Raw genomic sequence first — 241496 nt, 5'->3', positions numbered from 1 at the left:
TGCAGCCTAGCCTGACCTCTGTCTCCAAAATGACAGGATTAAAGGTGTAATCACCACACCCAGTTGAAAGTCTTTTTTAATGTGTATGGGTGTTTTGCCTGCATTATCACGCGTGTGTGGTACCCACAAAAGCAAGAAGGCACCAGATCTCCTGGGACTGTAGTTAGCATTCATGAGCCACCATGTGGCTACTGGGAATTGAACTCGTGTCCTCTAAACCATCTCTCCAGAACCCTAACTTCAAGGAGCCTTCCTAACCCAAACTCTGGGCTTCTTGCTTATTTATGGCTTCTCTGGACAGGCCCTGAGCTCAGAGGAGAGTGAGGAGTGGGCTCCTACTTCCTGCACTGGCTTGGACTGACTGCCTCCCCGCTAATGCCTGAGGTCCTGGAGTCAGGGAGTGATCGATAGATTGTCTGCCGTAATGATGGTTGGCTGTGGTGCTAAAGTTGGCTGAAGTTTTTCACCATTGACATGAGGAAAGTGCCTCCTTTTAGCCAGGACAGAAGAAGGCCATTCAAGTTTATTGTATGAAAGAGAAGGCGCGGCTTCTGTACATATATTTACAGGTTGGACTTATTTACAGCAAGATGGAGAGCCGGAGGAAGGTAGAGGGACGGGGATCCTCGCATGGCTCACAAACAGGGCACCTTGGCGGAGATGGGAAGCAGCCGAAGCCGGTGGGAGGAACAGAGGTCCCTGTCCTTCTGGAAGGGAGACTCTGTGTGTGTTTGATGGAATCCCGAGTCCATTCAGAACCCTGGAAGTGCAAGGGGGATCCTGGAGCTGAACCCAGAACATTCTTGGGCCGATCACAGTGTTCCTGTGGTGTCTGGGGAAAGTCCTGAACCCCTCTGCCCCCAATGCTGCCCGCAGCTGCAGAGAGGCAAGTTCTCCGGGGTCACAGCTCGCTAGAGCGGATCGCAGGTTCCAGCTTGTGGGACAAGGCAGTGAGGACTTTTTCAAACTTCTCATAGCGCCGGGCCTGGCTGCTGCCGGCGCCCTGGCTGCCCCAGAGGAGACGCATCTGGAACTCCGTGCTGAACACTTCCAGCAGCTCTGGCCGGGCCTGGAACCCTGTGGGGGAGGGGGGAGAGGAGAGGACACGTCAGGGGTCTGGAGGAGGGGAGACACGGCAGGGGCTCTGCTCATAGGAATCTTTCCCTAGCCCTGCAGGGACCCAACAAAACACAGCGGAGAATATGGCTTGCGGTTGGCACCTTGTCTTCCTTCAACTATTTGCAACCTGGGATTTGGTAAAGACTAGGTGGTGATTTGTGTTCGTGTGTGTGCAGGTGGCACTGGGGGTGGGACCTGGAGCTTTGTGCGTTCGTTCGAGACACTCGAAAGATGTCAGTGCCTCTCAACCCACCTCACATCGGCAGTTGATGCTCTGGCTGACAACCGCTTGTGGAACCAATGAGTGACAAGATTGACGGGATAAGGGAGCCGGGAGGCAAGACTGAGGAGCGGGAAATGTCAGTGCATAGCTGGAGACGGAAGCAGCGTGGACAGAGGGAGATGAGGAAAGCCAGTAGAGGGCAGGATCCTAGAGACATGGCCACTACTCACCCTGCAGCTTGACCTCGGCGTTGGTGTGATAGAGACCCCCGTGCTGTGCCACAGTGCGGGCGGCCTCCAAGTGGGCTAGCACAACCTCCACGCCGTGTTCTGTGCTGCCCCAGGGTTCAGGGCCCTCGGCGGGGGCCGAGTCACATTCCAGAAGAGTAATGAAGGGCAGCACGTGTGGGAAGGTGGTGTTGCTCAGGGGCGGGCTTTCTGTAGAGGGGGTGACGGGCAGTTAGACCTGAAGACCCTGTCGCCCACTACAGTCCCAGAGAGCACCGGTCACCTGGGACAGTCCCCTCTTTCCCTGGTGAGCCCACCCTGGACGTGGACAGGGCAGACATGGCCACCCCACAGGGAAAAGGAAATCAGTCACACTCACACCCTCGCCACCCCAGGAGAGACTCTGGTAAGCCAGAGAAGGCAGAGTCAGAAGGAAGGTACCTTTGCCCTCATTGAGACTTTTGAGGAAAGGCTTCAGCTTCTTCTCATACAGAATGGCACCCTCCGTGTGCCGCTGCCGCAGGGTCACCCACGTCTGTTCCAGCCGCGAGATCTGGGGAGACCGGGCTATGAGACACAGGCTAGGAAAAGACCCTCCAGGAGCAGCTGGTCACACGCCACCCCACTGACTGGACACCCAGATGTGGGACAATAATTATTTTCCTGGCTGTCACTCATGAAATGGGAAGGTTGCTTTTCATACGTCATCCATGAAACCTTGGCAACACATTCACAACCCTAAATCTCAGCTTTGGACTGAGTGACATCCCCAGCTGCTGCTGTGCCTCTGTAAGATAGGACAACACGGAGTCTCTCTCACGAGGCAGTAAAGGGCTGTGTGGTGCCTTGCCTACAGAAAGCTCCTCAAACCATAGACGCTGTGTGTCCTGGGTGTTTGGGAGCAGAGTGTTATGTACTGAATTTCTGGTCCCCCACCTCCACTTCCCAGTGCCGGGGTTATAAGCATGCACCACCATGCCTGGTTTATGTGGTGCAGGCAATCGAACTGTGCCCAACACGCACTCTAATAACCGAGTCGGAACCTGCTCCCACCGTATGTTCTGTTTTCTAAGGATTTTCTTATCTTATGTGTACGTGTGTGTGCCTTAGTGTATTTTTGTGCCCCATGGGCACGCAAGACTAGAAGGCGGAGTGGGAGGTGTAGGCTGTTGTGACTTGGAGACTGGGAATGGACAGACCCTGCATCCTCTAGCAAGAACAGGACGCTCTCTTCGGTTGAGCCATCTCTCCAGCCCGCCTACCAACACACTGTCTGTATATTCTTTTTTTTTTTTAAAGATTTATTTATTTATTACATATACAGTATCCTCAGTGCTTTTGCCTGCAGACCAGATCTCATTACAGATGGTTGTGAGCCACCATGTGGTTGCTGGGAGTTGAACTCAGGACCTTTGGAAGAGCAGGTGGTGCTCTTAACCACTGAGCCATCTCTCCAGTCCTGTCTGTATATTCTTTAACCTCAGTGTTTCTCATTCATCTTACAGGTAGGGCAACAGAGGCCCAGAAAAGGGATCAGATGGTAAAACGTGGGAGGACTCTCCTGGGTCTTTCACAGAGGAACCCAGAGACTCAGGAAGCTCTTCTATCCTCTATCCTCCCCCACCCCACTCCCACAAGGGACGCGCCCCGGGCCACGCCCCGCGGACCCCGCAGTACCTGGGCCATCTCCAGGGCGCCCATGACCGCAGCGAAGCTGAACATGTTGCCCATCGTCCCCCGCAGCTCGGCGGCCAGCTGGATGGTCTTATGCAGCAGCGCTGCCCGCTCCTCTGCGGAGCCCGTACAGCCCAGGATGTCCACCGCCAGCATGATGGACATGGTATGGAATCTGTGGGAGAGGTCGGGTCAGAGGGGAAGTGACACACGGCGGGGCCAGGCGTAGGTCTTAAAGGGCCGAAAGCAGAGTTAAGGACTAAGGGGCGCAGTCAGAGTGACAGGCAAAGGCGAAGGGAGCCCAACTGGACAATACAAGTCAGGGGCGGGATCGGGATGCCAGGAGGAGGGGCTTGTAATTGATCGGCGAAATCCGGAGGGCGGAGTTTTAGAATGAACACAGTGGACAGCAACGGTGGGCGGGACCAAGGTTGATGGACGTGGGGATGCGAGAAAGGAAGCCGGTTCGATCAGCTGCTGTCTTTGGGAAATCAGCCTGGCTTTGAGCCGAATACCAAAGGGTTGCGATTGGCTAATGGAATGGGCGGAGGGGACAGAACCCTGGGACAGCGGTAAGGTAGCCCTTGGCTGGTGCACACCTTACCTTTCCAGCAGGTCTAGTCTTAGCTGCCGGCCGTGGGGGAGGGTGAGCAGCTCCATGCCCCAGCGGACTCCCATTAGGGTCTGCATCTCCTTGGTAACGCCCAGTATCCTAGCAACCTGCAAAGACGCCCAAAGGGCTGATTAATTTCCTGTCAGAGTTGGTCCAAGCCATCTGGGAGTCAGAGCGTCAACTAAGAGGGTCGCCTGACTACGAGGCCACTGAGAACACGGAGCAAGTGATTACCCCTTTCTGATTGAGCCTCAGTTTCCCCATCTGTAAAATGGGGGGACGGGACGGGCAGTGGTGGCGCACACCTTTAATCCCAGCACTCGGGAGGCAGAGGCAGGCGGATCTCTGTGAGTTCGAGGCCAGCCTGGTCTAGAAGAGCTAGTTCCAGGACAGGAACCAAAAAAGCTACGGAGAAACCCTGTCTCGAAAAATTAAAAGAAAAAAAAATGGGGGGACGGGAAAATGTCCAGAGGTATGTGGCATGTTAAATACTCACTTAAGATTAAGAGCCAGGATGCCAATATCCTAGACTGCCAACCCAAGGCCCAAGTTCACACATTCGGGCCTGCAACCCAGTTTCCCCCTCTTCTCAACTAGCAACAACCCTTCCGTGTCTTTTCTCACTTCCTGGTTTCTCAGACCAGCATATATCTCAAACTACAGAGAGAGAACTGAGGTACAGGAAGAACTAGGGTTCATACCAGGATCGCACTGTGGGATCTTAACAGTGGTGAGAGAATGTTTTTTTGCTTGCTGTCCAATAGGGGGCGTGGGGGCGGGGGCCAGGTTCCTCTTCTCCCTAAATCAGGCACCAACTTTCTTTAGGCTGGAACCAGGACATTCTCTAAGTTCCCTCAAAACGTCAGCCCTCATTCCAAACCAACTTCTAGAGGCTGTAGGAACATCTTGGTTTTGGCTTTATTTTTTTTTGGTTTTTCGAGACAGGGTTTCTCTGTGGCTTTGGAGCCTGTCCTGGAACTAGCTCTGTAGACCAGGCTGGTCTCGAACTCACAGAGATCCGCCTGCCTCTGCCTCCCAAGTGCTGGGATTAAAGGCGTGTGCCACCACCGCCCGGCTTGGTTTTGGCTTTTTAAAAGGAGAAAATGGGCAGGGCCGATGGCACACCTTTGATCCCAGAACTCTGAGGCAGAGTCGGGCAGATCTCTGAGTTCGAGGCCAGCCACAGCTACATAGTGAGTTCCTAACAAAACAAAGTAAAAGAAGAGAAAGGAGGTCCTCATGCCAGACGACAGATAAGCCCAGAGTCCCAGCACCTAGAAAGACACCCGTGAAGCCGGCCATGGCTTCACTGTCCTTGGGAGTCAGCCCCTCACCATCTGACTCCTGACCGCAAAAACAGAAAATGAAGGTGCGTTCCTAACACCTACCAGGCAGTCAACCTTGGTGACGTGCCGGGCCAGCGTCCGGGCATCCACCCCGGACAGCAGCTCCTTGACCTTGCGCAGAAGGCTCGCCTCCAGAGGCCGGTTCTCCTTGGGGATCAGCTGTGACTGGAAGGTAGCCAGGTTGAAAGACGAGGTGGCTTCCACTACAGGGACTGTGAAGGTCTTGCCCCACTCCCCGTCAGGGACCCCATTTTCCGACAGTTCCTTTTGCCTCTCCCCAGAGCTCCGAGTCTTCGGAGGGGCCTCTCCCGCGGCCCACTCTCGGCCGCCACGGACAGGAGGCTGGAGCTGGCAGTAATGGGCAGAGTCCGGGTCACTGTAACTGTTGAGGGACGGGGACGGTGGGGCTTTACAGAGGGTGTGAGACGGGCTTCCGTGGGGACCCTTTTCTGACTCCCCAGGAGGCTTTGGAGCACTTCCATGAGATAGCTGAGGTTCACTGGAACGGCGGGCTACTGGTGAGGCAGGCTGTGCTGTGGTAGACGGGGTGTTGGGGGCAGCATGGACACGGGTCACTGCAGAGAGGAGAAAGGAGACTGGTTATCTCGGCTGCCCTTTAAAAAGGGGTCCCCTTTCTCCACTTCCCCATCTTGTGTATGGAGGTGGTGTCCCCACCTCCCAGTATGTGGAGGGCGACACTCCGTGATGCTCAGCAGTCCCTGAACCAACGCTGCTTGCATGCCCCTGTCCCGAAGAGGCTGCAACATCAGAAAGCCACAGGTGGTCCAGAGAAGCAAAGCCTGCTGGAGTCTATCATCCAACGAGATAGCAATAATGATTTACGGGGTGTGGGGTATGTGCTGGTAAAGAGCTGGAGACTCACCGTCAACAGTAAAACCATCAACAAAAAGAGGTGAATGCTACCTGGCAGTGGTGGCGCAGGCCTTTAATCCCAGCAATTGGGAGGCAGAGGCAGGTGGATCTCAATGAGTTTGAGGCCAGCCTGGTCTGCAAAGTGAGTTCCAGGACAGCCAGGACTGCTATGCAGAGAAACCCTGTCTTGCCAGGCATGGTGGTACACAACACCAGCCAGAGCCACATGAGTTCCAAACCATCTTGAGGTACTTAGAGAGATCCTGTCTCAAAAAAGGGGGAAGGGCTAGATGGCTCAGTGAGTGAAGACATCACCAAGTCTAACATCCTAAGTTAGATCCCTGGAACCCACATGGTAGAGAGCAACAACATTCTGTTATTACTGACCTCCCCACATGTGCTGTGGACCATTTGTGCCCCCCCATACCACACATGCAAATGAGTTAGTAAATGTAAATAAATTATAAAACAAAACAGTAAATCAGGTGTGGTGGCTCATGCCGGCAATCCTAGCCCTCACGAGGCAGAGACAAGCAAGGTGTGGCGGTGTAACCCTTTAATCCCAGCACTCAGGAGGCAGAAGCAGGCAGTTCTGTGCGTTTGAGGCCAGCCTGGTCTACATAGTGAGTTCCAGGTCAGCCAGGGCTACACAGTGAGTCTCTGTCTAAAAAAATGAAAGTAGCTGGGCAGTGATGGCACACGCCTTTAATCCTAACATGTGGAAGGCAGAGGCAGTTAAATCTCTGCGAGTTCGAGGCCAGCCTGGTCTACAGAGTGAGTTCCAGAATAGCCATGGCTGTTACACAGAAAAACCCTGTCTCAAAAAACCCAAAATAAATAAATAAATAGAAGTAAAAATAAATAAATGTTTTCTCATGGAGGCGCTGTTTTGAAAGCAAGTGTGGCTGGGCAGTGGTGTACTCCCAGCACTTGGGAGGCAGAGGCAGGTAAATCTCTGTGAGTTTGAGGCCACAGTGAGTTTCAGGACAGGTCCTAAAGCTACAAAGAAATTCTGACTCAAAATACAAAACACACAGACAAACAAACAAAAAAAGAAAGCAAGTGTGTGCACTGACAAAGCTGGTGGCCTTGAGTTCAAGGGGAGCCGTGGGGCACACGGTGACATTCTAGAGGCAGAGAATGCTTCCTCCAGGCCAAGGCTCCCGGAGACAGTGCCTGTCACAATGCTTTGACCACTTTGGGGATAAGACATTTTGTTTAACCATTTGAGGTTTGTTTTGCTTATATTTTCAGAAATAAACTGCGGGCATGTGTTGACTTTTCTTTGAATTTATAAGCACAGAGTACCGTGATCTCGATTATGTTATAAACCTTAAACTACTCTAAAATGTAAAATGTTTGCTGGGTGATTAGATTTCAGTTTGTTAGACACTTTTTAATCCCAGCACTTGGGAGGCAGAGGCAGGTGGATCTCTGTGAGTTCAAGGACAGCCTGGTCTACAGAGTTCCAGGACAGCCGAGGCTACACAGAGAAACCGTCTCAAAGGAACAACAAACAGCAAAGCATACAGGCCTGGGTTAGCCTGGTCTAAACTAACACTAGGGCCTAGGGACGCACTTCTGGGTCCTTACTAGGCAGCCACAGTGGGAGCTTTGCCTGTGGAGGCCAAGCACTGCGGCATGTGTATGCCACAGCCTCGAGCCCTGGCCCATGCCGCACCTCCAGCGGCTTCCTTCATCCTGGGGCTCATGCTGAGAACTGATTTCATGCCCACTGCCTGGCACCTGTGGGAACTCTGTGAACTATTGATGCAGGAATAAGCCACAGACATTGCTCACCCCCTCTGCTAGCTTACCAGTGCTATAGGCAGGGGAGCTGGGGCTCTCGGAGATAGGAGACAGGGGTGAGTGAAGTTCTGGGATCTGGTCCATGCTGAGGGCACAGTTCCTGATGGCGTCCCGAGGATGGGGCAGTGAGGTGCTGTAAATAGGGATTCCATGAGCCCCGAGGTCAGAAATCAGGGGACCCTGCTCCCCACCCCCTTAACTTCAGACGCAGAAAAAGTGATTGTCACGTTCAATTTCTCAATGGACAAATGGGAAAGCTGGAGACGCAAAAGCTCAGGTGGAGCAGATGACTCCCAGCCCTGGCCCCAGTGGGCTTTGACCTCAGCGGACCCACAGCAGGTCCTGACTCCCAGACACAGTCCCCAGCGGGCCTGACGCCCACAGACTCCGACTTTCAGTGGCACAGCTCTATCTGCTTCCACTGGCTTACTTCCCAGTCACCTCCCTCCCTCAATTACCCTGCTTTCCCTATCCATCCCTACCCAAAATTCTCTTCTCCTAGGCTTAGAGACACAGTTTGGGGACACCTGGCTAAGCTGAGGCTCCTTGGGCTCCTCTATGTCTCTCCTGGAATGACAGGAAGAGACATGCAGGCCAGAGCCCAACTTATCCCCATGGTCCCTGTAAATTAGACCATAGACCCATCCTCTCCATAGATAGCCTCTCACCGGTGCCCTCAGCCTCCCACTCCCCTGCACAGAGCCCCACATAGCTCAGGGAAACTGGGCCTCCCTTCCATACCTGTTTTCTCATTACTGACACCCCATTTAACAAACCAGGAGAGTGGGGACCTGGCTGACCTGTTGGGGCAGCCATTGCTGCGGGTGACCTTGTCAGTGGTGAGCCCGTCGGTCATGGTAACGCTTCGTCTCTTCATGTGGCTGCCCTTGGAGCCCGAGGGGCTGACGGGGCTGGCAGCCTTGCTGCTGGCCTGGCTCAGGCCATAGCTGGCCTCGAGGTAGCGCAGTGGGAAGGTGCGGTTGACAGGGCAGTAGATAATAGCGCCACTCTGTTCGGACACAGCCTTACGGCTGCCCACATGGTAACGCACAAGGGCTGGCACATGGTCGAAGCTCTCCTGCTCAAAGAGGTACTGGATGTGGGTGTAGCTCTCACCCGCCTTCACCACCACCTTGTTAATCTTGAAGTGCAAGGCCTGGTTGTGCCAGCGGCACGTGAGCACATAGTCCCCCAGGCTGGTGAGTGAGTCCCGGATGAGGAAGTCGCCGTTGCGCTGCACCAGGGTCTCAGAGACCTACAGAAGGTACGGAGACACTAAGTTTACCAGAACACCAGAGCCGGGGTCGGGGGACATGGGGACTTTGAAATGGGGACACCAAGACAGCATCCAGAGCACAGTTTCGTAGACATCGGACAGCTGAAGCTTAGAACCCAGGTTCTAAGGTGGCACCTCAGCTGAGGCCCTGGGTCAGATGCACAGAGGCCCAGGAAAGGCAGGAGGTGGCCCTTGGAATGTGCACAGGGCACAATGACTGCAAGTGTTGGAATCACTGTGATTACAGACCTAGGTCTCAGACCCAGTCCCTTCCGGGGTTCTTGTGAGGCAAATGAGTTCCAGACACCGTCCTCCACCCACCCTGGACCCCAGGGCATCTCTGGGTACGTCTGCTCCCTCTAGATACCCTCTCTGCCTAGAATACAGCTGACAAATCCGTTCATCTCCCACAGCTCCACTCAGGGCCCTTCCTGCTGTATTTCTGCCCAGCGCTTCACTTGTACACTGTGAAGACCTGGTGCTCTGCGCACATCAGGGCCACCAGCCACCAAGGAAGCTGCCACCGTATGTATCCATCTCCACAAACTTGATCCCTTGTGCTGGGGCACTGGGCCAGGTGACCCATCAGTCCAGGTCTGTGATTTACAAAGTCTCCTACGCCCAGATACTCCATGTGGCCAAAACTGAGACCTAAAAATAAATGTTCTCAGCACTCGGGATGCAGAGGCAGACGGTTCTGAGTGCGAGGCCAACCTGGTCTACAGAGTGAGTCCCAGGACAGCCAGAGCTACACAGAGAAACCCTGTCTCAAAAAGCCAAAGATTGTTCTCTAACCAAGCTCACATGGGGCTGATCTATAAACCAGAAATTACAAAGCATAGTAAGAACAACATTCGTCGGGCTCACACTCAGCGAGCCGAACGTCCTACCTGACCCGCATTAGCTCGCCTCACCTTGACCATAGTCCCTGCGTTTGAGACAGGGTCTCACTAGAGAGTCCACAATTGCTTTCGGAGGAGACAATCTCTCCATCGTAGGGAGGACAGGCCCAGAGAGGTGATGACACTCTCTCAAAGTCACACAGTAAATGGTAATATAAACTTCATCCTCACCAATGGACAGGTCAGAGACTCTGGGGTGACTGGAGCCGGGCCAAGGTTGGCCAAGGTGTGGGTGGAAGGGTCCAGGGCTGAGATCCCTGCCTGGGGCCCCGCTCACCTCCCGAGGGATGCGTCCGTGGTACCAGGCATGGCTGCGGAGGTCTGTGCTGTTGAGCTTCAGTTCCTCTTCCAACTCCTTGTGCAGCTTCTCCGGCGAGGAGTCAAGAATGTACTTCTCCTTGGAGAACTGCATGGGAAAGTGAGATTGGTGTCAGTTCCTCGGCCCTTCCTTTTTCCTCTCAACCCATTCTTCCCCAGCTCATCTTTAATCCCAGGATTGTTGAGGACACTAAAACGCTTGCCGCGGCTCCTCACCGTGGGTCCCTATCCCAGATAGAGTAAAATCTCAATTTATTCTACCAGAAGTACCTATGCAAGGGGTGGATACGGTGAAGCCTAAGTCAGGCCCTGTTCCCCAAGCTGAGACACGAGCTTAGCCAAGCAAGGCAGCTGCCATCAGCACCACGGTGCTGGACAGCGCCAAAGTGTCCCTGCTCTCTCCTGACCAGAAGATTAAGTCTGTGACTGAGGGACTAGAGACATCCTGAAGGAGACTTCGGTACAAAAACCCTCTAGAGTCTGCAGGGCCATCTTGAAAGGGAGGCTGTCTACAGGTCAGTCTGGGAGACCTGGACCAACTAGCTAAACAGACGAGGCTACATGTGGGAATGTGAACTGCATGACAGAGGGCCAACAGGGGCAGGGGCCCCTCACAGCTGTCTTCACTGCCCATTACAATTCTCCAGGCTCCTCCCCCTTGCAATCTCAAGTGATCCCCAGATTGGAAGCTGCAGCCCTGCAAGGAAGTCTATAGTCACTCACTGAAGTTAATGCCAAGGGCTCTGCCTTCCCAGCTCCCCGTGGTGGGCATTCCTGGTTTTAGAGGTGACCCAACCCCAGGCATCCTATTATCAGAGGACACCCATCGTAGAGGCAAGCCCACCCCATTTGAGCAGTCTTTCCTCAGTGAAATAAGTGGGACTCCAGGATCTGCCTCACCTAACGGCTACTCTTGCCCCTGTGCGGCTTTGTCAGTCTCTAAAGATGGCTGCCCAGGACACATACTCCAGAACTGGTCAGAAGTATATGGGCAGGCCAGGCGGTGGTGGCGCACGCCTTTAATCCCAGCACTCGGGAGGCAGAGGCAGGCGGATCTCTGTGAGTTCGAGACCAGCCTGGTCTACAGAGCTAGTTCCAGGACAGGTTCCAAAGCCACAGAGAAACCCTGTCTCGAAAAACCAAAAAAAAAAAAAAAAAAAAAAAAAAAAAAAAAAGTATATGGGCAGGTACAGCAGGGGAACGGAGTCTCTCCTGGCTGCCCCCAGTGTCTGGCAAGCCAGTCCTCAAGCATTTCCAGACCTAAGTGTACACTCCACACAGACCCCATCCTTGTCTCCACTGTTTCTTAACAGCAAGATTCCAGCTCCAGTAACAGGGAGACTCCCCAGCTGCATTCACTCAACCAGGACCAGGCTTGACTTGGGTGCTATGCTGAGGCTGGAGTCCAAGGTGCCCAGGATAGCCCACTGTCCTAGAGGTGCCCATGCAGAGCCCATTGTCCTAGAGGTGCCCAGGATAGCCCACTGTCCTAGAGGTGCCCATGCAGAGCCCATTGTCCTAGAGGTGCCCAGGATAGCCCACTGTCCTAGAGGTGCCCATGCAGACCCCCACACTTAATTCCAGGGGTCTACATCTTCAGAGCTGCAGAGCCCCCTGCCCGGTCAGAGACGGAAAAAAATGGGATGGAAGGCAGGTGGACAGGGAAGAGCTGGGGCAAAGGTGGGGCCCTGTGGGCAGATTTGGGTCTATGGATGGTGGGCAAGTTGGGCAGAGTATGGTGCTCCCTGGGGAGCTTGGACATCACCCAGAGGCCTAAGAAGAGTGCAGTGTGGTGCCAGCTTCACTCCCATCCATGGCAGAGGAGCCGGAGGCAACAAGGAAAGGGTGTTAGTGGCCAATGGTTGGGTGGAAAGGAAGAAGGCCGAGGGGAAGACAGGATGGACACCAGAGGGAATCCTGGGAGCAGGATGGGTCATTCTTCAAAAGGCAGCTAAAGCAAAATCAAAAAACACATGCCCGTGGGGCTCTGAGCACCTCCCGAGTTCTAGAGACAGAGAACCATCTGGTCGTGCAAGGGGAAAGACAGGGACTGCCCGCAACATGGCAGAAATCAATGCCCTAGCAGGGCAGAGAAGTCTTGGTGAAGCTGAGATTTGGGCCTTTTCAGTCCACGACATTTCTCCAAGAGGTCCCCTTATTCCTTAAGATCATTAGCCTCCTCCCTTTTTCTTAATAACTCATTTTTATTTTGTGTGCACTGGTGCTTTGCCTGCTTGTGTTTCTGTCCCTAATCTTGGAATTATAGACAGGTGTGAGCTGCCAGGTGGATGCTGGGACTCGAACCCGGGTCCTCTGGAAGAGCAGCCAGCGCTCTTCACCACTGAGCCATCTCTCCAGCCCTAGCCTCCTCCCTTCCATTCTGAAGTGCCCACACCAGTGCAAGCCTTCCCCCCACGCACCCCTTCAAACCACATAGGATTCTGGGAAAGAAAGGTGAGAAGCACATGAAATGGATCCTGTACCCAGCCATACACACACACACACACACACACACACACCACTCTCTGCTCCTAACAGCACACACTGGAACTCCCCTCCCAATTTTGGAATAAATTAGGGACAGACTGAGTCCCAAAGAACGTAGACATGACACTGTGTGACCTTGGACCAGTCACTTCCCCGGCTGGGCTTGTGTAGCTTCATCTGTAAAGGGGTTCTGGAGAATGGTACCTCATTTCCAGCCCTAATCAAAGGTTAGAGTTGGGGGTGAAGATCCCAACCTTCCACACACCTAGGGGCAGGAAGCCCTAGAACCCCTGTGACCTCCTCCTCACCCTGGGCCTCAGGGTCCTCAGCTCCCAAGAGTTGGGGGGGGGGGTAGGTGCGAATGCAGCATCCCTGCGCTCGGAGCAATGCGATTGGCCAGAGATGATCTCACCGCCTCCCGGCCTGCGCACGCCTGATTGGCCCGTGCGGGGATGCTGCGCTCCGCCGCCGGCGGGGCCGTCATTCAGGCGGGCTCGGAGCAAGTGTGTGTATGAGGTTGGGGGAGCTCAGAGGTGAGGTGCCCCGCGTCTCTCAGGAAGCCCGAGAGGCAGCAGTGGGGAGAACCTCTGTCAGGGTCTTAACCTCTTCCCACCAGCCAATGCCCAGCACTATTCCCCCAGCTCCCTTAGGTATCCCAACCCCTGACACAACCACCCCAGAGGATGCTCCGCAGAGAGGCGGGGTCCGGGTCCTCCCCTCCACCCCCTTCCGTTTAACCCTAGCACCGCCGCTGCGCGCTCCTGCACTGCTGGGCCAACTGGCCTGGGAGACCTGCACCCCCAGCACCCTGAACCCACCCAGATGGCTGGAGGGTAGCGACACTGTAGTCTCCGCCGCGTGCCCTGTAGGATACTCCCCTTAACTCAGCTTCTAGATCCCAGCCCTGCGTCCCTGGTACAATGGGGACCCAGGTGGCTCAGGGTCAGCAGCAGGGAACCCATAGCAGACTGGAGGAAGCCCACCTCCCAGCCGAGTCCCAGTTCCAACTCGCTCCCACGTCTCTTGCAGTCCAGAGTCTCAGGAATGACCCCCTGGACCCGCACCTCGCGGAGCGCCCTGGGTACCCCGAGGTGAGCTTGGAGCGACCCCGCCCCCTCCCTTTGACCCTGGCCCGGCCCGCACAACCCTGCGGGGATGCTCTCGGACTGCGGTACCCATCACAGCCGGCCGGGCGCAGTGACCGGGTCCCCGCGCCGCCCCCTCACCTGCACCTGCACCAGTGAGCCACGGTAGAAACAGCAGGCAGCAGCGGACAGCGCACTCCACAGGCTGCAGCGCTCCGTCATGGTGCAACCGGGAGACCCAGGTACCCCGAGCGTGTCAGGGGTGCGGGAAGGGGCGCGGGGACCGACCGGGCTGGGCACCGGCTGCGCGTGCCTCTCAGCGGCGCGATTACCTCATCGCCTGGTCGGAGGAGGAGCGGGGAGGCGGGGCGGGGAGACCCCACCCTCCAGCCAGCTGGGGAGGGAGGGGAGCGAGGAGAGGGAGAGGAGGGGACCATTGTTCCTCCCTCCTCCACCACCCCATTCCTCTATGTGGGTTCTCCAGGACCTGCAAAGAGGGATGACACCCAGGGCAGCGGTGTGGAGTGGGGACCCCGAGGCGGGCAATAAGGCTCCCGCTTTTCGTTACTCTCGCGCCCCTCCTGGTCTCTCAGACCCGGAGCCAACAGGGACCCTGAATTCAATTCAATCTAAAGCTACAAAAATCCTCATGTTTAACCCAATCCTTTGTGGCTTCTGGTTTCTCATCTCTGATTGAGAACAGCTGATTCTGGCAGTGCCACAGTCCGGAGGCTGTTGGAGCGCCAAGCGCAGCCCACCTGCCTCTCTTAACTCCCCAGGCTCCCCACCCTGGGGTCCTTCTCTTTTAGCCCGGACTGGCTTGTGTGGAGACGTCTGGAATACAAGGCGAAGACGTGTAGAACTTTGTGAGTGTCACCAAGCTCAATCAAAAAACTTGCCTGGTAAAGATAGCTATCCATAAAGACGCCCTATTAAGTGGATATCACAAAACCTGAGTTTGAGGTAAGAGCTCGCCTAGAGTGCATGCCTGCCAAGGGTTAGGCACTGAGTCCCATGCCAGCACAGAAGGAATCACACAAAGTCTGGACTTGCAGGCTTGGATGTGGTTTAGCTGGTAGAGTGCTCGCTTGCCCAGCATGCAATCCCCAGCACTACGTAAAACTGGAGGTGGTGGCACACTTCTGTAATCTCAGCACTCAGGAGGTGGAGTGTCACAAGTTCAAGGTCATCTCTGGCTACACGGTAAACTCAAGGCCAGTCTGGGCTAAGTGGAGACCTGTTCTGATACCTAACAACAAGAACAAGATAGGGCATCCAAACTCTTCCTTCCCACAGGCTGTGTGACCTCAAGCAGGTGAGTCCACCTCTCTGGACCCTAGATGATTATTTTCTATAGATATACCTGAAGCTCTGAGCATGGAGTGTGAAACCTTATGGGCTTGGTATTTTGAAATCCTGAGAGTCCAGGGTCCCTGTCATTTTCTGGGGACTTTGGAGTTCTGGGCACTCTTCATTGCTGAATCGTTCAGGGCAGGAACAAAGTTTGGAAACAACTAATTCCAACCCTCACCAGTAGAGACTTTAAAACAAAGCTAAACTTGCTTTGAGGATTGCCCAGCAGTTCCAGCAAGCAGGTGTTCCTCCTCTGAGGGTTTTTCAGTCTTTTCCCTCTGTAATGGAGATGGAACCCAGGGCCTCAAAAAGGTAGACAAAGGCTGTACCCCAGCTATGGCCTCAACCCTATATATTTTAACTCCATAAAGAGAAAAGAGAGGGTGCTGGAGAGATGGCTCAGCGGTTAGGAGCATTGCCTGCTCTTCCAAAGGTCCTGAGTTCAATTCCCAGCAACCATATAGTGGGCTCACAACCATCTGTAATGAGGTCTGGTGCCCTCTTCTGGCCTGCAGGCAGAATATTGCATACATAATAAATAAATAAATAAATAAATAAACAAACAAACAAATAAATTTTTAAAAAGAGAGAGAGAGAGAGCCGGGCGGCGGTGGCGCACGCCTTTAATCCCAGCACTCGGGAGGCAGAGGCAGGCTGATCTCTGTGAGTTCGAGGCCAGCCTGGTCTACAAGAGCTAGTTCCAGGACAGGAACCAAAAGCTAAGTCTCAGAGAAGCAAGTCACTGCCAAACGTGGGACCAAAATCTGTAGGGTGCTGGCCCTGCCTGTAGGAAGCCTTGGATCTGATGCTCAGCAGCATGTAAACCAAGCATGGTGGTGGATGGCTGAAATCCCAGCACTCTGGAAGTAGAGGTGGGAGGATAAAAATTTCAAGGTCATCTTTGACTACGTAGTAAGATTGAAGCTACCCTGTGCTGCATGAGACCCTGTCATACATACATACACACACACGCACACACACACACATAAGTATGCGTGCACGCGCATACACCTGCTGTTGACACATATCTTTAATCCCAGCACTGCAGAGGTAGAAGCTGGTGTTTGAGACCAAGTTGTTCTATATAGTGAATTCCAGGACTACACTATGAGAATGTCTTAAAATAAATCAATCTGCCAGGAGGGGGTGGCTCACACTTTTAATCCCAGCACTCAGAAGGCACAGGCACATGGATCTCTGTGAGTTCGCGGCCAGCCTGGTCTACAGAGCTAGTTCCAGGACAGCTAGAGCTATTATACAGAGAAACCCTGTCTCAAACAAACAAACAAACAAAAAACGAATAAATCAGTCAGTCATAAGTCTGATGGATTAGAAAACCTGCCCAAACCCTGACTAATTCTCAGGCTCCTGCCTGGCCCGAGAGCCCTTTGTAACCATGGCACTTTTCCTTGCCCTCTGCAGTATTTGATGTTCATCCAAGGCCTGGCTCAGGAAAAGCTCCTGATGGTGGAAGGGCCAAGGACATTGTCTTGAGTCTGAGCATCAAGCTTGGGGCACAGTACCAGCTCCGCCCCACAGAATCGCTCATGAATGTGAGAAAGTCCTAAGTTTCTTTTTTTTTCTTTTTTTTTTAAATATTTATTTATTTATTATGTATACAATGTTCTGTCTGCATGTGTCCCTGCAGTCTAGAATTGGCACCAGATCTCATTATGGATGGCTATGAGCCAACATGTGGTTGCTGGGAATTGAACTCAGAACCTCAGGAAGAGCAACCAGTGCTCTTATCCACTGAGCCATCTCTCCAGCCCCAAGTCCTAAGTTTCTAACCTGCAAATGGAAAACCCAATATGAATTGGGATTCAGGAGACGGCTTAGTGAATAAGGACACCTGCTGCCAAGGCCGGCGACCTGAGTTCAGTCCCCAGAATCCACATGGCAGATGGAGAGAGCTGACTCCCACAGTCTGTTCTCTGATGCCAGCACGCACACCCTGGTACGTTCACAATGAACAAACAAACACAAACAAACAAATAAACAAATAAAAAGTTTTCTAAGTTTGCAGAAGAGCAAACAGCCCCTGCTGTTCTCAGCAGCCTGCGTTAATTTCCAGAGAATAGGCTTTCAAAATGCTACTTAGTCTCTGTTATTACTACTGTTACTACTACCCATGTTTTCCTGCTGAGACAGGGTCTACGCTGTAGACAGTCCACTGTGACCTGAAGCCGCCACTACCCAGCGTCCTCCTACCTCAACCTCCCAAATTGTGCACGGCAATCCTGTGCCATTGTGCTCAACAAACAACAACGACGACACCCTGCACTGTGTGATGGGCTCACTCTGTGAAGTGCTGGGCACACAAGCATGAGGACATGCGTCCAACATCCAACAGCCGTAATTAAAAACCGAACCAACCAAACAAAAACAAAAACAGGTGTAGTGGCTCTGGTTTGTAATCTCAGCACTGGTAGTGAACACAGGAAGATCCTGGGGGGCCATGGGCCTGTCAGTGAAACCCCAGGTCACAGCGACACCCACAGTGGACAGGAGCAACTACATACACACGCACACACACACACACAGATACAAGCGTGTACTCACATACACACAAACTGCATTGTAAACACTGCCAGTATTTACGATGTTAGGCTTTTTGCTTGTTTCCTTTTAACTCACAGAGATTGGCCTGTCTCTACCTCCCGCTCTGGAGTGCTGGGATTAAAGGCGTGCGCCACCACTATGTGGCTTTTTGCTTGTTTCTTTCACCTAGGCTGGCCTCAAACTCACTTTGTAGTAGAGGATGACCTCAAATTTATCCTTCTGCCCCTTGAGTGCTGGGGTTACAAACACACAAGACCACTCATTGTATGTGGTGCTGGGGATTGACCCCCAAGGCCTCCACAGACTAGGCAAGCACTCTACCAACTGAGCCATAGCCCCAGCTCCCGAACTAGGCTCTTGACGTTTGTGAATTGTGCCCGGTCTATGCTGAAAAGTTGAGCTACTCCTCCTCTTCCCCCCTCCAGCACCAGCGCTCAGTAGATGCCCCGAGACTGGGTGGGATCTCACTGTGGGGGCCACTGCATGGGGACATCCTTGGGACGCTGTCCAGCTGGTGGGTCTGAGGCCAGCAGAATGACAGGAAGTTTGGGAAATAGCTGCCCAGAATGATCCCCTGTCCCTGAGGGCTGCCCACCCCCGACCTTCTCCCAGGAGGAAGTCAGGTTCCTAACAGGCACTGGGTGCGCTATCATCGGTCCACAGCCAACCCCAGCCTGCCCTCTTACCTTCACATAGTCGCCAGCAGCCTCCAGTTCTCCAGCAGCCCTGGAAGAAGGGAAAAGAAGTGAATATTCTCAGTGTTTCTCAGATCTCTTTTGTTTGTTTGTTTGTTTTTGTTTTTGTTTTTTGAGACAGGGTTTCTCTGTAGCTTTGGTGCCTATCCCGGAACTAGCTCTTGTAGACCAGACTGGCCTCGAACTCCCAGATCCGCCTGCCTCTGCCTCCCAAGTGCTGGGATTAAAGGCATGCGCCACCACCGCCCGGCCTTCTCAGATCTCTTTTTTTTTTTTTTTTAAATATTTATTTATTATGTATGCAATATTCTGTCTGTGTGCATGTCTGCAGGCCAGAAGAGGGCGCCAGACCTCATTACAGATGGTTGTGAGCCATCATGTGGTTGCTGGGAATTGAACTCGGGACCTTTGGAAGAGCAGGTAATGCTCTTAACCACTGAGCCATCTCTCCAGCCCCTTCTCAGATCTCTTAAGTGTCTGCCTGCCTGTTGGTCTGGGGCCTGGCCCTGTTTGGGGAGCCCAGAATGCTTATATAGGGCAGGAGGATCCGTGGCTGCTCCACCCTGCAGGCTGTGCAACCCTGCGGAGGTTCTTTCACCTCTCTGATCCTGGGTTTCTTCTCCATAGATCAGGAACAAAGACAGCCAGTGTTTAAGGGAGTTGTCTGGAGGACTCAGGGTGAGCATCCAGCTCATGACTTCTACTTTCCTGATGTCTGCTGCTTCTCCCTGTTTCCCCAACCTGATCCCTACCCTGGGGCCTAGGCTGAGGCTCAACCCCTCTCCTAGCCCTTCACTCCTTGGTCTATGTTGCCAGCATATTAGCTAGTCCCTGTACAAACCTAGCCACGGCTGGTTATAGCCCATACACACTTATTCTTGGCGGCTATTTTTCCAGGATATTGAGCAAACAACCTTCCCCTATGTGAGTCACTTTCCCCAGACACAGCTTCGTGTGTGTGTGTGTGTGTGCACGTGTGTGCACACGTACACACATGCACATACGCTTTTTTATTTTGCATTTGACTGAGATGGGGGTCTCATGTAGCCCAGACTGAACTCAAATGTGCTAGGTAGGCGTGACAGGCTTTGAATTTGCTCCTCCTGCCCCCACCTGAATGCTGGGATTACAGAGGCGCACCACCACACTCAGCCCAGCGTGGCCTAAAGAAAGTAAACCTTCCTCTAACGCAGGCCCATTCCTCACCCAGGGCCCTCGTGTTCCCTTCAGTCCTCTCCATGTCTGAGGCATCTCCATTTTGCCGCCCACAAGCAGCTGCTTGTCCTCCACTGCCTTCCCTTCTTAGGGTCCCAGCTCCCTCCTTCCTGCTGTGACGGCCAAAGGCTCAGGCCCACTTCCCACCCTTGGCCCACCAGCAGGCTATGGCCCGTTCAGCAGCCCTTGATCCACGCCACAGGCCACACCCCACCAAGCAGGAAATCCTCCCTTAGAACAGAATATGACCAAGTCTCTCCTGAAGCCAGGCCACCCCTGACTGTTTCAGTTCTGATACCAGCGACTTAGACAGCGACTAAGTAGCCAAAGCAGGTGACCCCACTCTCCAGGAGTTCCCCTCAATCACCAAGCCTCACTCAGCTGCTTAGTCTGGTCTGAATTCCTAGACTCAAGACTGCCTCAGACTCTGGAGTAGCCAAGATTAGGTGACAACTGCAGACCTGTCTAAAATCCCTTCCCTCTTCTCCAGTGCTGGGGAGGAGAGGCCTGGCTCTGCATGCTCTAGCAAGCACACTACAGCTGAACCGCGTCCTTAGCCCTATCTGCTAAAGAATAAAACGTATTCTCTCTCCACAGCAGTGCGATTTATCATCCCCAAACTCTCTGTCTCCTTGAGAATAAAGGGGGCTGTTATTATGCTAGCAAATGGCCGTGAGCCCCACCTCTGTGGCTGTGTGTGCTGGTGGTGCCCGACTGCCTACCGCACCAACACTCCTCAGCCATCCTGCCCCTCATTCAGCCCCAATGCATTGACCTTGCCAGCTCCTTCCCACCTCAGGGCCTTGGTACTTACTTGGGAGAAACTGCCTGGACCTCCCTTTTCCCAGATTTTCACAAGGCTTTTCTCTCCTCCTCTTTCTTCAGGGTTCAGTTTAAAGTCCTCAGAGAAGCCTCCCGGGGGACACCCCACTTACAGCCATCCTCCTCACCCTCCACCTCCCATCTGCCTCCACTCCCCTAATCTCGCCAACCCCCACCTGTAGCAACCATTTTGAATTTGTCTCTCAAGTAAAAATCAACAGAGACCCTATGAGGGGGTGACTGTCATTCACCAGTGAATCCCAGTCCCCAGCGAGGCTGCAGCTCAGTGGCACACATGAACAGTAAGCAGCCCCTGCCAGCAGCCATGGCGTTCAGCCATTCTCTTAGGCTGAACACTTGCTCCCAGACAATGGCCTTGGGTTTCCCACCTGCAAAATGGGAAAGAAATGTTTGCTTAAACACAAGAGCTTAACATTCCAAACAAAAGATGAGCTGAAAGAAAAAGAAGAAGAAAGAAAGAAAAGAATGACCCCCCCATCTCCTGAGAGCAAGGGCCCCATTCTAACATTCTGAAGTCCTTTAGACTTCTCCTCCTAGAATGTCCTTCCTGGCTCTAACCTGTCTCTTAAGCTGCAGCCTGCATCAGCACAGGTTTCCAAAGCCTTTTGAATGTTCCCCAGTCAATGACACTGCCAGGAGGGAGCCCCTCCTCTGTCTGCTCTGTCCCCTCTTCCCGGGTGAGGTGTCCCATCCCAACGTTTCCGGCCATTCAGGTCCGGAAATCCTCCCACTGGGAACAAATTGTCAGGGACATATTGGGATCAGCCCGGTGCTTCCTCCTGCTTCCTGTCCACTTCCTCTCGGTTCCAGGGCAGGAACACAGCCTCAAGGATGGGGTGCTGCCCTAGGGATCAGCTTACGTAGGTGGCCAGAGCCAGGGGGGTTACCCAAGGCAGAGCCCCAGGCCAAGGAGCTATGATCCCTTAACCTCCCTTGCCAGCCACAGCACCCTGTCACCCCAGTACCCGACATGACTGTAACACAGGCCAACCCCTGGTGGCCCTGTTAAAAACTGGAGCACATGCCGGGCGGCGGTGGCGCACGCCTTTAATCCCAGCACTTGGGAGGCAGAGGCAGGCGGATCTCTGTGAGTTCGAGACCAGCCTGGTCTACAAGAGCTAGTTCCAGGACAGGCTCCAAAACCACAGAGAAACCCTGTCTCGGAAAAAAAAAAAAAAAAAAAAAAAAAAAAAAAAAAAAAAAAAAAAACTGGAGCACAGCTTCCCTTGCCCCACCCTCTGGCAGCAGGGGCCCAGCCCCATCAGCCTGGAAGTCAAGGTTCCTAACACGTTGCTGGGGATGGGCTCCTCCCTGCCAGGCCCAGGCACACTCACTCCGCTGCTGCTCCAGCCAACGCCTGATAGCGAGTACCCAATCCGCAGCGACTCCTCAGGGTTGCTCTTTCTTTCTTCCTTTCTTTTTCTTTTTTCTTTTCCAATTTTGAGACAGGGTTTCTCTGTGTAACAGCCTTGGCTGTCCCAGAACTCTTTATGTAGACCAGGTTGGCCTCAAACTCAGAGATCCACCTGCCTCTGCCTCCAGAGTGCTGGGATTATAGGTGTGCGCCACCACCGCCCGGCAAGGCTCTTTCTGTTCCTGTACTTTCCCCTCCAGACATTGGCTCAGAACAATGCTGAGAAACTGACAAGCACCTGGTGTGTGTGTGTGTGTGAACGCAGGCCTATGCATACCACGGCACTGATGTGGGGATCAGAGGATAACCCGGGGTGCCAGTCTCCGCCTTCCACCTTGAGATGGGGTCTCTGTTGGCTTCCTACTGCATTTGCCATGCTAGCTGGCAGCAAGTCTCCAAGGATTCTCCTGTCCCCATCTCCCACCTTCCCATTAAGAACACAGACTGCAGATCCTCATACTTATGCGTCTGGCTGTCTCGTGGATTCTAGAGGTTTGGACTCAGGAAGGAAATGCTTTAGTGCCAGGAACCATCTTGCCAGCCCCAGCACCCAATGCTTCTCTCATGTGTGAGAAGCAAGTCCTGTACCGCTGAGCTCAGCGCCTCCTCTGGACATGCTTCCTCTCTTTCCTTGCCCTTCCTTGCTTTCCAGCTGCCATAAACTATTTCCAAAGAACCCCAGGGTCTGAAACCTCTCGGCTTTTGCACAAACGACATTCCCTCTGCTAGAGTCGTCCTGTCTACTTCCAGCCAGGGGCCAGGCTGGTTCTTCCTTGGCCTGTAGCTGTCAGTTTGCTAGGAGACTTCTAGACTCGCTCCCTCTCACTGTAACGATCCAATCCAGGAATCAAAGTGTTTGTGAAAACTCAGCTTCATGAATTAATTCATTATTTCTTACATTATATACTTCAAAGACACTTTCCTCTTAATATTAGCGGTGAAATCAATTAACAAGCAATAGTGACAACTGAGCTAAATCAGGCCCATTCATCAGCAGCATTCATTATTTAAATAACCAACCCCTTTAATTGCCTGTATTAACTGATTTGTTCTGATAACTGACACCATGCGTTGCATATACCAGCTTAACTAATTGCATTAATGAGTAGTAATTAGTACCCATTATCCTTTATTTCCCTAATGCATGCTGGAACTTTACCTTCAGGGACCTCTGGCCAGGAGTGGAAGGAAGGATGAACTTCCAGGGGAGGGGGAGGTTGTCCACCCCTCCACCAGGCATGGTTGCCCTCTCTCTGTCCCCAGGTTTGTTCCTTTGGTCCTCAGGGTCTGGTCAGGTGACCTGAGGAGAGAACTGTCCAGCTCTGCAACCTGCCTCACTCTCTCTGAGGCTGGCTTCCTCATTTTCAGAGAGTACACCATGTCTGTCCTGGAAGGCCACAGTGCTCATATGAGGATGAGGGCCGGGTCCCCTCGCCCATGTGGGCTCCAGGTTTCAATGCCGCTCTCCTGGGGGATAGAGCTTTCCTTCCATAGCCCTAATTTTTATTTTTTCTCAATAAAAACCTAGGCTGGTCTCAAACTTGCTATGTACCCAAGGCTGGCCTTGAACTCTTGATCCTCCTGCCTCTACTTCCCAAGTACTAGGTCAGATTACAGCAGGTGTTTGCTATCACATGTGGCTGTCTTGCTTTATATTTGTTTGTTTGTTTTGTTTTCTGAGACAGGGTTTCTTTGTGTAACAGCCCCGGCTGTCCTGGAACTTGCTTTGTAGACCAGGCTGGTCTCGAACTCACCTACCTCTGCTCCCAAGTGCTGGGATTAAAGGCATGCGCTACACTGCCCAGCTTTTATCTTTAGATTTTGAGACAGGGTCTCACTCTGATTCAGGCTGACCTTGAACCCATAATCTCCGCCCCCCCCCTTCTTCCCAAATGATGGGATTCCAGATGAGCAACACCTCAGCCATCTTCCTCTAAGTTTTGCTCACTCCTCAGGGAGTGACAGTGATGGTTTCTGGTGTGTGCCTTCAGTTTCAGTGTCCTAAGCAGAGAAAGCCAGGTCTCTTCTGAGACAGTGACAGCTGTGGGGACTCAGAGTCTCTACCAAGAAGTCTCTGGGATTTACTCCCTTCCCCACCCCATAGCACAGGCTGCCACTGGGTCAGCCACATCCCTGATGTCCTCCTGGCTGTGGGGAGCCATCAGGAAAAGCACTGGCCTAGGAGGATGGGCAGAGTCAAGGATGCTGAGCCTGAGCTGCTAAGGGTGGTTGGGAATCTGCTGGAGAGAGGCACAGCGAGGCCCCTAGAGGGAGGAGTGTGGGCAGTGGCTGGCTGTGGTGGCCAAAACTACACAGCTGAAGTGGCCTGCCGGCCCCAGTGTCTGTTGTGCCTCTCATATGGAGTGACACCCCTGGAAATGAGGGACTAATCCTTCCCTTCCCTGGCCTTCCAGGACAGACATGATGTACTCTCTGAAAATGAGGAAGCCAGCCTCAGATGTACTCTCTGAAACAGAAGGAAGCTGGGGAGGAGATGGGGCTAAATAGCATTTCACCCAAATGGGCAAGAGACAGGGTTGGGGAGAGGAAATGGGGAGGGGAGGGTTTGCAGAAGATCCTCGGGGATTCTGAAAGGCACCTAAGCAGGAGGTAGGAAGCTATGGGACTCAGTTTCCCCTCCTCTAACCTGAGCACCTGGCCCTTGGTCCAGGTCCAGGTCCCTACTTCCTATCTAGTTGTCACCACGCAGGAAAACTAAGGGTCAGAGGGAGGGGGACTCACTCAATGACACACATCCCTGGGTGTCTAACCCCGTCCTGCTTAGCCTTCACTCCACACAGGTCCAGCTACCTGTATAAAGGGTCCCTTAAGGGCTGGAAGCAGAGGGGAGGTCAGTATTGGGAAAAGCTCATCTTTCCTGAGACAGTCAGGTTCCCACAGCCCAAGGCATCCTGGGGTCTCAGGGACTGTGAGAAAGTCTCCACAGGAAATGAGAGCCAGCAGCAGCTGGGCCCCTTCACAAGACATGGACCAGCCACCCTGAGCCCAGGGAGGCTGCGCAGGCTAGGCCCACAGTGACCCCCCTCTCCATGGGTAATCGGGTAATAGCTACCAGATGCCTGGCAGCTGACGTCACTCTGCAGGGCCGAGAGGGTCGTGGGACTCTGGGGAGACTTGGAAATTCTTGAATCAGAATCAACATTCCAGAAGGAAATGGGGAAGGGGGGTGTCCTGGCCTGTTTGCCGTGCCTGGCACTGTGGCTTGGACAACATAGGGTGCTCTAGCTCTCTTTTAGGGTGTCATTTACCCTAGTCTCAGTGTCCTTCCAATTAGCCTTCTTGGGGTTGGATCTGGTTGTCTGGGAAGATGGCAAAGGGCATTCAAGGGAGGCACTACAGAGGACAGAGTCTAGATCCCCGCTGCAGATGTGCCCAGCCTCTGGGCTATAGTGAGGCTGAGGACAGCTATGCTTGCAGCCCAGCATGCACTGCAAACAAACACAGTCACAGTGTCAACAGGCTGGACGCAGCTCAGCGGGTAGAATGCTTGCTTAGCATGCTGGAAGCCCTGGGCTCCATCCCCACATCCCATAAGACCAGGGGTGTACTGTGCCCCTGTAATCCCAGCACTTGAGAAATAGGAGGATCAGATGTTCAAGGTCATTCTCAGTCCTGTAGTGAGTTCAAGGCCAACCTGAGCTAAATGAGACCCTGACACAGAAGGTAAATAAAAAGTTGACCATATCTGCAAGGAGAAAGATTCTCCTGAAACAAGTCAGTAAGACACCCTAAACTCATTTGCTCTGTTTTCTTCTCCCATCCTCACTTGGACGTTCTGATCTCTGCTAAAGATCAAATAGGTCAAAGGTGCCCCCATCTCAGGCCCTCTGCATATGCCACTATTCCTTCTTAGCTCACTTTTCCCCCAGTCAGTAAGTACATTCATTCTTTCTTTGTTCAATTATTTTTTCCTCCCTAACTTTCTTTTTTCTTTTTTTCTTCCCAAAATCGGGGCTTTTCTGTGTAAGCTGTCCTGGAACTCTGTAGACCAGGCTGGCCTCGGATTCAGAGACCCGCCTGCCTCTGCCTCCGGAGTGCTGGGATTAAAGGTGTGCACCACCACCACCGGCTTCTTCCTAACCTTTCTAAATGGACACCACTCATCACCTCCCCGAGACCCTCACCTCAGAGTAAATCTGTTCGCTAGTTCTTCTCTAGCTCTTCCTAGAACTCACCTGTCTGGTTTACTCGCTGGCTCTGGGATGAGGTCTCCATAGGTTCAGCTGTCTGTGCTCGCTGCTCTCTGCTCAAAGCCTAGGATGAGTGTGAAGCTCGGGTATAACTCAGGAAATAGCAAAATGAACGACACTAGTGAGTGAAGTTCTTGTGATCGCCATGCAGCCTGACTGACAGGAGCTCAGTTCCTGCGTCCCACACACTGGAGAGAGCCATGGCCACAAAGCCGTACTCGGGCCTCCACACATGCACACATTGGGACAGGCCCCACACCAACGTAATGATAAATACAAGTGTAAAAATACATATAAAAAAATAAAATCAGGCCGGGCGGTGGTGGCGCACGCCTTTAATCCCAGCACTCGGGAGGCAGAGGCAGACGGATCTCTGTGAGTTTGAGACCAGCCTGGTCTACAAGAGCTAGTTCCAGGACAGGCTCCAAAACCACAGAGAAACCCTGTCTCGAAAAACCAAAAAAAAAAAAAATAAATAAAAAAAAATAAAATCAGCCGGGCGGTGGTGGCGCATGCCTTTAATCCCAGCACTTGGGAGGCAGAGGCAGGCGGATCTCTGTGAGTTCGAGACCAGCCTGGTCTACAAGAGCTAGTTCCAGGACAGGCTCCAAAACCACAGAGAAACCCTGTCTCTGCCGGGCGGTGGTGGCGCACGCCTTTAATCCCAGCACTTGGGAGGCAGAGGCAGGCGGATCTCTGTGAGTTCGAGACCAGCCTGGTCTACAGAGCTAGTTCCAGGACAGGCTCCAAAACCACAGAGAAACCCTGTCTCGAAAAAGCAAAAAAAAAAAAAAAAAAAAGAAACCCTGTCTCGAAAAACCAAAAAAATAAATAAATAAATAAAATAAAATAAAATCAACGAACTGCTAACTCGGCTTGACTGGTGTAACCCTAAGTGCTCTTCTGGGAAATACGCCCGGATACCAGGGCACTGTGGAAAATCATTTGAAACAGTGGCAGAAAAGGCTCTGAGGCTTTCTGTGAGGGAGGGAAGTATGGCCTAGTGGTTAAGATCTTGAGCTGAGAATTGGTCTGCGAGCAAACTAACTGCAGTTCTCACAAACGCAGAACCCCAGGAGAGCCGTCTTCTCTAGGCTCTGGTCTAACCACTGGGCAAAAAAAGCAAAAGAGCTACTCACTTTCTGAGCTTTGCTAGTTGGTAAGTCATGGGACCCTGGGGCACGTGTGGGTCCCCTCCTTCTCCAGGCCTGGCCTCATCCTCTGGCACACTGATTTAGGGGTAAGGGGCAGTTGGCCCACTGTCTCATTTCCTTCGGCAGAAGGCTGTGTGGAGGATGCAGGCCAGCTGAAAGTCTCCTCTGACTCCTACCTCATCCTCCATGATCTCAGCAAAGATAGGCACCAGGAAATCCCTGCAGCCTCACCTCTTCCCCTTCCTTCCTCCTGCTCCAGGTGCACCCTGCCTTTCCAGGATGGGGGAGGGCACCATCTCCCCAGCCTCGGCTACTCTGACATTCACCAGATTGACCCCTTGGGACACTCAGGAAGGAGGCCCCATCCTGCTCACTGGCACTTTTAGCTGTCTGTCCAGCTGGGGCAGAGCTAGCCCGGACACCCACTGCTCTCCCGACTCCAAGGGACTCCTGTAACAAAATGTTCAATAGTCCCCAGAGATTGGGGCTGTTGTGGGGACACCGTGTCCTGGGGCACCAGAACAGGGTTTGATCTGGCCTGCTAACCCCATCCTGAGAACCTCTGAACACTTCAGGAGATGGGAGGCAGAGTGTTTCAAATGTTTCTGTTTGTCAGTTCTGGGAGAAGCCTGATGTCAAAGGCATCCCTGGGACAAGCCTGTGCCATAACAGCTTGGGCGGAGGTCTAGACCTTCACAAGGCTTCTGAAGACCCTTCATCAGGGCCCTGGCCCTGCCTGAGGCGAATGTGTTCCTGGAGGTTGTTAGCAAGAGCCAGGAGGTGGAGTCAAACCTAGGCAGACCAAACAGGCCAACTTTTCTGTCTTGATTTACAAGATGGGTTCTATCTCCAGGAGCTGCCCAAAGATGAGGAGAGAGAGGAGAGAGAGAGAGAGAGAGAGAGAGAGAGAGAGAGAGAGAGAGAGAGAGAGAGAGAGAGAGAGAGAGAGAGAGAGAGAGACCAGGTATACTCAGGGACAGGCAGAGAACAGTCACAGCTCAAGAGCAATCCAGATGCTGCCAGGTATGGTGGCACAGGTCTGCAAGCCCTGCCTTTGTTTCATGTGCAGGATGATCAAGAGTTTGTGCATAGCTGGACATCCTGGCACTTGCCTTTAATCCCAGTACTAAGCAGGGACAGGCAGATCTCTTTGAGTTCCAGGTTAGCCAGGGCTACACAGACTCTGTCTCAAAAAAAAAAAAAAAAGTTTGAGCACAGCCTGTGCTACATGAGACCCTGCCTCATAAAGAAAAAGAAAGAAAAGCCCCAGATGTTAAACCCATGGCAGCGTGTGTCAGCTGCCTCTGGGACGAGCATCTCCCCACTGGGCCACTCCTGCTTGTCCCCTGGCTCTCCCTAGAGTCTGTTCAGTCACTCACCTTCGGGGCCCCAGCGCAGAGCACCTTCGGCCCACTGCAGTCATCGTTTCCCCTGTCACCTCCTGCAGCCCGGGAACTGTCTCAGTCTGACACTCCCGCTAAGAGTCAGGCTGGAGCTACGGAGCTTAGTGTCGGACCCTAGGGGCAGGGCTAAACCTGAAGACCACGCCCCAGACACGCCCCTGGGCCGCTACAATCCAACCAAAAACACACCCTCCCTCTACTTGCTCCGATCTCGCTCCGCCTCCCCTCCCTGTCAATCACTGTCCCGACTGGAGAACTCGCCCCCTACCGAACACACCCCTCTGCCGCGTCCTGCCCCCCCGCTCCGGCGAACCAATCAGCGTCTCTGAGTGGGCGGAGCCAAGCTACCGGTAAACCCTCAAGCCCGGAAAGCTCACAACTTCAAGGATCTGGCTGGCTCTCCTCACCAATAAGATCCTAGCACCTTAACTGCTGAACGAAGTCGAATTTTGGAGAGGGTAGCTGGAGAAGACAGCCTAAGGCAGCGAGAGATGGTAGAAAGTCTTAATTTTATTAATCATGAAAATAGCATTTCCAGAATGTTATCTGGTGCTATTGGGCAGATTTACAAACTTCTGTTGCCAGGCTTGGAGGTGGCTCAGCGGTTTAGAATATTTGTCAATTTGGCCCACATCTTTAATCCCCGCACTTGGGAGGAGGAGGAGGCGGAGGAGGCAGGTGGATCTCTGTGAGTTCGAGGCCAGCCTGGCTACAGAGCTTCTTCTAGGACAGTCAAGGCTACACAAAGAAACCCTGTGGTGAAAAATCAAAAACTAAAGCAAACCAAAACAACAACAGGTTCCGTTTCCAGGATCCACTTGGTGGCCCACAACCGACTGTAAACACCAGACTCAGAGATCTGACGCCCTCTTCTGGCCTCCGTGGGCACTGCAAGCATGTGGTGCACAAACATACATGTAGGCAAAACATTCATACACATAAAATAAAAATACATCTTTTTAAAAATTGCCCAGTGTGGTGGCACACACCTTTAATCTCAGCACTATGGAGGCAGAGGCAGGTGGATCTCTATGAGTTTAAGGCCAGCCTGGTCTACAAAGCAAGTTCCAGGACAGCCAGCCAGGGCTATACTATGAGACCTTGTCTAAACAAGCAAACAAAATTCTGTTGCCACTGAACTGGGGGTCTGAACCTAGCTGCACCTCCACACAGGGATGCTGGATTTGGTCTCAGGGAAAGTCTGTCCAGTAAGGCCTCACACTGGCTCCAGAGTTACTTTTGTTCAACACATCTGGCTTGTTTTGTTTGACCAAGGATGCTGAAGTTTTCAAAGCTGGGGTTGAAGGGTGTGAAGTCCACAACCCTGGGGATTAGAAGGTGACCACAAGTGTGTGAAAGCCTAACCAGTGGAGAGAGGTGGAGCGCAAACCCTACATCTGTTTGACTATCTTTACAGAGTCTCGGTTTCCTTATCAAAACTGTGTGGGGCTGTGTAGCCCAGGCTACCTTTGAGCTGGTGTCTCTCCTGACTCAACCTCTAGAGGGCCGGGATTAAGGGCACCCACCACAACACTCAGCAACAGGAATTTTTAAAGTGCTCCGTGAGTGCACTCCGGAAGCAGAGGCAGAAGGATCTGAGTTCCAGATCAGCCTGGTCTACATAGTGAGTTCCAGGACAGCCCAGACTAGAGACCCTGTCTCAAAAAGAGTAAATAAAACAAAAACAAATAAACAAAAAACAATCAATCAATAAAATGTTCAATGAGTCATTGTCGATCTTATCACTATTTGTGTTTTGGGGGGAGGGCAGGTGAACAAGCCACCACATGCCTGTTCTCTCCCTCCACCATGTGGGTACTGGTGATCAGACTTGTGTCCACTTGGTGATATGCGTCTTTACCTACTGAGCCACCTTACGCGCTATATATAGCTCAATTTACAGGGTGCTAGAAGCAAATCCATTGACAAGTGACTTTCTAGACCCTGCAGGGCTTGCCATGTTGGTTCCCAGAACTAAAGGTGAAGGGCTCTGGGCATGGGATTCGGTGCCTGGCCACAGGGCCCACCTGTCTGCCAAGCTCATGCAGGAGTTCGCCCTAGGCTCTGAGTTCAAACACAGCTTCCTTGCTGACAGGAACCATGTTAAACCTGACTGGAGCGGACGACTTCCCCTCCCTGTATCAGTTTCCTAATCTGCTATAGAAACTGTGTATCTCTAGCTGGTTTTCTTTTGAGAATTAGTTACAAATGTTAACCAACAGTTCCTAGTCTGTGGTAAGCACTTGGATGTTCTGTCTCCTGCCTGTTTATGCCCCACCCCCAGTCCCCAACTCCACATAAAACCAAGGATGACCCTGAACTTCTGATCCTCTGGCTTCCACCACACCAATTTATGTGGCAGTGAGGATTGTGCTATATATATATATATATATATATATATATATATATATATTGGTTTTTCAAGACAGGGTTTCTCTGTGGTTTTGGAGCCTGTCCTGGAACTAGCTCTTTTAGACCAGGCTGGTCTCGAACTCACAGAGATCCGCCTGCCTCTGCCTCCCGAGTGCTGGGATTAAAGGCGTGCACCACCACCGCCCGGCTTGTGCTGTATATTTTTATGTCAACTTGACCTGAGCTAAAGTCATCTGAGAGGAGGGAAACTCACTTAAGAAAATGATTCCTCGCCGGGCGGTGGTGGCGCACGCCTTTAATCCCAGCACTCGGGAGGCAGAGGCAGGCGGATCTCTGTGAGTTCGAGACCAGCCTGGTCTACAAGAGCTAGTTCCAGGACAGGCTCCAAAACCACAGAGAAACCTTGTCTCGAAAAACCAAAAAAAAAAAAAAAAAAAAAAAAAAAAAAAAAAAAAAAGAAAATGATTCCTCTAATGGCGATGTTGAGCCGGGCAGTGGTGGCACAAGCTTTTAATACTGGCACTCAGGAGGCAGAGACAGGCAGATCTCACTGCATTTGAAGTCATCCTGGTCCCCAACCAAGTTACAGGACAGCCAGGGCTTCACAGAGAAACCCTGCTCCCAAACAACAGAAAACTAAAACAAAACTAACTACATAAATAAATAAAACGGGATGAACACAAGCCTGGAGGGCATTTTCTTCATTAGTGACTGATGTGTCAGAGCCCAGCCCATTATGGGCGGTGCCACCCCTGGGTGGTGGTCCTGGGTTCTATAAAAAGACTGGGCAAAACATGAGGGGCAAGTCAGTAAGCAGCACCCTCCATGGCCTCCCCATCAACTCCTGCCTCCAGGTTCCTGCCCCGTGTGAGTTCCTGTTCCGACTTCCTGACTTCCTTCGGTGATGAACAACCACGTGGAAGTGTAAGCCCAATAAACCCTTTCCTCCCCACTTTGCTTTTTGGTTACAATGTTTCATCCCGGCAATAGACTGACTAAGGCAGGGATCAGCCAGCCACAGGGCTTCCTGTGTGCTAGGTGAGCACTCTCCCGAGTGATCTCTACACTAACCTGCTGGGTCACTTACACACTTTATTTCTTTTTTTAGCTTGCTTTGTATTTTGTTCATTTTGTTTTGAGACAGGGTTTCATTCTGTAGTCCAGGCTGACCTCTAACTCACAGCAATCCTCCAGTCTCAGCTACCTCATTGCTGGAATTGCAGGATGTACCATTCCCTACACCCTAGTTTGTGTTGGAGCTGTACCAGCTAGGGATGGCTACAAACCCATCAGAGCATGTCCTGCCTTCCCTGCCCCTGTTGGCACCTACCTTTCTGGATGCTCATCCCCAGGAATTTGTTCCTCCTTTGTGTCTACTGTGGGGTCCTTAGGTTTCCTCATAGGGTCTACCTCTACTACTGAAGGTGTGGGTCCCACTCCTGGGGTGTCCTCCAGCGGGGCATCCGTTTCCTCCACTGCCTCTTTGGCTGCCTCTAAACCGGGTGGGTCTGGCAGCCCTCGAGATACCAGTTGGGACTCAAGGCTGACCTCTTGGGCCTTCTGGGCAGCCTGTTGCTTCTGAGCCTTCTTGATGTTAGAGCGAGGCATGGTACCCATGTGGCTGTACATATCACTGGAACGAGCATAAGCAGGAGGACTCTTGGGGACTGTCACCATGTCATCCTGTGTGGCTTCAAAGGTGTCAGGCTCCAGATGAGAGCGGATACTAATGGAGGCTGAAGACCGTCTCAGAGAAAAGGACCGAGGGAGATTGGAAAGACTCCCAAGGCCTTTGAACTTGAAGAACTCTGGCAAGAGAGGAAGAGAGGAAAAAGAATTAATGACAATGTCAACAGGAATGTAGTAACAATAAAAATCAACACAGGTCCACTAAGTGAGGGTATAAATAAAGTTCAGCATGTCAAGACCAGTTCCTCACTCTACTCATTCTCTCTCTCTCTCTCTCTCTCTCTCTCTCTCTCTCTCTCTCTCTCTCTCTCTCTCTCCCTCCCTCCCCCCCCCTCGCTTTCCCTCTGCCCTTCCCCTCTGTTTTTGTTCTTGTTTTTCAAGGCAGGGTTTCTCTGTGTAGCTCTGGCTGTTCTGGAACTCGCTTTGTAGACCAGGCTGGCCTTGAACTCACAGAGATCCACCTGTCTGCTTCTTGAGTGCTGTGATTGATGGCATGTGCCACCACTGTTTGAGGATATAATTTTTTAATACAATTTTTTGTTGTTTGTTTGCTTTTGCTTTTTTGAGACAGGGTTTCTCTGTACATCACTCCTGACTGTCCTGTCCTGGAACTCACTATGTAGACAAGACTGGCCTCGAACTCATAGAGATCTGCCTGCTTCTGCCTCCCAAGTGCTAGGATTAAAGGCGTGCGCCACCACCGCTCAGCTTTAACACATTTTTTTTAAAAAAAGAAATCTGTTTAGGGCTGGAGAGATGGCTCAATGGTTAAGAGTTATTGGCTGCTTTTCCAAAGGTCCTGAGTTCAATTCCCAGGCACCACATGGTAGCTCATAACCATCTGTAATGAGGTCAGGTGCCCTCTTCTGGCCTGCAGGCATACATGGAGGCAGAATGTTGTATACATAATAAATAAATAAATCTTAAAAAAAAAGAAATCTGTTTTAAAAAATAAGACAGAGAAGGATAAAAGAAGACACCTGATGTTGTACCCGAACATATTCATGTACACACATGCAGACCTTTTAAATAATATGCTTCATGTGCTGTCTGGCATACAAAATATCCTCGAAGAGATATCAAAAATTGAGACGACAATGATGACCAAAAATGCTTCTCACTTTGTCAAACACAGTGTGTGAATTCTTAGCATATGAATAACATCCTGCTTTTCACTTAGTGAAAACTCACATTTTCAGAGGAGTGCAATCCCATAGCATGTCCCAGAGCCTGGACCAGAGAGAGAGAATGAGAAAGAGAAAGAGAGACAGAGAGCTGTGTAAGGAGCGGTGTCCTCGGCAGCCTCTGGCACCTGGGTAGAAAGGAGATGTGTGTCAGCCAGCCGAGAAGTGCTGGGCCGTCTGTGGGAGCGTGTTTTCTCCTCCCTGTGGGCTGAGCCCACGTTCCAAACTCCACAGGCAGGGCTCCGTGCTAGCATCTTCCAACAGGGTCGGAAGTGTATGCACCAGATCCCTCCTCCCTGCATCTACCCCAGGCTGTGGGACTGTCCCTTCTCACAGTGTCACCTTCTGACTTCCTCCCGATGAGGTAAGCACAAGGGGGAAACACTGCCGTTCCATTTCCCTGGCCAACTTTGCATTCTCTGCATCATACACCCCTGACCGAATATAAGCAGCGTGCCCACATTTGACAGGGACAGAATCCGTGACCCAGAGAGGGGACAGGGTTTGCCTACAGTCACACAGTAAGACTGGGACTGAGCCTGGGTGGAAGGAAGCTCAGGGCTCAGGACCTCAGAATTTTTTCCTGCCCATTCCCCCACGCCCCCCACCCCCGTCCCAGTTCAGACAGTGCTGGCTCGTGCCCTGCTTCTAGAAAAGGTGGACCTGGGACAGAGATTTCACTAGTATTTAGCAGATGGTCCACTGATTGCCTCCTTTCTCAGTATTACAGGTTTTGTTCGTTTTGTGTGTTTGTATGAGACACTGTCCTCTCTGTAACCTGGTCTGGTCTGTTCATGAGCCTCCTGCCTTTGTCTTCTGAGTGCTAGGATTACAGATGTGTGTATGTCCATCTGTGAGATACATCCCAGCATGTGCGCACTCCCCCACACACAGAGAGAGAGAGAGAGAGAGAGAGAGAGGGAGGGAGGGAGGGAGGGAGGGAGGGAGGGAGGGAGGGAGGGAGGGAGGGAGGGAGAGCGCTGGAAGGTCAGAGGTTTCAGAACACAGGAGAAGTTTGCCCCCCCCCCCCCGAAATGAATGGACCCGGGCAGTGCACAGTGCAAGGGTGTAGTTCGCTCAGGAACCTGGCTGTAGTAGCTCCCAGCCTCACTGCTGGTGGAGACATATGACAGCATCTGTAGTCCCCAGATCCACTAGCTCCCCAGAGATCTCCCTGGATCTATGTTGAGCTGGACTCCAGACACGGGTTTGTGGGAGTCTCAAGGTCAGAGAGAGGCCAGGATGGCACAGAAGATATAAATGCTGAGGGGTTGGTTGTAGCAAGAGGGAAGCGGGGGGGGGGGGGGGGGGGGGGGAGGGGGGATGGAAAGGCAGATACAGACAGATACCCTGTACCACACCATGGGTGGGCAGTAACACTCCGGGGGGGGGGGAGAGAGAGAGAGAGAGAGAGGAGAGAGAGAGAGAGAGAGAGAGAAACAAGTAGACAATGGTGAGAAGCAGATGTAGAGAGGCCAAGCTGGACGGACTGCGGGAAGGTAGACAGTCTGTACTCACTGAACTTTCTGCTGGTTTTCTTGGGCATCTCCGTCATGTTGGCGAGTTGTGCAAAGTCCCCTGGCTTGCTAGCATGTGGCTACTCCAGGCTCAAGACATATAGGTTGAAGGGCCTCCCCCACACCCCTTCCCCTTTCTCTTGCCCTCTCAACTTGCTTCCTCTGTGTATTTTTAAACCTAGCGAACTCCCACAGCCCCACCCTCCCACCCTCCCCACGGGGGCGGGGGCTGGAGATGTGGGCCTCCTCAGTCCAGCCCCTGAGGGCCTCCTCAGCCAGCAGCAGGGGCAGGGGGCACACCACCAAACCCATGGGACCCAGAAGGCCAGAGAACAAACCGCAGGCTCTGGGAACAGAGCCACTAGGCTGGGGCCACAGGGGACCTGCCCACAGCTGTCGGGGCCTGGCTCACCGGATGCCAGGCAAGGAGACAGGCCCAGGGTTGGGTAGCTTATACTGAGCGCAGTACCTAGGAGATGGACTGGCGGTGATAGAGAGGAGAATGCTGGACGTGGGCTTGGGTCACCCAGGCCCAAATTCAACTTCTGATTGGCTACTTTGTCACTGTGTGATCACAGGCGAGATGATTCACCTGCTTGAGCTTCGTCATTTTCCTCTCGGTGAGCAGGTTTCTCATGGCAGCCAGAACACCAGACAGAGCCAAGCATGAAGTCACCTGCTCAGGCATGATTGTCCCCGTCCAAGCTAGCAAAGACATGTGAGGACAGGTCCTTCCATATCCTTTGGACAGAGATAGGAACTGAGGCACAGAGAGGCAAGGGGATTTCACAGGTCACAGAGAGAGCTGGTGGCAAAGACAGGGCCATTAGACCTTCCAATAGTATACAGGCTGGTGCCCTGCAAGCACAAATGCATGTGTGTATGTGTGTTATATATGAGTGTGTGCGTGTGTGTATGTATATGCATATATGAGTGTGTATGTGTGTATGTATGTGAATGTGTGTATGAGTATTGTATGAGAGTACAAATATGAGTGTGTGTATATGAGTGTATAAATATGTGTGTATGAGTGTATAAATATATATGTGTATGTATGTATATATGAGTGTATGTGTATGTATATGAACATGTGTATATGAGTGTTGTATGAGCGTATAAATATATGAGTGTGTGTCATGTGTGTGTTTCTGTGTGTATGAGTGTATAAATGTATGAGTGTGGGTCTGTGTGTGTGTCTGTGTGTTCTGTGCCCATACAGAACAGACATAAGGAAATGAAACCCCATGTATAGCTATAGAGAAGGGTGGTAGCCCATGTTGGAACTGGAGAGCCACAAGGTCTAACCCACTTCTGAGTGACATTGCCTCTCTAGCCTTTGGACAACAGAGACAGTGCACGATAGGCAGCCATCCTCTGGAGACTTCACTTCCCTCGCTCTTTCTTCTTCTATGCTTGGGAGGGAACTCTGTCCTTCACACACTAGGCCAGAGCAGCCTCACTGAGCTGCTCTCCCACCAGTCCAGAGTGGACATTTTTGCTGTTGCTTTGAGATATAAATCTGACATAGCCCAGGTTGCCCTCCAATTGGAGATCTTTCTATCTCAGCTTCCAAGTCCTGAAATTACATGTGTGCAACCAGCCTGCCTGGCCCCATCTGTGTGAGATGTAGTCCAGGACAGCGGGTCCCACCCTGCATCCTCCATCAAAGTCTTGTCCCCAAAGTCAAGTCACTTGGGGCTGGAAGTTGCCAGTCCAACAACAGAGCCCTGGGAGCTGCCTTCCAGGCCTGCAGCTCCTCAGCTTCCTGTCAGCTGCAGAAAGAGAGGTCAGAGGTCAGTCTGATCCTTGACGGGGTGGAGGACCCCAAAGTCCTGAAAGAGAAAGAGATCCAGCCCTACAAGGTTCTGGCTGCAGGGTCCTATTTATGGATGCCTACACAGACCACTGCTCACCGGCCAAGGAGGAAATTTCTAGACCTTTATCTCAGTTTCTTTCTTTCTTTCTTTCTTTCTTTCTTTCTTTCTTTCTTTCTTTCTTTCTTTCTTTCTCTTTGTTTTTTGAGACAGGGTTTCTCAGTAGTTATGGAGCCTGTCCTGGAACTCTCTCTGTAGACCAGGCTGGCCTCGAACTCACAGAGATCCCCTGCCTCTGCCTCCCGAGTGCTGGAATTAAAGGCATGCTCCACCACCACCCAGGCTCAGCTACTTTCTGTTGCTGTGACAAACACCATGACCAAGGTACTTAGAAAAGTTTACTGGGATTTACCAGACAGTGGTGGCACACACCTTTAATCCCAGCAATCGGGAGGCAAAGTCAGGTGGATCTCTGTGAGTCCAGGGCCAGCCTGGTGTACAGAGGGAGTTCCAGGACAACCAGGGGTACACAGAGAAACCCTGTCTCGAAAAACAAAACAAAACAAACAAAAGTTTATTGGGACTCATGATTCCAGAGCAGACTTCTGGGGTGACCCCTTTCCTCTCCAAGTTACCATCAGGAAATAGGGAGGGGTCTACACCCCGGAAAGAGCTGAGAGTCTTCCAGTGGAAGGCAAAGTAATAGTCTCTCCTGGCTGCTTGCCTGGGAGACAGTTACAACCCAGGCTGTGGCATCAGTTGGCCAAACCAGTGCTGGCTTTCTGGCCAAACCAGCTCTCCAACTGCTGTGTATTGCGCTTCTCTGGGACTCAGTTTCCTTACCTATGAAATGGGAGTCACAGTAACTCCTACTTCATGGGAGAGATCTCTGGCCTGCACACGGTGGTCCTCAGCAAGCCCTGGCGCTGTGGCTGAAGAGTGGCCACATGGACAAGGAGTACAACAGGCCAGGCCAGCCAACAGCGGTGGGTCGGTAGGCCTGTGGTATGAGAGAGACCTGGGAAGCTGGATCTTGGAGTGTCTGTTGCCATGGCATAGATGCCTCGTCAGAGCCAGGCTTGCCGTTGGCCCCGGCGCCAGGATAGTTGCTGGTGTCCCTGGGAATGAATGGGGCTCAGTGTGGTGAGGAAGCTGTGCTCAGAGCCCCCTTTGTGCTGCTTTAAGTGGCCGTTGGTAGTGTGGCGCGGAGACCTGCTGGCTGGCGGCTGTCCTGCTGTCCCTTCACAGCCTGTGCTGGAGGTTCAAGCAGGCAGCCCTCTGCTGGAGCCCTGACCACAGACCCTAGTGCTTTCCCTCCTCCAGAGTGAGGACTTTGGTCTAGGCTTGACCTGCACTGCCAGGCCATGCTTCTCTCCCTCCAATCCCTTAGTCCTTTGATTCCTTCAAGTCCCTCCAGTGCAGGGCTGAGCTAACGCTACCCCACTGCTTCTTGGAAAAGGAACGGTTCTTCCTGGTCCATACTGACCCTGCTCTGGGGCTATACTGTAGATGCTTGCTTAGTGCAGTCTGGTGTGTTCCTCCCAGATACTAAAGGCAGTGTAAAACTGAAAAGAAAGAAAATGAGAAAAAGAAAAAGCAGCCAGTGGGAGAGGCGCACACCTTTAACCCACCCCTGGCACTCGGGAGGCAGAGGTAGGCAGATCTCTCTGAGTTTGAGGCCAGCCTGGTCTACAGAGTAAGTTTCTGGACAGCTAGAGCTACACAGAGAAATCCTGTCACAAAAAAAAAATCAAACAAAGCGAAAAATCAGAATTAACAAAGCCAAAAGCACTGTAGCAGAGACCTAGGTTTGAACCCCAGCTTCACAGCTCTTCAGTTGTGGGGCCCTAGCCAGGCTACTGAGCCTCCTTCTTCATCACCTGGATCCAGTCATAGCGTGTCAACACAAGGCCAGGCAGAGACAGCGAAACCAGTGTGAGCAGAACTTCCACGGTCGGATGGGGCCCTGGGTATCACACTGCTCTCTGTTCTGCATCCTCAACGAGTGAGTAAACCCCAGCTTGCAGCTCCCATCTCATGAGGCTGCTTTCACGCCTCTCCTCAGACCCTTGCCCTATCCGAGCTTGGGAGAGGAAAACGGGGTCCAGGCATTTTAGGCCGTGTGCTATTGCTGTGAAGAGATGCCATGACCAAAGCAATCCTTAAGAAAGAAAACATGTAGTTACGGGCTTGCCTACACTTTCTGAGGCTTAGTCTGTTATCATCATAGCAGGGAGCGCACGGCACTAGGGCAGGCGCTGAGAGCTACGTTCTGATCTGTAGACAGCAGACGGAAAGGGACTGGGCCTGGCTTGGACTTTGAAAACCGCAAAACCCACCCCCAGTAACACACTTCCTCCAACAAGGCCACGCCCACCCCATTAAGGCCACACCTCCTAATCCTGCTAATCCTTTCAAACACTCTCTGGTGATTAAGTATTTAAATATTTGGAGGCCATTCTCATTCAAACCACTACATCTGGTTGGTAAAGTCAAAATGGAGTTCAGCTAGTGGCCACGCCTCTAATCCCAGCATTCTGGAGGCAGAGGCAGGTGGACCTCAGTGAATCCAAGGCCAGACTGGAAAAGTGTTTATTACAGGCTCTTTATTATTTATTTATTTAGAGACAGGGTTTCTCGGAGGAACAGTCCTGGCTGTCTTGGAACTCGCTTTGTAGACCAGACTGGCCTCAAACTCACAAAGATCCACCTGCCCCTACCTCACAAATGCTGGGATTAAAAATATTCACCACTACTGCCTGGCTTTTTTTTTTTTTTTTCGTTCTTGCTATGAAGCTCTGGCTGGCCTGGAACTCACTGTGTAGATCAGGCTGGCCTCAAACTCAGAGATTCACCTGCCTCTGCTTCCTGAGTGCTGGGATTAAAGGTGTGTGTCACTGTGTGGCTTTATTTTTTTATTTTTTAGACAAGGTCTCACAGAGTTCTAAACTGGACTTGAACTTGCTCTTTAGTCCAGACAAGCCCTGAACTTTCAACCTTCCTGTTTCAATGTCTTTAGTAGCTGGGATTCCAGTCCACCAGGCCTGGCTCCCTTAGTTATTAAATGGCCGCAAAAGGGACTCTCTTGGGTTGTCATCACCCAGTCAGTCAGCAGGTCTCCAATGAGGTTGCGTCACATGATGGGGCATGGTGGTTCTGGCAATCCACAGAAAACAGGCAGTATTTGAAGCCTGCAAATCAGAAGTCAAGATGGATTGAAAATGGCTAGCTTCTCCCACTGCCCTCCTGTATTTCCCAGTCGTGAAGGGCCGAGGCTCCTGACCTGGGCAGCCTTCCAGAGCCTCTGGCCATTCTTACATCCCGAGGAGGGCTGAGGGCCCTCGATTCTGAGGGGGAAGTGACTGGAAGACATTAGGGCTCTTGTTGGGGGCAGAGGTGACAACATCACAGGAAACCCTGCTGAAGCCTCTCTACCCACAGGATGTGACTTAGGGAGGGTTCATGACAAACAGGCACCAGCCTACAGCCTGAAAATCTGATAGCAGCACCCACATGAACCCATGACAGCCTTTCCCTCAGAGCCACCATTACCTACCACCATCTCCCATGATTACCAAGGCAAGTGAGACTGTACCCAAGTTTTACCCTGGTTTCGCTCTGAACCTAGGTTGGGAGGGACATTGACATAAGTAACTGCTTTGAGTTTATGCCAAACTTACCTGTTTCAAAACCAGCTTGGCCTCTTAGGGCTGTGTGACCATGGCCTAGCAATCTGGCTTCTGTGTGTCAGGGTCCTCATGTGTACAGTGGAGGCAAGAGTAGGGGCCTCTGCCTACGACTGACAACAGAAATAACTCCCATACAGGGCTGTGTGGGGCTTAGCCACTTATTTTCTTTCTATAATTGTAATTACTGAAATTACTCTCTCTCACACACCAGAATTCTCCCCTCCCCACTTCTTGCTTCACGTAAGCCATGGAGCCACGAAGGAAGGCTCCTTGTCATTCGCTGACACGCGGCTTGATTTCCTGAAGCCCCGGCTGGCCCGATGGAGTGCCTTGAAAGGCCTCCCTGGCAGGACCCTTCTCACAAAAGGTACTCCTGGGACACCAGGGTCACCAAAACCATTCCTTCTTCCGATAAGCTTCAAGTCCAGCCAGTGCCGGATAAAACTGGAAAGCAATGCTCATCATAGTGATGTCTGGAGACTGTAGGAAGGGGGTTGCCTAGAGTCTAAGGGTCAGCACAGACTACTCAGTGAGCACCAGACCAGCCAGGACTGTATAGCATGACCCTGTGTCAATCAAACAAAACAAGAGGTGGAAGCAAACCGAAAGGCTTCCTGCAGCCAGCCCTGGGGAGTGGGGTGCTATGGGGAACCACAGCTCTGAAGGCAGGAGGGCTTGGGAAACCGGTGAACAGAAAGCAGCTTCCAGGGCCACAGCCCAGGAGGTAAAAGCTGGAAGGATCCTGAATGTCACACTCAGAATTTCGAGACTGTAGAAGGAGACAATAACAGACTTCAGAATGATCTGGAGCACGTTGGAGCGGGGCAGGTGGAGAAGCCAGGCTGGGTGAAGCGGGACTAGAGGTCCATCTTTGGGAGGAAGGGAGAAAACACTGCTTTGCTGGCTTGCATCTGGAGTCTCCTGAGAACAAGAAGATGATGGTGGAGGAGGGTCGGACTGGGTGGGTCCTAGGGTGATCAGTGGGTACCGGCCTGCATAAGAACCTCTTTGTAGCTAAAGCCAGCCTTGCCACTGCGGGCTTCAGCAGACAACCTCTGGTAATGGGTTAGTAAATCTTGGTCACAGGATTGGTTCAGGAGTCAACTGGAACACCAGCATTTATTTCTCTCTCTCTCTCGCTCTCGCTCTCTTTATTTTTCGAGACAGGGTTTCTCTGTAGCTTTGGAGCCTGTCCTGGAACTAGCTCTTGTAGACCAGGCTGGCCTCGAACTCATAGAGATCCACCTGCCTCTGCCTCCCGAGTGCTGGGATTAAAGGCTTGCACCACCACCGCCCGGTTACGCCCAGCATTTCTAAAGCACGCGGGAGTGCAGGAACAATGTTAACTATTTTTGCGATGACCAACCCAAGACAGACAAGTTCTGGCGCAGCTCCGTGAAGGAGGACCTTGGGCCTCATCCCTGCCTCCCTGACAACACAAGATCCAGGGTATAGGCCTGAGCGTTCCTCGCTCTCCGCCTTCAGTGTCGCCGCGCCCCCTGGCGGCCATCAGTTGCCATGTCAACGGCGGGTGGCTGAGACGACGGAAGGTGGCAGCGGGGGCAGTTCTCTCTTCCCCGGGACTCAGGCCGCTCCCTCAGCACTTCCCGCCTTCGCCTCACCGGGAGCACACTCAGCCCAGGAAGAAGGGGCATTCCGTGGCAGCTGGCATTGGGGGGTAAACTGAGGCACGCGGCAGAGCGACGCTGGCAGGTGTTTAGTGCAGGGCCCCACCTCCAAAGGCAGAGGAGGGGCTGCTGGCAGTGACGCGCTGAGGGCGGACGCTGGACTGGAAGCGGGTGGGCGGGAGGCAGCGGCGGCAGGTGCGGCCGCGGAGGGTGGGAGGAGGAGGGAGGGGGCGGGCAGAGGGGGGGGGAGGGGAGGCCAGGACGGGCACCTCCCCCTTTATAACGCGCCCCGTCCCGAGCTTTCGGGCCGGGCCGCCTCTTCATCGTCTCTTCCCGTCTCGCCCCCTTGCCCGGCTGCCCCGGGCCGGGCTTGGCTAGGGAGCCCCCGCCCTCTCCCCTCCCCAGGCCTTCCTTCCCCCCACCCGCCGCCCCGCGCAGCCCGGCGGAGGCGGCGCCGTCGGAGGAGGAGGAGCAGGGCACTGCGGCTGGCCCCGGATCGGGAGCCAGAGCGGCAGCAGCTTCGGCAGCAGCGCGGCCCGGGCCAATGCAGCGGGACGCACCGCCGCGAGCCCCAGCCCCAGCGCCACGGCTCCCTGCGCCCCCGATCGGAGCCGCCAACAGCATTGGCGGCGGCGGAGGAGGCGGGGGCAGTGGCGGCGGCGGAGGCTCCTCTGCAGCTCCGGCTCCCCCTGGCCTCTCGGGAACTACAAGTCCCAGGGGGCCAGGCGGCGGGCGGAGACCGGAAGAGGCGGGCTCGGCACCTCGAGGCCGGAAGTGGCCTTGGAGGCGGAAGTGGCGCGGCCGCGGAGGGGCCTGGAGTGTGGCGGGACCGGGAGCGGCGGGAGCTGCGACTGGGGGTGGCGGCGGTGCGCTGGAGGCGGCCATGGCCAAGCAGTACGACTCTGTGGAATGTCCGTTTTGCGATGAGGTCACCAAATATGAGAAACTTGCCAAGATCGGCCAAGGCACATTCGGGTAAGATTAGGCCGCGTGGAGCCGGGAGCTCAGGACCTATACTTTCCAGGGCAGACGTCGTAATGTCCGGGGCCCGGGTCGAGGTGGCCCGGAAGCTTCTATTTCCCTAGTTGTTGCTTGGTCCCGCTAGGCCGCACCGCAGACGGTCCCAGCCTAACCGAGCGGACTAGCGGGGAGGAGCCTGAGGCCCGGGATGGGGGTGGGGTAGGATTCCCGAGAGGCGCTCAGAATGTGAGCGGAATCACTCCTGGGGGAGAAGCAGGGCCCGAGGGGCGAGCACCGAGGCTGGGAAAGAGGCGGAAAACACGAGGTGCAGAGTAGCGGCGTACCGGAACCGCAGGCCGCGCCCCGCCGGGTGTCTAGTCTCCTGCTGCCCCTCTTCGTGTGGGGGAGGGGCGGGCCCTGCGGAAATGCCTGATGGGCTCTCGGGTCGTTCTCTGTGCCTGCAGGGAAGTGTTTAAAGCCAAGCACCGTCAGACAGGCCAGAAGGTGGCTCTGAAGAAAGTGTTGATGGAGAATGAGAAGGAGGGGGTGAGTGGCCCACTGGGCACGCCTTCCAGACTCGGTCGGGTTTGCATAGACTGCTGCTCTAAAGGCTTTTGTGCTGATACTGTGTTTATGCCTAGTATTTTCTGATTTTCCATGTAACAAGGAATTTAGCTTTCCACTTTTAGTTTTAAGTGACAGAGTTTGGCGGGACCCAAGTGAGGGAGCCTAGGCATTGCATGCAGTGCACGTTGGCTCTAAAAGTCAAGCGTTTAAAACATCTTTAGCTTAGCCTTTGCTTTCTGTTTTGTGTGAAGAAACAATGCGTGCACAGGCCTTTTAAAAGGTGATTAAGTTCAAGCTATGTTTTGAAAGAGCCGGCGGCAGTGGTGGCGCACACCTTTAATCCCAGCACTTGGGAGGCAGAGGCAGGCAGATCTCTGTGAATTCGAGGCCAGCCTGGTCTACAGAGCTAGTTCCAGGACAGGCACCGCATCTACTGAGAAACGCTGTCTTGGAGGAACGCATGCTGTCCATTCCCAACCACTTAATTAGTAAAGAATAGTTTTCAGTTTATTTCCTGTGTAAGGGTGTTTTGTTTTTGTGCCTGTGTGTACCACATGCTTGCCTCGTGCCTGAGGTGGTCAGGAAGCTGTGTTGGATCCTTTGGGACTACAGTTAAAAAGCTATGAGCCACCATGTGGTGCTGAGATTAAACCGGGGTCCTCTAGCCAGGGTTTCCTTTTTGTTTTTTAAACAGTTATTACATATGTGTTGTTTGATGTAGGATCTCTGCAAAGCCCCGTTATTGAACTTCCTATGTGGACCAAACTGGCCTCATACTTAGAGAGATCCAGCTGCCTCTGCTGTGATAGAAGACATGGTCCATCAGGCCTGTGTAGGACTCGGCCAGCCATGATGAGCTTAGTAGGAAGAGACCACCCAAAGGAAGTTCTTAACTTCCAACCATTATCACCTCTCAGAGTAGGACTGAGCCATCGATAAGTTTATTGGAGGCCTGAGTCTCGGTAGTTTACCCTGAAGCAATACCTGGTTGCAGGAAGAACCATAAACTGAGGTTACCCGAGCACCACCCAAGAACAGACCATCCAAAGGAAATTCCTAACGTTCTAACCGTTGTAGCTAGGATCATCTGCCGGCACACACCCATCACTTTTCACCAGGACACCACCAGACAAATGTCAGCCAACCAGAGGTCCTGAACCTTAGAAATCCCTCACCCCCACCTTTGCTACTAGAAAAACCCAACTCTAACTGAGCTTGGGCTCTCAGATCACTCCAATGCTTTGGACACACGGAGAGTCCGAGTTTGCAAACTTGGGTAGAATAAAGGCTCTTTGCTTTTATATATGGGACTCAGTCTCCTAGTTGGTTTTGGGGGGACTTCACGGATCTGGAGGTTCTTAACCATTCAGCTATCTCTAGTTCCAGAAAATTCTTCATCTTAACCCACGAGTGTTAGTGACAAAGATCTTATCCCTGTTTGGGCTGTCTAAAATAAGTTCCTAGCCGGGCATGGATAGAGCTTATGATCATGATCCCAGCACTCAGGCTGAAGGACAAGGACCGTTCACAAACAAGTTCAAGGCCAGCCTGATCTAAGTGGTAAAATCTAGCAGCTCTTTGAGATGTTCTCGTTATTTCACTTTGTACTTTTGCAGAGGTTGACTGCAGGTCTTTACATTGTGTGTATGTATGTAATATATATGTATAACTTTTCTCTCCCTGCCTCTTGAGGCAGGATCTCAGCTATGTAACCTGACTGGTCTTGAACTTGGCAGTTCTGCTGTCTGTGACTCCTGGGTAATGGGGTTGGATTACAGACAGGAACCATCATACAGCAGAGACCATACTCTTCACCTGCCTTTCAACCGCTGTTCCCTAGTGTAGACTCCCTGTTGACCAGTTCCTTGCTATATTGCACAGTTTTGACCACTTCCTTTTCTTTCTTCTCCCTAGTTCCCCATCACAGCCTTGCGGGAAATCAAGATTCTACAGCTCTTAAAACATGAGAATGTGGTCAATCTAATTGAGATCTGTCGAACCAAAGGTATGTTGTTTGGATCTTAGGAGCAGGGGAAGCCACTGGGGGCTTTGTTTGCACCCCTGGAGTGGATGTGCTTACATTGCCTCCTCCCAACTCAGATTTACCACACGGCTTTCTCTTTTTTTTCCCATTGGGGTAGGTGCTTTTCATGGGCACTCATAGGTGTCTGGGCTGGAGGGTTGGGAGTTGACTGGAAAAGTGAGGTGGGCATAGGTCTTTAACTTTTTCCCCCTGTCCGTTCTGTGTCAGCCTCCCCCTATAATCGATGCAAGGGCAGTATCTATCTGGTGTTTGACTTCTGTGAGCATGACCTTGCTGGACTGCTGAGCAACGTCTTAGTCAAGTTCACGCTGTCTGAGATCAAGAGGGTGATGCAGATGCTGCTGAATGGCCTCTACTATATCCACAGGAACAAGGTTGGGCTGGGGGGTGGTAGGCTGGGGTTGCCCCTGTGCTTTGCTCTTGACTGCTTGTGGATGGTGCTGACGGGCTGTCCTGTGTCCCCCTGCAGATCCTGCACAGAGATATGAAGGCTGCCAACGTGCTCATCACCCGGGATGGGGTCCTGAAATTGGCAGATTTTGGGCTGGCCCGTGCATTCAGCCTAGCCAAGAACAGCCAGCCTAACCGCTATACCAACCGAGTGGTGACATTGTGGTACCGGCCCCCGGAGCTGTTGCTCGGTGAGGACTCCCGAGCGGGCAGAGGGGGGCAGGGGCCGGGTACCTACCTGGCCACAGCCTCCATTGCCAGGGCCTCCTGAGTCATAAGCCCTGGGACATTGAGTCTCAGGGAGCCCTCGGGCTTAAAGGACCCTCCTGGTACACTCTTCTTCTCAGGAGAGCGGGACTACGGCCCGCCCATTGACCTGTGGGGTGCAGGGTGCATCATGGCAGAGATGTGGACTCGCAGCCCTATCATGCAGGGCAACACGGAGCAGCACCAGCTTGCCCTCATCAGCCAGCTCTGTGGCTCCATCACCCCAGAGGTACGTAGCCAGGCTGTGGTCCTAGGAGTGCAGGGTTCCAGGTCCCTCTGGCCAGTGGTGGAGAGTAAAGTCCTTTGTGAAGAGGCTGGTTGCTGGAGGACCTGCTGTTCCGGGCCTCGTGGGCCTTATCTTTCTACTTAGCCTTTTCTATGGGCTTTTCATGTTCATTTCCTGTTGCTTCCACAGTACCCAGTACCGGGCAACAAAAGTAGAAAGATTTGCTTTTGTTCAAGAACTTTAGCCCATGGTTCCGTAGCCTTTGCTTTGCTGCTGAGATGCTGCTAAATGTCACAGCAGAGAGGTCACGGGAGATCAGAGGTGTGGTCATGGCAGTGAGGAAGCAGGAGAGCAGGGACCAGTGCAGCAGCAAACTGGCTTAACACCAAACGATAATCAGCGAGCCTCATAGGGCGTTTTCCCATTTGGTTTCCACCTCCCTGAAGTTTGCACCACCAGCTCGGGGTCAAGCCTTCAGAGGCAGTTTGAAGCTTTTCTTGTTGGACAGGAATGTGCCTAGCAGGGGCTGGCACATTTATTCCAGGTGACTTGTATAAGTGCCCAGATGCTAGGAGTGTGTGACGTCTGGTTTGACAACTGTTTTCATCTTGAAGGCATCTGATTCTTCGTTGGGGGGTAGGCAGGGAGCATGTGGAAGAAGCTGGTTTAGCAAATCCATACCTCTGGCGTTTTAGATGATTCTTACTCCAACTCGGTTCTCTCCTTGACACCTCTCAGGTGTGGCCGAATGTGGACAAGTATGAACTCTTTGAGAAGTTGGAACTGGTCAAGGGCCAGAAGCGGAAGGTGAAGGACCGCCTGAAGGCCTATGTGCGCGACCCCTACGCTCTGGACCTCATTGACAAGCTGCTGGTGCTGGACCCTGCACAGCGGATTGACAGTGATGATGCCCTCAACCACGACTTCTTCTGGTCAGACCCCATGCCCTCGGACCTGAAGGGCATGCTCTCTACCCACCTGACGTCTATGTTTGAGTACCTGGCACCACCACGACGAAAGGGCAGCCAGATCACCCAGCAGTCTACCAACCAGAGTCGAAATCCAGCTACTACCAACCAGACAGAATTTGAGCGTGTCTTCTGAGGAGGGTGCTAGTGTGTTTAGGTTGGTGGTGGATTATGACTTGCATGGGACATGTGACATGATAGGACGTTTGAGATTTTTCTCCTCCAGGACTTACTCCCCACCCTGGGCACTGGGAACAGCTTCCGGAGTGGACCGGAGTGGAGCATTGGCCTTGAGACCTGGAGGGTGCCAGGGCCAGCCTGCTCATGCCTCTCTGGAGGATCTCAGCGTGGACAAGAAGTGAGGTGGGAGAGGCTTACCCACTGTGACTTTCTAAGAACTTCTTGCACGATAGGAGGAGGACACAGGCCGCTCACCATTCCCAGCCCTGCCTGGGGATGAGAAATTTGAGGGACAGAGGCACCTCAGAAATGGGCTAGTTTTAGCACAGACCTCAGGAGCATGGGGCTGCTGAGAACTATTAGTTTCTTCAAAAGGAGAATTTTATTTGTGTGTTCAGTTCAGAGACATTCCTGGATGCAGTTTGATTGGTTAAAATTAAAAGTTGATTTTTTTTTTCCACGAAGAGGCTGTATTTTCTGCGTTTAGGCCCTCAGCTCTTATCCCAGGACACTGTCAGTCTTGATTCTGTAGATCATTCTTGTTCTCCCCTCCTGAGTACCTCCCACCCCCCAGAAGGCTGATTCATGGTGCCCCATTGTCCCGTGAGCTACAGTGATTGTGAGCAGCTGGGCCAGGGCTGCTTTGGCTATAAATTCTCAGACTTGACTCAATGAGCAAGACACTGCAGACTTTTAAATCCCCGGAGTGACAGAGGAGTGATGTTGTTACAGGGCTTGTTTCGTGTCTGGGAACACAGGAAGGCTGACCTCCGTCTCCCCGGAACTCATGCTCCAGTAGGTTCAAACTACTCTAGAGTGGGTTCTAGTTTAAAAAAGTGAAGAGCCGGGGAGATGGCTCAGTCCGTGAAGCCATCAAGTGTGAGAGCCCGAGTTAGACCCAGCACCTCCTACATGAAACAGTTCTTACCAATGACCCAGGCCCTGAGGTGAGGGTGGGAGGGTTTCTGCGGCTTGCTGGCAGTCAAGTTGAGTCAGGAATTTCCAGGTTCAGTGAGAGACTTCTCAAAACAAAAACAGTTGAGGAGGTTACCTGTCAGCCTCCGGTCTCTACATACTAGCACACGCATGTAAATGCAATGGCACACACACCCACAAGCTTCAGTGTGAACATACATATCCACTATACACACGTCCCCAAGATGTAGAATGAGAGGAAGCGTCGAGCCACGGAGTAGAAGCAAAAGCCTCATGCTGGTGAGGCTGGGGCAGACACAATGGCCAGGGCCACAGCCTTCTGAACTCGTGTAATGGTCATCTCTGTCCACCCGTGTGTCTGTGTTTCCTCATTTGCTTAATGTTTTTCCTACATGGTAAAGCAGAAAGCAGGCCTTAACTCTGAGCTGGGCTGCTGAAATAGCTCGTGCCCTGAGTTCTAGCTCAGCAACCCACACAATGGAAGAACTGATTCCCGCAGGCTGCAGGTTGTCTCTGACCTTCAGGTAATGCTATATGATGGACACACAACATAACACAACATAAGCACACATGGAAGTTTTTGTAAAATCCCTGAAGCAGGTGGCTCCAAGCTTCCCCCTTCTCCATCATCCACCCCTATGCCCCATGTGATATGGGTGTTATCTGTGGAGGGAAACGTGGGTCTTTGTGCCAGCCCCGTGTGCTAGTGTGGCACATAGAAGTCTGAGTTAGGGATGCGCTAGGAGAGTCCTGGACTTACAAGGCCTCTTCTCTAGTGGTCAAGGTTGTTCATTCCTGTGCTGCACCTGCACTTCCTTGTCTCCCTCCGTTAATCTCTGACAAGGAGGGCAAGAGCCAAATGGGTCCTATGAGGGGAGGTGGAGCCAGTCTCATCTGGGCAGGAAGGCCAACCCCAGCACTTGGCCTTCTCCCAGATATCCCTCCCTCCCAGCCTACCCCTCCTACTGCTCACCTTTAACCTCCACGTAGTTGTTATTTAACCCACAAGGGGAGTCCAGTTCAATCTGCAGTGGAGACACCAACCAGGACAGCCCAGGAAGGTCACTGGGCTGAGCTCAGGATGGAGGCAGGAACCCACCCCTGGTGGAGAGACTAAGGCCTCGGGATCTCCCAGAAGGGCCTGCAGTCCCACTACAGCTGGGTAGAGCTGGCTCGGCCAGAGGCCCCTCTGAATCACCTGGAACAGGGAACCGAGTGATGAAAGCTGCCAGATCCCTGCCCTGGCCTGTACCTGAGAAGTGGTGGGAAGCAACCATGGCATGGAAAGGTCCACCTAGGAGTGCTCATGCCCATGAAGCTAAAACCGCTTCCTTCCAGGTAGGAGATCCCAGGAACCTTGTGGTTGCCTTGTCTTGCTTGCTTGTGGATAAAGAGGCCTTCAGGCTGGAGGATAGTAATCACTGCAGCCCCCAGGGAAAAGCCAAGTCACCAGGCGCTCTCTCCTAAGCCCATGTTGTTAGGAAACCCGCACACCACACCAGAGACCCTCAGAAACCCTGCCCAGTGTATCACCAGGTGAAACTGGGGTCTCGGGGTCTCAGGGCCTTGGGAGCAGACTAGTAACACCTGTTTTAAGACACCCAAGGCCAGATCCCCACTGAACAGGTGACTGCTGTGACCTAACAGCACGGAGCAGGTGGGGCAGAAATCGGGTAGGGCCCGGAGTGTAGCCTGGTTAACTCCCTGTAAGTGACTAAGTCCCTGCTGCTTTAGGCCTTTGTCATCTTCCCTGGATAATGGGGTTCAGAACAGGAACAATCATATGGGCTAAATGAGATACACGCACTCATCCAGAGAGGGCCAGGTCTAGAAAGAGCTTGCAGCCAGGCGGTGGTGGCACACACCTTTAACCCCAGCACTCGGGAGGCAGAGGCAGGTGGATCTCTGTGAGTTCAAGGCCAGCCTGGTCTAGAGAGGGAGTTCCAGGACAGCCAGGGCTACACAGAGAAACCCTGTCTCAATGGCCGGGTGGTGGTGGCGCACGCCTTTAATCCCAGCACTTGGGAGGCAGAGGCAGGCAGATCTCTGTGAGTTTGAGACCAGCCCGGTCTACAAGAGCTAGTTCCAGGACAGGCTCCAAAACCACAGAGAAAGAAAAAAAAAAAAAGAAAGAAAGAAAGAAAGAAAGAAAGAAAGAAAGAAAGAAAGAAAGAAAAGAAAGAAAGAAACCCCCTGTCTCAAAAAACAAATTGCAGGCCAGTGCAGGGTAAACTGACCAAACAGGCCACACTACAGCTTCTACAACAAGGTTCTTCTCTCTGTTTGCTTCTGTTTGGTTTGGTTTGTCTTTTAGTTTTTCTTTTAAATTTCGTTTCGTTTGGGGCAGGGGGAGATGGCAAGAACAGAGGGCAGATGTGAGGATCTGGAAGATAAATGGGATTGGAAAGTATGATGAAAAATCCATAAAGAATCAATAAAAGTTAAAAAAAAAATGGCGCAGGCCAGAGATTCGGGGATGGTACTTTGCTTCCCAGCCCCCCTCCCCTCCCCGGAACTCACTCTGCCAACCAGGCTGGCCTGAACTCACAGAGATGGGCGGGCCTGCCTCTACCTCCCTAGTGCTGTGGGGTTAAGTAGTCTTCAGTGCAGGTACTGAAACCGCTGAATCATTTCCCCTGGCCCAGAGAAGTATTTCTTTTGAAATGGTAATACAACCACATGTTTCAAAATCCCAAAGGTACAAACGGTTGACATCAAAGGGAGCAAATGCCCTGCAGTGTCACCTTTGAGTGTTCCAGGGCAGAGGGACAGACCAATGCGAAGACCCCAGAATCCATCATTTCGTGTGTGAGCCTGGGCCCGTACCTCTCGTACCCCAGTTTGCTACTCTGTAGTGAGGATGATCGTCATGCTGTCTGGGTTGCTAAAGGATTAAGCCATTGGTGCCCAGTGATCGCTGAGAGGGACCATCAGCAAAAGGGGCCTGGGGAATGGTCCAAATCGGGAGGATGCAGAGCTTGGAGTTTATCCTAAGGGCTGTGACCCTACAAGAACTGAACTACCCTGAGAATGAGAACTTTCTTTCGGGGGGCAGAGGACAAGCAGCAAGAGGACTGTCAGATAGACCTGGGAGGGAAAGGACGGACTCTGGAGTCTTTGAGGGAGTAGGGAGCCTGGAGATGGGTGGGGCTTGGCATAGGAACCCAGGGTGAGACCTGGCTGTGGCTCTGATTGGCTCCACAGAAAGAGGCTTTTCAGCTGGGTTGGCCTGGGCCAGTTTGACCATGCTTCTGCAGTTCCAGAAGGCAGCGGCCATTAGTAGGGCCAGTTTACAATACTGCAGCTATTGTGGGTAAGAGGCCAGGAGGCTGATGGACAGTCATGTCTGTGGCATGGTGAAGTTATCACAGACCTGGGACATAGGATACCAATGTGGCAGAGAGGCCTGAAATGCCAAAGAACAGAGTGAGGCCAGCAAACTGGACTCTTAGGACAGGAAGGTGAGCAGGTGGCCGCAAGCCCAGAGAAAAGGGGGCTTCATGTGGCGTATTTACTCACGTCACCTGCTCTCTGAGATGAGGCACAAAGGGGTGCCAGTTGTCTCCTCCAGTTGTTCCAGAAGGCCTGATTGCAGGACCAATAGAAGTCCGTTTTTCAGTTAATGGTTGCTGAGGGAGGGGAGGCGGTTTCTTCAGCCCTGCAGCCATGGCTCCTGGAACATCATGTTCCCGTAAATAACCTTAGTTAAACTCTCTGGTCACCAAAATAAATAAATACATAAATAAAAATGTAAGGATGTGAGGGCTGGAGAGACGTCTCACTGGTTGAGAGCGCTGGCTGCTCTTCCAGAGGCCCTGGGTTTGAGTCCGAGGACCACATGCAGCCTGCAATTATTTGTGACTACAGGAGAGTTCTCTCTTCTGTCTTCCTTGGGCACCAGGTCCATGCACAGTACATAGACATACATGCAGGCAAAACAGCCAGACACATAAAATAATAATTCAAAAATTAAAGAGATGAGAGTAGAAAGGGCTTAGGTTGGAAGAGGGGTGGAGAATGGGGAGTTGAGGGGGACAAGAGGATAAAGGGGGTGATAAAATACCTTATATACATGTTTAGAGATGTCAGAATGAAACCCATTATGTATAGTTAACAGGATAATAAAAGGCTTGTTTTTTATTTAAAGGCCCCTTTGCCCTCCTCTGAAACAAACTGAATCAGGTGTGGAACCTCCCTATCATCTAAGTATTGGAGATGGAGGCCAGCCTGGGCTACATGGGACCCCGGCTCATAACAGAACAATAGCAAACCAGTTAACTCCTGGTCATGGCAAAGTTAGGCTCTGACCCTTAGAGGGGGGCCTGCCAGTGGAGCTCTTTAAGGATGGGGTCTCTGTAGGTCATTGGTGGAGATGTTGGAACATGGAGGATCCTTCTCTGTGCCAGGGGGTACAGAGATGCACCCCACTTCGGAATGCTAGGCTTCTGCACCACCGGCTGATAAGTTTGGATGTCCCTGTTCTTTGTAGCAGCCCAGGTGTAGAGACCCCGGTGAGGAAGGGGTGGCTGGACCTCCTCCCGTAGACCTCATCCTGCTGTGGAGGAAACTGATCAGAGACAGGGCTACTTTCCTAGAGTCTCACAGCAAGCCCAGGAACTCCAGGGAGAGCCTGGGGAGCAGACAGGTGGATGGTGGGAGGAGTGAGTCTGTGTTCTGGGTGTGCTCGTTAATGTCTCTGAGCCTCAACTTCTCCCCCTATAGAATGAGGACAGTCTCTAGCTCACAGGAGGTTCTGAGGCAGCTGATGTCAACCACGGGGTAAGGGCCAGTACTGAGCCGTGAGGATGCCAGGAGGCTCCTGGAGTCAGTGGACTGGTTCTGCCTCCCGTTGGGCCCAACAACACAGTATGTTTGACTTAGCCATTGCACTTCTTAGTCTTAGGTTTGCTCACATGTGGGAGAAATAGGGAAAGTAAGTGATGCCATTACGTCATTGCATGGGACAGCAAAATCTAGGAAATGGCCCTAACATCAGCCCACAGGAAACTAGTCAAGGATGCAACAGCGTCTGCACACCTGGAGTATTCCACAGCTCAGAAAACCAATCAGCCACAGGACATCTTCATAACAGCGCAGTCCGAAAGAAAAGCCTGGTAGAAAGCCTTGTAGATGGGCTAGCATGATGGCCCCCCAAGCCGAAGAACCTGAGTTCGATCCCCAGGTCCCACAGGGTGGAAGGAGAGAGCCACCTCCTGCAAGATCTCTGACCTCCACAGACATATGGCGTGCAAGTGTGTGTGCCAACCCTAGCACCAGGGAGGAGAAGGTCAGGAAGCTGTATGGTATGGAGTCGCCTGCACCGGGTTGATGGCTGTCTGTGAACCTGAAGTTAAAGGCTGTGGGGGTAAAGCTCAGTTGGCAGTGTGCTTGCCTAGTGTGCACGAAGCCTCGGGGGCATAATCTCTAGCACTGGATAAACTGGATATGATAGTGGCGCATGTCTGTGAACCCAGAACTTTTTAGGTGGAAGAGGAGGAACAGGAGTTCAAGGGCAGCTTTAATACATGGAAACTTATAGGCCAGTATGGGATATATGAGACCTATCCCCAAATAATAAACAAATGGAAAGTCATAAAAACCGCCCTTGGGGACAGCAGAGTATACAGGTCCAAGGCAGAGGGGGTATGCTCAAGGCCCAGGCATACCACTTAAAATTCCCTGTTACAACTGGAATAATGCTGGGAAGTTTAGATCCACGGAATTGCCAGCGCTTTGTCCTCCGTGTCGGCATTTCTGTTTTCCAGTTAGAGCTGATGTACAGTGCAGATGCTCTAATGCTCTAATCCCAGCTCCTCTATTGTTTTGTCATGGCAAACACAATAGAAACTGGGGCTGGAGAGATGCCTCGGCAGCTAAGAGCACTGGCTGCTCTTCCAGAGGACCTGGGTTTGGTACGCTGCACCCACATGGCAGCTCTTAACCACCTGGAATTCCACTCCAGGGATCTGCTTCCCGCCACGGCCACTTTCCGCCCTCTGCTGGCACAGACACAAGTACAGGCCAAACACCTGCACAAAATAAAAGTGAGCTAAAAGATAAAGGGAAAAGTTGAGCATAGTGGCATACAACTGTATTCCCAGCACTTGGGAAACTGAGGTAGGAGAATTACAGAGAGTTATAGAGGCAAGCCTGAGCTACAGAGGGAGTTTCAGTCCACTGTAGACTATCTAGTGAGACCCTGTCATAAACAAACAACAACAACAAAGAAACAGACGAAACAACAGTCGACCAAACAAAGAAAACAAGAGGGAAAGGAAACTCACTAAGCAGGATTTGTAGACGAGCAGGGAGCAGGGCTTTCCACCCCACCCCACAGAAGACATCCTCCCTTGGGTGCTGCAAACTTCTCTGTTGTTTTTGTTTTGTTTTGTTTGTTTTTTCGAGACAGGGTTTCTCGGTAGCTTTGGGGCCTGTCCTGGAACTCGCTCTGTAGACCAGGCTGGCCTCAAACTCACAGAGATCCTGCCTCTGCCTCTCGAGTACAGTGCTGAGATTAAAGGCGTGCGCCTGGCTTTTAATTATTTATTTAATTAATTAATTTTCTTTTTTAGTATATTGATGTCTGTCCTGGAACTCTGTAGAGCAATCTGTCCTCAATATCAGAGATCCACCTGCCTCTGCCTCCCCAGTGCTGGGATTAAAGGCGTGCACCACCACCATTCAGCTGGAGTCCTGCCTCTTAATCACATTTCCCAAGGCACAAAGAGCTTTTTTTTTTTTTGGTTTTTCGAGACAGGGTTTCTCTGTGGTTTTGGAGCCTGTCCTGGAACTAGCTCTTGTAGACCAGGCTGGTCTCGAACTCACAGAGATCCGCCTGCCTCTGCCTCCCGAGTGCTGGGATTAAAGGCGTGCGCCACCACCGCCCGGCTTGGGTGGGGGTTTTCAAGACAGGATTTCTCTCACTGAGATCCACTCATCTCACCCGTCTCTGTGTCTGGAATGCTGGGATTCAAGGCGTGTGTTACCACCGCCTGGCTGAGACCTTTTATTAAAACAACCAAATAACCCCTTGGAGGACTGGGCAGTGGCAGGTTGCTTGCCCAGTGTGCATGAGGCTCTGGATTAGATTCCATGGGTGTCAAACCAGGTGTGGTGCTACAGGCCTGGCAGCCCAGTACTGGAATCTCAGCCCCTGGAAAGTGGAGGCAGGTAGATCAAGAGTTTATAGTTATCTTTTGCTGCATGAAGAATCTGAGACTAGCCTGGCCCAGCTATGGTATCTCAAGTCCACCGGAGTTATAGACTGAAACCCCATAGAAAAAAGCATAGAGAGGAAAAGTGGACCAATAACTTCAACACTAATCCAGCACTCGGGAGACCAGTGCAAACTGATCTCTGTGAGGCTGAGGCCAGCAGCACATTCAGAGAGCCTAGTACAGACTCCTCCCCAAACATCCTTGTTTATTTAACAAGAGACAATCTGTGCCCAATAGAGGAAAGTGGAAGGTATTGAAAACCCATCGCCTTTCGAAGGGCAGCTTTCTCTCCAGTGCCTTCCACAATCAGACAGGGGCCTCCACACCCACAATTAGGTGAAATTACTCTCCATTGTGAGGGAGTTTACCAAGTGCTAATCCGATCATTCTCTCCCTGAAGCCATTTTAATTTTAGCCGGCAGAATTTACTTTTTTTTTTTTTTTTAATCTTTGCCTGCTTACCCGCCTGTGCACTACAGTGTATGCCTCCGTGTCTGGTGATTTTGGAGGCCAGAAGTGGGCATCGGATCCCCAGCTGTGAACCGCAGTGTGGGTCCTGGGACTTGAGCCTTGACTTAACTCGAACCTTGGGACTCTGGAAAAGCAGTCAGTGCTCTTAACCACTCCAGCCCTAATACACATTCTATACAGGGTTCCAAGACCCGGCAGGACGGAGCATCCAGTGAGCCACGGTCCCCTTCTTAGCCTGAGATCCCCCTGTACCCCGCAAGCTTCGGCAGGGGTGTCATTCCTCCCGGAAGTCTTCCTAGGTTTCTCAAAGTGCCTTAAGGGCCCCGGGAGAGGTGTCAGATTCCTGACTGTAAAGGCCACACTGTGCCTGAGCAGGGACATTTCGGTGCTGGGAACTGATGACCACCGGCGTCTGCCAACTCTGTAATTCTATCCCAGCTCAGAGTTGGGCTGGCCTGGAGAAGGGGCTGAGGGCTGCTGGCTGGGAGCGGCTATTTTGGGATATGTGGCAAAGTCCTTAAGACCTGCGCACAGAACTTTGGAGGATGGCGACGGAAAAGAGCGCGCAGTCCCTTTAAGGTCGCCTTCTACGCACCCCACTCTACCCGACCCTCCCAAGCGGTGCGCCCCATAGAAGCATGGCGAAAGCGGCGCACTGCCCGGCGATCTGCCCCTCACCAATATGGCCGCATAAGGCACAGATTCTCATTGGTCCGGAGGCCCTGAGAGTCTCTGATTGGTGAATCTCAGAGGCGCGTCAGGGCGGGGCTGGGCGGGGCGGGGCTGAGTGGGGCGGGGCGAAGCGGGGCGGCACCAGCCCGGGCCTAGCTTGCAAGAGGCATCGGGATTATGTCGCGGGCGCGGAGCCACCTGCTCTCGGCTCTGTCCCTGGCAGCTGTTTCTGCGCGTGGTGCAACGACCGAGGGCGCGTCGCGGCGGTGGTTGAGTGCGTGGCCCGCGCCGCAGGAGCCCGGCATGGAGTATCAGGTTTCTGACCCACGGTGGGGCGTACGGTCGCGTACTGACACGTGGGCTAGACCCGAGCCGCGTTCCGCGCTCCGCCAGCTGCTGGGGGCATCCGAGCTTGAAGTTGCGGGGTTCGGGAGGCGGTGACATCCCGGAGTCCAGGGGAGGTGACGGGAACCAGAAAGTTAGGCTCAGGTGGCCGGATCTGAAAATTCTGGGTCGCGCATTGCAGAGGGAAGGGGCGCTGGTGATTACCCCGGGACTCCCAGAGTCTAAATTGAGTTTTAGAAGTTCCAGTGACCCCAGAGTCTGCACTGGCAGTGCGAGATGCGGGGGAAGGGAGGAGTTCTGCAGTCCAGAGTGGAAATACCCAGGAGGATCTGGAGTTGAAGTCTCCAGGACTCGAAGACTGGGAATCCAAGTGTTCAGAACTGGCTGGCGGACAGGCAGGGAAAGAGACAATACAGAGACCCAAGAGGCGGAAAACAGAAAATGTCTGTAGATTGCTGTGCCAAGGGTCAATTGTCAATGACCAGAACTTGATGTTAGCCAGGCAGGTGGCACCGGTTTGAGAGCGCTGAGGCTTCCAGCCAAGCGGTAAGGCTAAGAGGGCAGGCCACTCGGGTCTGATGCCTGAGGGGACCTACCTAAGCACAGGCTTCTCAGAATGTAGATGTAATTGGAACATACACATGATTGGATTCAAATCTTCATACTTCTCATTTAGACCTCCCCATTTATTTTCTGTCCCCACTCCCGTCCTCCAAAGCCATTTCTCCAGAGGCTGTATCCACCTCCAGTTCTGGCTGATGACCTGGGCACATCTTCCCTCCCTTGGTACCTCCTCTTTCAGATCTAATTGCTTTCCTCATCTTGTCTCGGGGTTAGAAGGCGGAACTCCAGAGTCTTACGGAATTCCAGAATTCCAAGTCTCTAGATGTCCCTGGTCCTTGCTCCAGCCCAGTGGATGTCCAGTGTAGTGGTAGAATGAATAAGGGCAGAGGCCCAGGGGTTTTGAGAGTGAAGGCTGAGGGGATAGAGGCTTGGGAAGGCAGCCCAGGAAATGAAGGTCCGTTAATCTTGCCAGCTTTACCTGGCACTCCTTGGGTGGGGCCAGCCTGCCCCAGGCTCCTGCCTTTGCCAGAACTGGAAACATGCCCAGGTTCTCTCCCTACCAAGTAAGTGTAGACCAAGGTAACGGGGCTGGTGTAACAGGCCTATCGCCCTGACTTTGCCTCTGGTGGGCTGAGCACCTCTGTCGTTAAGGACCCTCACTGAACTACGACTATGGTTGCCAGGATGCCGTGCGCATGCTCAACACTCTGCAGACCAATGCCAGCTACCTGGAGCAGGTAAAGCGTCAACGGGGTGACCCTCAGGCGCAGCTGGAAGCCATGGAGGTGTACCTGGCGCGAAGTGGGCTGCAGGTAAGGTAGTAGATTCTGCGACACTTCTACCCCATCGCTTGGCAGCCCTGTGACTGAGGCAGGGACCTTTCTGTCTGCTGTAGGTGGAGGACTTGAACCAGCTAAACATTATCCACGTCACGGGGACCAAAGGAAAGGTAAGGAAAGTAACCCAAGAGGAGTCCATGTGGCAGACTGGTGCCGTCCACAGGTAGAGACTTAGGGTCTTGTCAGTGTCACTGTTGCTGTGAGGAAGCACCAAGACCAAAAGCAACTTGGGGAGGAGAGGGTTTATTTCGCTCCCAGTTCCATATAACAGTTCATCGTCAAAAGCCGTGAGAACCGGAACTCAAGCAGGGCAGGGACTTGGAGGCGGGAGCAATGCAGAGGCCATGGAGGGTGCTGTTTACTGGCTTGCTCCTTATGGCCTGCTCAGCCTGCTTTCTTAACCCAGGACCACCAGTCCAGGGGTGACCCCACCCACAATGGGCTGGACCTCCCCCATCAATCACTAATTAAGAAAATGCCCCATAGGCTTACCTACAGCCTGGTCTTAGTATTTTTTCTCAGTTGAGGCTCCCTCCTCTCAGATGACTCGCTCATGTGAAGGTGACATTATAAAAACTATAAAACTGCCTAGCACCCAGGGGAAGAAGTTTATTTGGCTGTGAGTCCTAGGGGATATGATCCGCCATGGCAGGAGATAGCATCGCACCCTTAGTCAGGAAGTAATGGATGCTGGTGTTGGCCTTGCCTTAGCAACCCTGTCTAGACACTTCTTCACAGACCTGCCCATAAACAACTGAGTGCTGCCAAGTTGACAATGAGCGTTAACCTTCACTTCACCCCACCCAACACTTTCTAGGGCTCCACCTGTGCCTTTGCTGAACGCATCCTGCGGAATTACGGCCTGAAGACAGGCTTCTTTAGGTACTCCTGCACTCTTGGGGCCGGGGAATGTGTCTCTTAGCTCTGCGGAGGGGTGCGGTACCAGAGCCAAGGTCAGCCTGTGTGTCTCTCTGCCAGGATTTATCCATTCAGTCAGCATTAAATCTACATGGCCCATGTTGGCCCACTAATAGCAGCCACCAACTTCATAAGGAAAGCAATGGAGAGAAAGTGACAGTATCTTGAAGGGGTGACCTAAGTACCTGGCTGGAAGCATCAGATGACCTTTTATTAATTTAATTTTACATGTAATTTTTACTTTTGCTTTTTTAATTTTTTAATATTTTTATTTTATGTGTATAGGCTTTACATGTGTGCCCAGTAGAACTGGAATTGCAGAGGGTTCTGAGACACATGTTGGGCTGGGTTAGAGCCCAGGCTGGCCCAGAACTCAGGCCTTACCCCAGGCTGACCTAGAGGTCCTGCTGGATTTACACGGGTAGCCACCACACCCAGCTGCTTGTTGCTTGCTTTTTTTATTTTTTGTTTTGTGGCGGGGGGTCTCCCCATATAGCTCTGGCTGTCTGGCCTAGAACTCTCCATGTAGATTAGGCTGGCCTCAAACTCACAGAGATCCACCTGCCTCTGCCTCTTGAGTGTTGAGATTAAAGGCGTGCGCCACTCCACCCTACTTCTGATATGATTTATGTATGTATGGGTTCACAAGCATACTCTTCATTTTATAGTGTGTGTCTCTGTGTCTATATGTGGTATATATGTGTTTGAGGCTGAGTCTCTCATTGAACCTGGAACTCCTGGATTCGACTGGTTGAGCACTAACTAGCCCCGGGAATTCTCTTCACTAACTAGCAGACAGCCCCGGGGATCCTCTCATTTTCACTAACTAGCAGACAGCCCCGGGGATCCTCTTCACTAACTAGCAGCCAGCCCAGGGATCCTCTTCATTTTCACTAACTAGCAGCCAGCCCTGGGGATCCTCTTTTCTCTGCCTCTCCAGCAGTGTGATTATAGGCTCACTCGCTATCTTGCCTTTTTTGGTGGGAGTGTGGGAATGCTGGGATCTGAACCCAGGTCCTCATGGCAAGCTCTTTACTGACGGAGCCCTCTCCCAGGCTCTCCACATGCAGTTTGTAAGTAGTATAGAAATGTTTGTTAGTTGAGATGGCTTTGCAGTGCGGAACAGAAAGGCGCACAGATCAAGGCTCTTTATGGCGGTCACATTAAGTCTCCACAGGTAGGCAGTAGAGTCCTGCCAGGAAAGCTACATTTCCTGTGGAGGCAGCGCCCCCTTGTGGTGGCACACAGACATCCAGATCTGGAGATAGACTGTGTCCTGTGCTTGAAGCATCCATAGGTGATATATAATCATATGTCTGTCACTGGCCAAAGGTTGTGAAACGATTTATGACTATATAAGGCAACTCTCTATCTTCTAGAATAGTCTTTTGGAAATGGAGTGTGGTGGCACACGCCTGTAAAATCTGTTAATTGGGAGATAAAGGCAAGAGGATCAGGAATTTAGGGTCATCCTAGGCTAGTTGGAGGCCAGCCTTAGCTACATGAGACCCTCCCTTAAAAACAAACAAACTAAACTAAAAAGAATAAATCTTTTTTTTGTTTTGTTTTCTATTTTTTGAGACAGAATTTCTCTGTAGCTTTAGAGCCTGTCCTGGAACTAGCTCTTGTAGACTAGGCTGGCCTAGAACTCACAGAGATCCACCTGTGTCTGTCTCCTGAGTACTGGGATTAAAGGCATGGGCCACCACCGCCCAGCTACTTTTTTTTAAAAAAACTTGAGAAAATTTAATAGCTTTTGTTTTACCTTTATTAATTTTCTTAGTGTATGTGTGCTTTTATGTGCGCATGTGCCTTATGGAGCATGGCTGAGGGCAGCTTTTAGGAGTAGTCTCTCCCTTCCCATTTGAGTTCTGTCATGGAGCGCAAGTCATCAAGTGTGGCAGCAAATGCCCTTACCTTTGTTCTGTCTTCTTTTTTCTTTTTCTTTTTTTTTTCTTTTTTTTCTTTTTTTTTTTTTTTTTTGTTTTCTTGTTTTCTTGTTTTTTTTGAGACAGGGTTTCTCTGTATAACAGTCATAGCTGTCCTGGAGCTCACTTTATAGACCAGGCTGGCCTCGAACTCATAGAGATCCACCTACCTCTGCCTCTCTGCTGAGATTAAAGGCATGTGCCACCACTACCGGGACCTCTAGCCACTGGCCTGGGCCTGTGTGGCCTTCTAGCTCAACATGTAAACTGGGCAGGAGAGTGGCTCTCTGGATTTATTACTTTGAGGCTGATAGGCATGTGTTAGCAAGTCACTGATCTGTGTGCTGTGGGGAAGCATGGTACCTTGGAGACACAGAGAAGATGCTAGACCATCCCAGGGACATATCCCTTTCTGGAGGGATATGTCTTAGTTGAGAGTGGTACAGTAAGTAGGATGAACCACAGACGGCAGGGAAATCTGGGGTTGGAGACTAAGGTAGTTCTGAGATTTGGCCTCTGCAGGGTCTGGGAGGCCCTAGCCAGGGGAGGGACACAGTTGTGTGTTTCTGACAGAAGTCTGACTAGGGCAGGGAAGGCCCTGAGGCTCGGGCAGGAGTCCCGATGACCCCAGGTCTCTCGGCAGCTCTCCCCACCTGGTGCAGGTGCGTGAACGGATCCGCATCAATGGGAAGCCCATCAGTCCTGAGCTCTTTACCAAGCACTTCTGGCGTCTCTACCACCAGCTGGAGGAATTCAAGGTGCTGGGGGCTGGGGCGGGCCCATCTCCCCAGAGCGGGGGAACTGTGGAACTGTGGAGGGCTGGGGTGGGCCCATCTCCCCAGAGCAGGGAGCTATGGAGGGCTGGGGCGGGCCCATCTCCCCAGAGTGGGGAGCTGTGGAACTGTGGAGGGCCGGGGGAGCAGACCATGGGACGACTTCTGACTTGTTTCTGTGTGCAGGATGACAGTCAAATTTCCATGCCTGCTTACTTCCGCTTCCTCACGCTCATGGCCTTCCATGTCTTTCTCCAAGAGAAGGTATACATCTTTCCTAGACCCTGTATTTGAGTCCTTGGGGACCGAAATAGAGTGGAGGGAGCGTCCGGCTCCTAGGTGGTGTCTGTGTAGTTCTGCCATGCTATCTGGTCTTCTGCAGGTGGACCTGGCCGTGGTGGAAGTGGGCATAGGCGGGGCTTATGACTGTACCAACATCATCAGGTGAGGCCGCTGCTTGGAGATGGGCGGCTAACCGGAAGCCTGTGCCCGGTGGCTCAGTACTAGGAGATGCGGACCTTCTTGTCTCTTTCAGAAAGCCAGTGGTGTGTGGAGTATCCTCGCTTGGCATTGACCACACCAGCCTGCTAGGAGACACAGTGGAGAAGATAGCATGGCAGAAAGGGGGCATCTTTAAGGTAACAGCAGGCCATGCAGAGAGGTTCACGAGGGCCAGGTCCCAGCCATCTGTGCAGTCTGGCTTTGCATTGCTCTCCCTGTATGACTTGAGCCCCTCTATGGCCTCAGCTGAAATTAGACCCATTCAAAGGTCTATGGAGCAAGGGGGGAGATGGAGGACCCCAGCAACGCTCGTCACTTTCTCCCTGGCCTGTTTGCAGCCTGGTGTCCCTGCCTTCACTGTGCTGCAACCAGAAGGTCCCCTGGCCGTGCTGAGGGATCGAGCCCAGCAGACCTCAGTGAGTGATTGGATGGTGTGGTGGAGGGTGGAGGGGCACACTGGCCTGAGTGACCCTGTCTCCTTTTGGGCTTCGGGTTCCGTGTGTGTGTGTGTGTGTTTGTATGCATGTGTGTGCTTGTGTATGCACACGCGTGTGCACTGATTATGCTCCAGAATACAGTCTTGGTAGGCCCTGTCGGGTGGGGCATGGTCAGAAGGTTTTGTAACAAAGTGATGGTGGTGACCAGTCTGTTGACCAGGTGCTGCCCTTCTTCCCCACAGTGTCCTCTGTACCTGTGTCCACCATTAGAAGCCCTGGAAGAGGGTGGGCTGCCACTGACCCTCGGCCTGGAGGGAGATCACCAGCGGTCCAATGCAGCGTTGGCCTTGCAGCTGGCCCACTGTTGGCTGGAGCAGCAGGGCCACCAGGGTAGGTGGGCCAGTGTGGGCAGGCAGGTGGGCAGTGCGTGGAGCCCGCCTCGGAGGGTCTAAACACAGACTGATGCCCAACAGACATCCAGGAACTGAAGGTGTCCAGGCCAAGAATACGATGGCAGCTGCCTCTAGCACCCGTGTTCCATCCCACCTCCCACATGCGACATGGTAAGTTAGAGCTTCCTGCCCAGCCAGGACCACACACGTCTTTGTTCCACCTAGGATGTACATTTAACCCCAGCTTCCTGCCCAGCCAGGACCACACACGTCTTTGTTCCACCTAGGATACATATTTAACCCCGTTGTATCTTTGTGATCTTCAAGATGTATCTTTTAGTTTTCTGTTTGGGGGTTGGGGCAGTTCTAGATTGTTCCTCAAGGTAAGCATTCCTCTCTGGCCTGGAGTTAACAAACCTTTGGGGCCTCAGTTTTCCTATCTGCCAAATGAGATAATGATAGCACGCACTGTCAAGGGCTGCTTTGATGGGTCATGATGTGACCTCACTCAGATGCTGAGCCCCGAGCCCGGAGGGCCTGGAGCCGTGACAGTCAGAAGTAGCTGCTGTCTGTCATCCCGCTGTGAGGCCGCCTCTCCTCCCAGCCCTCTAAAACTGCCTTCAGCCTACAATAGGTGCTCTCAGTTAGACCTCTTTGGAATAGTTCCAGTGCGCCAGGGTCGCTGTCAGGGACAGCCGGGGAGCAGATCTTAGGTCACACTCTAGCCCCAGCCCTCACTTGCTGTGTGAACTCAAAACTGTGGTTGTCACATGGGACTCCTGTATGATTGTATGGTAGCAGCGGCTTCTCAGGCTGACCTGGAAGATTCCATAGCAAGGCAAACATTCCGGGAACCGGGACTGGCATTAGTCATAGGCTTTGGGGAGCTGCAGGCCTCGTGGATCCCAGAGCAGTCTCCCTTGTCTTTGCTAGGGCTTCGGGACACGGAGTGGCCTGGCCGGACACAGGTGTTGCGGCGGGGGCCTGTCACCTGGTACCTGGATGGCGCACATACCGCCAGCAGTGTGCAGGCCTGCGTGCGGTGGTATTGCCAGTCATTGCAGCGCAACAAACGCCCCAGTGGGTGAGCTCTCTTGCAGGGCTGGGCATGCAGGGTCGGAGGGCCTGGGTAATGATCCTATTGGGGCTGATTTCAATAGTATTAGTTGGTTGTAACCTGCCCTTTTAAAAAGTGTTATACTAATAATTCTTTTACATTGTTGTAGTTACATGGCACAAATTTTAAAATGTACTAAATGATGTGATAAAATCTATATCTTGGGGGCTGGAGAGATGGCTCAGAGGTTGAGAGCATTGCCTGCTCTTCCAGAGGTCCTGAGTTCAATTCCCAGCATCCACATGGTGGTTCACAACCATCTGTAACTCTAGTTCCAGGAGACCTTGGGGTTGGACCAGTTCAAGGAGGGCTGCAATCTGGGGAAACAGCTGGAATGGGCTGGGAAGGGGGACAGTCGGCATACCCCACTCTTTTCTTCCTGGTGCAGTGGGTCCCAAGTGCATGTCTTGCTCTTCAACTCCACTGGTGACAGGGACCCTGCTGTCCTGCTGAAATTGCTGCAGGTAATGGACCTACGTGGAGGGTGGGCAGCCAGTGGCACTGGTTCTGGCCGTGTGGGCACTGCAGGCCTGAATGTCTTCAGCTATAAAATGGAGTCATTTCATGTGGCATCTTTTTTATTTATTTATTTATTTTTGGTTTGTTTTTTGCTTTGTGTAGCTCTGGCTGTCCTCTGTAGACCAGGTCGTCTTTGAACTCATAGAGATCCACCTGCTTCTGTCTCCAAGTGCTGGGTTTAAAGACCTGCACCACCACGTCTGACTCCCTGTGGCATCTTTGCTTGGGGAAACTGAGTCTGTTCTAGGCTATCAGAGCCAAAGTGGCTCCTGGGATCATGTCGCATTTCAGAGCAGGAGAATGAAGTGGTTCATATATAGAAAGTACCCCAGCCTGGGTTTGGGGCCTGCTCTCCAGCTAGACTGCCTTAACTAGGTACCACTCAGATCTCCGTTCAGTAAAACAGTCCATGCGTGTCAGTACTTAGTGTAATGGGCTGTGTAGCTTCCAGCCTGCAGGTGTGCACTGAGGCAGATGGGGGTGCTGTTATCACTGGTTCACCCCCGAAAGTCAGGTGGGGGTGGGGCACCCTTTCGGAGGACTGACACCACGTCTCCACTTGGCCTCCAGCCCTGCCAGTTTGACTACGCTGTCTTCTGCCCCAACCTGACAGAAGTCTCATCCACAGAAAATGCAGGTGAGGGGACGGGTGGATGGCTGATGCTGAGGGCCGGGGCAGACTGCTCAGTGAGGGATGCAGGTGAGGGGAGGAGAGAAGTGGATGGCTGATGCCGAGGGCCAGGGCAGACTGCTCAGTGAGGGATTCAGGGGAGGGGAGGAGAGAAGTGGATGGCTGATGCTGAGGGCTGGGGCAGACTGCTCAGTGAGGGATGCAGGTGAGGGGTCGGGTGGATGGCTGATGCCAAGGGCCGGGGCAGACTGCTCAAACCATGCTAGAAGATAGCATTTTTAGAAAGATTTATTTTTATTATATGTGTATGTCAGAGAGCCTGCAGGTATGTATATGAGTGCCTGGCTCCTGGGGAAGCCAGAAGAGGTCATTAGATCCCCTGGGATTGGAGTTACAGACAGTTGTGAGTCATCACGTGGGTGCTGGGAACTGAGCCTTGGTTTGCTGCAAGAGCAGCCAGGGTTTTTGTTGTTTTGTTGTGGTTTTGTTTTTGTTTTTGTTTTTGTTTTTTTTGAGACAGGGTTTTTCTGTAGTTTTGGAGCCTGTCCTGGAATTAGCTCTTGTAGACCAGGCTGGCCTCGAACCCACAGAGATCCGCCTGCCTCTGCCTCCCGAGTGCTGGGATTGAAGGCGAGCGCTGCTACCACCCAGCCACAGCAAGGGTACTTAACAGCTGACAACTGAATCATCTCTTCAGCCCCAGGGTATAGATTTTATTATAGAAATCCATTTAGGGGGCTGGAGAGATGGCTCAGTGGTTAAGAGCATTGCCTGCTCTTCCAAAGGTCCTGAGTTCAATTCCCGGCAACCACATGGTGGCTCACAACCATCTGTAAAGAGGTCTGGTGCCCTCTTCTGGCCTGCAGACATGCACACAGACAGAATATTGTATACATAATAAATAAATAAATTTTAAAAAAAAAAAAAAAAAAAGAAATCCATTTAGTACATTTTAAAATTTGTGATATGTAGCGCAGCACCGTAAAAGAATTATCAGGTTACTGTCCACTGATGGCTGCTCGAGTCAGTTAGTGGGTCTCAGCTAGAATTTACTGAATATAAGAGAATGGGAAATATCAGTGTGTATAGCATGAAGGATGGGCTCTTACTACTGCCCGGTCAAGATTCAGGTCTGGGCATGTATGGAAGAATGCAGGTACCTGGTTGCAGTGTAAAATGTATTTAAAAGTTATTTTTAATTACCCTTATTATTTATTTAGTTGGGGTGGGGACACATGGATGGAGGCCAGAGGGCAGCTTGGGAGACTCAGTTCTCTCCTTCCACCATGAGGGTCATGGGAATTAGACGTGAGTTGCCAGGCTTGGCAGAGCCTTCACACTAAGCCTTCTCACCAGCTCCTAAAATCTTTGTGAACTATGCTGCACTGTATTCAAAAAATTTTGAAGGAGTGGGAAGTGTGCATAGATAGTTAGAGGTCCAGGTCTCACACTGGACCATGTGTGGAGAGTTCTGAGATCTGTATTTTTAACTGGCTTCCTGGGAAATACTTAACGCCCACCCAGTGAGGGACCCCAACTGGACTCTGTAAAGATGCACACGGGAGCTGCAGAGTCTGGTGACATGATGCTTATGAAGGGCCAGGTGCTAAGCTAAGCAAGGGTCCACTGGGGGCCAGCCCCTTTCCCCTTCCCCTCCACTGACATGCCTTGTCCTGGACCCTGCAGACCAGCAGAACTTCACGGTGACTCTGGATCAGGTGCTGCTCCGCTGCCTCCAACACCAGCAACATTGGAGCTGCCTGGGAGAGAAACAAGCCGACCCCGACCTCTGGAGCAGCCCCAGCCCCGAGCCTGGGGGACCAGGCTCCATGCTGCTGGCACGGCACCCGCCTCACTCAGCTAGCACAAACTCCCTCGTTTTTAGCTGCATCTCCCATGCCTTGCAGTGGATCAGCCAAGGCCGGGATCCCATCTTTCAGCCCCCGAGCCCTCCAAGGAGCCTCCTCAGCCACCCCACGGCCAGCAGTGGGGCAAGCATTCTCCGGGAGGCTGCTGCCATTCATGTACTGGTTACAGGGAGCCTGCACTTGGTGGGGGGAGTGCTAAAGCTGCTAGAGCCCTCGCTGTCCCAGTAGCCAAGGTGTGGGCGCAGAGATGGGGTCTCGCCACACCTGCCTGTCTCTCCACAGACTGCCACACTCGGTGCCTTTTGATTTCTGCTTTCAGATTCCTTCGAGACCGGCCCAGGGTAGAGTGTAGGGATGGGAGAGGCCTACACCTTGGCCTCACCTTCCTTTAGCATAGACAGCAGGGGAGCTTCCCAGAGTCCCCACCACTGCAGCAGGCTTTCAGCCCATCCCATCTCCCTGCCTACCCTGCTGCCTCCTGCCTCAGGCCTGGCTTAAGTGCAGGCTGCCTGACCAGCCTGAGGACCTGAGGGTAGGCCAGAGGGTAGGTTCCTCCTCCCTACCCCTACTGGTACCTTCTGGGGAGAGCAAGGGCCCTTGCTTGGGCATTTGGGGACTGTGGGTTGCTAGAACTAATTGAAGCTTTAAATCCTTTTTTTATTTTTTGTAAATAAATGACAAACTTTTGATTGACTCCTAACCTCTAGTTCCTAGCTCCCTCATCAGACATTTGGGGGTTTGGGGTTGGATCTGTAGGTATAGGAGCTGGATGGGTAAAGAGAGCCCTAGCTGTATGGCCTAGGAGCATCTTCCAGCATGCTCTTCTCAGCATAAGGTAGCCTGTGTCACAAAAAGACTGGACCAGTCTGGGCAGTGGTGCCTCACACCTTTAATCCCAGCACTTGGGAGGCAGAGGCAGGCGGATCTCTGTGAGTTCGAGGCCAGCCTGGTCTACAGAGTGAGTTCTAGGATAGGCTCCAAAGCTACAGAGAAACCCAGTCTGAAAACCAAAAGAAAGGAAAAGACTGGCCCAATGTTTGTCTGCCACACACCAAGAAAGTGCTTTGCAACCCCCCCCCACCCACTGTGTGTTCAAGCTGTATGCCTATCTTATGGGCGAGGGAGGGTGGCTGGCTTCCAGAAACCATGGAGCTGTCCACAGGCCCATTGTGGAGAAGAGACATGTTCAGGATTAGAATCCAGAGCTTTATAGGGGTAGCTGTGTCCCAAACTCCAGAAACTGTAGGCAGGGCTAAGTGTTTGGTTCTGCAGCCCCTGTCCCAGAGTCAGGCCACCAAATGAGCAGCAGAGGAGACCGGTTTCTTCTGAGCATGTGCTCGCTCATCTACCAGGCCATCCCAATGGATGTGCAGCCCTGTCCTGTCATAATGGCCCTCCCCTTTCCCAGGACGACCCCAAGGGGCACTGGTTTCATGTCTGATTTATTGGTGAATATACAGGGCTTGGCCCAGGACCAGCAGCCTGGCCACTCCCCTCCTGCTGCCCCCGTCCAATGGATGGGCTGGGAGGAGGTCTCTGGCATTTCTGGGAGGAACTGGGCTCCCCCACCCCACTGTTCTTGCCATCTTCTGAGGTTCCCCTCCTCAAGCTGAGCAACCCTCAGCTTCTGTTTCCCCACCAAAGTTGTGCCAGTCCAGGTGAAGAGGCCACTAGGGCCAGATGCAGGTGACTCTGGCTGCCCTGGGCTAGCATGTTTGGAGTTCTTGCCTCCCACCCTGCCCAGTTAACCAGCACAGGATCCAGCTTGAAGGCAGCTATGTTAGTTTCTACTCAATGTACAGGGCAGTGCTGTGTCTCTCTGTAGTCCTGGGCAGTCATACCCTAGAGCCCCTGGTTTGGATAGTTCTGTGAAGTGGGGTTCCAGGCTGGAGTCTTCACTGGCAACAAGCCTCTGATGTGAGGTGCAGGGGGCATGCTCCATCCTCGGCTGAGCAGAGGTGTTTGGTTTCTGGGACAAGTTCATGGCCAGTGGTTCCCAGCTTGCGGCTGCTCAGTCTCTGCTGCAGGGTGAGGACTGGCTTGGGGGGGGGGTGTCCCGAGGCTTCAGGCTGGGCACTACGCCATGCTGCTGGTGGAGCAGGGGGTGCTCTGGGTGCTCCCGATGCTGTGGTTGGTACTGCTGCTCTCAGAGGAGGCCGGGGCAGCCACTGCCACCACGGGCTCCCGCTTGCTGGGGGCACCTGAGGGGCGTGGGCGGGGTGGAGGTCAGGGTCCCAGTTAGGACTCCCCGCTCCCCCAGAGGCTTCACTGAGCATGCCCCAGGGCTGTGTGGAGCGGCCCTGAGTGCTCACGGTAGGGATGGGGTGGAGGATTGGGGTACTCACGTGTGTGAGAATAGATGTACCAGAGTGCAGCTGTAAGCAGGGCCCCAATGAGGAAGGCACCAAAGGTGATACCCAGTACAGAGGACAGGTCGAGGCCTTTGCCTGTGTGAGAGAAGAGCCAGTGGGAGTGAGTGTTGCTGCTGTACTCTGGCCTTGGGCCTGCCCCTCCCCTGTCGTGTTAGGCTAGCTCACTTTAGTTCAGCCAGCGACCTCTGAGTTCTCCAAACTCATCTTTTCATTTAGCACGTGGGCTCAGTGCAGTACTAAGCTGAGGGCCCAGCTAGCCAGGCCTCTTGGGCCACCTTTCTGTCTCTGAAGGCTAGCAGAGAAACATCTCTATGGATGGTCTCATAGGTGCAAAGAATGAAAGGGGCTGCTCTGCCACACTGTGTAACCTTAGGTGAGCCCCCGCTCATCTCTGAGCCTTATGCGGGGTTCAGATGGTCCAGAGCATCTTTTGAGACTAGTAACCAGAGGTTACTGCAGCCCCCACTCCTTCCACAGCCCTGTCTTCTACATGGTCCCGGGCCCCGGTCTCTGGCTCCCTGTCTATGCAGGGGATTTAAGAGTCCTGCATTCTTTCTTGATCCTGACTGGGGGTGAGCGCAAGCCATCCTAACCTACACGGCATATATCTGCCCCTAGCAGCAGGTACTGCCTTGCTTGGTGGTGCCTGGGCGCAAGGGGGAACAAAGAGACCACAGGGTGCCAGGCCGAAGGGGTCTCCTCCACCCTTGGGGTGTCAAGGAATGTAAGGCCTATACCACACCTTGGGTGCCTCATGTTCCATCCAGGAAGTTCAGCAAGGAGTACCGGGGACTAAGGGAATAGAGATGAGGCTTGGGAGGGGCCTGAGGTCAAGAGAGCTGGCCCATGGCATTCAACAGTCCTCCTTCCTCTAGTAAGGGGCATCTGGCTGTGAGTTCCTCTGGCTGCTGGGCCTGAGAAACCCTCCTCTCCTGCCAAGGGCTTCCCACCAGTGTCTGCTCCATCCCACTGTCCACCGTTCCCGACTTACAAGACAGGTCAGGGCTTTCGATGTTCAGGCGCACGGAGATGGTTTTGGAGACTTCCTGAGGGGGGAGGAGAGTGATAGCTAAGTGGTCCAGCCTTCAGCTGGCAGCGTGTGGGTCTCTGCAGCTCTGGCCTGCCACCGTTCCAAGCCTTGGCTGAGTCCTATGCCCACCTAGGACTTGCTGTGGGCAAGTCCTAGGGAGGGGTGAGCTGTGTGAGAGTCTGAGGCTGCTGTGAACTGGAGGCCTCTGATGCCCATGTGTTTAGTGGGATCCCCATATCTGTTACCCTGTGCAAGCCACAAGCCACACGCCAGGCCATCCCAGATGCCTGTTTTAGAGGCTGGAGGCTCAGGGCTTGGAAGGTGTGGCCTTCTGGTGGCCCCAGTTTCGGGAGGTCTTGAGGCCTGGAAATCTCTGTGCAGACACTTGGAGTGTTCTTGTGACTGTCAGGACCGAGGGCCTGAGAACAGAGACTCGCTGCACATGCAAGCAGAATGGCAGGCTTTGCCTGTGTTCTTTACGAAGCTATCTGGTTCATTGAGATTGCTCACAGGCGATCACCGCTTGGGTGGGCAGGATGCTGGAAGTAAGTGTCTTGGTGGGAAGTACTGAGAATGGTGGATGTATAGGGTGGGTGGATGAGTAGAGGGAAGGGAAGGTAGGTGGATACGGGAGGGTGGGGGAGGGATGGGTGGGTAAAGGGATGGGTAGGTAGATAGATGTGTGGTTGGGTAGAGTACATGGATAGCTAGGTAGATTGGTGAAAGGATGGCTGGGTGGGCTGATGGATGGCTAGGTGGGTGGACGGATAGGTGGGTGAGTGGAAGTGTGGGTTGTTTGCATGGGTGAATGAATGGTTGGGTGCATGGGTGGGCATACGGATGAGTGGTCACACTCCTGGTGGGTGGGTGGGTGAGTGGGTAGGTGGATGAGTGGGAGTGTGGGTTGTTTGGGTGGGTGAGTGGATGGTTGGGTACATGGGTGGGCATACGGATGAATGCTCACACTCCTGGTGGGTGGGTGGGTGAATGACAGGATGGTTAAATATGCCAAGAATAAACGGATGGATGGACAGCTGTAGTTGCAGCTGTACATATATTCTAATGCCACAGATTTATTCATAAGGTAGCAGTGACTGCTCCCAATAGCCAGGCCGTCCAGCCCCATGCCAGGCTCTTGCTCTGCTGGCCACCAGCTGTCTAGATCTCACTGCACCCGTCACCTCTTCATCTGCAAACCCCAGACCCAGAAGCCACCTTGAAACTAGACCTGGGTGAGCCCCACTCACCTTCAACAAGGTGTTGGACTGCAGGGCTACTTTGCAGCTGAGGGTGCCAACCGTGGGTGTGGGCACCATGTAGACATGGAAGAGGAAACTAAAGCGTGGGTCACCGTAAGGGCTTGGAGACAGCAAGCCTACATAGCTGCCCATGGCTGCTCGGCTCTGGATGAGTTCCACCATGTCCCTTTCAGGTCCCAAATCCAGATGGCAGCTGTCTAGCTGGACTGTGACCTCAGAGGTGGATGGGGATATCCTCACCTGCACAGAGAGGGAAGGGGGATACAGTATGTGCAGAAATCCTTGACCCTTCACTGACAGAGCAAACAGGAAGGACAGTGTGACATTCCTATTTGCATTTGGAACCTGTCCTGAAATTGCTCTGTAGCCCAGGCTGGCCTCAAACTCACAGAGATCAACCTGCCTCTGCCTCCTGAGTGCTGGGATTAAAGGTGTGCGCCACCGTCACCTAGCCTTTTCAATCTGCCCCTTCCACACACCTAGGCTGACCCTCACCTTCCTCTGGAAGATTAAATTCCATCTTTCCTCTAACAGTGTTGGGAACAAAAGAACCCAGACTTGAGGAGTCAAGTTGGGTGCCCCATACCTGCACGAAGCCTTGTTGGCCCAGCTTGATGGTGCTGGATTCCTGGAGGAAGTGCGGGCTGAGGTAGAAGCCCAGCTGGACGGAGAAGCTGTCTATGTTGACGCACTGCACCTTTTTCTGTGAGAGGCGTGAGGAGGACAGTTTGGAAGGGTGGCCGCAGGAACTGCCTGACCCCATCCTCACCTTGTAAATAAATTCATGTTTATCAAGAACTCACTTGGCTAATGGAAAAAAATCCACGTATCTCAGTGACTGCTCCTGAGACCCCTATGGGCTGAGTTCTTTTCTCAAGCCACAGTTAACAGCTAAAGCCACACAGCCATTACTTGATGGATTTCAGAAATGGAAAGTGTGACCCTCTGCAGCACTACGGCCCTAGTACAGAAGGGGAGACTGAGGCGTACTGGAAACACAGGGCTTGTTAGGATCCAGACCCAAGTTTCCTGAGGCCAGCTCCCTGCTAGACCAGAACAGGGCCCCAGCCCCAACAGTACTCCCTGAACCAGTTGGAGAGCATGGTAGGGCTGTCCATCTTACCCGAAGCGGTGGGGAGCCTGACAGCAAACTGATGATCACCTGCAAAGACAGAGGCAAGAAGCTGGTGAGAGCCAGACAGGCCCCAGAGGATGTCCCGCCTCCCAAACCCATCTGGCGAGTCAGAAGACCAAGCAAAGCAAGATCCACACTTTGGCTCCTACTGAACACTCTTCTCCGCTCCCCCAAACATCCCTCAGCCCTGAGGATCAGTGAGACCCCTGACGAGGCTGGTCCCAACACCTTCCTGGCCCAGGCCGTACCTCGTTGCTGATCTCATACTCTGTCACTTTTATGCCACAGCTGGAGTAGGTGCTACGTAGGACAAGGTGGCTGTCGCTTTCTTCAGCCTGGCAGCTGCGGTCCCAGAAAGTCAGGCCTGTGATGGTGCACTGCATTGTCTGACTCAGGGGAGACGGGTGCCGTTAGGAGGCCCTGCATTTCCTCGGGCCTTGCTGTCACTACCAATACACTAGAAGAACTGCCAACCGAGGCTGGAGAAATAGCTCAGTGGTTAAGAGCACTGGGTTCTTGCAAAAGACCCAAGTTCAGTTCCCAGCACCCAACCCGTGTCAGAATGCTCACAACTGCCTGTAACTCCAGTTCTGATGAACAATTCCTTCCATATCCCCTGCAGATACCCACCCTACACATAAGTTAAAAAGAAGTAAAATATGGTCTGGAGAGATGGCTCAGCAGTTAAGAGCACTGACTGTTCTTCCAAAGGACCTGGGTTCATTTCCCAGAAACCACATGGCAGCTCACAACTGTCTAGAACTCCAAGATCTGACGCCCTCACACAGACATATATGCAAGCAAAACACCAATTCACATAAAATAAAACTAAATAAAGCCGGGCAGTGGTGGCGCACACCTTTAATCCCAGCACTTGGCAGGCAGAGGCAGGTGGATCTCTGTGAGTTCGAGGCCAATCTGGTCTACAAGAGCTAGTTCCAGGACAGGCTCCAAAGCTAAAGAAAAACCCTGTCTTAAAAAACCAAAAATAGCAGGGCAGGGAATTTGGACTGCTCTTCAGTATCGAGAGGGAGGGGGAATGGTGTGGGGGGAGGAGAAGAGGAGTGGGGATAGGGGGGAGGGGGCAATATTTGGGAGGAGGGGAGGGAAATGGGAAACGGGGAGCAGGTGGAAATTTTAATTAAAAAAGAATAAAAATAAAAAAAAAGATATCCCATTTAGAAGGATTAAAAAAAAACAAAAAATAAAATAAAACTAAATAAATTTCAAAAAAAGAAGAAAAACAAATCCTTATTTAAACTCTTTGAGGGGACATTGGATGATTTATCAAAGTTCTGAGAGAGACTTCAGAAAGGCAAGGGAAGAAATGACTCAGTGGAGAATAGGCAACTAGGAGTCCTCTTTGCTTTTCCTGTTGTTCGAGAATTGAACCCATGTCGCGTGCACTCATGAGTGTGTGTGTATGCATGCACGCACGCAGTATTTTGCCTGAATGTATGTCTGTACACCACATTTATGTAGTTCATCCAGAGGCCCAGCAGTTAAACCCTGTGGAACTGGAATCACAGATAGTTGTAAGCCATTGTGTGGTGCTGGGGATCAAACCCAGGTTTTCTGAAAGAACAGCAAATGCTTTTAACTTCTGAGCCATCTCTCAAGCTCCATCTTAATTTAAACTTTTTTTTTTTAATGTTCAAAAGTTGAAAGAAGGGAGTGGAGTTGGAGAAATGGCTCAGTGATTAAGAGCACTGGCTACCCTTACATAGAACCTGGGTTCACTGCCTGGCATGCACGTGGCAGTTCATATCCATCTGTTACTCTTGTTCCAGGGGATCTAGTGCCCTCTCCTGGCCTCCACAGGCACTGCACACATGTGGTGCACAAATTTCTATGTAGGCAAAACACCCATATACTTTTTTTTTAATTCTCAAAAAATTTGTTTAAAAAAATTAAAAGATGCTGGGGCATTATGGTGCATGTTTTTAATCTTTTTGTTATTGTTGTTTTGGGTTTTTTGAGAAAGAGTTTCTCTGTGTATCTTTGACTGTCTTCAAACTTGCTCTGTAGTCCAGACTGACCTCAAACTCACAAAGATTCAACTGCCTCTGCCTCTCAAGTGATGGAATTAAGGGCGTGCGCCACCCTGCTCAACAAAGATTGTGTGTGCCCATTACTTGGGGGTTTTTTTGGGAGGGGAGTGTCCTTTTTGTTATCCATTCTACCTCAACCCCGGGAGCTGAGGACCAACCAAGGACCTTGCGCTTGCTAGATAAGCACTCTTCCCCTAAGCTAAATCCTCAACCCTAAGAGTCTTTAATCTCAATTCTTGGAAGACTGGGGCAGACAGATCTCTGTTGAGTTCAAGGCTAGTCTGGTCCACATAGCAAGTTCCACACCAGCATGGATACAAAGCCAGACACTGACTCCCAAAACAAAGCACATTAAACCCGTTGTAGTGAGGCTGGGGACACAGCTCAGCAGTAGAGCACCAAATGGAAAGAGGGTAGGGGAGAAGAAACAAGTTAAAATGCAGAAAACGAAACTAAAGGGAAAATGTACACATGGCATGTTTTTGTTTGGTCTGTCTCCCAAGTGCTGGGATTAAAGTCATGCACCACCACTTGGCATAAAAATAAAGATAAAAATTAAAAAAAATCAGGGCTGGAGAGATGGCTCAGAAGTTAAGAGTACTGACTGCTTTTCCAGAGGTCCTGAGTTCAATTCCCAGCAACCACATGGTGGGTCACAACCATCTGTAATGAGATCTGGTACCTTCTTCTGTCCTGCAGAATACATGCTACATATATAACAAATAAATAAATCTAAAAAAAATTTAAAAATCATACCGAAATCAAGAGACACACCAAGCCCCAGAAACAGCTGAGTTCTTAATATTCACAAAGAGCTAGGCCTTGGCTTGCTGCGAAGAAAGAATCTTAATTCAAGCAATAACCGAACACGCACGCTCCCCTCCCACACTAGCAGAGGGCTTTCTTTCAGTGTGGAAGTAGAAAGACGTGGACAAGCTCTCTCGTAAAGAGATCTGAAGATTAAATCCTGTTCCGGATTGGCATGAAAAACATCAGGCTCCAAACCACAATCCCTGAAAGACTACCCAGAGATGATCCGCACAGAGCTTGACTCACTGGGACGCCTTGAGCGTGTTGAGTGTGGAACTGGGTGCAGCCTACTGCCGAGTCCCTGGGGAGAGTAGCTGATACTGTGACATTAAAGACAGTTTTCCGCGTTGTACAAAGATCAGAAGCATAGGATAGCACAGTGTGGTTATACAGCTGCGAGCCTGTTCCACCCGGACTGGAGGTCAGGGAGTGTGAGTTTATTTTTGCTCTCTCAAAGTTGTTGACAACAGATGTGCTTACAAACAAGAGTCTGACCTAGGGTGTGGTCAATTAGGATTCTGGGTACAGAGGTGGACCAAAGGTTGGAGAATTCAAGTCTTTTCCTTATATCATGTTAATGAAGTCTGTTGCCTCCCTCCTCCCCTTTTGGAGTGAAATCTGTAAGTATGTGGAAAATAAACGAGGAGGATTCAATAGTCACTGAATGTCCCTCCCAATGCTGTTCTGTGTTTCTGCTCTTATTTCTGTTCCTTTTGCTTAGAAGTTCTAATCCTCACTCCCCTGCCCTGAAGCATATGAGTCATGTCGAAGCTGGTCTTCAGCAGTTATCCTGTGCAAGAAACAGAGAAGAGGCTTCCGAGCAACCCACAGTACAAGGTGAAGACAGGGTCAGAAGTCCAAGGTCATCCTCAATTAGGTGGTGAGCTCAAGGCTAGCCTGGGCTATAGGAGACCCCCGTCCAGGAAAACAACAACAAACACCAAAGAAAAGAAAGAAAAAGGAAGGAAGGAAGGAAGGAAGAAAGGGAGGGAGGGAGGGAGGGAGGGAAGGGAAGGAAGACAGCACAATATTGGCAACTGTTGTCATCAGAAGGGAAAATGAAGATTTTCTCTGTTCTGTGCCAGGAGTGGTTGTGCACACCTTGAATCCCACACCCAGTAGACAGGCAGGCAGATGAGACAGGCAGGCAGATGTCTGTGAATTTGAGTTCCAGTCCAATCAGGAATATATACTAAAAGTCTAGCAGCTCTCTCGTTTTCTCTATCTATCTATCTATCTATCTATCTATCTATCTATCTATCTATTCCCTGTTTTTGTTATATTCTTAAAAGTATGCATTTAAATTTTATGCATGTATCTATATTCTGTGTGTGTGTGTATGGTCCACCCATTGCATGGTCGTCTACACATAGGTGCATTGTGTGTGGAGGCCAGAGTCTGAAATCAGGCCCTAGGCACCTTCCACTCTTGCATGTCACTTTATTTTTAAATTTAAATTACGATTAAGTTTGTGACATGGGTGGGGTACATATGTGGAGGTCAGAGAGCACTAGGTGGAGTTGGTCCTCTCCTTCCGACTTTATGTGGGTTCCGGGGATTGAACTCAGGTTAGCAGTTTATGTGACAAGTGTTTTATCCACTGGGCCTTCTCATTGGATTCATCCACCTTATTTTTTGAGACAGGATACACACCTCCATGCTCCCCCCGCCCCCATCAATAGGGTCTCACTGCATAGCCCTAACTGGCCTGGAACTCACTCTTGTAGACTAGGCTGGCCTTGAACTCACAGAGATCCACCTGCCTCTGCCTCCCAAGAGCTGAGATTAAAAGTGTGGGCTACCATACCTAGCAAGACAGGGAGGGTCTCTTAGTGACCCAGGACCTCACTAATCGGCTAGCCTGACTGGTCAGAGAGCCTCCAGGGCCCTCAGTGCTAAGGGTTGTTTCCCATGGGTGCTGGGGATCCAAACCCAGGCCCTCATGCTTGCACAATGGACACTGCCACCAAACACCTCTCCACCCCATGCATTGTTTTCTGTATTTATCGATCAGGCAAAGATCACACAGTACAAACTTCTGTGACCACCCAGCTCAGCCGGCATTGACATTAATAATGACTACCTACATTAGCATTATCATTACTGGTACTTTGAGATTGGGGCTCATGTAGCTTAGACTATCCTCACACTCGCTGTTTAGCTGAGGATAACCTTGACACCCCCCCACCCCCCGTTTTCCTATATGAACCTTCTATGTCTATCCTAGAAGATAGACATCCTCCTGCTTCAGCCTCCTGGGTTCTGGGAATGCACATGCATGGGTCTGTGCTAGGCTCAAACCACATTTCACAAACGAGGAACCTGAGACTTGCCCCGCTGCCTGGGTGAGGCCTAGCTGTCCATGTCGCTCCCAGAAGGAGGGGCAGGATTCACTTACCTGCACGAGTTTTTTACTGAGTTCCAGAGTCATTAAGTCATTGCCACACTTTGGCTGGATCAGGGACAGGAGTAGCCCAGGGTTGCACTCCACCTTGGGAGGTGTGGTCAGAACTGGTGCAGGGGAGGTCTGCAGCCTGACACCTGTGGGACCAGAGGTGGGCAGAGTGGACAGTCACCGAGCGAGCGCTGGATGGCAGATAAGGCCAGTGAGCACAGAGAAGCCACCTGAGCTTAAAGAAGAGTGCAGCAAGCAATCTGAGGGGAGACAGAGAGGAGGATAGGGCTACGAGGTTGGGCTCACCACAGCTGGAGGCCCTCAGCCAGACCTCATTGGCCAGAGGGAGTTCCACAAAAGAGGCTATGGTGCTGGCATTGAGCTTGCGGGCCTCCCCGATCAGGCCTTGGGGTGTATCTGGGAGATCGAAGCCTTTGATTTTCTTTTCTGGAAAGATCTTGATGGAGTATTCACCTGTGGTCTGAGGGCAGAGAAGGAAGCAAGGGCATCAGCTGTGGCATTGCCTTCCCTTCCCTGTGCCTGGCCACCTTTCCCCCTTCGGGCCCTTTCTTCTCTTTGTTCTCTAACCCAGCTCAGAGTTTGTCTCTCCAGGGCCCTTCCTTGACCCAGCAGTCTAGGTTAAAAGACTCTCTGGCTCATTAAGAAAAGGTTGCTGGAGGAAGTAGCCTCTAAATTAACCAGAGAAGGAAAACAGGTATTAGACAGAGGTAAAAAGTTGGGATGAACCGGTGGTGGTGGCGCACGCCTTTAATCCCAGCTCTCAGGGAGGCAGACACAGGCAGATCTCTGAGTTTGAGGTTAACCTGGTCTACAGAGAGAATTCCAGGGCAGCCAGGACAACACAGAGAAACCCTGCCTCGAAAAACCAGAGAGAGAGAGAGAGGAAGAAGAGGAGGAGGAGGAGGAGGAGGAGGAGGAGGAGGAGGAGGAGGAGGAGGAGGAGGAGAGAAGAAGAGGAAGAAGAAGAAGAAGGAGAAGGAGAAGGAGAAGGAGAAGGAGAAGGAGAAGGAGAAGGAGAAGAAGAAGAAGAAGAAGAAGAAGAAGAAGAAGAAGAAGAAGAAGAAGAAGAAGAAGAAGAAGAAGAAGAAGAAGAAGAAAAGGAAAGAAGGAGGTTGGTTGAGGTGGAATGACCATGGTGTACAGTCTCAGCTCGGGGGCCAGGGTGGGGTTCAAAGCTCACCAAGAACTGCATGTTGTGATTGGCATCGATGAGCCAGGACACATGTGGAGGACCCTGCAGGATAAGAATGGCGTCGGGATCCCCAGATTCACAACTCAGTTCCACATTTACGTCCACTGTCTGGGGCCTGCAGCAGGTAGAGAACCGGATCAGTGCGGATAGAGTGTAAGAGTGAGTTTGGGGACAGACCTGGTGTGTCTGTTTAAATGAGATGTCGCATATAAGTCTCGGGCATTTGAATACTTGGGATGCTGTTTGGGAAGGTGAAAGGGATGGCTTTGCTGGAGAATGTAGGACACCGAGCGGGCTTTGTGTGCTCCCTGCCTCCTACTTGTGAGTCAAGACACGAACTCTCAGCTGCCTGCAACCCCCATTCTGCTGTCATGAACTCTGACCCTCTGGAACCATAAACCCAAATAAACTCTACACATTGCCTTGATCATGGTGGTTTACCACAGCCATAGAAAAGGAACTCTGCTCTGTGAGGAGGGTTAGATCTGATGGACTGGGGAGAGCCCTCCCCCAGGAGGCCGGCACCCTTACCTGGTTCCAGTGCCTGGCAGGATCCTGAGGATATATGCCTCCTTGTGGCCAGTCACACCTTCCAAGGGGCAGCCTTGGATTTGGGTTGGGGCTTGAGGTTGCCATTTGAGTGTGAGGCCCATGTCCTGATTGGCTTCTGGCAAGCAGTAGGGTAGTGCCTTTGGGACTGTAGAGACAAGCATGTCAGAGAGCCCTACCCCACCTTTAGCCAAAGGCAATGTGGGAACATTTGGACAGAGCCTCACAGGTGGGGCAAATATGGAACGTTTACCTGCTGGGTACACAGGCCTTTGTTTCCCGTGTGTTAACGTGGGGTTAACGTAAGGAGTGAGCCCAGGGCACATGTCAAGGATGTAGGGCCCCTCATCCCCACCCGGCACATCACGTCAGGTGACTTCCTTAGTTGTTCTCCGTATTATTCTTTTGAGACACGGTGTCTTACTGACCCTGGGGTTCAGTTCAGCTGGACTGGCTGGCTAGGGACCCTCCTATCTCTGCTTCCCCAGTTTTGGAATACAAGTGTATTTCACCATGACAGCTTTTCATTTGGGGCATGGGGGTCCCAGTTTTGGTGCTCACGCTTGTGTGGCAACCATTATACACTGAGCCCTCCCCCCGCCCTCCCCCTTTAAAGACACAGTCTCAGGTAGCCCAGGTTAGCCTTGAACTTGCTATGCTGCAGAGGATGATCTTGAATTCCTTACTCTCCCATCTCCACCTGAGTGCTGGGATTACAGGTCTGTGCCACCATGTTCAGGCCATGGATCGTTGGAGGTGGAATCCAGGGCTTAATGCTATGCGCTCTACCGAGAGCTACATCTCTAGCCCCTTGGGCTGGGATTTTCAGGGTCAAGAAGAAAATCCCGCATTTCTCAACTGATACTTGATAAAGAAGCAGTCACTAGCTGCAAAGGGTACCATTCAGCCATGTGAGACTCTGGGCGAATCACGTGCCACTGTGGGCTGGTAGCTTACTCTGTTTCCTCTGCAATTGAACCCCGAGGCACTAAGGAGGCTGACCTTGGCCCAGCTGGAGGACAATGCTTTTGGGGTTATCCAGAGTCGCTATGGAGGTGATGGCGCTCTTTTTGGCTACCCACTCAAGGATCTGCTTCTTAGACATAACGGATGACAATGCTGTGGTGCTGACTTCCGGCTCCTTGGAGAAGGTGGTCAGGTTGGGGTTCTGTGGAGACACAGAATGCTGAGTCACACCTGATTCTGCGGGTCAGGGGTCAGGAACCAGTCTGGGGCGTCAGCTCAGTCGACAGCCAGAAAAGAGGTCAGAATCAAGAATGACAAGGCTTAGAGGTCAGCAATTAGCCCCGAGGCCCCCAGGTACCTCTTCCAGCATAGCCATATCTGTCCCACCTCCCTTCTGCACATGAGTGCTACCCAGAGGCACGCATCTGCTTGCTCATCTGTCCCAGCTGTCCCCTCACCACGAGACAAACGTAATGGCATCGTGTAGCTGCCGTCTATAAACCTGCCCGCTCTGAGGGTGTGTGAGGGAAATCTCGGTGCCCATCTGCACACATGGTAGGTGCTCCTGTTGCGTGGAGAAGGAGGGAATGGAAGGGGGAAAGGAGAGAGGCATGAGAAATCCTGAATGGTTGAAAGACCAGTGAGGTGGTACCTGCCCTGGGAACCTCACCGCTCGGGAACTAGACGGACATCCTTGTTTGAAGGAATCGAAGGCAGAGAACCTTACCTAATAAATAGCAGCCGCAGCAGCAGCAACAACAAAGGGGAGGATCTGGAGATATGGTTGAGTGTTGAAGAGCCTCGACTGCTCTTCACCAAGACCCAGGTTCAGTTCCTAGCACCACATGGTAGCTCACAACCGTCTATAATTCAGTCCTCAGGAACCTAACACTCTTCCTGGCCTCCGCAGGCACAAGGCACACATGCACACAAAACACCCAGACACATAAAATAAAATAAAACTTTAAAAGAACCCCAAACCAAGACCAGTCCTCTGGCTGCCTGGGGACAGGGGATCTGGGTGAATCGAAGACCTCATGGCCTCTTTAGACTCCCCTGGGCTCTGGTGGGCTAAGAAAGGAAGCAATGACTTCCTGGAGGAGGTGAGACAGAGGAGGGAAGGGGTTAGAGGAAGCAGGGCCACTGACTCCAAGTTCCTTTGAGCTGAAGTAACAGCAGCAGAAGGGCTTCAGGCTAGGTATTTAGGAGGACTGCCCGACAGCCAGAGGAGGTATAAAGGAGCTCACTGCCTATAAAAACAGGGTTACAGTAGTGACTGCAGAAGGTGGCCTTTGTCAGTCTCCTGGCTCATGGCCTGACACAAGGCAGGTTCCTGGCCTGTGGGTGTGTGATCTGCACACAGAGGTCAAGGCTCTTGCTGCGAGTGTTCAAGTAAAAAGATGCAACCTAGCTCAAAGGGGCCATTGCAGCAACCCTGCAGCCAGCGAGTTCATGTTTCAAGTGTCATTCAGTGATTGACTTGATAAGGGGAAGGGCATTCTGGGAAGGGAAGCTGGGCCTTTGTAGTTGGACTTGGCCGGGTGTGTGTCCATGGTTCTTCCACCATGCTGGTCTATGTGCCCATCTCTGAGAGGGTCCTCACCTCTACTGCCCATCTTCCCCTCTCTGGGATACCTTCTATCCTGTGCCTACCCCCCATCCATCCTTTATGGTATCCTGGTACGTTGCTACATTCATCTACCTCCTGGTCCAGACTCTTGTTCTGGGTCCTATTCATCCCCGGGTGCTCTACCTCAGGGCTGTGGAACTTGAGGCATGGCCATTTTGAATTATGGACACCTGGACACCAGACGCTGACTCGAGCACAGAGCGGCATCAGGCAGGCAGGGGCTTTCCACAGCTGGGCTGGGGTTAGGGTCACACACTTACGTAGGCCAGTTGCAGTGGGATTTCCGGGGCCTGGAATTTCACATTGACTCTATTGTTGGAAACAAGGACCAGGAGCACTTCTCGGGTGCCAGTGCCATTTTGCTTAGATGCCTGAAGAGTCAGCTCCACCTCTGACATCTGGGAAAGAGCCAGGGACACAGATATGTCGGTCAGATTTGTGGGGGGGTGGGGCAGGGATGCTTGACGTGTGGTTGACAGTCATTCCATGGGCCCTGCTTGGCTTGACTTGGCGGTTACCTGTGTAAACCTGGCCATTCACACACCTAGAAACATACGAGGGACTGACGAGATGGTTCAGTGAACGCTGCCCCCAAGCCCAACACCCTGAGTTCAATGCCCAGAACCCACACGGTGGAAGGGTAGACTCCTGTCAGCCACCCACAGCACTGGTGCAGCCGCACAAGCTTGTACAAGCGCACAGACATAAGAGAATGAGTACAAATTAAAGAATAAAAGTTAACCCAGAAAGAAGGCATACTGAGTGAATGGATGAGGTTGCTCCCAACCAACCAAAGAGGAGGGAAAACTAATTAATATGAGTCTTAACTTCGTCCAACAGTCAGAACTGCAAGACCGGTCCTCCCTTCCCTCCTCCGCCTCCTTCTGACAAGTTCTTGCTCTTGAGCTTTTATTATTCCCACCTACCTTAGTTCCTCAAGTGCTGGGATTTCAGGCACGTGCCATCACATCCACATCCACTGAGGATGGTTTCTATCGAGCACCTGGTGTAAACCAGGCCTATAAGTATCTAAATAATATTCTTTTTTCTTTCTTTTTTTTTTTTCTTTTTTTGGTTTTTCGAGACAGGGTTTCTCTGTGGCTTTGGAGCCTGTCCTGGAACTAGCTCTGTAGACCAGGCTGGTCTCGAACTCACAGAGATCCGTCTGCCTCTGCCTCCAGAGTGCTGGGATTAAAGGCGTGCGCCACCATCGTCCGGCTTCTAAATAATATTCTATATGTGGGAACAGGGACTCCTCTAGCGTGCTCGCTCCTTCTCTGATTGTCCCTGCGAGGCCACTCCAATGCTAGCTCACATTGAGGCGTTCCCACTTGTCCCTAGAGTTGGCCATGAGACTCAATGGCAGGTTACATGCACAGGCCTGGTTCCAGCCACGTTTATACACGAGCCCACGTAAACAACCTAAGAGGTAGAGACTGTTCAAATTCTCACAAATGAGGAAACTGAGTCACAAGAGAGGTGAGGTCACCTGCCCATGATTACACGGAAGGCTGGGAATGTCACACCTCTCTGTCAAGAAGAGTAAAAAGGAAGAAAAGATGGCCAGATCAAAACTAATCCAGAGTATTTTCTGAGCCCCTGGGATGGGGTGGCATTGGGGAGAGGAACAAGGGAGGAGGGCCCCACTCAGGGCCTCAGAAGTTGCACGGAGGGCGTCTCTGAGAACAAAGACAATGGAAATCTTTCCAGACACAGTCTCTGTCAGTTCCTGCCAGCAGCGAGCAGCCAGACGGCTGGTTCCAAGGTCTCCCCCATCAGAAAGGAGAGCACTGGTTTACCAGAGATATCAGTGGAAAGTTTTCGGGTCTGGCTGCTAATCGCCTCCTGTTGTTTCCCAACTGATGTCACAAAGCCAGAGACAAGCTTTTCAGTCCCTGGAAAAATCTGCTCAGAAATATTTCCGCTACTCCGTAAATGACCCTGTTAATTACACTGTGCTCAACCTAACTCTTTAAAACAACAAGAGAAAAAGAGCAAATAATATCACTTTGTTTTCAGTGTATGACGGTGGCTTTTGTCATGTTAGTTAACATTATTGAATTAATAATTCAAATAAAGTTATTATTCTTATTTGAATTCTTTTCTTTTTTTTCATTTGAATTCTTTTCAAAAATCATTATTATTTTACATGTTTTGCCTTTGTGGACTTCTGTGTACCATGTGCATGCACTGCCTGTGGAGTCCAGAAGAGGGCGTCAGATCCCTTGGAACTGGAGTTAAAGGCTGTCATGACCTGGGAATTGAACCTGGGTCCTCTGGAAGAGCAGTTAGTGCTCTTAACTACCCAGCCATATCTCCAGCCCCATTATTTCAGTTCTTAGAAGTGTGTGTGGTATGTGTGTGCATGGACTCACTTGCCTGCGTGTGCACATGGAGAGGAGGCCAGAGTTCAGTTTGGGGTCTACTTCTCTGGCATTTTCCACTTTGGTTTTTGAGGCAAGGTCAGTCTCTCTCTTTTGTTGTTGTTTGTTTGTTTTCGAGACAGGTTTTTCTGTGTAGTTTTTTGGAGCCAGTCCTGGAACTCATTCTGTAGACCAGGCTGGCCTGGAACTCACAGAGATCCACCTGCCTCTGCCTCCCCAGTGCTGGGATTAAAGGTGTCCACCACCACCACCTGACTTATGTTACTATTCTTAAATAAGTATTCTCATGGTAGTTTATAGTAGAATAAAAAGATAAATTTCAAATGTGTGGACATATTAATAATAATAAATAATAATCTGCAATAATAGAAAGCAAATCTGTCTTATGCATGCTCGGTAAACATTCTAACCCTTAGCTGTACCCAAGTCAGTATTAATACTTATTAATGAGTTTAAATCTTGACTCTATAAGTATTTTGTTTTGATTTTTTTTTTTTTTTTTTTTTGTTTTGTTTTGTTTTGTTTTGTTTTGTTTTGTTTTTTGAGACAGGGTTTCTCTGTAGCTTTGGTGCCTGTCCTGGAACTAGCTCTTTTTTTTTTTTTTTTTTTTTTTAAAGATTTATTTATTGTATTACAGTATTCTGTCCACATGCATGCCTGCAGGCCAGAAGAGGGCACCAGATCTTATTACAGATGGTTGTAAGCCATCATGTGGTTGCTGGGAATTGAACTCAGAACCTTTAGATGAGCAGGCAGTGCTCTTAACCACTGAGCCATCTCTCCAGCCCAGTATTTTGTTTTACTAATTTTTTTTTCTTGTTTTTGGTTTTTTGAGACAGGCCCTGTGCAGCCCTAGTTGTCCTGGAACTCACTCTGCTCTGTAGACCAAACTGGTCTTGAACTCACAGAGATCTGCCTGCCTCTGCGTCCGGAGTGCTGGGATTAAAGGTGTGTGCTACCACTGCCAGGCTTGTTTTACTAACCTTAAAAAATATTATGCATTTCAAGCTGGGTGTAGTGGCCCACACCTTTAATCCCAGCACTCCAGGCAGATCTCTGTTAGTTCAAGGCTAGCCTGGTTACAGAGTGAGTTCCAGGACAGCTGCCAGGGACATGCTATCTATCTATCTATCTATCTATCTATCTATCTATCTATCTATCTATCTATTATCTATCATCTATCTATCATCTATCTATCTCCTATCTATCTATCTATCTATCTACTATCTATCATCTATCTATCTACTATCTATCTCTATCTACTATCTATCTATCATCTATCTACTGTCTATCTCTATCTATCTACTATCTATCATCTATCTATCTATCTATCTATCTATCTATCTATCTATCTATCATCCATCCATCCATTCATCCATCCAACCTTCCACCCATCTACACATTGCGTTTCAGACATTAGAATCAAATGCTAGAGGGGCTGGAGAGGTGTGTCAGCTCAGCAATTAAGAGTTTTCATGGCTTTTCCTGAGAACCCGAGTTTGGTTCCCAGTACCCACATCAGGCAGTTTACAACCGACTGTGACTCCACCCAGCTCCAGGGAATCTGACACCTCGGGCCTCCACAGGCACCTGCACTCCGGTGCACACATCCACATACAGAAATACACATGACACACGCCCCCCCCCCTCTTTTTTGAGACAGGGTCTCACTATGTAGCTCTAGCTGGTATGGACAGTAGACTAGGCTGGCCTTAAGCTCACGGAGATCTCCCCGCCTCGGCCTCCCATATATACATAAGTGAAAAGAACGAATGACGTTTACTGAGGGAAGGCACATGAGCCACGCTGGTGTTGAGCCCGGCCTCCTCGCTCTGATTGCTGTGTACCGTTAGCTCAAACAGCGCCGGGCGGTTACACACTTAGGTGTCTGCGTTTTCTTTTTTTTTTTTGGTTTTTTCGAGACAGGGTTTCTCTGTGGCTTTGGAGCCTGTCCTGGAACTAGCTCTCTAGACCAGGCTGGTCTCGAACTCACAGAGATCCGCCTGCCTCTGCCTCCCGAGTGCTGGGATTAAAGGCGTGCGCCACCACCGCCCGGCTATCTGCGTTTTCTTTTGAGACAGGGTCTCTCACTGAACCTGAAGCTTGCCATTGAGCAGACTACACACTTCCAATTGGTGGATTTCATCTCAGTAAGTAACTGCGTGCTGGTATTGTGCCACAGCTCAACTGAGTTCATGCTACACTCTGTGCTGACCAAAGCAGGCACAGGGATTCTCCCAGCTGACGGACGTGGAAACAGAGCTCCAGAATGGAAGTCACACAGACAGACTGTGGAATCGATAGCCTATGCTCGAGTGGAGCCCACGGCCCTTGACCCAGCAGCAGCCCAAGAGTGAGTGTATCCTCTTCTGTCTCCCTCTAACCCAGACCACCACCAGCTCCAGCCATGCTCCTCGGGAGGGGAGACTTCAGGATATACGTATAGTAAGGAGATGGGCTCAGTAGTTTGGCAGACTATACTGAGAGACATGCGCAGACAAGGAGGTGATGTTATGACATCCCTGGGAGGACGCCCATGGGCTGCAGCAGCTGGAACTGTGAGCAGGGGGAGCATCAAACCTGAAGCTGCCTGATGATAGCTCCTATCCCTCAGAGTCTCACTTTCCTCATCTGTGAAATGGGAGCAGGAAAGGGCTGGAAGCCAAGATCAGGAGGGGCTCTGGAGAGAGGAAGTGAAGAAAAGGAAGCAGGGGTCAGAGCACGGTCATCTGTGGGGGACAAGGGGTCAAGAGGCTGGGACTCTGGGATGTTTGGGACAAGTCTCAGCAACTCTTCTAGAATGCATAAAGCAAACCTTCCACTCTGCTGTCACCAGAATCTTCCCTATAGGGGTGGGGTGGGGTGGAGAAACCAAGACCCAAAGCAGGGCAGTCACCAACCAGGGTCACAGTGAGCACTGTGGGAATACGAGAAGGCTGAAAAGCAGGGCTCCCCGGGGGCTCTGTGCTCCCAGACCTAGCTGATGACTCCCAGTTACCAGAAAAACTCAGCCAGGGTTTCCACAGTAAACACGTCCCTTCCCCTCCACCCTGACTCACCATGGCGGCCATTTGCACGCATGCTGGTTTCCCTGTCTCATCCCCTGAGAGGTAAAGAAAGGAGCCTGCCAACTCACAGCTTGGGCTGCCCGTGTCCAGGATGGGTTCCTGGGCATCTTGAGGCCCAGCCAGGATGACATACGTGCCAGCTCCTTGCCCCCAGGTCTGCCAGCATGGGCCTGCCCCATTCTCTCCCTGAGTGGGTGGATGGGAGACCAGTGGCTATTTTTGTACCAGCTGTCCCTTAGATGCCATTGTTAGCCCAGTGGTTGGTGTCGGGAAAGGGGGATTTCGGTGAAGAGGCCCTGAGTGCTAGTAGCCACTTATAGAAAGCCGTTTCCAGCAATTCTTCTAGGAGTGGAGCCTTGGGTCTGCCTGCAGCCCCCACCCTCTAAGGGCCAGCCCAGAGGAGGCCCTGGGCCTGTCTCGGCAGACTCAGTCAGCACACACAGGAAGACTGGCAGGGAAAGAGATCAGAGCCAGACAAACCTGACTTCAGACGTGGGTTAGGTGGCTCCAGACAGTCACTCTTCCTCCTCGGACCCCAGTTTCCCGGTCTGGACGATGAGCTGGACAATGTACCCCTCACGTACTTGTAAGAATACAGTGTGGCCGGGCGGTGGTGGCGCACGCCTTTAATCCCAGCACTCGGGAGGCAGAGGCAGGCGGATCTCTGTGAGTTCGAGGCCAGCCTGGTCTACAAGAGCTAGTTCCAGGACAGGAACCAAAGCTACAGAGAAACCCTGTCTCGAAAAACCAAAAAAAAAAAAAAAAAAAAAGAATACAGTGTGATCTAGCCTCACAGCAAGCTGTGTGGTGCCCGGATCCATTGGTAGATTCTGTGATCCCAGATGGGGCCTTGCCCTGCACTCAAGTGATTCTCCTGCCTCAGCTTTCCGAGGAACTGGGAAACAGGAATGTGGTGCTATACTTGGCCCAAATTATTATTGTTTTGAGACAGGATTTTATTGTGTGTAGCTCTGGCCTTGAACTAAATAACCTCTAGTCTCAGCCTTTGAGTCCTGGGGTCATGGATATGTGCTATCATGCCTGCCTCCTGAAGGAAGTGTGTGGTGTGTGTGTGTGTAGTGTGTGGTGTGTATGTGCGCACATGTGTGCATGTGTGCATGCGTGTGTGTATGTGTGCACACGTGCATGTGTGTATAGGTGCCAGAAGAGGCGGGTCAGATCCCTTGGAGCTGGAGTCATATGTTGCTGTAAGACACCTAACATGGACGCTGGGAACCAAACTGGCATCCTCTACGAGAACAGAAGTACTCTCGATGGCTGAGCCAGCTCTCCAGCCCTATTCTGATTCTGGTATCTCTCTATGTAGTCTTTTTTTTTTTTTTTTTTTTTTTTTTTTTGGTTTTTCGAGACAGGGTTTCTCTGTGGCTTTGGAGCCTGTCCTGGAACTAGCTCTTGTAGACCAGGCTGGTCTCGAACTCACAGAGATCCGCCTGCCTCTGCCTCCCGAGTGCTGGGATTAAAGGCGTGCGCCACCACCGCCCGGCAATAATGTATACAGGGTTCTTCCTGCATGTACGCCTTCAGGCCAGAAGATGGCACCAGACCCCATTACAGATGGTTGTGAGCCACCATGTGGTTGCTGGGAATTGAACTCAGGACCTCTGGAAGAGCAGTCAGTGCTCTTAACGTCTGAGCCATCTCTCCAGCCCTCTCTATGTAGTCTTGACTGACCGCCCAGGTTAGCCTTGAACTCAAAGATCCACCTGTCTCTGACTGTACTCGAATCAAACCTTGTCCAGCCTTTTTTCTTTTTTTTTTTCTTCTAGACAGGTTTCTCTGTGTGACTTTGGAGCTTGTCCTGGCACTAGCTCTGTAGACCAGGCTGGCCTCGAACTCACAGAGATCCATCTGCCTCTGCCTCCTGAGTGCTGGGATTAAAGGCGTGTGCTACCACTGTCAGGTGTCAGCCTTTTGTTTTGATTTGAGACAGGATCTCTCTGTGTGGCTCTGGCTGGCCTGTAACCCATTCTGTAGACCAGGCTGGCCTCAAATTCACAGAGATCTGCCTGCTTCTGCCTCCCAAGTGCTGGGGCTGAAAGCATGTACCACCATGTCCCAGCTGAAATTTTGTATTGTTTTGGTTTTTGTTATTTTTTTTTTTGTGTGTGTGTACCTCTGGCTGTCCTGGAACTAGTTCTGCAGACCAGGCTGGCCTTGAACTCACAGAGATCTGTCTGCCTCTGCCTCCGAGTGCTGGGATGAAAGATGTGCACCGTCATTCCAGGCTCTGAAAATATTTTTAAAGAAGTTGTGCTTGAACTAGGTTCATGCCTGTAATCCTGGTACTCGGAAGGCACAGGAACCACCTTAAGTTCAGTAACACAAACTAAGAGGTGTATAAAAAACAAGAACTAGCTATACACTGTCTCCAAGAAACACAGCCAGCAAAGATGTTCAAAACCTTCACATCAAAGCACGGAAAACAAACAGACAAGCAAACGGAAGCCAGTCCCGACAGCAGACAAAGCACACCTCAAACCAAACCTGTTAAAGAGGTAGAAAGGGACGCTATACTTTATTGTTGGTGGGTTTTGGTTTTTCAAGACAGGGACTCACTATGTAGCTCTGACTGTCCCTAACCTGCTCACCATCTGTAAGGCCCAAGACAAGGACACAAAGGCAGCTCGAGTCTCTGAGTCCCCAGTCTCTATCCCGCTCTGATAGCAGGCAAGGGTGCTCATGACACCAGCCTGGAAGCCCCAACTCTGTCTTGTGTCTCCCCCAAGCCCACTCTGCTGCTCTTCAGGTACAGAAGAACTCACATCAGGCCAGCTATAACAAGTCACTCCCCTGCAGCCTGCAGAACAGGCTTGGGGACAACTGTATGGGAAACTCAGGGGTCCTGGATGTAAGAGAGGAACTCCAGGTATACTCCTTCAGTGCTGCATGTTTCCCATTGCGGAGAAGGGATAAGAACAAGGCTGCTCATTGCGGGCCACCACCCTGCCTTCTGTAGCCCCTCACATTCTCCCGTGACAGTCTGAAAAAGACTGTTGGAGGGTCCTGCGCTCTCTGCCTCAGTCGCTCTGCCTACTCTCTCTGCCTAGGCATAAGTCAGAGCCTGGCTGACTCCAGTCTTTGTTTTTCAAGATAGGGTTTCTCTGTAACAGCCCTGGCTGTCCTGGAACTCACAGAGATCCACCTGCCTCTGCCCCCCTGAGTGCTGGGTTAAAGGCGTGCGCCACTATCACCCAGTCCAATCTTTAGGAAGGAGCTCCCTGAATTTGCCCAGGAGTGAGTCAGCAGCCAACCACTCTCGGCTGCCCAGATCTGAACAGCAGAGCAGTGTAGCAGCCTGCTGGGAATCGCTGGGACACTAGGCCTGTTCCTGTCTCCTGGAATCCAGGCTCCAGGCTGTCCTTTGGGGACCCTGCTCAGTAACCCCAGGTTTGTCTACAGACTTCCTCAACACACACACACACATGAGAGAGACAGACAGAGACACACATCCCAACTGCCACTTCCCTGGGGTTCTTGGCTGCCACCACTCATCTGCCACCCACGCACAGGAAACCTGAGGGTTCTGAGGCCATGTGGGGATGAACGGGAAAGCCACCTCTTTGTGCCAGGAGCTGACAAAGGAGGCCAAAGGTCAGTAGAGTCAGTACCACCCCCACTCGGCCTGTCAGCTCATGCCTGTGGCCTTTAGGCCTTTGCATGTGTCACACTCTCTGGTGCCCTTGGCTCTGTTTTGTAGCTATACATAGATATATCTTTTCTTTATTTCTTTTTATTTCTTCCTTCCTTTCTTTCTTTTTTTTTTTAAACAATGTCTTCATGTAGCCCAGGCTAGCTTCAAACGTACTATATAGGCCAGGATGACCTTGAGCTTTAAAACAATTGTTTTGAATTGTGTGTGTGTGTCTGTAGGCTAGACAAGCGTTATAACAAGTGAGCTCCAAGTGTAGCCCTCCAGTCCCTTTCTTCCCACAATCAGTGACTGTCTTCCTGTTCCCACAACTTCCCATTCTCCGCACAACGTTGCTAATTCCATCACTCAATTACAGGGATTTTGGCCTGTGAGTGGCTCAGTTTTATTCTCTCCCTGTATCCTTGACCACAGGCTGGGCACATAGCAAGCACTGGGCAGACTAGAGTAGGTGGCGAGGGATTGTTGCCTGGACCTTGTTCTTGGAGACTATCAGGGAGGAAAGTAAGTCCCAGGCAAGTCACAGGCTTCTCGGTGGTCACAGCACCAAGACAGGGTCACAGATAGACACTACCCTTTGAGACAAGAAGGCCAGGAACTTCACGAGGCTCGACCTCAGCCTGCTTGGAAGGGGATCTGCGGGCTCCGCCCCTTCTCCAGAGGGTTCAATCCCATGGAAGGTTCAAAGAGTGATCTGCTTGGAAAATGTTGGGAACTGGGGTCATGCCCAGGTACTTGCAGGTGAGAAATGGAGCCCAGGAAAAGTAATAATGATAACACCAACTAGAGCTTTCACTCAGGGCAGGTTCTGAGCTCTGTGTTTTGCCTACATTATCCACTGGAGTCTCACAGTAACCTGTGAGGTCGGAACGATTATCATCGTCTCCATGTTTCCCATGGGAAGAAAAGGGTTCGGACAGGTTGCAAACAAAGCAATGCGGCCATGAAGTTAGCTAAAGTCCAAGAGAGGACTGACTGGCTCCAGAATCTGTATTCTTTCTTCTTGGGTTTTTTTGTTTTGTTTTGATCAAACTCTCATTATGTTGCCTGGGATGACCTGAAACTTACAGTTTTCCAAGCCATCCTCCTGCCTCAGCTTCCTGAGAAATTGAGATTTCAGTCATGTGCTACAATGCCCAATGAGAAGCGGCGCTCCTAAACTCTGTAACATGGTCACACTCGAATGCATTCACCACACAAACAAACATTCATTTATGCAGCATAGCAATTATTTGGAATAGGCCAAACCCGGAACCAGATTCTATAGCTTCATAATTATTGGGCAAGCCTCTGAACCCAAGAAAATATGAGGGGTGCTTCTTCTGCATCTCAGGCCAAGGTAGACCCAGGACTGGACCCTGGTTCTCCTGCACCCTGCCTTGCTCCACCACCCTTCAAATACAAATCCTCTGGAGCCCTGGAGCTGGCAGCCTGGTCTGGCAGGTCAGAAGACACATGATCTATGGACCGAGCTCTCTGGAAGGGGCAGAGGGCTACAGGGAGATTCTGTAGCCACAAACTCTCGAATCCCTAAACTATGCCATGAGTTACTGGGGTACATCCCCACAACCCTCAAAATCCTTCAATGAATGTCATCGTTCACAGATAAAAAAACTCCTAAAAAGTGACACATTTTTCCTGTCTCCCCAGCTCTGCTCCTGGATGAACTGCAAGGTCCTCCTGTCACCTGCAGATCCTGTGCACGTGGCTCCCTCCCCTCTGCACCCACTCTCTCTCCCCTGCTGTGCCCACTGTGCCACACCTGGGGTTCCTAGCTGCTCTGTGCTGGTGCTTCCTCCAGGAAACCCTGCCTAAGCCTTTAGCAGCTGGAGTACCCTGCCCTGTGCCCCTGCTGTACACCAGCCTCCTGGGTCCTGGCTGGAGTTGGCTACACATCTGTGGCCCAGAAACCTGGCTATTGGACTAGGGCCTTCCTCTGCCTGGCTCTGCTGTCAGGGAACCCCAATCACCCGAAACTTCAGAATAAACAAAATGAACTTTCGGGAAGCTTCTTATTTTTTCACGTCATTACCAAACTTGAAAAACAATTACAACGCTTATGAAAGCCACATAAAATGTATTGGTGTTATCTGCACCTTGGGGTTATCAAAGCCCACAGTCCTTGTGGCAGGCAGGGCCCCCCGATATTGGTGGTCTGGGCACCTTATCACTGCACAAATGCTAGGCAACTCAACAGTCTTAGGGGCAGGCTGCATACATTTACCCCAGGCTCCTAATTAACTCCTGTGGCCTTAGTCTACGTCCAGTAGCTGTGGCTGCCTCCCAGGAAGGTCAGTGGCACCTGAATTCCATTCTGAAGTCTCTAAGATTCTGGTGTGATCTTTGGGTTTAGTTCATGTTTTAGTTCTCAAGGCCAGACTCAGTTTCCTCTTCCTAAAATGAGAATAGTAATAGACCATGGTGAGCCCTTGAGAAGATACACACACTACACCACACCACACACCACACACACACCATACATACACTACACACACATACACCAAGCGCACACACACCACACACACACACCATACACACACATCACACATAAACCACACACATACACTACACACACACACCCTACACTCACACTGTACCACACACATATATACCAAACACACTCACCACACCATACACACATATACCAAACACACACCACACCACATAACACACACATACATGAAACACACACACCACATACATACACCAAACACACACACACCAAACACACACACACCACACCATATACACATACACCAAACACACACCACACCACACACATACACCAAACACACACACACACCATACACATACATACCATACCCACACACCACATACATACCATACCCACACACCACATACACATTCCCCCTCACATACATTCCCCCCCCACATAAACACGCATACCACACACATATACACATACACCACACACATACACATATACCACACACATACACCACATACACACACATATGCCGCATACACACCAAACACACACACCACACACACATATACACACACACACACCATTATATCCAGGATTAGGGATGTAGAGTGTTTGGTAGAGTGTTTGCCTAGCAGGCATGAGGCCCTGAGTCTACAGCCTAGCACCATATAATCGGATGTGGTGACATGTGCCTATAATCCCAGCACTTTGGAGGTGGAGACAGAAGGGTCAGCTCAGTGTCATCCTCAGCTGTATAGCAAATTTGAGGCCAGCCTGGGCTACGTGAACCCTAACGCAAAAACAAACAACCAAGCAAACAAAAACGATAATTCCTAGCAAATAGCAGGCAATAGCAGGCACCTAGCATGCAGCAGCATTTGACAAACGGGTTACGCATCACAACAAGCTGGAGGCTGGCCTCGAGGAGGCTCTGTGGGAGAGACTTGAGGCTGGCTCTGCTGGTTTGAGATCATGGATGTTTGATATGAGGGAGTTGGGAACTCAGCTTTCTCCAACGTCCAGGTTAGAGTGGAATCATGTCCGCTCAAAAGCTATGAGAGCCCCATCACCAGAGATTGGCCACAATCCCCCTGGTTCACACTGGCTCGCTCGCCTAGCTCTTTTCTGCCCAATTCTTTCTTTAAAATTGTTTATTAACATTTATGTGTGTGTGTGCACGCGCGCGCGTGCATGCGTGCAGGAGGAGTCAGAGAAAAGCTTGAGGCAGTCGGTTCTTTACTTCTAACAGTAGGTTCAGAGAGCTGGACTCGTCATCACATTTAGTAGCAAGCACCCTCACCTAGTGAGCCGCTTCACCCTCCAGCTGGATCTTGCGATGCTTCCATTCCTGCTACCAGAAGGCCACTCCCTATGGGCTCTCCCAGATGTCCCATCAGCACCAACCCTGGCAGGGGTACTCACCTTGGGAAAGTCCAGGAAGAGGACGTGGACTTCATATGCAGCATTGACAACCTGGGCTATGCAGCCCTCAGAGACCCGGCTGGTGGTGAATGTCACCTCACCCCTTGTGGCGTCCACAGGCTGTAGATCACAGTGGACTCTTTCTGCAAGACCTGCCAGGAAAGCACAGCAGGGAAGCATGCCAGGTGAGAGGGCGATGGGACCCGGAACGGAGATCAGTGGTAGAATGTCTGCCTAGCGTCCGCAAGGCCCTAGGTTCAGTTCCCAGCACTAGGAGAAAAAACTACCCAGTGTATTCTTGTTTTTTTAAAAAGCAGATATTATTATTCTTTGGAGACAGAGTTTGATGCAGCCCAGTCTGGCTTAAGTTTGTGCTATAGCCAGCAATGCTCTTGACCTCCTGATCTCCCTGCCTCCACTTCCCAAGCCCTGGGGTGTCAAGTGTACACCATCACGCCCGGATACAATCACATTTACTTTTTGTTAGGTCGAGTTTTTGTTTGTTTTGTTTGTTGTTGTTGTTGTTTTCCAGACAGGGTTTCTCTGTGTAGCCCTGACTGTCCTGGAACTAGCTCTTGTAGACCAGGCTAGCCTCGAACTCACAGAGATCCGCCTGCCTTTGCCTTCCAAGTGCTGGGATTGAAGGCGTGCGCCACCACCGCCTGGCTATCTCATTCCCTTTTAAACATTTCCTACATACTTGGTATGAGCTCAGAGTGTAAGCTGTCATGTCCCCTCCAGAGCTACCCTACACGGCTGGTATCACTTCATACACTCCACAGATGGAGAAACTGAGGCTCAGCCAGAGAAAGTCTCTCCAGGGCCATAGTGTTACTAGGTATAATGCTGGAAGATAAAAGCCAGGGTACTAATAAAATATGAATTCCAGATAAACATGTATCATTTTTTCAAGGTATAATTTTTAATATAAAATTATATATTTATACTACAGAAACATTCATTGTCTATCTGAAATTCAAATTTAATTATTTTTGCAGGGGATGTGTTTATATGTTTGTTTTATGGTTTTTTGTTTTTTGTTTTTGTTTGTTTTTTGGTGTCGATATCTCACTGTTTAGTTCTGGCTATGTGGACCAGGCTGGTTTCGAACTCACAGAGATCCGCCTGCCTCTGCTTCTCCAGTGCTAGGATTAAAGGTGTGCGCCACTGTGCCCAGCTCTCCACTAGTTTTGTTTGCTGTGTCAGGTGACCATAAGCAGCAGGACCCATGGTAGACCCCAAGTCTTAAGGTCAGTTCAGTCCAAAGAAAGGTGGGGGTTTAGATAGGGAGCCGGTTTCCCCTCTTCTGACCTCAAGGTGTCCATCCCTAGGAGGCTGTTTCTGTGGAGGGAATTTCCTGCCTCACCGGGATCAGCCCAGGTTGGAAGGAGGTGATGGAGCAGGCCTCACAGCCTGCTGCAGGGCGGCCCGGAAACACGGGTCCCAAGGGAGAGCAATGGAATTTCACCCTGACCCAGCAGAGGAGGAAGAGGAAATGAGGCCCCTACACCTCGTCCTAAGGAATGTGCTGAGGGGAAGGGGGGCTGCGGAGGAGGGACAGAGAAGGGGAGACTGTTTGGAAGTTTATGTCTCCATCTTGTCGTGCTCACTTCCTGTTTTCTTGGAGATCAAAGATGGGCGAGGAGGGCCAGGCTTCACGTCCAGCTGACGCCAGTGCTGAGGATGGGGGAGGCTGGTTCTTCCTGAACCCCAGGCGCCTGGGGCCTGAGCAGCCTTCTTCCCCACCCTTGTGGCTAGCTTGTTTGGTCAGAGAAGGAGGTAATATGGCTGCTTCACACCCATCAACCCTGCCCCGCATCTCCATCTCGGGAAGAGAGTTGGGACAGGACAGTTGTCTGCTGTAGGAGCCAGACCTTACCAGCCATTGCTCTCGTCCCATCTGCAGTATGCTAGGGACACCAATATGTTTGGGATACGGTATTTTGTTCAACGCAAGTTCCTGGGAGCCAGAGCCAGCATCTAATTCTGACTAGCTGTCGCTTTGGGGGAATGATTTGAGCACTTGAGGCTTTAGTTTCCCTGGTCTGTATAACGGCGCTAAGAGAGGAAACCCCACAGCCCTGCAGGCTGCTGGGAACATGTCATGAAGCAGGGCATGTGGTGGGTCTTTCTGTAGTTTTCTTGCTGCATTCGCTGTAGACGTTGACTGTTTAAGGGTTGGGGTGAAGTAGGAGGCCAGGGCCGTTGTCACCGAGGTTTCCCTCACCCCAGTAGACTCAAGGGCTGGTACCATTGTCTATTTCCCTTCTGATCCACCCCAACTCCTGCCCATTCTTAAGCACAGGCTGCTTGGCTGCTCCTACCTAGATGGGGGAGACTGCATCCTGCAGTACAGGATACTTATGTCAAGGTCGTACAACATATGCCTGGCCTCTGGGTCTCCAACTCCTCTCCCCACATGACCCAGGGTCTGACCTACAGATCTGGACTTTCCCTGCCCCTGTCCCCAGACTTCCAGGAACCCCAGTTCCTCTGGCATTGCCGGGCTGCCTGGGGCCACCTCCTCCATGCCGTCAGCCAGCGCCAGCAGGAGAGGCCACGGGCCTGGCCATTATGTAATGATCAGATAACAGGCCAGGCTGGGAGATCAGATAAGACGCCCATTTATTTTGGGGCCTTTTCGAATACTGGTTGCCCCCACCCCACAGACGAGAATGGGGAGACAGGGAGTGTGACGCCTGAGCCTGTCTCCAGCAGCCCAAGGCGGGCCCAGGCCAGCTGAAAACAATCCCCTGGCACCAAGGGAAATGCCGGGGCCTCCCGGGAACTGTTGCAGGAGGCGCCTCTGGGGGCCCAGAAGTCACCCTTGGAGAACTGGGTGACCCTGACCTCCTGAGCGAGTCTGGAGCATCGTCATGCCTCCCTTCCTCCTTCCTCATCTACAAGCGCAGGACCTCCCTCAGACAGCCCTCATTCCACCCCAAAACAGCTCCTGGAGGCCATCAAATAAAGTCGTTCTGGAGCCAGATGGCCCAGGTACCTCACCGAGGACTATAGACTGGGCCTCAGTTTCCTTATTTGCAGGCACAATGCCCATCACAGAAGCTTCCATCATGTTCCCTTTCGGGGGTCTTGTGTGAGTAAATTCTTTGGATCCTCAGAGCAGACCTTAGTGGTGGGTGGCTCTTATACCCATTTTACAGGGTTAGGGAGGCTAAAGAATTTCTCTAGGAGACCCAGTGCCAGGGCCTGGCTTTAAAGTTCTAGCACCCAGCATGTGCTTTGCATACCTATGAGATACAGTCAGTTCTGACTCATTAAGTATTGGTACCCACGGGTGGCACCGAGGAAGGTGCTTTCGACAGAAGCCTTCGTCATTACCTCATCACCCAACCAGAGTCCAGTGACACCCTCATCCCATCTCTCATCCAGGCCATCAGTGAGACTCAACTCCCACCTTGTATGCCTTTCCCAGAGTTTCCCAACACCCACATGGTCAAATTCACACACTGCAGCCCAAGGTGGGGTCAAAAGATGAAGAGGTTGACCCATGCTAGAGGTTCCCCTAATCACACCACCTCCCAGCTCCCTTTTCACGCCTCGGCATCATGATCTCTACAGCGGGGTAGTGAAAATCCCATGCCATCCTCAGAGAACTGGGGAGCCTTCCCAGGCTGTCACAGGCACAGCGCTAAACCCCCTGCTGATGAATGGAGATTGCTCGGGAACTGCTGTGGCACCATGTCCTCCCAGTCACCCAGGTAAACACTTCATCCAAATGCACCTTGCTTCTTGCCTTTGCCCTTCCTCAGAGCACCGGCCATCCTTTAAGACTTATTTATTTTAGTTTTATGTGCATAAGTGTGTAACTGCATGTATGTGTACCATGTGTGTGCAATGCCCACAGAGGCCAGAAGAGGGCGCAGGAAACAAAATCTGGGTCCTCTCTAAAAACAGCAAGAGCTCCTGAGCCATCTATCTCGACCCCAATGGCCATCTTTTATTGACCATCTGATCAATTTATATTCAACTTTCAAAACTATAGACAGGGTTTCTCTATATAACAGTCCTAGCTGTCCTAGAACTAGCTCTGTAGACCAGGCTGGCTTCAGACTCAGAGATCCACCTGCCTCTGCCTCCCAAGTGCTGGGATTAAAGGCATGTGCCATCACTCCCCATGTTAGCCTCTTCTTGAAAAAGGTACCTCCTAGACAGATGGTGGTGGCACACACCTTTAATCCCAGCACTTGGGAGGCAGAGGCGGCAGATATCTCTGAGTTCGAGGACAGCCTGGTCTACAGAGCAAGTTCCAGAACAACCAAGGCTACAACAGAGAAACCCAATCTTGAAAAAAAAAAAGAAGAAAGGAAGGAAGGAAGGAAGGAAGGAAGGAAGGAAGGAAGGAAGGAAGGAAGGAAGGAGGACTTCCTTTCTTAGGTTCATCAGGACCTGATGTCCCAGAGTCCCAGGTGATCAGTGGGACTTTGACAGGTTTGGGCTGTTTTGTTTCTAGCTTGTGTGTGGGTGTAGATGTGTGTGAAACCAGTTAAAGCCAGGTTGTTCTTCAGCAATCATATTTCTTATTTTCTGAGACAAAGTCTTTCATTAGACTGGAGCTCTCCGCGCAGGCTCAGCTGACTAGCCAGTGCACCCTAGGGGTCCTCCTGTCTTCTCTTTAGTACTGGGGTTACACGTGCCCAGAACCACACATTATCATCATCATCATCATCATCATCATCATCATCATCATCATCATCATCATCATCATAGTTCTGAGCATTGAACTCCAGCTCTCCATGCATGCATAACAAACACACTTTACTAGCTGGGCAATCTCTTGAGCCTTATTTTTTAAATTTTAAGACAGGGTCTCACTCTGTAATTTAGGCTGAGCAGTCTCACAGAGATCCCCCTTGTAGTCTCTGCCTCCCGAGTGATGGGATTAGAGGCGTGTGTCATCATACCTGGCCTGGGCTGTTGTTGTTTTTAAGATATATTTTTTGAATATTCTTTGTTTTTAAGAATGTTTTATTTTTATTTATGTGCATTGGTCTTTTGCCTGCATGTGTGTCTGTGAGAGAATGTTGGATCTCCTGGAGGTGGAGTTGCAGGTGCTTATAAACAGCATGTGGTGCTGGGAACTGAACAACCCTGGTCTTCCAGAACAGCCAGTGCTCTTCCGCTGAGCCATCTCTGCAGCCCCGAGATGTATTTATTTTTATCTGTATGAATGTGTTTATGTATGTATGTATGTATGTATGTATGTATGTATGTATGTATGTGTACCATGTCTGTGCCTGCTGCTCTCAGAGGTCGGAAGAAGGAGTCAGATGCCTTAGATCTGGAACCACTGATGGTTGTGGGGCACCATGTGGGTGCTGGGAGCAGAACCTGGGTCCTCTGCAAGAACAAGTGTTGTTAATCAGTGAGCCATATCTATCTCTTCAGCCTCGGTTTTCTCTCTTTAAGGTTCATTTAATTAGTGTGTGCACATTTGTACAGGAGCCTGCAGAAGTCAGAAGAGGGCATTGGATCCCCTATAGCTGTAGTTAAAGGCACTTGTGAGGGCTGGGCGGTGGTGGCGCGCCTTTAATCCCAGCACTTAGGAGGCAGAGGCAGGCGGATCTCTGTGAGTTTGAGGACAGCCTGGTCTACAAGAGCTAGCTAGCTTCAGGACAGCCAAGGCTACATGGAGAAACCCTGTCTCGGAAAACAAAAACAAAAGCAAAAAGCATTTGTGAGATATTTGACATGGGTTCTGGGAACCCAAACCCATGTCCTGAGCTCTCTTAACCCCTGAGCCATTTCTCCAGTGCTGGTTTTGTTTGTTTTTTAGTTTTTGTTTGTTTGTTTGTTTTGTTGTTGTTGTTTTTTGTTTTGCTTTGTTTTTGAGACAGGGTTTCCTACAGCTCAGGTTGACCTAAAACTCATTGTGTAACTGGAGCTTATCTTGAATTTCTGCTTCTCTTGCCTCAGTCTCCCAAGTTCACCCACACCTGGCTGTGGCTGTTTAGCTCCTAAGTGTCTGCGCTCCCAAAGGAAAGCACACGGACAGTCTGGCTCGGCATGTCCCTGTCAATCATCTGGGCTGGGCTGGGCCAGAACACACGTTTGTGCAGCGAGCTCTAAGGTTTATCTCGGACTTCAGCCTCCCTCCTACTGCTCTGGGATTTGCTTTCCCTCTGGGGCCTGAGATGTCCTGAGGTTCTATCTGTGGCAAATGCAAGGCAGGACACTGACAGCAGAGGTAAGGTCCCAGGGTCCTATCTAAGAGGGAAGGCCATTGCAGGACCAGGACAAGGTGCCGAGTTCCTGGAATTAGGGATAGGGTCACAGGAAGGTGCTTGTCCCTCCTGAGGCAGCTCATGGAAATGACTGCTCCAAGGTTTAGGGCCAGGCTATCCACGCTAGTCTGTGTTACTTGGCAATTTCTCTTATCGCCGAGACTCCAGTCTGCGTCTGTCATAAAGGGTGACAGAAGTGAACTCTGAGGGCGTGAGCACCGCCATGCTGGTATACAGCAAGCACCCAATAAATGTCAGCTGGCATCCTCATCGCCCCATTTATGCACTGGTGGTGTTTGCAGCTTGCTTTGGGATTAGGGCTCCCCTCAACTTGCAGGACTGCTGCCCCAAAGCAGTCTGGAGGCAAAGGTGTCTAAGTCTCCCATGCCTGGCTACCAGTGGGCCCAGAGAGGAGACTGGGTCAGGAGCAGACGGCCTGGGGTGGAAATTGGGACCTGTTGCTTACTGAAATCTTGGACACTCTCACCTGTACACTGGGCTTGATCGCCTCCCTCTCACCCGCATCTGCCTGGAGGCCCTGGAGCACTGGAGTGGGCCTGAGCTCCAAGTCCCCAGCACTGACCCACATGTGACACTGAGCAAGTCCTCTGTCCCTCCATCTTAGCTTCTCTGATCCTTGGCTGAGGTAAGAGAGAACCTTTTAACATTTAGGATCTATATTATTGTTCTGTGTGTATATGTGCGTGCTTACACGAGTTTCCGTGCACTGCATGCATGTGTGCACGTGGCTGTGGGTGCCAGAGAGCAGGAGTCCCTGGAACTGTAGTTACAGGTGGCTGTGATGTGAGGGAGACTCTTAGTGTCCATGTCCGCATAGCGCCCAGGGAACCACTGTCTTGATCAACGCAGTCCTTGTCCCATCCCATCCCCCTACACTTCCTGGAGGTTCTGGAGTGTGTCTCTCCCCTGTGTCGCCAGCCCCTACTGCGGTGAGTCCCAGATCCCCACCCAGGTGGTCAGCAGCATGGAGGCTCCGGGTCATACTTTGCCCCAGCCTCAGGGAGATGGCTGTCTACAGTCCAGAAACACCACTCAGCAGCAGCGCCTAATCCTAGACGCCAGGCTCGGGCCACAAGTACCAGAAGCTTCCAAAGGAAAGAAACCAAAATGCGGGGACAGGTACATGCACCAAACTGGGACAAAAGGAGAAACCACTTAAATATTCAACAACGGATTTGCTGTTCAGATGATGGCCCAGGGATGGGACAGAATATTCCAGAATGGTGAACAGACGGTTATAGAATCTCAATGATGACATGGAAAGCACTTAAGAAGGGTCCACAAGACTCTCACATGTTCATCTGAAGGATCGAAATTACCTTGCAAAGCCCAGAAGCTGCTAATAGTTCTGGGAGTGTTTTTTTTTTTTTTTTTTTTCCAGTATTGAGGCTTGAACCTGTAATAGTCTAGAAAAATGCTCTGCCACTGAGTGATAGTCCAGCCTTAATCGAGAATTGTGTGTGTGACACAGAGCTATATTCCCAGCATCCCTCACTCATCTGCTTTCTTTAAAGAACAAACACATAGTTAAGATGCTCTTTAAGAACTGAATTCCAGGGTTGTAGAGATGGCTCAGTGGTTAAGAGCTTTTGTTGTTCGTCTAGACAACCTAGGTTCAATTTCTGGCACTAACCTGGAGGCTCACAACCGTCTGTACCTCCCTGGGCACACAGATGTACATGCAGGTAAAACAATCATACTGACTGGGTAGTGGTGGTGCATGACTTTAATCCCAATCCCAGCTCTTGGGAGGCAGAGGCAGGCGGATCTCTGTGAGTTTGAGGCCAGCCTGGTCTACAAGAGCTAGTTCCAGGACAGCTAGGGCTGATACACAGAGAACCCTGTCTCAAAAAACAAAACAAAACAAATTTTTACACATAAAACAATAAAACAAATCCAGGACAGAAGAATTTGTCTTAGGAAGCCCTCTAGAGAAAAATCCCTTACCGGAGAACAGTCACACCGAGAGAACATCCTTCCAGAAGTTTCTCTGTGTAAACTGCAGCATCACTGTTTCGTTAGAAGAAATGGACTGATCTTTAGGGTCCTAACTGTGTGCTCTCTACCTCTGTGTGTCGTAGTGAAGGTACCCACTGGTATGGACTGCTCTTTAGGGTCCTAACTGTGTGTTCTCTACATCTGTGTGTTGTAGTGAGTGTACCCACTGGTATGGACTGCTCTTTAGGGTCCTAACTGTGTGTTCTCTACCTCTGTGTATTGTAGTGAAGGTACCCACTGGTATGGACTGCTCTTTAGGGTCCTAACTGTGTGTTCTCTACCTCTGTGTGTCATAGTGAATGTACTCACTGGTATGGACTGCTCTTTAGGGTCCTAACTGTGTGCTCTCTACCTCTGTGTGTCATAGTGAGTGTACCCACTGGTATGGACTGCTCTTTAGGATCCTAACTGTGTGTTCTATACATCTGTGTGTCATAGTGAAGGTACCCACTGGCTTTGCGGTGGCTGCTGGATCCGTGACATCCTGACTTCTTCAGTGAAACCCCTGCTGGTGGGTGTAATCTGGCTGTTGGGGTATATTACAGGTACCCATGGGTGACACGTCCTTACAGAGGTGATAAATAACTCTCTAGGGAAGACTTTTTTAAAGACAGAATATTACTGTCCAGGCTGGCTTGAAACTCACTATGTAATCTAATCTGGCCAGGAACGCTGAGACTACAGTCGTGTGTCGCCAACCTGGCTTACACTGACTTCTGAAGTTGAGATGTGAGCTTTACATGGCCTTATACAATTCTACTGAGCTGAATTGCCCCGGAAGATTGCTCCGATTTGTCCCTCCATCCTGAGAAGATGATGCACCAGTGGCTGCCACCCCCGTCTACTGAGTTCTGCGTCCTAGGCAGCCAGGGCTATATAGTGAGACCTTTTCTCAATAAAAAAAATTAAAATAAATTGTGCATGTGTGCATATGTAAATATGTGTAATTTTTTTTAAAAATCAGGACCGTACATATGGTAGGCAAGAGCTCTACCACTGAGCTGCACACCCAGAAAATTGCTATGAATCAGAACACCCTACTTTCTGGCTATTTTACCTACTTTGCCATCATCTGCAGACCAATGGGTCTCATCCTCCGTAATGCTGACCCTTTACTTCGGTCCCCCATGTTGTGGGGACCCGCAGCCACAAAGTCATTGCTACTTCGTAGCTGTAACTTTACTACTGTTACAAATCATAATGTAAATATCTGATACACAGGATATCTGAGACCCCTATGAAAGGGTCTTATGACACACACACACACCCCCGATGGGTGTGAGAGCTACAGGTTGGGAACCGCTGCTTCATACCCTTGAGGGTGTCTGTGCCTCGGGTCTGTAGGGGAGAGGCCATTGCTGGGGTGACAAATGAGAACTGAGGGTTAGTGGATTGAAATGAGCCCCAAGAGAATGAATAGTCACGCCAGTGCCATCAGCCTACCTAAAATCTGAAAAGTTATCTAGACTCTGACACCCCACCATCCGTGCTACAAGTCAGACCCTAAAGGTTGTGCATGTGTCCCCAAGCCCAGAAGAAGAGGCCTGGAGTCCTGTCCCAGCATAGTAGGTGGACTTGGAGGGTCAGAGCCTCCAGTTTCTCTCCTGGGAAACGGGGTGATTGTGGCAGCCATCTTGCAGGGTCACATGGTCAGAGCAAAGGGTTCTGGGGACCACAGGCCTGGAGTCAAATCCCTGCTAAGTCACTCAGAGCCTCTAAGACTCAATTTCCGGTTGACCAACGAGGTGGTGGCAAGAGATTTACCATCAATTACAGACTTTAAGATGCGGGGGTAGCCCCACATCCTCCCCACACTGCTGCCTCCTGGAAGTCCATCCCAACCCTTGAACAAGCCCCTGAATCTTCAGGTGGGTGGGTAGCCGTCCGCAGGTAGGGGTGACGGAGAAGCAGGCCCCACTGAGACCGACCTTGAGTAAGACTGTGGTCTAGGGTCCCCACCATCCCTCCTGAGGTCACTTTTAATCGTCAGTCTGGTTGAGAAGACCCACAGAACCCCTAAATGACCCTGTGCCCTTCTTGAGAAGAGGAACAGAGGCATGGCAGAGCACATGGCCTTTGTGGGTTCAGTGGGGTTCCGGGAGTGGGCAGAGCCCAGGAAAAGTAGGAGGACTTCAAACTGGTAACTCTTTGACAAATGATGTCACCACAACCCTTTACCTCAGCCCCTCCCGACTCAGAGGCCTCAAGACATCTTCTAAGATCACATAAGGAAACACGGAGGTCATAACTTTCTCCTGTGCCTCCTTCTGAACCTCCTCAAATGGGCGCTCAAGTCTCAGAGACCTCAGAGACAGGAGGGTGTACTCCCAGATGGCCAGCCTCTGGCTCCTGGCCTTGATAGTTGAACACTGCAGGTCCCGGAGCTAAAGTAAACAGCTTATCCCTCTTCGACCCAGACTCTTAATGCTTAAGTCTGTCATCCTGTGTAATCTTCTAGTCCCACTAAGCTGAAATAGCTGGTGATCCCGTTCTTGCCTCCTACCACCAGCTATGAGCTCAGGACACAGGATTTAGACCTGAAACACCCAGGGCCTGGTCTTGGCTGTGTCCCCAGCCATGGCGCTGGACACTTACTTGTGGGAACGAAGCTGTAGATGACCAGCAGCAGGGCAATGGCCAGAGGGAGCATCCCACGGTCCATGCTGTCCACCTGGGAGTCTGTACGCTGGGCCTTATCCGGTATCCAGAGGCAGGGCTGCGGGTGGGCGCCGGGGCCGGCGTGAGTTCGCACGGGGACCCGAAGGGAGCAGGCGGCCGGAGCGACCACGTCCCTGCTCCAGCCTTCTGAGGTGGCGGCTGAGAAGTCAGGAGAAGTGAGCTCGAGACTCACAGCAGGGCAGGAGTCTGAGTCTCTAGCTGACTGGATGGTGGGAAAGAGACACTGGGCTCTTTTGGACAGCAGCCGGCAGCGGTCCTGGCCTGGGGACGGGACACAGATGGATGCTGGGGTCTGACCGTCCTCGGCAGGGAGCTCAGCTCATCCAGTCCAACCCAGAGAGGCAGGAAATGCGCTTCCTTAGAGAAGGGGCCGGGTCAGGCTGCCTGCCAGGCGGGTAGAGGAAGTGCCACAGGCTTTGTCGCTGGGTGGGGGGCCCTGGGATGGGGGAAGCAGGGTGATGGGAGGACCCAGTCGGCAGACCTCCCCGCCATACACACCACCCTCCATCTACCCTTGCCAAGACTTGTTGTTGGGGGCACATCTGGGAACCAGACTGGGGTCAAGCTCTGGATGAAACCCCAATAACTCAGGCTCCTCCTACAGATGAGGAAACTAGTGATGGATCAAGATAGCCTCCTGGAAGGATGGTGCCTGGGACTCTAGCTGGTCCCTGCCAGCAGCAATGCAGATTTCCAGAAGCATTGCTCTTGTCTGTGCACCTTGTGTTACAGACAGGGAAACTGAGGTCCAACAGGAGGAAGAAACATTCCCAGGTTAGCATAGAGCAGCTGAGGCTGTACTCACTGGGCCCACACAGTCCCAAAGGCACAAAACACGCACTTGACTCTGGGGGCACATGCCTCTAATCCCTGCCCCGTGGAGGCCAGGGCAGCAGGGCTGTGAGTTGGGGGCAAGCCTTGGCTATATAGACATAGTGAGACCTGTCTCAAAGCAGGAACAGGTATAGCCTTTCAGGGCATCTCTGAAGTCAGATGGCCCTGGGTTTGCCTGGAGCTGAGTCCTTAATTCCAGTTACCTGTTTGTAAGGCAGGGCACAGCTCTGTCCTTTTCTCCAGATTCCTGGGACACTTCGAGGACCAGATGCTACAGCACTTAGCCCTGGGCCAGGTCCTGCAGGAGCTGCTTGCCAACCCCCGCTAACTCAGCTAAGGCGACAATCCTAGAAAGGCCCATGCTCATTTCGCAAATAGCAAACACAAAATGTGTGCCCATCATGTTACTAGGTGGCATTTAGGGTCAAGAACACTCCGAGAAGAAAGCCTGAACTATCTGGGGAAGGATCAGCTCCCGGGGGAGTCCAGACACAACAAGTGAAGACAGCCAAAAAAGGACCAAGCTTCAGCTAAGGCACCAAAGCAGGAAGAACTTGGATGATCCTGGGGCAATAGCAAGGATGCAGAGAGGCCAAGAAGTACCTTCTGGAGGCCTGTACACACGGACTTTATCCATGGGGCCAGTGGAGTACCTGTCTTAGGGAGGAAGAAGGCTGCAAGTGCAGCCTCTGAAGGAGATTTTGGCCTGGGGTTTCAGGTCTGCCTCTTAGGTGCCCTCTGGTGTCTCCTGCCTCGGTGACCAGGCCTGCAGTTTTCTCTGCAGGGGTTGATGTGAGGCAGGGTGTGACCCCTGAAGGCAGGCTGGGAGAAAGGTCAGCTTGCTCCCACCCAGGCAAGCATGGGAGACCTACCTCACCAGGCCTTTTGGGGATGGCAGGACAAAGACACCAGGACCCAGAAGGCAGAACAGGGGTAGTAGCAGGGTGACGTGAGCTTCTCTCTACGTGTCCTAACAGAATCTGTTTTGGGGACAGTCAGCCCAGCTCCAGGGCTAAACTCCACACCAGGACCCACCCTGGGCATTCACCTTATCAGTACCAAATTGTCACCATTAACAGGAGGTCTACTCCTTTAGGCTTTGTTTCACATAGGTGGAAGCCGGCTTGCCAAGGAGCACAGAAAGCGGACACCTCATGGCTGCTGCCCTCAACCCAGGCTCCACGCCTGCCGCCATCCGAGCCAAGCAGACTGGGATGGCCAGGATGAGGTGATATAGCCAGGGGATACTCTGGACCCCCCAGGATCAAGGCTTTGTGTCTCTGGCCCTTCAGAGATGGGCTGGCCTGCCACTCCAGGGTTCTTAACCTGTCTCCACAGACACTGCTATCCCAGGGTGATCCAATCACCTTAGCCCAGGCTTGCTCCCTTAGCCTTGTTTTGTTTTTTAGTCTTTTGAAACAGGGTCTCACTATGTCGCCTGGCTGTCCTGGAACTAGCTACAGAGACCAGGCTGGCCTCAAACTCATAAAGATCCACCTGCCTCTGCCTCCAGAGTGCCGGGATTAGAGATGTGGCCACCATGCCTGGCTCTCATTTTAAAGACCCTTCCCAAGCCATCTCCATTCAGATCATAAGACCCAGTGCATTCTCCAGAAAAGAGGGGAAGCTCCGGGTTGGTACAAGGGGGGAATCTGTGGAGCGGCAGTTCATGGGGCTCACCAATAATCCCAGTTCTTCACAGGCGGAAGCAAGAAGATGACCACAAATTTGGGAACAGCCCTATTTACACAACACAGTAAGGCATCTCAGGACTCCATAGCAAGACCCTCTCTCCAAATACCGGAAAGGAAAGAAAAAAAGGAAGAAGGGCCTACAAGATGGCTCAGAGGATAGAAGTGCTCGCCACTAAGGCTGGCAACCTGAGTTTGATTCCTGGGGTCTACATGAAGAAAGCAAGGAACTGATTCCCCAAAACTGTCCTCTGACCTTACATGTGTGCCATATGTTTGTCTACATACGCACACACATAAAAACACAGTAAGTAAAAAAATAAAATGTAATTTAAAAATTTAAAAAGATAAGAACCAGAGAAAGAAAGTCCAACCAGTGGACTGTAAGGGACCTTGAGGGAGTGAAGGGTGTGGAGACACTAGACCTGGAAGCTTTAATCCCAGGCACTCGAAGTCTGGATGGCGCCCCACACCCAGTGCATGTCACTACAAGTCCCAGGAGGGCAGAGACTTTGATGACTTCTGCTGCTTTGTTCCTTCACCGAGTCAAAGGACTTTCTTTATTCTCTCTCTCTCTCTCTCTCTCTCTCTCTCTCTCTCTCTTTCTTTCTTTCTTTCTTTCTTTCTTTTTCCGAGACAGGGTTTTTCTGTGTAGCCCTGGCTGTCCTGGAACTCACTCTGTAGACCAGGCTGGCTTCAAACTTAGAGATCCACCGGCCTCTGCCTCCTCAGTGCTGGGATTAAAGGCATGAGCCACCACTGCCCAGTGGGACTTTGATTCTTATGATACTTTCCTTTTTCTAGAAGGATTGAGAAGGCAATCCCCCTGCCTCAGACTCCTAAGTGCTGGGATTCCAAATGTGTATCACTGTGCCCAGCAAGATATATTTATTGAAATCCTGAGGTGTCCTGGAAGTCAAGGTGGGACAGAGGATTGTGGGAATGGGGAAACTGAGGCACAGAGAAAAAAGTCTTGTTTCTGATCCCTAGCACATAAGGCCAGTCCTGGGCTGATTCTTCTGTCCCCAGCAGCGCAGTGATCATAGCACAGCGCAACCAGGCACCGATCTGAGTAAGCTGTGGTTTGCTCCCAGCGTGCTCTCTCCCTCTGGGGACACATCCACTTTCCTGCTCCCCTGCTCCCGAAGGACAGACAAGGGCAAAGAAGAAGGGCACAGTCTTCGGCTTTGTTCCCAAAAGGCTGACCCCACACCAGCCGTTTCTCTCCCCTGAGGATCATAGCCCAGCCAGAGTGATGCTACATTGCCCAGGTACTGGGTCCCCCTCCTCACCCAACAGGCCGAGCAAACATTTGCACAGGGTGAGAGTTCCCTGTATGTCCTCATCTATGCTGATATACCCCCCACCACAGTCTCCCAAAGCTGTCCCTGGGGAGCCTGCCATCTGTTTCCTGCCTTAATTCCAAGGCAGATGTTCTCCGGTCCCCCTGTGCACACTCCAGGAGACACATGGCCCCTAGCCAGGACCTGTGCATGGCCTCCACACTGGTCTCCATCTTCCTCCTGACAGAGCCAAAAGGCCTGAGCAGCAGGAAGGGATGGAGCACGTCTACCTTGGCCCCTGGCCACCAGAGGAATGTCAGGCGGCCCCTAAGGACCCCAAGGCGGCTGTAAGTCTCCAGCCCCAGCCTGCAGCCAGGGGCTGTTGATCCCCAACAGCAGGGTCAGATCCGCTCAGGCATGGGGAAGGGGGGCTGGGTATCTGACTCTGCCCCATGCCAGTCAGGGAGCCTTGGGCAAGACATATCTATTTTGAGGAGCCCTGGTGTGCTCAGCTGCACAGAGGGAGGGCAGCCAGCCGCCCTGTAGGATTCAAAGTACAAGGTAAGAATGACAAGGCTCCCGACTCACGAGCTTACCAGGCCCAGCGCCAAAGGCCTCTTCACAGCCCATCCTCATTTTGCGGTGGAAGAAACAAAAAGGTCCAGATGCACAAGGACCCAGGGCTGGAGAGAGGCAGAGGGTGTGTAGGGCTGGGCCCTCCTAGAGAGGCAGAGCATATGCAAATTTCAGCCCGTTGGTGTTCTCTTGTTTCTAGAACCTTCAGTCTTAGTTTCCTTCCTACATTCCAGATCACCTTATCTGTCTCCTGCTGGTTCCTCTCCATCCCCCACCCCAGGCATGACCCTTGCACCCCTTCCCTTTCTGTTCACTTTTACTTCCAAATCAGGATTTCTCCGACCTCAGTGACCGATGATGTCACGTTCTAGCCCAGTGACAGGTCACCTGAGGGACTTGAACTCAGATGAGGGGACAGACCTCTGTGAACTTGCCTCTGCCCCTATGAGTACAAAGGCCTCAAACAGCACGTGTCCTGTGCCAGTCCCCTGCAGTCCTACACCACGAGCTGTTGAACTCCTGTGCCCATCGACACGTCCTGACCAGAATATGTGATGGGATCCTCCTAGTCTGAGGGGTGAGGTTGAAGTCCCTTCTAGGAGCTGCTTCTGACCAGAGACACTCAGCAGGGCATGGTGGCACAGGCCTGTAATCACAGCTAGTACTTCAGACACAGGGGATCCTGCATGAGTTCAAGTCTGCCTATTGTCCCCAAAGCCAAGCCAGAGTGGAAAGAGGACTCAGCAAGAGTAGCCGGGGACCCTGGTTTGGTTCCCAGTGGCACACACACACATAACTCCAAACCGAGGGTCTGACACCCTTTTCTGGCCTCCAGAAAAGGCGTACGCATGGCGTGCACACACATACACACACACAGGCAAAAACATCATATACATAAAGCAAAAACATTTTTTTAAAAAAGAAAGCCAAATTAGGAGGTGTAGGGGGCAGGTAAATCACTTGCCACCAAGCCTGATGGTGACTTGAGTTTGATTCTCAGAACCTACATGATGGAAGAAATAAATACTCCTTCCGATTGTCTCTGATCTTCATATGAATGACTAGGCATTCTCTCTCTCTCTCTCTCTCTCTCTCTCTCTCTCTCTCTCTCTCTCTCACACACACACACACACACACACACACACACACAACAAAGTTTTAAAAAGCTAAACTCGCCGGGCGATGGTGGCGCATGCCTTTAATCCCAGCACTCGGGAGGCAGAGGCAGGCGGATCTCTGTGAGTTCGAGACCAGCCTGGTCTACAAGAGCTAGTTCCAGGACAGGCTCCAAAGCCACCGAGAAACCCTGTCTCGAAAAACCAAAAAAAAAAAAAAAAAAAGCTAAACTCATCCAACTGAGCCAGGCAATGGTGACACCTGACTTTAATCCCAGCACTCAGGAGGCAGAGGCAGGAGGATCTTTGTGAGTTCAAGGCCCGCCTGGTCTATGAGCAAGTTGGTTCCAGGACAGATAGGCCTACACAGAGAAACCCTGTCTTGAAAAACAAAACACCAAACTGGATCTGAGGTGCATCTCAGTTGACAGAGTGCATGTTTGTCATCCCAGCACCCAGGCTGAAGCAGGAGAATAATTCAGAGTTATCCTCAGCTACACAGTGAGGCCCAGGGTAGCCTGCATTATATCAGGCTTGTTTTAAGTAAACAAACCCAAACCACCTTAATCTGACAGACCCACACTCTCTCAGCATCTCTGGGGACTGTTTCCACGCTTCCCCAGTTCGGAACTGGAAAATTCTGTTCCCTTTGATACTGCAGACAAAGAGCTTCCCATGCCTGGTAGACACCAGCACCCCTTCCCCTCCTCCCCACAGGCCTTTCCCCAGCTCTGGTTCCAGGATGCCTCTGACTCCCTAGCCCCAGGCAGGGTTCTGGTCAGCCTCACAAACTGCCTGCCTCTAGGTCTCTCTTGTCACTACAGCCTTTGGCTGTCACTCATGCAGGCCTCCCCCATGACCCCAGGGCTGGCAGAACCCAGGCCTCTGCAATCCCTCCCTCTGGGAACATCGAGGTCATCTCTTCACTGAGTTCTGCTTCCTTCTTCCTTTTCCACAGCCCTTTCTCTACTTCGCGCAGGCGGCCCTAGAGAACCGAGCCTGGCTCTACCCTTGCTCCGCTCGGGCAACATCGCACTCAGAATGTAAAAGCCAAGGTTCTCACGCGGCACCATGATCACCCCACCCTTCTTTCAGCTCCCCGCTTGACATCTCTAGGGACCACAGGGTTTTCTCCCCTCTTTTCAATCTCCTCTCAAAAGGCACACCATCAGCAAGGCTTCCTCTGACTAGCCCTTTTACTATTAATTTTGTGTGCGTGTGTGTGTGTGTGTGTGCGTGTACCTGGGCGTACATATGTGTATCACATGTGTGCAGTGCCTAAGGTGAAAAGAAGCAATGGATTCCCTGGAACTGGAGTTACAAATTGTTGTGAGCCGCCGTGTGGGTACTGAGGACCGAACCCAGGTCCTCTGCAAGAGCAGCCAGTGCTCTTAACAGCTGAGCCCTCTCTCCAGCCCCTGACCATCACTTTTAAGATGGCCTCTCCTGATGGCTCAGTCTTTGAGAACACTGGCTGCTTATCCAGGGCACCTATGTCAGCACTTCACGGCAGCTCACAACCAACTGTAACTTTAGCTCCGGGGATCCAGTGCCCTCCGTGGGCACCAGGCACGTTCACAGGTAAAACACCTGTACACACAAAATGAAATGTCTCTCTCCAGTGACCCACGGGCTTTCAGGCCACTGATACATTGTCCTTCTCCCATCGAGAGCAGAAGTTTCCTGATGTCAAGCACCAGGCTGCTGCTCTCTCCTTTTTTCCCCTTAAGGCCAATTCTGTTTTGTTTGTTTTTTGAGGCAGGGTTTCTCTGTGTATCTCTAGCTTTCCTGAAACTCACTCTGTAGACCAGGCTGGCCTCAAACTCAGAGATCCACCTGCCTCTGCCTCTTGAGAGCTGGGATTAAAGGCATGTGCCACCATGCCCAGCTCAATTTGTATTATTTTTATTTTTGTGTAGGTGTGTGTGTAACCGCATAGTGGGCATGTGCCCACGCGTGTAATACCCAAGGAAGCCAGGAGCAGCGGATCTCCTGGAGCTACGGCTAGCGATGGTTGTGAATCACACTGCCTGACTGTGGGCTCTGGGAACGGCGAGCATTCCAGACACCCAGAGGACAGACCTTGTCACCTGCTTGCCCAGTGCCCGGTCTCGTAAGTGACAAACTGAGACCCCAAGATGTGGATTGGAGGCATATGAGCCTGAAGACAGAGTCTCCCAGAGGGAGGACAACTTCCCCAGGTGCAGCTGGCCCCAGGGTCAGGGTCCCTGCATCAGAAGGGCAAAGTCCTTCAGAACCACTTTCTGTCCCCAACAGGAGTCACACAGACCTTCCTGTGGCAACCTGTGCCCCAAAATCTCAAGTATCCCCAGAACCCAAGAGAATGCTGAGTTCCAGACCAGCACGGATACATAGGGAGAACCTGTTTCAGAAAAAAAATAAATAAATAAATCAAGAGGATTCTTCCTGAATTGTTGTCTTGCTGGGCGGTGGTGGCGCACGCCTTTAATCCCAGCACTCGGGAGGCAGAGGCAGGCGGATCTCTGTGAGTTCGAGACCAGTCTGGTCTACAAGAGCTAGTTCCAGGACAGGCTCCAAAACCACAGAAAACCCTGTCTTGAAAAACAAAAAACAAAACAAAACAAAAAAAAACCCTGAATTGTTGTCTTAATTCTCCCGACAATTTAAGCAGTTTAAATATATTCTTATGAAGACATTTTTCATATACATATATGAAAAACTCACTAGAACCATTCAGGAGGCCGAGCTTCCCCCCCTCCCCCGAGCAGGGCTCCAGAACCTCTGGATTACGTGTTCTGAGTTTGTAGAGGGTAAACTGAAGCCAGTGAGAGGGCCTTGGCTGCAGGGGAGGGTAATAAATGCTGCTGTGTGGCCTGGGGGAAGCCCAACAACCTCTCTGAGTCTACTTGCCCAGTGGAACCCCGGTGTTCACAGGGCGCCTGGCCCCCAGCCCTCTGAGCACCCCCATCGTGGAGCCGCCAGGCCTTCCTGTTTACTCGAGGCCCCTCTCTGGGCTGGAAGGCGACAGGCTTGGCCTCCTCTGCTCCCTGCTTCCTTCCTCTCCCACTTCAGTGCCTCCGGCCAGGCGCTCAGGGGGCCCTGAGGCCAAGACACAGGGGTGCATTCCAGGGGAGGCATATGAGGCCACCACCCCACCAATGCCTTCCACGGAGTGTGCCCTGTCTGAGACTCTGTGAATATAGGGGTATTAATCCTACAAGCTTTGGAGAACAATCCTCCAGGTCACAATGAGCAGCTGCTTGGAACGTCTGTAGAGACCAGAAGACAATGACGGCACCGGTGACCTTCTGATGCCGACCACACCCACCATACTCTCGTTGTAACTCCAGAGAAGACCCTGGTCCCCACCCGCAGGGTACTGCCTATCTCTGACCTCGGTTTCTCCCACTGTAGAGCTGGTGCTTTTCCTGAGCTGTTTGCAGTGTGACTTGAGGACCAGCTGCGCGGAGGCGACCCCTGCATTAGACCTGCTTTGTTTTTATTTTATTTACTTATTTTAAGACAAGGTCTCATGAAATCCAGGCTGGCCTTGAACTTGCTAAGTAGCTGAGGATGACCTTAAATTTCTGATCCACATGCTAGAATAACAGGTGTGTGCCATGGTTAAAACCTGGAGTTTTTTCTGTGTGTTAGACAAATACTCTACCCACTGAGCTCCTGTCCAGCCGTAGACCTGATTTAAAAATAAGACATTTTTGTGTGTGTGCCTGTGTGCGCTTGTGTTCACACACTTGTGTGTGTGTGTACACGCACGCGCACATGAATATGTGCCCTTGGTATCCAGAAAGAGGGCTTAAGGTCCCTTGGAACTAGTTACAGGCAGCTGTGAGCCCTCATCCCCACTCCCACGTGAGTTCCTGGAACGGAACTCTGGACCTCTGGGAGAGCAGCAAGGCCTCTTAAATACTGAGCCATCTCTCCAGGCCCTAGTTTTGGTTTTTCCTTCAGACAGAGTGGTGCCATTGTAGCCCTGGCTGATATTGAGCTCATGACGATCCTCCTGCCTCAGTCTCACAAGGGCTGGGTTTACAGACATTCCTACCTGGCTATAAACCTTCCATAAGCCCCACCTACAAGGACCCCTTGTCCTTGAGGCTCAACTTGAACACTGACATCCTTTCCAGCATGCCACAGGTGTGCAGGACAGCGATGCAAAGGGGAGGACTGGCTCTAGGAGGAAGCCAGAGGGGGACCCCGAATTTCAGCAGGATAGTCATCCTATCACAGACCCAAGCAGGGGACAGAGCTGTCCTCTATGGAGAGAGGTCTGTCTCAGCTGGAGCTCCGTGGCAGAACCCCTGCCTCGTGTGATCATGAGGTCCTGCAGGGCCTCCATGGCTGGCAGCAGTTCTCAAAACCTGATAGCTAAATGCAATCAACGTGTGGTCCTACATCACACCCTGGCTTCAGCCAATCAGCTCCGAGGAAGATTAGGGAGACACGGGAAGCCACACAAGGACCCTGTATTGGCTGGGTGACAGTGGGGACCCTACTGCTGCCACACAGACTATGTTCAAGAAAGACTGGTTCCTCCAAGTCATATTTCAGGACTGGAGTTTCTCTTGGTGGCAGGGTGGCAGCTGCATTTGGTGACACCTGTCACCCACCTCAGAGCTTGGGAGATGGAGGAAGGAGGTCTGAGCCTGAGAGTTCACGATCAGCCTGGCAACCAAGCAAGCTTCGTCTTAAAGCGTGACTCTTGGGACGATGTGGTGGGGCAGACCTTCAGTATCATCATTCCAAAGGCAGAGGCAGGTGGATTTCTATGAGTTCGAGGCCAGCCTGTTCTACATAGTGAGTTCCAGGCCATCCAGGGCTATATAACCAGACTTTGTCTCAAAACAAGAAAGAAAGGAAAAAAAAAAAAAAGAAAGAAAGAAAGAATGGATCCCCACCCTGTATCTGTATGGAATCTGTATGGAAACGACTTTCGTGCCGTCACAGTGACACATGCACATACTGTCTAATGAATTATGAGCACTCCAGAGACCACACAGAGTATACTAGAAGGTATCTGTAGGATCTTGTTCTCGTTTATTTTTTTTTCTTACTTTAGCAGGGAGTAGAGTCCAAGGGAAGCTCTCACTCTGCTGCCTAGGCTGCTTGGAGACCCTTTGGTACACAACGCTGCTTCGAATTTTCAGTGATGCTCTTGTTTCTGCAACCTGAATACTGGATTACAGGGGTGAGCTGCAATCCACAACCAGCCTCCATTTTTTTTTTTTTTTAATGTTTATCAGTTCTTACACTATAATCCAAGCTGGCCTCCAACAACTTGTGGCAATCCTGCTGTCTTGTGATATAGGCATAAACTACCAGGCCAACAGTTAGTATCCCACCCCTACCCCGTTAAGTAGGAGCACAGGCCCATGCCCCATGTCTAGCCTCTGCAGTATTTTACAAAGGACATAGGTATGTTCAAGGGCCCTAGAACTAGATCCCTCCAGATGCTAATGGACAAAGTGACCCAGTGGTGCTGAGTTTTCGATTTTATCAGCCAGGTTTTCATAAACTGGGACCCACATGAATTAACTGAGCTGTAAATTCACAAAGACAGCGGGGGTTTTCAGGCCTCTTTCTCCAGCTTTCTCCTCCCCCGTGAAATGTTAAGACAACCATGTTCAGAAGGTCTGTGGGGGGGGGGAGTCTGTGCAAGAGCGTATGTCTGCACAATTGTGTGTGCATGGCTGTGCTTGCATGTGTGCACGTGCGTGTGCACGCATCTATATGGCGACATGGGGGGGTTGCTACAGAGTGACGTGGGGTTCTAGACCCTTCCGCTTTCCTAAAGTCAACATGGGGGACAGAGGACAGGTGTAGACAGCTCGCCCCCAAACCTTGGCCGAGCAAAAGTGTGTTCCTGGTGATGCTGCCCTCTCCCTGCTAACACTGATTGTTTCAGTACACTCACTGTTATAACTGAAATATGTTTATTTATTTTAAAGGACAGCTTGAATAGAGGGTGCAAACGGAAAGGTGGCCCCCTGGCAGGAACAGAAGGGATGAGCACAGTCACCCCCAGGAGCAGGTGCCCCTGGCGCAGCTGGGGCAGCCGGCTACAGGCTGTCTGGGCATGGAGGGGAAGTCACTGGTGATGGGGGCAGAGGTCAAGGACCGGTGAGCACCAAGAGAGCCTTCCTATGTGATGAGAGGTGACAGCTCCTCTGGGCATCTCGGGTGTCCTCTCCAGGTTCCAGGCCTGGTCCTTGACCTCACGTCCATGTCTATGCCAACTCACATGCCTCGATCAATATGTCCTTGTCCTAACACTGAGGCTAAGGCCTGGGACACAATGTAATAGAACTGGGACACAATGTTTTAGAACTGAGGAAAAAGCTCACAGGACGGTGAGGCCTGGCAGGGCCACACCGAGTCCCCCTCAGGAAGGCTACCCTGACCTCAGCGTCCTACCTAGCTGCATCTCCACTGCACAGCGCCTGCCACCTGGTAGCCACGTGGCCCCGGCTGGTGTGCCCGTGCCCTATGCCCACTGCAGCCCAGGCCCCAGTCAGAAATATCATGCTGGCCTAGTATACACGGTCACAGGATTGATCCCTGGCACCCCATAAACCAGAAGCGGCAGTGGTAGAGACACCTGTGGGCACAGCACTCAGAAGTAGAGGCAGGAGGATCAGGCTGTCTTCAGGTACATAACAGATGTGAGGCCAGCTTGAGACACGTGAAATGCTGCCTTAAAAAAGAAGAAAAAAGAAAACTCACTCGAGAGAGATGATGGCTTAAAGTCAAAGCCATACGGTAAGGCTATGAGAAAGGGGCTGAACTTCAGAGCCCAGGAGCAGTCTGTCTGTCAACCCAGAGGCCCCTAGGCCTGACACGGCTTGGCTGAGGAAGGCCTAGGATCCCAGCAGAGCTGGAGGGAGACAGGATGGCTGGGCTGAGGCACAGGCAAGAATGGGCAGGCAGTGCCAGACCCTCAGCTGTGGCAGCATGAATCACCTCAATAGGAAGCAAAGAAAAGGGAGTGAGCCCAAACGTCCTTGGCAATTCCTTTAGTGCTCGGATGTCCATGGAACAGGATAAGGTGGCTTCCTGTGTCTGTGCACAGCCCGGCAGGGTGGAGACGCTGGGCTCGAGCCAGGATGCCTGGGGTCAGGGGGCAAGGGTGGGGCGGGCTGGGAGCTGGCCAGGGTCTCCAGTTACTTCAGGGAGTCCAGGTAGTTGCAGACCTGGGAGAACACAGTATCCACGGTGCCTTCAGCATTGACCTGCGGGGATACAGATGATGAGGGCAGAGATGCCATGGCAGGATCCACACACAGCCCCACTCCAATAGCGACTCACTGAACTAGGGGAGAAGGAGAAAGGGAAGCAGAGGGAGAGGCTGGCCTAAGCGCCTCTCATAAGAACCCCACCTTGCGCACAATGCCGCGCTTCTCGTAGAAGGAAATGACAGGTTCCGTGGCCTGGTAGTAGGTCTCCAGCCTCTTCTTGATGGTCTCCTCATTGTCGTCCACGCGGCCACTGGTCTCCCCTCGCTTCAGGAGTCGTTGGGTCATGGTGTCGGCGCCTGCGTCCACATACAGTAGCAGTGTGGGCTGTCCAATCTGTGTAGGGAGGACGTTGTACACTGGGACCCGTTCCTGCTTCCAACTCGGAAGCCCCACACGAGACCCACTTAGAACGTCAATCTTTTCCCTAAGGCAGCTAGAGGGCCTTCCTAAAAACAACTACCCATCACTTTACTGTTCACACCTCTTCCACAGCTTCCTAGAGCCTCCAAGAGAAAGCCCAACGTCCTTGCCATAGGTAAAGCACCCTGCTCCTCCCTCCTTCCTTTTGATCACACTTGCCTATGCTTTTATCTGTCTTCATCCCGTGCCAAGCCAGCACAGGTCCCTCTGCTGTGGGACCTGTCTCTTTGCCACATCTGAGACTGGCTGAGCCTGAGCTAGAATCTCATCCCCCCAGGCAGTCTTCTCAGATGTGACCCTGACTATTCCTGGTCCCTTGGTCTCCTCTCCCCTTGACAGATTAGGTATTTTCCTAGTGACCCCCCACTTCCCTCAGCCAAGACGGGAGCTGACGACTGGATAAGGCCTGACTGACAGAAACCAGAGCAGGGACAGGGTGAAGACTTTTAGGAAATTTGAATGATGTCACTGTCACTGGTATCAGTCACTCATCACAAAGATAGCTTGGAGCCGTGTGAAGGAATAAGGCCTGGCAGCCCTGGATCTCAGTTCAGCCTCCAGTACCTCTCCAGTGTCCCTTGCCCAGGCTGGGCCTTGTTCTGAAGCTGGCAATGGCACCCCACTCCTCAGAGCAGGGAGCCGGCTTCTCCCCACCAGCTCTCCAGGCCAGGCACCAGTTAGGCTGGGTTTGTGAGGGAAGGAGGAGGATGCTTGGCCTTCCTAGGACGAGGGAGGGAAAGCCACCTTTCTCTGGATAGCCTTGGGCCTGGGTTAGGACTTCTTTTTTTTTTTTTAATCTTTATTTATTTATTTACTATGTATACAATATTCTGTCTGTGTGTATGTCTGCAGGCCAGAAGAGGGCAGCAGACCTCATTACAGATGGTTGTGAGCCACCATGTGGTTGCTGGGAATTGAACTCAGAACCTTTGGAAGAGCAGGCAATGCTCTTAATCACTGAGACATCTCTCCAGCCCCGGGTTAGGACTTCTTTACAGCCTCGGAGTCCAGCTGAGTCAGTCTCCAGAGGTTCTAAGTGGCTGTTACCCAGACTGCCACACACAGTTCCTCAACTGCTTCTGTCCAGCCAAGTGCCCTTCTGAGTCTGGGGTCTGTCTCCTGGGTGGTTGAGGGTTTAGGGTAACAAGCATCAACTACTTTAAGGGAGGAGTGATCACGTGACCTGCTGACCTTGGACAATTTACCAGGTTCTTCTCTTACAGAAGATTGTGGGTGACAAAGGTCAGGTCAAGGCTGTCACCCCTTGTCCATCAGTCATCAGGTGCCCAGACACTCTGAGTTCCCAGGACCAAACAGAGCAGACTTTGGGTGGAGGTGGTGGGGCTATGGTAACAGCTAAATCTCTGGGTAGTTCATCCCTGGCTAGAGCCTCAGTTTCCCAATCTGGAAATGGGCATCTAGCTTGAGGAGTGGGCCTTGGACACTGCCCACCCCAAAGCAGCATTTTAGCTAGCAGGACAAGCCTCGTTTAGGTCCACCCCTCCTTTAGTACAGTTCTGGCACCCCCTAGTGTCAGGATATGAGAACTTCAGTTATTTGGATACCAGAGGACGCCACCAAGCCCTGGGTGAAATCTATAGTCTCTCGCAATAATAGCACTGATAGGCTATTATCATAACAGGACTGATAGGCACTTTTATTTGCTGGATGTGGCCCTGAGGGTTGCAGGTGACATCACACGACTGGGGAAATGGGGAAAGACAAGGGTTGCTACAGGCTCCGCGGCCTCAAGGAAAGCTAGACTAACCCCATTTTACATATTGGCAAGTTAAGGCAGAACAAGGCAAGCATTTTCTTGAGGTCTTTAAGACTCTTAGAGCCGCCGGGCGGTGGTGGCACACGCCTTTAATCCCAGCACTTGGGAGGCAGAGGCAGGCGGATCTCTGTGAGTTCGAGACCAGCCTGGTCTACAAGAGCTAGTGCCAGGACAGGCTCCAAAACCACAGAGAAACCCTGTCTCGAAAAACAAAAAAAAAAAAAAAAGACTCTTAGAGCCGTGCGGTGGTGGCTCACGCCTTTAATCCCAGCACTCGGGAGGCAGAGGCAGGCGGATCTCTGTGAGTTCAAGGCCAGCCTGGTCTACAAGAGCTAGTTCCAGGACAGGAACCAAAGCTACAGAGAAACCCTGTCTAGAAAAACTAAAAAAAAAAAAAAAAAAAAAAAAAAAAAAGACTCTTAGAGGTTGCAACATACAGCATACAGTCCCCTGTTCTGGCTGTGCCTTACAGAGGTGGGCAGGAGTGAGAATGGACGTATTCTGCCCCAAGTCCACCAGGATGCCCAGTTAGCCCTCCACCCCACCTTTGTTCCCCCCCACACACATACACATGCACATAGCACCTACAGCCCCACAGTCCCCTGTGTGGCCATATGTGCTGTAAATGTATGCATACATGCATTCATGTACTAGCATATGGATTAACATACGTGCACTCCTAAAGTGCTTGCTACATCCAGAGCACACGTGTGCACGTATGTGCACTGTATGTGTATGCATCCTATGTTGCCTATTGCTTGTGTAGAAATGGGTCATGTGCACAAAGGTCCGTCTGTGCACATGTGTGTTTGGGGGAGGCATCTCACTCTGTAGACCTTCTTTTCCCAATGGACAAAGGCTTGCGGAAACTTAGAACTGTCTGTCATTCTCTGCCTCCTGAGTGCTGGGATTAAAGGTGTGCGCCACCACCGCCCGGCAGAACTGTCATTCTTGATGCCGGCTCTCCCCAGCCAGGTTCCCTGTGGCTGGAAAAGAATATGGGTCCTGTCCCTGGCATTCAAGGTTCCAGTCAGAGTTGAGGATCCTTCTTCCATATCACCCTGACTCCATCTTCTGGTCAACCCGGCCCGGCCAGTACTGCTCCTGACTGTGTGTTTCTGAGGTGACAAGTCCCACAAAGATGAAGTCTCTCAAATCCTCATGCTTTTCCTTGCAGCAGTTATGACAGGTCTCATGTGACCTTCCCCACCCTCCCCCTGCAGCCTAGGTCTCTATTTCCCTCCCTCTTTTCAGCTGCAGTCCAGGTCCTGGCCAACAACCGATCAAGGGCCTCTTACCCGCTGTTCAAACTCTTCTCCCTGCTTCACCTCCCTCGGGTAGCCGTCAATCAAGAAGCCATTGGAAGACTCCACTTTGGCCATCATGGCATCACGAAGCATGTCCAGCACCGTGTCCTGTTGTGCAGCACAGGGGCTCCTGAGCTTTCTCTCCCCACCCCTCTGGGCCTTGGCTCATGTTGGTCCACCCAAGCTGCCCTCATTCCTGGAGCATGCATGAGTCCCAGAAAGCCCCTCTCTCCAGGGTTGGGCTTAAGTGAACCCCTTCTCAGTCAGGAAAAGTACTGAACCTAAGTACTGAACCAGCTCTTGCAGGCTTCCTGTCCCCACCCTAGCCAAGTCCAGGGTCTTGGGACAGATGGGGACACATTTGACTTACGATTCTAAGCATGACACAGAAAGGAGGGATAAAATACAAGTAAAGAAGGGGACCAATGGGTCAGCAGGATGTCTGGATGGGTAAGGGTGTTTGCCACCAAGCCCGATGGCCTGAGTTTGATCCCCAGCACCCACATGGTGGGAGGAGAGAATCAATTCCTTCAAGTTGTCCTCTGACTGCCACATGGGTGCCATGGAACCCAATAAACAACATAACAGAGGGGACCACTCCAGTGTAAAGTTAGGGGGTCTGAGTGCCAACAAAGAAGGTCATTCCAGCCATAAGGGAGTTAGGACAAACAGCCAAGGTACTAGGGATGCAGAGTGGAGGCAGGGTCTTAGTCATTTCTGGAAGCAACTTTTGACCAAGGGCAATGGGGAACCAACTACACAGTCTTCCAAGCTAGAGAGGGACCTGGTCACCCTTGACAGCATATCACAGGCTTTGCTGGCTGACCCCAGGGGCTTAGGCTCAGAACCGCCACCACGCCACTGTCCTCCACCCCAGTCCCCAGCAGGGCCCTTTACCAGTGGCACCAGCTGTCCCTTTTCCATGATGGATGATAGCATCTTGCCCCTCTCCGATCCTGAGCTGACTTCTGCCCGCAGTAGGTCCCCAGTGGAGAGATGGGTGTAGCCATATTTCTCCACAATCTTCTCACACTGGGTGCCCTTTCCTGAGCCAGGCCCACCTGCAAGCACCAACGCATTCAGTAACCCCAAAAAGAAAGCCCCAAGGAAGGACACTGATTGATAGAGTCCCTCAAGACACTGATAGGGTCCCTCAAGACACTGATAGGGTTCCTCAATAAAAGAAGACCAGAAGACCCCACAGGCCTTTAAACCCAGCACTCGGGAGGCAGAGGTAGGCAAATCTCTGTGAGTTTGAGAGCAACCTGGTCTATAGAGGAAGTTCCAGGACAGCCAGGGCTATGCAGAAAGACCCTGTCTCAAAAAAAAAAAAAAAAAAACAGGAAGAACCCCAGTCCCAAACTTCCACAGCGCCTGCTCAGATCCTTCCCGCTTGCCCACCATGTGTTTGTCTACAACTCACCCACCACAAAGATGATCTTGGCTTTCTTCAGTTTCTCTGTGGAGAGAACAGGAGACAGGACTCAGTCAGTGATTGGCTAGACAAGCAGACAGAGGTACCTCGGGGACCCAGGCTTGCACAGAGTGAGCAGGGATGGGCACAGGGTGTTCTGAACCCAGACAAAGCCCAGAGGCTAAGAACTCAGCTAAGAACTCAGAGGAGGTTAAGGGACTGGGACGGTAACCCTGTGGCACCTTCTGGGGGTGCCCCACCCCAGGTATTGGTCACCTCTGGCTTTCCTGTCTCCCTCTTCTTGGGGTTCATTAGATGAACAGCAGCCCATGATCCTGTTCGAGCAGCCGCCTCCCCTCTGCTTCCTGGCTTGGCCCTCCCCCTTGCTGTCCTTCCCAGTAGTAGTAACTTGGGCTGACAACCACAACATATTTTTGCCATAGAGATGGTTGCCAGGGAAGAGGCCTGTGGGCAAATGGGACTCTTACTCAGACAGGGAGGTAAGCAGACTTCCCAGACTGCTTCCTTAGAAGCCACAGCCTGGGGTGGAAGTAGGTGACAGAGTGGAATGAGTGAGTCCCTGGGTCCCCTACCTGATGCTGTGCAAAAGGAGAGGGAAACTGACGTCTACAGAGGGAAGAGCTTACCCAAGGGACCCCTGAACTCAAACTGGAACCCAGGACTTTCTCCCAGGTCTCCTCCCCTTAGGGAGACAGAACTGGGCAGGGACCTCGCCAAGACCAGCCTCTTTGTTCTGTCCCTGACCCAGGAGGAGGTGGAATTCTGTCCCTGACCCAGGAAGCTCAGGCTGCTAGGGAGCCAGAGCCTTGAGGAACTGTCAGGGAATGCCTAAAGCCGAGAGAGGCAGCTGAGGGACAGACTGGCGGCCGCTACTTTTAGACAGTAGCAGCACTCATGTCTGACCAGCTCTGTAAAGGGCCACCCAGGCAGAGGCCCAGGACAGGGGAATGTGCTGCCAGAAACCAGAGCCCACCCTGGCACTCTGCCCGTACCCCGGAGCACAGGAGCAAAGAAGACTCAAGACTTTAGGATCCACCACCACCTGATTGGCGACAGGGACACTGAGTCCCAGCAAGGGCCAGACATGCCCCTGTCCCACCCCACCCCCACCCCCCTGTTGGCAGTTGATACAACTGGAATTGCTGTACAGCGTAGCCCCATGCCCAGCATCCTCCTTCCCCAGAAAAGGGCAGGCTTGACTATAAATATCAGCATAGGTGAGTTCTGGGGCCCTCAAAGAGGCCTTGCATATTAGGCTTAGAGGCCAGACATATCGTGACGGGCCAGAGGAGGACGCCTGGGGCCTCCACCAGCTCTTCCAGACAACCCGTGAGAACTCACACCCCTTGACACACAGACACACTGTAGCCAGGAGAGGGCCTCATACCTTCCATCCTGCTGATTTCAGGGAGCTAGGTCGGCGGCTCTGCAAGACAAGGCACAGGCAGGGGTGAGGGGTTCTCCTCCCACTCCTGACTCAGCTTCCACCAAGCCCCACCCACAGCAGCGGCAGGTAAGTGCCAGGCTCCAACATGCAATTTCCAAACAGAGGCTAAAAGGGAAGACGGAAGCCCAGGAGGCAGAACGACCTTGGAAAAGTCACCTTCCTGCTGGCTTCTACTGCCTCTGTCACCCCTCCAGTGTGTGTCTTGGTCTGTTTGGAGGCACCTGGGTGGAGGTCACAGAGGGGCATGAACAGCACTGTGGAGTGTACAGAAAGAGTCCCTAGTGCATGGGGCCAGGTGCCTTGACAACGCTCCCCGCTCCCTGGGCACGGGAATGTTGGCCCGAGTGTCCTGCTTTCTTGCCTGGGGACAGAACAGGTGGGAAGAAGAGTACTCTAAGACACAGAGACCAGGGACACTCCTGGGGCACGATCCTTTACAGTTTGTTGGTTTTTGTTCTGTTTAAGACGGGGGTCATTCTGTGTAGCATCAAACTAACAGCAACCCTCTTGCCTCCGCCTCCCTAGCACTGGGAGGGACTGCAGGAGTGTTCGCCACACCTGGTTCTTCCTGGTTCCTTTTTGTTTTTTATTTTATATGGATGAGTGTTTTCCTGCATGTATGTAAGCAAACCATGTGCACACAAGTGGATGACATATCTCTTGGAACTAGAGTTACAGGTGGTTGTGAGCTATCTATCATGTGGGTGTTAGAACCAGAACCTGGGTCCTTTGGAAGAGCAGCCAGTGCTCTCAGCTGCTGAGCCAGCTCTCCGGCCCTTTTCCGGTTTTCAAACTGAAGCAGGCCCAAGTCCACCTCACGCGAGGTCCTACCACTCACCCCACAGGGAACTTGCTTCACCATCCCCAGTTTGCCTACCCTTTCTTCACAAATCCCAACCCCTCCAGCCTCAACTGGGCGGTGGTGGTGCACTCCTTTAATCCCAGCACTCTGGAGGCAGAGGCAGGCAGATCTCTGTGAGTTCAAGGCTAGCCTGGTCTTTAAGAGCTAGTTCCAGGACAGGCTCCAAAGCTACAGAGAGAGAAACCCTGTCTCGAAAAACCGAAACAAACAAAAACAAAACAAAAAAACTATTTTCTCATTCCCTACCTGTGGTCTATGTCCCTAGATCATGGCCCGCCTCCACGGAACCTCAGGGTACCACACACACACACACACCGGGCAGATGTATTTTCCTTGGAAAACAATCATGTGACCCTCCTGCTCACAGCCTTCCATGTATTGTCCTCTTGCCTTCCTCAATCAAACCTGAACCTCACCTCTCAACCTAGCTGGCAGGGGCTGGGGCAATCTGGCTGCCCCTCCCCCGCACCTGCCCACCTGCCCACAGGCCTTTGCAGTGTTACATCCAATTCTTGGGGGATGTCTTTCTCCAAAGCTACTGGAGACCTCAGCTTGTCTCACCTACTTCAGGGTGTTCCAAGACTCCACCGCACAATTCCTCAGGTGTTCCCTCTGAACTGCTGGTGGCAGGGCACCCAGCAGAGGGTACCAGACTGTTCTCTTGCACCATGAGCCTTGTTCCTGGCCATGATTGGGCCTGGCAGGAAATGAGCCCTGGACTGGGACCCTCATTCCATCTTACCTGTCATCTGGGGAGGGGACTGAGGCTGGGGAGGAAGGTAGACTAGCTCCAGTCTCTGTCTGGGTTCAAGCTCAGGCCTGGAGCCCCGCACCAGACAAGGACCTTGAGCAACTTTGCACAGATACACGAGCAGACAGCTTCTAGTCCTGCAGACTGTGCAGAAGGGGGCGTGGAGCTGCCAAGCCCCTCAGCAGTTACCCAGGGGAGGAGGAGTGTCCCAGGCTCTGGACAGCCACCAGGATGTCCTAGGAGGCCACTCTACTCCACCTGCCCCACCCCTCCTGGTAACCTAAGCTCCTCTGCCCCACAGACACCTGCCACTTCCTTGATCTAAAATAACTTAGGTCGTGAGGAGGCCTCCAGGAGGCAAGGGGTCCCAGGCAGAGTAAGGTTACAGACTAAGCAATCAGGCCTTATAAGGCTCCCTGGGCCAGGGCCCCAGTGACTCCTAATATGAGCAGAGTTGTCTTCTAGGTAGTTCAGGGAGCAGAGGCCCCATAGGACAACCATCTCTAATCACAAGGCCTCAACAGGCGCTCTCAAGAAGCTGGCGAGCAGATAGGGTTCAAATCACAGTTCCCTCACTCAGCTGTGTGACCTTGGGCAGCCACTGTCCCCTCTCTTGCCAGTCTGCCTGTTACTCAAGTGTCGTGGGTAAGCAGCTGCCCAGAGCTCTGAGTCAGGCTCCAAGGCTCCTTCACAGCCCCTGATGCAGCAGGAGGTGCTGGCAGGGCTCCACCGTCCAGGTCCTCCCAACACTCAAAGTGACATTACAGCTCTAGGAGCACCGAGGCTGCCATTACCCAGGTCCCCAGGTCCTCTGGGGCAGGGACAGAGGCTGTCTGTCCCCCTTTCCTTAGGGCCTCAGTAGGGATCTGCCAAGGGCACAGACCTGAAGCCCCAGAAATGCCAGATAGGACAAAGGGGTCTGTGAGGCTGGGAAGAGTCACACACACACACACACACAGCCACAGGGCACATGCACCCAGAGCTGAAAGAACACACATGCAAAAGCTCAGTCCATAACCATGGATACAAACAACAAACACACAAGACACACAGAACCCAAGGGCAGCCTGACACAAGCACCCCCACCTTCCCACAGGTGATGTCTCCCCACTCCCTCGGTGGAATCCGCACGGGCAGACAATGGAGCAGTCACACACTGACCTGGGGGAGGGTGTAGTGGGCGCTGGGGCCAGTGCGTGCCCTGCCAGTCCTCTCAGCCGCCTGCAAAGGCGACTATTTATAAGGCTGTCAGCGCGCACGCATGGCATGCCGGGAGCCAGCACTCTGGCGAGATGGCAGGGAGAGGGGAGGGAAGAGGGAGGGGGGAAGGAGGAGGGGAGAGGAGGAAGCAGGGACTCTGATGGGGAGCCTCTCAAGAGTGAGCGTCCCCAACAGGCACCCCAGGGACTGAACCTGCTCACAGAAGTCTACTACTCCCCTGTGCCCACATCGCTCCCCACGGACAAGGGTTCTACAGCTGGAGAAACTGATGCTCAGAAGGACGGGTTGTGTGTAAGATCTCATGGAGCTCGTGGCAAAGAGGCAAGTAAGAAGGGAGGGGACCAGGGTATGGACCTTGGGGTTCAAGGGCCACAGTCCTCATGCTCTGAGACCCCCCACCCTGAGACAATTTTGTTGGAAAAGACTCTGAGCTCCTCTGGGACCCCAAAGATCTGGTGGTTAGGTAGATAAGCCAGCCCTGACCCCAAGAAGCTGCCTGCACTGCCCCATAGTTGAGCACTTGAGATACAGACTTTCAGAATGCTCTGTGTATCCAGCTTGGGGGGTGTAAACCATGAGAGAGCGCTCATTGTGAGCACGTGGGTGGAGCAGTAAGCCAGCAGCCGACCAGCTGTGTCCAGGGAACCCAGAGTAGGACCCAGAAGCTACCTGAGGCTCCTGGGTGGGAAGTCGTGTGCTTCTGGAACACTCTGCAGGACAATGGGCACTGAGTGACAGGTACTCAAACAGCAGGACACAGATGAGAGCCCAGGACCCTCAAGGTTCAGAACTCATGTATTTGACAGTCAGCGGCTCCAATGGCGAGATGGGGTGAAACTACAAATTGTCTTGTAAATGCTAGGGAGCCACAGAAGTTTGGGTGTTGCCTTAGCAACAGCAGCAGCACGGATACCAAGATCTAGTTCCAACTCTGCCACCTGTGACATCATCAAGCAACCTCACTTTTGCAGTTGTGGGGGGGCCTCAGTGAGTCAGAGGTACTGTGTTGCTCTGAAAGCCCTCTTAAAAGACCTAGGTGGGTGTGTGCCGTGACACAACTTTTGGGGAAAGCAGATCAATGATGTCATCCAAACTTCTACCAGATCCTACCTCTAGAAACCCATTCAAGCTAACACTTGTGGGAACAGAGTTCATACAGGAAGGCTCTTCATGCCTGCCGGGACTGACTGGGGGCCATGGCACAGCAGGATGCGTGGGGGCTGGGAACCCTGCCATAAGTGAAAAAAAAAGCCACCTTGCTAGGGTAGCAGCCCCTTAGTGCGAGACATAAAACTCACCTGCCCAGGTCTGATCTCACCTGAATAAAAATGATTGTAAGCCGGGCGGTGGTGGCACATGCCTTTAATCCCAGCACTTAGGAGGGAGAGGCAGGTGGATCTCTGTGAGTTCGAGGCCAGCCTGGTCTACAGAGCTAGTTCCAGGACAGGCTCCAAAGCCACAGAGAAACCCTGTCTCGAAAAACAAAAAAGAAAAACAAAAACAACAACAACAAAAAATCCAGCTTGGTCTACAGACAGTCAGGGCTACACAGAGAAACCCTGTGTCCAGGGCTGGAGGAATGGCTCAGTGGTTAAGAGCACTGCCTGCTCTTCCAAAGGTCCTGAGTTCAATTCCCAGCAACCACATGGTGGCTCACAACCATCTGTAAAGAGGTCTGGCACCCTCTTCTGGTCTTCAGGCATACACGCAGAAAGAATATTGTATACATAATAAATAAATAAATAATAAAAAAAAAAGAAAGAAACCCTGTGTCCAAAAATCCAAACAACAAAAAAGTGAAAGCAGTTTAAAACACTGAAAGATATTCTGCCGGGCGGTGGTGCACGCCTTTAATCCCAGCACTAGGGAGGCAGAGACAGGCAGATCTCTGAGTTCGAGACCAGCCTGGTCTACAAGAGCTAGTTCCAGGACAGGCTCCAAAACCACAGAGAAACCCTGTCTCGAAAAACCAAAAAAAAAAAAAAAAAAAGATATTCTGAGGGCTGGGAGGATGGTTCAGCAATTGAGAATGCAGACTGCTGTCCCAGGGACCCAAGTTCAGGCCCAATCCTCCTCTGGATGGTCGGGAAGGCTCACAACAGCCTTTAACCCCAGCTCCTCCCTGTGGCTTCCTTGGCCACCTGCATTCAAATGCACATGCCCACACACTGACATATAATTAAAAGTAAAATTAAACATGTGACTACAGAAAGATGTGAGGTAGATGGTCCTGGGCCGCCACCCTGAGGCTCCCAGCCGGACCAGCTGGGGTTAGTACTGGGAGAAGGGACAGGAGTGGGCATGTCCCAGGTGAACTGGAGGAACACGACCACCAACAGCCGCAGGAAACATCTCCACAGCTTTAGGTAAGACCCAATAGGAGGCAAAGAGGCTAGGTCCTATAGCAGGAGAGGAGACGTGAACCATGGTTTCACAGAACCCCCCCACCCCCACCCAGGAGTGCAGACAAAGACACAGGGCCTGGATTTCAGGGTCACGGAGAGGTGGGCTTCAGAAACCAAAAGGTTTCCAATGGATTCCACGTGAGGTGAGAATCTGGGGGCACGGGACAGGATGAGGCCCTGGGATCTCTAACCCTCAGCTCAACTGACAACCCAGTAACAGGTCTGTATCAGCACCTAACCTCTTCTTCACTCTCACCTGTGGGTGAGCGGAGGCACCAGTATTACGGGAGAAACTCTACCAGGACACCCCTGAGAGGATCCAGCTCCCCAGAGGCCTCCACATGAAGCTGAAGTGTGCCGTCTCCAGGCTCACTCAAGGCTCAGGACACCCCTATTATGACACCATAAGAAGCCTCTGCTTCTCTGGTCCCTTGTCACTGCCTGCATCACAGTGGTAGCTTAGCTCCTGGCCCTGCCACCTTCTGACCTCCTGCCTAGCCTGCCGCTGCCCCACGGAGGGCTACAGACAAGTACCAAGGCTTTGCCACCCTCTGGTGGGTGGTCCCGGCTGCTGGCCAGCTGGCCCTGAGTCCCCCCACCTTACCACTCCTTACTGTTGCTGTCACTGAGTTACTGGTCCCCGCTGACACTGAAATATGGTTTGTGGCATCTGATGATTAACGAACCACACAGGACAAGGAACAAATGCTAGGTGTGTCTCTGGCCTCCCGGCCCTGGTGGCCCACCGTCTAGCCTGGCCTGGAGCCCAGGACAGCTCTCGTCCCCAGCCCCTCCGCAGTCTGTCCTTGTCACACAGTCACTCTTTGTTAGGCTTGCTCCCGGGGGACTCTTATCTGCTCTAACAGGCTGTAATTTCCTCTCTGGAGTCAGGGACCCTTCACCTCCTGCCTGTCTGGAGTAAACAAGCCCTTACACTAAGAGGCTGGCAGCCATGTTTACAATCTGCCAAACTCCTTCTACCTAGAAGGCCGTTTTCCTGCCTCCAGGGCCTTCTCCCTCCTCTTCAGCTGTTCTCTGAGGCTTCATAATTCTTCCAAGAGCTTGCGGTGCTCCTCCCACTCCTGAACCCGAGCTCCTTGCCAGCAGTGTTTAACCACTGGCACTCCAGACACAAAATGCCTTGCCCAACATCAGATCTATCCTGTCTGGACCCAAGACTCCCCAGCAGCTGGAACCAAGAGGTTTGACACTGCTCATGAGCGCTCCTAACCCAAAGGCTACAGGTTGGTCCTTAGCATATTCCCAGCTGGGAGAGAGGACACAAGCAAAAAATGCAGACTCAAGACACAGAACACCGAGCTGGGGCTTAGGTGTGTTTATTTCTGTATAAATCGTTACAAAACCAGATCTCTGGGGCTGTCGCTGACCCCCATTACCTCTGCGTGTGAGGACTCAGAGCTGGCCAGCCCCCACCCTCACACACAAGCACTCCACAGCCTCCGCTGGGAAGGCCTTCGCTTGCAGGCTGTGTGAGAGTGAGCCTTCAACACACCCCACCCAGGCCCAACTTTAGTAAAGTGCTTGAGCAGGGGACAGAACGCAGGTAACCCAGCTCCTGTCTCTCTCTATTCCCATTCCAAACTTGGGGGGGCACTTCTCCCCAAAGCCCTCAGCATCTCTAAACAAAGGCTGCCCTGGTGTGGCTGGGAGACCCCGTCTCCATCCCAAAGGCTCCTTGGGCAGAGGGAACACTCACCTGCTGCAGGGCAGGAAGAGACGCCTGGCATTCCGAGAGCCAGGCTAATGGCAGCTGGACTGAGAGGGGCTGAGAAAACAGGTGCGTGTTTGCCCCACTTCCTCAGAGTTCCTCAACCATAAGGGCATTTACACAAGAACACCCTGACGTCTCTAGGAGGTGGGGAAGGGCACCCCAGGCTCCCATCCCCAGGGAGCTGAGTCCCCCAGTGACAATGATAGCTGGGTGGAGTAAGGGTCTCTGTCTGCACACAGGAATGTGATGTCATCGTAGCCTGCCAGAGAGGAGGGCTTGTCCAAGGTCACTCAGGAAGAAGCCAGGACCTGGAAACCCGCCTCCTACCTCCCAGCCTTCCCTACCATTTCTAGAACTCCACAAAGTCTCTGGCCTGGCCTCCTGACAGCTCCTACCCCATATAGTATCTTTGATTCCAGAACTGTGGGGCAACACAAAGTCCCCAGATCCTTGGGACAGGACCTCTTTGTCCCAGCTAAGGAGGGGATGATATGGGGCCGATTCCTGGGGCTCTGATGCAAGGCCTATGGGAAAGGACATGACCTAAGCCTCAGACTAATTCAGCAAGACCCCTGTACCCTGATTGACTATGCTCAGACCCTGACTAGACAAGAAAGACCCCCTGACACCTGATTAAACCATACAGAATTCCAAAACCCTGATTGACCAAGATATATCCCCAGCCCTGCTTGGCTGGAGGAAAAACCCTCATCAAGGCCCTGATTTGATTGGCTGGGAAATACTCCAGTCAGCCCAGACTGGCTGGAAGATGGCCATGGTCAATGGTTGAACCAGAGCCACTTTGCTTGCACCTCTCCGAGACTGCATGGATGGGATGGCTAGGTCCAGGAGGGGTGAGAGAAGGTGATGCCGTAGAGCTGGGCCCAGGATGAAAAGACCCTCTTCTCGGTGATGAAGCGGTGGTGATTGCCCTTACGGCTGTGCTCGTTCTGGATGTAGGTGACACACTCATCGGGCCCCTTGGGCTCATAGTAGTGGTATGGCATGCGCTGCAGGCGGGGCCGCTGGCTGGGCACAGCAGACAGGGATGTCAGGGGCATTGGGGACAAGGCGGGCACCTGTAAGGGCTTTGTTCTGCTTCCACCCCTCACCCATCCTAGAGTCCCAGTGATGTCAATCTCTGTCCTTCCCCAAGCTTCAGTTTCTCCATCTATACAGTGGGTATATGGTGGATTAAATTTGTGGCATCATCAAGCTTATTTTAAACAAAACAGAACATTTTTCTTTCTGGGGCTGGGGGTGAGGCAATGGTGAAGAACTGTGGGCTCAGAGGCCTGGTACCCCTTACAGTTCTAAGACCTTAGGTCCCCTCACTAAACACCTTCCTTGATTTGCACTCGTAAAATGGGGAGGACAGTGTCCTGGCAGTGTGTGAAAAAAAGGATGCTTGGTGCATGGTTGGCATTCATTAAGACATGGCTAGCATGCCGTGGCATTTTCATGTAGTCAGTACAACAAACCCCAAACTCGGTTTGGAGTGGAAGCCCCTGGGGCAGCTCCAAGGAGCCCATCTCTACAGAACAGCATAAAATTTATCCAACACAGGCCCTCAAGACGTAGCCTCAGCAATGACTCCAGACCTCCCAGTCTACCCTGCCATCAGTAACTAGGTGTGGTTCTCAGGGGTACTAACCAGGGAAGCTCACCTGCAGTAGTCGGGAGGGACCATGCCGTACACGTGCACATGGTCACACAACTCCACCGCAATCACCATGGTAAAAAAGCCCGTGCTCAACCAGGAATGGGATTTTTCCCTGGGGGCAGAGAAGAGTCTCAATGAAGGGTCATGCAGGCAGGGATGGGGAGCAAGCAAGGAGAAACGGTCAACCCCCAGGGAGGCTCCCAGCCGCTCTACCTACTGTCTAACCAGACACTGTGTATCACCGGCTGTGGGAGTACTAAGGGGGAAGGGCGCAGTGGAAACACCATGAACTCTAGAGACTAATTAAACAGGGCAGGCTGGGAGTAACCGTGACCATAAAGCATGCTAGCAGGCAGCCGTGTCTCCGCTGGGACCAAAATAGGGACACTAGCGAGAAAATGATGCTGAGGTGACCACAGAGTAAGGTATAAAGGTATGGGTTTGTACCCGGGGCTACAGCAGCCACCAGCTACATGTGGCTAGGTAAGCAGTGTCCAAAGGTAGCATGAAAAGCCAGAGTATAGACTATGTCATTTATAGTGTTTTGAAGTTAATTACATCACACACACACACACACACTGTTTTGTTTGTTTTGAGTAAGGGTTCTCTCTGTGTAGCCCCGGCTGGCTTCAAACTCATAAAGATCCACCCTGTGTGCATACACCATATGAATGCAGGGCTCTTGGGGACCAGCAGAGGGCAGCAGGTCGCCTGGAACTAGGGCTCTAGGGGGCTGTGAGCAATGGGTCCTGGTGCAGGTGCTGGGGATCAAACTCAGGTCCTCTGGAAGAATGCAGGTGCTCGTAAACACTGAATCATCTCTCCAGCCCTAATTACAACTTAAGTCGAAAATGTTTTTCATGTATTTGGTGAAAAGCAGTTCTTTGAGACATTTTAAAGAAAAGCACAGCAGTAACAAGCGTAACAAAAACAAAAAACAAAGACAGCACACTGCCAAAGACTGGAATAAAAGAAATGGCCCCTCTTCTTTAGGGATGCTAAGGAGAATCCCCAAACAGCTACAGATTCAAGTCTCACAGCTTACGTGAAATGGGCCAACTCCCCAAGATGAAAGAGGTTGCCCAAACATTCTATAATATTAAAGAAAATTAATCCAGTAACTCCAGGGCTTGGAACACAGCTTTGCAGCTTTAGTAAGAGAATGTGTGTTCAGCAAGATTTGGGCCCTGAGTTCCACCCCTAGAACTAAAAACTAAAAAAACCTAACATCTTCTACAAAGAGGCTCTACAGGCCCAGAGAGTTTTACCAGCAAACTCTACCAAATGATATGTACTGGGGAGGGGAGGGTGGTGGTGGTAGGAGGAATCTAAAAAAAAAAAAAAAAGCTGGGCAGTGGTGCACACGCCTTTAATCCCAGCACTCGGGAGGCAGAGGCAGGTGGATCTCTGTGAGTTCGAGACCAGCCTGGTCTATGAAGTGAGTTCCAGGACAGCCAGGGCTACACAGACAAACCCTGTCTCAAAAAACAAAGGTCTAGTCCCTGATAAGTCCACTTCTTCCTCCTGAGGGTCCAGCAATCAGAAGCCCCCTTGGCTCACCTAATTAACATGCCCAATAAGACTAGACACCTCACCTATCACAGGGTTTCCCCTTATAACCTGACATTTGCCCATGTGACCCATCTGTCTCCTCTCTATCCAGAGGCAGGACTCCAGCCCATTCTAACACAGACCTCCCCTTCTTCTCCTCGTAAGAATGACCCCTGCAAGGTCATTTGCTACTGTTTTCCTGCTCGAATCAGAAAGCCACCAGCCACTTTAACTTTTCTTCCCCTGCTTAATAAAGGATCTCTCTGTGAAAGCAGATGTTTGGGTGTGGTTTGTGCCTAACCAGGGGTCTGGGTGGGAGCCCCTGATGTGCAGGAGTTCCCCTTGTAATAGCTACAAATCTTTAAAAATAATTAGGTATAAAGGGGACTGGAAAGATGGCTCAATGGTAAGAGCACTGACTGCTCTGCAGAGGACCTGGGATCAATTCCCAGAACCCACAAGTATCTCACAGCGGCCTGTAACTTCAGTTCCAGGAGACAGAACACCCTTTCAGACCTGCTCAGGCCCTAGGTACGCAAGCTGTGCACAGATACACACAGGCCAAAGGCTCAGACACATGAATCTTTAAAAAACAATAATTAGGTATAAATCTACCAATATAGTATAGAAGCTGTTATGTTAAGCGTATTACTTTAAATAAATAACACTGAAGTTAGATGCACCTTTTGACACAGCTACTGTAGTATTTTAGATCACACATGGCCCATACTGTATTTATATAGGAGGGGACTGACTAGGTTTCTAGGGAGATTAATTGGAGAGGAGCATGTTGGGAAAGATAGTTCCTTAGAACAGAGCAAGCTGGGAGCACCTGTGTGCTTATAGCAAGGCATGCTGGGAACAACCTAGGCTCTAGGAGCCATACTATGCAGAGTACCACCTAGAAAGATGCTAGAAACACCTCTGTAACAGCGCAGAGCATCCTGGGAGCACCTGATCTCTTGGAGTACAGCATGCTGGGAAGAAGCAGGGGTGGGGGGTAGGGAGTGGCGGCAGACAGGTGGGGGAGGCCAAGGTGAATGCTGTGAAGATGACCCCGGTTAACAGCTGAGGAGAGCTGAGAGAGGATGGCACAAAGTGGCCACACCCTCAACATAGTGCATGCTGGGAGTATCAGGCCAGAGATAACTGCAGCGGGCAGGTGGGAGGCTGGTACCTGTCCTTGCCCGTCTCACCCCGGAAGAGGTCGTCGAACTGCTGCATGCGAGCGGGAGAGACGGCGTAGGCCTCCATGTTAGGAAACGCAAGGCCCGCCCGCTGGATAACTCGCAGGAGGCTGCCCTGTGGCTTCTGCATCTTGTTTGGGGGGCCCCAGAAGATGAACACTGTCTCAGGGGTTCGGTTGACGAATTCCTGGGGCTTCCTCAGCACACGGAACACACTGGAATGGGCCACTATGCGGAAGGTGGTTTTGTTGCCGACATCGGCGGAGTAGCCAGTGGTGGGCGCATCATTCATGCGGATGGTACACTCGGCCCGCTCAATCTCTGGGCCCAGCTTGGTGCCCAGCAGGTGGCTGGAGCTGGTTATGATCACGCACTGGTTGCACCGGGAGGGCAGCGTCTGTGGGGCAAGGAGAGGGACGCTGTCAATGGGGCTCTGCGCAGGGTTCTGTACTCTAACAGCCTGGCCTGCAGGAGCTGGGGACCCTCGTGGCCTTCAGAGCACACTCAGCCTAGTTCTGTGGATGGTCCAAACCAGCTGGGGACAGAGAAACAAAAGACAGTCAGGTCCTCTCCCTCAATATGTTTGTCATCTCGAGCATCCCTCCCAGGGTCTCTACAGGCAGTTTAGAGATGCTGGGACAGTGCTTAGAGCCAGGAGAAGAGAATGAAGATGACCAAAATACATAGTACACATACATAAAAATGTCATAAAAAACCCATTATATAATTAATATAGGCTTACACGAAACAACAACAACAAAAGGAAGACAGAGTTCGGGAGACAGACAGCATAATACACACTAGGGAAAAACGCGGAAGGAGGTGATCAGAAACAGAGAGATGGAGGCTTCTTTAGAACGGTCTTTCGAGCCAGGCCATGGTGGCGCACACCTTTAATCCCAGCACTCGGGAGGCAGAGCCAGGCAGATTTCTGAGTTTGAGGCCAGCCTGGTCTATAGAGCTAGTTCCAGGACAGCCAGGGCTACACAGAGAAACTCCGCTTCTAAAAAAAACAAAAAGCAAACAAACAAATAACCAGTCTTCAGAATCACACCTGAAGAGTAAGTTGCCACTTAGGGAAAGATGTTCCAGGCCAGAGGAAGAGAAAGTACAAAAACCTGAGACAGAAATACAGCAGCACATTGAGAAACAGAAGACGGAGGCTGGCTGGAACTCAGCTGTGTGGCCGGGTTCCCTAAAAGGACGTCTCCTCAAATGCACCAGGCCATTTTCCATAGCCTTCAACAAACTCCAACCCAGGTACACACTCCTCTAACTAGTTTTCCCACCATCAGGCTGGGGACATGACAAGCCAAGCTCAGACTCCTTTTCCTTCAAGCCACCCACACTCGAGCTATCCCTTTCTCTCCTCATCCACTCTCCCATTCCTCTTAATCCCAACTATGGGTCCCATCCAGGGAGGGTGCGTCCAAAGCCCAGGGACCTGCTCTGGATACACAAAGGCTCTGAAGGAAATCAGCAAGGGAAGAGAGTCTGAATACATGAATTCCACACCCCAAGGCAAAGAGAGGTACTCAGGGAAGACATAAATGGCTAATAAACCAGGTCCATAGAGGTAAGAGTGCTGGAAACTCACCACTAGACCCCAGTCACTTGACCTTTGGATCTAGTTGCAATTAGCAGGGGCTGGAAAAATCTCTCCCTCCCATGTGGCATGGTGTTAGCCAGGTGATTCACATCTCTGAGCCTTGATCGCTTCTAGGGAGATAATAGCACTGGGCAGCTGGCACTCCAGAAAGGGCAGCCACTATTTCTGCTTTGTGTTCTCCAGAGCCACAGGGGTCTCCTCCCAAGCTTATCGGGGTGTGTCCCCAGGGATCCACGAAACTGGGAGTCTGACTCCGGAGACAACAGAAGATATAGTTTTGTTTTTTTTAATTAATGTGTGTGTGTGTGCATGTGTGTGCGGGGGTTGCATCCCACAACACACTCCCACATGTGTGGAGGTCAGAGGACAACTTGCAGGTGTTGGTTCTTTTCTTCCACCATGTGGATTCCAGAGATGGATCTAACACAGGTCATCAGGCTTGGCAGCACGCGCTTTCTCTATGAGCCATCACACTGGACCCAACAATAAACTTTGTTTTCAAGACAGGGTTTCTCTGTGTAACAGTCCCGGCTATCCTGGAACTCGCTTTGTAGACGAGACTACCCTCGAACTTGCAGAGATCCACCTGCCTCTACCTCCCGATTAAAAGCATGCACCACCACTGCCCAACAACAAACTTTTTAACACTAAAGTCAGGACCCTGATGAGAACTGAGATTCATTGCCAAGCACTTGTCCACGATCCCACCCCAAGCAAAGGGCCATAATCTTTTTTTTTTTTTTTTTTTGAGACAGGGTTTCTCTGTAGCTTTGGTGCCTGTCCCGGAACTATCTCTGTAGACCAGGCTGGCCTCGAACTCACAGAGATCTGCCACCTGCCTCTGCCTCCCTAGTGCTGGGATTAAAGGCGTGCGGTCCTGGAACTAGCTCTTGTAGACCAGGCTGGTCTCGAACTCACAGAGATCCGCCTGCCTCTGCCTCCCAAGTGCTGGGATTAAAGGCGTGTGCCACCACTGCCCGGCAAGGGCCATAATCTTGACTCTTGACCCTCACCCATCCTCTTCTCTAGGAGGCAGAGGGGTATGGGAGAGAAGAGTTGGGAGGTGGGCCGTATCGCAGCCACGGATCTCCCCACACAATCTACTCTACCTTGTTTCCCAGGATAGGAAAGTAGGCGTTGGAGAAACTCCACTTCTTGAGGTTGACGGGCCGACGCACGCGGCCCCTCAGGGAGCCATAGTGGAAGACCTCGTTGGCACTGTTGGAGCTGTAGAGGATGAGGATGGTGATGAGAGCAAAGAGGACCACAAACACTGCTGACCGTTGCTCCTGGAGAAGGAAGAGGCCATTGAGGGTTCAGGCTCACACACAACACCCTGCCCTTCATACCAGACCAGATGAGTTTGGGTACCACTTCCTTCTGGCATCCACCAATCACGTTCCTTCTTATTCCCTCTACCCCAAGTCCTAGGATGGAACTTAGGGACCCATGCAGCCGAGACAGTTCCTCTACCTCTGAACTATCCAGTTCAGTCATGTTGCCTGCAGACTGCTACCCCTTCAACCTAGACCTGTAGCTCTGAGTACCAAGGCTGCAGTACCTGGGGGAGGCCTGCAGAAGGAGCCCAGGAAGAGCGCCCAGCATGGTGCTGCACACTTCCCAGTGCTTTGGAGGTTGAGGCCTGAGGGTTGCTGCAGGTCTGATGCTAGCCTGGGCTACAGAGTGCAGGAAAAACGTGTTTCTGGCCTGAACTAGATGTGGGTGACACCGGTGGGGAGAGGGACACCCAAAGGATCCACACCTTCCAACGACAGTAACTCTCCATAAGCTGTCAGGGTACGGCTGGCCTCACACACCTTGAGGAACGCAGATTCAACAAATCACAACCAACACTGTAGTCAGGCCTAGAATGACTGGACCGGTACTGAACATACATACATACATACATACATACATACATACATACATAGGCTTCCTATCTTGTTATTAGTCCCTTCTTTGTGATTTTTTTTTCAGAAGTCATCGCACACAGCCAATGCCACCTCCGATTCACTTGTAGCCAAGGCTGGCTTTGCTTTACTGACCCTCCAGCCTCCAGCTCCTCAGAGCTGGGATGACAAGCAGGTGCCCTACACCAGCAGTTTTGCTGCACACCCCTGGATCTGTCTCCTCAGGAGACCCCGGAAGCAAGCCAGCATAAATATGAAGGAACACGTCACCTCTCGCTCTATGCTCACCTATTTTGCCTGCTTGGTGAAAATGGATCTGGGCTCTGTTTAACTGTTTTCCCTGCCAAGGCATTTTAGGATGCCCCAGTAGAGGGAGCTGTTAAGAATAAAGGCAGAATGGGCAGGCCCCCTAAAGACCTTTGGTTCCTACTGGACCACAAGTTATTTAAAGTTCAGCTCCTCCAGGGCACTCAGCCACCGGCACCCCCAGAAGCCAGTAGCTGTCTCTTCGCAGGGCCATGTGGTGGGCGGACTGCAGCCAGCCCTGTCTCCAGCTGGGCCGCGCTTGGGGCTGACACCTGGTCCTGGATCTAACAATCAGACTGAGCCCTGATCAACCCACTGTAACTAGGAAATATCAGAAGGGAGAAGAAGCTTTTAATCCAGGCAGTCAGCTCAGCCGCGTCCCAGCTCGGTAGCGTCCCAGCTCGGCAGCAATGCACAGTAGAGCACGTCCCTCTCAGCAGGAGGGGCTCTTTGGAAGCTGTAGGCCTCAGCCCCACCCAGTATCACCAGGGGTAGCATAACAAACAAAACCTCAAGTTTCAGCGTGTAGGTCCCACTGAATGCTTAGCATTTTTGCATCACCAAGCCCCCGTCTGGCAGCTGGGATGGGGGGGGGGGGAGTCTGTTGACAGTGCTCAACTAGCGTGCCCAAGCCCTGGTTTTGATTGTCAGTATTACATAAACAAGCCTGAAGTCCCAGCACTGGGGAGGTGGAGGCAGGAGGATCAGGAAGGAATTCCTAGACTACATAGCTAGGCCGGCCTGGGATATACAAGACCCTGTCACACACACACAATTTTTTTCTAAGTCTGACCATGACAAGTCAGAGATCCCCACTTTTCTTTTTATTTGTTTGTTCTTTGAGACAGGTCTCTCTATTTAGGCCAGGCTGTACTGGAATTCATTCTGTAGACCAGGCTGGCCTGGAACTCACAGAGATTCACCTGCCTTGGCTTCCTGAGTGCTGGGATTAAGAGTTCCATTTCCTGTTGCCATTGATAATTCTCTGTATTAAACCATCTCTGTCAAAGGACTGAGTTATCTTTCTTCTAAACTTAGAATGCTACAACCACATGCCCCACTTTCAAATCTCACGTTCTGCCATGGAGCCCAGATAAAGGTATGGGGGGGGTGTCAAACACATAGCAGGAAACATGAACAAACACATGATGGGGAACTCAGGTGCTCTGATTTTGAACCGTGGCCATTCATTCCCAAGGCCCCTGCTCACCTCCCTATCCTGTGTTCTGCACGGCATCCACAGACACCTTCACAGAGTAATTTCCCACAGACGAGTCAAGCTTAGGACATCAGAGAGGACACTGGGCCCAAAAAGAAGCAAGACCTTCCCAGATCAACGGCTCAGTGGCTGAAGTGGAGTTTGAACCCAGGCCTCCCGTGTGGGTTGGAGCGCCTTCCATTGAAGGCTGCCAGCGGCTCAGATCGGGAGAGCCCCTCCCACTGAAGGTTGTGAGCAGCTCAGACCGGGATAAGAAACGAAGGGGACTTACTTTGTTGCTACTCATCTCTCTCCGGCGTCTGCTGAGGGGTAGGGGCCAGCGTCCTGCAGGTGGCCCGGGGGACAAGGTGGTGGGGTCACACCTGCAAGCCACCAGAAAGGGTTATGGCCAGAGGCCCTCCCTAGATGCGGCTGGATCACAGGTCTTACCCAACGGCTCTCCTACATGCCCCAAACTTAAAGGCTCAGGGCTGCACCCATGTTGTCCTGGTTCCCACTCATACTTCATGCTGAGTTGGTTCAGGTTTCCTAGGTCGTCGATTCTCCCCAAGCGCCACCTCACAGACCTCTGAACGACATGACTCGATGAATTCAGTCATCGGCCAGTGTGATCTTGGGGGTCAAGGGCACAGCCATGATTGTCAGAAGTCCAGTGGTGTCTCAGCTGAGGGATGGCTACAATTGCAGCCGTACACAGGCCTGCCTGCTCCGGACCAGCCGTGTGCCTCTCCCCCACCGCTGGGCCTAACCCTTCTACACTTCCCTTTCCCCACCTATAAGCAGGCTATAAGTATTCGGATCCAGTCCACCTCCGACAGCTACAGCCCAACAGGCAAATCTAATGATGGTGTAAAAAGGAAGAAAACGTCCTGGATCCTCAAAGGGGATCCCCGCTTCAGAGAGCTCCCCTGGGGGCCTCTGGGTTCCCGTCACTATCTCCGCCCCCTGACCTAGCAGCTGTTTACTCCCACACCAGGAATAGCTGGAATCCTCAGGCCAGAGCGCCACACGCTCACCCCGCTCCTGATTGGCCAGGCCTGGCCCCTCCCATCGCCGGGCCCGGCCCCACCCCGTGGCGTCCCCCTCTGCTCTCCCCAGACTTCGGGGTTCTCTTGGGCCGTCCCTGCACCTCCAATCATGGAGACCCCAGACTCTCATCGGTCCCCACCGGGCACTCCAGGAAACCGAGGCTCATCGGAAGGGAGGCGTGGCTTGTCCTTGGACTGAAACCGTTACAGCAAAAGACAGCCGGGCGTGCAGAACCCAGAATCTTTGGAGTCGCCCCATCAGCCCTGCCATCTCCAGCATTCAAAGCGCTCCCGGGTCTGGCCGCAGCTCCCAGAGAGACCTCGGTCTTACTACCCTGTCCTGCGCATGCCCCTTCTCCAGACATCTGGAGCACTCCAGGAGCTAGGCCCACGCCCCCACTTTCCCACCTTTGCCTGAGCAGTGCCCTCAGCCAGGACCACGGTCCCCCTGGTCAGCCCCGTCACGGTCCTGCTCTGAGAAGGCCATAGTCAGGACAGCATGTCAGGTGCCAGTGCGAATGTCGGGTCCACACTTACTGGCTGGGGGGCCTCGAGCAAGCCATGTGACCTCTCTGAGCCTCAGTTTCCTCATCTGCGAAATGGGAATAAGAACTGGTAACTCCTGGGGTGACTGGAAGGATTCAGGCAGATATGACAAAGGGCGCCCAAGGCTTGAAGGTGCTCTATCAGATGTCCTTAGCCTTAGGGTTCAATGCCCGCCCCTGCACCAGCCTGTCCCAGAAACAACCCTCCTCCCCTTGATCCCAAGCCAGGGGCCACCCCTATATTACGGAACATGCCCATCGCCCGCCTACAGAATCCTCCTAGCAACGCGGCTGGTAGGTGCTCTTGCTCCCCATTTCACAGATGAGGAGACTGAGGGATCAGGGCGTCAACGTGCCTTGCAGGCCGCTGGAGCAGGCAGAGGGAACCTTAGACGCGTTTGTTTACAGGGCGGAGCCTGAAAGGGCCTCCCGGGGGGTTCCCCTCCAGTCCCCGAGGGCGCCAGACGTCCAGCTCTGTACGGGGCGGACGGGCCTGATGGGAAGCGCTGACCCCGCTGGGAGGTGGCACCCCGGAGCCCGTACTCAAACGCGAGGCTGGACGTGCGGAGGCTGAGCGCTGAGCTGCGGGTGAGGGCCGCACCCTGAGCTCGGTCTGGGGCTTGGCTTCTCCGGGTGCCGGGAGCAGGGTACCCCCAAGTGCCGCGTGGGAGGCTCAGTCCCGTGCCCCTTCTTTGGCTGTTGCAACCCGGGGTCGGACACCCTGACCCCTGCTCCGTAGGAGAGGGGAGCGGGACCGCGGCAGGGTCCCCCATCTCCAAAGCGGGAGGCCCAGTGAACCCCGCGAGCCTTTAGATCTCGGGGTGCGGTTAGCAAGGAAAGTGGGTCTCGGAGAGCCCCGGGGACCCCCTCCCCAGCGGCTCTCCATCCCCGCGGCGCAGGCACCAGCCCTCGCCCCACTGCCCGCCCCCGCGCAGCGCTCGCTCACCTCCGCCGGGGAGCGCCAGGCCCCCCGCGGCCCCCGAACCCCCTCACATGGCGCCGGGAGCGGAGAACCGGGGTCCGCGCTGCTCCGGCTGCCCAGGCCCCGCCGCAGCTCCGGCCCGCGGGGTCCTAGCGCCGACGCTCACAGACCGGGGGGGGGGGGAGCAGCCGGGAGGGCGGAGCCTCCGGCTGTGGGTGGCCCCGCCCCAGGGAGGTACCAGAGAGGAAGGATGCTCTCCAACAGCCTCCCATCCCATCCGATTTCTCTCCCTCCGTGTGGATGTCAACCAAGACCTCATATAGGGAGACTGAGACGTGGAGATCACTGGACTCGAACTCTGGCCAATAACTCCCTTGGCTCCTCCACCTTGAGATTCAGTAGTAACTCCCTGGGCAACCTGGTACATTACTTTAATTCAATACAGCTGGAAAATGGAAAGACTGTCTCAAAATGTAGCTTCTGCTGAGCCTAGTAGTGCAGGCCTCTAAGCCGCACTTAGAAGGTAGAAGGAGAGCAGAAGGCTGTTGGAAGTTCGAGGCCAACCAAGTAGACATAGTGAGTTCCAGGCTGGCCAGGGCGACCTTGACTCAACTCTCTTCATCCTACCCACCTATTCATTGGATTATTATTATTATTAGTTTTTCGAGACAGTGTTTTTCTGTAGCTTTGGAACTAGCTCTTGTAGACCAGGCTGGCCTCGAACTCACAGAGATCTGCCTGCCTCTGCCTCCTGAGTGCTGGGATTAAAGGCATGTGCTACCACCACCCGGCTCATTGTATTATTTTATGCATCTAAAAGGAAGCATCACAGGACTGGAGAGTTGGCTTAGTACTTAAAAAATGCTGGCTACTCTTCTAGTGTCCGTTCCCAGCACAGTCCTAGGGAATCTGACTCTCTCTTCTGGCCTCCATGGACACTACATATATTTATGGTACACAGACACATATGCAGGCAAAGCACCCATACACATAAAATAAAATTTAAATTAAAAAAAAAGGCTAAACAGTGGTGGCACACGCCTTTAATCCCAGCACTCAGCACTCGGGTGGCAGAGGCAGGTGGATCTCTGTGAGTTCAAGGCCAGCCTGGTCTACAAGAGCTAGAGTTCAGGCTCCAAAAACAAAACAAAAAACAAACAAAAAAGCAACTGAGGGCTGATGAGATGGTCAAGTAAGCCAGACATGATGTTGTGCGTTTGTTTTTGTTGCTGTTTGGGTTTGGTTTTTCAAGACAGAATCTCACTGTGTAGCCCTAGCTGTCTTAGAACTCGCTCTGTAGACCAGGATGGCCTCACACTCACAGGGATCTACCTGCTTCTCCTTCTGAGTGCTGGGATTGGAGGCGTGCGCCACCACCTGTTGCGGTCATGTGTCTGTTGTCCCAGCTCTGGGATTACTCTGGGGGTGTGAAGACAGAGAGATCCCTATGTCTGGTTTACCCTATCTGGGCCTTCCAGGTCCATGAGAGAACAATATTGGAGACTCACCTTTGACTTCCACACACGCGTGAACATGCACATATGTACACACGCACGCGCAGAAGCCACTTAAGGAGCCTCTTAGGAGACTGGTTAAATAAACACAGACACGGCCTGCCCGTCCATAGTGCTCTAAGAGGGTGGCTTGCTGGGAGAGGATGGCTGGGACGTTGCAGGACACCTAAGTATAGAGAGCAAGTTTGAAGAGTTTTGTTGTGTAATCACTTTGGAAAACAACACAGTAAAAATTTCCATTTCACACCGTGGGTACCTAGAAGTCCCTGCAGATGTACCCAGTGATGTTTACAGTAGCACCGTTTAAATACAAATGTGGAAGTAGTCCAAATATCTGGCAATAGGAGAGCGGAAGGTTTTGTTTGGTCTGGTTTGGTGTTTTGAGACAGGACTTGCCTGTGTAGCCCTGGCTGTCTTGGAACTCACTCACCACGTAGAGCAGGCTGGCCTTGAACTCAGATCCACCTCCCTCTGCCTCCTGATGTGTGTAACACTACTGCCTGGCAAGGTATTTTTTTTTTTTTAATATTATGAAACATTTACCCTGGGGAATATCACCCAGCAAGGGCGGTGATTAGGCTACAGGTGTGCTGGAGAATCTTGGCGACCTAAGGAGTGAAAAGGACGTGGGAAGGGAAGCAAAGCTACCCACATGGCTAGGGGAGTGGATACAGTAGGTCAAGTTCAAGGGCAGCCTGGGCAACAGAACATCAGTTTCCTTCATCCCCTTCTCTCCTGCCCCCTCCCAATTCCCACCCCTCTCCATTCCCCCACCCCCGCCAGCTCTCAGCTACTGCGGGCAGACATGCCCCCTGCCATGATGAAAATGGAATCAAGCACCCAATTAAATGTAAGGGTTGCCGTGGTCACTGTCTCTTCACAGCAATAGAACGCTGACTAGAACACAAAGAAGAAACCTACAGAGCACTGCCAAGGGCAGGAGATAGCTTTGCCCGTATCATTGATTAAAGTTTTAAGAATCCTGAGGAGGTGCACACATTACAGTAGCCGTGGATATTGAGTTCAAGAGGCTCGTGGCATCCGCATGCATTATAATTTACTAATACGACCTAGACAGCTCGGCCTATCACAAAATCAGAATATCACCATTTCAGAAGAAAGTTCAGGGCTGGAGAGATGGCTCAGCAGGTAAAGGCGATTGCCTCCAAGCCTGATGACCTGAGATTGACCCCTGGGCCCCTCATGGAAGGAGGAGAGACGCCACTCTTGCAGGTTGTCCTCTGGCCGCCACCTGTGCACTGTAGCATTCTGTGCCTCCCCTCCCCCATAAATAAATAAAATGTAGCAAAAAAAAAAAGGAACAAAAGAAGAAAGAAAAACAAGATATTTTTGTTCTTTAGCTCTTTAGGGTAGCATGCCTGTGAACACCCAGGTCTCTGAGACCCCCATGGTCTCAGAGTCATGTCGGAGGTGACAGGTTTCAACATGACTCAGGAGCCAGTGTTGGTTCAGACCTCCAGTTTATTTCAGAATGAGTGTGGTGGCACAGCCTGTCGGCTCAGCTGCTGGAGCAGCTAAGGCAGGAAATCCCAAGGGTTCTGATGCCCTCTCCTGGCCTATGAGGGCACCAGCACACACTCAATTTATATACAGACAAGCAGGCATGCACACATACAGTAAATTAAAATTCATAAGGTTTTTTTTTTTTTTTTAGTTTTTAAATTTTATTTTATACATATGGGTGTTTTGCCTGCATGTTTGTCTGTATATCACTTGTGTGCTTGGTGCCCACAGAGGCCAGAAGAGGACATTGGATCCCTTGAATTTGAAGTTATAGACAGTTGTGAGTTGCCGGGTGAGAAGTGAACCTAGGTTCTCTGAAAGAGCAGTTAGTGCTCTTAACTGCTAAGCCATACCAGATTTTTTTTTTCCGAGACAGAGTTTCTCTGTGTAGCCTTGGAGCCAGGCTGGCCTCGAACTCACAGAAATCCACCTGTCTCTGCCTCCCTAGTGCTGGGATTAAAGATGTGCATCACCACTGCCTGGCAAGATTATTATTATTTTTTTAATTTAAAGGTGGTTTTTGTTTCTTTTAAGATTTTATTTCCTTTAGTGTATGGGTGTTTTGCCTGCATGTATATTTGTGCACCATATACGTGGCTGGTGCCCTCAGCTGTCAGAAGGCACTGGATTCCCCTGGACCCTGAGTTAGAGGTGGCTGAGTCATCACAAGGCTGGGAAAGGAACCCTCTGCAAGAGCAGCCAGTGCTATCAACTGATAAGCTGTCTCTCCAGTTCCAGGCCTTTAAGATGTTTAAAACTGAATCGCACATGCAGCTTGTGTGTGAGTGTCTCTGCCCGTGAGTGCACGTGTTGGTGTCAGTGTGGAGCCAGGGGCTGACCTCCACGCTCTGCAGACGCCTTCTTGTTAGGAGAGACATAGAGAGAAACTCTGCACTGTTCTGGCCTGTGTGAGGCTGGCCAGACAGCCTCAGAGATCCAGGGATTTTTGTGTGGGTTGCGAGGACTAAGTTCTAGTCCCCCGGCTTGCTCTACACGGCACTTTACCAAGTAAGCCACATCCCACCCTCCCTTTCTTTTCCCCTGCTTTCTTTTGCTACTTCCCGCTTTGACACAATTGCCATGCTTGTAAATGCACACAAAAGGTGTGGGGTAGAATCCACAAGGAAGAGAAGTGCTAACCCCCTTCCCCCCACACCGCCCCCTCCCCCCCTCAGCGGTTCTCAACCTTCCTGGCACTGTGGCCCTTTAGTACAGCTCCTCATGTTGTGGTGACTCCCAACCATAGAATTATTTTCACTACCACTCCATGCCTACAATTTTACTACAGTTATGAATCATAATGCAAATATTTGTGTTTTCCTCCCATGATTTTAGGAACCCCTAAGGAAGGGTCATTGGACTCTTGACCCACAGGCTAAGAACCTCTGCCCTAAGGAGTCGGAGGAGGAGTGAGGTCATAGCGTTAAGTCGTTTGCGTTGCGTTCATTTAGTAAGTTGTGATTGGTGCTCAAATTCACTAGGTGGCCAAGGATGAGCTTGATCCTCTTGCCTCCTTTCAGAGCACTGGGATGAGAGGCATGTGCTGCCAAGTCTGCTTTGGTAAGTTAATAACTTTTGCTTTCTTAAACAAGTGTGATGGAGAGATGGCTCAGTGGTTTAGAGCACTGGCTGCTCTTCCAGAGGACCTGGGTTCGATTCCCAGCAACCACACGGTGGTTCACAACCATCTGTAACCCCCAGTTCCAGGAGACCCAGTACTCTCTTCTGACCTCCGGTGGCTCCGGGTGTGTACATGGTGCACAGATGTGTACACGGGCAAAACACCCATCTACATTAGATTAGTAGATTAATTTTAAAATTGAGTGTGTGAGTGAGTGTGTGCACGAGTGTGCGCGAGTGTGTGCAAATATGCGCGGGATAAACTCCAGCCTCCAGCCATGGTGAGGAAGCAGGCAGCTGAACCAGAGGGACGCAGGACACAGGAACCTTGCTCTCTAATCTCCATACCTCTAGTGCTCACCCGCACTGAAGGCCTCCTGACCCCACCCTGCAGGAAAGGGCATGAGTGTGCTTGAGGAGAAAGGAAAGAAGGGCAGGTGAACAGTTGATGAATATGACTGCGCATGGCTCTCATGAGGAAGGACAGTCAGTGGGGTGGAGGCTGTGCCAGACATGGAAATACTCCTGTCCCCATCACAGCTCTCTCCCTATCCCAGCCCTGGCCCGGACCCAGACCAAAGCAAAGCCAGGGACCCCCATTCAAGCAGGTCAGATCTCTGGACATGTTCCAGGAGGGCTGGCTTCCCTTCCTGGACCCCAAGATCAGTAACAGCCCCTTTTGTGGTACTAATACTGTGGGTAAGAGTTGGTACACACCTCGGGAGGCAGAGGCAGGCAGATCTGAAGTTGAGGCTAATCTTGTCTACAGAGCTAGCTCCAGGATAGTGTGGGCTACACAGGGAAACCCTGTTTCAGAAAAAGGAAAGAAAGAAACGGGGTGGGGGCAGTGAGAAAGACATAAGGTCCTGTTGGGGTGCTTTTCTCTGCGTTAAGCCCTTTCCAAGCACCCCTTACTGAGTTCCTAAAAGAGCCCGGAACGTGGGCGTGACCTCGGGCTAGTCCTGCCTCATCTCTGGAGACGCTCACTCCATTTCAGTCCTTTCTCCCCAGGGAAAGTGTATGTGTGACAACCAGGTACCCCTACTTCCTGCACTTTACCAAATGGTCCCCCCCCCACTGCTGGGGTTAGAACTCAGGTGCACCTAGCAGTACACCTGATTCACTAAGCTACACCCGATTCCTTCCTTCAGCAAACTTCTTTGTGCTCTTAGGATTTTTCTGGAGTCTTTTCCTCACCCTCCTGTCTCAGTTCCACAAACAGATCCGTGCTCAGCTCAACTGGAAGCCAGGACTGGGGACTCCAACTTTCAACCTCTAAGGAGGAGACTGGAGACAGAGGCAGAGCTCTGAGCCTGGTGCTGGGGTTCCTGGGTCTCCATGGATAGGAGCTGAACAGAGGTGCCCAACTGTTCCCGGTAAGCATGGGGTTCCTTTCCTCGCTGGAGTAGACACCACAGAGAAATTCATACCCCAGCCAGAGGTCCCTGAGAAGAAACTCTAAGACACCAGGGGCTGTGGGACCCACCTTGCTTCCTTTCTAAGCTTTAGATAGAAGTTGATGAGTTCTCTGAAAGGCAAGGAACCAGAGCAGAGACACGGGGATGCATGAGCTCAGAGAGTCTGTAAACCTGAGTGACTCCCCACAACACCTCAAGACTTCGCGTGGCCCCCATCCCCTACTCACCTTCCAGCAGGTACAAGGCCCACAGTGACCAAGGAGGGGGCTCTTCATTTTCAGCACGGGAGAGCCTTCAGTAGACCCTGCGTCAACTGTCAGAGGGCATCGTTGTGTGCCAGGAGGAAGTAGCAGTTTCCTGGGACTATAGTCTCAGGACCAAGCTAATAGTAAACACCTCACCCAGAGGCAGGGTCAGAACAGAAACACTTCTGTGTGCTGGACCTAAGGGTTGGGCCAGCATTTCCTGGTGGTTAGAAAACATGACTAACCTTCAAGAAGGAATACAGCCTAAATCCGGATGGGAGGAGTATGTCTTTGGGTTCTGAACATCCAGGCCAAGGCACAGGCTGGAAGACCAGCTGGCTTGGGAAACCCATACCCACTGTGAGAACTGAAAGCAGCTGTACCTACAGAGACGGTCCACAGGCCCCAAATCGCTTTATCTTGAGGTAGCTTTAGCCTCAAACAGCCATTCCTTCCTATCTTTGTCAGAATATCCTGAAACTAATAGATAAAAACCTTTGAAAGTTGTTAACTTGGCAGACTGCTAGCTTCTACAACTCTAAAGCTAAGAACGCCATCAGATAACATCTCGGGCCAATAGCAGGCTTCCCCGGTCTTGCTGTGGCTGTCTCTCTGGTGCACACAACCAATGTATTTTAATCTCGCCTTGATCTATGTCTTTCTTTGTACTGTGAAATTATGAACCTTCATGAAACGACTTCCATATTGGAACATGGAATCTGGAGTAACCTAAATTTGTGTCCTGGGCTACGGATACTCAAAATGGCTCCAAAATTAACTATTCCCATTAAGGTAAGAATTATTTTTTTAGCCTGGAGCTCTGTAGACCAGGCTGGCCTCAAACTCAGAGATCTGCCCGCCTCTGCCTGGGACTAAAGGGCCCACTTCTACTGGGACTAAAGGCAGGTGCCACCACCGCCCAGCTAAGAACTGTATTTTTTGCATTGATACTAGCTATACCAGGGTGGACGAGGACCACTCGGAGGGGGGGGTTAAATGGTGGCTTACACACACACCAACTGCCAAGTGTGCTCTAAGTCCCAGGAGCAGCCTAGCATCTCTAAGCTCATGTAGTCTTGTGAGGTAGGAATTACATGATCACCTTTATAGATGGGGAAACTGGGACCTCAAAAAGTTCTAATCAACCAGAGCCACAGATCGGAGAGCGAGCCGTGGAGCCAGACCGGCTGCCAGGGCCCTCCATCTCACCCACTACTTAACCTCCATCCTATTCCTACCCACAGCCCCTCGGCACTGCCACGCCTGCGGAAGTGGTTTGGCATCCAGCCTGCATGCTCAGCTCAGAGATCATCTCCCTTCCCCCCTCCTACTTACAAGAAGGCTTCTAGGCCACCTGGCACAGGATATGCAGGGGACAAGGACAGTGCTGTGGGCCAGGTGCCAAATCTGCAGTCAGTGCTGAGAAAATGGGGCGGAGGGAGAGAGGGCTAGGCCACCAGAGTCCTCAGCATGACGGGCTCTGTCATTTGTGGGAGCCCATACAAGACTTAAGTTAGAGGTTCCTTGATAACAACCAAAACCTAACACTATAAAGAATGTCAGGGCTGGAGAGATGGCTCAGTGGTTAAGAGCATTGCCTGCTCTTCCAAAGGTCCTGAGTTCAATTCCCAGCACCCACAAGGTGGCTCACAACCATCTGTCATGGGGTCCGGTGCTGCAGGCATATATGTAGACAGAATATTGTATTCAAAATAAATAAATAAATAAATAAATAAATAAATATTTTTTAAAAAAAAAGAATTTCAAGCCGGGCGGTGGTGGCGCACGCCTTTAATCTCAGCACTTGGGAGGCAGAGGCAGGCAGATCTCTGTGAGTTTAAGGCCAGCCTGGTCTACAACAGGTAGTTTCAGGACAGGCTCCAAAGCTACAGAGAAACCCTGCCTCGAAAAACTTTAAAAAAAAAAAAAAAAAAGAATTAACTTTGTAGTGGGGGAGATCAAACGAACCTAGACCTGTGGGGGGCTGCACAGGTCACACCCAGAGGGTCCTGAGCTCTGGAGCCAAGAGCTGAATTCCGGGTTCCACTCCTCAGTCGTCCGAAGAGGGGAGGAGGCAGAGGTAGTGAGCTCTCAGGCCTGAGGGTATCCCAGCTCAGCCACCTCACCAAAGGTAGCCTGGGCTACCTTATCTGTAATGAGCAGCTGCTCCCTCCTCAGGGTCACGTCATCACGAACAGCAGGATGGTGACGTTCAGAGAAAGGGCTGCCCCTGAGACCCCTTCCTTCTACCAGCACCACTTTGAGCTGCATTCTGCCTTTCTGTCTTGTAAAAGGACCAAGTCCCAGAGTTAATAGGCAGCTTGACCAGCAAAGTTTTTGGGCTCTGACTCATGGTACAGAAAAGTGACGTTGGGTGGAGTTTTTGTCTCACCCTGAGCCGTGGTGCTGCAGGAGGCTACGGCACTGATGCCCAGACAGCTGTGGGTCCAGTGAAGGGCTACAGGTCTGTGTCCTAACTCCGTCCCACATTTGTTACCACACAAGACACAGTGTCCAGAAAATATGCATTTACTGACACACTTTTGAGACAGTCCTGGGAGGCTGATACTCAAATTCAAAGGCCCTTGTACCCATCAAATCCCAGGTCCCAGGCTGCACCAGCCTGAGAACATGGCACCGTGTGGCTAGGAAAAGGTAGAGAAAAGAGCAAGACTGGTACGGAGTCGTGACGCTGGTGAAGGGGCATCGGGCATGGTGCTGGTGATCGGCCCCAGGGCAAAGGCCACTTGGATGACCCAGAAGTACGACGAACCCCAAGATGAAGACATGGATTTGCCACAGAGCAGGGCTGGTATAAATGGCACCCTCTTGACTCCCCTTCAAGTCACAAGGCCCAAGATTTCTCCAAGTGTACGCAGTGTGGGGGTAACAGAGAACCCAGGTTCCACCTGGCATCAGGCAGAAGGCCAGAGTCATAACAAAATGTTCATAAAGGAGTGTGGAGGCCTGGAAAGGGTTGCAGGCCCAGCGGAGGCCTGGTGGCCACTGGCAACAGGAACTACTCGGTCCTCCAGGACGGGTGGGCGAACACGATGGGTCTCTTCTTGGCCCAGCGGGAGAACACAGCCTTCTCAGTAATGAAGCGATGGGCACTCCGTGGCGCCTGCTCATGCAAAAGGTACATCTGACACTCGTCCAGCCGGCCCTTTTCAAAGTAGTGGTAAGGCACAGAGGGGCCGCTCTTCTCACTGTCGGGAGGGAACAGGGTCAGGTGGGACATCACGGGACCTCAGAGCTGCCCGCCTCAGGACTACGCTTCAGCTACTACAGGTCCAGGGACACCCACATCTGGACAGATGTCAGGAGGCCAGCAGCTATGGGACCCAACAGCCACAACTCAGAAACTGCCTCTTGGGTAACTCTGGGTCAGAGAAGCTCCCTGAGCCAAACAGCCCGTCTGGAAATCTGAGCGAGCGGCACACGCAGCTCAAGGGCGAGCAAGTCACTCAAACGGTGCTCTGAAGAGTGGTGCCTAACTGCCATGCCCAGAGCTGCGGGCTCTGCACACCCCCGTCTTTTGTGGGCCACCCATGGCAGGGACCGTGCTCTTACCATCTCGTGTGCCCAAGACACAGGGTCTGAAGGGAAGAGAGTGAAAACCTGTGACTTTCTACAAACTCCTTACTTATGATAATATTGAAATATAATAAAGTAACATGGTTAAAACACAATTCCACTTCCACATCTGAACTCACAGTATTTAAGTAATACCGCAACTTAATCTATCTGTGGTGTTCTAGTAAAACAGATATAGGTGGGGCTGGAGAGATAGCTCCGAGGTTAAGAGCACCGGCTGCTCTTCCTGAGGACCTGAGTTCAATTCCCAGCAACCACATGGTGGCTCACAACCACCTACAGTGGAATCTGAGATACTCTTCTGGCATAAAGTCACGCAAGCACTCATATACATAAAATAAATACATCTTTTAAAAAAATAGATACAGGCTCCAAAGGGGATGGGCAACCCTTTAAAAATCATTCTATCAGGTGGGTCCAATCCAAGGCCCATTTTGCCATGTAATTTTGGCAACTTAAAATTTGTTTTGCATTTACTTACTTGTGTGTGGGGGTCGGTGGGCAAGAACCTGCCACAGTGTACAGTACACGTGGAGATCAAAAGACACATTGAAGTCAGTTCTCTCTTTCCACCATGTGGGTCCTGGGGATGCTTAGCCTTTACCCACTGTCCACTGTGCTATTCCACCAACCCCTCTTTTAGTAACTTGATGCATGGTTCTTGTTTGTTTGTTTTTCGAGGCAGGGTTTCTCTGTGTAGCCCTGGCTGTTGTAGAGCTTGCTCTGAAGACCAGGCTGGTCACCTGCCACTGCCTCCCGAGTGCAAGGATTAAAGGTGTGGGCCACCACCACGCAGCAATGGCATGGCTCTTAAGTATGAACTTTGTAGATGATGATATCATATCACAATATCACCTGCTCTGATGGCTCAACGACCTTCTGAGCAAAGTACAAGTCTTTGTTTTCGCCAAATACCTGCACTTAGGAGGTCTGTGCCTGGGTCAGCCATCACGAAGCCCTCACACCTTCCCCCACCCCCAGCCTGGGAGCCAGTCTGACCTGCAGTAGCTCTCACTGACCATCCCGTAGACCACGATCTCCTCACACAGCTCCAGGGCCAGGATCATAGTGAACCAACCAGTGCTGAGGAAGGAGCCTGACTGCCTCCTGGGGAGGATGGGACATGTCAGTGGTCCCCCTGACACCCCTGCCCCCGACCTCACAGCTAGGAAGCGGTCCTGAGGAGGATGGGACATGTCAGCAGCTCCCCCTGACATCCCTGCTCCCACCTGACGGCTAGGAAGGGGTCCTGAGGAGGATGGGACACTGTCAGTGGTCCCCCTGACACCCCTGCCCCTCACCTCACAGCTAAGAAGGGGTCTTGAGGAGGATGGGACACTGTCAGTGGTCCCCCTGACATCCCTGCTCCTCACCTCACAGCTAAGAAGGGGTCTTGAGGAGGATGGGACACTGTCAGTGGTCCCCCTGGCGTCCCTGCCCCACCTGATAGTTAGGAAAAAGTCCTGGGGAGGATGGGGAAGAGGCAGCAAACCAGCCTGAGGTCAGCAGTGGGTCAAGGGCAGAGTTGTACACAAACCCAAGTCTGATCAGTATTGCTACCCAAGCTGCTGATGCGGCTGGGGCCGGGGAGACCCCAGTGCATGAGAGCACAGCGGTAAAGGGGACGGAGTCTGTGGGAGAACCCTGCCTCCACTGTAGGGCACCTGATTCACCCCTGAAACTCCCAGCCTCAGTGACTAGCTGTGAAATCGGGAGACTTCCGGGTGGCTTTGAAGAGGGAATCCGTTAGCCTTGCCCATGCCCCGCCCCCATTCCGCCAGGGTCAAGGTGCTCTGGCAGCCCCAGGTCTCAGCTCTCCGGGTACTCTCCAAGCAGAGGGTCACCCCTCTGAGGCTGCAGCTGGCTCCCCCATTCATGCTGAGCACAGCCGACACCTGCCCCACCTGGAGCTAACACACACAAAGTGATGTCAGATGGTGACAGGCGCTAAAAAGACTAGGAAAGAGGAGTGAGATGCAGAAAACGGGGGGTGGGGGGAAGGCCGCTGCTTCAGAGGGGGTGGTCCGGGAAGGCTTTCCTAAGGAAGTGACAGTTCATCTAGACCAGACAGAGACAATCATGGGAAATTTTAGAATATTCTAGGCAGAAGGAACGGAGAGCACGAGCAAGGAACTGCAGCTGGGGACTAGTGTGAGCATCTGAGGATGGGGGTTGGGGCACAGGCACGCAGGTGAGGTATGTGGGGGATTCTGAGGGCCCTTGAACAAGGTATTATTATTATTATTATTATTATTATTACTTTCCACAATTGAGTTCATTTTATTCTGGCCATCTAATCCAGAGCATGAACCCTGTCCTGAAATGTGTTTTTTTTTTCTTTTTTTTTTCCCTTTTTATTTATTTATTTATTTATTAAAGATTTCTGCCTCCTCCCCACCACCACCTCCCATTTCCCTCCCCCTCCCCCAATCAAGTCCCCCTCCCTCGTCTGCCCTAAGAGCAATCAGGGTTCCCTGCCCTGTGGAAAGTCCAAAGACCATCCACCTCCATCCCGGTCTATTAAGAGGAGTATCCAAACTGCCTAGGCTCCCACAAAGCCAGTACGTGCAGTAGGATCAAAAACCCATTGCCATCGTTCTTGAGTTCTCAGTAGTCCTCATTGTCTGCTATTTGAACAAGGTATTAAAGAGGCGTCTGATGCACGGTGCTTAGCTCAGGGCCTGAGACCTGAAAACAGCTGGGTTTTTTGTTTGCTCATTTTTGAGATAGCATAGACCAGGCTTACCTCAACCAAACTCCCTATGTAACTGAAGATGCCCTTGGACTCCTGACCATCCCGCCTCTACCTCACGAGTACTGGGATTACAAAGGCATGCAAGGTCAGTTTATTCTATGCTGGGGTTGGAACCCAGGGCCCCATGCATGCTAGGCCAACACTCTGCCAACGGACGAACACCCCCAGCCTGCAGGCAGCTGTTCTGATTGCAACCCTTACTTCAGTTATCTGGGACAAACCTCAGAGGGCACCTCCAATCTTAAAGCATTTCCCGGCACAAAGAGGCTCTTGGAGAAGGCAAGCCTCAGGTGCCGGGGTCCCCAGCTCACCGGTTCTTGCCCGTCTCCTCTTGGAAGATCTGGTCACAGTAGGCCATCATGCGTTCAGTGAAGGTGTACACCTGCAGGCCCGGGTACATTCTGGTGAGCTGCAGCAATGTGCGGTAGGTGCGGCCACCCAGCATCCGGTCCATGTGCCTGCCCTGGCCCCACACCACATAGAGCGTGTCTTGGGCCTGCTGGAAATAGTGCGAGTAGTTGCGCAGAAGCAGCGGCACGCTCGTGTGCGAGATGACGCGCAAGGTGCTGCGCTGGCCCACGTCCTCCTCAAAGCCCACGGTGGGCGCCTGGTTCATGCGTAACACACACTCAGCACCGTCGATCTGGGCACCCAGGCCTGAACCCAGCATCTGGCCAGAGCTGGAAACCACAGCACAGCTGTGGCAAAGCTCTCGGATAAGGGGCTGCAGGGGAAGGTAGAGAAAGAAGAAAACCTCAATGCTAGCCGCCATCCACCTGTCTCATCTGCCCCCACCATACCCACCCAGTCCCACCTGCCCCCACCATACCCACCCACCTGTCCCTCCTGCCCCCACCATACCCACCCACACATCCCTCCTGCCCCCACCATACCCACCCACCTGTATCACCTGCCCCCACCATACCCACCCACACATCCCTCCTGCCCCCACCATACCCACCCACCTGTATCACCTGCCCCCACCATACCCACCCACACATCCCTCCTGCCCCCACCATACCCACCCACCTGTATCACCTGCCCCCACCATACCCTCCCACCCGTCCCACCTGCCCCCACCATACCCTCCCACCCGTCCCACCTGCCCCCACCATACCCTCCCACCCGTCCCACCTGCCCCCACCATACCCTCCCACCCGTCCCACCTGCCCCCACCATACCCTCCCACCCGTCCCACCTGCCCCCACCATACCCTCCCACCCGTCCCACCTGCCCCCACCATACCCTCCCACCCGTCCCACCTGCCCCCACCATACCCTCCCACCCGTCCCACCTGCCCCCACCATACCCACCCACACATCCCTCCTGCCCCCACCATACCCACCCACCTGTATCACCTGCCCCCACCATACCCACCCACACATCCCTCCTGCCCCCACCATACCCTCCCACCCGTCCCACCTGCCCCCACCATACCCACCCACCTGTATCACCTGCCCCCACCATACCCACCCACCTGTATCACCTGCCCCCACCATACCCACCCACACATCCCTCCTGCCCCCCTTATACCCTCCCACCCGTCCCACCTGCCCCCACCATACCCACCCACTATAGGCCTATAGTTGGATCAGTTCCAAGGACTAAGATTTACTGGGTTTTGTTTTCATTTTTAAAATTTGTCTACGTACATTTGTGCGAACACAGGGATGGGTGAGCTGCACACACTTGTGTGCACAGGGGAAGGTCAGAGGTTGACAGTGGGTATCTTCCTCAAGTACCCTTTAGTTTTTTGAGGCAGAGTCTCTCACAGAACCAGGATCTTGCCAATTGTTCTAAACTGGTTGGCTAGGCACCCCAGGGATGTCTGCCTCCCAGCACGGGACGGTAGGTACATGCTAGGCACCCCAGGGACTGTCTGCCTCCCAGCACGGGATGGTAGGTACATGCTAGGCACCCCAGGGACGTCTGCCTCCCAGCACGGGATGGTAGGTACATGCTAGGCACCCCAGGGACGTCTGCCTCCCAGCATGGGATGGTAGGTACATGCTAGGCACCCCAGGGACGTCTGCCTCCCAGCACGGGATGGTAGGTACATGCTAGGCACCTGGCTCTTACATGGATGCTCAGGACTAATCTCTGGTCCTCATGCTTGCCCACTGGTCACCTTTACCAAATGAATCACCTCCCCTGGCACTAGGGACTTTGGGGGGCAAAGCCCGTGCCACAGTGCACACGAGAAGAGCCGGGGGCAGCTTGAGGGGTCAGTCTCTCCTTCCACTATTTGAGTTCGGGGCAGAACTAACTCATCAGGTTTTTAAGAAGCGCCTTCATCCATTAGGTCACCTGGCTGGTCCCAGTTTTCACTTGTTACATAAAGTCTCACTTTGTTGCTTAGATGTGTCTTGAACTTGTGGCATCTCTCCTGTTTCAACTTCACAAATGCTGAAATTACAGGTGGCAACCAGTTTGCCCCCAAAGAACAAAGTTTGCCCACCTGGCAAGCTAGGCTTGTGAAAATGACTTCCCCAAGCTATAGCCAGCACTGTGGCTGTCCCAAAGACCTTAAGAAGTCCCTACTGGGACCTTGTTATGGCTATAGGAGCAAATATTTGTAAGGCTCTTAGAATGGCCCCTGGCACTGGCTGGATGTCATGCAAGTGTTTGGTAAGTAAACACGACAAGCTTCAGCACTTCAGAACTACCTACAACCCCCACAACACACACGCATACACCCTGTCCAAGTCCAACCCGTACTGCACCAAATAACAGGTGGGTTTCCAGTAAGGGGGTCTTCCACGGCCAACCCACGACAGCTTGGGCAGTCTGGTTCCCAGCCTAAATCCTGGCTCCAACCCTTCCTAGCTCTATGACCCAGGGAAGGGCATGCTACCTCTCATCTGTGAAGCAGGTGTGAATACCTCTGCTGGTTCTCTTGAGAATGCAAATAGAAAAAGCACAAGGAATTAAGGAAGGGGGGAGACGGGGGGGGGGGGGGGGTCGACACACGGACACAGGGCGGTCTTGGGGACAGGCTGCCAAAGTCAACAGGCTAGAACACAGCAGGAAGCCGGGCGGTGGTGGCGCACGCCTTTAATCCCAGCACTTGGGAGGCAAAGGCAGGCGGATCTCTGTGAGTTCGAGACCAGCCTGGTCTACAAAGAGCTAGTTCCAGGACAGGCTCCAAAACCACAGAGAAACCCTGTCTTGAAAAACCAAAAAAAATAAAAAATAGAACACAGCGGGATGGAAAAAGGGCCTCTTCAAGCTTTAGGCCTGCCCTAGCACTTCTCAAGGCCAGAGAGGGCTGCAAAATGGCACGAGAGAACTGGGAGTGACAGAAAAGTTCTGTGTCACCATGGTGAGGGCTAGCCATGTTCTCCAACTTCTGTCAAAACTGAGACTGTCCGGGTGTGATGGCACAAGCCATTAGTTCCAGCACCGGGGAGGCAGAGGCAGGCAAACCTCTGTGAATTCAAGGTCAGCCTGGTCTACACAATGAGTTCCAGGCCAGCCAGGGACACACAGTGAGACCCTGTCTATAAGAAAAAAAATCTCCATTGATCTGTATATTTATAATTGGTAAATTATTTTACAAATCATACAGTTCAATAAAGCCGATTTAATCTGTTTATTTTTTATTTGTTTGTTTGTTTTGTTTTTCAAGACAGGGTTTCTCTGTGTAGCTTTGGAGCCTATTCTGGCACTCGCTCTGTAGACCAGGCTGAACTCAAACTCACAGAGATTGCCTGCCTCTGCCTCCCGAGAGTGCTGGGATTAAAGGTGTGCGCCATCACCACCGCCCGGCTGTTTGTTTACTTTATGTGTGTTTGCACGTGTGGACACTCATCCACGTGGAGGCCCGAGGTTGACATATAGTGTCTTCTTTGTTCTCCACTACATATATTGAGACAGGGTCTCAATGGTGACACACTGAGAACCCTGTTTTGGCTAGTCTGGTTAACTATCTTACCTTGGGGGGTCCCACCTCTGCCTCTCCAAAGAACGGATTACAGCAAGCTAGCATACCGACCTAGCTTTCTGTGGGTTCTGGGGGTCCACACTCCAGTCCTTACCCTTACGGGGCAGCACACACTTCAGTACTGAGCCATTTCCCTGGTCCTGCCTCACCTCTTTTGTTACATAGAGACTGACATGGGACAACAGATGAAGCCACCACACAGACCTCAGGCCCTGGAAGGGCCACTGTCTCCAACCTGTTAGACGCAAACAGTGTCGGGGCTCCCAGGGAAAGGCTGGGCCCTCACCTGGAGGAAACTAAGTTTATAGAGGCATGCGGAAGATACAGGGACATTAATTCCACTCAGTAAAAGACGTTGGGAAATCCCACTCAGGTACGTTACTTTTTTATTGGATAAAATGTTGATTTAAGAACTCATTTTTCTTTCTGTACCACAGTGCTAAAAAAAAAAAAAAAAAAAAAAAGAAGACTGACCCAGGCAGGGCGGGGCAAGGCTATAAACTCAGCACTCAGACATGGAGCAGGAGGACCAGACTGGTCAGTGTCCCCTCCACCTGGTTGTTCTGAGGGATTGGGGAGTTAGCACCCCAGGAGTTTTTTGCTTTGCTTTGGTTTGGTTTCATTTCTGGTCCTAGGGATTGAACCTAGCACCCATTCTTGCTCATGAGGAACACTAGACTTAGCTCCAGCCCCGGCCCCAGGTATTCTCATCTCTTCATCAAAGAGCCACGCAGCAGGGGTGCTGGGCACTGTCTGCTGTCTGCCGCCCTCTGAGTTCTCGAAGCAGACCAACAGAGGCAAGCATGGCTCGGACGGCCCTTTATAGACGAGGAGGTGCCTGGGACTCCAAGGGACGAGGACCCACATGTCTCTGGCAAGCCAGAGACATACCTCTAGAACCAACTTAGAACCAGCAAACTAAGAACTAGAACATTAGTGCCAAGAACGAGACAGGATGGTTCAGGGAGCTGTTAAAGGCAGAATGTTGACACATAGGATCATTGCTCTCAGGGTCAAGGATGGAATGTCCCTTTGCCACACCAGGTACAGCAACTATGGGGACAGGAGTCACGGCCATCTCGTCACACTTGGACTCCAGTTTCCCTGTCTCGTGAGTCATGGGACCACACATAACCTTGACCTATGTTAGCTCTTTGTCCTCAGCTGCCACACAATACCAGACACACGGCAGGAGCCAAAGCCACGGTTGCTGAGCATACGGTGTGGAGACCTAGAACTCTAAAGATACACAGGTGCACACAGACACAAAAGGGCAGTCCCAGGTGGACAGCCATCCTTTCACCCCAGAATGTAGCTGGGCGGAGCCAGGCAATGCTTCCTTAGTGCAAACGCTATTTCCTCCTACACCTTGAGAGCTCAGAGAGGTGACGTGACTGGCAGGAGTCACACAGCCCAGTTCTCCCTGCTCCCTAGACCTGGGGGCATGCTGCCCTCCCGAGTGTTTCCTGGCCTACTCACCTTCCCATCTGGCACACTGCTGTAGCCACTGAAGTGCAGGGGCCCTGGCACAGTGGGTCTGGGTGCCACAGGGAGGGGGCGGTCCAGGCAGGCTGCCAGGCAGAGGGGCAGGCAGGCCCAGCAGCACAGGAGGACGTAGACAGCGGAGAACGTCAAGGTACACAGAATGAGGAGCAGAAGGCGGCCCTGAAAGAGACGGTGGTCACGGGTCTGGGGGGTACTGCCTTCACTAGAATCCAAGCGCCATTGATGAGGCCTTCTTCAGGGATGCCTAAGTCTTGGCCCTTGAAACTAGAAATACCTCTCCCAAATCCCCTCTTCCAGATCGGGACACCCATTTGGGATAAAGCCTACATACTGCTCAAGGCCACAGAGCAATGGTGCAGGGTACAGGCTGGGGTCTTAAATCCAAACTGCAGAACCCAAATTCTCACCTAGAACCCAGATACACTCTGCAGTCTGGGGTCTCGATGGTCCTCAGCCCTGGCCAGTGATGCCCCAATGGCCCCACCTCCATCCCCCTGCCCCCAGCTAGCCCAGGGCTGCCCCCATGGCCCTACCTCCATCACCCCGCCCCCAGCTGGCCCAGGGCTCCCCCCTTGGCCCCACCTCCATCATCCCACCCCCAGTTGACCTAGTGTGTCCCCTTGGCTAGGATCTGGGGGCAATATAGGAGGTGGATGGAGACCTATCATTTCAGAAATTCCTTCAAGGGCTGGAAAGAAGGCTCAGAGGTGACAAGAGCTGTCTGCACTTGCACCAGGTCCCAAGAAGCCCCGATGCCTCACAACCACCCATTACCTAGACATAAGAAAGGTTAGATACATGTCTCCAGGCATGACAGTTCATCCCTTGCCTAGGCTAGGACTGTTAAAAGTTTGAGGCCAACCTGGGCTACACAGCGAGTTCCAGGCTAGCCGGGGCTACAGACTGAGCCCCTGTTTCAAAAACCAAAAACAAACAATAGAAACCACTTTCAATAGTTGGAAAGCTTCTGCTCAGTCACCCCCACTTCTAGAGATGATATGCCAAAGGCCACTGGAGGTCACCCTCTGCCCCTCTCACCTTGGGGCGGCTACCTGTACACTCACTCAAAGTGCCCGGCCAGGCCACTGTCTGCTGGGCCATCCAGCTCAGTACCTGTGTCTCTCAGACTGCCACTCCAGAGGAAACACTAGGAGCTGGCCAGTATGCCCAGAAAACCAGAGGTGCGGAACAGCCCCTGGCACATCCTGCCAGGGGCCCACCCTTCCTTGTCTGTCCATAAGCCACATCAGCTTCTAAAAATAAGTCTTCTCTGTGTGGCCAGCTGTCCAGGAGACAGGGTTCACAGCCCCTGAGGCCTCCAGCTCTGCATAGCAACTGGTCCCCTGCCCACAAGGGACTTAGAGACCTTGGCTCAGGCAGTGGTGATTAATCTTGTCACCCTAACATTCAAGGGGCTCACCAGTAAAGGCAAGAGTCGCTGATCTTAACCTTCACACTGCTCACCCCCTTGACCGAGTGACACCACCGTATGGTGACACCGTATGGCGACACCGTATCATTACCTCCATTTCAAGATGAGAAGAGCAAAGTGAAACCAAAAGGGGAACCAAGTCATTCACGGGGGTCACAGGGCCTCAGGAGCAGGGGGTGGCACAGGGGAAACCACAGGGGCTACTACAGGGGCTGTGGGCGGGACTTTGTGTTAGGGCATGTGCTTAGCATCTACATGGCTCTGAGTTCCTCCCAACACCAAAAGGGGTGGGGGTTCCCTATAATTCCTGGCATGAGGTGACTGTAAAGCTCTGCCCAGGTTGTCCCCAATTCCCCACTGTGCTTTCTTCCTTCCATGTCACTTACCCGGGCCTTCATGCTGTCTGTGCCCTCAGCAGTCCGGAGGCTGCTGTCTCCAGAGCTTGGGATGGGAAAGGCTGGAAGCTGGTCCTAGGATATGAGGGAAACTGAGGCAAGGGAAGAGAGTACAGATTCAGGTCAAGGCAAATGGCCCAGGAACCAATAGCCTTAAAGTCTCCAGGCATGCGACAACGTGCCCTGTCCTAAAGGATGTGGGTTCAGAGACCCTGCCAAACCAATCCCCATTGTGCAGATGGGGAAGGACAGGCAGGGAGGAGACACTCTCGGCTCAAGGTTACCCATTTGGTCAAAGCCAGGCGAAGAAAGCCAGGAGCAGGGATTTCTTTCCTACCCATCCCATCTCTCTACCGCGGGGCGATGGAGAGGCCTGGGGCGGGCGGGATGAGGAGTTTTCTTTCACCCTGCTAAATTCCATCGTCCCCTCCCCACATTGGGCGCTAACCAGACGGGAAGGCTAGGCCGCGCCGGGGGCTCACGATGCGCTGCTCGGAGCTCCATGTCCAGTGGGCCCGGCCACAGGGCCTGGAACCGGCCCCGGGTAGGAGGCGGTGCTGCAGCCGCAGCTTCTGCTGGGTGGAAGATCGAGCAGCGCAGCCCGGGGGCATGGGCGGCGCCTGGCGGAGGGGCGGAGGTTTTGCGCGCAGGGGGCGGGGCCTACGCCGGGTAGGGGGCGTGCGTGGCGGCCTCGGCGATCTCGGGACTGGGGGGCCGAGGTCTCGACGTCGGGGGCGAGGCCTGTCTACTTTAGCATCCCACCCTACTTGGTGTGTGCCAAGGGCATGGAAGAAAGAGGGAAAAAAAAAACCTCAAGAAAGTCTGAGCCACCATGCAAAGGCTGCCTGGCCGGGGAGACTTGAGGTTCTCCATTTCTGAAATGGTCCGGGAAGTGACAGACGGCAGGAAATGAAGCAAGAGTTTCGAATCAAGCAGCCCTGAGTTTCAGACTCGTAGGGCTGTCTGCTCAAATGAAGTACAAGATGTGAACTTGAAATTCAGATCGACAGTAATGAAGCATGATTTTGTTTTTGAGACAGAGTCTCACATGCTTCAGACAGACCTCGGACTTAACCAGGATCCTGCTGCCTCTGCTAGCCGAGGTAGAGGGTCGAGAGCTGGGATTAATGGCTCAGGTTGTTTTCTTTGATATACCCGTTTTGTATTGCTTATGTCGATGCAGCCTTTGCCGGAGTCACGTCGTCGTCGTCGTCCCGCCCACCTTCGTAAGGTCGTCCCCCCCACCTTCGTAAGGTGGGAAAAATCACTCAATAAAAAAAGGGCAGCGGTGGCTCAGAGCACCACTAGAAAATTCTGTATCCCAGAGATGCGCTTTGGCTTGGTTTGTGTGGCATTCCCACTACCCTCTCACCGTCCTCAGGGCCCTGGGGATGAGAATGGCACCCCTCCATTGTGGCCACCTTCTGAGCTCATAGCCAGCTCGTTCCTATCTTAGGGCTCTGCACTTGTGGCAGAACTCTCTCTGGACTGCTCCAGTCACATGCCTAGTGGGGCTCCTTGTCACTCAGCTCACCGTGACCAACCACCCTTTCCAATGTGACACCCCAAATTTATTTTATTATTTTTTTTAAATATTTATTTATTATGTGTACAGTATTCTGCTTGCAGCACCAGAAGAGGGCCCCAGATCTCACTACAAATGGTTGGGGGTCCCCATGTGGTTGCTGGGAATTGAACTCAGGACCTTTAGAAGAGCAGTCAGTGCTCTTAACCTCTGAGCCATCTCTCCAGCCCTTATTTTATTATTTCAGGCAGGATCTTTCTATGTAGCTGTCCCAGCTTGCTCTGTTGCTGTGACAAACACGACCAAAAGCAGCTTGGGAAGGAGAAAGTTTATTTCAACTTATACATCCCCATCAGAGCCCATCATAAAGGGAAGTCAGGGCAGAACATGGAGGCAGGGGCTGGAGAGGGGCCTTGGAGGGGTGCTGCTTACTGACTTGTTTCTTAGGCTCACATTTACCTTTCCTAAACCACCCAGGACCACCTGCCCAGGGGAGGCACTGCCCACAGCAGTCAAAAACAGAAAGGAAGGAAGAAATGCCCCCAAAGACCGGTCTGTAAGCCTATGATGAAGATGTTTCCTCAAGTGAGGTTCCCTTTTCCCAGATGACGCTGCTTTGTGTCAAGTTGATGAAAACTCACAGAGCAGGCAGGTCTCGGACCTGCTCAGCCCCACAAGTGCTGGGATTACAGGTATTAACTCCCTGCCCAGCTGTGCACTGTGAAGTCTCTCTGTGAGTCAGTTCCCTTGTTCTCATGCCCGTGCGCCCCATTAGACCCATTTCCGTCTGTGATGCCCTCAGTCAGTACCAACGCATACAAAACCAGGCAGGAGAGCCAGCAGTCCTGGGTCACTGCGGTCCTAGGCTACTTCCCTCATAGCCTCAGGCCCTCTCAAGGTTCCCATGCGGAAGGAGAGTTGTCACCTTTGTGTGTGGCACAGGGCTCTGAGTTCAAGGTCAGTCCCTTGGGAACCAGGCCCAGAAGATGTGGCAGCAGATCCCAGTTCCTATTCTGGCAACTGCTACCTTCCTACATCTCTGGTTGGACACCTCTGGGTAGCATCAGAAGCTGAACACTATTTCTCAACTTCCTGCCAACCAAGAAGAAATCCCTGCAGCTGTGGCAGCACCAAGTGACCATCCAGGAACACCCAGAACGGGCCCAGGTGTGTATGTTTGGAAAATGACAGCTCTGGAACGTTACACTGAGGCCAGCCTTGCCTGTTCTCCCCTCCTCATCCTGTCCAATTAGCCACTTTGTGTCTGCGTGTGGTTTTTCAAGACAGGGTTTCTCTGTGTAGTTTTCCGTCACGTCTTGGAACTCGCTCTGTAGACCAGGCTGGCCTCGAACTCACAGAGATCTGTCTGCTTCTGCCTCTGCCTCCCGAGTGCTGGGATTAAAGGTGTATGCCACCACTGCCTGGCCCACCAGCCACTTTTCAAGGTCTGGCCATAGCCAATGGGCAGTAGAACAATTATTGAGAGACTTTTCCAGGGTATTGGCTGGCCAGTCTTGGGGGGCATCTCTCAACCCCCCCTCCACAGCCCCCACAATGCTACTTCTTGCTAAGAGGTTTCCTTTCTCCCAAATTCCAGGTCCTTCACTGTGTCCTTGGCCTGGGAACTAAAAGGGACGTGTCTGACCAATCTGGTCTCAGTTTAGAAGTTGAGGTCCCTTCCCTCCTGACACCACCTGGGAGGTGATTTGATAATGGTTCCTTTCCCAGGACTTTGGCCCCAGGCTTCTCCCCAAAGCTGTGTATCCCAGGAACGAGCCTGCTATAGGGCAACTGCCCAGGTCATGTCGACTGTGTTACTGAGGTCTGTGTATATCTTTCTGTTTCATATATTAGACCAAGAAGGCATTGGGGGTTAGCACCATGTCCTGGAAACACAGCCAGGCTCTAGAACATCTTGGAAGAAAAGGCCATTGAGCAAAATTGTCTCAGACTGGGGTCAGAGGCCATGCTGGTTTCAAGAGGAAGGAAAGCAGGTGGTTAGGGGTTCTAATGGCTAGCCTAAAACTCTTGGACTAGCAGCTGGGCTTCCCCATTTGACAGGTGACTGAGAGATCATTCAAGATCAACAGTGAACTCTGAGCCCCCCCACTCCCCCCCTCCCACCACGACCAACTCCAGGATGACTGCTCTGCCTCATCTTAACCCACTTGTCTCCCAGAGGGGCACTGTGGAGCCTTAATCAGAGCTGGGAACTGGGGGGCCTAGTATCCGGGACTGGTCTTGCACCTTAAAGCCTCTGGACTTGTTCTCCCATTGGGACAAGGGGGCAGAGCTTCCACTCTCCTCCTTCTACAGAGTGTGAAGCTAGGGCTACAGGAGCTGGGTGGCCAAGACTGTAAGTTCCCAGGCTCAAGGCACGGTGCAGGCTGGTTCCAGCATTTATTGCTGTGGTCTTTCCTCACCCCCTTCACCCCGTGAGCCTTCATTTCGCGGCCTGTAAAAAGAAAATATCAACATTTTTTTAATAGTAAATGAGCTAATGGGAATGGGGGTTGGGGGGGTCCTTCCTCTAAGCAGGGCACAGCACCATCACCGAATAGGGCTGAGTAGTTACAGCATTAGTTAGGGGATGCTGCCCTCCTGTGGCTAGTAGGAGTAACTGCAGGCTAGCTCCCTGGGTACCGCTGGAAAATTGTTGCGGGCGCATGCCCATTGTCCAGATGAGAAAGCAGACAGGTGAGAGTCACTCGGTGTGCGTCTCCACCCACTGACACAGGCGACGGGCGTAGCGAGCCGGGCTGACGGTGGAGAAGGACTGGCCTGGATAGCGCATCATCTTCCACAACTGCTCCAGCCGTTTGCGAAGCCCATAGACAGTGGTCAGATCCACCAAGCCCAGAAAATAACGTTGGTCTGGCCCATCCAAGATATGGAGGGCGTTGGGGACGTCTAGCAGCAGCCGGCGGTTCTGGCTCTCCGTCAACCCCAAATTTGGTGCACCATGTACGGACCTAGGTGTGGGAATAGGATAAAGCTGTCCCTCCCAGCCAGAGAGCTACATTAGGAAGCTGAGGAATAGTGTAATTGACAGTCAGACTCTGGCCACAAGTGGCTGCTGAGCCCTTGAAATATAGCCAGTGTCATGGGAAATATCAAGTTCCAATATAAACTGAACTTCAAAGTCAGTACTGAGGGCCTGGAGAGGTGGCTCAGCCATCTTGCTGCTCTTGAAGAGGACCAGAGTTCAGTTCCCAGCATACACCAAGAGCCCCTCAAAACTGCCTGTAACTCCTGCTCCAGGGGCTCCAACGCCATCTTCTGGCCTCTGCAGGCAGTGCACTCATGATCACACGCGTAATTTAAAAATAAAATCTTTTAAAAGGGCAGTATTGAAAATAATGCAAATGGTCTCATATACATTTAGGTTATTGAAATTATATATATATTGGTTTTTCGAGACAGGGTTTCTCTGTGGTTTTGGAGCCTGTCCTGGAACTAGCTCTTGTAGACCAGGCTGGTCTCGAACTCATAGAGATCCGCCTGCCTCTGCCTCCCTAGTGCTGGGATTAACAGACTTGGTCTCTTAAAGGGCCTTTCTGTTCAACCACAGGGGGCAAGCCTTGGAGAATGCTATCAGAACAGGAGCACATTGACTCCCTCGCCTGCTCTGAGCTTGGCTGTCGCATCTGGAAGGTGAGAAACAGCCCGTGGTCTCAGTGAGGGTCATGGCCAACATGGACAGAGTGGCAGCTACTTCTACACAGTACACGGTGATGGTGCCAGTCGTGGCGACTTCAGGGGCCTAGAGATGGAACGACTGGGTAAGAGGGCACAAAACTAAACGGATCTTATCCCTGCTCAGAAACCTCTGGTGACCCCATATGCCCTGCCAGAAAATGGGCAGTCTGTTCAAAACACCATTAAAAGACCTTGTCCAGTTAGACTCCTTTAGTTCTGTTCTCTGCTGTGGTCGATCCGGGTCCCTTGCCTCTAGTAGCCGTGCTCACACACACGCACATGCACACACACATGCGTGCGCGTCACACACGTGCGCCCACACATGCGCACACACACGCACGTGCGTGCGCAAACACACACATGCACGCATGCATGTGCGCGTGCACACACAAACACGCACGCACGTGTGCGCGCACACACACACAAACACACACGCACGCATGCACGTGCGCGCACGCACACACACACACACACAGTACTTCCCAGCATTTAGGCCTGTGCCATGCCACCAGAGGGAAGGCAGCCCTCACACCCCACGGCCTGTCTTTCCACACCCGCCCCTGCCGTTGCACCTGAGGGCAAGGCTCACCTCATTGTACTGTAAACGGTGTAAGCATCCTTTTCATCTTCGCGGAGAAGTTGAAAGGCCACCAGGAGACTGTAATCCAGCACATTCAGGTCCCGCAGGAAGGCGGTGTCCAGCTCCATCTGGCGGAGGAACCAGCTCCGCTGGGGTCCTGTGAGATCACCAGACCCCACCTGAGTCCTTCTCATGTGCGGGCTGCACCTGCACTTGCCCCAAAGTGTGGATGTCATGGCCGTCCCCATCCTTGTACCCCCCCCCCCCCCGTTGTGTAAGTCTGGAGCAAGGATCTGAATTTGGGCACAGGGCGGTACTAGGGACCCTCTTCCAAACCTCACCCTGGATGGAGGAAGAGGAGACAGTGACTACCACGGGACTCACCCAGGTTAATGGTCTTCCCCTCAAAGTTGAGGTCCTTCAGCACCAGGATAAAGGGGCTGCCCTCAGCGACTGGCTCCACCCAGCGGCTCACCTCACAAGCCTTGATGTCATACCTGGGAGGTGGGGTACACACAGAAATCATGAGAAGCAAGGGCTGACACCTCCAAACAGTACCCCCCTGTTAGAGATGGAGACACAGAGGCTGGGCTAAGACACCTCCGAACATCAGCACCCCACAGACTGTGTCCCCATGTTAGAGATGGAGACACAGAGTCTCGAGCATCCCTTTAAGTTGCCTGTGTCACAGGGTAAGCAAATAACAGAGCAAGGATTTTGAACTCAGGCCTTTGCAAGTCCAACCCCGTGTAAGCCCGGCCTTGCCTGTTTCTTGGTATCTTGTCTGCCAGAAGAGGATTCCACCGGCAGGGTGGGTCTGTTCTCTCCAATTTTAACTACATTTCTTTCTTTATTTTTGGTTTATCTGACACAGGTTTTCTCTGTGTAACAAACCTGGCTGTTCTGGAGTTTGCTTTGTAGACCAGGCTGCCCTTGAATTTACAGAGATCTGCCTGCCTCTGTCCCCGAGTACTAGGCGTGCACCACCGCCTGGTCATTTCTTTCTTTCTTTCTTTCTTTCTTTCTTTCTTTCTTTCTTTTTTTTTTTTTTTTTGGTTTTTCGAGACAGGGTTTCTCTGTGGTTTTGGAGCCTGTCTTGGAGCTAGCTCTTGTAGACCAGGCTGGTCTCGAACTCACAGAGATCCACCTGCCTCTGCCTCCCAAGTGCTGGGATTGCATGGTGCCTGTAGCTGACTTGAAAGAGTTAATGCTTGCCACTGTGTGGGTCCTGGGGATTGAACTCGAGTCCTCAGGCTTGCCTGCAGGTGATTTTACCTTCTGAATCATCTTACCTGTCTTGTTCTCTGATCCTATTAGACTTCCTCAGTTTCTCAACTATAAAATGAAGGTGGTTACTACAGTGTGGTGGCCTGTGATCCCATCACTGGGGAGACAAGGCAAGGGGAGAAAAGAATGGAAACAGCCCGATGCCTTTTTAAGAGAAGTGGGTGGTGGGGATCTGCCTCCCGCCTACTGACCTTGGGAGGATCATATTTGGTGGTCTAAGGCAAAAGTACTGGGGCCTCAGTCTGTACCGTCGGCGTGGAATCAGAACCCTGCATCGACTCCGGAAGGACTCACCTCTCAGAGATGCGGCCCACAGGGTAGAAGATGCTCTGCATGATGATGAAGTACTTCTGGGGACAGGGGTGAGGAGTGAGGGGAGCCCGGACCTCATCCTCCAGCAGCCCCCACTGCTGAGCTACCTCGCCTCCGCCACACCCACCTTTTTTCCGCGAGCCACCCGCAGACTGTGCACTCCTGAAAGAGAAGGCTCCAGGTGAAGGCCTCTAACTCCGCAATCACGGATCCGTATGACCGGTCGCGCACCTTCCTCAAGACCCACAGCGTACCTGAGTTTGTCACTCCAGTTCCGCCCCCAGACTCCCTTCTGAATCTGCGTCCCTTCTGAATCAGTGCTGTTCCACCCCAAAATATTCCAATCCCAAATCGGCCACTTTAGATCCGTCCCAGGATCCGCCCCGTCCACAGACCCCGCCTCTCCAGGCGCTTTGCGGTTTAGGACCTGCCCCCAGCAGCGTACCCAGCAACCGTGCCAGCAGCGAGTGTGGGTGCCGCCGCAGGTGCTGCACGTAGCGGGGCAGGTGGGCGAGAAGCACCTGCACCTCCTGCTGCCTCTGGGTCTTCAGGAAGAAGCGCTGGTCGTGGCTGCGAGTGAGAAAGAGCAGTTACTGTCCAGACTTGACTGGAGCAGCTCCGACCCGATCTCTTTCTTGCCCCTAGTTGGGCACGAAAATGGATGTGTCTGACCACCCTCCCTCGCTTCATTCCACCTTCATCTGGCCCTGACCCTCTCTGCCCATGGCCATCCCGCCAGCTTGGAACCGAGCCCCCAACCCGCCCCACCCCTGCTGCAAGCTCACGACAGGAAGAAGCTGGCTTTGCTCTTGGAGGTGCTGAGAAACTGAAGGTAGGGGCCACTGGGGCCCAGAGTAGCCTGGTAGTCCTCTTCGTTCAGGCCCAGAAAGTGCCTCAAACGTACAAAAGCTGGGCCGGCCAGGGTGCCCATCTCGAAGCCCTATGGGGGAGAAAGCAGCCCCAAGGGAGACCATCCATGTGGGTTCAGGTGTATGTAAGCAGCTGCCTCTAGTTTGGGAGAGGCAGGACACAGCAAGGTCCCAGGAACAAGCCATCGGTGGCACTCAGGGCTGAGGGGGAAGGAGCCAAGGCAGACTCCTGTTCCTTCTGGGCTCCTTACCTCTTCATGAACCTGGGTCATGACTTCAGAGAAATCCTTCTGGGTGAGAGGTCCCTGCAGGGGTGAGTAGAGGGATTCAGAGAAAGCCGGGATTGGCCATCGCCCGCCCAGAGATTGCCTGTGAATACAACACCTGGCCTTGTCTGTTACTTTAGCAAACAGGGACTGGATGAGTCTTGTCAGCCTGAGCTGGGCAGTTGGGCCTCACGTTCACCCAGGGCTGGAGGAAGGATGGGCAGGACGTGAGCCACGGCCCCCTGGGTGTGTGCTATCACCCACCTCTGAGTCTTGAGGACCAGGCTGTGAGTTCAAGCCTGCGACATGCTTTTCCTCATGCTGGCTGTGTGCAGCCAGATTCCATCCCAGCCAGGCCATCTGCCAGCTGTGTCTGGGGGAGCCAGACTAGAGAAGGCTGCCTGGGGAAGGTGGCCTCTGGGCCAAAATCTGAAGGGGGATGGATTGGAGAAACAGGGTCCTCAGCACTGGCAGCCAGAGGCAGGGTAAGAGGGTTCAGCCGGATGAATGGACAGCCAGCCCGGCCCCCAGCAGAGGAACCATAGGGGATCTTCTGCAGGTGAAGTCAGGCTGTGCTCTAGGGAATTTCCTCCAGATGTGGTAGTTGGAGGTGCACACGTGTGCACACACAACATACAGGCTCACCCGCCTACTGGGTTGCTGAGCTGGCAGTTAGGTGACCCTTTCTGCTGAGCCAGCGTGGCCCCAGCCCGACAGGCTCCAGGGAGGATGGGCTGGGTTGGCTTGGCTGGAGCTGGGGTCCCTTCTCAACCATACAAGCCCTCTGCCCACTATACAGATGGGGGTACTGAGGCCTACCTAGAGAGAGCAAGAGGCCCACCTAGAGCACACATCTACCTCTTGAAGCAGGGAGTCCTTCATACCTCCCAGGCTTTCCAGCTTCCCACCCCAGAATTTCTGCTTCCTGACACAAATCCCTGCCTCCCTCTTTTTGTTAGGTCTCTCTGCTCCCAGAATCACAGTATCACGATAGCCGGCCGGGTGTCCCTCTTGGAGTACGAGTTGCACGAGATGGACTGGTCATTCACCTTGGGTGGGTTGTCCATGAAGACCTGGGTGGCAGCCCACAGCCCTTCCTGCATCATGCGTGTCATTCTGTGCAGTTCGTGCCCTGGATTGACCTCAAACAGGCCGACTCGATTGTGCTTGTCTCGGAGACGCCAAAAGAAGCCATGGTGACTCCCTGGGGAAACTGCCCTGCTTGCAGCCTCTGGGGAGGAGGTCTGATGGGAGGAGGCATGGGAAACAAAGAGCACATGGTGGTGTCCCCGAAGGGAAAAGCACAGGTTCAAATCTTATCTCCACTGATTGGGAATCTCCCCTTGGTCTCTCTGCTTCAGCTTCCCCAGCCATAAAACACAGGGATGATGCTATGGCCGCCCCTGGTGTTGAGGGGCCATGTAGCCTGACATGCGATATCCAAATAGGATGTAGACAGAGCATGCCTCCTTTTTAATTCCCATTTTCTTTATTCTATGTGTCTTTTACATCATGTTTCTTGGTCCCATCCCTTTCCCGGTCCTGCATCTGCCCACCTGCAGCATGCCTTCTATTGTCAAGTCCATTTGAGTCTGACTGGCTCTCAGAGGCTGTCTGGTCTTAGGTTAGTTGGGGTCTTATTTTTTCCTCTGTATCACGTAAGGTCTGTTACATGTTAGCTGCTACTGTTGTGTCTGAGCTGCCTTCAGAGGAAGCCTTGCCAGCCTCCGATCCCCCCTCTGTGCCAGCAAGAAAGGTCAAGCAGATGCTGAAATCATATCAGTTGCCCCATTGCTAGTGGAGACCCATGATATACTCAAAGCTGAGAGCTTGTGCTCTTAACAGCCTTATGGGAGAGTTTATCATTCCCATTTTTCCTGAGGAAACTGAGGAGACCTGGGTGGGGGCACTTACCTGATTATAGCCCCCTTCATACCTGTGCCCATGTGGGGCATGTCCTGGTCTTCCCAGAGCAAAGTCCTACCCTTGCTGAGATGGGGGCGTGTCCACACCTCTGGCCAAGAGGAAGGCGGGACCTGTTCACTCACCCTTCCCTCCTCTGTCCCCTCTCCGGTCCGCACCTACCTCGCGGGCCCCCGGGCTTGGAGTGGCCATCGCCCCTAGCTGCTGCTTCTCTGGCTTTGGCTGTATCCCCGAGACCGCGATGCAGGGATCAGGCCCCACCTCTGCATTGCGACAGGCCAATCGCGAGGATGCTGTCCAGGTCACGTCCAATCCGCGAGGGGGGCGCTGGCCTTTGCCTGCGACTCCCACCTCCGCTGCTGCTGCAGCATCTTTCCTACCCTGGGCCTGGTCGGGTGGGGCCGCAGGACTTTGTTTAGGATGTCGGCGAAAGGATTTTCCTGTCAATTTCCTTCTGTACCGAGGCCGTTGGTTTCTGGTGCTGACTCTGGAGGCAGGTAGTCTAAACTGTGTTCTTTGGCTATTTTTAGGCATGAAATTCCCATTGACTGTCTCTCAGGTGAAGAAACTAAAAACATAAAAAGAAGTGACTATGGCCAGGTCATACATCCTTCCATATGACTTGAAGCACCCACCGGGGGCCAGAGCGGTGCCAGACTCCGGGGCTTTCATGGTGAACTAACAGGAGGTATACAGCTGCTAGCCTCATGTTTTAAAGGCATGGACGGGATGATGTCACCCTTGTCCGTTAAGCCTTCAGTGATCTCCCTTGGCAGTGGAACAGAAGTCAACCTCCTCACCACGGCCCAGGTCACCTGACCTACCCTAGACCTTGTCTCCAAACACCCACTGCCGCGAGCGCCAGCTGCGAGCGTCCACCTCGAGGGTTCTTTCCCCCTTCCTGGACTCCCTAGTAGTTCTGTCTGGACTTTTACTTGCCATGATCCTTCTTGCCACCTTGCAGGACTCTATGCACTTCCCCTGCACTCTGGGTCACATGACCTTTATTCTCATCACCCCTGACATGAGCAGAGATTGTCTTGCTCATGTACTGGTTTATTACATCAAAATCCTCCTAAAATGGGAGTGCCACCAGGGCAGAAGCCACATGGAGCAAATTTCCTGCCTCAGTGCCCAGCACAAACTGGTGCTTGAGAAGTATAGAGTGGAATGATGGGAGTAGGGGGTACAGGGGGGCTTGATGCGTCCCCACAAGAGACCACAGTGGCTGTAGTGATTAGATAGTCCCTGCCATGCAGGGCCTTCGGGCAGAGGAACAACCCAGAGAACTAGAGTTGGAGATGAGAAAGGTGTCCAGACATGCCGGCTTAAATGTGTCTGTGGGGTGCGGTGGAATCGAGAAGAGAGGTCGGGTCCTCTGGAGCTGGAATTGCAGGCGACTGGAAGTCACTTAATGTGGGTGTTAGAACTGGACTCTGGTCCCCTGGAGTAGCTGCTAACACATCTCTCTAGCCCGATACGTATTTTTGAGAAGCCAGAGTGGTAGGGGAAGCACAGAGCGGAGACCCTCGCTCTTTTAGGAAAAGAGATGGTGGCTTTGTATTCAAAAGGGGGCTGGAGAGGGCTTAAGAGTGAGAACTGATACAATTTGGGGTCATGTAGATGAGAGATGGGGGAAAGAGAGCCAGGGTGAGGGACACACGCTTGCCTAGCAAGCATGAAGCCCTATGTTCACCCCAGATGTGGTGTCCCAAACTTGGAGTCCCAGCCCTGGACAAATGGAGACAAAAAAACAAAACAAAAAGAAAGAAAAAGAAAGAGAAAAAGAAAAAAAGAAAAAAGACCAGAAGTTCAAAGTCATCCTCAGCTACATATTTTAATGCCAGCCTAAGCTACATAAGACCTTAAAAGGTGTGCTAGGCTCCTCTGGACTCCCCCGCTGTGACTTTTCCCCAGCCAGGACCATATCTATCCCAGTTCCCGCTCTACCTTGTGTCTAGCATAGGGACAGCACGGAGGTAGGACAATGAGGCAATCTGACCCCCCTCCAGCCATTCTCCCCAAAGCAAGAAGGCAGAGAGACAAACACCAACACGATTAACGTTTATTTGTAAATCTTCCCAAACAGGCCAGCTGGGATCTGGGGTGGCTGCCTGGGTTCTGTGGTCTGTCAGTCTTTCCCTAGGGCTTTCTGGGTCCAGAAGTCCTCATGGAGTCTGGACAGTGTCAGACACAGAGAGCTGCCATATGAAGGGACAGGGTTTGTCCAGGAGGCGGGGAGGCTGCGCACAACCGTGGAGCCTGCTGTGTCTATCAGCACATGACAAGAGGAACACAGACGAGAGGACCCTGTGGGAGTGGCAGGGAGCTTGGACTGTGAGGTGGACAGGACCAGCCATGTTCTGGCCTGAGCCCAAAGGGAATGAGAGAGAGGTTTCCCAATCAACCTTCCTCTTGGCTTCTGGAAGGACAAGTAAGAGGGGAGAGGGTTCCAGTTTGTCAGAGCTGACTTGGAAGCTGTCCCACCTCCCAAAGAGGGCTGCAGCACAGCCAGGCTGTCTCGCAGGCTGTGACCTTTGGCCTCTTCCCTGGAGGAAATATGAAGGTGGTTCTGGAAGCCTCATCGCTGGCCCTTCACTGAGCCTTCTTGGTCACCCTCTGGCTCTTCAGCATCACATAGGTAATGAACAATCCTGGAAGACAGAGTGAGAGACCGGGCAGGCCTAAGTGAAGGCTGGATGGCAGGGCAAGACGACCCACACGCAAGGTCGGGCTCCCAAGCAAACACCCCACGGGCCAGTCAACCATCGTCAAGTGAATGCAAGAAGCTTTGCTGAGTGCTTCCGATTTCGTGGGGCATGATCTTCCTATCCATCTACTCACACATCCGCCCTCCTACCCACCAGCACCCCATCCTACTGTCCTGTCCCCCGAATCACTCTGCACTCCCATGAGCTTAGAACGCTATAATGATGAAGACACAGTCCCCAGCCCACGGGAGCAATAAGAGATGCAAGGGTAGCAGGAGGGTAGGGGGCCCAGGTGTGAGAATGAGGCTGCGACCGCAGGAGGGAGACACGCCCTTATTGCCCCAAGAGCCTGTGGTCATTAAGGAGGAACAGGAAAACCCCAGGGAGAGCTGGGGACAAGGAACTTCTAAGCAGATGTACAGCAAGAGTCAGAGAGTGGACGCACACTCGGGTGAGAGTGGCCAGTCTTCCACACACCCTGCCCCGGATCAGGAGACCCCTGGAGAATGGGAGACTCACCCACAAACAGGAGCAGCAGGAGGCCTGTGGCCAGTGGGATAAGGACAGCGTAGGCACGGGGCAGGAAGTACTTGTGGATGACATGCTGGCTGTCGATGAATGGCTGGCACCAAGGGCAAGAGCTCTGGTGAGTACTGTTCGCCTTACCCAGCCCGAACAGGAAGCCATCCCACCTCCTCTGTCCAAGGGGCTGGACCTGTCCTGATGGTATCCTGAGTCTAGCGAAGAATCATGAGGAATCCCCAAGAGGTTCCCCACCTTCGCTCTTCTAGGTGGATATATATTTTAACAAAGTCTCACTGCATTATCTCAGGGAGCCTTCTGAGTGTTGGAAACCAATCTTTTAGTGTTCAGAGGCAAGGTCTCATGACATAGCCCTGGCTGACCTGGACCTTGCTATGTAGTCCACGCTGACCTCACAGAGACCTCCCTTCCTCTCTCTGCCTTTGGAATGCAGGAACTCTAGGTCTTTTTTTTTTTTTTTTTTTTTTTTTTTTTTAGTTTTTCGAGACAGGGTTTCTCTGTGGTTTTGGAGCCTGTCCTGGAACTAGCTCTTGTAGACCAGGCTGGTCTCGAACTCACAGAGATCCGCCTGCCTCTGCCTCCCAAGTGCTGGGATTAAAGGCGTGCGCCACCACCACCCGGCTCTAGGTCTTTTTAAATTATTCTATTTTTTGATTATACAAATGTGCACGTGCACGCAGGTGCACCTCATCCACGCCCTGGATCTCCAACCCAGCTAACACTTAAGTAAGACTGGTGTGCCAGGTGGCTGGAGAGATGGCTCAGAGGAATAGAGCACTGGCTGCTCTTCCAGAGGTCCTGAGTTCAATTCCCAGCAACCACATGGTGGCTCACAACCATCTGTAATAAGATCTGGTGTCATCTTCTGTACTGCAGGATACATGAAGGAAGAAAATCTATATACATAATAAATAAAAATCTTTAAATGAAAAAAAAAAGACTGGTGTGCCAGGTACTTTTGCTGGATCTCCTTTCTTTTTTGGGGGTGGGGGATGGGGGAGGTTTCGAGACAGGGTTTCTCTGTGGCTTTGGAGCCTGTCCTGGAACTAGCTCTTGTAGACCAGGCTGGCCTCGAACTCACAGAGATCCACCTGCCTCTGCCTCCCGAGTGCTGGGATTAAAGGCGTGAGCCATCACTGCCTGGCCTTTTGCTGGATCTCCTGGAAATGGATTATAGATGGTTGTAGCTGTCCATGTGAGTGCTGGGACTTGAATCCCAGTTCTCTGGAGGCGCAGCCGCTGCTGTTAACCACTGAGCTATCTATCCATCCCCCCTAAATTTTCTTTCTAAAGGATACCAGGTACTGACTGCAAGGTTCCCCTTTTCAAACACAATGCACTTTTAGGCAATAACTAACAGATTTTTCCCGAGAGAGAGAGAGAGAGAGAGAGAGAGAGAGAGAGAGAGAGAGACAGACTCAAGGTTTAATAAAATCTACTGGCGACTGCTACACCCAGGAGGTGCTGGCTAACCGTACAGTGCAGCAGTTGATAGGCTGGGCCTTTCCCTTTTCCCTGGGTCTCAACCTCACCTATAAAATGTAGACACCATCAGCAATCATAGTGGAGATTTCGTGAAATCAGGGCACATAAAGCACCCAGCACAGTGCCTGGCATGCAGATGTGGCTTGAGTCGTGTTAGGAGTCGGCTTATTAAGAGATCCAGGGCAGGATGAAGGTGAGCTGGGGGGGAGGGGCACATACCAAAAGAATCACCCAAGTGGTGTAGTAAGTGAAGATGATCAGGCTAACGGCGACGAGGCCAAATCCCACCACTTGGTCTGTCCCGGTGGCCTGGAGAAAAAGGAAGGCTCAGCTGGCGAGATGACGCTACGGTGGCGTGCACTAATGGAGGGTCCGCGCAGCCAGTTTACACGCCTAGCTTCTCATTCATTCAACAGCTGTACACGGGGGCTGACTAGAAGTTGCGCTCCAGTTTAGGAAGCCACGCCGGGCCCCGTGTAACCTGTCCACAAGTGGTCGGGAGAGCGATCCGGGTTCGGAAAGCCCGACCTCAAATGAGACTCCAGGCCCGACCATTGATATCCCCAAATCACACAGGTACCGCAACCCAGGCTCACCATCTCCCCAGTGTTTCGCCGGAGCAACAGGACACATCCGGTTCCTGGTTGAGAACTTTCCGGCTTGTAAATCGAGATTGGTACTCTGGGAGTTGTAGTCTTTGGACCAGTCCAGGTCAGACGTGCGCGCACATCCCCAACCGCTTTGCACGTTGGGAAATGTAGTCTCTGAAGGAAACTGGCTGCTGACTCAGACTTCCTGGTTTTTGTGGCTACAGCACTGTCATAACCTTCCCAGCCAATAATCCTCCCCTAAACATCACAGCCCCAAGCCAGAGCGAGATGCATCCCGGGGTTGGAAGTCCTCCTCACCCCCCACGTAGGAAAAATGAGGGTCCAGTGAAGGACAGATCATAATCTGAGCCAGTGGTGAAGCAGACACCAGAATTTAAAGGTTCTATTTCCAGGCCCTGAAATTGTGAAAGAGGTTGTAGAATGATAGCTACCGGCCCAGGGGAGGTGGGGACAAACAAGCCAGGACGAATGAGAAGGATTTGCACTGGCTGAGAGGGAATGATACTCCCTTATGTTGGCTGGTTTCCCACTAGGTTCTGACTGCCACGGTTCTGAATGGTCCCGTGTCGTCGTCCTACCCCCGCCCCCCGCCCCCAAGCAGCAGCTCCCTCTTTGTGCCTCCACAGCCCCAATGTGGGTTTTTTTTTTTTTTTTCAAGATAAGGTTTCTCAATGTAACAGTCCTAGGTGCCCTGGAACTAGCTCTTGTAGACCAGATTGGCCTCGAACTCACAGAGATCCACCTGCCTCTGCCTCCCAAGTGCTAGGATTAAAGGCATGCGCCACCACCGCCCAGCTTAACCAGTTTCTTTGGTGACTAACACCCCACACCCAGAGTGCCTAAACTGAGAGTCATGGCTAAATTCCCAAGACAGGGTTTCTCTGTGTAGCAGCTCCTTTCCTGGAACTCACTTTGTAGACCAGCTTGGCTTTGAATTTACAAAGATCCACTTGCCTCTGCCTCCCAAGTGCTGGGATTAAAGGTGTGTGCCACCACTGCCTAGCTATGTTCTATGTTCTTTTTGTGCCCACTCCTCACAAATAGAATTGAAACGCAAAGCTGGACAATGGTGGCACACCTTTAATCCCAGCACCAGGAGGCAGAGCCAGGTGGCTGAGTTCAAGGACAGCCAAGACACACACTCACCTGGGGATTTTTAAGAGTGTGGAGATTATGACTGGGGGCAGACTGGCAAACCCTGGCCTCCTAAAATCTCCCCAGCATTTCATCCAGCATATATAAGATATATGGTGAGCTTCTGTTGTTTTGGCCCCCAAGTGAACATGGTAATGAGATAATTTTAAAAAACAAACAACGAAACAGAGTAACAAAAACATCAACATTTAATCCCCCCCCAATCAAACATTGACACTAGGCTGATTTCCCCAATGACATTATGTTCTACTGTAAGCCCAGACAGAGATACAAACAGCCCATGGAATGGGGAGCAGCGGTAACATTGTTAGAAAAGGAGGGAGTAAAGCGAAACCAAACATTCCTCCTTCACCTCCCAGAGAGGAAGACCTGCCTTCTCCTTCCTGCCAGACCATGCAGTGTGGTCAGTTGTGGGGATAACCAGAAAAGAACCCTAAAAATATTGTAGACCTTTATATCTCTTAGTAGAAATATTAAACTGTCTTTCAAGAAGGCTCCAAACTGGCATTGCATAGACCAATTCCTTTCCAAAAATATCTCTTAATATAGCCTATCTCTGTATATAGAATTTGAAGTCTAGGTGCTTGGGCAGCATGTGGGAATCACCGAGCTCAAGAGGACTCTTAGACTCTGGCTCCCACCACTGTTCGTTTGGTTGTGGCCATGTTTTCAGCCCAGTGTCTAGAACAGGTTGGTTGTGGCCGTGTTTTCAGCCCAGTGTCTAGAACAGGAGTAACGTGGCAGGGAGACCCTCTGGTTCAGAGCTGGGCTGGAGGCGTCCTTCCTGACAGCACTAACTGCTTTGTTTGGAGTCCTGGAATTCTGGACCAGACATGGACAAGCAAGAGTGGTAGTAGTGCTCTCTCTATCTTCTAGAGGTCACCTCACCTAGAAACAAGGCTGCCAGCGTCCCTTAAAGTGCCAGAAACCCGCTGGGCAGGAAAGGACTCTCTGAGCTGAGCAGAACCTTCTCCAGCCATGTTCTGCTCTGCTTAGGCAGCGCCTTCTAACATCCATTTCCAAGAGTCATCAGGTGTTTAAAACAATGGCAACAGAATCGCTAGAAAGGCCCCGGCCCTAACACCAGGAGGGCTCTAAAATCACAGCCCCAACTTTTGCTAACTAAGAGAGAAGCTGAGCAAGGGACCTCCCAACCTGGGGAGTCCAGCTATCCTCCATCCACAGAACGAGTGGCCTGTACCCCACCGCCCACCCCCACCCCTGTTCCCTGTCCCCAGCCCTGCTGAGATGTAGGTGGAGTGGGGAACAGAGGCACCTACCTCCCCTTGCTGGGGGAGGAGGGAATTCCAAGCTGTGAACTTAGGAGGAAAAGGAAAATACCTAAAGGCTAAGGAAACGCCAGCCTGCTGGGTTCATACAAAACGAGTGAAACTTACACGGGGTGGGAATTTATCCAGGGCCGAACTGGCAGCCAGTACCCTCCTCCTTTAAGCGAATTACAGAAGACACAAAAAGTGCTGGGGCTGGGGAGGTACCAAGAGGGTGGGTAGTAAGGGGAAGGCCTGAGCAGGGCACAGGACCAGACTCCCCAGGGAAAGCGTGCCCCTTGCCCAGAGGGCTGAGGCTTGTCTGGCCATAAACCAGCTCCAGTCCATGCAGTCACAGCCCACCTGGCTGACTGCCTCTCCAGCCTGGAACCCAGCCCAGGCCTGTTGACAGAAGAGCAGAGGAAGAGAGGCCTTTGCTTACCCAGCACAGCTGGGTCCCACCCTTCCTTTCCTGCAGGAAGGCCAGCTGCTCAGGACCCAGCCCTGAGCAGATGGCACCATGATGCTCAGACCTTTCTAGGCCCTGCTCTTGGGTCTGAACTGGGGATAATTAGAGGGAAAGGGCAGTGCCACGTTCCAGCCGGGCGACTGTACCCTAGGTCTGGCTGCACAGCAGACAGCACCCAGGAGTCTGGGATAAGGGCAAGGATCGGTGGCTGTGTTGGGGACAAGCACGTGCAAAGTGCAGGCTGCAGGGCAGCAGGAGAACATTTGACGAGGGAGGTGGGGTTGAGGTCTTGGCTCCCAGGAGAAAGCTGCCAGCAGGTCTCCTCAGGATATAAGGACAGCTGAAGCACTAAGCAGAGGGTCAGAGGTGTCAGGATTCTGGGGAGGGTCCAGCTCCTCAAGGGCAAGGCGAAGGAGCAAGAACCCTGTTAGACTGGCTGAAGCTGTTGCTCCTGCAATAAGCAGGTCATGGGGGTGGCAGCCACAAGCACCCCAACATGAAGGAGTGGCTGTGACCTTTGCCGGGCCCAGGTCCTCTCTAGTTTGGGCAGTCCTGGCCAGCTCCATCTTCCCCATTTTCTAGTGGTTCAGAGGACAATATTCACAGTGGCACCCGGGACCAGTGGTTCGGGGTGGACGAAGGACAATGGAATGATGCTTTGGGGCTGGTGTGGCTAGAGTACGAGGAGGCACAGGCGCGATGCAGAGCAGATCTGAAGGGCAGCTTCCAGCTCCTCCAGGAACGCTGCTGACCTGGGTGCAAGAGACGACAGGGCCCTTCCTCAGACCTGGTCCCTCAATGGCTTTCAATCACGACAGGCTCATAGACTCCAGAGGAGACTCTGCGGGGGAGAGAAAAGTGAGCTTATTCCCTCTGATGCTCCAGTTACTGAGCGTCGCCCTGGGCCAGCCCTGTGGGTACTCCACATGCCACCATGGCTACCAGTGATGACAGAGGGCTGAACTGACGCCCGGAGATGGTTAGCCATTTCCCCAGGGTGACAGAAATGGGTCCACTGTGTGCCTCATTCCCTCTGGACATCAGCTGTGTACGTACACACCTGGACGGACCACCCAGGCTAGGAGAGATTGTTCCTGGGTCATCTGACAAATGAAGAAACAGGTTTGGAGGGACAAATCTTGGCAAGAAAGCCAGGCAGTGGTGGCGCGTGCCTTTGATCCCAGCACTTGGGAAGCAAAGGCAGGCGGGTCTCAGAGAGTTCGAGGGCAGCCTAGTCTACAGGGTAAGTTCCAGGACAGGCTCCAAAGCTACAGAAAAACCCTGTCTCAAAACTAAAAAACAAAACAAAACAAAAAACCCGAAAAAAAAGGGTGTGTGTGTATGGAAAATGCTAAGGGAGTGCATCTGCTCTTTTCACTGCTTGGGTCCTGCAGAACCAGGCTTCCCTCCTCCAGTCTCCAAGTCTCAGCTTCTCATTCTGCAAGTGGTCTAAGGTCTTTATCACCTTTCTAAGAAGAACCCCGAGGTTTCTTGCTCTTCCACCCAGGGCAGCCCAGGGGAATGCTGGGAGGGGGTAGTTGTAATTTCTGGCCTCAGCCAGCAGGGGTCAGCAGAGTAGCACAAGACACACACTTCACAAAGGTTTTTGGGCTCTGGATCCAGAAGTTCAAAGGACATGTTCTTAGGCTCCCAAAACACAAGGGAAAGCCCTAGGACAGTCCTGTATGCTGGACACTACTCGCACTCCCTGGCTCAAAGGCCTGGGGAGCCAGACACACTGGACTCACAGACACACAAAGGACTGTGAGAAGGCACTGTGAAGACACAGTTAGCAAGGACTGAGGATGAGTTGGTCCAAGGTGAGAAGACAGGTGTTCAAAGCCAGGTCAGTGGTCCCCGTGGCTGCCTTACCACACCTCCCTGTCTCCAGTCCCTACCTGTTGGCCAGCTGAATGCCACTCAACGTGGTGGAGCCATCACGGCTCACGAACAGCCGAAGGTTACTGTCTGTGGGGACACAAGGGAAGACAGAGGCTGAGCGGGCAGGGGTAGCCTCTGGAGGTTATCATCATCCCCGGATGGCTTGAAGTGGCCAGCTCACCCTCAGTATTGCTGCCATCGGTGAAGTCCTGGCTCTGCATTATCTTCTCCACAATGTCATCCGCATCAATGCGAGTATCATCCACCCAGGTTGGGTGGCTCTCCACTGAGTCCTTCTTTCGCCTTGAGGGAGAGGGACAGAACTATGACAGGGTAGCGACAGGCGCAGCAACAAGACAAGGATAACCCCAGCACCTATGGCACTAGCACACTCTATGCACACCCATGTTGCACTTCATTGAGCCCTCCCGTTCATCCTCAGCAGCAGGGTTAATAGACTAGGACTAAGGTTAAGTACCCTTCAAGTCGAACATGTATGCAGGGGATCTAAGGCTCAAACACGGTTGGCTGGGTCTACAGACTAATACACAAAACCACAAACAGCAGCTCTGGATAGCAAAGGTACATGCCTAGCCCAGGGCTGTGCTCCTGCAGGCAGCAGCTGGTTAAATCATAACACTTGGAGATGGTGAATCTAGTCTGTTGTCCCTGTGTGGTCAGATGCAAAGTATAGGGAGCACCAGAAGGGTTCTGTTTACCAAGGAGTCTCAAATAATAGGACTCACCGAAATGAGCGGTCAGACAGATGCAGGGGTCGTGGGGGTCGAGGTGGCTTCTCCGGGGGCCGGTGTTCCCTGTCGATGCCCTCAGGACCCTCTACAGTCATGCTGAGGCCACCAGAGGTGCTGCTACTAGTGGACGTGTTTCTGCGGTGTGTCAAGTCAGACAGGCTGGAGGAGCGAGAGTGCTCTGTGCTGTAACCTGGGGTTGGACAATATTGGGAAGGCGATTACAGGGCCCCAGGGCTGTGGGAGACCGGAGATCCCCACGTTAAGGCCTGACCACTCACCAGACAGCTTGGACTGCTGGCTGGCGTAGCTGGAGTTGCGGGAGTGGCCAGAGTGGAACACCTCCTCGGGACTGGACAGGCTCTGCTCTGGCTCCTCTGGAAGTCCTGGGGAGAGGAGCAAGGTCACTAAGGGGCCACCTCACCACAGACTGAAGATCAGGGGCCAGAGGAGCAGCAATCTACCTCAAGTCACCCATTCCTCAAGTGGCTGTTGAGACCTTCTCAAGTAGACTATCTACAGGTCTTTGAGGACAAAAGATGAGAAAGTTAGCCGGGCGGTGGTGGCACATGCCTTTAACCCCAGCGCTCGGGAGGCAGAGGCAGGCAGATCTCTGTGAGTTCGAGGCCAGCCTGGTCTACAAGAGCTAGTTCCAGGACAGGAACCAAAAAAGCTACGGAGAAACCCTGTCTCGAAAATACAAAAAAAAAAAAAAAAAAAAAAAAAAGATGAGAAAGTTATCCACAACCATGGTGAGTGTGTGGATCAGGACAGCACCCATGGAGGCCTGGTCAGTCTGTGGCTCAAATAAGACTTTTCCCAGGACAGAGCTTAGTGCTGAGACTGTTAGGACACCACAGAGGGGACAGACAAGGCAGCAGGCCCCTGGCCTTCCAGACACAGGGAACAACATACTAAAAGCCTTGAAACTAGAATGAACTTGGGTTTGTTGGCAAATCTGGAAAAAGGAAAGCAGGGAGGATGGAAAAAGACAAGACCCCGAGACAGGCAACAGCTATTTCTAGGTCAGTTCAAACCCCTTTTCCTGGCCCTCACTCCCCAGCTGTGAACAAAAGGAACTAGTGGAACCTGGCATGGCTCTGCGTATGCACATATCCCGCCTTACCAACCTCCTCCACTCAAGAGATGAGCAGAGATACTCAAGCTACAGGCTGCATTCAGGTCTGCCATATTCCCACCGAAGTCAGGCAGGGTTTTGGTTTTTTTTTTTTTTTTTTGAATAGGGTCTCACTAGGCAAGTGACCCAAAACTCACTGTACAGACCAAGCTGCCTCTAATTGAGATCCACCTGCCTCTGACTTCTGGGATTAAAAGATTTGTACCACTATACCACTATGCCCAGTTTTTTTTTTTTGGTTTTTTTTTTTTTTTAATTTTAAGATAGGGTCCCAAGTAATCCAGGAGGATTTGATTTTGCTATGTAGATTAAACTCTGTTCCCCTTGCCTCCATCTCCCACACGGGGCTCATACAAGGAAGGGGAACAAGCTGCTAGGTCCCACTCTGCTCAGGAGAGAATTACTGCCTTTCAGTCTGCACAGGACAGCATGTGTGCAGAGGGCCCCTGTCTAGACAGCTCTCTCCTCTGTGGCCCAGTATCTACCAGCTAGAAAGAGCGATGGTGCTGGGAAGCCCCACTCCTGTACAAGCCAAGCCAAGGCAGGAAGCAGCGGCAGCGCCTAGGGGAGTCAAGCCCTGGTGGTGAGGTCCAAAGCTCTCAGGTCTGGAGAGCCACACATGCTCACTAATCACCTCAGGCCCCCCAGACCACAGAAGCAAGGGCAGCACCAGCAGAAGCATGCATCCTCTTCCACCACCCCATCACCCTCATTTTTGAGAGAGGATCTCAATATGTATCCCTGGCTAGCCTAGAATCAGAGATCCTCCTTCCTCTGTCTGAGTGATGGGATTAAAGGTGTGCGCCACTATGCCTGTACCCTCCTCTTGATAAGCATCTTCCTAGGACAGGATGTTCAGGGGAGAAGCTGTAGTCACAGGCAGTGGAGAGACAGGCAGATGAAGATGGTACCTGAACCCAGGATGGTGGGCCGGGCCTTGTGGGGCCGGGACCCAGTCAGGGAATTGGTGCTACTGCTGCCACCGCTGCTGGTTCCACCACCTTTACATGTCAGCTGCAGGGAGGAGTCCTGGCCCGGGATGGAGATGGACTTGGCAGTAGATGGTGGCCTTGGGAGGACAGAGGGGTGTGACTGGGGTGCCCAATCTCAGGATCAGATGGAGACGGGTACCCCAGAACCTGGAGGAAGGAAGAATCTATTTCATGGCCCCCAACCCCACCGATAGCCAGGGTGACACTCACGTCTTAAAACAGGGGTCTCCAGAGAGCAGGAACATGCCAATAGTGACCTATTGGTAGAGCAGAGAAATCAGCACTGGCTGCCAACACCCAGCCCGGATCAGCCTCTGGGCTCTACCTGCCCACAGTGAGCCCGGTGTCCTGTGTGGAGGACAGACTGGGCAGCCCAGGGAGAGAAGTGAGAAGGCCCACTTGGCACCTAGCGCCCGAGCGCACAAGTCGGCACCTGCAATTACACATCACAACTAGACTGTGAGTTCCAGGGCCACACTCACTCACACCTGCTTTCCCCAACTCGGAGCTGGGGAACAGGGATCAAGGAGCCACACAAGAAGTAGGGGGTACTCATAGGGCCCAACCATGGCAAACGGGGCTGGCTCAAAGTTTTTGTTTGCTTTATATCTTTTCCAAACATGGTTTCTCCGTAGCCCTGGCTGCCCTGGAACTCACTTTGTAGACCAGAATGGCCTCAAACTTGAGATCCGCCTGCCTTTCTGCCTCTCGTGTGCTGGGATTAAAGGTGTGCGCCGCCACCACCACCCAGTAAGTTTTTTTGTTTTGTTTTTTTAAATGAAGTAAAATATCCAACCAGTATAGAATTTAGAACCCACTTGCAAATGATTCTGCCAATAGTTAAGTTTGAGTCTCAAAATATGGTCTGAGAAGGAGTAACAGGCAGAGAGTAACAGACCCGGAAAGAAGTGCTCAGATCCCAGACCTCAGTGTGATGGCACCATAGCCTCTGGGCTCAGGCTTTCTTATGGATCACTTCACTTGGCCGTGATAACCGTCTACAAAGTAGGTGACAGACCCAGTTGCAGGTGGGGGAAGCAAGACTCTGAGGACAGCTGACTTCACAAAACTCAGCAGACAGGATATATAGGGGAGCTGGCCTTGACCTGAGGTCACCTGGCTCCAGGCTTCTTTCTAACAGAGTGCACAGGCCTACTGGGAAAGACTTTCCATTAACCAGTCTGGACCTTCCAATTCTTTCTTACTTTCTACAGGGTCTTGGAACTCATGTAGAGCCACCAGCCTCTACCTCCTGAGTGCTGGGATTAAAGGCACATATCACCATTTTTTTTTCCTTTTTGAGACAGTGTTTCTCTGTAACAGCCCTGGCTGTCCAGGAACTCACTTTATAGACCAGGCTGGTGTCAAACCCAAGAGATCTGCCTGCCTCTGCCTCCCAAGTGCTAGGATTAAAATAGCGTGCGCCACCACTGCCCAGTTGCTTTTTTTTTAAAAGACAGGCTCTTGCTTCTTGTTGTGTAGTTCTGACTGGTCTCAAACTCACAATCCTCCTACCTCAGCTTCAAGTTCTGGGATGACACAGCATGCTACCACATTTACCAGCCTACACCCCTACACCCCTATTCAGATGTGTTTCAAGGCCTGTCGATTACCTTGTACCCAGCTCTGTGCCGGGCACAGCAGGCCACTCTTAGGTCAGCTCAGATGTGGTATTAGGACAAACCGGTTTTCTCAGCCAGACTCTAAAGGGTGTGGAAAGGGACAAAGAGGTGTTCTGATGCAGACACCTGGGTATTTCTGCTCCTAAGAAGATACATTAGCAGCTGCCTGAGGGCTTCTAGAGACCTGTGTGGCCAGCAGGGCAGGCCCACCTTGGAGCTCACATGGGTTCAGAACATCAGTTCTACTCACTGATACCTCACCAGGAGCCAGGAAATCTCAGATCATGATGGGCAACAACTGGGACCCAGGCTGTGCAGCTAAATGACTGGCGGGATTAAGTGTTAGCTCTGCTCATGAGCTAGGGCAGATGATGGAACTTCTGCTGTCATGACTCCCTCCTATTGAAACTTGGAGCTAATGACAGATACCACACCCACAGGCTGCGCTTGCTGTCAGGGCCACGAGACAGAAAAGGACAGGCACATGGCACAAGGCTCATCTTGACAAAGGTACTTATCAAGCCCTTTTGGAAGGTCACACCCAACCATGGATGGGAAAACTGAGGTCATAACCCAGGGGCCCACATCCTCCCAGCGTCTCTGAGAACTTGTATCTTCTGATGAGGAGGTACATTTGTCCCTGCCCCTTGGGAAGGCAGAAGAGGTAGCAGGGCCCAGGTACCTTGAGGATGGAGTTGTCCTGGCGAGTGTTCTTGGTATCATATCCCTCCAATAGGCAGCAGCGTACGGTGGAGCCTGAGCCTGCAAACTCAGCCAGGTTCAAGTCAGTGAAGCCAAGCTGGGAGGAGAAAAGAGAATGTGGGAGGCTGCGGGGAGTGTGGGTGCTGGGCACCAGAGGGGTTAACTTGGTAGGGTGGGGAGAGGAGGACAGGCTCACCCCATAGCCACACTGACTGTTGCATAACCAGGACTCAAGGACAGGACCCTGGGTCAGCAGCACCAATGTGGCAAAGCAAGGAGCTCACATCCCTGAATGCCACAAAGCACCCTTTGTGTGGAGTCCCAGGGTGCACTAGGGCCAGTGTGCCCGAGATGAAAGGACATTGTTGTCTGTGACACAGACACATTGTTCCCAAGGAAACAAGGCCATGCTGTCGGGAGCTGACAGAGAGCTGGCAGAAGAGCGGGCAGACCCATGGGAACTGGGTGGCAGGGTGAGGTGACGAGACACTACAGAGTAGGCAGGGTCCCCATGACGTCCCCGGTAGAGGGAAGAGTCTAACATATGGACACTGTGTTGTGTGCACGGGCTTACTGGGTAAGACTTTCTGCCAACCAGTCTAGACCTGTTCCTCTGAGGATGTGTGCAGGTAAGATGTGAGAGACAGCAGAACAGGGGAAACCAAGGCTGAAGTGACAGAGAGCCAGGCTTGGGGATCACCAGGACAGCAAACTAATTGGGACATTTATTGTACACCAGTTACATACAGGGACCGACTACAATATTTAGGGGCACAGGCTACAGGATCAGAAATGACTCAGACGGACCCCATTTTATAGTCCAGTCCCTCTGTAGGTATTGGTTTTCTCATTTGTACAATGGGATAAAGGTAAGGTCCTGCCATGGAAAAGCAGGGAAGGTCTGGCAGCATCTGATGTGGGTTGAAGGCTCCTTGGCTGTACACTGATATTTTGACAGCCCCTCCATTGCCAGGCCAGGGCAGGCAGACAGAGCTGTGGGCTTCTGGAGCTCCAGCAGCGGGGACGTCTGAGCCATGCTACCTTTGTCACAGGTATCTCCCACAGGGTCAGAGGTCATCTGCCTTGTGCTGAGCCAGCCACGAGTCCCCCAGAGACAAGAGATGGAGGACAGAACACGCTCATTCAAAGCTAGGTCATCTTCTCCAGATCTTTCCCATAGAAAATGTTTTACTCCCAGGGCTGAAGTCAGGAGTGGGGGTAAGGGAGGGGGGATGGAAGGGAAGCATCAGTGAAAGCCTAGGATCAACACAGCTCTACAGCAGCAGTGAATGGCTGAATCTGAGTCACCAGCCACACAGAGGGACACCACTGCCATTAGAAAGAGTACAGGAAGCTGAGGTGACCTGAAAGATACCCATGATACCCTGGGTAAGAGAGGAGCTGAAGCCGTGGAACCTGTGCATCGGTTTGCACAACTGATGCCTACAAGCACACGCGTGCACACGGCACTCCCTAAATGGAGCACTGGTAAAATATTTGCCTAGCATGCATGAGGTCCTGGGTTCAATCGCCAACAACACACACACACAAAACACAGACTCCGAGTATAGAAGCTGGGAGTGGTCGCACATCCCTTCAGCCCCAGCACTGGGAAGCGGAGGCTGGGTGATCTCTGCTAAGTTTTTTTTTGTTTTGTTTTGTTTGCAAATTTATTTATTATGTGTACAACATTCTGCTTCTCACACACCAGAAGAGGGCGCCAGATCTCACTACAGATGGTTGTGAGCCATCATGTGGTTGCTGGGAATTGAACTCAGGATCTCTGGAAGAGCAGTCAGTACTATTAACCTCTGAGCCATCTCTCCAGCCCCCTCTCTGTTAAGTTTTAACCAATCCCTAACACTTAGTGAAGTAAGTGCCAGGAAAAGGAAGAAGGCACGGGGCGGTGTGGAACACGGCCCTCTTACCTTGGAATACGCCTTCCCGCCTTTCAGCTCCTGCAGAGACACAGACACACAAGGCATGACTAGGAAACCCTGGTCTCTCAGAGATGGCCCCAAAGCACCATGAAAACAGAACACAGAAAGGAGCAGGTTAACAGCTCACATTTCTCCTTGCAATGGACTTGCTAGGAAAAGCGCCTACACCCACAGGTGGAGAGTCTCACACCCGTCCTCAGCTCTGAGCTCAAAACCCTAGGCTCAGTCACACAAACCCACCTCACCTTGCGCACGGACACTCGAAAGATGCAGGGGTCTAGCAGGCCTGTGGCCGGGTTGGCACTCATCTTACACACAAAAGTGAACCTCTTCCGCCATCGTACACAATTCTCCTGTACCTCCTCCCTGCAGAAACAGGAGAGATGAACACGGGACAGGTGAATACGTGGTTAATACGGGCACCCACACCGACTCCAGTCCTATGGGGGCAGGACAGGGCCCTGCTGCCTGAGTGTTTCCATAAACTACAATAGCATTCTGTAAAAACAAAAAGCATGAAATAAAAAACAAAGGATCAGCTGGGCAGTGGTGTGCTCACCTTACATGTTTGAGGCCAACCTGTTCTACAGAGTGAGTTCCAAGACAGGCAGGGCTACACAGAGAAACCTTGTCTCCATCCCACCTTCCTCCCCACCCCCACAAAAAAAGAAAAACAAAGAATCAAAAAGCAGCAGTGGGTGAGGAAAGGCTGGGGCAGCTAGTCTTTCAGGGGGCCCCACAGATGTGCTGAGCTTCTACTCCCAGCACCTTGACCTTGGCTGTTCCTAGTCTCCCATTACCAGCCCCTGCCGGACTCCAGCTGGCCTCCTTATGTGACCCTCACTTCAGTCTTCCCAGGATGAACTCACTCAACCCACTGTACAGATAAGAGATCAAGGCTTGGTCAGCGCCCCAGATCTCCCACCAGTCTGCTGGGCCCACAGCAGGGTTCAGTCAGGCTCTAACAACACAATAACCATAATAGCTAATGCTGTATGCTGCTGCCCAGTGCTAGGTACCATTCAAAGAACGGCAAAGCCGGTAGTCCCCACAGCCTGCTCACAGGGCTGGAGAAAGCCTGCCAGCCAGTCTACAAAGAAACAGAAGGTTCTGAGATATCAGGTGGAATTCTAACCTTCTAGCCCTGGAATGTGAGGACAACAGTAACAACCCAGCATAACTGAGATGGCTGTTCTTTGATGGGAACTCTGGGGGCAGCTCATCTACACCCCAACCAACTGCCGTGAGGAGCTCAGTAAGATCTGGGGCGGCAGCAGTGCACAGCCTGGAGAGCTGAACTGTGGCACCCCTACGGTCCCCGCCCAAATCCTGCCAGAACTGGTGCTCAGTGTCTTCTTCATTCAGTGCATCCCACCTAACTGGATGGGCAGGCACACAGCTGAGAAGTGACGTTTCCACACCCTGAGTGACCCCAGAAACATGGCTTACCTACCAGATGTGAGAGAGGGCTGCAGTCAGGCATCTGCTTTTCGTGGAGCCTGGGTGGCTGTGGATCTATGCTACCCCTTTTACAGTTGGTGACACTGGGGCCCCAGCAGGACTGCAAGACCAGAACTCACAAAGCAGGCTGAAATCCAGGCTATCTAGCTTCAGAATGAGCCCTAGGCTGCCACATTGGCTCAGGGGCACAAAAAGCAGGAAAACCTGGCGGCTGAAGCCCCATGGGCTTGTGAGGCCAGCAGTTCCACATTACCACATGATCTAGTAATTCTACTCCCGTGTCCACACCCAACAGAGACGGAACATACAGCCACACCAAAACCTGTACATAAATGTGCCAAGCAGCACCGTTCACAACAGTTAAAATGCAAAAGCAACCCAAACACCACAAATGGTGAGTGGGAAAGACATCCGTGGCCTGCTCAAGAGGTCGCTGACCTTCGGAAGGAGGCACTTACACAGTGCTACTAACCTTGAACACATTACTGCTAAGTCAAAGCCAGGCGCACAGGAGAGTCTAGTGTAGATTTTATCTGGGAAATGCCCAGATTAGGCAAATCCAGAGAGATAGAAAGCAGACCGGTGGTTGCCAGGGAAAGGAGTTGGGGAAATGAAGAGCGACAGCTGATCTGTGTGAGGTTTCTTGGTGATGTCATGAAATGATCTGAGGGATGAGAGCACCTTGTGAACGGGAAACACCACTGGCTTGTGGATCATTGTTAGTTCGAGGCCAGCCTGGTCTACAGAGCTAGCTCCAGGACAGTCGGGGCTGCACAGAGAAACCCTGTCTCAAAACAACAACAACATACCCAAAAAAGTAAATAAATAATTTTTTTTTTAAAAAAAAAGGAAGAAAGGGAAGGAGCAGGGCTTAGTGGCTCACATCTTTAATCCCAGCACTCCTGAGGCGTCAGCAGATGGATCTCTGAGTTGAGGCTAGCCAAGGCTACATAATGAAATCTTGTCTTAAAAAAGGAAAGAAAGAAGAAAGGGAAGGGGAGGAGGATGGTCTTGCCCATCAGCGGGACCGCAGAAAAAGGGGTCCTACAATACATCATCTCCATTGTTTTCAAAAGGACAGAAGATGGTGTGCACAGAGAATTCAGAGATGCCCATGACATCACGGCAAATGAGGGCCACCACTGGACACTTGAGTGTCTGGAAACTACAGACAAGGAAGGGCAGGGAAGAGAGATACTGTTGTCTTTTTTCCCTCCAGGGATGGAATGCAGGCCTTATGATGCTAGGCAGGCAAGATTCTACACTGACAACCTAAGTCCCCTTCCCTTCCTTGTCTGTCTTCCCAAGGCTTTGCACATGTAACCAAGTACTCCACCACTGAATTAAGTGCCCAGCTCCTCATTTATTCACCGAACTGTTAACATTGGTTGTAAATTTTCACAGTGCCTGCCTGGGTGAGGGGACTCCTCTCTAAGTCTTGGAGTACTATCAGAGGCAGAAAAGCCCCTCTAGGGAACATCGGAGCCCCTCTCACCCCGGGAGACTCCAGTATCACAGGTGCTGAGACTCAGCATCACCTTATTCCTCTGCAACTTCAGTGGGCTGGGAGGTGCTAGGAAGGCAGAGACTGAGCCTGCCAGGACACCCTAGGCCCATGCACAGCAGTGCCCAATCTATATCCCCATTTATCAGGAACACAGTGGGCCAGCCATGGAAATCAAGAAAGTGAAAAGACAAATCATACTTAAGATGTAAACAGCATGCATCCCACTCCCTGCCCTGATAAAATGGCTCAGGATGCAACCAGACAACAGCAAGTGTAAAATCACAAAACTTTAGCATGCTCAGCCCCAGATAACTAAATAAAATGGCAAAAACCAAGGCTCGGAGATCATCCCAACCCAAGAAAAGACCAGAACCCTGAACTGCTGGCTTTCTGGACATCTGGCTTATTCATGCTGATATAAAGGGACAGTGGCCATAAGGAAGGGGACAGTTCAGTCAAGTCTGTTAGAACTGAGATGAGGAGTTGTTTTTGTCTAAGAGTAGTTCTCCTCATCAAAATTTAACTTTAAGCCCTGTGGTGGAGATGCACACCTTTAATCCCAGCACTCAGGAGGCAGAGGCAGGCGGATCTCTATGAGTTCGAGGACAGCCTGGTCTACAGTCAGGGACAGGACCGTCAGGGCTATACAAAGAAACCCTGTCTCAAAATACCAAAACATAAAAATAATAAAAATAAAATTTAAAGGAGAGGGAAATTAAGTTAGGATGGGTGGTTATAATAAGCAAAGAGATTTGAACCACAAGTATCTGATTCAAGGCCAGGGCCCACCCTTACCCCCCTGAGGCACTGTCAAGTGGGGACATGCCGAGCGAATGTGGGCACCGGCTGTCAGGGTGGGAAGGCTGTAAGTCAGATTCCAGCTTGGGGTTTCAGGGCGTGCATCCCTGCTCCCCGCTGCTGCTGCCACTGCCAGGGACAGGTAATTAAAGAGACAGGTTTTGCCTTTAGTTTTAAGATATACAATTAGACGTGCAAATCCCAGGCAACAGGTCAAGGCCTTTAACCACTGTGGTCTCTGTGACCACCTTGCAGTTATTTTTGAACTGTCCTAAAATAGAGTAAGCGCCCCACAAAACAGTGGTCTCAGATGCTCTGGACTTCCTGGACCTCTCCTGGCTCTAGAACTCTTCCGATAACTGCCTCTGCCTAGCTCAGGCAGACACGGAGTGGCTTAGCAAGAACCTTGGCCCTGTATCCAACTGTCAAGCAGACCTCTGTAGGGTATCCATGGAGGCTGCAGGCACCAGCTCCGGCTACAGGCACGGCATGAACATTTGAAGGGTCCTGGAGCAGAGCGGGAAACACGTTACACAAGGAAACAACTGGCAGCAGCCAAAAGAGCTCTCTACAGAGCAGGACAGATGTCTGGGGGCCGTGACGTCACAGTCAGAGTTTCAAAGGGGGGGTGGGCAGTGTCAGCTGGGTAAAGATAAAGGGAGTCTCCAGCAATAGGAACAACACAGGAAAGCCCAAAAGGAGGAGGTGGCGTGTCCACTGCACGGGGCTCTCTCATTCATCAGTTCAAGTGGGGTAGGAAGAAGTACATCAACCCAGTGTCTCTGCAGAGCCACATCTGCAGAGCATCTGCCTTGCTGTGTCTTGAGACCAGGAAATGTGGCTGGTCACCATCAGGGTCCCATACTAACGGGGACCACATCTGTCTGTGACCATGGCCTCTTTCCTTAAAAGTCCAGGACAGAGCTGGCAGAGGGATCTTCACTCTCTATGCCCCCAGGCCCTCTACTTCAATAAAGCATCCCCAAGCCTTGAGCTTATTCTGTGGGATTCCAGGTTCAAGCACAGGACTGAAAGAATGGCCCAATAACCCCAAGGCCTGTGTAAATACCACCTCTGTTCTACAGTGACGAAACTGAGGTCCAGGGGGGTGAAACAAACTCATAGAACACCAGGTCTCCCTGCAGCAAGCAGCCTGCCAGGAAATTCCCAACTCACTGCACCATTCCAGTCCTCCCCGCACCGAAGCAGGAAGGAGGGAAAGGTCTGTCTGGTTCACAACATGAACATGACATGGACATGGAGGAGGGAAAGGTCTCCCTGGTTCACAACGTGGACATGGACACGGAGGAGGGAAAGGCCTTTCTGGTTCACAACATGGACATGGAGGAGGGAAAGGCCCTCTGGCTCACAACAACCAAGACTCTTAAAGGGACCCCAGAGAGCAGGGAAGGTGGCAGGTCAGGCTGAAGTGAGCCATTTCCAACAATTTCTCTGACAGAAGAAATGCAATGTCCCCATTAGGAGCCACCAAAGTCTGGCTTCATGGTTCTTAGGAATGAGCTCACTGCAACAAATACTGTACCTAGCAGCATCACTCCTTACAAAGTGCAGCAGGGCCCAGAGCCTCGGTGGCTTTGACCTTCACCACACAGGACACAGGGACTGACTGCCAGGGAGCTCTCTCTTAGCCATAGGTCGCTAGGAACCCATGGACCCTGGGGGACTCTCCCCAGAGTTGGTGCGAAGGTACAGGCAGCAGGACTGGCAGTTACAAGGAAAAGGGAACCCCAGGGAACAGTATGGTAGCACAGTCCCTGTAACAAGGCTCCAGGGTGACCCTAGAGCCACCTACAACACTCACTTTCCCAGATGTAAGTGTTCATCAGGGGCCAGTTAAAAGGTTCACTAGGAAAAGGTGCTTGGTACACAATCCTAGCCACCTGAGTTTTATCCCCCAACATACATGATACATACAGACACGCGCGCATATGCACGTGGACACACACAAATGTACATGCCCATCAGAACATTTACTCACCAGTGGCATGTTCAGTACGGGGCACTGCACTGGAAGAGGGTTAGCTGCTCAAATCTGAGCAAAGTAGGGCGTGAAGCCCAGCAGGACAGGCGTCTCCAGACACAGTGAGCACATACGTGTCTACTAGCCTGCAGGACCACGGGCTGTGCAGGGCAGGGATTTTCTTTCTGAGAAGCTGTCCTGTGGCTGTGGCACATTTAGCTGCACCCTGCCAATTACAGTTGAACAACTCCAGATGTGACAAGCTGCCTTGAGACTTAACAAGACCAGCTCCAGTTGAGATGCACTATGGGGGCCTTGGAAGCCACTCTTCATTCAACTTCCAGGTAACTCTGATGAGAGAAGCAGGCATTGACAGGACCCCTAGCTGTGTTCCTGGGTCCTAGGAGACTTAGTTCTCTGACTCAGTCCACAGGCATCAGAGCAAGTTCCATCACTGGTATCCACACTTGCTATCCAGGCTGTCCCTCCCTGGCTTTGCCCAGCAACAGCCTGAACCCCAGGCTCTGCCTGGTTCCTTAAGGAATGAGTGGTCCTAGTGATGCAATTTATGCTCCGGCCAGATGAGAGGCAGCCCTGGCCTGAGCGAGAGTCTAATAGGAAACAATTTAAATCAACAACATCTGCCAGTGCTTTCCCGAAGAGCACGGCACAGCTGCCTGGGGAGTGGCCCACCCCAGGGGCCAGTCAGGGCATCCGTCCAGGGGCTGCAGGCCAGAAGGGCCAACGTGGCAGCCCAACAGTGTCTGGCTCCTGCCAGGAGTTCAGGGCCACGTGCAGGGGAAACAGTTCCCTACAGTTCAGCCTGCCAGTCCCTCCTCCTGTAGTGAGGCAGCAAGAAGTTCCTAGAAGCCAAGCCACTTTGTGCCCAACACTGGAGAGCTTAAGGAAGCAAGCACCTCAGGGTCCCATGCTGCCTTTTCGGCTCCCTCCTGACAAGAATCCTAGAGATGGCTCAGGGGCTGACCAAAAGGCTGGGAGTGAGGCTGACATTGACCAGTGACCCCATCAAGCGCAATGTGGGCAAACTGCAGCTTTAGAAACTGCGCAACAGAGCAGGGGTGAGGCTCCAACAGGGTGCTCAAGCTTGCTGGGTTGGGAGCATCGGCGCTAGTTAGACACATCTGGGTTTGCATCCTGGTATTCTTCAGCTAAGTAACCTGGGGACTGACCTACAAAAAGCCCAAGACAGGTAGGTGTGGGATCCTTTGTTTACAGACACAGGCATGTTGCTGTCCCCTTCTATCTTCTGCTCCACAGACAGGGTATGCAGACAGTTCATGTTACCACCAGGCAATGCCTGTGAACCAGGCTCTGAAATGGTGCCAGTAGTCACTACCTTTTCTTTTTATTGTTGGTGCTAGGATCGAAACCCAGAGCGGTGTGCATGCTAGGCAAGAGTTCTACCACTGGGCTGTGTCCTCAAGCCCTAGTGAAGAGATCCACAGCAAACTGCTACTTTTGAATGCAATGCAGGTCCAGTCCCATGCACTAAGCAAAGTTGCCCCCAGCTCCTGCTTCCTGGAAGTCCTCTTGCGTGCCAAGTACAGCAATTTTCACTGGCTGATTCCCTACCTACTTCCCCTTCACAGATCAGGACATTGACTCTCAGAGAGTCCAGGGACATGAGGCAGGTCTTACAGGAATTGAGGGGTAGCCTGTACCCCAAGCCCAACACTACAGGATCCCAAGATCCCTGGGAAACCTGTCAACATAGGAGAACCATTCTCAGATCTCAGTGATAGATAGCATGACTGTCTGTCATGCGAGAACCCTAGGCCCTGTGGTTTCACCCTTTACCACAAATATTACACGGAAGAGAAGAGATGGTATTGCAAACTGAGCTCATACTAAGGGAGAGATGGTCACAGAGTTCATAGCCCATCACCCCTATGTCACAGGCCAAGAACCCAAGGCCCAAGAATTCAGCTGCCCAAGGTCTACTGACTAGAGGTTTGAGATGTGAACCCATGTCCAACACTACCTTTCCATGTACGGTCCGGAAACTAGAGGCCCTAGGAATTCAAAGCAAGAAGACACAGTGGATGGTTATACTGGGATTGATACCAACTTCCTCTCCTAAAACCCAGACTATTAGCACACACAGAGCTGCGGAGCTGGATCTGTCAGGGAACTTCCCTTCCTGTACCTAGTAGGCTCACTTGGAGAGGCAAAGATGGGTCCAAACAGGCCTCCGCCACCCAATGACCTCCAGAGCTCCTGGGTCTCAGTCACCATCCTACCCTTTCTCATGGGACTGCTATGAGCTGACCTGAACGTAGTAGGAGCCTGGCCCTTTGAAAGTGTCTGCAAAGAGGAAATCGGGGGCAGGTGATCCGGAAGATGCAAAAACCGCGACCCAGCCTTCTTCCTTGCCCTAGACCCTGGATCTGGCCATTTCCCTAGGCCTAAAACCCAGCTGAGATGCCCAGAGATGTGGCAGGTGGCAGGAATGTGTGACCAGCTCCTGGCTGACTCAGGCCTGGGTGGTGTTTGATTCACTGGAAGAGGAAGGAGTGAGAGGAAAGAAGGATTACTGTCCCTGAGGCCTGGCTCCTGAAATGACTGGACACTAGTCATGGGGACCCCCGCACCCAGACCCTCCTGAGGTATCTCCTGTGCACACAGGACTCGGCCTATACGTGCGGAAGGAATCAATCAAGGCCTCTGTCTCCCAGAGCCAAGATCCCGGGAGCAGGGCCTCTCCCGGTACACTCGCTCTTGTCTCCTGTCCTCAAAGATGGATCTGGGGATCTGACAACTGAATGAGAGATCTTTTGTACTCTATCTCTGTAGAGCCAAGTCTTCTCACTCTGCTTCTAGGTAGGAGTTTCCCAGAAGTGACCACACCTTGCTCTCTACCCAGGTGTTCCTGCTGCACAGAGGATTTCCCCCATGGCTCTCTGAACTTCTGAGGTGACAAGATAATCGGGAGCCGTTTAGTCAGTCACCTTCCTCACAGCCTGACTCTGACTCAGACCTGACTTTCCAGCTGTCCTCAGCAGCTACCCAAGTCTCCAACCACAGGACCGAGGGCCCAGGGTCAAACAGGACCATGAGGACCTGACTCACTGGGTTTCACCTCCTCGGTGCACACCTGAGACTGCAGACTCGAAGGCCATCATCCTGGGCAGACCACCACTACTGTCTCTACCTCCACTCACATTTACTGAGCGCTGTCTAGGAGTCAGGCTAAGTGGGCCCCTTCCAGGCACAGGCCCCACACATCAAGGATAACCTTATCAACTTCTTGAACCAGAATGCCTTTGAACTCTCCTCAAGTGCCATCATGGATCTTGACTTGGGCCTTTTTTTTTTTTTTTTTTTTTTTTAAACAGGGTCATGTGCTGAGTCCTGGTCTGTGATAATGGCTGCTACAAGGGATGCCTTCAGCAACCTGGAGTCCCAAGCCGTCCACTCAACTGCTGCCCACATAGAAAGGTTGCCTTGCCTATACCCATAATGGGCAGAGCCAGTCTCACAACCAGGTCCAGTTGTTTCCTGTCGTCCTTTTGGGAAATACAAACCCCATGAGTTGTTGAGCCCGGGGTACATCTTGAGACTAGTGGGACACGTCCATCACCCCAGAGAGGGTTTAGAGCCAGGTATCATGATGTACACCATTTATCCCAGCACTTGAGATCCAGGCCAGCCGGGGCCAAACAGTGAGACCTTGCCTCAAAGCCAAGAGAAGGTGAGGGTTGGGGGTTGATGTAAGCTTAGTAGCGAAACCCCATTTCCTCCATGCTCTCCACTTCCCTGAGACAGATATGTCTAACGGCCTCTTCCTGTTTATGGGCCTCAGGTAGGGACCACAAGTGTCACGGCCAGGGCAGTGGTCCAGCTGTAATCACACTTTTTCCAAGAGGTGAACCTCAGAAAGAAGAGCAACAACTGGAGAGAGGAGGGAAGAAACGTGAACCTTCCCTTTTTTTCTTTTTTCCAAAACAGGGTGTCTCTGTGTCACAGCCCTAGCTGTCCTGGAACTCGCTCTGTAGACCAGGCTGGCCTCGAACTCACAGAGATCCTCCTGTCTCTGCCTCCCAAGTGCTGGGATTAGAACCTTTCCTTTTATGCTTCCAGTCCCAGACCCCCTCCAACTACTGCTCTGAATTGAAACTAGCCATGCCAGTTAGTGCTCTGAGTCAGAAGCTATGATGGGTAGTAACAGGTTCACCATGGCAGCCTAACAGTTCATTTACTCACCACAGGCAAAGTCCAGATACCCAGTGGTCTGGCAATAACTCAGGAGCCCACCAAGGTTTCAAACTGCTAAACTTGAGCCTGGAAGCTCTGTTGTGCTGGGGTTACAAGTGGTAAAGGAAAATCCCCAGCCAAAGAAGACTGCCTGCAGTTGCCAAAATGAACCACTGCCTCATAAACAAGAACGATGCTCATCAGGTTGGAATCGTTCAGGCTGGCTTGCCAGGAAGACCCAGGAAAAATCCCAAAGATCAACTTCAGACTTCCAGGCACCCTGGTGTTTGTCTTGAAAGCTGTGGTGCCCACCTAGAGCCTAGAGGTATGGGCATCTCAAGGCTTGTTTCTGCAACAGAGACATGTAGCTCACAAGTCCTCAGAGAGAACATACTTGTGCAACTAAACCTAAGCAGAATTCTGCAAGCCTAAAAGCCCCTTCCAGATATGGTCCCAACTCCAACAAGCATAACTTCATCTTTTCTGAGCCAGGTCATTTTTGAACTCATGGACTCTTGCCTTGGGCCTTTTTCTGTGGTACCAAACTGTCCTGGAACTTGCTCTTGTAGACCAGGCTGGCCTTTGCTTCACCTTGGCTGCTGCAGAGGATGGCTCCAGCTTTGGAACTGGTCCAAGACAATGGCTGGGAAGATACTTTTCTCGGTTTAACACACCTGCCCTACTATAACTGGCAGCCCTAAACTGTCTACCGTACGGCTGCCTTCGGTAGTTCTAAAGTGCAAGTCTGGGGCCTAGAGAGATGTCTCGGCAGTTAAGAGCATTGGGTGTTCTTCCAGGGGACCAGGGTTCCGTTCCCAGGACCCACACAGAGACTGACAACAATGGGTAACTATAGTTCCAGGGGACTGACACCCTCTTTTGGCTTCCATGCGCACTGCACATACATGGTGTACAGACTTACACGAAGGCAAAACACCCATATACATAAAAGTAATGAACTAAGAAATAAATCAAATGCAAGTCTGAACCAGGTGTGTTGGTGCATGCCTCTAATTCCAGCACTCGAGAGGCAGGCCAATCTCTGTGAGTTCGAGGCTAGCCTGGTCTACAAAGTCATTTCCAGGATAGTTATGGTTGCTACACAGAGAAACCCTGTCTCGGGGTGGTGGGGAGCAAGTCTGATGGATTCAAACCCACCTGCTCCCTCAGCATACTGTCAAGTCCAGTCCCAAGAGCCTCCCCTCGCTAAGCCCCTTCCACAGCACTGGCTCTTTCCTGCTCAGCTCTTCTTGTCCCACAACCACAACCGGTCTCTAACCCTACCCACCCCAATTCACATCACTCCCTCAAGGGTTGTTCAGCACCGAGTTCATGTGCCACAGGTGGGATCCTACAGAGGTACAGACTATATCCCCATGGCCCGACACATAAGGTGACCAGAAAACTGACACGAACAACCCAGGGAAGCCACAGGTGCTGTCTGCACACGTCTGCAGACAGGAAGTGGTGGGTGAAGAGGGCACATCACACATGAACAGGAACCAGCCTCTGTCCTCCTGATAGCAGGTTGTGCACTTCCTCTCTTTGCAGGTTTAGCGGTAGTAGCTGCCAGGGTCTGGTCATGGGCAGTTTTCCTGCCCTCAAGGGAGCACCCTCTAGGAGAGGAAACAGTCTGCAGGGATAAAGCCCTTGGTCACAGTCAGAGAGCAATTCGGCAGTTACAAGATCAATGGTAGTGCCCGAGCTCACTCTCTTCCTCCCTCCTCTGCAAGTGGCACACCCAACTGAGCCAATGGCCGTGGCTGCGTTTCAACTGCAGCCTTTAAGCCAGCTGCCCAGTATACGGGTAAGGGTTCCTCCTGGCACAGGCTGATACTTTGGGCACTGGGTTGGGGGTAGGCTTGGGCTTAGCAGCTGGCAGTAGCCACCACACAGTCAACACCAATAACCACATTGGTTCAGAGCCAGGAGAGAGACGTCCCAGCCTGGGACACTGCCAACACATAGCAAGAGGCCCAAAGACTAAGATGCAGTGGAGGCTTTTCTGGCCTTGAACTCTTTCCTGCTCCGGGGAAGGAGCTAGACATAATGAACCTTGAAATGAGGGCTATAGCAGGTGACAAGGCCAAGGGCAGGTAGAGACTCCCCAGGAGCGGCCATTTGGGCTGAGCAGTAGTTTCATGTGGAAAAGCACGGTGAGGGGGTTGAGGAAAAGCAGAGTAATCAGAAAGACAGGGGGCAGGATATTGGCCACTGAAAGACCTTGACTTCTCTCATCTACCTCACCCTAGCAGAAGGTTTACAGTCAGTACCCTGCACCTTTGTGAGGGGCTGTCTGCTTGTCTGCAAGGGTCCCTGAGCAGTGTTTCGGTAGAGAAGGACTAAGTCAATAGGGAAAAGAAAGTATGTGGACCCCACTGCAAACCCCACTAGGCCCTGAACTCAGACCCTAAGATACTCCCTACTGGCTCCCACCCCTGCTAAAGACAAAGAAGCAAGCCCGAGGAATAGGCATCCTCTCTTGGCAGCACCACAGTGGCCCGGACCCCCAGGGAAGTGTCAGCTACGAAGAGGCATACCACTTGGCCCGGAGGGAATAGGACGGAGTGTAACACAGTGTTCCTTCCCACTGAGAACCAGAAGCCAAGCTGCCATTCCAGCAAGCACCATCACTACATCTTCCGGCCCCAGCAGCCCTGCTTCAAAGAGAGACTCAGGCAAGAGGCTAGGGTTCAACAAGACCCCTAAAACAAGGTAGCTACAGAGCCGAGGGCTGCTTACTGCCAGGCAACATCTGGGCAGAATGGGGTAAAAGCAGTTTCAGGTCTATATTGAAGAGCTCTTCTAAGCCACAGGTACCAAGAGACTCAAAGCAAAAAGACCACAAGTTTGCAACCACAACCCTCTGGTGCCACTTAGGTTAGGTACAGGTTGGGCAGCTTCAAGCCTACAGAAATGCAGACTGACCTTTGGGCAGCCAGCAAGCTCAAAACACCACCAGGACCCGGGGACAAGTCTAATGTCCTCGTTATACAAAGCACTCGCCAGAAGTAGACGAAGAGGAGCTCTATGTCCTCCCACCCCACCTTAGCTCGAGGTCTCTCCCTCTCTCACACTTGTCCTTGGCTCCCTTACTCCAAATACCAAGTCCTTACCTAAGTTCCTGAGACCTGGCAGCAGACTTACTAGCTGGCACCCAGATGCACAGGCAGGGCCCCTTTAAAACAAGCCAGGGTTTCCAGGTTCTGACAAAGGAGGGCCCTCCCAGCCACTCCCAGGTAAGCAGGACCTACCTACAGGCAGGCACTGTTATTACTGCCAAGAAGCCCCAGCCAAGCAGGAGCTCCAGGCAAAGAGCAGGCCTCAGGGAGCAGCCTTGGCTCCACAGAGCCATATCTCCTCGGGTCAGGTCTACTACCAAGCTGCCAGGCAGGCTAAGGCACTGCCAAGGTGGCACATGCCAACAGTGTAGCCAGTTGGCAGCAAAGACCGGGCCCAAGCAAGCAGCAGCTACTAAGGCCTGAAACAGTCTGGGAAGCTTCTTACCAAGGCTACCAACCCACAGTATGATCTGACTTCAAAGAGACAGGGGACCTGGACCACAGCCTTGCTGCCCAGCCAACCTCTAAGCCCACTCCTTCCATTTCCTCTGCCAGAGGGGTTTCTTACCACAGGTCCTTTGGCCCCCGTGCTTGCACAGGAAAGACCTCAGGGTCTCAGGAACCAAACTGATAAGAGACCCTCAGAATATGCCAAAGATCTAAGACTATGCTATGGAGGGGGGGAGGAAGAGCTCTCAGAACCCAGTTACAAAGCCTCTGCATTGAATGCTACCTCACAGTACTGTTATCCAATCTGCCACTTAAAAGAAACCAAAAATTTGGATTTTGACATGAGCAATAGTTTCCAGAGCATCTTTGACTACTATGCACCCTGTCTTCTAGCACCTTCAAAGTATGGTGCCATGCCTTTAGGATAGGGAACCTTCCTGCTCATTTTGCCTCCTCTCCTCCCTAGTCCGTTCCCTCTTCTCTCTGCCTCCCACCACTCTGCCAGGCTAGGTCAACACTGCCTGTAGTCTCTTACCAGCATCTAAAAGCCATCATCTTAATTGATAAATGATGTCACATTGTTCCCCTGCCCCTATAGGACTCCCAGGAGTAGAAACAGTTCATCAAGTTTTTGTTTTCTCCAGCCCCTCTTCCCACACCCCAATCCCACCTTGCCCAGACACGCCTTCAAGCCTGAGGCTTCTCCACAGGCTCTTCCCCATCTTCAGCTCGACCCCTCTCAGTTTCTAACAGTCACATTAAGTGCTGCTTCCTCAGGGACGCTCTCCCCATAGTGATGGTATGTTTACCACGAGACAGTGAACTATGGGCAGGGGTGAGACACCTTGAGAGAAAACAAAATGGACAGAATCTGAACAAAAACATTTCCCCAGTTGGTCTTCCAGGGCCCACTGGGATCTACAAGGACCCATCCCAGATTTGCTTGGCATACTAGGCATCCTAGTAAGTCTCAGTCAGGGAGGAAGAAAAGACCTGTGTCTACTAGCTCCCTCCTACCTTCAATTTGTTCAGCCCACCGCATCCCTATTCTGAGCAGGACAATAAATACCTTATTCAATTTAGGGTTTCTCCTGTATCTTCACACAGCTAGAGAATCCTGAGTGAGGGCATCCATCTCCACTAGGCTTTCTCAGAGCCCTACACCAATCTATTCCAGAGTATGCCTTGCAGGGCTGTGAACTCAGTGGCGTTCTTTTTTCAATGAGGGATGTTGAGAGACAGGGATGGAACCCTGGCCAAATGTGTGGCTTGGATGACGAACAATCAAGCCTGCCTGTCTGTCCCAGAGTAAGGGCCTGGACCTGGGCACAGGCCTCTGGATGCAGAGCTAATTCTTCCAAAGAAGTCCTTCATGCTCCAAGAATCCCAAGAGGCTCCCGAGTACTCCTACATGACGGGCACATGGGTGTGCCCGCAGAAGGCAGGCAGTGCCTGTGTGGTAAGCAATCAGGCTCTATTTACAAAAATAAAAGCCCACTGAAGGCTCACTGAGGACTCGAAGCTGGCCAAGAAGAAAGGACAAGGATGAGGGAGGCCTCCTCAGGTCACGGTCGGTTTCTCAGATAGCCTGGCACTTAAGTGCAAAGCAGAGGTAACCTTGCAAGGGGTCTTTCTCTTCCTCCTGGCCAACCCACTTTCTTAGTGGGCTGGAGCACAGGGCACAGAGGTAAGAGCTAGACCACAGTCCGTCCAACAGGGTCCATTATTTCTCCTATGGAGTAGCCCTGGCAAGTCACTTTTCTGTCCCAGGCTGTGGTTTCCCCGTCCACTGGCTAAGAGGACAGTATCCTCCTCTCCTCTCTCTTCTCCATCTTGTAAGTCAGTGTTCCCTTGCACTCCTCTCCCGACACAGCAACCACACACATGTGGCAAGCCAAAGAACCAATGCCACCAAGGAGCAGGGCCCCTGGGAGGTTTGGGGTCCTTCTGACCTGAGGGCCACTTGGACATGCTAACTCTGCCAGACTCACGACACTCGGATGGGACCTCTTTATGTTCCTGGATACCTTCCAAACCTGAAAGCCTTCCCAGGTACCACTTGGATTACCTTCCTGGAAGGCCCCAGGCAAGAACACATGGCGAATGCCCACTGTGCCCGTGATTGCCTAAGCCTGAGCACAAATACACAGTGATTACTTCAGTTCCCCCTGCCACCCGCCTTGTAGTCTTGGGGGACTCTATTTACCTTGAGTGTCACAAGACCCAGTTTGGTGCCTCTCCACTGCAGAGCTCCAGATACGACTGTACCACCCAAGCCACTGAAAGAAGCCTTTGTAGGGTCTGAAATGTCACATGGGTCTGTAGTTGCTTCTAGCTCATGCCACCAAGGCAAGACAGGTCTCTGAATTGGAGCTGCTGCATTCAAGGTCTATCTCTGCTACACTGAACCAGTCACTTCATCTCTAAGTAGGGCGTATGGCCAGGTATTTGAGTGGCTCAGCGAGTCCCTGGCATCAAGTAAACAATCGGAGAAAGCCATTATGAGAAAAGAAGTGTTTCCCCACTGCCATTTACAACCTGGTAACCTCCAGCGTGCGGTTTTACTTCTCTGGCCTCAGTGTCCCTCCAAATGGAAGATTAGTGGGGATACCCGATGCAAAACACTCAGCACTCTGCCTGGCACAGTCTGGGCACAAGAACCTCGCTGCCATGTAAACTGCTGCTCCTAAGGTGGTGCTGGAAGATGAGGCTCAGGAACAAGCCCGGGAGTCACCTGCTCCACCTGTTCCAACTGGGTCAGATAGAGCTGAGTACAGCTGTTGCCATGGCACTCAACACACTGGAAAACACCAGCTAGGAAGGCGGGGTTGCAGGGTGGGGCCTAGGGCTGTTGTTAGTCTGTTACCACCCATGCTGCCAACAGCAGCACATCAAGCGACCCAGAGGTCCCTGCGGTTGGCAAGATGTGCTGCCACATCTAGGCCCAGTATCTAAGCAGGTCCAGTCACCTAAGTCCCTACCTTAAACAATAATGTCACAGGAGTGGAGGGGTGGCCCAGGCTTCTGGGCTATAGGATCAGTGTGGGAGGGGTGTGGGCAAAGGGAACAGCAACCTAGGAACCCCCACCTCCTGGGTAAAAGCATACAGAAACCAAGCCACTTCAAAGTGGCTCAGGTTCCAACATCAATGTTCTCCGCTGCCACAGCTGCAGCACCCAGTGCGTAAGCGCTCGGCTTTGAGCCTCAGTGCTAGTTCTTCCTCTTTAGCCACTGCCCGCTAAGAGGCTTTATCCAGGATGGGAACCAGGAAAGACTACCTAGGCTCAGCTGGGCTCAGAGAATCTGTGGCCTCTTGCCAGAAGGAAGATGGGGAAACAGAGGTAAAATCCAGAGCTTGTGTGCTAAATCCCGGAACTTTCCAGACTTTCCAGATGTGGGGGCATGCTGGGGCAAGGAAAAAGCTGACAGGTAGGGTCACGGTGGCTGGCTAAGGGTCTTGGTACAAATATGGTACAAATTCCTGGTACTGTGCCCAATCCTAGGACCTCTACTGACATCCCGTGTTCCCCCTAGCTCCCTGCCAATGACTTGGGGTTGAGGGGAGTACTAGTAACTGCTGTTTAACAATCTCCCTGGAGAGACACGAAAGGTGAGGATTCCCCATTTTATGAAAGGGGAAACTGAGGCTAAGAGGCACAAGATGGCAGCTAAAGCCGCTCTCTCTGAGTCTCTATTTTCACCTCTGTAAAAACACTCTCCCAGGCCCGCACCTCTACGCCTGCTCCATGGCACAGTCAAGGGGTTAAGAGGCACCAGTAAAACGGTGAGCAGAGCACCAGTAATTGCTAGCTCTTGAGATCAGGGCTCAGGGAGTCTGGGTAATTCACCCAAGTCTAGAAGTGGCTGTCTCCAGGCCCCATCTCTGGGCATAACCCTCCGACACTGTGCCATTAGGCGAGGAAGCTGTAGGTAATACAGGCTTCACAGGCAGCAAACTGCAGCCACCCCCACCCAGAAAGGTCTAAATTCTTCAGATAAGCAGCTCTAAGCAGAACAGGAGGATGGTACCTAGGACAGACACCTCACTCTATCCACGCAGCTTCTCTCCTCCCAGCAGATTCATCCAACAGGTCTCCAAACAGGCCAAGTTTGGTTGACTATTGCTCAGGCAAGGTCCCCGGCAACCATTTCCTTCCTCTTTGGGGCCCATTATCCCGACCAGTAAAGCACACCTCTGAGAATTCAGAAGAGTGAGGCGTCTCCAGCTACCTAGGCCCACAAACCTATGGAGCAAAGAAGAGTAGGGCAGCCCAGGCCCTGGACCAGGCGCGGTATCGTGGGACTATCTACTGCAACTCCTCTCTACGGAGAAACCAGTGTGTTTCACTGTGCACAAGAGGGAACAGACAAAACTGAACTCCCATTCCCCAGGCCAGGACTGTGTGACCCAGTGAGCTCAATTTGTAAAGGCTAGACTGAGAACTTGGATCTCACTCAGCAATAACCTGGAGAGCTGGACCTACCAGGACAGCAAGAGACACAAAACCTATCTGGAGGGCTTCTTTTGGCGAGGAAGGTAGTCTCCGGGCAAGGACATTTACAATGCAAAGCATTCCAGCTTCAGCCAGACAGGGCAGTCACTCAGAGGGGGCTGGGCAACCCAAAATCCAGCCACTACCCTCAAATCAGATCCAGGGAGTGCCTGGGACTGGGTTTCCAAGCCAAGGGGAGAGTGCCAGAAAACCTGTGGCTGGCCCAGGCTCTCAATCATATGACAGCCACAGGGGCCAGCTCAGTGGCAAGGTGGCCTGGGACACCCCTACTTAGTCAAGGTGCAAATTTCATTCAGCTCTTTCCATGCAAGTTTGCAAAACGGGTGACTTGGAGAATGCATGCAGGACCCTAAAAGGTTTCGGGCTGGTAACCTGCAGACAAGTGCCTGCCTGGCACACTGCCAGCTCATTCGGCCCCGAGTCCTGCCTAGAGCAAATCTTCCCAAAGACACTTATAACGCCCGGAAGCCCCTTGCCCATCCCTCACACCTGAGGCTTCCACACTTATCAAGATCTCACTCACCAGCACCCCCCCCCCCACACACACACACCTTCCCCTGCAAAAACGAAAGCCTCAATGCCTACCTGGACGACAAACTGACAAAATCCCCGCCATCCAGCAGCCGGACTTTGCAAAAGAGGACCCCGTTCACGAAGGGGACCGCAGTCAGCTCCTCCAGGGTGAAAGTGGTTTGGAATTTGAATTTCTTCTTCTTCATCAAAAAAGCCATGAGCGAGTTCCCTGAGTCTTAAGCCCGCAGGGCCAAAAAATATATATATATAGAAAAAGAAAAAAGAGGGGTCCCAGAAATCCCCAGGATCCCTTTCCCGAAATCACACCCCCCCCTCCTCAAAAAACACCAGAGCCGGATCCAGTCCAGATGGCGGCGGAGGCTGCAGGGCAGGATCTGAGTCCGGAGCCCCGGGTCTGAGGGACCAGTCTTGTGGGTCGGCTACTTTCACCTTCGGGGGGCCCGGGCTCCACCGGCATGTAAACAGCGAGGCGCGGCCCCGGCGGCGGGGGCAAGCGTGGAGGGCGGCTCGTGAGCAGGCAACAGCATCCCGAACCGCGGGGCCCGGCTGACCGCTGAGACTGAGGCGACCGGGCGAGCCGCGGGAGGCCCGGACTGCGGCCCCGCCTTCGCCCCGCTGGCGGCCGGGGGAGGCGCCCAGGCGGCGCACACGCCTCCGCACCTGGCGCCCCGCCGCCTGCGCAGGTGAGGCCCCGGGAAGCGGAAGCCACCTAAACGTTCGCCCGGACGCCGCAGGGACCTCTCCGGGAGGCGCTGCCGGGCAGGGAACGTGTACCGTTCGGCCTCCGACTCAGTCCTGGGACCCACGCCGCGCCTGCCCTGACCGAGCCTGAGGCGCCTTGCGACCCGGCCGGGTGGCTTCTGCCTCATCCAGCACCCCGGGAGCGCAGCGGCGCCGTCACCCGCACCTCCGGATGCAGCCGGCAGAGCCCGACGCAAATCGGCGCCGCTCGGAGAATACCGAAGCCCGGGCGCCCGCCGAGCAGCGGCCGAGCGCGGCAGGGGCGGGGCACTCGGGACTCACAGCCCACCTGTGATTGGACGGCCCGACTTTACGAACACGAATCTCGATTGGCTGACTATGGCGTGGGGCAGGGCTCGCGAAGGCAGAGCCGGCTCTGGGCGCTCGGATTGGTGAGCTAGCAGAGCTGGACCCGCCTCCTTGAGTAGAGCCGGAGTGGGGGTGAAGGAGATGGAGAGGGGTGGGAGGTCGCGGGGTGGGGGGTTGGCGCAGGCAGGGACGGGAGGAGAGCGCGCGCGAGCCCTAGAGAAGGAGAAACAATGACTTGGAGAAACCATCTGGAAACTAAGGCTGGGACGGCCTGCCCGGGTCCCTCCAAGACCCGAGCTCGTTGAGCAATGAAGCAGGCTAAGGAGGTAGTGAGCCCCCTATTTCTCAGGAAAACGACCCTCTGAGAGGTGGTGACTCAAGACCCAAGCAAGTCGTTCTCGCCTCTGAATTGACAACGTCTGCCCTGGAGTTGGAGTTTGTGAAGATCCCGTGGAGCCTTGCAGCCTTGTGACCCAGCTTGCCTCGTTCCTAGCTGTTATCTAAGGCTTTTGTTCTTCTGTTTCCAGGATAGTTAGGGCTAGATTAACTGCTCTGGAGGCGGAGGACTCTTTGGGGAGCCTCGTACTATCCAAACCATCGGCGTTTTGTAATTCTTTTCATCCATTCCGCCTATGTGTAGGGGCTCTGCTCTGATTCAAGCAGGCACCCAATGGGAAGTCTGGTGGGCTTCTCTTCTACCCCTCCAAGTAGACCGGATCACAGAGGGGGCTACGGTCAATTGAAGAGCTCAAGAAGACATGTCGGGGGAGGTCAGAGCAGGCATCTGGCAGGAAACTCAAAAGAAGGGCTCTGGCAAAGCAGTTCTAGCATCAGGGTACAGACAGTCACAGCCACCAGTCAGTCGCCTGCTGACCAAGCAACGTGATACTCAAAAGTTTTGAGCACCCATGGACGCATTCTGATTTGAGAGAAAGGAAGATTGGTCTAGAATCTGACACTTTCTTGTACACCAGAGTAAAGAGTGTGCTCCCTCTTTACTGTTTTTTTGAGCTAGATAGTGACTTTCTTGTTCTGGCCTCGGGTAATGGGGAACGGGAGAGTGAGGCCATTTTTTTGATTCCTGCAAGAGATAAGGCCTGTAGGACCTCACTGTGGAGGATTAAAGAGAGTGGGGTTGATTGGCAGTCAAGATGCAAATTCTCTGCAGGACTTGATATGTTTAGACATGTGAACGAAAGCTCCCATTTCTGGGCTTGCATTTCAGTAGCACGGGTGGCAATCTTGCCGCTCTTAATTGTCCTATAAAGTAGAAAACAGTCAGATTGGAGAAAAATGAACCAATCCAGTCCTCCCTGTTGTAGCTAGGCATTTCCTTTCACAGGTGAGGAAAAGAGAAGTCTAAAGGTTTTGTCCTTTTAAAAATAAATTACATTTATTTATGTGAATGGTCACATGTGACACAGTGCCTATGGGAGTCAGAGAGCAACTTATGCTCTGTCCTTCTACCATGCGGGTCCTAGAGACTAAATTTAGATCATCGACTGGGCAGCAAGCACCTTTACCGGCTGAGTCTTCTTGCCAGCTCTGGCTTTGGTTTTTCACTTGTTTGATTTTGATATGGTACCTTCCTGGTTTTAGCCCAGGTTGGCCACAGACTGACAGGTGGCTTGGGATGATCTTCCTGCCTTTATTGATTAAACCCTAGGATTACAGGCTTGTACTTCCACACCAAACTTGGCCTAGAGGGTTTAAATTCTTCGTCTGAGCTCTCAACCACTCCCCCAGGCCTGTTCCATAAGTGAAGAGCCTGTGGCTACCTGAGCCCCTACTGGGATTTCTCCAATCAGCCAAGGATGTCTGGAGGCTTAACTAGCTCCTCAGTTTCCACTGTGTGTAACTTTGGGCCACGCCAACAGGAAACCGAGTAAGTTTTGCTACCAGGCTTGGCTCCGTTTGACTCTGTACAGGCTAAAGGCTAGGAACCCAGGAAGTGTCTCTTCTCACTTCCCAGATGGGGCAAAAAGTGTGGTACCAGGACAAGATGCAAGATTCGGTGTGAGACAAAAGCTAGTTAGAATCCTGGCTCTGAGCTGGGTGTGGTGGCGCACGCCTTTAATCCCAGTACTTGGGAGGCAGAGGGGCGAAGCTGTGTGAGTTCAAGGCCAGCCTCTACAGGGGGAGTTCCAAAACAACCAGGGCTAGACAGAGAAACCCTGTGTTGAAAACAAAGAATCCTAGTACATTGGCATGAGGGCTCAGTTTGTGACCCTGAGGCTCAGGACCTACAAATGGCAGTGGGTTATTCCTTATAGTGAGGACTATGTGCTTTGGAGCCCACAGAACTGAGCTCAGAATCTAGCCAGCATACCATTGGTAGTGTGTAGTACACAAGCTTGGGTGTGCAGAAGAGAATGCTAAGGAACTTCTTCCGAGAGAGGCTGCCTGTTCTCAATACTCCAGTAAATGAGACAAGAGTGAAAAGTAGGTTTATCCAATGTGGTTACACTGGGGAAAGGAACAAGTAAGTCCAGTGACTTCCCAAGTCACTAGGCTATTGACATAAAGTTTGGGTTGAAAGTAGAGGGCAAGAGTTATAGGCAATGGCGTGCCTTCACTTCTGCCAGGATGGTTCCACTCCAAGTGTAGTGGTGATGCTGACGCGTGCCTGTAATCCCAGGACTCAGTAGCCTGAAGCTGGAGGATCCCACCAAAGATTAATCTTATCTTTTTTTTTAATTTATTTATCGTGTACACAGCCTGCATGTATGTCTGCACACCAGAAGAGGGCACCATGTTTTATCATAGATGGTTGTGAGCCACCATGTGGTTGCTGGGAATTGAACTCAGGACCTCTGGAAGAGCACTCAGTGGTCTTAACCTCTGAGCCATCTCTCCAGCCCCCAGATTAATCCTATCTTAAGAAGAAAGAAAAGGGAGAGGGAGGAAAGGGACATTGAAGGAGACATCTTCAACTTTCCTATCTATAAGCTGTCATTTCTTCCCCTGCAACTTTTCTAGAATGTGCCCAGGAAAGACTCAGGACTAGAAGGATGGGGAGCTGAGCAAAGTGTTCTATGGGAGTCTCCTCCCAGCAGGTTACACTCCTCCCACGCCCCAGTTAGCAACCCTTACTGCTCTACATTGTCGAGACCTTGACCAGATGAATAAGGAACCTAACTGATGCCACGCGGGACCATTTCAGACAAACAGCCCTGGGGGGAAATCTAAGGAGACTGTCGGGGCTGGAGGTTCTGACTCAGATGTGCTGGCCAAGGGATGCCTGCTAGAGATGCCATCTCAGCTGAGACTTCAGTAATTTGGGGACCCAGGCAAGTGATGCACTGGGGCAGAAGCACAAGTTTGCATATTTAGGGGACTCTATGTGACTAAAATGGAATAAGAAGGGGTAGAAGAAGGGTTGAAGCAGGAGGGGCACTAATTACAAAGGCCCTTGAGGGCTTTAAAGTTTAGATTTTACTGTAAATACAAGGGGGACCCAGATACAGTGACACACTTTTGTCATCCCAGAACCTAGAGGCTAGAGCATCGCTGCAAGTTGGAGGTCATCCTGGTCGGCGCGGCAAGTCCCAGGCTGGCCAGGGCCACGTAGCAAGACGCAGGGACAGAGAGGAGGCTGAAGCCAGTCCTGTAGGTAGTCCATGCGGACCAGGAGTCGTGCCCGCGAGGGCTGGAGAGGTGGCTTAGCAGAAGCGCTTGCTGCACGTGAGCCTGAGTCTGAGCCCCGGGACCTGTCGTGGAGAAACAAGACTGACTCCTGGGACTTGCCTTAGTAGAGTTTAAGAGGAAAACTGGGAGTGTCAAACTGCAGATCTTTAGAACTGCCTGGAAGAGGAAGCCAGAAAAGAGAGAAAAGGCCTTGCCTCAAGTGAGGCTGATAATGGAGGTCAGCCACAGGGCCTACCAGCAGCCTCGGGGAAGAAAAGGGAACTTTAGACCAGGAGCAAAGCCCTGAAGTGTTAGGAAAAGCTTGCGTAGAGAGAAAGAACTTGCTTAGAGAGTGAAGAAAAGGTTCAGTTGGGCAGATTTACAAGGCTGCGTGACTGTGCCTCTCTAAGTGACAAAGTTTTGTGTATCTTTACTTTTTATGTGTATGTGTGTTTTACCTGCATGCACATCTGTGCACCACATTTGAGTCTGGTGCCCGAGGAGGCCAGAAGAGCACATCCGATCTCCTGAAATGGAAGCTACGGATGGTTATGAGCTACCTTGTAGATGCTCTGAATTGAACCTGGGTCCTCTGGAAGAACAGCCAGTGCTCTTGACTACTGAGCCATCTCTCCAGTCCCCCAGATACATTTTTTAAAATTACTCAAAGTCCTGGTCAAGACTAAAGAGTCCAAGAAGGACATCCCACCCACTGAATATCCTCAATGTTTTTTTAATTTGATTGAATACCTTCTGCAGGGCTCTTGATTAGATTTAAGTGAAAATCAGCAAGGGTTCAGGCATGGGAACGGAGTGGGCAGGAATGAAGAAATTTAGTGTGACCACAGCTGTCAGAACAGAAGAGCAACCAGCGGAAACAGGGGCTCCATAGAGGATCTTCACCTTCTGGGCCAGTGAGGTTTTTTTGTCAACTTGACACAGGCTAGAGTCATCTGGGAAGAGGGCACTTCAGTTGAGAAAATGCCTCCACCAGATTGGCCTGTAGACAAGGGCAGTTTCTTGGTTAATTTTTGACAGGAGATGGCCATGCCCGCTGTGGCAGGTGGTCCTGGGTTATAGAAGGAAGCAGGTTGAAGAAGCCATGGGAAGCAAGCTGATCTCTGCCCCAAGTTCCTGTCATGGCTTGCCTCAGTGGTGAAGTGCATGCCAAGTAAACCCTTTCCTTCCCAAGTTGCTTTGGTTACGGTCTTTATCACAGCAATGGAAAGCCAACTAGGACACCATCTCTGGCCATGGGTGTACTTTATGGGCACCTGCCACCTCAATACACACCAGCCTCCTGCTACTGTTGACAGCTCTTTGTCCCATTATAGCGGGTACTGCACAGTCAAAAGCGCTTCACCCCCAGGGTCCTTTTATCCATTCCCAAGCCTTCCACATGGTGCATGTTCCTAAACCGTAACCAAATGCATGCATATGTGTATGTGGAGGTGTAGGTGGATGGGTACATAGTGAACAGATACAGGAATGGGTACATGCATGGATGGATGGGTGGATAGACAGGTGGACATGCCTGGCTGGTTGGATGAGTGACTATATTTCCACTCCTCAAAATAGTCATTCAGAGTGATAAAGATTGTTGGGCTAGACTGTTCAGTGGATAAAAGTGCTTTCTGGGCGAGCCTGATCATGTGAGTTTGATCCCCAGAAGGACAGACAGACTCCTGAAAGCCGTCCTCTGACCTCCACAAGTACGCCATGGCATGCGTGCTCCTACAATCACACTTACCACACACACAATCATTTTTTTAATTTAACAATTTAATATGACACTGGACAGTGGTAGCGCATGCCTTTAATCCCATCACTCAGGAGGCAGAGGCAGGCGGATCTTTGTGAGTTCGAGGCCAGCCTGGTCTACAAGAGCTAGTTCCAGGACAGACTCCAAAGCTACAGAGAAACCCTGTCTCGAAAAACCAAAAAAAAAAAAAAAAAAAAAAAAAAACCCAAAAACAAAAAACAATTTAATGTGTATAGTTCCAGTCATTGTGGAGGCTGAAGCAGGAAACTGCTCTAGCTAACAGTTCCAGGTGAGCCTAGTTAACAAACAACATCAAAAAAACAAAAACAAACAAACAAAAAACCCAACTTTTGTGCAGAATTCCTTTTGTTTGAGACAAGGGTCTTGCTATGCTTCTCTGGTTGGCCTTGTACTTGCTACATAGCCCAGAGTGTCCTCAAACTCATGTAGTCCTTCTGCCTCAAGCATCCAAAGTTTTGGGATTATAAGCATTTGTCTCAACACACAGCTCTCAAAATTCCTTTCACAAATGACCCAACTGTAATACTTTCACGTGCATGGGAAGATCCATACACAAACGAGCATGGATCACATAATGAGCTTTCAGGCCGCCAGCACTATATAGTGAGGCTGTCTACAAAGAAACGAGATAGCCCGGCATGCATATATTACAAGGAGATATTGGGAGGAAGAAGGAGGCCTCCAGGGCAAGGACTGTGTTTTATTCCCCGCTCCATCCTGGGCATTCAGTTCCAGAAGTGTCCTGTAGGCCTGGCAGTGGTAGCAGCTACCTTTAATCCCAGTACTCGGGAGGCAGAGACAGCTGGGTCTCTGTGAGTTCGAGGCCAGCCTGGTCTACAGAGCTAGTTCCAGGACAGCCGAGGATGTTGCACAGTGAAACCCTGTCTCGAAAAACAAAAAACAAACAATCAAAGAAGTGCCCTGTGAGGCAGGTGACATCGATGGGCTCCTGAGAGACTGTCAAGCAGGGTGTTGGTGTGTGCTGAGGTTGAAGGTGGCCACGTTTCTCACAGAACAGTGTGTAAAGGACAAGCTTGGTTTTGTGGGGAAAAAAAGAGCTATTTATGTGAATGTAGAAAAGGATCTTGGAGGGATACACCCAAAGGGTTGCTACCAGAAGCTTTCACCCGAGGAGAAGCTTTGGAAAAAAAGACATGATTACTTGACTCATTCTTCCTGGCTCTTCTGGGTAGGGGTGTGGCTCAGTGGTAAAGCACTTACCTAGCACAGGGAGACTGAGTGCCAACACCACACATGAGCATGCACACATACACACACGCGCGCACACACAGATATGCACGCACACACATATATACGCATTCAGACACGTATGTGCACACACACAGACACACACAGAGAGTTCATTCAAAGAAAATACTCATGGCCTTTGCTTTTCATAGTAGAATTTGTTGTTGTTTGAGACAGGATCCAGTACGGAGTCAGCTGCCCTCAAACTTGCTGTGTAGCCAAAGACAACCTTGAACTTATGATCTTCCTGTTTCTACCTCCCAGGCATGTCCCACCACGCCCAGTTTATTCGGTGCTGGGGTCAGAACCCAGAACCCATGACTCCATATTCTCAGCCAGCACTCTACAACTGAGCTACATCCCAGACCTGAATTAGTTTTTGTCATTTAATAACATACAGTTATAAGACTATGCCAGGCAGTGGTGGTGAACGTCTTTCATACCTGTACTCAGAAGGCCGAGACAAGTGGATCTCTCTGAGTTCTAGGCCAACCTGGTCTACAGAGCTAGTTACAGGACAGGCTCCAAAGCTACAGAAAGCTTGTCTCTAATAAACTATATATATATATATATATATATATATATATACATATATATATATATATATATATAGTTTATTTAACTTTTTTATTTTATGTACATTGGTGTGAAGTGTCAGATCCCCTGGAATTGGAGTTACAGACAGTTGTGAGCTGCCATGTGGGTGCTGGGAATTGAACCTGGGTCCTCTGGAAGAACAGTCAGTGCTCTTAATCACTGAGCCATCTCTCCAGCTCAACAATATATATATAAATAACTATATATATATATATATATATATATATATATATATATTAAACAAAAGTCATGCCATATTTCTCTCTCAGCCTGGTGTTTAGAGTCTTTTAGAAGCAACTGCTCTGACCCTCTGCCTGCCTCCCTCGGACCCCTACCGCCCATCTGATAACTCACTCAATGTCCACGCTAGCTCACGCATCCACACATCACATCGTCCTTCCCTTTATTCAGTGACTGCTCCTGACTCTGTGGCCTCATGGCACCAAACACTCACATGCACAGAAAATGAGAGCCTAGGGTCCCGTTTGCTCTCCCCTGCCCAGGACTCAGACAACACCTGGCCATATTAATTGAAAGAAAGAAGTAGGTGGGGGAGGTGTGAGAAGAGGGAAGGGAATGATCAAAAGAGAGAGCCAGACACAGGAATAACCAAGGTAGGCATGGTAAATGTCACTTGTCTGAATCCCCTTGAGGGCAGCCACCCAGCTGGCCCAGGCTCTCTGTCACTTGACCCCCAGCACAGAGCTTTCTTTCTACAGCCATGCCACACCAAGCAGCTTCCTGGCCCAGCTTGCCAAGGGCAGTCAGTGCTGATTCACCGGTGACTGGGCTCCAATTATTTGCAGAACCGGAATGGCAGCCGAGCCACCAAAGCAGCTGACCAAGGACATATTGATTTGTCCTGGGCTCCTTGCTGCCATCCGAGCCAGCCACACAAGGAGATAAAGACTCCAAAGAACTCACCCACAGCAATCCACCCTGCTTATGCCTCCCACGGCCAAGTCCACAGTCCTTTGAATAATCTGCCAACTCTGCCCTTTTCAGCCCAGGCCTGACCATCACTCACAGGGAAGTCATGGTTCACAGCACGCGATCCGGAGGCAGCCGTCCAGCGTCGGGCCCAAGGCTTACTGAGTCAAAGGGTGTTTGCAAATTTGCTGTTGAGTGATGCCCCCAAGCTGCCTCCTGAAAAGGCTGGACACATGCTATTGATGTGCCCCACCAATGTGCGTGGACCAGGCACACTCCTGCCTCTCCCACCTTCCTAATCTGTTGTAATAAGCAAGCAAGAAAAGCAGTGTTATTCTGCTTGCCTAGTTTTCTTCAGCATTTTTCTATAATTTTTTTTTTTTTTTAAAGACAGGGTTTCCCTGTGCAACAATCCTAGTACTGTGATTAAAGGCACAAGCCACCACCGCCCGGCCAGAATTTTCTGCTTTCATTGTCTATTTCTAAACTGAGGTAATATTTTCTTATTTATCTGTAGTGATTTATTATATAACATAAATACCAACTGCTCCTATATATACATTCAGTGTTGCTCTCCTTTATAGACTTGGTTTAGTGTTGTTTTTCCTCATAGGGACCCCTGACTAAGCCTGAGATAATACCCAGGAGTCAATTGGCTTCAGAGTAGCCCTGGCTGTCCTGCAACTCGCTCTGTAGACCAGGCTGCCCTTGAATTCACAGAGATCCACCTGCCTCTGCCTCATAAGTGCTGGGATTAAAGGTACCCAGCCAAGGAACCTAGGTTTTCACTTCCATGGATTTGTTGTTTGTTGCATTATTTATTCTTTGCTTATGTGTTTGTATGTGTTTGAGTGAGAGCCCACCACAGAGGGCAATCTCAGGAGTCACTCCTTCCACCATGTGGCTGAGGGGCTGGACTCAGGTTGTCAGGCCTTTCCCTGGTGAGCCAACTCTAGTTTTGTTAGTTTTTTCGGGGGGGGGTGATTTTTAATAATTTATTTATTTGTATCTTATGTACATTGGTGTTTTTGTCTGCATATATGTCTGTGTGAGGTGTTGGATCTCCTGGAACAGGAATTACAGACAGTTGTGAGCTGCCATGTGGGTGCTGGGAATTGAACCCGGGTCCTCTGGAAGAGCAGTCGGTGCACTGCTCTTAACCACTGAGTCATCTCTTCAGCTCCTGTTTGTTTTTTGTTCTTAGTAAGGTCTCATTGTATATTCCTGACTGGTCAGGAACTCATTATGTAGACCAGGCTAGTCTCAAACTCACAGAAATCCTCCTGCCTCTGCCTCATGAGCACTGGGATTAAAGGTGTGCACCACCATGCCTTACTCCTGTTCTCTTTTTTATCTATTTTTGTTTGTTTGCGTTTGTTTTTTTTTTTTTTTTTTTTTTTTCTGAAGCTGAGGACTGAACCCAGGGCCTTGCGCTTGTTTTTTTTTTTAAACAGTGTCTCACCCATAGGTCAGGCTGGCCCCAGACTTGTTAGTGGAGAAAGCTAACCTTGAACTCCTGATCCTCCTGTCTCTACCTTCTGAGTGCTGGAAATTGTAGACATATGTTGTCATACCCAGGTCTAACAATTTTCAGCACTCAGAAGAGAGAGGCAAAAGGATCAGGAGTTTTGATTTATGAGTATAAATAAAAGTTTTAGCCTGATGTAGCAAAAATGAGGCCTGATTCCTAGGTTGAGCCTGGGGTGTGATTACACAGAGACCCATGAGGGTTTTCACAGAGCTGTCCATCTCTCCCTTCAGCCCTTGGGGTCTGCTTCACCTTCCACACCCCACCAGCTCTGGAAGGCCATCCCCTAAGGCCTACAAACAACCACAGGGCAAAGTGGCCCTGGCTGCCCATGTTCCTAGCAAGGGAGGGCTGGTCCCACTCTTAGGATGCTGTTCTCTGTACAACCCACAGAGGAGTCTAGCAGCCCCTCCCCTTCCCCTCTCCCGCCTCCCCCTTCCAAGTCAGCAGGGCCTTTTTTTCTTTCACGTCATTTTCCCAGGTGTATTTCACTATGTGCTTTGGCTGCAGAAAAGTTCAGGCAGATGTGGCTCCCATGGTGACTGACCATGTCTGGTGACAGTGGTTGGGCAGCAGGGCCAGGAGTATGGGGACAAGAGAGGCTTGATGTGATGGAGTGTGGGTAGTCAAGGCCGGCTTCTCTGAGGACCTAGAAGTCAGGTAGGGGAGGCAGCGCTGATGGAGAGGAGACAGCTGGCTCATACTAAGAGAAAGTCCAGAATCTTCCAGAGGGATGGCCAAGGCTAGCAAGGAATCCAGGCCCAATCCCACAATGCCGCATTAACAATGCTGCATTTATGTGAGTAATGGGAAGCCATGGAAGGTATCAGGTGGGGGACAGTAAGCCCAAACCAGATCCATGTGGCCTTTAGGACTCAGAAGTTAACCCCTTCACCCACCTTTCCTTTCTAGCTACTGCCAGGTCTCAAAACACCTCCCGTATACACAGTTGCCTGGACCTGCCTTCTTTCTGTCCAAGGTACGACTGGGGTTCAGAAGCCAGCCCTGCCACTCCTTGGCCCTGTCACTTCAGGGAAATCAGTAACCTGTTTCACCTTCAGTGTCCTCACCTGTAGGGGAAGATAAGGACACCTTCTCTGCTTGGTTACATAAGGCACAGGGAAATGGGCATTCCACAGAGATGCCCAGGAAGTGGAGTGGGGGTGGGGTGGGGAATAGGTTGACTGAGATCTCTCTTGGTCAGCCTAGTCAAACGCTAGGCCTCCTCCCAAGACACCTGCTCATCTTAGACTGGGTCTTCTGGATCCAGTGGCCAGATATGGGTGGCAGGCATGGAGCTTACATAACCCGGCAGGACCTTTCACCCAGTGATTAGAGCTGTGTTCACCATGGAGAAGCACTCCAGGGTCACTGCCCTGTCCTTAGACACTTGCACATACAGGTCCTTCACCCTTCACTGAGCTCCTCACATTTACTTAGTTCTTAGTCATAGTCCTCAGACTGCAACTTTTTTAAAACATTGGCAGCGTGGTGGTGGCGTGTAGTGGTGAAATCTCGGAGATGGGAACAGCGGGAGATAGAAGGGACAGGGGAGGCGCAGGTACGAATCAGGAGACTGGCAAACTCTGTGCCTTCGACTCTGGAACCTGGAGCCAGGTGTGGTATTCCTGAGCTTCAGTTTTCTCACTCTGGGATCCTGCTAACCTGTGGATCTGACAGTACTCAAGAAACTTATACAGTCTATAGTGTAGAATATACCCTCTGCATTGTATAATGCATACAAAGGGCCTTGTGAATTACCTGGAAGCACTCATTAGATGTCGGCTACTAATGTACACATAATATATAACATAATAATACTGTGTTACTTGAGACAGGACTTTACAGATGCCAGGCTGACCTGAAACTTAATATATAACCAGAGATGCCCTTGGACGGATGACCATGCTCCTGTTCCAGATGTGTGCTGCTGCACCCGGTTGGCAGGATGCGGAGGATCCAGCCCCAGGCTTCTTTCACGCTAGGCAAGCACTCTACCAACTCGCTACAGAGAGCTCAGCCCTCGGATGTGCTGTTTCTACTCATCCGACCCTCCCCAGGGACAGCAGGGAACTTGCACTGTTGGGGTTTCCCATCAATCCCAACTTCCTGATGGCCTGGGATCTGGGTACCCTAAATTTTAACATTCTGCTTAAGCTTAGAGTTCTGCTGCTTCCCACATTTCAGCCCGCACTTGGGGAACCATGGAGGGCAGGGTAGGGTTGGTCTTGTTCCAGGCCTTGCCTCTGATTCTCCCTTTAGACCCAGAGACTCCAGACTCTGTACCCAGCCTCTCCTCAGTTAGTAAGGATCGCTTCAGCCTCAGGCTCTTCCTTTGCCCCTGAGTGAGCTTGGGCAAGTTACTTAACCTCTCTGCGCTTCCATTTTGGAGCTCTAAAATATGAATCATCTTAGTCTATTTTGAAGGTGCTTGTGAGAAGTGAATTAAAAAATGGAGGGCTGGAGAGATGTCTCAGAGGTTGGGAACACGGAGTACTCTTCCAGAGGGAACCAAGTTCAACTCCCAGCACCCACATGGGAGATCACAGTTGGTTGTAGCTCCAGTTCCAGGGGATCAAACATCCTTCAGGCTTTCACAGACAGAGCACACACGGTGCACAGACATACCTGCAGGCAAAACACCCATAGGCATAGTAAGAAATAAATTAAAATGTAAAAACTGGAGTCCTCACTGTGTGTGCTAGGGTGCTGCTATAGGCACTGGAGAGAAAGGGGAACCATAGCCCCTGAGGTTTGTTACGGCAAGAGAGACCCAAATCACCCTTTCTTTTTCTTTTTTATTTATTTGTTTATTTTTTGTTTTTTGGTTTTTATTTTTTATTTTTTGGTTTTTTTTTGAGACAGGGTTTCTCTGTGGCTTAGGAGCCTGTCCTGGAACTAGCTCTTGTAGACCAGGTTGGTCTCGAACTCACAGAGATCCGCCTGCCTCTGCTTCCCAAGTGCTGGGATTAAAGGCGTGCGCCACCACCGCCCGGCAAAATCACCCTTTCTTGATACAGCCCCAAGGCAGCATGGTGTCGGGAACCCTGCTTTATTTAAAGGTCACGATGTTCCCCGTTGTGTTTGCTGGAAACAGTGGTAATAACATCCATGTTTTGGCCTCAGCCTGAACACTGTACCCTGCGGTAATTAAGATATGCTGCAGTACCAGCTACAGCCTTCCAAAGCTGCCCTCATCTTCTCCATCTCAGAGGGAATAAGGCCCAGGGAGGTTTTACTGCCCTCAACCTAGGGCCTGTACAGCAGGAGCCAGAAAGTGACCACTGGACAGAGAGTAAGTAGGCAACTGAGCTGGAGGACAGTGAGGAGTTAAAGCCAAGAGTCGAGAGCCCTGCAGCTCCCGGGAGCAGGAATAAGTTTTCTTATTGAAATAGTCTGTGGCTGCAGCAGCGGGCTGAGCAGAAACATCCAGTTTGTGCTGTGTGATGGGTGTGTACCCTTTTCTTCCTCCTGCTCAGAGCTGCTGGACCTTGCCCTTCACGGCACTTAGGAGCCTGCCCAGAGGTTAAGCCTGGGATTCCTGCATGGAAGCCTTCCTACTTCTCTTTTTTCTTTTTATTTTCTTCCTTTTTTTTCTTCCTTCCTTCTTTCTTTCTTCTTCTTTTCTTCCCCCTGAGACAGGGATTTTTCTGTGTAGTCCCGGCTGTCACAGAGCTCATTCTGTAGACCAGGCTGACCTCGAACTCACAGAGCTCTGCCTGCATCTGTCTCCTAAGTTCTGGGATTAAAAGGCGTGCGCCACCACCGCCCAGCTGTAGGTCTCCTTTCACAGATGAGGAGACCGAGGCACAGAAAGATAGCATGACCATTGTGCCTGGGTGTAGTCAGGGAGTCATTGATGGAGCCTGAACTCTTGCCCAGAGCCGCGAGGGATGGAACTTGGTGAGAGAGCACTTGCCCAACCTGCCCTGTTTGACTCCTAACGAAGCCAGAAGGAATGAAGGAATATGTGTGGGCGGTGAGGTGACTCAGCGGGAAAGGCGGCAAGTGCCGCGGAGCCTGATGGCCAGAATCAGAACTCAGGACCCACCTAGAAGAGAGAACAGGCTCATCCATGTTCTAGCACAGATCCCGACATCCTGCCTTCCCAGGGCTGGATAACGGTCTGTTCCGTAGACCACATCCTACTTACCCATTCATCTGGTAACAGACACTGGAGTTGCCCCCCACATGTGGCCTTGTGTGAGTGAAGGGGGGCAGGGAGCAAGTGTCTCTCAGAAGGGGAATTGCTGGATCATGTGGCTAATTCTCTTTTTCACTTTTGTTTGGCTTTCGGAGACAGGGTTTCTCTGTGTAGTCCTGGCTGTCCTGGATTTCGCTCTATAGACCAGGCTGACCTCAAACTCACAGAGACCTGCCTGCCCTGCCTCCTGAGTGCTGAGATTAAAGGTGTGCACCACCACTGCCCAGCTATCTGTCACTTTTTTTATTGATATTTATTGAGCTCTACATTTTTCTCTGCTCCCCTCTCTGCCTTTCCCCTCCCCCTTTCAATCCTCTCCCAAGGTCTCCTTGCTCCCAATTTACTCAGAAGATCTTGTCTTTTTATACATTCTACTTCCCATGTAGATTAGCTCTATGTAAGTCTCTCTTAGTGTCCGCATTGTTGTCTAAGTTCTCTGGGATTGTGGTTTGTAGGTTGGCTTTCTTTGCTTTATGCTTAAAAAACACCTATGAGTGAGTACATGTGATAATTGTCTTTCTGGGTCTGGGTTACCTCACTCAAAATAATGTTTTCTAGGTCCATCCATTTTCCTGCAAAATTTAAGCTGTCATCATTTTTTTCTGCTGTGTAGTACTCTATTGTGTAAATGTACCACATTTTCCTTATCCATTCTTCGGTCGAGGGGCATTTAGGTTGTTTCCAGGTTCTGGCTATGACAAACAAAGCTGCTATGAACATAAGCTGAGCATGTGTCCTTGTGGCACGATTGAGCATCCTTTGGATATAGACCCAAAAGTGGTATTACTGGGTCTTGAGGAAGGTTGTTTCCTCATTTTCTGAGAAATCGCCACACTAACATCCAAAGGGGTTGTACCAGCTTGCACTCCCACCAGCAATGCAGAAGTGTTCCCTTTTCCCCACAACCTGTCCAGCATAAGTTGTCATCAGTACTTTTGATCTTGGCCGTCCTTACAGGTGTAAGATGGGATCTCAGAATTGTTTTGAGTTGCTATTTGTCATTTTTTGAGGCACGACTGAAGTATTTTCCTCAGCAGCTGTGGTGTTCTTACCATCCGTATTTGCTATTTTCTAGGGGTTTTGGTTTGACAAGTTATTTTGGTTTGGTTTTGTTTATCAAAATAGGATTTTTTGTGTGTGTGTGACCATCTCGGATGTCCTGGAACTCGTTTTGTAGACCAGGCTGGCCTTGAACTCAGAGAGATTTACCTGCCTCTGCCACATCCTCCCCTTACCTCGTGCTGGGGATTAAAGGTGTGATCCGCCCCACCTAGAGACTAGATCTTTTGTAGCCTAGGCTAGCCTCAAAATCATTATGACCTTGAATTCCTGATCCACCTTCCTCTACCTCCTCAAGGCTGGGGTTACAGGAGCATCCACCATGCCACCACTTTGGCTGATGTGGAGCTGGGCATAGATCCAGGGCTCGTGCACTGGGGCAAGCCCACTCCCACCTAAGGCATGTTGGATCTTCAGTCCTGTTTTCTCTTTTGAGACAGGGCTTGAACGTTCAGCTTCCTGAGTGTCTGGGATTGCAGGCCCGCACCATCAGGTCATGTTCAAATTTTGAGTGCACCCTTTCTAAATTTACTTAAAAATTTTGTATGTAAACTAGACAATGGTGGCGTACGCCTTTAATCCCAGCACTGGGGGGGGGGGGCAGAGGCAGGTGGATCTCAGTGAGTTCAAGGTCAACCTGGTCTACAGAGTGAGTTTTAGGACAGCCAAGAGTGTTACACAGAGAAACTCTGTCTCAAAAAACAAAACAAAACAAAACAAGAACAAAAGATTTTACATGTGTTTACTTTATGTGTATGGATGTTTTTCCTGAATGTATTTATGTGAACTGTGTAAATACCAGGTCCCTTGAAAGTGAGAAGGGGACGCAGATCCCCTGGAACTAGAATTACAGATGGTTGTGAGCTACCCTTTGGGCTCTGGGAATCAAATCCTGATCTTCTGCAAGAGAAACACATTCTCTAAACTTCTGAGACATCCTTACTGTTTTTGCAATGCTAGAGATCAAACTCAGGAACTCGTGTGTACAAGTCAAGTGCTCTGCCACCGAGCTACAGCCCAAGCCCTAAGATTTGTCTTGGTTGTGTGTGTGTGTGTGTGTGTGTGTGTGTGTGTGTGTGTGTTTGTGTGTGTGCGCATGCTCTCAGAGCCTAACTGGAGCTACAGCTGGCTGTGAGACCATAACCTATGTGCTGAAAACTGAATCTGGGTCCTCTGCAAGAGCAACAATTGCTCTTAATCACAAAGCCATCTCTCCAGCCCCCTGATACTGTTTTGTTAATTTATGATTTCAGAAACGTTCATCAGGTCCAATTTGTCTGTTTTCTTTTGTTACCTTTGATGTCGTAGCCAGGAGACCATTGCCGAATCCATTGTCACGAGGCTGTTGCCCTTTGCTGTCTTCTGAGAGTTTTGCAGTTTTCAGGCCTCACATTGAGTTCTTTGATCCACCTTGAGTTAATATTTGTAACCGGTGTTAAACATAAGTTATTTCACAGGACCACTCATGAAGGACTGTTTTTTCCTCCTGTGTGATCTTGCCAACCTTGCTAAAAAAGTCACTTGACCACATACGTGCAGACTGGCTGCTAGCTCGGAGTTCCTTGCATTGTCCTGTCTGTCTTTAAACCTGCTCACTCTGTTGGTTGCTGTAGTTGTGTGGTCAGATTGTTTTTGTTTCTATTTTCATTTTCTTTTTATGTGTATGAGTGTTTTGCCTGCACGTATGTACACCATGTGTGTGTCTGGTGCCCTTGGAGGCCAGAAAGGGGAGTCAGATTACTCTGGAACTGAAGTTACAGATGGTTGGGGGCCACCATGAGGATGCTAGGAATTAAACACTGAACCATCTTTCCAGTCCCGTGCCCCCACCCTCAAAAAAAAACCACTAGTATGCATGTATATATGACTGTGTGTACAAAGACAGAGGACATGCGTGTTCCCCACCTCCCACCCCACTTGCAGTGGGGTTTGCTGCACAGGTTAGCTGAGAGGCCTCTTTGTAGTCCTGTTTGGTGAGAGTCCAGTCCAGTCCCTCCTGGTGACAGATCTGGCTACTGCCATTCAAGTCCAGAAACGGATGGTGCTTGTCAAGAAGTTTCACCAAGTGGCCAAGCTGAAAACACTTGTCAAAACCGCAGCATTGCCTCTAACTCATTAGAGAAGCTGGGAATGTCCCACATTAGCCTTTGGAGGGAAGCCAGCCTCTGATAGCATCTGCAGGCTGTTCCCTTCCTCCGTCAGCCCGGCACCCATTCCCTGACTCACCATGACTCCTGCAGACAGCACCATGGAGGTTATGTCCTGCAGGACACCTGGGATCCAATCTCGAGTCCGCCCCAGAGTGAAGGCTATAGACATCTGCCTGTGATTGGTAAGGGAGAAGGTGGAACAGGGTCACAGAGACCAGGGTTGGGCTCTTATCTTGCCCTGTCACCAGTGCCCCGGTGACCTTTGGAAAAATGCTATGTCATCCAGGGCGCATTGTATATGCTGTTCTCTGTTACCTGGTGTCTCCACACTTTGCCTGGTTCCTTTTTGCCATTCTTAGACTCAGCTGATGTGGGAGAGTCTTCTGTTTTGTATTGATTTCATTGGTTAATAAAGAAACTGCCTTGGCCCTTTAATAGGACAGAAAATTAGGTAGGCAGAGTAGACAGAACAGAATGCTGGGAGAAAGAAGCCGAGTCAAGGCAGTCGCCATGATTCTCCTCTCCGAGACAGACACAGGTTAAGATCTTTCCTGGTAAACTACCACCTCGTGGTGCTACACAGATTATTAGAAATGGGTTAATCAAGATGTGAGAGTTAGCCAATAAGAGACTGGAACTAATGGGCCAGGAAGTGTTTAAAAGAATACAGTTTCTGTGTAATTATTTTGGGTAAAGCTAGCGGGGAGCCAGTAGCTGGGAGGCGGGAAGCGGCCTGCTGCGCTCCAACAACATTCAGCATCAGTACCTTCCTGGCCCCTTCAGAGAGGGGTGACTGGTACCTTCACAGAGACTCTTAGAGAAGTTGTGCACCCAAAACAGGAATACCCAAGGATCATTGCTATTGATGTTTCTGCTCCCTCAGGTCGTCAGTGAGGTCCAGACAGTTGGACCCATGTCTACCTACCTGTTGAAACAGGGTCTCCTGTAGCAGAGCTGGCTTCAAACTCCAGGTTCAGGGTGACCTTCAGCTTCCAATCTCCTTGTCTCTGCCTCCCAAGTGCCAGCATGACAAATACGTACCACTGCACCCAGTTCATTCTGGTGCTGAGATTCAAGCCCAGGGCTCCACGAGTACCAACGGAGGCACACACACACACACACACACACACACAGAGCTGAAGACCTACACCTCCATCTATATCCCAGCATCTGGAATTACAACAGGCACAAGTAGCCCAGTGGACAGTAACAGGATGGAGCAGCCTGCTACCCAGGTCTGGACCCTGCCTCCATCCACTAAGCAACTTACCTTAGTTTCCCTATCAGTAAAATGGGGCTAAGAGCCTGTTGTGGTGGCGCACACCTTTAATCCCAGCCCTAAGGTGGCAGAGGCAGACAGATCTCTATGAGTTTGAAGCCAGCCTGGTCCACATATGAGTTCCAGGACAGCCAGGGCTGCACAGCAAGCCCCTGTCTCGAAATGAATAAGTAAAATGAGGTTGAGAATACTGCCTGAGAGCTCAAAACAAAAGCTCTGACAGCTGCGCGCCTTCCAGACACGGAATCCGGGATCCGAGTGGTGTGGCCCGCTGAGCTCCCCCAGGGGTCACCTCATTCGAGACTCCACCTGCCCCACCCATGGTCTCCCCTGTTCAGGAACCCAGTGGCTAAAACCCAAAGACCCTATTGAGTGCTCTCCGTATCTGAACTGTTTGGAGCCAGCATGTGTGAGCACCTGGTAGCCAGGTGGGCCATGAAACTGGGACTCACCCTGGGCCCAGGCTCCACAGCACACATGGGCATCGGCATCTGTAATACTTGTTGGGACATAGTTATCCTGACAGACCCCAACGGAGTTTGAAAGTTAGTTTTCTCCTGTGCCTGGTGGAGCAAGCACTGGGTAGGTGGGCAGACACGGAAGGACTTCGTCATAGAAGATTCTACAGGATGGAGGAGACAGTGGAAACATGAGCTCTCGTTCTTTGGCCTTGAATGTTTATGGCTTTCCTTCAGGGTCCATAGGGACCAATCTCCCAGACAGAAAAAGAAAACTTCTTAGTTATTGGGATAGGAGGGGCTGGAGAGATGGCTCAGCAGTTAAGAGCACTGCTGATCTTCCAGACAACCTCAGTTCAAGTCCCAGCACCCACATGGCAGCTCACAACTGTCTGTAACTCCAGTTCCAGGGGATCTGGCGCCCTCACAGAGATACCCATGCAGGCAAAACACCAATGCACACAAAATAAAAATAAATCATTAAAAAGTGCTTTCATTTAAAAAAAAAAAAAAAAAAAAAAAGGAGGGCCGGGCGGTGGTGGCGCACGCCTTTAATCCCAGCACTCGGGAGGCAGAGGCAGGTGGATCTCTGTGAGTTCGAGACCAGCCTGTCTACAAGAGCTAGTTCCAGGACAGGCTCCAAAACCACAGAGAAACCAAAAAAAAAAAAAAAAAAAAAAAAAAAAAGGAATAATAGGGGAGCTCCTTGAGTGGGTGTATGTTTGGTCCTGGGATGAGTTACAGGTGGTTGTGAGCCTCCATGTGGGTGCTGGAACTCAAACCCAGGTCCTGGGTAAGAGCAGCCAGTGCTCTAACTACTGAACCTTCTCTCGGCCCCTTTAGACAGAGTCTTACTATGTAGCCCAGACTGGCCTGGAACTCACTCAGGCCAATCTTTCTGCCCCAGCATTTCCAGTGCTGGGATTACAAGCATGCGCCATCTGACTTCCACGGAAGTTTCTGCGAGCACACGCACAGCCCAGTGGGAGACACATGCCCAGAGAAGCAGAGAAGAAAGCATTTCATTGGTATGGAGACTTCAACTTGTTTCCTGGGTCTTTTTTTCCACGTCTAGGGAGTATGGCTGGCCCCATTTCTCTCCAGCTACCCCTTCCTCCATGTAGCTGTCCCCTCCCCGTTCTGTGTGGGGAAGGATTGTTCCAGGGTGTAGGGCAGAGGACAATCTAAAGTATCAAATCCTCGGGCAACCTTTATCTTTGTGTAAGACTGGGTCTCTCATTGGTCGGAACTTTGCCACGTAGGCCAGGCCAACTGTCCCGGGAGCTTCCAGGGTTCTGCCCATCTCTGCTTCCCATCTCCCAAGCTGGGGTTTGCCAGCCACCGTGTCCGGCATTTTTACCCGAGTTCTGGGGATCTGACTCAGGCCGTCACTCTTACAAAGCATGCGCTTTACTGACTGAATTGTCTCACCAGGCCCAGATGGTGAAGCTAAGCGGGAGAGGGCCGTACGCCCCGCCTCCCACCGCCCCAGAATGCCGCTTCTCAGGCAAACCTGTGCATTTCCCACCGCCTCGGCCTGTCTCCGCAGAGGAAACCTCTGACCCTGTGGCCGCCAGCACAGCAGGGCCAGCACCAGTGATTTAGTGACCCTGAGCCTTCCGGGAAGCATCTGTGGCCACTCCCGTCACTACCACGGAGCTCCTGGGACATGCGGGCCGGCACAGGAAGCCCTTGAGTCTGTGTCGTCTCCCCGTCTCCGGTTAGAAGGGAACGGCCACCAGAGAGGAGCCTCTCTGAGGTCAGCAAGGCCAGGCTCTGCTCAGAACTCTTGGTTGTTTTTTTTTCTTGCAAAAACGGAAACAGCTTTATTTATTATACATATAAATGTAGATGTGTGGCTTTATTTATTATACAGATAAATGCAGATGTGTGTTTACACACAAACACCACCCCCATGAATGAAACTGAACTGTCCGTACTGTGAGAATACTGGTGCTTTTGTTTCATTTGAAGACGTAAGTCTCTTGTTGTAGCCCAGACTGGTCCCAAACTCATGAAGCACAGACTGACTTCAAATTTGCAACAATTCTCCTGTCTCCGCTTACCAGTTTGGCATCTAATTTGTTATCATTATTATTGCTATTATTTTCAAGACACGGTCTCTCTGTGTATCCCTGGCTGTCCCGGAACTAGCTCTGTAGATCAGGCTGGCCTCGAACTCACAGAGATCCACCTGCCTCTGCCTCCTGAGTGCTGGGATTAAAGATGTGAACCAGTCGGGCGGTGGTGGCGCATGCCTTTAATCCCAGCACTTGGGAGGTAGAGGCAGGTGGATCTCTGTGAGTTCGAGGCCAGCCTGGTCTACAAGAGTTAGTTCCAGGACAGCCTCCAAAGCTACAGAGAAACCCTGTCTTGAAAAAACAAAACAAAAAAATATGTTAGCCAGCATGACCGACTTTCCCCCCCTTTGAGACTGGGTCTCAGCAGGACTACACAGAGAAATCCTGTCTTGAAAAACAAAAACAAAACAAAACAAACAAAAAAGACCGGGTCTCACTTAGTCCCAACTGGTCTTAACTCTCAATGTAGACCAGGCTGACCTCGAACTCACAGAAATCTGCCTGTTTCTGCCTCCCTACTGCTGGGGTTAAAGGTGTGTGCCACCATAATGGGCTCAAAATAGTTCTGTTTTGTTTTTTAAATATTTTGTTTTTCTTTGATATAAATGACTGTTTTGCCTGCATGTATGTAAGTATACCTTATTTATGCCTGGTTCCCTCACAGGCCAGGAGAGGGTGCGGGATCTCCAGGAACTGGAGTTAAGTATGGCTATAAATGCTTTGTGGGTGCTTGGAACTGAACCTGGGTCCCCTGCAAGAGTAGCGCCAAACTATTCAGCTTTCTAAGTATTTTTAACTACCTGGAAGTTTTTCTTTTAAACTTTTTAAAAAAAATATTTGCTACATATTGTGATGCATTCCTTTTTGTTTTTGTTTTGTTGTTTTTTTGAGACAGGGTTTCTCTGTGTAGCTCTAGCTGTCCTGGAACTCACTCTGTAGACCAGGATGGCCTTTGAGATCTGCCTGCCTCTGCCTCCAGAATGTTGGGATTAAAGGCGGCTTGGGCCTTGTTGCAATCCTTTAATCCCAGAACTAGAAAGGCAGAGGCAGGAGGATCTCTGTAAATCTAGGTCAGCCAGGGTTACACAGACAGACCCTGTCTCAAAAATAAATAAATAAAAGCCAGACAAAAGCAGTAGTGATGCACACCTTTAATCCCATCACTAGGAAGGCAGAGTCAGGTGAATCTCTGAGTTCAAGGCCAGCCTGTTCTACAAAGCAAATTCACCAAGAAACCTTGTCTCGAATAACCAAAAATAAATAAAATTAACATTTATTTGTGGGTGTGCATGTGTGTGCTCTAACATTTACTCGTGTGTGTGTGTGTGTGAGAGAGAGAGAGAGAGAGAGAGAGAGAGAGAGAGAGAGAGAGAGAGAGTGCATGTGCTCTCAGGAGCACTTGCCATACTTAGGTGGGTGGAGATCAGAGGAACAACTTTTGGGAGTTACTTCTCTCTTTTCACTGTGTGGGTCCTTGGGGTCTAACACAGGTCAGCAGGCTTCAGGGCAAACACCTTTATCTCTGAGCCATCTGGCCATCCCCGTTATTCTCTAACATGATCTTTGCCATTTTATGACCCCCACCAAGAGCAATGCAAGTTCCAGGGCCTGCATTCTTCCTAGTACTTGATGTTACCCATCTTTTTCTACTTATTACTCCTCTAGGTGTGGCATCTCACTACAGCTTCAATTCAACATCCCTAGCGTCTTAACACTGTTTCAGTTCTGCAAGGAAATGCCTGATAAAAGCAACTTAAGGAAGGAAGGGCTTATTTGGGCTTATAACTTGAGTGCACAGCTTATAATGATGGGAGCACACAGTGCAGAGCTGGTCACACCGAGACCTCAGTGAGAAAGCACAGAGCCATGAGTGCTTGTTCCTGCTCAGTTTGCCTTCAGCTTCTAATTCAGTGCATAGCTCTAGTGATGCTGCCTACAGAAGGACTAGCCTTCTCCTCCATTAAACTGATCCGGCTCTCCTTCACAAACAAGCCAGAGTTTGTTTCCATGGTGATTCTAAAGCCAGTCAAGTTGGAGCTGGAGAGATGGCTCAGAGGTTAAGAACACTTGCTCTTTCAAGGGACCTGGGTTCAAGTCCCAGCACTCTGTGATGCCCACATCCCCTCACTACTCCAGTTCCAGGGGATCTGAAAACCTCTTCTGACCTCTGTGAAAACCAGACATGTAGCCGGGCGGTGGTGGCACACGCCTTTAATCCCAACACTTGGGAGGCAGAGGCAGGCGGATCTCTGTGAGTTTGAGACCAGCCTGGTCTACAAGAGCTAGTTCTAGGACAGGTCCAAAACCACAGAGAAACCCTGTCTTGAAAAACCAAGAAAAAAAAAACAAAAAAAACAGACATGTTTGTGGTGCATACACGCAGGCTGAACACTCATACACATAAAATAAAATAAATAAATCTAAAAACAAATAAATCCCATTAAGTTTACAGGCAATACTAACTATCACACCCCAGGACTCACGAGTTGGAACATCTTTTCCACTGCTTATTTGAGGCTACCCTGGTACATCTTACTATATCAGTCAATGAAGGTATAAAGCGAACATCTAGAGTGTGCCCATAATCTCAGCCTGCAGTAGGCTGAGCAGGCAGGTCCAGGGTTTGAGGGCAGTTTAGACTACAAAGTAAAACTTCCATTATCTTTTATTGCTGGTGGTCAGGGATGCTAAACAAGCACTCTACCCAGCTATACCCCTTGCCTGTGTTAACGTTTTGTATGTGTGTATGTGCACGTGTTTGTATGTTCACTGTGTGTGCACACATCGATTGTGTGCACATAAATCCATGAGTGTTTGTGTGTAAGATCAGAAGTCAACCTAAGTGTTATTCCTTAGGAGTCATTCTCTTTGTTTTTTTGAAACAGGGTCTCTGTGATCTGGGGTTCCTCAGTCAGGCGAGGCGGGTCAGTCAGGGAATTCCAGGATCTGCCTGTCTCTGCCTCCCCAACACACCAGGATTACACAGCACAACACTTGGCTCTTTACATGAGTTCTGAGGATTGAACTCCAGTCTGACATTTGTGCAACAAGCATGTTATCTCCAGTCACGTCTCCAGTCCCTGTTCTGTATTTTAATTGTTTCCCATTAAAAAATTCATCAGTTTTGTGTGTGCATAGGTAAAATCTGTACCTCGATAGCAGGTTTCTCCGCCCACACAGTAAGCATATCAAGCGGAATTGAAAAAGTAAAAGAACAGCTTTATTCTGAGCAAAGCAAATCCCAGGTGAGTTCTCCAGCCCCCAGATATCGAGGCAAGAGAAGTCGTGTGCCTGAACATTAAGGTGTAATATATAAGCAGGGAACTTAAATACCCTCTAAGCAGGGCGTGATGATGTATCCTCCATATGCTGAGTTTGTGCTTTAGGTGGGGTCTTGGGCCCCTGGCAACTTCAGGGGAGAAGCCGCCACAGCCGCCAAGGATTCAGAACTGGACTTTTCAGCACCTTTTCTTTGTTTGAGACTTTCTGAGGGTGGGTTTGCAGAGAGAAATGGGTTTTCCAGATGGAGCAGGAGTGAGCTTGGAGGTTCCAGCCGAACAATAGAGCATGGGTGGAGGTCAGAGGACTATCTCCAGGAGTCTGCCCTCTCCTCCCAACACGTGTGTCCCCGGAGTGAGCTCGGACGGTCACAAGAAAGTCGGAGGCAGATTCTCTGATGGGCAGAGGGATAGGGAGAGAGACCGACTGCAAACTCCCGAAATAGCTGTCTTCTTCCTCACCCCTGACCTGAGACAAAAGCCTGACAGCTTAAAACAAAGGCCTTTTCTGGCTGGTGGTGGTGCACGCCTTTAATCCCAGCACACAGGAGGCAGAAGCAGGTGGTTCTCCATGAGTTTGAGGCCAGCCTGGTCTACAGTGAGAGTTCCAGGACAGTCAGGGCTACACATAGAAACCCTGTCTTGAAAAACCAAAAAGAAAAAAAAAAACTCTTTGTGGGTTTACAAGACTGGACGGGACATGTTTACACAAGAGCTCTGGATCACTCAGCCTTCCTATCTTTCTTCAGATTCATCAACCTAACTTAGGGAAGGAAAACCCTTCAAGGCTGTACCTCCTGCCCTCAGGAAACCTGCTGTTGGCTGTGCAGAGGGTCTGTTCCTCTGTGTGCCTGCTGTGTCTCTGTCTCTTCACCCCTAAAGAAAGCCTTTCGATGCCGAGTCTGCTTCCGTCTGTGTTCAAGATTTCTCTGATGCTACCTGATTTTTCTGCCTTTTAATTCTTTTTTTTATTATTATTATTAAAAATTTCCACCTCCTCCCATTTCCCTTCCCCATCCCCCACTTCCCCTCCCCCTCCCTGCCTTTTAATTCTTTAACCCAGTTAAGACCCCTAGATGCCAACAGTCAGAGGTGCCGCAGGTGCCTTTGCCCACTGAGCCCTCTCCACTATAACTGCCAGAGACCACACAGTCCTGCAACACTGGCAGCATCATTTGATTTGGCATGTTCTGTGTATGCACAACCTCGTGTACGCGTTTCTGCACACTCGCCTGTCTCCTTCCGTGGCATGGGGGGGTTGGACGGGACATTGATTGTTATGGCTCTGGAAACCTGCCCCGGTTCATCCATGCCTTTTGGCAGCACATAGGAAACGGTTCCTGCTTCTAATTCAGGCAGAACCCTCCAGAGTGATGACTTGCAGACTTGGAGGAAATCTTTCAAGTGTGACCCTCTGACTTCTGTCAGGAAGCCAGAAAAGAGGGTAAATTGCTACAGAACTCATTGGGGCAGCCTTGTAAAGTCCTTCAATGGGGTTTGGGGGAGGAGACTTGGGCTGAAGGGAGGAGCAGGGTCAGACCTGGAGGTGAGTTCCAGCATAGGCAGTCCCGGCTCTGTGACCTCGGCTCAGCCATTTGACCTTCCTAACTGTGGGTTTTCCCAGACGTGAAGGAGAGCTAGTAGCACCAGCCCCAGAGTGTGGGAACGCCCATTCCAAACTCAAACACTTCGCAAACATCGCAACTTCCGTTTAGTCTCCAGAAACCTGGACTTTGCCCCAAGAACAGAGTGGAGAGCTGAGGAATGACACAAGAGAGTGACCTCCGCCTCCACATACCCCACCAACACACGCAATAGTGAGCAGATAAATAGCAGCACCTACTTATTGATTGGTGGGGTCTCATGTATTCCAGGCTGGTCTCAAACCCAGTGCGTAGCCAAGGATGACCTTGAACTCCTGACCCTCCGCCTCTACCTCCCAAGTTCTGAGACTAGCACTAAGCACCATTGTTCCTCCTTTGCACAGTGCTGAAATTCAAACCTAAGGCTGCATGCGTTCTAAGCAAGCACTCTGCCAGCTGAACTATAACCCAATCCCATACCATTTGTCGAGCATAAGAATGTTACATGATATGGGCTGAAAGTGTTGCTCAGTGGTTAGAGTGTTTGTTTAGTGTGTGCAGGGGCCTTGATGTCATCTCCCTATTTTCACAAAAAGTCTTGTGACATATCTCATTTAATCTCTTCAGTGCTCTTGTTTTAAAGTTCACTATCTCCATGACTGTGGGCCGAATCCTGCATGCTGCAGCCCTGCCGGCATCTCTCAGCTCTTTCACCCTCTGCATCCAGCCTCTTTCAGCCCCAGAAATAAGTACGGCTCACCCTTCTCCTCAGAGGTTTTTGCACAAGCCATTGTACCTACCAGAAATGCAGCAGCCACCCGGCTCTCCACCCGCATGGCCCCCCATCTTCTGTTGGATCCGAGGTCACCTGGCTTCCCCAGCTTCTAGATAAGGCAGGCACAGTATCGCATTCTGTCATAGGTATCCCCGCCTTTACCTAGTAGGATCTACTTTCCCCAACACATCCTTAGGGCTGAGATGTTAGGGAGGTAAACATTTGCTGAAGGAATAAATGTGTGTATTGAAGGAGTCACCCCCAGAATCTCTGAGCTGGGTAGTGTTCTCCTTCACAGTTTCCCTGTGTCTCTCTTTTGGAGTCATGTAGCTTAGGCTGGCCATAAATTTGCTACGTAGCCAGGGATGACCTTGAACATCTGATCCATTACCTCTACCTCCTGAGTGGTCAGATTACAAGTGTGCACACCATGCTATGTGGTACTGGGGTGAAGCTCAGGGCTTCATGCATGCAGTGTGAGCACTCCTTTAACTAGGCTACTCTTCTTCCCCATGCCTTCCTTCACAGTTTTTCAAAAGCAGAAATGAGCTCAGATCTGATGAGACTTTTATCCAAAGATACCAGGTGACTTGGAAGCCTCCATCTGCTGGGAGGCAAAGGATTGGAGCAGATGGTCACTGTGAGGAGGGGTCAAGGCCAGAGGCACTTGGGGCTATCTAAGAGACAGGTCTCCTGGGGAAGTGCCTCCAAGAGATGGTGCCAAACACAGCGACTCAGAAGAGGCAGGACCCTATGACTGGGGTGGAGTGCATATGGACCCTGTGCCCTCTGGCCCTGCAGACGTTCCCAGTTCTGGCCTCCGCTTATCCTACCCCCAGCCATCTTGTGATTCACGTGCTCACTGTGACCGATGCCGCTACATCAGTGGCCTTTCCAGTTGGGCAAGCTTGGGAGTAGACAAAACTCCCTGGTCCTGAGGACCGAGCCTGCTTGCCCGCTGTGGGCAGGAGTGGAAACCAGCTAGCACTGTTTGGGGAGGTAACTTACAGATGTGTGTCAGAACTTCCAAAGCATGGCACTATGACCCAGGGATGGGCTAGCGATTCCCCCTAAAGAAACTCTCACATTCGCAGAGAGAATGAGTGCTCTCCAGGGCAGTACACCGGGACCCACCCACTGTCCATCAGCAGGAAACAGTAGAACAATGGTGCTCACGCGGGCAGTGATGTCCTCATCGGAGTCTGAGCTATTTGAGTAAAGCATTTCCTAGCGTGTGTGGCCTGAGTTGCAACCCCAGCGAACAGAACAGTAAAGAGATTAACAACAAGCTGAGTGAATCTGTACGAACCTACAGAGGAGGGAGTTGGCGACAGTCCTATGTATCTGTAAGTTGTATGTGTGTGTACATTATGCATACGTGGACATGTGGAGGCCAGAGGTTAACTCATGGCATCACTCTCTTCATTATTTTTGAGATAGGGTCTCTGACTGAACGGGAAGCTCATGGAGTTTGCTTGGCTGCTGGCCAATAAGCTTTAAGATGCATCTATTGCCTCCTCTTCCTAAGGCTCCAGTCGCCATGCCCAACTTTTTAATAGGCTCTAGGGATTTGAACTCATGTCCTCATACTTATGCAGTGGGCACTTTACTGACTGAGCCATCTCCCCAGTCCCTAGTACGTATTTTAAAAAATATACAAATACAAAGCTGGGCGGTGGTGGTACACACTTTTTTTTTTAATATTTATTTATTTATTATGTATACAATATTCTGTCTGCGTGTATGCCTGCAGGCCAGAAGAGGGCACCAGACCTCATTAGAGATGGTTGTGAGCCACCATGAGG

General features: G+C 51.8%; 10 protein-coding genes across 19 annotated transcripts; 2 read left to right on the top strand and 8 right to left on the bottom strand.

Annotated features, from left to right (window-relative positions):
* Positions 1 to 502: 502 nt before the first annotated feature.
* On the bottom strand, positions 503 to 35679 carry Sh2d3c (SH2 domain containing 3C). Of its 3 annotated transcripts, XM_057755413.1 has the most exons (12): positions 35567 to 35679; positions 32506 to 32983; positions 18554 to 18593; positions 10340 to 10468; positions 8685 to 9139; positions 7893 to 8017; positions 5245 to 5777; positions 3848 to 3963; positions 3247 to 3418; positions 2011 to 2122; positions 1573 to 1779; positions 503 to 1077 (listed from the first exon to the last, which is right to left on the bottom strand). In XM_057755413.1, exons 1-12 carry the CDS (start codon positions 35601 to 35603, stop codon positions 902 to 904), a joined length of 2580 nt encoding a protein of 859 aa, XP_057611396.1. In that variant the 5' UTR covers positions 35604 to 35679; the 3' UTR covers positions 503 to 901. The 3 variants fall into 3 exon arrangements, with proteins under 3 accessions (XP_057611396.1, XP_057611397.1, XP_057611398.1); XM_057755414.1 differs by lacking the exons at positions 32506 to 32983; positions 35567 to 35679 and adding an exon at positions 28779 to 28870; XM_057755415.1 differs by lacking the exons at positions 18554 to 18593; positions 32506 to 32983; positions 35567 to 35679 and adding an exon at positions 14094 to 14367.
* Positions 35680 to 42946: 7267 nt separating this feature from the next.
* On the top strand, positions 42947 to 48818 carry Cdk9 (cyclin dependent kinase 9). Its single transcript, XM_057755788.1, has 7 exons — positions 42947 to 43671; positions 44121 to 44202; positions 46138 to 46228; positions 46475 to 46641; positions 46737 to 46908; positions 47065 to 47213; positions 47949 to 48818. The coding sequence occupies exons 1-7, from the start codon at positions 43241 to 43243 to the stop codon at positions 48312 to 48314; spliced, it is 1458 nt and encodes a 485-aa protein (XP_057611771.1). The 5' UTR covers positions 42947 to 43240; the 3' UTR covers positions 48315 to 48818.
* A 1680-nt stretch (positions 48819 to 50498) lies between these two features.
* Positions 50499 to 69177, top strand: Fpgs (folylpolyglutamate synthase). Of its 2 annotated transcripts, none has more exons than XM_057754781.1 (15): positions 50499 to 50632; positions 59247 to 59375; positions 59459 to 59512; positions 60220 to 60284; positions 62892 to 63006; positions 63208 to 63285; positions 63404 to 63465; positions 63557 to 63659; positions 63861 to 63938; positions 64202 to 64349; positions 64433 to 64522; positions 65285 to 65435; positions 65857 to 65932; positions 66558 to 66624; positions 68305 to 69177. In XM_057754781.1, the coding sequence occupies exons 1-15, from the start codon at positions 50513 to 50515 to the stop codon at positions 68712 to 68714; spliced, it is 1746 nt and encodes a 581-aa protein (XP_057610764.1). In that variant the 5' UTR covers positions 50499 to 50512; the 3' UTR covers positions 68715 to 69177. The 2 variants fall into 2 exon arrangements, with proteins under 2 accessions (XP_057610764.1, XP_057610763.1); XM_057754780.1 differs by lacking the exon at positions 50499 to 50632 and adding an exon at positions 57792 to 57969.
* Eng (endoglin) lies at positions 69153 to 108182 on the bottom strand. Its single transcript, XM_057754779.1, has 15 exons — positions 107749 to 108182; positions 96890 to 97041; positions 84157 to 84294; positions 82303 to 82468; positions 81283 to 81448; positions 80740 to 80866; positions 79845 to 80019; positions 79542 to 79684; positions 74531 to 74668; positions 74271 to 74309; positions 73734 to 73850; positions 73136 to 73387; positions 71850 to 71904; positions 70832 to 70933; positions 69153 to 70687 (listed from the first exon to the last, which is right to left on the bottom strand). Exons 1-15 carry the CDS (start codon positions 107813 to 107815, stop codon positions 70563 to 70565), a joined length of 1962 nt encoding a protein of 653 aa, XP_057610762.1. The 5' UTR covers positions 107816 to 108182; the 3' UTR covers positions 69153 to 70562.
* A 10174-nt stretch (positions 108183 to 118356) lies between these two features.
* On the bottom strand, positions 118357 to 129837 carry Ak1 (adenylate kinase 1). 2 transcript variants are annotated; one of them, XM_057755467.1, is made up of 7 exons: positions 129727 to 129837; positions 126893 to 126931; positions 125494 to 125529; positions 124968 to 125131; positions 124062 to 124178; positions 120708 to 120899; positions 118357 to 120560 (listed from the first exon to the last, which is right to left on the bottom strand). In XM_057755467.1, the coding sequence occupies exons 2-7, from the start codon at positions 126897 to 126899 to the stop codon at positions 120492 to 120494; spliced, it is 585 nt and encodes a 194-aa protein (XP_057611450.1). In that variant the 5' UTR covers positions 126900 to 126931; positions 129727 to 129837; the 3' UTR covers positions 118357 to 120491. The 2 variants fall into 2 exon arrangements, with proteins under 2 accessions (XP_057611450.1, XP_057611451.1); XM_057755468.1 differs by lacking the exon at positions 129727 to 129837 and adding an exon at positions 129652 to 129674.
* A 3681-nt stretch (positions 129838 to 133518) lies between these two features.
* Positions 133519 to 152305, bottom strand: St6galnac6 (ST6 N-acetylgalactosaminide alpha-2,6-sialyltransferase 6). Of its 5 annotated transcripts, none has more exons than XM_057755145.1 (7): positions 145888 to 146025; positions 144934 to 144988; positions 143640 to 143730; positions 141043 to 141222; positions 138315 to 138721; positions 135591 to 135698; positions 133519 to 134952 (listed from the first exon to the last, which is right to left on the bottom strand). In XM_057755145.1, the coding sequence occupies exons 2-7, from the start codon at positions 144957 to 144959 to the stop codon at positions 134763 to 134765; spliced, it is 1002 nt and encodes a 333-aa protein (XP_057611128.1). In that variant the 5' UTR covers positions 144960 to 144988; positions 145888 to 146025; the 3' UTR covers positions 133519 to 134762. The 5 variants fall into 5 exon arrangements, with proteins under 5 accessions (XP_057611128.1, XP_057611126.1, XP_057611129.1 ...); XM_057755143.1 differs by having other exon boundaries at positions 133519 to 134948; XM_057755146.1 differs by lacking the exon at positions 144934 to 144988 and having other exon boundaries at positions 133519 to 134948.
* Positions 152306 to 154704: 2399 nt separating this feature from the next.
* St6galnac4 (ST6 N-acetylgalactosaminide alpha-2,6-sialyltransferase 4) lies at positions 154705 to 166413 on the bottom strand. 2 transcript variants are annotated; one of them, XM_057755712.1, is made up of 6 exons: positions 166261 to 166413; positions 165804 to 165904; positions 163959 to 164144; positions 158848 to 159260; positions 156781 to 156888; positions 154705 to 155393 (listed from the first exon to the last, which is right to left on the bottom strand). In XM_057755712.1, exons 2-6 carry the CDS (start codon positions 165813 to 165815, stop codon positions 155204 to 155206), a joined length of 909 nt encoding a protein of 302 aa, XP_057611695.1. In that variant the 5' UTR covers positions 165816 to 165904; positions 166261 to 166413; the 3' UTR covers positions 154705 to 155203. The 2 variants fall into 2 exon arrangements, with proteins under 2 accessions (XP_057611695.1, XP_057611696.1); XM_057755713.1 differs by lacking the exon at positions 156781 to 156888.
* Positions 166414 to 169490: 3077 nt separating this feature from the next.
* On the bottom strand, positions 169491 to 176523 carry Pip5kl1 (phosphatidylinositol-4-phosphate 5-kinase like 1). Its single transcript, XM_057755475.1, has 10 exons — positions 176436 to 176523; positions 175400 to 175594; positions 174336 to 174389; positions 174001 to 174155; positions 173661 to 173785; positions 173343 to 173377; positions 173198 to 173253; positions 172001 to 172113; positions 171626 to 171773; positions 169491 to 170309 (listed from the first exon to the last, which is right to left on the bottom strand). Exons 1-10 carry the CDS (start codon positions 176463 to 176465, stop codon positions 170042 to 170044), a joined length of 1179 nt encoding a protein of 392 aa, XP_057611458.1. The 5' UTR covers positions 176466 to 176523; the 3' UTR covers positions 169491 to 170041.
* A 1812-nt stretch (positions 176524 to 178335) lies between these two features.
* Positions 178336 to 181664, bottom strand: Dpm2 (dolichyl-phosphate mannosyltransferase subunit 2, regulatory). Its single transcript, XM_057755259.1, has 4 exons — positions 181609 to 181664; positions 181232 to 181321; positions 179504 to 179606; positions 178336 to 178927 (listed from the first exon to the last, which is right to left on the bottom strand). The coding sequence occupies exons 1-4, from the start codon at positions 181609 to 181611 to the stop codon at positions 178869 to 178871; spliced, it is 255 nt and encodes an 84-aa protein (XP_057611242.1). The 5' UTR covers positions 181612 to 181664; the 3' UTR covers positions 178336 to 178868.
* Positions 181665 to 184011: 2347 nt separating this feature from the next.
* On the bottom strand, positions 184012 to 212937 carry Eeig1 (estrogen-induced osteoclastogenesis regulator 1). The gene is made up of 11 exons (XM_057755672.1): positions 212113 to 212937; positions 193785 to 193905; positions 193528 to 193557; positions 191580 to 191696; positions 189486 to 189532; positions 189195 to 189352; positions 187427 to 187531; positions 187143 to 187338; positions 186578 to 186699; positions 186414 to 186483; positions 184012 to 185356 (listed from the first exon to the last, which is right to left on the bottom strand). The coding sequence occupies exons 1-11, from the start codon at positions 212256 to 212258 to the stop codon at positions 185311 to 185313; spliced, it is 1158 nt and encodes a 385-aa protein (XP_057611655.1). The 5' UTR covers positions 212259 to 212937; the 3' UTR covers positions 184012 to 185310.
* Between the last annotated feature and the right edge of the window lie 28559 nt (positions 212938 to 241496).

Source organism: Chionomys nivalis, chromosome 22 (assembly GCF_950005125.1).
Source record: "Chionomys nivalis chromosome 22, mChiNiv1.1, whole genome shotgun sequence".
NCBI classification, from domain to species: domain Eukaryota; kingdom Metazoa; phylum Chordata; class Mammalia; order Rodentia; family Cricetidae; genus Chionomys; species Chionomys nivalis.
This window is presented reverse-complemented; position numbering and strand designations above follow the sequence as displayed.

Bases quoted from the DNA above. Each gene is read 5' to 3' on its own strand.
- St6galnac6 (XM_057755143.1), bottom strand. From the start codon at position 144,959: ATGGCTTGCTCGAGGCCCCCCAGCCA. The intron at 143,731-144,933 runs GTAAGTGTGGAC...GGTGGCTTGCAG, and splicing joins TGCTCGAGGCCCCCCAGCCA to GTGTGACCCCACCACCTTGT. The intron at 135,699-138,314 runs GTACCAGCCTCC...CTCTGCCCCCAG, and splicing joins GGTGAGACGGGCAAGGACAG to GGAAAAATCCCATTCCTGGT.
- Eng (XM_057754779.1), bottom strand. From the start codon at position 107,815: ATGGACCGTGGGATGCTCCCTCTGGCCATTGCCCTGCTGCTGGTCATC. The intron at 97,042-107,748 runs GTAAGTGTCCAG...CTTTCCTGGCAG, and splicing joins CTACAGCTTCGTTCCCACAA to GTCTTGCAGAAAGAGTCCAC. The intron at 73,388-73,733 runs GTATGGGGCACC...CTCTCTGTGCAG, and splicing joins GCCAACAAGGCTTCGTGCAG to GTGAGGATATCCCCATCCAC.
- St6galnac4 (XM_057755712.1), bottom strand. The intron at 156,889-158,847 runs GTGAGCTGGGGA...CATCCTCCCCAG, and splicing joins GAGGAGACGGGCAAGAACCG to GAGGCAGTCAGGCTCCTTCC. The intron at 155,394-156,780 runs GTCAGACTGGCT...CCCTCCCGACAG, and splicing joins GTCAGTGAGAGCTACTGCAG to TGAGAAGAGCGGCCCCTCTG.
- Sh2d3c (XM_057755413.1), bottom strand. From the start codon at position 35,603: ATGACGGAGATGCCCAAGAAAACCAGCAGAAAGTTCA. The intron at 9,140-10,339 runs GTGAGCGGGGCC...TACCTTCTGTAG, and splicing joins ACGGACGCATCCCTCGGGAG to GTCTCTGAGACCCTGGTGCA. The intron at 1,078-1,572 runs GTGAGTAGTGGC...CCTCCCCCACAG, and splicing joins CGCCGAGGTCAAGCTGCAGG to GGTTCCAGGCCCGGCCAGAG.
- Cdk9 (XM_057755788.1), top strand. From the start codon at position 43,241: ATGCAGCGGGACGCACCGCCGCGAGCCCCAGCCCCAGCGCCACGGCTC. The intron at 46,229-46,474 runs GTATGTTGTTTG...GTTCTGTGTCAG, and splicing joins TGAGATCTGTCGAACCAAAG to CCTCCCCCTATAATCGATGC. The intron at 46,642-46,736 runs GTTGGGCTGGGG...GTCCCCCTGCAG, and splicing joins ACTATATCCACAGGAACAAG to ATCCTGCACAGAGATATGAA.
- Fpgs (XM_057754780.1), top strand. From the start codon at position 57,832: ATGTCGCGGGCGCGGAGCCACCTGCTCTCGGCTCTGTCCCTGGCAGCT. The intron at 57,970-59,246 runs GTTTCTGACCCA...TATGGTTGCCAG, and splicing joins AGCCCGGCATGGAGTATCAG to GATGCCGTGCGCATGCTCAA. The intron at 63,939-64,201 runs GTGAGTGATTGG...TCTTCCCCACAG, and splicing joins ATCGAGCCCAGCAGACCTCA to TGTCCTCTGTACCTGTGTCC.
- Ak1 (XM_057755467.1), bottom strand. The intron at 125,132-125,493 runs GTGAGTTGTAGA...TGGTGCTTGCAG, and splicing joins CAAGATCATCTTTGTGGTGG to GTGGGCCTGGCTCAGGAAAG. The intron at 120,900-124,061 runs GTAAGAGGCCCT...CTCCCTACACAG, and splicing joins GAGAAGAGTTTGAACAGCGG to ATTGGACAGCCCACACTGCT.
- Eeig1 (XM_057755672.1), bottom strand. From the start codon at position 212,258: ATGGCTTTTTTGATGAAGAAGAAGAAATTCAAATTCCAAACCACTTTC. The intron at 189,353-189,485 runs GTGAGTGTCACC...TGTCCTCCCAAG, and splicing joins GGAGACCCCTGTTTTAAGAC to GCCACCATCTACTGCCAAGT. The intron at 186,700-187,142 runs GTGAGTCCTATT...CTCTCCCTCAAG, and splicing joins CTGTCTGACCGCTCATTTCG to GCGAAAGAAGGACTCAGTGG.
- Pip5kl1 (XM_057755475.1), bottom strand. From the start codon at position 176,465: ATGGCCACTCCAAGCCCGGGGGCCCGCGAG. The intron at 173,378-173,660 runs GTACGCTGCTGG...CTTCTCTTTCAG, and splicing joins GCTGCTGGCACGGTTGCTGG to GAGTGCACAGTCTGCGGGTG. The intron at 170,310-171,625 runs GTGAGCCTTGCC...TCCCACACCTAG, and splicing joins ACCGTTTACAGTACAATGAG to GTCCGTACATGGTGCACCAA.
- Dpm2 (XM_057755259.1), bottom strand. The intron at 179,607-181,231 runs GTATGTGCCCCT...CCTTGGTGCCAG, and splicing joins CCACTTGGGTGATTCTTTTG to CCATTCATCGACAGCCAGCA. The intron at 178,928-179,503 runs GTGAGTCTCCCA...TCTGTCTTCCAG, and splicing joins CCTGCTGCTCCTGTTTGTGG to GATTGTTCATTACCTATGTG.